Genomic DNA, 279055 nt, shown 5'->3' with positions numbered 1-279055 from the left:
ACATCTCTTTTCTGTCACCATCACTAATGTTTTCTCAGAACTAAAAAGATGAAATCCCCATCCCTTAAAGAGCCTCCCTTATTGCTGACCCTTAACCTCATCACTGTCCCTCTAATCCACCCAGCGGAGCCCGAGTGTCTCAGCAATGAAGGAGAAGATGTCCGTGTCCTCCTGGATGGCCTTGGCGGTGGGTTTCCCTGCACCGTGCCCGCTACGAGTGTCTACCCGGACCATCAGAGGCTGGCGCTGCGCGGGGCTGCTGCCCACGCCGTGCTGCAAGGCGGCGCAGTACTTCAGGGTGTGGAGAGGCACCACGCGGTCATCGTGATCCGCCGTCAGAAGCAGGACGGCGGGGTAGGGAGGGCCGGAGTAAGGTGGCTGGGGCAGATTGTGGAGAGGGGAATACCTGGAGAGAAGGTGAGAAGGTTGGAAGGAAAAATGCAGGCGAACGAGGGATTTGTGAACTGGAATGTGTGATGCAGATCGCTGCTAGTTATTAGACTCCAAACAGCCAAAAAGAGATTATTGAACCCGACAAAGAATAGATTTTGCACAGATTGTGTTTCAGAAGAAAACACTGAAAGATATGGAGATGATGTGAGTCACTTTAACACATTGTTGTGTTTTTTCATACTTGATGAGCCACTCAAACTGCGCCGCATCGTCTGAACAGCCATAGTCGGTGGTCCAGGCGTGTCCGATGGTGAATTTGTGGAACTTCAGCATATCCATCACTCCCACCTCCGCCACAGCACAGCCGAACAGGTCTGGACGCTGGTTCAGGCATGCCGCTGTGTGCGGATTCAACATTTCAGATACAGATTCCATATTTGCTTTTAAATAAACACACTCAAACACATCCCGTTTTCTTCACACTGTAGGACACAATCACTCTGAAATTGCCACTTACACACCAGGGAAGGAGTCATTAGTTGGGTTTTTTTTGCGGTGCCATATGGCAGCCAGCCTTTGGTAAATGATGTGACTAAGCACTGTTTAATGTGCTGTTTAATAGCTGAATTAATTGAAGCTAAGCAGCTAACTACTGTTGGATTAATTTGACATTATTAATTATGCAATTATGAAACATAGAGAATATAATGCATTGGACGAGTGATCTTAGATTGGCTTTGATAAACATGGATGTATACGGTGAGTGTGAGTTAGCGTGAGGGTCAAAGTGTGTAGGAGGGAGCGGAGCTGTGAAAACGGAAAGGAGGTCGAGGAAAAGCTCCAATAACCAGCATGTGATTGGCAAAGGTCCAAGAATACACATCCACCACCACCACACCCTCATCATATGCTGCCATCAGATATTTAAATGCTTTTTATTTAGTTAACTGGAGCAACTTGCAAGAAGCAACTCATTCTACTTCCCTAGCACCACACAGGACTCAAAATTAAGTTATTTTCTCTAAAGAAAATGTAGCTTTTGTCTTTAAACATTTTTTGTAACGCCCTAAAAGACAAAACTCGCAAAAATTATTGAGTCTCAACATGTAATTCCTCTGCCAATGATTTCATTTTCTAATAATTTCTGTAAATCAAAATAAAAAAAAAATCTATCAAAAATGTTCACACACGATGCACATGGACCGTGTACTCACCGACCAGCAGCCCTCCGTTAGAGGCTCCGTTGATGGCGATGCGGCTGGCGGTGGTGTACTTCTCCCCCACCAGATACTCGGCTGCACACTGGAAGTCATCGAAGCAGTTCTGCTTCTTCCCTAATGTGCCACCTGCAGACACAAGATAAGCAGCAGAAGTCAGGTGAACCGAGCAGAATGAGACGACAGCAATCTGCGGTTGAATGTTTCCTAATTAACACTTTCTACCGCCGCTTTCACGTTTCTCAGCCTTGACGTTCTGTATTAAAAAAAAAAAGGTGCAAACAGGGAATGGAGGGACAGATTTTGTTTGGCCATTAAGGCAGTTTTTCTCTCATAGTGGTGACTTGTGCAGGCAGTGTGGTGTGCCTCTGGGTGCTTTCCTTGGATGTCCTACCTTTGTGCCAGGTGAGGCCGTACTCTCCCCCCCCTCTGATGTTGGCCACGGCCAGGATCCCTCCCAGGTGTCTCACATACAGCAGGTAAGCAACACTGAGCACAGACAAGACAGACGGGGGAGAAAAAGTCACGCAAGTACGAACAGAAATGGATGTTTGATGATTTTTAAATATTAAATGTAGCATTCAGCATTTTAAAAGATTACTTTGAAATCGCATTCTATATTTACTTCACACTTTCTACTTTATGTTAACATGACATCCCACTTTTGTGGTGAAGTACTTATTAAGGCATTTAAATTACAGTTAGCAGAGGTAAAGGTAGGTAGATAGGTTCTTATCCCTGCTTTGAAGACTGGCAACGGCCGGTCAACTCACTATCCAATCAGAAGTCTTGTATAACCTCGCTGGTGAATGTGACTTTAGATTATGGAGTGTTAGTGATTAGTGTTCATCTGTGTCGGTGAATAACGAAGAAGAGAGCGCCCCCCCATTGGATTTCTTCTTACTTGTAGTACGGTTGAATGGAAGCCTCAAAGCCTCCGTAGCCATAAAGGAAGACGGGATGAGTCCCGTCCTTCTTCAGGCCCTTGGCGTGAACTAAGAACATGGGGATCTTGGTTCCATCTTTACTCGGATAAAACACCTGTAAATGCATGGGAGGAGATAAATGTAACGTTTCTACCTTTTACAAAACAAATCTTATGTCAGTGTGGTTTAAAAAAACATTTACTTTGTCTTCAATCACAGAGAATCAAATTCTTGATATGAATTTGCAATCAGTGGATGCAATAAAACACCAGTGTGAACTGAAGGCTGATAACAGGGTGAAGGAGGGGACGTTACCTGGCTGGTCTCATAGTCGTCCTGCCTGATACCCTTTACCTCCACCTCCCTGAACACCGTGGGCTCCGGGTTGGACTCGCTCAGATCACAGTGGTAGATCACACCTGGGCGTCACAGGAGAGAGGTTACTGTGTGTTTAACTCATTGCATGGGGATATTTTAATGGCTGATTATTCATATTTGGTGAGAAACTTTGCTGATGACGTATTAATTACATTATTAATCACATAACCTGCAATTACATTAATACAGGGTATATGCATTATTTGGTATTTTGGGTTAACAATTAATGTACTTTTTCTGATGTTTGATTATTAAAAAGCATTCAAACTAGTAGAATTTCCCATTAAAGTACATCTAAATATATTTGATTTAAAACATATATTATTTTTAAGGTCAAAACTATTATTTTTGGCCTTGAAATGTTTTATTTTCTTTATTGTATTTGTAGTTAACTGAATATAATTTGGGTTTTCAACTGTTAGATGGACAAAACAAACAAAAAAATGTATAGATTTCCCCTATTTTCTGATATGTTGGGGAAAAAACAAATCAAAACAATCAACAATTTATTAATAATATTTTTGTTAATTCCCCCTAATCATTAGTATAATTATTTTTCTGCTTTGGAGGCAATTGTTTTTGCATTTTGTGTTCACGTGGGATTACTGAAACATCATTATGAAATGACGGAGAGTGTGAATGAAGGAGTCACCGGGTGTCGTGAAGGAGGTGAACTTGTAGAAGAAGTCAGAGTGCTTCTTCTTGCAGCTCACTCCGGCCACGGTGCCGACGTCCAGCGGCAGGTCCCGGACCACCCGGCCTGTGGACAGCTCACACACCTGCAGGATATCCTTCACGTCATGGAGATAGTTGACCAGCAGGTGGTGCTGGTTCACACAGGAGACAGAGCCTGCAGAACGATATAAAAAAAAAAAGGAAAGTGACAGAAGGTGAATATGAAGACATGTGAAAGCTGCCTCGCGTCATTTAAACTGTTTCCCTTTCTGTATTACTACACATGTCAACTTCCCTTCCTGTTAATAATTCTGATTTTACATATTTGTATTAAAATTAGATCTCAAGATCGTGGATGAAGAAATAAAGTGGCTATGGATAATTGAGATATTACTTCCCAGGCAGAGCAAATAGTTAATACAGGTGTGGATTCATTCTTTGCAACATGATGAAATCTCATCAACTGCCAGCAGGGGGCAGTGTACTATACCATAAATGAGGGACGTACTGCTCAGCAGATATTCTCTTGGTTACTCTGTTTATTAGACACAGTAACCACAAATCAATAATGGCATTTTGTCTTTGAGAGTCATCGGTGTCATGACAATGACATGGCAGAATAAACTGATGAATCAGTGACCTCAAACTGTATAGTTGAATTATGCATACTGGGCATATAACGAGGCTATTATAGGAGCTGATCCCAAGACAGCGTTTTCACAGAGGAGACAAAAAGGGCCAATGACAATCTCAACTTATTAGCTGCATAAATAAAAAGCCAGTGGAAAGGGTAAGAGTTTTCTTTTACAGCCATAGAATCATATAATAAGATGTAACTGTCGACTCTTTACTGTGAACGGCATGTAAACAATGACCGTTTGATACCATGGCAACAAGTGTACAGTGCTCCTGTACCCTGATGGGACATGCGTGCCGTATAAATATCATTAAGTGGAACACTAACTGAAAAAATATTGTGAATTAGTATTGATTTTAGATGAATATTCATATAAATAGAACGTTATTTTGAAAACTTACAAATTACTTACATTCATTTGAAAAATTACAAATAAAGCAGTATTACTATCATTAATACCACTTATTTTTTTTAGGACATTTAAGTACAATATTTATACATTAATTATAAATTATCCTTTAAAGACCTATTTCACACCACAGTTGGACATAATTAAACAGCTTTGCCTGCTTTCAACTACATTACAGTGTGCTATGAAACATGTATCGTCTATTTATATACTGCTTATAAATACTAAATATGGTAAAGTCACTTTGCATCCAACGTTTCTCCTGGGGTCTGGGTGTGTTTTGCATATATTTCATCTTTAACGTGGACAATCACTTCTACAAATCTCAGTGATCCATGCTTACAGTTACCGTCATTCCAGTGACTCATACCGAACAAAAAAGAAAAAAAAGTGCTTATGGGCTAAGTTTCACTTTTTGAGCAGAGTTCCCTCTGACGAAGGTCTCTGACCACAGACAGAGAGAACTTCCCAGTTGTTGTGGTTTGGACTGCGATCGAAACGTTAACAGATATTCTGCGAAAAAGATTTTGCAAGTTTTAACAGCTGAATTGTGGAACTACGACGCTTCTACGCATTTGCAAAGATTGGTGGGGTTTTCGGTCCGTTCTCATGAAAGACCGCAGCTGGCGTGCCGGCAAAGGTGTGATCCACAAAACACCTGCAGCCTGGACATCCAGACGTTTGTTTTCTATTGTGTATTCTATTAAAGATTCCACGCGGTCTCACCCAGGACATCCTTGTCATGCTGTGGAATGAGGGTAGTCCAGTGCTGCCTGTCTGGTTTCTGGACGTCTATGTTGAGGAGACAGTACCGGGGAGCATCCAGGTTGGAGCGGAACGTGAACACGGTTCCCTCGTTGGTGACGTACGTGTACTGGGCATCGAAGTTGTCCACAAGTTTGACCCACGGCAGCAGGCCTGGAGGAGAAGATTCAATTCACTTTTTAAAAACATACATCATGTGTTTCTCATCGCAATCGTTGACCAACAGGGTGTTGCAAGTTAAACGCCAGCACACCCAAAAGAAAGCCACGCCCGTCCAACTGAATTACGATGGCGTGTAAAGAGTGAAAACACGTTTTCTCAATAGGCTTTCACTAGAAAGTGTCAACATTCTCGAGGGCGTGAGAAAGTTTGTTTTTTGTCTTCACAGACTGTGAAAGATTTTGAAATCTGATGGGTCACTGGCCAAGATTATTTTGTACTATGAAAATAACACCCACATATGCCACTCTTGGAAAGCTGATGTGGTTTTCAATGTTTTAAAAAAATATAGAAATAAATACATATATAAAAAGTGACAAGAACCAAACTTGGCATGCCACTTTGTTTTCATTCTGCAGCTCCGTTGCTACTAACAACTGCAACTGAAACCATTAAAATTCTGGAGCTTCAACAATTAGTCAATTCATTTTTTCATAAACGGACGGAGAAATAAACGCCAACTATCTTGATAAAGGATTAATCACTACAGTCTTGTTTTGGTTCAAGCGTTTTCATTTATCATATGAATATCTTTGGATTTCGCACTTTTGATCGTAGACATTGTGAGACATACCCTTTAAAATAAAGGGTCAATGACAGATTTTTTCACACAGACATTTACTTCTTATGAAATGCTTTATTCTACAAAGATATTTTGTATGATTGATGTATTTGTGGATCAATATTCAACAATGCGAATACTAATGAAGACCTCGTTTAGAGCTTGTCTAACAATGTAGTGTAAGGAGGATTGTTGGGTGGGATAAATGGAGGATATAACTTTCTAAGAAGGAATCACAAACATGCCAAAGCAGAAGTATTGATTCTGTACCTGTGATGCCATCAGGGAGCTGCTGCAGGTCACAGTACCACAGCCGGTTGACGGGTTCACAGCCTTCAGTGATGGACAACACAGCATATCGGCCATCATCTGATAGCTGGGAAGAGGGAGGGATGAAGACAGGTGGGAAGGAGGCAAAGAAAGGCGAGAGAGGAAGGTGATTCTGTCAAAATCTCAATAGAAGATTTGAATGTAAAAAAAAAGAAGAAGAAAAATACACCTTCTGTGCATCCCTAATGGGAAGTGTAGACTATTCTGAATGAGCTGCAGCTGTCTGATCCACTTGTGGACCCATAAAATGACTATTAATGAGACATACAGGAAATCGTTTGCTATATTTTTAAAGACAGATTTCACTTTTTTGCCAAGTTGTTGTCATGTCCATCAATCAGCTTTCAGCAGGTGCTTCATTGAATCCGTCATTCCCCCCCCCAAGATGATTCCAGACTTACGGTCACTGAACTGTGCCATTTAGGATGATCGGGGAACTCCGCAACCAGAATGTCTTCCACCTGTTTGGTGCCGATGACGTGGAAGTAGAGCTTCTGATTAATGTTGCAGGTGGTTTCTGTGCCTTCAGTGCAAAAAAACAAGAGAGGGTTGAGTCATGAATGGATTTGTAACAGTCTTGCATGCGCCGGTCTGCATGGAGGACGCTTCCTAACCGTCGGTTTTGCCTTCCTGGCGTGGGTAGCAGTTGTAGAAGACGCCCTTGGCATCGTGAGTCCAGGCCAAGCAGCTGAACTTAACCCTCTCCAGGACGTCGGGCAGTGGGGCGAGGTCATCGGCCTTCATGAAACTCACCGTGACCCAGTCCGAGCCGCTGCTGCTCAAACCGTACGCAAAGTATTCACACTCCTCCGACAGGCGGCCCACTGGAGGGAAGAGAGGGACACAGAAAACAAGGAGGGGGTTCAGCACTTTAAAAGGCTGTTCCTTGTGTCTCCACTTGCTGCAACGTGACTCACTCTTCAGCGCCACCGTGCCATCTTCGGAGAGTTTATTGGGATCAAAGAATACGGTGGCAGCTCCGTCCAGAGAGTCCTGCACATACAGCACATCCTGGTTCTGGAGACCTTTGTTGTGGAAGTAGAAATACCTGGAAATAAACACAGGAAACAACATGACAACTGCAGTTCAAGTTAGTCCCTCTCATTGGTGTTTTTCTTTCAGTTTGGGCATTCTTTCCATCTCAACTAATACCTCTTCCCTCTTTTGTAAGGGCAGCTGTATTTGGGGTAGTCGTAGAGCTCGGTGAGACGCTGGTGGAACTGAGACCGGATGGCACACTTCTCCAGGTACGGCATGGTCACTTTGTTCTGCTCTTCAACAAACGCCTGAGAGACATGAGAGATGGGTTTCGCAGGAGTTTTTAACTTCAGCTTTCTGCAGGAGATCAACACATACCATTGTTTCTGCACTGTCGGGGTCTTCCAGCCAGGTGTAGGGGTCGCAGATCTTAGTTCCGTGGAGGTCATCCACCTACAAACAGGAACAAACACACGTAAACATTTGTGTTCAATCCTTGGCAAAGGATTCACACTTAAAACGATTTTCTTGTGAAAATGGGTTCAACTTTCTTGCAAAATCCGTTTTCTGTGGAACTGGCGAGCAGGTGTGCTTCCGTCGGCTGTCACATCATGCGTGGCTTGACAGCTTGGGGCTGTGTGTTTAACTGAATTTCTTTTTCAATCACAATAGATCACAACAAGATAAGACAAAACGATGATTGTGTCAGATTCCATTTCCCAATAAGACTCCTGCTTTGTCTTGTTTTGTAAATCCGGTTTAACACTTTGATGCTGGCCGGCGTTCCTCCTCTGGCACATTTCCCCCGCAGCACGCTTGGAAATGCCCGGGGTGAATAAGGTGGCTCACGACTCCGGACGTGAGCTAGTCACGAATGTCAGAAACATGGTCTGTGATTTGTGTGTCATCACCATTCTCACTAAAGCACAAAGGGCATCAAAGGTTGCGTGCACCAGACTGGCTTGAAAATGTATATAATTTTCTTCCTAAATGAATATATGATGTTTCCAAATATTTCCAAATCTTAATACTGACTAAAATAATCATGATTATGAATTATAGCCTGTTGGACCATTTTGCACTCTGAAAGCTGACTCAATAAAAATGGTGATGTCGGTCCAAACACAGCAGAATTCTGTCCTGTGGCAAAGGGCCAAGTTTCAGTCACAAGCAATTAACGCATACATCCCGGGTCATAGTCAGCACTGAGGTCATGTCCTCAGTTACTGGTTGCGATCCCCTAAAGGGGAGTTTACATTCGACAATCACACAAAAGGGAAGTCGCATACAGTAGGGTGACCTTTACAATTTTCATAATTTTTTACTTGTTATTTTAAAATGCTTGAGATTTTTTGTTCCAGCTTTTGTCTTTTGTCCAAATATTTTTTTATTTTGGACTGTTAATTGGAAAACAACCAGACATTTAAATATTGACATTGACATTTTTAAGATAATTCAAATAATAATGACATTAGTAATCAAAAAGTAATTTGTGACCCCACATGCAATTCAAATTAAAACAAATGTAGGCTGGTAATTCAATGTCAAGGCATTGAAAACTTCCTTGGATGGGACGATATGGGACTTTAGAAGAAAAACACTCCCAATAAGTTGTTTTTGGTGAATTTCCATTATCCATATATATATCCTAAATACGAGTGACTAGCTTGTTATCATTGCTTCATTTAAAAAAAAGAAAGGGATTCTAAAATATTTATTTTTTCAGTATTTATTAATCGTTCATTTCAGAAGATAAAAATAGAATCTGAAAAAGATGACTCATCTGTAATACAACTATAAAACGTTTTTAGCTTATTTGATGATTGTGGGGATAGATAGATAGATAGATAGATAGATAGATAGATAGATAGATAGATAGATAGATAGATAGATAGATCTATCTTTATTTTCATTGCAGGTTATACATGGAACTTTGTTGAGAGAAGTTTCTAGTCTCTAGCTCACAGCTAGAAAAAACAACCTAAATATAATGTAAAAATGTAAAGATGTCGTGAATAGCAATTGTTCTGGTCAGGATAATACTTTAAACCTTCATACTGGCAGATAATATACGAATAAATAATACAGGAGGGGTGCTGTTCGGGGCCTGGGGGGAGTTTGGAAACCGTGACTCAGTGATTTCCTGGCTACAGCCCTGCACATTACACCGGAAATGTGCTTCATCAGAGAACAAAAGCTAAACTAACTGAGAAGCAACGACTGCCAGTTGGTATGAACACCACTGCTGTCGTTTCTTCTAAGTTTTTGTTTTGTTTCAACCAGTCCGTCGGTCGCCATTTTCCTTTCTAACGACTCGCCTCTCTCCCTCTTGTGACTTTCTTGCTGATTCACGTTACGACGAAGAGTGAGACCGAAAGCGCTCGTGACACACTGACCTGACTCTCGTGTCTTCGCGCATCCGGGTACTTGAAAGCCATGGCGGGGTTTTCTAAAGGGTTCGCCCTTCTCTTCTCGCTGCTGAGTTTTGTTCGCCTTTTGTTTCTCCTCGTTGTTTCTCCTCGTGTTGCGAGTGCAGCGTCACAGACAAATCAACGACGCCTGGAAGTGAAAGTGAAAGCATTTTTTTTTTCTTTCACACGTACAACGCGGGCTTGCGCTTTACACCGGAAGTGATGTTGCCCGGGGCGTGAGATGGCACGCGCGCTGCGGTATTACATGTACGTGTGTGCTCGCACGTATTTGTCATTTTTATTGATCACAACAACACCAACAAAAAAAGTTAGGAAAATAGTGTCTGTAGATGCAAAAGCCATATCATTAGTGCCCCCCCCCCCCTAAAAAATCCTACAAATCCCAATAACATGAAAGAAAGGGTCAGTAAATCCCCGGGGAGTCTGTAACATGACAGTGCAAAAGCACAGAAACAAAGGAAAGGGGATGTGTTTACATCAGGTTTGTATGAAGTACCGGTGACATTAGTAAGAGGAAGTCTAAAAACTACAGGCGTGTGGTGAGAGGGCATCGCTTCAAGTCTTAGGATCAAAATGACACGAGACGTCCACTCAAAGCCACATATCAGAGAACAGATACACAGTGACTCTGAAACTTTTAAACTGCACCTTACCGGGGGCTTTTTTTTATTATTGTTTCAGAATGTAAAATAAAAACGCCCATCAGAATTTTCCACGTACCAATATGTCGTCTTTCCATCAGCCCAAAATTCAAATATATTGAATTTACATTGATATAAAACAGAGAAAAGCAGTACGTCTTGACATTTAAGAGGTTTGTTTTTCACGGCGAGTGGTGCTTTCCGTTTGATTTCCAACCTGTGAATAACATACGAGCGATTAAAAATAATGATCTGACAACCGCATTACTCATCCATCTGTCTTTGTCTCTTCCTTTCTTTCCGTCCTTCTCTCTCTCTGAAACGTACGGCAGCATTTCTGACTATATATCAAATCACTAATAATAGTGCAGTCATCTGACAACTAAATGAAGGCCCCTTGTGACACCTGCATTGTGTTACTGGTAGTTAAACACACAATTACACGAACAACACCGGCACCACGAGGCTTTCGTGTTCCCGTGTTTGGAGGGGGGGCCACTATTTTCACTTGGAGGCAATTCCATGTTATTTACTTGTCGTACAGGTATGAGTCGCTTTGCCACACCTAAATGTCAAACCACCGACAACAATTCCCAAAGCGGGTTCTGTATTCACACAGTTGTGCCTCATTGTCATTCCAGCACATTAACTGGAGGCTGTATTTGCTGTGTTTTTTTTTTTTTTACGAACGCCGTTGATAACAGGTTTGAGGGTAAAAACAAAATGTTCAGACAATGTGCGTCCTGGATTAACACCCCTCGAGATTGGAAGGACGGGGAGCGAAACGGGAGAGGAGGAGGAAAAACAGAGTTTCAGACGCGTAATCTGTCTAATCCATAAAGCTGTGAAAACGACTGGGGAGGAAAGGAGGGGAAAGATGGAGGGCAGGGAGTTAGGAAGAGGGCTAATTTCAAACTAATTTAGCTAAGGTGATTAAGTGAGACTCGCTTGATGAGGAAATAAGCTGTTAGAAGGCCTCTGACCTTGTTTCGGTGTATTTACCTCTTTGTCTCAATGATATTACAGACAGGTACAATTAGAGCATAATTTCTCTATGTTATTATCAAAAAATTAAATAAAAAAATGGTTGGATCGCATTACTTCTGCTTTATTTACAAGAAAGAACGTCAAACATGGTTATTCAAGACCTTCTGAAGTTGTTTTCTTTGCAACACTGCAAATGCAATCTGTTACTCCATAGAAAAGGAGCCTTTGATTTGCAGAAGCGCTAATGACGAAGAGACGCTTAGTGCTAAATTAGCCCACTTAGTGATGAATCATTGCTTTGGTGATTACCTAACAACTGTATGGCAACAAGCGCTTTAATTGGCGTTAAAGTCCGTGGAGGATGCCTAATCTGAGGAGCCACTGGGGATGAAAGTGGACCAGGCCAAGCCACGGGCAGATGGGCTGTTATGGAAGCAGATCTACGGGGCCCCAGACAGCCTGAGCCCTGCAGCAGGCCCCGACTAGGCCCGAGCCGGGCCCCTACGGCGGGCCGGCTTTGGCCTGCATGGCGTGCTGTACAGATGGGCCCTAATTGGCTGGAGAGACTCAGGTAGTTTGCCAATCTGTGAAGACAGAGAGATTAGATTAGCCATGTCAGATTACAGTGTCATCTGACTGTGATGGAGCTCCAGACTCGCCCACTGAGAGAGAGAGGAGAGGGAGAGGGAGCGCTTGATGTTGTAAGAAGGGAAACAAGGATGGTGATGACAAAAATGTGTGAATTGGAGACTGTAGACAAAACAAGAAAGTAGTGAGGCAAGAAGTGAGAAGAAATCGCTCAAGGGGGAAGAAGAAAAGGGGATTTCATCTCATGTGGTTACAACACCTTGACATACTGTAACAGGCATCAGAACACACACTTCTGCAAAAGGAAAAACAAAACAATCTTTTACATGCACAAACACACACAAGTGAACAACATTATTCACCCACTCCTGAACAGATGGCTCAGAGTGCAGCCACCGAAACAGATAATCCCTTATTGTTCTGAATATTTTGATTATCGTCCACCGGGTCATCGTTTCGAAATCATACACAAATCACCACCTAACCTTAGCGTGATCCTGGGCTTACCGCTGCTACCGGAGCTAATATCTTTGGCTCCAGGCCCAAAGCCGTATTGTAATATAACCGAGAGTGCTATTCCATAAGCTTCTCATTTCATAAAATAAGACAATATACAGATTTGTTTTATTTAGCCTTGGGGGGGAGTGGGGGGGGGATTTGAAGAAGGTGTTTACATTTGCTGGCCTCCGCTGCTGCTTTCCAGCTGGATTTAATCCACAGCTGCACAAAATGCGCATGTATTTCTCACATTTCCAAACTGCCAAATATATTATCCTCCACCTCAAGTGGCCCTGCTCTTCGTCCTTCCATTATATTCTGCTGAATGATATCAGCCCCTCAAAGAAATATGACCTTGAGATGAATTATTTGTCTTTGACAAACAACAACGATTATTTTCCCCTTCTAAAATGCCCCACCCTTTTTTTATATTTTAATTAAATCCATAAGCAGTGTAGCCTAAACTTAAATGAGTGATAATCGATAAAAAATAATTGTTGTGGCCTGATGCCAAGTATTGATCTGTGGTTAATGTTTTTGTTCTGCAGTACGCTTGACGCCCCGAGGACAATAAAAGACCAGTGAGATTAAGACAATTAGGGGGTTGGTTGTTATCCAAAAGACGAGGAGAAGAAGAAGAAGAAGAAGATTAAATGAGGAGATTTAGGTCAAAGTGGTGATGTCAAGAGGAAGGAAGGAGGAGGTGGGGGCCGGGGGGAAAGGAGGGAGGAGAAGGAGGAAGGATTGGGGTCAGAGAAACTGATCGCTGTGGCCTTGGACGTTGCCTCTGACTGGGGAAGAGAGTGAGGGAGGGAGGGAGGGAGGGAGGAAGGGCGAGCCTGATTCCTGGCAGCATTGCATTGATCCAAACAGCGAGGTGAGCTGTTACCTGGTGTGCCTCACCTGATTTCCACAGTGGCACGCCTGTCTGGGGATTTTCCTTCATCCGTCTAGACTTCTGAATCAGCACTGGCTGATCTGATGTTTTTGTCTTTTTTCTTTCTGCCTCACTCTCATCCCCCCCCTCCTCCTTCTCCGGAGAGCCTAATTAGCAGACATTTTTATTGATCCGCTGGATTTGGTGCTGAAATCCCTCCCTGTCTGCCAGACAGATCTCGGCTAAAGTCTTTTAGCTGGTGGTCTGTGAGATTGCGGAGGAGGGGAGGGGGCGGCAGTGCGTCGGGCCCACCTGTTGACCGCAAGCCAAAAGCGTGCAGACTTTGCTACACCCTTACATCACCCCCTTTCTTATCCCCATCTCCCCCATCACAACATCTATAAGTCTCGGCTGTTGTTGAGCTCATGTTATACATTAATTGCTGTAAAGGGATGGCAAGAGTAAGCAATAATTAGGTTCTCAGGGTAAGAATCTCATTAGTTCAGAAAGCAGGGGATTGAGAAAACACCCTCTGGTAATTGAGTGGCATGGATGGACTATGGGAGCTTTCTAAACCACAAATTAGCCACCATGCACTGGCTAATAATCCATAATCTGGCTGTAGTGGCTGCATTTGTGACGTGCTGCAGATATTATATGTATATTACCTCTTACTGTCCTCATAGACAGTATATTTACAAATGAAGACACCCAGTCTCCAGAGGAAATGTTTTCTGAAAAACCATGCAATATGATGAATGTTGATATGTTTTCTCTTGCAACTGCACTAGACAAGCCAGTCCAGCCATTTTAACCAGTAACCATTAACAAAAGTGTCTCAATGTTGGTAGCAGTTAAAGTTTCCATCAAGATTCAAATAAAGGAATACAGATTTGTGTCACAGAACGAGTCTTTAAATTCTTTTTTTAGCTGCATAAAGTAAAAGAAAGTTGTGGGATTATATTTAATTTCGGGAATGTCCGTTTATTTGTTGCCGTGTCACAGAAGATTCAAAGAGGTTGTGGAGCGTATTAATTTCCCGACCTGTAAATGTGATGAATCAGAGGACACATAATTACAGTAGGGGCGGCGTAATGGTGATGTGGACGTCCGATAATCAATGCCTGCATTTGTTTGAAGCGCCGCGTTTGAAATATTTTGCAGAGATTCCCCGTCAGGTGACGCACCAGCGAGCTGGTAAATGCACTTGTTTTCAGAGAGCAGCAACTGTTGGAAACACTACGCAAACTTCCCCAACCGTGTTTCCCTTTCTGCTCACTTCGAGTGTGAACATTCACATGTCTAAACTGACAGAATCACAGCATCAACTTACAGATACATGCATCCTCTGGTTGAGCCTTTTTTTCTTTTTAAATAAAATGGGCCCAAAAAAGCCGGCTGATCATTGATGACACTGTATTCCTTGGCATTCTATTCTATATTAACTTATTCCCTATGTATTTATTGTGTGTACTGTGTTTTTGTACTGTGCCAGGATGCAAGCTGCTGAAATCAATTGCCCCTGGTGGGTTTAATAAAGTTGTCGGAGTCTGATGATTGTACCACAGAGCGCACACCACAGACCAAAGAGAACAACAATAAGGCGTGTGAGAATGCATTTCATCCTCCCTACGAAGCGTGTGGGAAGACAAAATCACGAATGAATAAGTAACGTATACGAGGTGACAATGATGCAGGCGATTAAATTAGAGGTTTTCAAAAAGTCCCTTATACCAGTTTCAAAGTCGTCGGGTTGTGCACGGTAAAACGGCCTGATGGGGATCGCAGATAAGGATGTTTGCTCATTGAGGCCTCGGGCCGTTTTTCTTCCTTCCTCCTTGATGACATGCAAGCCATCGGAGGTGTGAAAACGCGATGGGTTATTTTGGTTTGTCAAAGTCAGCCTCTGAGAAACGCCGGCGTATTGCAACAGACGATGGTGAGAAAGTGTGAGCTCTCACTTTGTGATCGAAAAAAACTGAAATTTGAAGTGGCTTTTGCACGACAAGTTTTCCTTGCAGCTTTGGGTCGTTGATGAAATGGTTGGCAGCCGATACACGTCCTGAATAAATCCAGTGCCAGCGAATCATTTTTGCAATGGTCTGCAACAGAGTGATGCAATGGTTGCTAATAATCGTCACACTTTGGCTCAAGAGATAAGAATTGAATCTTTGATCTTGCAATCGATTCATCACTATAGCACAGAGGCAAGATTGCGGCGATCACTTTCAGAAAGTTCAAATAAGATCAACCCTTCGAGGCCTAGAACCTGTTTGGGTTGTCAGAGTCGGGCGTACCTCCAAAGGAATATCACAGAGGAGGTGGTGGAACAATATCTCACACAGACAGATGGAGAAAAGATTTAATTCTGTTGTTTTGTTTGACCTCATGTGAAAACAAACATTCAAAGGCACATCTTAGAACACTGTCATGGATTGTCAAAGATAATACATCGAGATTAAAACGATGCTTTTGTGTTGCAAATCGTACCTGGATTATGTATGTTGACCCCCTCTGACCTATAGATACCATCCGGAGCCCCGCCCCTCCTATATCCCCATATGTAAACATGATTGCTTCCATAAGCTTGGAAAGCAGTTCTTATCTGTTCTTATCTCAACCTTTGACACACAAAAGCCTCGTCCAGGGAATTTACAGCAGTCAGCAGGTTGAACAGGTTCTGAATGAACTGACGGATGTTTGCCAACGATGAGTATGAACTGGAAACCACGGACGCCCTACAGGGCAAGCAGCCGCCTGCTATCCATCTGTTATCTTTTTATAATATGCAAATATTAAATCACACCATGGAGTTTAAAGGAAAGTGACGATAAAACAAAAAACAAAGAACAAACTCTGACTTTAGGACGTCCCACTCACCCACTGATAACAACGGGATTCCCAACCACCAAATACCTCTAGAAGCAGGGAAAAAAAAGACTCACAAAACAAAGATGCTTCCAGGAAAACAATTGCCCATGCATGTTAATACTGAAATGCAATAATGTAATCTTACATATTTAAGGTTGAGCCAGCGGGGATAATCCCTCTGGTTAAAGGGATCTGTTGGCAAACTAAGCCGCCCCGGCTCAGTAAACAACAAGCCCCTGAAAAGTGATGTTTCTATGGCTACTTCCTATAGGTCATCTACTTCCTCATGAAGTCAGTGTGGTTGTTGCCAGGGACAACAACTGCAGAAATGCATTAACAGGCAAATAATCCTCTGACGCTCAGCTGTGTATAACTGTTTACTGTGACGGAGCTGGAAAAACACCAAGAAACGGGAGCACCAATAGAGGATATACTCAGATTGTGACTCATGGCCGACAAGCTGTAAACAAACAATGTGAGCTTATTCCTTTTCTCCCACGGCTCGATTGTTTTACACTTTCTTTGTCATTCGAGGAAAAATACTGGTCCTGGATCTGATGACATTACAGATAGCACTGGAAAGTTTCTACTGTCAAAGGGAGAGTTGGGTGTATTGAAGTCTAGTCATAGGAGTACCAGCCAAAAAGCAATGTGTGTGGGCGGCAGCAAAAAAATGTATTTTAGCTATCTATTATTATCCATAATGTTATCCATTATCTATGTTGTCTTCAAATCCACCACTCCTTTGACAAAAACAGTCATTTTAAGAACATATTTTGAGAACGCAAGAGTTTCTGGTCAACAGATACCTCCACATTGTTGTGAGACCCTTTTTTGATTTAAAGGGTGAGTTTGGATTCATGTGTGTGTATATATGCATATACAGGGTCGCCCATATATTTGGAATACTTTGCTTTACTTGTCTTTTATAGCGCCAAACAAATGTTATTCATTTCACCTGGGTAATTGGGACACTTAATGTAATCATTGCACCTGGCCAAAATGCATTTAAGATGCATTTAAATAGGAATAAACAGAGGATTGTGTATGAAGTATGACATTGCATTGCTCATTTTTCCTCGATAAGGAAAACTCAATATAGATATATAATAATCTACAATATACAAATCTACAATATAGATATAGATACAGTTGAAAGTTTTATTTCCAAACATGCAGACAGAGCACTTCTTAATTTCAGCTATATCTTCCATCTTAACTTGTGTTTAAGCTACTCCACCAAACTTAGATTCAATCAGGCGAAGGCACGGTCGTGCGACGGCCACGTCATGAGCCGGTCACCCATTGGATTGGGTGGACGCTCACCGGGGCTTCGGGGTGGTGGAATCAGTGGTTATTGATGGGTAAACAATAGGATTATTTACTTTATTCTGCTAATTGCCCTATTTGTTGGGGCAGGGAGACAGATGTACTAAAACCACCATTAAGTCTTCGTTGTACTGTGTGAATGATTAAATTCTTTCACATATTCATATGGGTTCACCTTAAATTAGACCTTTAGTCTAATTGTGTAATAATGACTCTTCTCTGTTCTGGCGCCTCAGTGGTGGAACGAACTCCCGACTAATGTCAGGACAGCTGAGTCATTTGCCATTTTCCGAAAAAGGCTCAAGACTCACCTGTTCAGACTTCACCTCGACTAGCATGACCCACAGACCCCCCCCCCCCCCCCCCCCCCAAAAAAAAAAAAAAACCTTACCTATAGCACTCTGATCGTAGCACTGTTGCTCTTGAAGTACTAGTTTACTAAGATGAGGACCTAACACTTGTTCTATTTTTAGCTCTTACTTTATCAGTTGTGGTTTCCTTGTTTCCTTCTTTTGACAAATGTACTTATTGTAAGTCGCTTTGGACAAAAGCGTCTGCTAAATGACCTAAATGTAAATGTAAATGTAATGCTTTATCTCCTGCACCACAGCACTTCTAAAACCATCACAGTAGATCTTTTTACACAAGCAGTCGATTTAACTCGCTTGTGTAATCGACATTTGGTAGAACAGGTGGCAGCTTTCTCTGCACTGTTGCTGACACTGCAGCTGTACAGACTTAGACTATTGCATGGCAACAAGTGTCCATTTAAACCAGACCATTACAAAACACCCAGGTACTGTTAACGAAGTATTATCACGTCCCAGGTCACATCACTTTGTCTGCTTTCCTCCGTCTCAGACAGGATAGCTGACCTCCACTTATCCTTTTTTCGGCTCATCTGGTGCCGTTATCTCCCTTCCCCTCCCCCCCTTTTGTGCAAAGGCCCAGTTCACTTTGCCCCGACTAGTGAGGTTTCCCTCCCTGAAGAAAAAAAAAAAGTGTGTATGGAACTATCTACTACCCCGGATGTGATGTGTGTCCAGGAGTGAGATGAGACAGCTAGCCTGCTATCCTGGAGTGCTGGGTCTTTAGCCTCTGAGCCCTGAGCCTGAGCCTAGACTGTCTGCAAATTAGAGAAATTAGCCAAGCCGGGCACAGGCCAGTGAAAGAGCCCAAATCCCCACCTGCCCTCCCTCTTCACCAAACACACACACACATACACTCCTTATACCACCACCATTAACCCCCACGCCACACTGGGCAGTAAAGCTCCCGTCTTGGAATAGCGGTCTTGCCATATGGCAGCCAATTTACTATTTCACCAGCCAAGTTAGGAAAGTAAGGGGGAGAGGAGGAGGGGCATTTGGGATATATATATTAAACACTCGAGAGTGCACATTAACAATATTGTTTTATATATAAAACTTACAAATTATTTTTTTCTTACATTGGCTTAAATGATTTTCTTTTGGCTTTTAATTTGTTTAAATTTTTTAAAAGGAAAATACAGAATGGAGTGCACCTGAACAAAAAAAATAAAATAAAAAATCAACTACACTACACTAGCATTCCACCTGCAATTTTGATTTTTTTATTTAACATTTAGCTATAGATGTAAATGTATAATAGATTACACTAATATAATCAAATTGCTAGTTATTTTCTGCATATGTGTCATCAAAAACACAAAATTACCTTGACCCTTTTTTTTACTTCAAGTCTTTATTATTAAGGACAAACTGACATTTATTTCACCCGTGCTAAATTTGACACAGAGGCTGATGTGCTCCAAAGGGATTTCACAAATCGCTTTCTTCCACAGGCTGTTTCTCCACATATAGAAGTCCCATTCCCTTTTTTCTCTAACCCTCCATATGTCGCTTGAACCGCTCTCCTGTCCCGGCTATCTTTATACAGTCTGCCAGGTGAGTTGACCCAGAAACCCATAAATAAACCGTGCGTGTGTCTGAAAGTAAAGGGGACGGTCAGGTCTCTAAGTCTCTCTCCTGCGTGCTCGGATGACCTGCCCTACATCCATACCTGTGGATGGATGAAGAACGCCAATCAGCACAAGGCTTTTATCTGTGCATCAGAGAGAGTTATTGTTGTTTTTTCCTGAATTCAAATTAAAAAAGGAGAAAAAAATGTGTATGTTAGGGATTTATATAGTGTTGCAGGGGTCTTAGTTCAAGACGTTCTACAGTGAGATGTAGGTCAAGGAGATACAGTGGCAGCAGATTGCTCATTAAGTGCCAAACCAAGCAAAAGTCTATGAGTGTGTTTTTCAGTGGCAACAGGCCAGCCATCTGCTCTTCTTTTATTCATTCATTAACATCTCTTCTTTGTGTGTGTGTGTGCACGTGTGTGTGTGTGTGTGTGTGCGTATATGTGTGTAAGCATTCATCACAACAGCCACTTGCTGGCCCGAGCGTACGTCACCGATGTTGTTGTCCAAAACCAACAGTTTGGCTCGGTCACGTGACCACGGCGGCCTGTGATTGGTTGTGGCGTTGAGCTTAAAAAAGGCTTGGCGCAATCCGGGGGCACATGAGTTTCTGGTGACGGCAAGCAGAGCGGCCACGGGGCGAGAGCGGATATTTCCACAGGATCTAACTGACAGGGATCCACTGAAGAAGGGAAAAAAAAAAAAAAAAAACACTGTGAGGAAGAAGAGAAAGTCCAACGGAGGAGGAAGCAGATAAACGATCCGGGGATGACATAGCCAAAGAAATGAGGATCCTACAGCTGAATGAATGTGTGAAAGTAAGTCATACCTCTTTCTTATTTTGTTGTTGTTGTTGCTGGATAGAGAAAAGATGGATGAGCTGAGATCACTTGTATTCAACTTCAGGCCAACCCAGCAGTTTGAAAGGTGTTTGACACCTTTGTCAGTTTGCGGTTTGGAAAGACTTTCCTTCTGCACCCTTCTATTGAAATACGTACTTAGCCTCAAACTTAATGAGATGACAGCTGATAACATCTCTTTCTCCCACTCCCGTTTCCAGATCTCGAGCTTTAACCAGTGAAACCTAAGACAAAGGGAGCTACCCGGCTGAAAACCAAAGCACTTCTATACCAAAGCAACGTCAACCAAAAATCCACGCAGTCCAAGGCGTTATCCCTACATGGTCGAGATGAAGCTGGAAAGCACACTGGGAGACATGAGCGCTTGGAGGGAGGTGGACTTTGTCCTCAACTGCACCTACATTGTGCCGGACCAGGTGTCGGATCCCAGCTTCAGCCTGCCCAAAGCCATGACCTCCATCCCACGCAACCTCACCTTCGAATACAGCACAGCCAATGAGGTAAGAGCAATTCCGCTTACTCTTTAAACTGATGTTTTTTTTATTTTTTATTTAATCAGAATAAAAATTAAATATGTTGCCGTGGTTAGTTTCAAACCGTGGCGTTCCTGAGTGGCCGGTTTTGTCAGATTAAATCTTCAGCATTCACACTTGGAAATATTAATTCTGCGTTACATAACGTTCTGTTGGGCCATCTGCATCGGGGCGACTCGGAACAAAAGATCTGCTGACTAATGAGTTCTTTGCGCATACAGTCGAGTGCACAGCGTGCATGTGGGGGCCGTGGACGTGAGGCCAGTAGCAGCTTGAGGTCAGCGGCCTTTATTTTTTTTTTCTGTCTCCCGGCCACCTCAGCTTCCAGCACGTCGCCCCTTAAAACCTCAGGCCATTGTGCAGCTCCATTGCGCTCCAACTCGGGACATAAACACACAAAAGTAAGATGTCAGGGATCAGCTTATTGCGACATTTCCCTCCCCTTTTCCCCCTTCTTGTTCTTTCTAACCTGTCCTATCTGCCTCCTACGTCCTCCTCTCCCACTCTGATGAGTCAGGGAAGGAGCGAACGCAACAATACCCCCGGAGCTATTTCCACCAGCTGACTGTTTGGCGTGCAGTGAGATCCAGCGTCTGCCCAGACATGTCACCGTAAAGCGCTGCAGTCACATCTCCGAGCAAGGCGTTAAAAAAAAAGAAGAAAAAGGGAACGCGTCCTGTAACTAAAGAGAGAATTGTCACCTTAAAACGGAACAGAGAAAGATGTCACACTCACTTGTTTTGCAGGCGACACTCTGATGCTTGTGGTCGACCTCGCCGTCCCCCCTTCCTCTTTCTCTCTTTAACCAGGCAGCACTTTCTTGCCATCGTTCCCCTTCCCCTTATTGTCGCCAAATCCACGACTAACACACTTCAGACACTCACGCTTCACACAATGTGATTTTTATGTACAGCAGTGCTATCTGGCTGAATTAGAACCGTTAAAATGTGTTATATCCGCGTGAAAGGCGTACTGGCAAGAGAAACAAGTGCTCGCATATGTTTGTATAATGAGATATTAGATGACACACACACACACACCCTTGCCAGTAATCTTAGCCCGAACTGGCCCTTGCCCACTGAGTGGTTTCACTTGCTAAAGATAGTGTCATGTGAATCCTGACACAGTCATCGGGAAGGCAAGCGAAGGGATTTTACACACGGACAGAGCGTATGGTTCTGACGGTTTCATTTGGCAGATTTGGCGAACAGAAACAAGTCAAAAGTGCGTAGTCAGGTCGCTTGTCTCCATTGGCAGGATGTCCTCCTGCACGCTTTGCCATACTAATGCAGCCCACTTCCTATTCCGTAACTTCGTGGGACTTATTTCCCTGAAACGTCCTTTTCCTTCCCATTTTTCTTTTTAATTCCGAAGCGTGCCAGGAAATGGAAAAGAAGGGTGGAGGGGAGGGGAGTGGGGGGCGCGTGGCAGATGGGGCGTTAGCAACGGGTGCCAGCGAGAGAGGGAGAGAGGCAGCACATGGGGGTGGGGGGGTGGGGGGGGGGATTTAGGTTAAAACCAGATGATTAACTTTCATTGGGGACAGGCAGTAGGCCAGGCAGCTCGTGCGGGCCGCTGTGCCTCCACCTGGCAGGCGCACTAGCTATTTCCAGAGGGTTAAGAAAAGACTGGGGATGGGGGGGGGGGGAGGAGGAGCGTGATAGCGTGGGTCAGTTTATGAACGCCCATCCTCCTTTCTTCCGTTCTCCAACACCGCTGACCCCTCCCTCTCTCCCTCCCGCTCCCTTCTTCCTCCCGACCTGGCCAAAGTGAGCGGTTAAGCAGCGGCGGCGGCCGCAATGGTTCGTTAGTCACGCAACGCCAGCGAAGCACAATGTCCCTGTCACTCTGCTTCATCGCATCCGGGAATCACCTCACTCGCCACCACGGCGGCTGCTGACACCCCCCCCCCCCCCCCCCACCTCTACACACACACACACTGTGTTTGGGGGGGGGGGGTATTTAAGGATTGAACACAAAGCTCCTCAAGACATGGAGGCTGTGTGTACACCACAGATGCTGCTGCCTGATGGCGTGTGTTTGTGTTTTGAGAAAGGGTCGAACCCAAGCCTGCGCCCTCGCTACAGATATGATCTGCCAACCAAAATGTTTTCACACTCGTGCACTCAATAACCTGCAGAACACAACAAACCACGTTATTTGTCCGGGCACGTTTTGAAATGAATCCAACCATCGTCGAAGGTGTGACTAATTTCCACATCTGAATATTAAAACAGACAAATGAGAGCTCAGCGTATTCACGAGGCAATCAACAGGTGACACTGCTTCATCTCTCTCTCCCCGTGTCATCTCTGAATGAGCACAGCAGGTCAGAGATCAGTGGAGCAGGTCAGAGAAAGTGTAATTCCCTCCATTCGATTAACTCGTTAGTGTGGAAAGTGTGTCACGTTGCAGGGTTTTTTTTTTAAACGTGGATCGAGAGCTGTCTGGGTCAACGTGAGGACGCAACAAGTTGTTGCGCCGTAATAGAGGTAGAAGGGGGGGAAACAAGGAATAAGAGTCTGGATCTAATGACGTGCTCATCTGTGTTGCAGGTGATGGGCGTGTTCAGCAAAGAGTACATCCCTCAGGGCACTCGCTTCGGCCCACTGCAAGGAGTCATCTACACCAAAGACAACGTTCCCAAACAGGCCAACAGGAAATACTTCTGGAGGGTAAGGAAAACACATACACACACATACACATACACACACACACACACACACACACACACACACACACACACACACACGTTTATGTATATACAAACTCAATGCATATTTAGGCATCAATACCGCCACCCAGCTCAGCGTGATACAGTAAGAAATCGACACTGGGATTAACTGGAAGCAACAGGGGATGTGTTTATTTCCTTTGTTTTTAATCCAAAAAAAGAGAAGAAGAAGAAAAAAAAAAAGACATCCGTTGCTGAGAAGTTTCACATCAAACAAATAAGCTTTCACACAGCAATGGCGTACATTGGTTTTGGTCAGACTTTAAAAAGGAGGAAGTTGACGGCGGTGGCATGTAACAATGGATTCACTCACAGTCATCAGAGCTTTACCGTCACATACACAAAGGAAGGGACTATTGTTCAACATACACGTACACTCTCACACTATCCTTGAGACTCACACAATCCCCCCCTCCCTGTTTATGTCTTTAAGCCCTTGTTTCTTTCCTCTCTCGCTCATCCCTTATGTCACTTAGGAATTTTTTTTTTTCTGCTGAGTCAATTCCCATCAGGACTTTTTGTTGCCATCCTACGTATTATGCTTCCGGCTCCATTTCCTGGAAACCTGTGCAAGGAGTGTTGCAGCGGTGCAATAGTGAAAGTGAGACGTTCTCTAGGAGTAATTGTGTTATCGGTCTTATGACACAGGTGGAGGGAGGGGGGCGGACGTGCTGGCAAAGGCATGCCTGTGTGTGTGTGTGTGTGTGTGTGTGTGTGTGTGTGTGTGTGTGTGTGTGTGTGTGTTTGGCTGCCTGCCAGTACCTGTCTGCCAGACACCCAGCAATTAAAATTTGTTTTCATAAGGAAATACTTCAGAAGACATAATCATAGTTTAAGTACAACTGGCATGTGTTCAATAAAAAAAAATTACAACACAGGAACAACAATACTCACACGGCCAAAGTGAGAAAAAGAAAAAAAAATTAAAAAGAGGGGGAGTGAGAGCGTCAGCCGCTATGGTGAGTGGCTGGCCACGCCCCCAATGCATCACCACTTACTACATAATACAGCTCGGCAGCCACAATCACACATTCAGAGAGCAGAGAGCAGAGCTGTAGGTGCAGCAGACCTAAAGGAGTAAAGATAATACTGTAACTGATCACTGAAGGATATTTAACTGTACATGGCAGAGGTGATTATTCTCTTTTCTCTATAATCTTGTTTTATTTAAAGGTTTTTTTGGACAATTTTACGTGGATTTCAATCAGCAGTTTTCACATTAATTTAAGAAATAAGGCATCACATGCTGCAATAATTAATGGTTATAATTGGTAAGAAGATTCATATAACATTTATTTTATTTTTATTAAACCATTTTATATAGATACTTTATATTTGCTTGGAGCGTACATGTTTTGAACCCATCATCTCCGTCCATCCACAGATTTACAGCGGTGGGCAGCTTCAACACTTCATTGACGGCTATGACGTCCACAGGAGCAACTGGATGCGCTACGTCAACCCGGCCCGCTCTCTGGCCGAACAGAACCTGGTGGCGTGCCAGAACGGCCGAGACGTCTACTTCTACACCATCCGCCCGGTGGAGCCCAACCAGGAGCTGCTGGTGTGGTACAGCCAGGAGTTCGCCCAGAGGCTCTGCGGCCAGCAGGTCGACATCAAGCAGAGTGAGTGCAGCAGGAGATGCTTTTTCTAGTTATTTGTCAGGGATGTGACGGTCCATTCCAAGGATAAAGGTTGACTATTATCTTGAGGCACAGGGAAGGAATGATTTAGGGAAGGGTTGAAAAACTGACGATAATCAGCTGTTTTGTTGGTTGTTTTTTCCTCACTCCATCCAACAAAGTGGCAGATTGAGATCTGTGGCGGTGACTAAACACGTAGCACGCCTGCGTCATGCCATGATTTCTATCATCAGTCAAATTCCTTCTCTTCAAGAGGTATGAAGATGCACTCGTCTTCCGTCCTGTAAACGAGACCAGATGTTATCTTTTCACGGTGAAGATAGTAGGTTTGATGCTGCGTCTTCCTGTGAGAGGTAAATATCATAGAGGGAACGCGCCCAGACATTGGCCTGGAAAAATCTCAGCAGATACAGCGAATGACGTGGGACTTTGAGTAGAAATCGGAGGGGGAATAATGCCTGGTCAAAGTACCTTTTGTGAGTCATTTGTTTTCAGCTGTTAGTAGAATGGAAAGTCATCCTCCCGTGTGATTGTCACAAAGTGGTGACTCATCATCCCAACTGGATACACCAGATGCGTTACAATTCCTCTCGGTGACTAAGGCCGAGGCGGTATCGTTCAATTGTTTGATCAACATACGGGATCGTAAAAAGCATTCCCCTTCCCTTTCGAGTTCAGGTATGCTCATTGTTTGACTTTCTCGTATATCTGAAGATAATCTCGATTGGCGGTTCTGGCATGAATCAGTTTGGGCTTTTTTAAGGGCATTGTTGTGCATCTGTGACGTGACATGAAAAATGTGTGGCTCAAATATGAATCAAGATTCAAATGGTTTCAGGACCACAGCACCGACCCACCGACCGGAACAAACTTACTTATTTCACAGTTAAACAGAAGACAGATGTTTCTGAAAACATTTGATTTATTGTTTTTAAACAGCACTGCCTATTTACCGGAGTTTATGAGCTTCCCAAGCGTTGACTGAGTGCTCCAAACAAGCACTCTGTCAGAGGAAGCAGAAAAACCTGATTCTTTCACAGATTATCCATCTCATGTACTAGTTTGCAAACGTGACGATAAGTTATTTCATGGTCAATTATCAAGTATAGCAAATAAGCTAAACCATGCAAGAGCCCTTAAATGACACCGAATGCAGTTCACAAAATGAACGGGGTAGAATAACACGATACATGAAACAAGAGCTGACGTACCGTAATGGTGACAAATTCTCAAAAAGAGAAGAAAAAAAAAAAGATGGAGGAGATGTTTCACATTATCTTGCGGCAAGTGAGACAGCGATGCCCAGAAAAGGTTCCGCAAATGAAACTCGAAGTATTGCGGTACAACTGTGACACATGGACTCCCACACGCTTCACCGCCGACTTATTCTCCCACATCATAAACCACTACTGCAATTGACAAACAGAAACCTTTAGCGTATGATTTTAAAATGTCAAGTCAGACTGAAACTACTATCATTTACCATAAGAGGGAGTGCTCTCTCCGTGGGCGGCAGGGTGTTGGTGGAAGCGCTTTAACTTCATGTGATTTTCACAAGATTTTTTTTCTCCCCTCCAGTTTGATGCCCTTTTTTTTTTTTAACTCACCAAACTCAATTTGCACTTATTTATTTGCAGAATACATGAGTTCAGATGGAGAGCACGAGCCAGAGTACACCAAGCAGCATCTACCTCAGCAGACGTGGCTGTCGGAAAGAACGAAGGAGGAGGTGAAAGAAGAGAGGGATGAAGACGAGGAGAAGATCGACGTGGAGATGTTGGAAAGGGACACACCGCCCGATACGCCCGACGACCAGATCATGGACTTCAGCAAAAAGGTTGAGAGCGACAGAGAGTCACAAGACCGGAGCATCAGTCCTTCCCCTAAGCCCGAACACAGAGGGCCTAGCCTGGGCTTAAATCACCGGTACCTAACAGATCCTGATCCCATGCTCCCATCCCAGCACCGAAACCTCCCTCTGCACCTCCACGGCCTCTACAGGGAAGGGGTTTCATCTTACCCCCTTTACCCTCAATCCAGATCCCTCCAACCCAACTACCCACTCCTTCCTCCCTACGGCCCACACTTTCCTCGCCTTCTGCTCCCCTCCTACTCCCCTCCCTTTCCTGGGATGCTGCCCTCAAGAGGATCCCTCCGATACGGCAGCTATCTGGGCACCGACGGACTCCCGTATCCGCCTATTGCGCCCCCTAACCTGCTGCCGGTGTCCCTCCCCTACCCGCCATCTTCCCAGGGAGGCCTGAAAGAACTCAAACCAAATGTGTCACCGCCTTGGGGCGCCCCGGCCACCCCGGAGCTTTCCCCTCTCCCCAAGCCCGACAGTCAGCATCACTCTTCTGAGCAGTCTCCCTCTGGTTCGGAGGAAGCCATGAATCTGAGCCTGGCGATGATCAAAAGCAAAACGGCGACGCGCAACGGCCCAGGCCACAAGTCGCTCCCCTACCCGCTGCAGAAGCAGAACGGGAAGATCAAGTATGAATGTAACATCTGCTCGAAGACTTTCGGACAGCTATCGAACCTCAAGGTACAAATCCTCCTGCTTGTTTTTTGATGCAACTCATCACCTATGTTGTCAGACACCAGTGCTAATTACTGTTTTTCCCTATGATCTGTGTAAATGCAGGTCCATCTCCGAGTGCACAGCGGTGAAAGACCTTTCCAGTGTAACCTGTGTAAAAAGAGCTTCACTCAGCTGGCCCACCTGCAGAAACATCACCTGGTCCACACGGGGGAGAAGCCACACGAATGTCAGGTATGTTGAACATCACTATTTAAGAGCTGAACTCTGAATCGAGCATTAGAGGCGCACACAGAAACACGCCACATGCACACACAATACAGTTAAACACTCGCTGACTCACTTTCTGGTAAGGCAGCGTCTATCTCAATGATCCGTTACTGTGTAATTGTTTACTGGTCTGACTGTGTGGGTGTGAGTTTCTAGAGCAAGGATAGAACAAAGAGAGCAAAGCCATCCCTGTTGTTCAATGAAAGTACCCCACAGAACTGGAATAACGCGGTCAACCCTGACACTTTGTTGTGCATGGCATCAACGTGGCGTCATGCCGTGTCATTTTTCCAGAATGATCCAAAACACAAAGCATCTGCGTAAATGACCTGTCACGCGACATTGTCCCTAACGTTTCCCTTCATTCTTTTCCAGGTGTGTCACAAACGCTTCAGCAGCACCAGCAACTTGAAGACGCACCTGCGCCTCCACTCCGGGGAGAAGCCCTACCAGTGCAAGCTGTGCAGCACCAAGTTCACCCAGTACATCCACCTCAAGCTGCACCGTCGCCTCCACAGCAGCCGCGACCGGCCCTACCGCTGCCAGCTCTGCGCCCAGGCCTTCTTCCACCGCTTCTCCCTCCGCATCCACCAGTGCAGCTGCTGCCTGGCCAGCGGCGGCGCCCCCGTCAACGGGCGCATGAAGCAGATGTTGGAGCGCTTCGACGCCAGCCAAGAGGCCGACATGCTCACGGAGGCGGCGTCGGCGCCGCAGGTGGAGGAGGCGGTGGAGCGCTGGTTGGCTCGTACCTTGGAGGGGGAAGGGAAAGAGGACAAGAAGGAGGCCGCCGTGCTGCTGAAATCTCTGACGGCAGCTATAAACGCAACGCACGCCGCGGCCCAGTCGGCGGCTACGTCGCACCACAGCCCTCCAATGGCCTATCAGGAGAGGGCCAGCGTTGTTCATCTCCACCCGCGGCCAACGGTGAAGACAGAAGGACAGTGAGAATGAACTGAATGGGGGGGCAAACCAGCAACCAAGAAAACAGACGTCGCCAAATAAAACTCCCTATATCGTCCATGAAGGGCATTAAAGGGAATATAAACTTTCATAATCCAATGAGCGCAGCACCAAAAGAAGAACATTCCAAAGACTGGTCGCGGGTATTCAGTGATTGTACTTCCTCCCAAAACTCAGTTGAAAAAGAAAATGAAAAATGGAGGAGGATGTTGTGTAAGCTGTGAAGTATTTAAAACTCTTTTCACTCAGGTAGAGAAGTGTTTGCTTTAATTGTGCTTTAACTTATTACTATTTTCTTGAAATTTGAGTCATCTTTATTTATTTAGTTGTATCATAGTTTGTTTTCATTCTGTTAGTGTTGGGTTTTTTTTTGTTTTTTCTCTGTGTGTGTCGACAATTCCAAAGGGGATCTGATCTCCGAGGAAAACCGCAAATTGACTCAGGAACAATGATGTGGCACAAACCTGTGAATGAGTCTTCACTTGTGTGTCCTTTTTACTTTTGTGTGGCAGCGTGTTTGAGGTGTGGAAGTATAGATGAACAACAGGGCACTGTGATGCAACTGTTTTATTTATTTATGTTTTTGAGAAGAAAAAAAAAGGGAAAAATTGCATCTCTTGAAATTGTGTGTTAATAAGCAATTGCCAAAATAATGATCAAAGAACATGAATGTGTAGCGATGTTTGTGATTACCACCAAAAGGATCTAAACTGCGGGTTTAACATGATCACGGTATCACAATTAAATATGTGCACGGGATCCTCTGAAAAAATGGCTTTTACTCTTTCTTACCGCAACTTTTTTTATATCAGCACTGAGAAACTACGTGGATCGCTACGTAGCCGTTTACTGGATGTTTCCGATATTTCTTACAAAGCTTTATTGTAAAACGTTTTGGACAACAAAAAATGAGCAACACAGGAGAACAATTTTGTTCATATGTTTCTCACTTGGCACTGGAATGAAAAACACAACCAAAGTCTGTGTGCGTTTGGTTGTTCCCCAAAACCAGCAGCAGGCAGGTACTGTTCTTGAAAATTGTACTGATGAGTCAGTGATGTACTTCTTTTTATCATTTTTGTAGTGTTATTTCTCCTTTTGTACAATACGTTTGTCTATGTAGTTTATTTTTTGAAAACAAGTTATGAGATGTTCAGAATTTATATGCGAGAGGCTATTTTGATGATACTTTTATATTTACATGATGTAGCATATTAAAGATATTGTTTCTATACGTCGTTGTATGTCAAGTGTGTTTGTGTATTTTGGGGAAATGGAGCAACTGGAGGAAGGCAGATGAGAAAACAGTTTTGAAATCCAGTGATAAAGGAAGCATGTCTGAGAAGCAATCGCTCATAATAGAATCACTTATCGCCTTCATGGGGAGGCAGCTGCTAAGACGCTTCACAACACAACAAGCCCTCCGAATGAAACGACAAATTATGAGTATTTTGGGGCAATAATGCAAATAAAAAGAGGGCAGCATTTCCCCTTTACTGCTGGGCCCATAAAATTACAATTACATACAGATACCTTCAACGTGATTGGTAAGGCCTCATGGCGGCTCTACTTCTTCGTCTCCGTGTGAACCGAAGGCCGGCTGGAGGCTCCAGTGACTCACTTTTGCCTCTTGACGTAGAAACAGTAAAACTGTATATAATAACGTAGTCATCGGGGCGTCATCCATCGCTTTGTGGTCTACCGTTATGAAGCGTCAAGTTCGGCATTTCGACTGTCGCCATCTGGGAATTTTTGCAACCAGTGAATGGAAGTGACCATATTTGGACGGCGGAGGAGCGACGGGTGGATCTGATAAGCAGTGCATACAGAACTCTAGCACAATAACTAAAACAACGACATCGTAATCGGCAGGATCACAATGCTTTTTTGACATCCTGCTTACTACCGCTCTCTTGCTGGTAATAAACTCTAGGAAGTCCCACGCTGCTTTCCCCAGATTGGTTCACTTTTCAGGCTCCCTTTCCTAGAAAATACAGGAAGTGAAACTGGTCGGCAACGAATGAAACTCTTGAAAAAACACGTTTGGCGTCATAATTTTTTAACATTACAAAATCGATGCGTGTGAACACAGATGCTCCTGTTATATCATGCGTTGCCGACAAGTAACTTAAAAGGAGGGTTGAGCAAATACGCGTTCAAGAACTGCTCTAAGGTCAAAAAATCTTATTTGGACAAAGTCACAGAGGCCCAGCTGAGGGTCCACCCTGGACAGGTCACCAGTCTATCACACAACCAAAAACGGAAATTGTGAGAAACTTAAATCAATCAATCCGAATTAGCATAAGACAGTACTCAACTCTGGTCACCTGGGGGAAAGCCCTGTGTGTCGATCTCTGTGTCGATCTCTGCCAAGGGAAACTGAGCTTTAACACAACACACAGACCAGAGCACCTGGTGATGTATTTACGGGCACAGCAGGCATACCTAAGCGAACATGAAACCTCAATATATAATTTTAAACATAATCACTGCCGTCCCGTGGCAGTGAGGCACACTTTCAATCTGCAAAACGCAGCAAAGTTACTGTAAGCACGGTTCACTTTTGACAGTAATTCCATCGCAGCCTCCCTCTTTCTCTGTGCCTCAACCACTTTCTGCTTGCCGTGAGGGACAACCCCACAGCTAGACACCCACACAACACTGACCAGAATCAAGGCACCTCAGACCTTTAAAATGTGCACTGCAGTGGTGACAGGAAATCCTTTTTGTGTCTGGTGAGCAACCAGCTACACGTCGAGCCCATCGCTCCGTGAAGCAGCAGTAAGCCACGGGGAGAGTTGCGCTGAACAGAAGAGAAACTCGATCTGCAGACAGCCCCGTTCATACACCACATCCTTTAAAAACATAAGGTCATTCACATGCACGTTATCTTCACACTCAGCCCCAATTCAAGGTGCCTTGTTATGAGAGTATGTACCAATTTAATGCACACTGCAATGCAGGACTTTATATGGCGAGCTGCTGGGACTCCTCATCGTGAGATTCCCAGCAGCTCGGGACAAAAGAGAAAAATGTACCATTTAAACTGAGCAAAGCTCGAATAAATGTAAGCAAAGCATCTTACCAATGAAAAAAAATCAACTCCTAGGTATGACTTATTTATATTTGTATACTTGACTCGCAGTTAGAATGAGTGGGAAATATCTATATATCTATATATAATGCAATTATTCAGTCATTCAGCCTCATGCATTTTGAGCTGTATTGTATTGTCTTTGTGACATGTCCATTACATCTTCTCAGGCACAATTTGAATCGAATGTCAGGTCGGATGTGTCAAGTTTGACGATATGAACACCTGGTGGGACTGGTACATTCTATAGCACTAAATGTATCTTTTTAATCCGAACAGAATAAATATGCCCCATTCAACCTAGCAGAGAAATGCAGTCAATTAACAGACTGGGCAAATAAATATAAGTTAGGGATAACAATTGGACCAAACCAAAGGAATTAGAAAAACTATATCAGCTCTTTAACCACATGGTTGCCTGGTTGAGATGACAGGGTTTCATGCTAAGAAGGCATCCTGTTTCAAAATTCTAATTCTTCGAAATCAGTCATGCAACAGTTCCTCTCTGCCGCTGGCCGGCCGAACAGCAGACTCAATTCATTGCGGCCCTACGAATCACAACAGGACGTCCTTTAAGCTGCCGTGTAGTGTGGTTGACAGGCAAAAATGAAAGAAACACATCAAAAAGACACCAAAAAGCATGCCTCGCCATGTGTGTGCGTGTGTGTGTGTGTGTGTGTGTGTGTGTAGTCGAGTGTATCACCCTCATTACGAGGAAGTCGCCTTGAGTACCAATGAAAAATTCCAGGGAAGTCATTAGCTCGCGTCTGATTGCGTTATGCATAGAACTTGCATCGGTAAGAGCTTTTGTTCTTGACCTTCTGCAGTTTGTGCAAAGTTTCCAGTTTCTCTTGGGAAAACGTACACTGGTGGTCATTAGTGGATCAATTACAGGAATCAGCGGTGACTGGAGTCCTTTCTGACGCCTTCAGGGCAGATTACACACAGTGCTGCGGGAAGACTGGATCTTTTGCTTTCACATTTACCTCCAATTATGGAGCATATTGTGCACCATCAAGACTCAACCACCCCCTTTATTTTGGCCATTAACATTTGATTGATGCTACAGTGACATCACTGATTTGGCTCAATGTCCAACTGGCTTGAACTTTGGAACGGGGGAAAATATGAACGCAGGAGGAGTTTGTCAGGTCACATTAGTGCAATTCACCAATTCCGGACAGAACGGTGCGTAATCGTCACGTTGACAGGAAATTTACAAGCCTTGCATGTGGACACAGTAAACATCAGCACCCACTGCTGAAGTGACTCAGTGGCTCTCAGAGACAGACAGGCGAGGTGAGGCACGAAGGCAAAGCAGGACAAAGAAAGAAAAGGAGGAAACAGTGTTGTAAAAGTATATTGTCAGAGGCAACTTTGACATTGGTGACAATTAAGCTCTCATGAGGATGTAAAATATCTAATTTATTTCTTTGGAAAAGACCTAAATCAATCCAGTTTGATGCCATTTGACAGCAGAAAAACCACCAACATATTTTACATTTTAACGTCTTTAACCATGGTACTTAGGGCTGTAATGATATCAGATTATCATGGTAAGATAACCTCCATTTATTTTTTGTTGTTGTTATTATTATCAGTTACAATTACCCTTAAAGGAACGAGAACAGAATTAATCACAGACAGAATTATGAATCAGATTTTAAAAAGTAGTACATAACTATAAGGTGTTATAACTTTAAACTTTTAAAATAACATCCTATAATTAATAACAATTAACATACACTGGAGGTTTGTGGCAGAATGCTCCTGTCTGTACCTTAAACTCACACACTCACACACACACACACACACTTATGTCAGCTGTTGTGATTCAGTGGACTTGCAACAGTCAAGTGAGGAGTTGCGTCATATACTATATGCCGCACCTTTTATGGACATAAATCAGATCCATACGTTCTCATGTATGACTGCAATGACTTTGATGAAGTTTTGAAATTGGACGCGTTGTGAAGAAAACACGTGTCATCTTACAGTATCAGTAACACTCTGTTTATGTATAGTCTATTTCCCCATCAATGGGGGAAAACTCACCGCTACATCTGCCAGTAAAAGTTTCACTCTAGATATGTGCTATACGTGTTTTTTTTGTTTTAACGTGGCCATTTCCGATTTATTTGTTAAAAGTGTTTTGTGCACGTGGCATAGCATTGAATGCTGTGTATTGTGCTCTATGTCACAAGTTAAGTGTAGATCTGAGATTCACTTTTTTTACTGCACTATTTTAAGAGAAAACAACTAAAAAAAAGTGTGCTTTAAACTTCAAGAAAGGGGTTAAGAATGTACAATATATCTAAAAAGGAAAGGATATTATTGACATTTAAATGTTTTGCATCATAAAATTATAGTAGAATGGTAAAGAAAAAGGTAGGTGATAAGACTATGATTTATTACATAGTCCCCTGGAGCAATGCATTAGTGTAAAGGTGATTCAGAAGCAGTTCCTGTAGCCATGCCCTATTACTTGGAAGAGACTTGCTAATCACCAAACATCTCCCTGGCAGCTGTAACCCTTGAGTTTTATTTGAACGGAACGATTCCAAGGATTATTTATTAAAAGGCGTGTGTGTGTGTTTAACGTGGGTATAAGTGTGGACCGAGAGTGCCAAAGAGACTTTGCTCTGATGCCATTGTTGACTTTCTGTTTTAAGTTCCTGATAGTCAGTGATGTTAACTCTCCTTAGACTCACCAGGGTTCATCGCTTCATCATTGGCTCCGGTTTGACTTGAGGTTGCAGTCGTGTTTTAGTCAGCAGACAAGGCCATATAGATGGGCGTGGGGGAATGACTAAAAGCAAAAGGTTGTGATATTGCAGCAATAAGTAAAAATGGGTCTAAAGGTTTGAGGTATAAAGATAATACATTTTCGTTTCTGTCAAAACATTTAGCCACTTCCTTGAACATAAAGTCGCCCTACCACTGAAAAACGTATTGCAAAATATGTCATTAAGAAAAAAAAGGTATTTAAAGAATGTGCAACAAGTACTCCAATTTGAGAGATGGATGGATGACTGCGTCTAACCCTAACCCCCCTAACCCTAACCCCAACCCCAACACGATCTAACCCCCTTAACCCAAACCCAACCCTAACCCCAACCCCAACTCCAACCCTAACCCTAACCCTAACCCTAACCCTTATTGCCTGGTGCTGGTCAAACAAATCCACAATCATTACCAATACTGGATACACACTATAACGATTTTCTTTAGATATTTAAATATAAAACAGACAAAAAAATCAAAATAAATATATTAATAGTAATATTTTTTATATATATATATATAATTATGGTAGGCCTACAGTGGGTGATATACTTTAAAATAAACCTTTATTATTTAAAGCCCATACAGCACTTTTTTGGGGGGGGGGGGGGGGGGGGGGGGTATGTTGCTGCATACCCCTCTGACACTTTGTAGTTCAGTCCCTGTTCTGCCTGCATAGATTGATTATTTTAGTCTGTTTTATCATGAAATACACAGCAAATTCTGGCAGTGATTTCTAAATGTCACCTAGAGGAAGGAAAAACTTTTTGGTGTTATTTTGATGTTTCATTCGTTCAGTTAGTCCTCACCCAACAAGCAGCACACACTGGAACTGCCGTTTCACCTCCAGCAAGCTGGCAGCGCCACCGTGAGGCAGAGTAAGCCACGTGCATATGAACGTGTGCGGAGTGCATAGCCTCCCCACTAGATGTCGCTGTGCCTCCACTGTGATTGCACACTGTGCTGGTAGACATAATGAGGAGGCATTTCCTAATTGTATAAAATAAGCTGTAAATTCTTATTGCAATTTAATTTCGGCAAACTATTAACTGTCATCATTACTTGTATCATTATTATATCACAGAATGTGTGGTTACCAGCCAGCGTGTGGTGTTGTTCTTACCTTGGGATGTGTCTGTCCTTGTCGCTAGAAAGTTCTCCAGGAGACACCTGACCTAACCGGAAGTACCACCGAGGCACTTTGCCAGCTCTTTGCAGCTGCAGTCACAAAACAGAACTGATCCAAAATGAAATGACCGGAAGTAGGGGGACAGGAAGTGGGGAAGGCAGGTGCCACTATCCCACCAATAACACCCCAGGCCCAATTTGTCGTTGTTGCTGATGTGTGAAATCATCGTACGATTATTATTATTATATTATTATTTGTATAATTATATAAAGAACTATAATTTGAAGTCATCTTGAAGGGTTTATTCCTATTAGTGCCACAAGTGCTCTCAATTATTATCTCCCATTATCTGATATGCATCTTCAAAAACAAACTGCTTGTGTCTGTATTAATGATCAAATATTCAAGGCTATTATATCTATAAAACATGACATAATCAGATATTAGTAAAGTAAAGCGATAAATCCTGTTGCGTTTAGTGCACCGACCTTTATCAAGATGGAATTAAGGATCTTCCATGTGCAGTGGCGGTTCTACACGGGGGCCTACAGGGGCCAGTGCCCCTGTAAAAATGTCCCAGGCCCCCCCTGTGGCCCCCCCAGAGCTGACTGAATAAGCTGACTGAATGATAAAATGAAAATGAAATAAATTGATCAAGTTATTACGATTTTATGCGCTAGCGCCAAAAGCGGAACTAATGTGACTCAGCGCTCTACACGGAATAATTAGAGCGACGCACCCAAACACTGCCTTGCCGGATGCGAGATGAGAGTGAGAACGGCACTTTCCATTTTTTAATGTGCCCCTCTGATCAAACATTGGCCCCACCTTGGCCCCCCCAGTAAAATTTGTCTAGAACCGCCACTGTGTGGGACCTATTTTTCCAGAATAGTGGAAAATAGGAATTTTATTATAAAAGCAATTTAAAAAGTAAATTATCTTATAATTTAATTGATATATCTTTATATGATTTATATTTATATTCAATAATATTGGACCCAGGGTGAGCAGAGAGCTGTCACGGGGAGGCTGTCTGGGATCTGGGTGTTGCTGTTCAGGGGCGTGTCGCCACACCTGAAGTCTGCCTCCTGCACGCAGAGAACATGAGGCGACAGGAGCAGCCGCCACCTGTCAATAAGAAGTGTCAATAAGCCCGGCCAGTTTCCCTCCCACTCCGCGACTATACTTTTCCCATTAGCTGTCCATGAGCCGACCGTCCGCGGGGAAGCAGTAGCCCGAAGAGTCGCCGGTGCCGCGCTGCTCCTCGGTGACATCACGCTCGGTGTTGGAGATGGCGAAGAGCTCACCCAGGAGGTCCCTGAAGAGCCTGTTCTCCCGGAGCACGGTCAACCTTAACGAATCGGTGGAGAAGGATAAAAGCGAGGGGGAGAAGAAGAAGTTCCGGTTCTTGAAGTTCAAGACAAAGCCGAAGAGCGACCCCGCACCGGCGAAGCCGACCAAGGAAGGCCAGCAGTTGCTCAGGTAAGCCTGCAGAAAGTCCTGGATTTCCACCGGCCCGCTTTTCATGCATGTGTCGTATGTCTTCTAATAGAGGAGCATGGAAACTTAAAGTGTGTTTGATTAAACACCCATAATGCACATTCTGTGTGAGTTGTTGGGTTCTCAGTGGAGCCTTCAACGTGTGACATCAGTGCCCTTGTAAGTGAACTCAGATGTCATCAGGCATTAGTCTGTCCAGCAGTCAGTGCAGACATTTATCAGGCGATAAATTATCTTAATGAAGTTAATGACAGTAGAAAGGGGTTCTTTCCTGCAGCATGCCAAAATCCATTTCCCAAGAATGACCATAACTTTGTAGCCGATGGAGTTGATGGTGATTCAGATCGCCCACGGGGGAATTTCTGTCTAGACAGAAGTGTTGAAGAGGGGTGAAATCCATAATAGGCCGGTCCATTCTTTCAGTCATTATGTAATTGTGCAAAAGAGCAAGTGAAGCTGCGGGGAGATGAAATCTCCTTCAGTTCCCTGAAAATCCCTGAGAGTCCTTCAGGGACGTGCGGTAGAAAAAGCGTTTTAGAAAAGTCAAATTGCAGCTGCAGCACAGTGATGCATGTTGTTTATTCAGAGAACAAACGTGTGATTGAGTACCTATTGTAGGGACACGACATAACCTTCCACTGCTTGAACATGATGGAAATCATTTCATCCCTGAACAGACAAGTGTTTGCTAACAAGTTATGCATTTTTATTTTAGAGGCCAACCCGAATGTGAAAGGCACTATTTTGTTAAATGTCCAAATTATCCCCAAATTCCCTCTCTGGGACGGTCAGAAACATTGTATTGTTCTTATATTTTCATAAGAGATATGGAATTTGGCTTTCTTCCCAGTCTTCATCTGCCACTTGTGTAAACATTCACTCAGTGACTTCACACTGTTATTGAATTATGGAAAAAAACACCAGCATCACTTAACAGGCCAGAAAATGAGCTTTGCAACAATATGTTTTTGTATGTGGCATAATTTAACAGAGGTGTCTTAAAGGACTTCATGTAGAAGTACTGATTAAACGTCTTTACTCATATCAAAGTGAACAAGTTCAGGATCTGAAATGTGCTTTAAGTAAAAAGTATCTTAATGAAGGACATTTCTACATTTTTGTAAGGCTAACTGAATCTCACATCATGTTAACAAGAAGAAATTCCCCTCAAATGCATTAAAACGAAAGTAACAAGTCTGGTTTGAAAATGTAAGTAGTAAAAGTACAGATATTAATTAATTAAAAAAATAAAAAAATTTCATACTTTTCGCAGTGGGGGTGTGTGGGTTTTGTGCAACCTCACCCTGGACAGACAGAGGCAGTTCAGCAGTGTCATCTTATAAGTCAAGGTTTAACAATGGAGCCAAAAAAAGTACTTTCACGCTGCGGGTTTGGAAATGAAATGCGAGGAATAGCCTGAAGGTCTCCACTTTGAGGATACAGTGAAGAGGGTGTGGCTAAGGCTCAGCGTGGTGGATGGCATAGTAGGCGTTGTGTTCTAGCTTGCTACACTGTCCCGACCATCCCCGCTCTCCCCATTTCATAATTTGAGGGGACCAGCAGGAACCCCTGTTCATGTTATTTAGATAATTTGTTAACAGTATTATTGATTTTCAAAGTAAAAGTGCTAATGTTATGGAAAAGGAATTGTGAACAAAAGATGCATTCATGATAACTGCGAAGCAGAGGCTGTCTGATAAGAAAGGTGAAAAAAAGATGCAAGATAAATAACAGGATGCTTTGACTTCATGGACTTTTAGGCCTTAATGCCAGAGGCAGGCAGGTTTACAGCTGAGCAATAAAGTCAGTATTGTAAACAGAGCTAGAAACAGCATCTGCTAGCCTGTGATTAGCTCGTGTGTAAACTTTACAGGCTCATTGACAGCATGGATGGATAACTGAACGGACCTACGGGGCACTCAGCTTCAAAATGTCACTCAAAGAGAGACGTCCCAACAAGGAGGAGACTCAAAATGTCCCACAGAAACATGAAAGACTACAAATAGACACAAAAGACCTACAAGGAGACATAAAAAGACTACAAAGAAACACAAACAACTACAAAGACTACAAAGAGACACAAAACAACTACAAAGGGACTCAAAATTACCACACAGAAACATGAAAAGACTACAAATACACACAAAAGAACTATGAAGAGACATACAAAGACTACAAAGAAACACAAACAACTACAAAGACTACAAAAGACACAAAACAACTACAAAGAGACATACAAAGACTACAAAGAAACACAAACAACTACAAAGACTAGACACAAAAGAACTATGAAGAGACATACAAAGACTACAAAGAAACACAAACAACTACAAAGACTACAAATAGACACAAAAGAACTATGAAGAGACATACAAAGACTACAAAGAAACACAAACAACTATAAAGACTACAAATAGACACAAAAGAACTACAAAGAGACATACAAAGACTACAACGAGAAACACAAACAAAGACTACAAAGAAACACAAACAACTACAAAGACTACAAATAGACACAAAAGAACTACAAAGAGACATACAAAGACTACAAAGAAACACAAACAACTACAAAGACTACAGATAGACACAAAAGAACTACAAAGAGACATACAAAGACTACAAAGAAACACAAACAAAGACTACAAAGAAACACAAACAACTACAAAGAGACTCAAAATGTCCCACAGAAACATAGTGAAAGTCTTATGATCCTTAAACAATGATCAGTTACTACCAATATATTTGTGATGACACAATCCCACTGCAAACCACTGTGGTGCTTTTGTTCATCAGTGTCATGATTTCAATTCCGGGTGGAGACGACATGCAACACTTGCACTTGAAATACAAGCACTGCTAGTGTTACACAATGTCGAGCCACTGCCTTTTCACAGTGTGGGTGTTGTAGTTGAGTGCAACCTCACCCTGGACAGACAGAGACACCTGGTAGACCGCAGCTCAGCAGTGTCATGCATGCACGTAACGCACAGTTTTCAGCTTCACCGTGGAAGCCTGAACAATTGATCTCAAGGATACCCGTCGCTCTGTTTGAACCTCAAACAGGTGACGAGGTGGTTCAACAACAAGTCACATGATGGGTAGTCGCCGTCATGTTGTTCGTGTGGTGGTGGCAGGCCGGACCGAGCGGCAGCTCGTGTTTGCGCAAGGACAAAAAAGAGAAATGATGGACTGACAGTGCGAGGACCGCCTTCGCACACAAGAGCCGCACACAGTTATGCTCTTGTTAGCGTCTCATCTCTTCCTGGAAGCGTTTCTATGAGCTTTTCTCTCAAGTGATTTGCTTAATTGTTGACATCATAGATGAATGTCCAAGATAAGCGTCACATCCAGACGGAGACTTAAATCTGTTTTTGTTGTTTGTGGAAGGATTTCGTTTTTAATCCATTGTTAGGGTTTTATCTGGCAAAGTCTTAAGGATTTATTTCCAAGAAATATATCTTGTTTTGACTCCACGGCATCTCATACAGTTGAAGGGGATGTCAAAGTCATAGTGGACTTATTTGACACCTTCCCCCTGCTGTGTGAGAAGACAGTCAGGTTTCAAACATGTCAAACACACCCAGAGTTCTGGCAAGGTTTCGTCCGGGTTTCTGAGTAGAGCTGGGAATCGAAAAAAAAAAAAAAGGTACCGTGCAGAGAAACCTGCCGCTCCACATGCCTGCAGCATTGTCAGGGAAGTGCTAATCAAATACAACAAATACACCATCATTGTGCCAGGGATGCATAGGCAACGTGTTAGTCACAGCTTTTCTTTAAACATCTGACATACATATACAGAACAACCAAGGTTGTGCAACCTGTTGGCTGCTCATATCAGTGGAAATATTGATTATTTTGAGCTGAAAGACATGAAATGGATATCCGTTCCTTAAAAGCATGACTACCCTTGTTTGTTTTTTTGTTGTTATATGAGCTATAAAGGATATGGTGCTGAAATAAAAGTTTTTTGTTCACTGAAACAAAATTAAAGGGGAAACACTACTGATGTTTTACATCAAAGTCTGCTTACAGGTTTTGGGTTATATGACGTATAAAACCTTTTACACATTTTAACCCCAAACCACCATTCTCTCCTAAACCTACGTTGGACGTTTGTTTCAAGCTGAAACTTGCACGCCATCCCCAAGTCCAAAACTGATGCTTGAGGGCTGCTTAGATCGTCATAGTAACCATATTTGACGAGTTGGCAGTGAGAACATGTTGGACACTGATATGATACATCTGCAATAAGCTTAAATCAGCCCTGCCAATGTAAAAATAAAGCAGGGATTAATCAATGAACATTACTTGAGGCCCTAAAATGATATATTTCCCTACATGACTTTCATTTCTTCAGATCTTTTGCATCTATTTGTCTGGAATTCATCCTCGGGGGATGTTTTGCTTTTTCTTGGCTCTTGTCTGGCCCTTATTGACGGACCCCCAGGTTAAACAGCAGCAGAGGAATTCATACAACTGGGTTCAGTGAGGTTCAAGATAGCTTTGTCAGTCAAATCAATACTTGAAGTAAGGGATTGGTGATACTGATGTTCTCATTCAGTCCATTGTGTTTGGTAAAAGATGAGTATTGACTCTAAATGACACCACAGTCTAAAAGATGGCAGTCAGTGTAATATCTGTAACTGTTAACTGTACGCTGTATTTAGAATGTTTTCAGCCCTTTACCTTTCATCAGGTAGCCTCTCTGACGGGACAGTTATATCCATCCATGCTTCCTTCAAAGCCACCAGACTCCTTAGAAGGAAACAGTCATTTTAGCTCACAGAAACAAGAGCTGCTGGTCTACCGCTGCTTTCATCGCTTTGTCTGTTTGTCTGTTTGTTTGTCTGTTTGCGCTATTGTGTGACACAAACACAATCCTGCGTTCTGCAAAGTCAAATTTGTAAAAAGTTTGTTTTTCTTCTGTTGGCCTTGAAGTGAGCATGGACGACAGCTTCATATCCCTGTTGGGAAAATTCAAAATAAAGCGTACAATTAAACAGATTTTTCATTAGTTGCACCTTTCTTGAGGTGACTAACATACAGTTTACTGCTTACATGGCTTCACTCCCAGGGCTGATGGATGAACACCTCATACAACCCCACTTTAACGAAATCACCATCCTCTTTTCAGTGCTGTGATGACTTCTGTTTCCACATTAGAGAATAGTAATATTGTGTATTGTAATCTTAAATATCCATTTAAGGCCAAAACGACCGTGGTAATGAGTCCCGACATCAGTCGCTCGTCGCTCACAAAGTGACAGCTGTGTGCTCTGAACAATGGAAATGGTTGAACATTAACTTTTACTACATCGCTTTCAGACAATGATGTGTGATAGTAGGAAATCCAGCAGTGAGGCCCAGACGGATGACAACGAGGTAGTGATGCTCAGAAACCTTTGTGATTGAGGCCCAATTAAATGGAAGGATGGCCATTTATGTAGGCCAACACATGGAAGGATGGCCTACATAGATGTCTGTTATCTCCCTTCAGTCCTGGTAGGCAGGCTTGCTGTTTCTTTGACTTTATGCTAAGCTAACCTGACTCCAGCTATGTATTTACTATGCAAAAAAAAAAAATGTTGAACTGTGCCTTTTATGATGACCATTTAAGTCCATGTGCGGCTTGCATGTAGCAAAGTATCTGCCAGCTTGTAGATACAGATGCAAATGTGCAAGTTTCGCTGCTGGAGGCTGCACTTTAGTTACCTCCCTCCCTCTCTCTCTCTCTCTCTCTCTCTCTCTCTCTCTCTCTCTCTCTCTCTCTCTCTCTCTCTCCCTCTCTCTCTCTCTCTCTCTCTCTCTCTCTCTCTCTCTCTCTCTCTCTCTCTCTCTCTCTCTCAGTCTGGTTCTTATGCAAACAAACTTCCACCAAATTTTTATTGCGCAGCCGGAGAAAAAGGAAAGAAGGCAGTTACATCCTGTTGAACTGCGTCCAAATCCAGATTCTTCCATTCAGAATGTTGGTGTTGCAAGTTTTGAGACTTTGTGTGATCTTTTTTTGTGTTGACATGTAAACCCGTGTCACACAGGCACAAAGAACAGCTGATTTGCAGCTGTAAATGGAATCGCTTGATTGTGCATGAAAAAAACCCCACCTTGTTGCTGTTTTTGTCCGTCTGTTTATCTTTTTGCATGGTCCTCGTGAGCCTGTCCCATTATATAACACGGAGATGTTTGCTCATCCAGTTGTACAAAGGAAGACCGCCTTCGTGTATAAAGCGACCTTTGTACAGCCGCACACTGACGCCGACGTCCCAAAACATGAGTCAATAAACAAGTGATGGCTGGACAAAGCCGAAATCCTGCTGTTTCACCACCGAGTGGACAGAAAAATGTGCTATCTTAATGTATTAACTTCATTCTGAGGGCATAATGAGCCTCCCCCCCCCCCCCCACATAAAGGTCATATGGCTGTTCTAAAAAACATTCCCTCTCGTTTAGCCGGTTCTATTCAACGTTCCCAGTGATTCACTGCTTTATTCTGCTGAGCAGCATGTTTTCTCGATGCTAAAACCACTGATTATACAGTTATCCTACTGTATAAACAGGATGATATGACCCAGTGGCATGTGTACCCCAATGATATGGGTGATCAGCAATATTATATGTTCAAATGTCTTGTGTGAAAGATAACATAAGGCCTTGAGATGAAAACCACAATATTTATGATTGATGAAATTTGCAAAACAGTCAGATTTGAGCCGAACACGACGGGAGGGTGAAGTGGATTCATTCATTGTAACGTTTTGTGCCCCTCAGTACTGCTGAGCCCAGTAACGCTGCCGAGGGCGGAGGGGCCCGGTATGACGGCATCGCCTCGGACAACAAGAAGACTTCTCTCTATGCCACCGCACCCAGGTCAAAGGTCAGTCAAGCTGTTTGCATTGTCGACCTCTTTTCACACGAACTTTGAGGGAAAATGTTCAGGTTTTTCTCAGACAATGCAGTCGAGCAGGAAAGATTTCTGACTGGATCCACAAATAGCATCATCTAGTTCAGTAGAACCTGATATGAGTAATTATAGCTTGAGGTTTACAAGATTGCCTTTAGCTTTTAAAAGCAAAGCAGCTTTAGAGTCACACATGGTTTTTGTTGCATATCATTTGAGAATCTTTACAGTAGTTATTCTTATTGTGAAAGATGCGGTATCAGATATCTTTTCTGACATATAACAGGTTTCAATTCTAGAAATAGCATAGTTTTGTAGTTATAGTCACAGCATGAGTGTGAAAGTTGGGTGAAGACCATTTCAGGGATGTAAATATGCTTAGTCATCATGGGGATCATCACTCATTTATAAAAATATGGCCTTTAATTACACGGGACCATAACCACTACAATTATAAGCAATGAAAATATGTCAACTGTTCAGTCAAGCTTGTCAATCAAAGGTTGGTGGCCATTTGCCAGACTGATAACCAGTTTTGAAACGTACTGCTTTCCTCTGCCCTAAAATGACTTGAGATTTGATGTATAATCAGTTTCCTCATCAGTTCATCTTGTTGCCAGAGTTTCCTTAATCATTTGAAAAAGTGCTTCATACTTCCACCTGTTGCGTATCTTTCATATTTTAGTTTTGGGTTTGTTCATATGTGTGTTTTGCTCTCAGATAGCCAAACGAGCCTGTATGTTTTCTCTCTCGACTTGCCTGAACACGAGTATCCTTGGGGCTTTGTGAATGTTGGGTAAAATTGCCCCTCTGTTAGATAACTTCATGACCCCCATCTTCAACCGTAACTACCGCTACATTCCATCTGCGGCTCGTCAAATCTCCCTCCGGCTCTTGCTTCCAAACATTTACGCTGCGAACCCCTCCGTCGCAACCGATTTGCTAAATTTTATTTATTTTTTTGTGCTGTCCAGACCTCCTCAAATCAATCCGGATACAATCCGGAGATGCCAGAAGTGGATTTGTGCTGAGTGTACAAGTCCTAATATATATATAAGCACAATCTTCCTCATAGTACTACATGCATCCATCGGTATTTAATCACTCTAAATTACCACACTTATAATCTCAATTGGGTTACACCCACCAAAAGACGTACAACTGCCATACAGGACTCAACTCTAGAGGGCGCCATAACTAAACAAATACATAAAGACATTTCATATCACTTGTGATTATTGTGTGTACTATGTCCACAATGTTATAGTGTACTTATATCTGCATTACTCTGCCCTGCCTGCAGTAGATATTACACAGAATAAGACACAGCAACAGGTGAATTACACCAAAGATGTTATTCCCTCCAGAAGGGGGCGCCAGCGTTTCACTAAACAGCTGCATTGGCGTGAAGACCAATTCTGGTCCGACTGCTTTGCAGCTGAGACCTGCAGGACAGATGCTGTGGAGGAACAAAGTAGTCCCGCAAATGTATTTTACACACAGAGCTGTGATCCATTGGTTTGGCAGATGCTACATGCTGAGCAGCATATGAGCAGGAAAGTCAAGCTCTCAAAATCAAAGTCGATCGATTTGAAACCATCGCTTTGTTTGAACGACTTTAAAAAAAGGGCGTCGTGATTCACGGCACCTGCATGGCTTTGATGAGCAGCAGACCAAAACATAAGCTTATCAAAGTGTTGCAATGTGGGAGGCCTTCTGGGGGGCATGGGTCATTTCAGGTGGCTTCGGGAATGAAAGGTGATTCAGGTTTTTGATGTTTGAGGTTTGAAACACGATGAACCATGCCGGTCTTTTTTTTTTTTAAGCTGCTTCATCCACTGATGATCCTGTGCTGCTGCTCAAGGGAGCTGAATTTTTTTTTTTCGTTGTGTTTTAATGTCAACAGTGCTGACATAATTAAGTTTCCACTCCTCATCTCAACTAATAGGTGCTGATGTGACCACCTGACAGCTGCGGTTTCTTTCGTGACAACTGCTGAACAGTGTGATGTGTGCATGCATGGCTCTGGGGCTACAAAGATAATAAAAAAAAACTATTGATAAAGTATGATTATTTTATTTTAAGGAAAAAAAACTGTAAATATGTTTTTGTGCATTTAACAATGCAAGCTTTAACTTGACTTGCATTTAATTATAGAAATTAAGTGTTTCATCCCATGCTTCGTATTTGTAGTTGATATCCTGCGTTACTTACAGCAATGCATTTAAAAAAGTTTTATTACTGTTGTGTGCTTACGAATAAACACCTGAATGTCCTAGACGTCCACTGCAGCCTCAAGTCTCCACCTTGTCTAGAAAGAAGAATTTGAAAGGCACACCCTGTCAGAAACCTGGCAGATGGCAGCGACCTTCGTGCCTCGTGTTCCATTCTCCTTTGTCGTCACGTAATCACCGGAAAAGCATCGCCTCTATCCTCGCCTGCAGGAGCACGCTTATGTGTCCTTTTGAAAGGATCTGATAAGGGATAGGTGGCTCATACTGGCCAGATTTAACACATTTGGTTATGACCTGCAAGATCTATATACCCTAAACGACACATATCACAATTTGGGGACACCATATTGTATTCTATGTTATTTGCTATCTATCTATGGGGGGCTACGGGCTAATTAACAGTATAGATAAGTGACATTCAAGGACAGGATGTGGCCTAATTAAAAGGAAAACACCTCCAATTTGTGGTTTTTTTGCCAGCAGCTACCAGGTTAAGTAGATCGTGTTCCACGAGTCTTTCATTTTTTTAAAGGGTGGAGCAGCTTTTACTCCGTGGTATGAAGTTAGGGTGTCAGCTGTGGTAAGGTGCAAGGAGGAATTCACTGTGCAACATCCTCATTGTTAGCGGTGAAAGATTTGGAAGCATTTGCATAATTATGTTTTGGCAAGAGTTAAAAATTAGGTGTGAAGGATATGCATTATGATTTAATTGACTGATTTATTTCATTCAATAAAACGTCAATTATTGATCATCATATACAGATCTAGTTAAGGCAATATATTTTTTTTTCCTTCGGGATTTTATGAAGTCATATGCGTAAATAATTTTTTTTTTATTTAAATAGATGTTTTTAAACTTGCGTTTATTGTCTTGCATTTCTTCTCCCTGTTTCACTTCCCATCCCTCCCTCTTCTTCTCAGGGCAAAGAATTCAGCTACTCAGAGTTGGACCTTCGTAAGCCCAAACGGTTTGCGACCTTCTCCTTCGGTTTTGGAAAGAAGAAGAAGAATGATCAACAGACCATGTCTAAGAGCACCTTTAGCCTTCGGAAAACTGGCATTGAGGAGCAAGAGGAGGTAACCCTGTCTCCCTCAGTGTTGTGTTCCATGTGTGACAAATACATTTCTTTGGTGTGTCATCTATAGCAATATGATCATATTGTTGTGTCTGATTTATCCACAGCCCCAGTTTGTAATTACTAGTGCAGGGTTAAGTGTTTGTTTTTCTAGGAAAAAGAAAAGAAATATACCCAGGGCAATCTTTCAAAACCCCAGATGGTTGTGTAGAGCCGTTTTGAAGACTTTCCCAGAAGTGTTGTGTGTCCATCTGGACACGACTCAATTAAGATAATATCCAGAAACGGCATATTTCCTCATGTTTAAAATGTGAAACTTGTAAAAAATATCTTGCCATAGGGATGAAACTACAAAGAATCATTGCCCAAACCTAGCAGCTAAAGCTAGATTTAGCTAAAGCTAGATTTAGCTGCTAGCATTTAGCAGCTAATCAGGCTCATATTTCTCTTAGTTGGTGGCCAATTAAACAATAATGATGTTTCAAGTCTGCTGGATGTATAAATAAGTACTGTAACTTTGCAAACAAGTTGGCAAATCAACTTAACAGGATGATGTGTCAAACTTGTTTGCCCTGCCCCCAACTGCCCAAAACCAGTAATTGCAGGTTTAACGTTTCTAAAGACAAGTGTTTGGAAATATTAACAGGGCTTTATTTTTCAGAATGACATGTTGCTTTGCCCATATGAGAGGTAATGAGCTTATTCATATCTACATTATTAAACTCTGTTAATGATCATCTCCTAGGCTCCTCCGGACCTCAGTCAGATGGATCTGGATCAGCCCGATGCGAAGACGATGTTCACCATGTCTCAACCAGAGCTGGAGACCACCGACCAATTCAACATCCCTTCTCTTCCTCCTGTGGCCACAAACCAATCCTATTTCCCTAACCAATCGGAGCCATCCGTCACCTTAAACACCCAACCGGAAGCGACGGCGCCTTTGACGAATGGCTCCGACTTTCTTGATGTACGCGAGGAACCTGAGAAGGCCCCGATCGCTACCATGCCTGAGCTGCAGCTGGATTATCCAAACTCTTCAGAGGAGGAAGGGAACACTCCTGTTGATGATAACTCTGATACTTCCACCCCCACGACTCTTAGGGAAACCAGCTCTGCTGTCGACGACCCGAGCTTTCCAGCGAGCCAGCCTCCTGTGGCTCTCAACACCTGGGAGCACGAGGCTGACTCGGACGCCACCATCAATGGCCCCAATGACATCCTCCAGCAGTCTCACACAAATACAGAAATCTCTCTTCCCGACTCCACCAGAGTCACATTATCACATCCTCAGCCTGGTGCCACCGACGTCACTGACATTACAACTGGTAAACTCTCCCCGGGAAGTGTCGACTCCAAAATTGACAACTCAACCGTGGAGTCGACGCCTGTTCCAGACTCCGGTCCCGACTCAGACTCTGCTCCTATCCATGAAGAAGTCTCTGAGAGATCCCTTCCCGAAACTGCCACGGGAGTGCCCGCCACCTTGGCTGTTAACGGCGAGGAGACCACTCCAGCCGCCAGCCAAGACGCGGTTTACGGAGCGCTGTACGAGACGCTCTTCCCCCAGAGTTTTAGCTCGGAGGTGTTGTCGTCACTGTCGAACCCGCCGCCTCCGATTTCCACCGAAATAAGGCGCCTTCACGCTAAATCAGACCCCGTCATGGTGAAAACCCTTAATGAAGGCCACACGGAGACTAACCTGATATACTCTCGCCCGTCAGCCTCACGTGTCCGCGCTTACACAGACGTGAACGCCACCTTGAGTGACAGAGAGAGGGCGTATTCCAGCGAGAGCTGGACCTCTTACCAAATGTACACTGCTTCAGATCCTCAAAGAGACCCAGACGTTTACAGATATCTACTTCCCTCTGAATCACGTGATACAACGAGTCGCTCAGAGATGAAATCGGCCGGTTTTAGCCTCGCTCAGGACAATGTCGGGTCAGTCCCCATGGCTGAAAGCCCTACCCCTCCCGTTTCTGACTATGTAATGTCCCAGGGGAGAGACACTCAGGTTACGGACACCAAACGGAGAGCAATTCTAGTCAAAGAGTTAGTCACAGGCGAAGCGAGCTGCAAGCCTGTCTGTCCCTCTCCTGTCTGTCCCTCTCCGGTGCCCGAAGAAATGAGCCCACCGAAGCGCCTTGAGATAAGAGTCGAAACGAGTGAGATATTCTTCCCTCCAGACAGACAGACGGATGGGTCCGAGGGGGCTTTGAGTCCGGCGTATCTGAGCGTGGGATCGGATGACGGCAGCGCCGTGGAGATCTACTACAGCGCTGAAGAGGACAGCACGGACGAAGAGATGTACACGGTGGACGAGCAAGAAGCGACTTACATGGGAGGCGAGGCGAGAGAGGCCTGGTCTCCTCAGCGGGCGGAGGTCACAGAAAGAGGGGTGAGCAAGAGAGACGAGGGAGGATATCAGGTGGTTGTTGTTAAAATACAGCACGAGGGAGGCAGAGGGGCCAATGAGGAAGAAGAGTCTAATAGCCGAATTGAAGTGGAGCAACGAGCCGGGGGTCAGAGGTCAGAGGCTCAAGTGCGGGAGGGTGAAAGGTCTGAGTGTCTCGTTGGCAGCGATGCAGAGAGTCGGGAGGAGGAAGTGGCAACCGCGGTGTTGCCACGGGTGGAAGAAGAGGGGGAGGAGGGGTTAGCCGCCACACCGGTTCAGCAGGTGAACACGATGGTATGCGACTTTGCTCCACCCGCCTGTGAGCCGCACGGGGCGGGGGAGGGGTCGGAGGGAAACTGGAGCAGGGAATCGGAAACAGAAGACCACCCCGATGGAGAAAATCAACCCCCGAACCAGGGGATACAATATCTGGCACACAAAGAAATAATAAGTTCTGAACACGTACGTGCTGCATCCAGTAACACAAGAGAGGAAGACGGGATCACACCCACATTTAGAGAGGCAGAAGAGCGAGTTCCACCGACTGCAGAGGCAGGCCGGTTAAGCCAAGCGAGCAAACGCAGCACGGAAAGCGGCGGCGACACTCCGGCCGCCGCACTCACAGATGCAAACGCTGGAGTGGAGGTTGTCACGGCCGGTCTGACACACGGCGGCGAGCTGAGATCGGACGCCACAGAGGGCGAACACAATAGGGCTCCGCGTAGTGAGTGGGAGGATACATTTACACAGAGCGCAGAGGGAACCAGGAGGGAGCAGGAACAGGTGGCAGTCGAGCCGTCGGCCCTGAACGCAGACGCACGCCGTCCCGAACCCGAAGCTGCAGAGAGACATCCGGCAGAGAGACAGGCAGAGGCGCGACCCAACCTGAATCAGGAGTAAGTGTTGGCCTATTCATCTTTTGTTAAAATCAGATTTGGTGTCAAGGCCTGCAGGGCGTTCTGGATCTGAACTCAACACAACTGAAAGTACGTGAAAGAACAAGTTGGTGTAATAAGCCCTTAACTCTAATTGGCAGTTTAGGGGGCATTAAGGGAAAGGGCAGCAGGAGAGAGTTCTTTTACATACTGAACGCTGTCATTTAGGAAATTGCAGCTGTGGAGCTTCTGTGTTGGAATGTGAAACACGTAGCCGGAGGGGTTGGTTGGACACGTAAGGGAGCGTTGATTTCTTCTTAATGTAAATCGATATACAGCCAAGATTATACACTTTAAATTAGTAGCTTTAACAGGAAGGCCCTGAAACGTGTGACGGCTCCACATTGGCTCTGATTAAAAACAAACAAAACAAGACTTGTCCACCAACAAGTTTGGAACACACCCTTTTAAATGCACCACGTGTTAAGTGATAAAACCCAGGATCACCGTCACATACCCTCAGCTCTGTGACATTATTGACTGATTGACTGATCCTTGAGCATGTGCAGTCCACGGATCGCCTGTCATCTTTATTTGTTCAACCATGTGCTCAGTACAATAAGGTTAGAGTATTGATCTGTGGTCACTTGATGCAGCATATTTAAAAATAATAATAATAATCATATATGTATATATATTTATGATTTTTAAATAAGATCAGATCCAAACACTCAACATCTTAAACTTCAACTACTGATATTTTCATTGTCGTTTCAATGTATCAATATTTTTTTTCTTTTAACCAATCGACCGTTTCATGAAAATAGTGTGAAATGCACATCAGAAGTTTCCCAGAGGCCTCAGTCTGATTGTCCTCTCTGCCAAACAGTCAAAGATAATACAATAATATGAAACAGAGGAAAGACATTTTTGCCTAATTAATGTATTCATTAATTTAAATAAAACATTTTTACACCCACCTTTCTAGCCTAAAATGGGTCAATGATACTTAAAAGATACATTTTGGAGTCTCATTTTCCATATTGCCATCAGATTTGGTCATTTCTTGCACCACTGCCTCCTTCCCACCAATATTTACTCTCTCCATCTCCCCAGCCCTTCCTATTCTTACACTTAAGGCTGACATTTGACCATGGCTGTCTTTTGTTCTGCTGTCTTTTGTTCTGCCTGATGATGGAGAAGAAGATAAGATTTTCGGAGGAATTTGTGGCACGTGATGACAGCTACAGACATGAAAACAAAGCGGGATTTTAATGTCGTACACAATAAAAAAAAATCTTCCTCACTCTACTCACAATATAAATATATCATATTCTTTTAGATCACAAGATGGCAGCAAAGATGTGTCATTACTGGAGTTGAAGGCTGAAAGCAGCACATGGCCGTACCAACACAAAGAAATAGGAGACAGTAGGGAAGAAAAGTGTATATAGTATTAAAACAACCTGTTTTATTTGTTAATCCAAAGCTTAACGCATTTTTCCAAGCGGGGACTTTATAATTGGCTTTTTATTCATGCATTATAAGGGGTTTTGTTGAACTCTATTCAAGTTGAGTTCAGGTGAAATACCAACATAACAAACATCCATCACATGTCAACAACTCCTCCGTTTAAAACAACACCTTTTCTGGTGCTCATGAAAGATGAGGCATTTGGCCAGCCACACCTTTCTGACAGGGTTCTGACAGGGTAACACTGGGCAGGGTAAAACTGGGCATCCCCACAGGAAATGACCCAGGACCCCCCCCCAACCTCACTCAATCTAGTGTCTAGTGGTGAAGAAACTTTCTACCTTTTGGAATTAGATCTGGCAATGAACTTTCCTTGGTGTTTGTTTCCTTCCCAAATGGGAAGGAGACGACGGTGTTTCTACGACGATAAGATCTGAAGCCAGTTGAGCCACTTGTTGGTGTTTAGTCAGAATTGTGCAGTGGCAGCTTTGTCCTTTTGTGTTCCTTTCATGTGTGACAGACTGGCTGTGGATTTACAGCTTTGTTGAAAGTGGAATGAGGAATTAGTGGAGGATTCCCTCTGTTGTAAACATCTTCTGGCCGAAGTAGGCAACCGAGCAAGAGTTTTTTGGAAATGTTTAAGCACCCTCTCATCCACATGCCAAATTACCTCTTTATCCAGGTGGAAACCTCCAGTCATGAAAAGTGAGGCCAATGCTGATGTGCCTTAAAATTGCATCTCTCTACTGGCCATCAGGGGGCGACTCATCTGGTTTCAAATAGAAGTCTGATTGCATGGAAGTCTATGAGAAAATGACCCTACCTCTCACTTGATTTATACCTCAGTAAACATGAACTTTGTGGTCTTAATCACTAGTTTCCAGTCTTCTGGTTCTGGATCCAGATCCAGTAAGGGTGCAACTTGTATTTGCCAGATCCACCCGTCGCTCCTCCGCAGTCCAAATATGGTCACTTCCTTCACTGGTTGCGGAAAAATCCAACATGGTGACGGTCAAAATGCTGAATCCGAGGCTTCAGAACCGTAGTGCACAAACCTGGTGCACACATTACCCACAACACAACACCATAACCAGCTGTTCATCGCTTCCGGTCAGCAGTGGCTATTTCTTCAGCCCCAGCTGACGCGGACTCAAATGACATCACTTGAGGCATTGAACCCGAGTGCCTCACAGCTTCCTCCGGAGCAGAAAACCACAGAAGGCATCTTACAGCTTTTTATTTCTCATAATAATTAGATTAAACACAGGGCAGTGGACTTGTGAATAATGGTTGCGGTTGCCTTTAACACTGTGATTGATGATGTTTAAATCGCACTTGATCTCTGAGCTCAAGCTGGCGAGCTCGCTGGTGTTTGACAGCCAGACAGATGGTAGAAATCTAAACAGTCACACTGCTGTTCACACAGTAAACCATTCTTTAATCCTCTGCAGATATGTAGAGAGGCTGAACCAGAGAACTGGCTAATGGGGAACACATGCATTCAATAGAGAGAAATCTTATATTTTAAGTTTTTGTTTTCGTCCCGTGATGCTAGAAGGAAACACATTTTAGTCCTGGTGGCCTCGCGTGAGGTAGCGACAGCCTGCGTTTGTTCTGCACGCTTGAAGTCATCTGTTTGCACAGAACTCAGCCTGGCAAAAGTTCAAAATCAATACCGGTATTAACGAAGGCTCCGTACTGCCTCCAGGATGTACTTAGAAAAGAGTAAGCATCCTAAACATCCTGCTGCAATGTTTTGGTATGTACTTGGTTGTAATTCTCTGGCCGAGATGCCTTGACAGGGGAGTTTTTCAAACAAAACTAGTGTTGTGCATGCTAGGCTTGGTCCTTAGACGGCCTTTAAGTGTGGACAGCGGCCACATTCCAACATTCAAGGCTTGGTCCTTAGACGGCCTTTAAGTGTGGACAGCGGCCACATTCTAACATTCTATTTTTTTGCCATGTATTTGGCTAAGAACTTACTTTGAATCTCAGAGCTGCATAACCGGACGAGACGGAAAGCTGCAAATTACACCATACTTTGCATAATATGCGACGTGTTGCTTTCATGTTCACATTCCCCAAGTGTCATTGCATGGGTCCGTACATGTTCCTGCACACGTGTGTGTGTGTGCGTAGGTTTGATTTACAGGTGCAAAGTATGTCTCTGTACATCGAAGACAATATCCTCTTGTAGAGTGTGCTGTGCCTCTGCAGCCTATGAGGAGGTTTAGGATCGCTGCCAAAACTAGGTGTGGCTCCGTGGTCGGAGCAGCAATGTACTCCAAGTCCTATTCCTATGTCTGCCACTCTTGCTTTTAATATAATAATGTTATATGTTTATTAAGAGCTACTATTCTATAGGTTTGAACTTCAGCCAAAGACGAGAGTTATGAAGTATACAAAAGTATCCTGTACGAGAACAAGTCATTTGATTTAGACATTAAAATTGGGATTTTATGAAGTTGGGGGACGTATGAGAGCCAGATATTTAAAAAAAGCAATGATCTTAATTAAAGCACCAGAGGCGCAAGTCCAACCGTGAGTCTGAGAAGTGAAGCCAAAGTTGAAGTTCCTTAAACTTGCATTTTCTCTCATGGCCATCTGTAAAAAGAAGTCTTATTGCATGGAAGTCTATTTATTTATTTATTATCTCAGTAAACATGAGTTTACAGTTTCAAGTCTTCTCCAATACAGCGTGATGTTCATTTAGTAAAAGATGGTCCCATTTAGAGTCAGATAGATGATAAAGCATGACATGTTAGGGCATGGCTACCTTGTGATTGACGGGTTGCTACCACAATGTTGTCCGGTCTGGGAGTTGTTTTGCTTTTTTCAGAGTTTGGAACGCTTCCTCCAGAGCTACAGAATACATAATACAACTGAGTTGTGCTACTTGTGCAAAATCCCCATTATAATGCATATATGTCCTTTTTTTCCCCCTTCAAAATTGGATGTAAATTAATATATTCTTGATTCTGTAAACATACAGCCTCTTAATGTTATAATCAAGCCTCTCACATGAAACTGTAGAGCAGCTCGGTTTACAGATGCTCCTATTTGACGGCGTTCTTTTAAAGTGTGGGTAGTTTTGCTGGACAAGTGAGTGTTGAATGACAGGAAAAGAAAACACACACCAAATTGTTTGCTGAGCAAACTTCATGTGCTGTAACTGCAGATTTGACTATGAGTAGCCCTGAATTGTCAGCTGACAGCATTTTGTTTACAAACTCAATGTTGGTTTTCTGTGTTTGTGCAGAGTAAAGGGAATCCAGCTGCTTCATTTAAAACGTGTTACTCCGAACATCCAGTGTCTAGTAGAAATTTTTAATTATTTTTAACGATTACATGTGTCAACTGCAGATAAAAAACAGTCATACAGCTGAGCTGTGTGCACGCAAGTTAGGATACTCAAAGCTTGCTTTGTTGTGATTTGCATTGTCGGCGTTGCATGACCACCACACCCTGAAGGCCATGCTGTACTTGATACACTGTGGACCAGTTTCTATTGTTAAATCGTACTCTTGCTCATTCGTCTCTATTTTTGGCATCTTTGCTTCTTTTTCTTTGTATTTCTGCAGGACCCCGACGTCCACCGCGACTTCAGGAGTCTCTGCTTCAGTAAATCAGCCGCCTGAAGCCCACCAGGAATCGGCCGACGAAATGAATTCAGGCTACAGCAGCCTGAGCACCAAACTGTCCCTGAAGGGTTCATCGCCCCCCAAGGAGGACGAATACAAATCTCGTTTCCGTAAAGTATCTCTGGTCAGTGAGACCGGTGACACCGAGGGCAGCCAGGACACAGTGGACTTCAGCAACACAAGCGTCACCGACTCAAATGGAACAGAAACCAGCTCCGACTACAGATGGAGGAATAGATTTGATGGGGTCTCTCAGTACAGACCCTACCAAATGGAGAATTCCTCCTCTCCTGATTCGCTGAGCCACAGAATGTCTGACTCCTACTCCAGCGCCTCTTACTCGTCTGCTCTCCCCGAGGCTTCGGCATACAAACATCTCACAAGCTCCTCCTCCTCTCCGGGGGAACTCATTACCCTTGGCAACAGACTGAGTGACATGACCAAAGTGGATCTGAGCCACGAGAGCGAGCCAGCGGGAGAACTGAGAGATGAGTGGAGGAGGAGTATGCCGTGGCAGGAGGAGCTTGCTGCACCTGCAGGTGAAAGAGAGGGACGGGGAGAGGGAGAGCCAGTGAGGATAAAGTCACGTTGGGAGACACAAGAGCTCCCTGAGTCCGGCTACTACTCGACACTACAGACCAGCCTCGACCCCATCGGTTTCCAGGACGACGACAGCGACTCATCCCTTTTCAGTGGAGTGTTCAAGGCCACGCTTGTGGAGCTGGTCTCCGAACCCGCAGCTCCCCACTCCACTCCCCCCGCCACCCCCGAGGAAGACTCCCCCATCCAGTTTGACATGGATAACCTGGTGGACACCCTGAAGAGCATGGGACCTTCCCTGCGGCCCAGGAACCCGGGCCTACGCGGCCCCCCTCCGGTCCTCATCTCCTCCCTGGCACCGATCGTGGAGGATGCTGCCAGTCCCGTCACCGCTGGGCTCCCGGTCTCCGTCACCAGTCCCACGAAAAAGTTGGAAGTGAGGGAGCCTGGCGAGTCCCTCAAAGGACTTTACACTCTGCCTGATGACCTGGGACTGAAGAGGAACACCTCCAGAGATACTCGCTCACCACTGGAGCTGATGAAGCAGAGCCAGGTACAGCGACTGTCTTTGCTTAGTGAAAACCTTCATATCTCCAAAATGTAAATTATGCTTACATTCCTCCCAAAAAAAAAGCAGTGTATTGTTAATTTTCTCCTTATTGCATGAATCATATTAAGTCCGATTTTTCTGGTTGTGTAACTTTCATTGCTTGTTAGACGTTATTTAACAAAATGTAGTCTTTCATCGTTAGTGGTTTGACCTGCTTTTCTAATTATGTTTCCACATTTAACAATGTTTTAATGGCCCCAGACTGGAGAATTGGCACCAGCAATTATTTACCTTGTCACAGCCGACATCTAACATTTGCACTTTGAAATGTGCTGTGTAATGTTGATGATTACACGTTTTAATGCAGTCAACAAGTTAAACCACCCCCTCTTCATTATATTGTGTTGGAGGCAGACATCTCAGAGACTAATATCTCAAAACCAATCTGCATGACAAAATCCGTCTGCCTGGTTAGTTTAGTTTTTTTAGGAATGTTTTTATATAACATGTTGCTCTCCTCCCCTGCAGGACCAGCAGCCGCCTGGAACAAGAGGCCTGAACTTGCCCCTCAGAGCATCTGCTTCCAACAGCTTAGTAATGAGGAAGTCCTCAGACTCTTCTACTGAGGAACTAAAATCCCCACTGCTGAACGGAAATGGACTACTTCCGCCTTCCGGCTCTGGCTCTCGCCTGGACCACAGCGTCATCTTCGGAGGTCACAGGTCGTCGTCCATCGATCAGACTTTGGAAAACGGAAAAGCCCATCGCCCGCTCTTCCGCACCGGCTCGCTCCCTGACACGGGGCCTTCAAACGACCGCATGAGTGTGGGAGCCAAGGAGTTTGGTGACCTTGGCACCAGAACAGAACCAGCAGGGTCCCGCTTTGACCGTTTCTCCTTCCTTTTGAACTCCCCCCCGTCCTCGCTGGGCTCCATGACGGGGGTTGAAGACCACAACTCCCATTTCGGTCGGCCTCTGATGGCGGGCATCGGCTCGCCGCCTTCCAGCGGCAGTCCCACCCGCCTCCTGAGCCCCACCGGCTCCATAGACACCCAGAGGCTGTACACCACCACAGACTCCCCCTTATCGATGTTTGGCCAGACACAGGGGATGGGGATGGGGATGGGTGTGGGTTCTGGACCACCGAGCAATCCCATCCTGCAGAGGAGCTTCAGCAGCGAGGGCACAGCGGGAGTCCAGCACACTTCATTGTTCAACAGTATGCACGGAGGGTCTCAGTTCCAGAGCCAAGAACTGGAGCCTGAGAAGAATTTAGTGTCGAAGTACAGGGCCTTCCCTGATGCTTATGTGAGTATTACTAATATAATATCAGATAAAGTTGCATGATGTTGCTGAGGATTCTAATAAGGAAGTGTTGTTGTTTGCAATGTGCAAATTCACCGCCAGTTGCCACCCGATCCTGCACATCCGACGTGCACAGTGTGCAAACACAACATAAGAAAGGAGATATACTCTGCCTTTGGACAATATCTGTGTTTACTTATTATGTTAGCCCGCACAAATCTATTCTCCCCACTGTCTTCTCCCTTTTTTTTTTTTTTTTTTACAACAAACGACTGATCAGGTTACAATAGTTGAGAGGGATGACTTCATATGTGGTTTGTTGTGCACACAGGAGAAGTCGCTCTTTGTGTGGCTTCTTTTGTCCTCCACGTACCTTCACATACTGTAACCGCATTTATGCAGCTTCTTTATTCAAACGCATGTGTCTACAAGTGATTGGTTTGAGTGGAAACCAGTCCACCAGTGGCGTCCTTAATTAGCAAAAAAAAAAAAAAAAAATGGAAGTGCAGTCAGTTGGATCTAAACCCATCCTGAAGGTTCCATTCTCTGCCCACTGAGCATCAGAAAATCCCACACAAAAAGGGCGGCGCATCCAGCCATGTGTTCACTCATATGCACGTCCTTACATGCAAGCATTCACATGAAGGGCTTAACTGAACACGTCTTTAAAAATGATTTGGAGTTCTCACCTCGGCAAAGAAAACCACAAAATGTCACCCTTCCAAATGTCACACCCAACCGTTATATGTCTAATGAGTGCAGTAATGCCAACGGTTCCCTGAGGGAAGTTGGAGATGTTGTGACAAGCAGTAAAAGCTGGTCCCTAAGTTAATGATACATGTGAGGAGCGTCAGCTGGTCCCTTGAAGGTGTGAGGACTCATTAGTCGACAGCTGTCCTGCGTAGTTTTAATCCAAATGTTTGCACCGGATGTTTGTTCATGTCCCACAGTAGAACAGTTTCAGTTGTGTGGCTGCTCCTTTTATTTTTCTCCCCAGGCCAAAGCATGCGGCTCGTATTACTGTTACAATCTCCATATAAAGGTTTTAGAGCCTCTTAAGAGTGGCTGAACATATTCCCGCAGTAGAATATCGTTTCTCAAAGTGTTTCAGACGGGGGAGTTTGAACTGTTCATCTCAGTCAATAATGCAGAGCAGGATGTTATGAAGAAGGTATGGAGAGAAGGCCAGCAATGTCATCTCTCTGGTGTCGCCAATCCATGAAGCTGAATTCCAGCCTTCAAGTTCTACTTCAGAGGCAGTTCCAGCTGACAGGTAGCTGGTTTGTTTGGTCTGGAGGTCATTGGGTCATGGGCAGATTATGAGACAACAGGGCCCCGGGCCTGTCCTACACAGGAGCAAGACACACAGACTTCATGGTTATTGGTTATTGTGGTCTTTTTGTAGTTATTTTTTGTCTTTGCCCCTTTAAGTAGTTGTCTTGACATATTCTAGGTCGAAGCCTAACAAGTAGGATCCACTGGGCCTGTTCTGTAGTCCATCTTTAGAGGAACTTAAAAAGAACAGCTCATTGACCCTTTACTTGGTATTAATGCTAATATTCTACTAAAATGTAGATTTTTAGAATTCTGAATTCTATCAAATTAAATAGATCTATTAAATTGACTTGTTCGACACATGACCTGGTTTTTTTCAGTAAAAGTAGTGTGTTAGTGTCCTAGTATGCAGTGGGTGTGAGCACGGACATATTTCATAGTTCATCCTGTCAACTCAAAGAAAGAAGTGAGGAAAAATAAAGAAAGGAATTACCCCGAAGATGAAGTGGTTCTTGCAGACACATGCTTGACATTAAGTGAATTTTAAAGAAGCGGCAGGACTGATGTATGTCTCTCTTAGTCACACCATTAAAAGTTTTACATGCTGTTAAACTCCCCCGTGCACAGAAACCATCAGTGACATTTCCAGGCTGGTGGGCGTGAGGCCTGTCAATAATTCCATCCTTGCGTAACACCTGCTCGTCTCTTTTTTTTTTTTTTTTTTTTCCTCCGCTGGGCTCCACACCCTTCCCAGCTATCTGTCTGTTCCTGCAGAGACACGGCCACACCTCGACTTTCGTAACCATCCTCGTATTTCTGTGCTTGTTTGCTGGATTTCTGATGAAGTGGAGCTGTCGGGGAGAAATGTGAAGGCGACAGGGCGAGAGGAGATGAGCTGTCTTTTAGTTTGATCATCACTTTTTATGCAGCAGATGTTCATGCATTTCTTTATTTAGTTGTTTCGAAATTTCTTAAACATCTGCTTCGACCAACTTTATGGGGACGTTCAGGCTGCTGGAGGGAAGGGAATGCAAGGGGGGAAGTGTCTGCTGGAGTTTGTTTCAATCAGGCATGCAGTGAACACATTACCTTGTTTTGAACCATATAGTGAAGGCTAGGACCAAAGTTTAAAAGAAAGTTTACGCAAAAAAAAGAAGAAAAAATGCACTGGATTTCTTATTCAAATTTTTCCTCCACAGACTTAAAAAAGCCTTAATGAATACACATCCTCCAATATTTTTTACAGGTGAATATTTAAATAAAAGATCCATAAATAAACTTAAATTAAATAAATAAATAAAGACTAAAACGCTAAATAAACAGAAGTGTGCTGGATTTGCACTTGTTTTGCTGCAAATGCCTTAACTAAAATGCAATGACCTGTTTGAATGTCATGATTCAATTTGTATATTATCTTAATACATGCAAATAACTTCTACCCGATTCGATTCCTGATTATGTTCACCACTAAACACTTTTTCTAGAAAACCAATACAGGTGTTGAGTTTAATTCATAGATAATCTTCAGTAAGAAAAATAAAAAATATATATTTTCCTCCAATTATTCTTCAAGTCAAGCTCGTCCCGTGAAGAACACTCCTGTTGTTTGGGACTTGTAAGCACCCGTGAGACTGACTGAGTGTCCAGTCAGACAATCAATACTGCTCCATTGTTTCAGCATTTGCCTCTCACCTGTTTTAAGCAGGTTTTTCTGCCTGACAGCGATAACATAAAACCACTGTACATGTTCCTAGGACAGGCCAGACGAAAGTAAATGTTGACTTTGAGTCTTTACTGAAGATGCAATCGTAGCGTTTAGTGCAGAATGCAAATGACAATTTGAACATTCTGAGTCCAAAAATACATAAAGATTGAGAAAAGTGGTGAAAAAGAGTCTCTAAATATTTAATATTGTGTTAAATGACAATATAACTAATTTGTTGTCAAAATGTAGCATTGCCTTTAACATTCAGATTTGTGTTTCAAAATGTGTACATGTAAATGTACTAAAGGTCAAAGCTTCTTGACTCAAAATACAAAGAATAATTGAGAGGTGAAAAGGAGGTCAAAGCTTTTTCTTTTCTCTTTTTTTATGTGGGTCTGTGGTGGGAAACTTTTTTTTGTACGGCGAGTCTTTGAACAGTAATGAGTCACTCTTTTATTTATTCACCATTCATCTCCTCAGCTTGCTGTCACTGAAAATGTAAAAGTGTTCTATTACACTTTAGAAACGTCCAAATGCTGTTGTGTTATACACAGTTAGTTAAGTTGTTAAATTCGGAGGTTGAGACTATTTCTATTAAAAACTCTTCCAAAGTAAATTAGGGCACGGTCGGACACTAATGAGGACTGAAGACATTAGATCTGTTGGAGGCCCTCCAAGGTTGGCAACATGATCCAGATGATAACCTGTCGCCTACAGAGCTTCCAGACAACAGAGACCCGAGTGACACCTGACACGAACACACAGTCTCTCTGGTCAAACCACATCAAAATTGCATGGTGCAAAAAAAAACCTGCTACCACATTCCAAGTTGCACAAGCAAACATGCTCAAATTCCTGCAGCAGCTGAGATTTTGAAGGCTTTGAAATGCACACACACACAACCAGGTGAAACAGGGAGAACAATCCAGTGGAAGTGAGTGAAATGTCTGACTGGGCCTCCAGTGAGATAGCGTTGTTATCATTGGGAGCAGAAGTGGAGAGCATCAGGTTGAACAGGTACAATCGAGGAATGTTCGGCATCCCCACCTGTCAAAGAGACGCTTGTTCTATGATGTCCTTGACGCCAACAGGACCAGTTGAACAGGGTGACATAAACATAAACAATGTGTGGGTTGTCTGCTGTGCCAACTGAAGTATGACATACATAAAATAATAGTGCTGTGGTCGGGGGTAATCTGAGGAAAAAGTCAAAATATTTCCAAAGTTGAAATGAGTCGGTCCTACGTTGCAAAGTGAATCAATGTGGGTTCTTGACTTAAATTTACTAGGTTTTTACGTATAATCAAAGCAGTGTACCTTCATCATGACCTTTTTAATCATATTAATGAATGCTTCAGGATGTCAGAAAAAAAGAAAAGAACATAAATGGCACTTCTAAATACTAAATATATGAAAAGTTTGCTAAAATATGCATGTATTCTGTGTCCACAGCTCACTAAAGCGAAGGAGCATGGGAAGCTCAATCCTCGTCCTGGAAAGGTGAGTCTCATCGCAACATACACTCTTGAATACACTTCAACCATGTGTTGCTGAGATAGGGCTGACAGCTGTCACTGATTACCTGGGACCAGGAAGTGATGTCATCACTGTGAAGGCTGTGTTTGTGTGGAATTTGTATTGACGCTGGCTGGATAAGCAACTCAAACATAGCGAGGAGGCGACAGAGAATAACATTTCTGAATATGATCGCCATTAAATTTTGGTAGAGATGACTATGATCCCCAGAGGATGAATCCTTTAATGACCCAATGACTTTACCTCGAATGTTGTCATCAGGTTGAAACTTTGAAAATGTGCACAACATTTTGGTTTATGACTAAAAAAAACACCTGCTCAAATGAACCCCATTCCCATCAGCTGCACTTGTTAGCATGCTAATATGCTAAACCAAAAGCATGATTGTGGTCAACCTGCTAAACATCAGCATGATAGCATTGTTAGCCGGGTTGGAAGCTAATGTTAGCATTTGTATTTATATATTTAAAGTTAAAAAAAAGCCTTTCTCATTACAGAATAAATATAGAATGTAATATTATTTTTTAACACCAGATTATTAGAGGCGACTGTGCTAGCGTGTAACAAATAGAGAATAGAGACAGCTGTGTGTTTCCGGATCTATCTTGTGAATCTGGACGCACATCATGCTGTTAAACATTCATTCACAAACCGCATAACAGGTTTACCTGCAGGGGGAAAAGTTATTTATTAGCACGGGACTTGAACTCGACTGTGGGTTGTTTGGCGGGGGAGGGGTTTCGGTTAACACGTGTCTTCCAGTAGCTATTCCATAACTCCTTTGTTTCAGGCTGTGACTGCCGTTAAACTGCAGATGTACGCCTTGTTCCGCGCCACATAGGGTGGTGAACTTTGAAATGTCAGGCCTGCTCCTGCACGCAGCTGCAGATTGTCCAAAGAATGATGCTTGAATGCCAGAGGTGGAGCTGGCATTTGGGATCAGCGTCTGGTTACTGTTCCATGCTCCAGGGCATCAGACCTGAGCGGACATGGATAAAATGTCGAGAACAGGTCGTTATAAGAAGCTACCGCCGCCAACTTCACACTCAAGAAACAGTATTCCTACAGGAAGAGTTAGCTTCCATGTTAAATTTCCTATTTGTGCAAACTCTTTGCTTATCCGGGCCGATGCGACTGTGCAACTCTACCACCACACTGTTGCTTTCTACACTGTATCAAATGGGGACCAGCATGAAATCCAAGATTCGTGTTTGGATATGAAAATGGAGATGATGCCACTGGATGATATTGGCTCCATTCGTTAATTTCCCAATAACCATATAAAAGATTCTTTGGCAGCAGCACAGGATGAGCTCTTGCCTGCAGTATTTATTTTTGTCACGCTCGTCATTATAAACAGGTCTGCCATTGTATCATTCTCGCTGTGCGAGTAGATGATAAATGTCTCCCTTTGCAAAGCTTTGAATCTGATTCTCTTCCTTCTTTGTGAAGGAATCGATGCCCTTCGGCCACACAGACAGACTTCCCATACGTGTTTGTTCTTCTTACATCTGTGTACGTTTTCTCTAGATGTATATCTTTGATCGGCCAGGGATGTGCGGCCAGAGGATCGAGGTGCGCAGTGATGTCATCGACGCCACGCCCTGGGAGCTGCAGGAGACCATCTCCATCAGGGTCCTCAGAGGAGGGTGAGTGACTCTTTTGCTATCTTAAACTTCCCCTTAACCGGGGATGTTCTCTCTACTACATACTCATTGGATGCAGTGTGTCCTATACACATGAGGATGGTTGGTGGTGTATAACTTTTATTATTATAACAGTGCACAGTTAATCTACGCTTTCCTCGTAGCACCACCGTTACACAGTTGGCACTCCCTTAAACCCTTAAAGGCTTCCTTAGATCTTCACAATTGTAAGGTGACTAAGATGACACCTCCGCATCTTGTTTTTCTTGAAATGTGAGGTGTGTAATTACATTTCTTTTTCTCTCTCTCCGGATGCACTTGTGGCATTAAAACAAAGCTGCTATTGATGCTCTGTGGAAATGCAAATGCCTGCAATAGTTAACACGCGCTTAAACACACGTTTGCCTCAGATGTGGAATGTTTTATCAAACAGTGTGAGGCTGCAGTAGCATTCATGCATATTGATTTCACTTAAGTCAAATTGAAATCCCCTTGTATTACACTTGAGTGTTTACATTTCCGAGGTACTTTCTGCACCTACTTTTTATTCCACTACATTACTAGTATCTTTGATCACTCTAGTTGGGGCTCCTCGTCCTGTTGAAGATGTGACAAGTATGTGATGATGCTAAAATGCTAAAAAACCTATTGTAGCTTAGCAATAGCTAAATGCTAACGTCAGTATCCTAACCTGCCAACAAAGACAGTGTTATGCTGATGTTTAGCACGTATAACGTTGAACATATCCACAAATCTTATTGAGAATGTTAGCATGCTAACATTTGTCGGTTAGCGCTTCAGATAATGCACAGCTGAGACTGATGGGAATGGGGTCAGTTTTGCAGGTTTTTAGTCATTTAGTCATAGTGTTGTACGTTTGCGAATGTCAGCTAACGTTAGCTACAGAAAGCTACTGGTCATACCAGACCAAGGGAGGTCCAATATTGCATATTATCGCTTATTAAGTACGTATTTGGTCTGTAAGGGGAGAAAAAGTTACCTAGGCTCACTTTAACCATTCATGCTCATAACTTTGTCCCTATGTGACCTCTTTTCAGAATAGTGATGCAGAACAAAATATTTTTAATAGTCAACAGGAATCTATGAATTTTCATTTATAAAACTGCAGAAACAACCTGCAGCACAATCTATGTTTATTAGAGGTGGTAATCCTTCTTTCTCCCCTAGATGGGTGCTGTATGAGAAGCCTAACTTCAAAGGGGAGAAGATCGCCCTAGACGAGGGCGACATGGAGCTCACCTTCCCCTTCGGCCCTCCAGAGGAGCAGCTGCAGAACGGACAGAAGGAGGCCGGAGAGCAGAACGGAGACACAAGTGATGAGCAAAGTGAAACCAAGCCAGCAAGGAGGTTCATCATTGGGTCTCTGCGAAGGGCTGTCAGGGTGAGACGAGTTCACGCCACTCTGTTGTCGTCAAAAAGTAGTTGTCACGCATCCTCCTCTCAAATCAGATGTGTTGTGATAAAGTACTGTGGAAATCCATTTTTAGTCCGCTCAAGTGAAGATGCCTTCTTTAACTCAGTAGCACCACCTAGTGTCGAAAGCAGGAGTGAGCACCTGTTGATCTGATTCTTTCAAAAGATAGAGTAGATAGATAAATACTCTATTGATCCCGAGGGGAATTTCAGCAAAAACAGAGTATGAAATGCAAACATTTTAAGGAGCGATCTAATTAATAAACTCAAGTAAAGTTTCTGATATTGTTTACACCACTTTAACTGTATTTTTCCACCTCTGCAAAGAAGTTTTTAAAGGCTCTCTCAGCTTTTCAAGCATCAGAAAACAATGGGATTTAGTTATTTAATATTATTCTGCGTTTTAGAAGAGCATATGTTTTCTAGGTCCCTGCAGAGCTGCAGCATCACAACCAGTTATTTTCTCCCTAACGTGACATTAATGGATGCTCTCTGCCGTCCCTCAGGACTACAGCGTCCCAGAAATCAGTCTTTTCCCAGAGGAGAACGCAGAAGGGAAGAAAGTCACCTTCAGAGACACGTCTGACGACGCCAGGATCTTTGGCTTCCCCATCAAGGCTAACTCTATCATCATTAACGCTGGGCTGTGAGTTCTGAACCCTGGACTATCATGAAATCATCATACTTTTCCACTTTATTCTATCTGATATGAAAACCAAATGAATCTTGCTTTGATTGTTTTTTTTTTCCTCCTGCTCAGATGGCTCGTGTATGCACATCCCTTCTTCCAGGGCGTACCACGTGTCCTGGAGGTGGGGGGGTACTCCAACCCTGCAGCCTGGGGAGTGGAACAGCCCTACGTGGGATCAGTCCATCCGCTCAAAGTTGTAAGTGGAACGGGAGTTTAGTTGGGCATTAGAGGATGTGGATGAAACTACAATGATTTATTTTCATACATAAAGTTTTAACATGACAATTAACTTTAGTCTTTGTTACTTATACAAAAATTGAACCCCTGTTTAAATATTTACAGTTTCTGTTTACTGATTCTATATGTGATTAATCATTTTATTCTTTTTTTTTTAATCATAGGGTGAACCAAAAGTGGAAAACATGACCGAACCAAAGGTAAGAGAGCGTAAATAACTGCTGATAAATTGCTGCTAAATCCCAGTAACACTTCAGCGTGCCGTGATGGTGAACGACACCCTTTTGTGCCTCCAGATGGTGATTTACGACAAGCCCTACTTCTCTGGGAAATCTACCATCGTGACCACCAACAGGAGAGACTTCATGAACAGAACGAACCGGCAGCAGACGGCCTTCATGTTCAACGTCGGCTCCCTGAAAGTGCAGGGGGGAATGTGAGTGCTGCACGTCTTCGTGGTCATTAATGATTAAGTAGCACCGCTGCACGGTTCAGGTGGGTTGGCTGATACACGAGGTGGAGTGTGATCACATATGCATGTTTTTTTTTGTTTGCTAAAGTTGGGTGGGCTACGAGAAGGAGGGCTTCCGAGGCCACCAGTACCTGCTGGAGGAGGGAGAGTACCACGACTGGAGGGTGTGGGGAGGCGTCGATGCCGAGCTGCGCTCCGCCAGGATCATACGGGCGGTAAGTTGCCAGGAATATTTCACTGCGGTGAATGTTTGTTAATAAGTAATGACACAAGTGGTGCAAACCACCCATGACATTCTAGGGCTTTTAACTTGTATTTGCTCGTGATATGAAATAATCTAACTGTAGCGATCCAATGATACATTTGTGTAGTAACTGCATGCAAACTGTGCTTCTATTTTATGTGCTTTTATTTTGTTAATTCACGGTAGTGCCTGTCAGTGTGGCCTTGGGATTTTATTACAAGATCATCATCACTAAGCTGCCTTTGCATCATCTGGTTTGTTTATTAACATGAATGAACTTTTTTATTACTTTAATCGAGACCTTTCTCGTGGAACGTGGACTTCGAGTTGAGGACCATTAGTCTCGGTTTTGTCTCGGCCTCGATACACCCCCCTGGTCTTGGTCTCGGTTTAGGTGGTCTGTTTGCATTCGTTTGCTGTAATGACCTCATTGTTTTCACATGCATCATTAAAGCCATATCTAATCTAAAAAAGTGACTTTGCTCTCTGATAACCGGCTGTCGTGCTCCACACGCTGAGTTCTCCAGACCTCAGATTTTTGATTTAAACATGAACGTACAGTTTCTTGTTTCCATTCAAACATTCAATGCAGAATACTCTTTACCCCAGCATGCTTGTCAGTGTCATTCCTGTAAATTAAGCCGTTTCCGTGCTCTCCTGCAGGACCTCAGCGAGCCCATGATGGTGATGTTCGAGCAGCCGGAGGAAGAGGACGGCATGCAGGAGGAGAACACCTTCCAGGTGACGGAGGCCATCGCCGACGTCGAGCTGTTCGAGTACAAAACCTCCACGCGCTCCATCCACGTCCTCGGCGGAGCGTAAGTTGTTCTACGGTGTTTTTACTTCATCGCTCAGTGAAGTGGAGGTGTATTATGTATGACAACGACGCCCCCTCCTCGCAGGTGGATCGCCTACTCCCATGTGGACTTCTCCGGTAGCCAGTACGTCTTGGAGAAAGGTTTCTATAACTACTGTGCTGACTGGGGTTCTCAGGACAACCGCATCTGCTCGGTGCAGCCCATCCTACCAGTGAGGAGCGCTGCAAAGCCTTCATGATGTTTATTTGATGAGTGTATTCATGTTAATGACGGCGCTAACATTTCTTTCTTTTTTGCATTTCCCTTTAGGCTCCAAGAGAAAGCTCAAGGACCAGGAGTGAGGTACTTTGCCTTGACTTTCTCACTGTTTGAGCATCTCGAATATTGGATTTTATCTGCAGAGAAAACATAACCTTCATGCATTTTAAATTAGAGAGAAAAATACAGTAAACAGGGTTGTTTTTTCTTCTTCTTTTCCATTCCTTTTCTTTGCTCTGCATCGTGTCCCTCACAGCACGCAATGGTGCAAAATTTTAACTAAAAACTGTTTGGCACCAGCGGGTTCATGTGCACTTTGCACCATGAAGGGGAAACCCCTTTCTTTCCTTTTAGTTTTTTTGTTTTGGCATGGCTCAGTCCTTAAACCTGATGCTTTTTAGAGCACAAGGGTGAATTTATATTCGCCAAAGAAACCCCCATATTTATGTAATTTGTCCTCCAAAGTGTAATACCACATAAAGTAATAGAGTAAACTGCAGTGTCAGAAAACCCTGTAATCAGTCGGCGCCTGAAAGTCAAACTAATTAGAAGAATAAAAAAGGCTTCAGGCTCTAAATGTGTTAATCTCTCTCCCTTTCCTTTCTCCTACCCGTCAGATAAAGCTGTACTCTGAGCCAGACTTCCAGGGCGAGTGTCACGTCTTCGAACTCAACAACGAAGCGCTGCCGGAAAAATTACGGACCAAGTCCTGCCGAGTGTCGGGGGGAAGGTGAGGAGCGTTTACCAAAAAAAAGGGGGGGATATAAAGTGGAAAGGCAACTCAATAATACCTCTGTGTTCCAGCTGGGTGCTCTATGAGAATAAGCAGTACTCCGGGAACCTCTACGTCTTATCTGATGGAGACTACCCCAACTTCACCAGCATGGGATGTCCTCCCGACTTCACCATCCGTTCCGTCAAGGTCGTACCAATGGTGAGAAAACGCTCCAATGAAAAACGACTCTCGTATTCCATCCTTCTGTCTCGCTCTGAGCCTCCTTCTCTCCCCGTCTAGTCGTTCTCCGTTCCCTCCATCTCTCTGTTCGGCCTGGAGTGTCTGGAGGGCAGAGAGATCACCATGGACACCGAGATCACCGGCATGGTTGAAGAGGGCTTCAACGACCACATCCTGTCCATCAGAGTCAACAGCGGCTGGTGCGTGCCGGTCTCTCTGTGTCTGTTTGTTCTACCTTGTCTTTGGGTCCTCGTGATCGTGAGGCGTCGAATCCGTACGATCATTTTGTCTCTCTTGCTCTGCAGTTGGGTGATATGTGAACACAGCAACTACAGGGGGCGCCAGTTCTTACTGGAACCAATTGAAATCACCAACTGGCCAAAGTTTAGCTCAATAGAGACTATTGGCTCGATGTTCCCAGTCAAACAGGTTTGTTCAAGTCATCAGCCGTGTGTGTGTGTGTGTGTGTGTGTGTGTGTGTGTGTGTGTGTGTGTGTGTGTGTGTGTGTGTGTGTGTGTGTGTGTGTGTGTGTGTGTGTGTGTGTGTGTGTGTGTGTGTGTGTGTGTCATCACTTTGCACACATCTGGCGTTGTCTCTTTGGACTGGTATTAAGTTTTAACATTAACAGAAGTTATTAATCATTTATTTAGGTGGAAGGATGTTGCCTATCATTTTAAGAGGAGCAAATAAATAAGCCCTACTCTGATTGGTTGGCTGCCCTGCTCCAAAAGGTTAGCTCTACATAATTGGTGGCAGGTTTACCAAACGCACATTAAGTAGTAAAAGAAAAAGGACACCATAGCCAAACAGGCTGGTTTCCCATCATGCCCGGCCTTCAAGGGGAAACAATTAAGTAAACTGGTCTCCAGTGCAAAGTTTAAACCAGTTTAAAGTGTTATTCCTTGGGTATTTATAATGTAGTGTCAAAATGCTCCACTGATCTAAGACTGTGATGACAATATGTTGTGATGTTTTTTGCCTCCTGCAGAAGCGTTGCCTCCTGCGCATCAAGAACAAAGTGAGTGGTCACTTCATGTCCGTCCAGGGCGGCGTGGAGGAGATGAAATCAGGACGAGTGGTTGTGACGGCAGAGCCGGAGCCCATGAGTGACATCTGGTTCTATCAGGACGGCCTAATCAAGAACAAGGTAACGCATGATTAAATTGTTATGATGTTGGCAGCGAGACAAAACGTTAATCTGACCTTGATAACACTGAACTGGTCTTATCATGTACTCTCTGTGTGTGTGTGTGTGTGTGTGTGTGTGTGTGTGTGTGTGTGTGTGTGTGTAGTTGTCCCAAACCATGAGCCTTCAGGTGATGGGCAACGTAGAGCCGGCAGCCAAGGTGGTTTTGTGGTCAGAGACCCGGCAGCCGACCCAGACCTGGAAAGCCCAGAGGAGAGGCCTCATCTCCAGCCTTACTTTCCCAGGCTACGTCCTGGATGTCAAAGGTATGAAAAGAAGAAGAAGAAAAAAAGAAAAGAAAAGGGCATTGGCTGATTGCATATAGCGTTTATAAGACTGTGAATATGCTAAAAATCCATGCAAATTTCCCTTTGATCGCCTTAAAAGTGGGAATATTTGTTAATATCACAATATAAAAATACTCTTTTAGAACTTCAATCATTACATTTAACTGATTACTGATGCCTTTATATGAACTACTAGATTGCTAGTAGTAGTTAGTTAGTTCAGAGCAAGACTCTGCTGCAGTAAAATTCGATGTTTCCTAAAGGGAATCTGGTGCTCAGAAACACTACCCCTTTTGTCCACAGGGGCCGCCAGAATCACCGCAAAATGAAAGTTCCTCTTAGCAACTCTAACCGCTGTATTGACTTTTAGTATCTCTAAAAATAAACAGTACTTGAGTAATTATGCTGACTTACATTCCACCGTGTGGCACCACAAAGCCAGGTTTGACTCTTTTCAGATGATCAACGTCTGTCATTGTGATTTTCCTTTCCCTTAGGTGGCAAAACGTACGACAAGGACCACGTGGTGATCATGCCGGAGGATGAGGAGAGGCCAAGCCAACAGTGGGAGATAGAGCTGCTGTAACCTGCAGTCCATATCATGGGAACCACTGCCACTACGTTTTCTATTTTTTTTAAACTCCATCATCCGTGTTACTACTGTAAACATTGCGACAGTAAGGATGCAATCGAAACCCAGGAAAGCTGCTTTGCAGAGTTTTGTATTCTCATGATTTTATTCCACGGTGACCATTCAAACAGGTTTGACCTATTCCACGTCTTTGACTTCATCCAAAGCAATCATTCGTCGACAATTTGAGTATTCAAACCAGGATCGACCTGTTGGTATGATATGAGGCTCATGCAAATTCCCTGACTAGAAGCACCTGTAGTTGATCTTTTTATATCTTTGTTTACAATGGAGCTACAAGTTTCCATAAGTGGACTTTTTATTTTTACTGGAGTGAAGCGTAAGTGGCTCACAAGTTCTTTACACAGATATTGGACAAACAAAGCCAAAGTGTGCAAGAAATTAATCTTTGCTCTATTTTTTTCAAGCCATGTTTTATATGTACTGTGTGTACTGATCTTTGTTTTATGGGAATGTAGCACTTGTGTATGTATGTGTGCAGTATATCGCATTGAATTGTGCAGTGCAGTTGTGTTCTTTTTATGATTGTTCCATATATATATATATATATATATATATACATATATACATATATATATATACATTCTGCATCTGCCATTTGTAAATATTTGAAAGATGTGCTGTAAGATGTTGTGTATGAGGGAGTGGTTTCGAAATATTAAATAAAGCATAAACATTGTTAAATACAACAAAACTGAGTTATTGTTATTGGAACAGGATGTGTAAATGCATCCTGTTTCCATTGTTTGTTTGTCTTTTAAATCCACTATATCAAACCCACGTACTACAAACCTTTATACTGAATTCTTTGTATCTTAAATTCTAAAATTGAAGTATTATTATTTAAAAAAACAACAACAACACTGTTATAACTACACAACAGCTACACAGGTGTCATGTTAACTTATCAACTGCAGGTTAAAAAAACAACAACATGATAATTGAAGGTGTTTTTATACAACACTGATCACATGTTCCATCTCAGTACTAATCAAGAACAAATAGGTGTGCATATGTCTTTAGTTATACCTGGTTGATGTCACATTACTTTCTTTCACTCCCATGTGGTCATTCATTCATAATTTAATCTTAATAATAAAAGTGTCAGCATAACTGCTTTCTATGTCTATTGTAAAGGTTCTAAAAGGCACCGAGCCAACAACAAATACACTGTGTAAAACATGGAAAACAACCTTAACATGGTTAGTTTTTTTTCATTATTTTTAATAAATAATTGTTATTTATATACATATAAATATATTATTGAGATTTCAAATAATTACAACCATTAATGAATGACCAACAGAGAAGAATAAATAGGCACTGAGTAAATATGAAAATGCTAGTTTTAATAATGAACTTTCACTTTAAATGACATTTAAACTGCGTTCAGCTCTCACACAACAAGAGACGCAACACTTCAACTAATTTGTATTGTTTAACAGAAATGCACTTCCACTTCAACTTTCATTGTTCATTGTTCACACTTTTTTTTAAATACCTTTGTCTTAAATTTTGTCATTTAATCTTCTCTTGAAACGGATGTTGAGCGCGGAGAGGAGAGGCAGGTTGCTTTGTTTGTAATAACCACACAGGGCTCATATTTCCCCGTGCTCTGCAGGTGAGCAGCAGGTGAGTGGACTGGAGAGATTAAAACTAGGAGAGGACGACACCGTTCAGCGTTTGTTTCCTGTTGTAAGAGGATGTTGTTCTACTGGAGTTTTCTGTGAGTTACTTATTTGTACTGTCATTTTTATGAAAGAGAATGTCTTTCTTTGTCTCCTCTCGATCCTCTGTTCTTCTTATAAGAGTTAAGCGTTTTTGGAGGATTGTTAGCACTCGCAGCCACAGATGCAGGTGTTGAAAAGCCCTTTTGTTATCTTTCCTGACACAAAGTTTTCTGGAGACAAAAAGACAATCGGGTTATACATGAGCACAACGGTCTGGCGAGAGATCGGCTTCTTTCTGAAACCTAAGTTCTCCCCCTCACTTAACACATTTGACATGTTGCCTGGTGGGTTTGTTTATCAGATATCTGCTCCATCTTGGAAACAAGCTGCATGATGAGAAAGCTGTGACTTGAAAACATAGACACTAAACAATTATCCAATAAAGGGGGATGGATTTGTGGATCCCTCATAGTTTGAGTCAAATCACACAGAATCTGCACTTCCACCTGTAAACACACCCGATGGCCTGGATTCCTCCGCTGTGAGGAATGTCAGTATTTTACAAGTGGGCCGTCTAGTGATCTCACGGACCAATGGTGTCGTCAAAGCTGCGAGGATGCTGAGCACCGATTGGTAAGCTGTTAAGGTGATCTGCAGCAGGTGTGGCACAGTGAGGGTGGGACTGAGATACAGAGCTCATTATAGGTTGTAAAAAAAAAAAAAACACTCCACTACCTCCACACCTTCCTGCCGCCGCCACAGCTTTCTGTTACAGGTAGGAGAAATAAGCACTTTTGAAAGATGTATTATCATTCTATGGGCTGTTTGTTTTATCGTGTTGGGTGTCTTAACACTAAAAGTCATATAAATGTTGTTGAGATGAACAAGAGTCGTGGATTAACTGTCATCAAGTGATTCTTTAACAAAATTTTCAAAATAAGATTGTCTTTCCTGCGATTCGCGCCATTGAATTGGATGTCATTTTATTTTGGGGATGTAAATGATTAACTGTATATATCTGTATTAACCTTGCAGTTAAATCAAAGCCATGGACCCCGCGTACTACCAGTCTCATGTGAGTAGACTGCTCCCCCGTCTTCCCTCTGAATCACAGATAGTGTTATCTGCTGTGTTCTCTGATCAACTGCATGCCTTCAAACGTTATCTACAAAAGTGTGCTGGAATGTCATGTTTAAGACTTGGCTGGACAATGCTGTGTTTCCTGTTGAAGAATAGCTCAGCCCGTATGCTGTCAAACTGCTATCGATACTTTTACAACCCCCCATGAGTGAGAGCAGGAGTGTAGAATAGTTGGCATTCTTTAAATTAAAATACAATGAAAACCGACCTGCGTCTTTGCTCATCTTCTGCCAACACCTCCATGGTATGTCCGGTTAAATCAGCATCTCCTCTTGTAACCCCTCCCACGTGTTCCCTGCCAGCCACTTGTCATATTTTTATATATTTATATCTTCCTCTTCTTCGTTTTTTTGGTTTTGTCTAAAGTTCTTCGTTTCTCCGTTCATCGTGCAGGAGATGTGTTGGGGTACCCTTGGAACGGTGCGACCAATGTCTAATTTCCACCCTGACCAGGATGCCATGGAGATCCAGGCCGCGCTGGAGAAGAAAGGTACTTCAAACAGGTTTTGGGACGTGGTGGAGTCGATCATCCATGTTGGATAATGCTTTAATTATTGCATTGTGTACCCGGCTCAGATGCGGTGACCCTGGTGAGGATCCTAACCAATCGGACCAACGCTCAGAGACAAGTGATCGCCCAGACCTTTGAGGAACGAACACGAAGGGTACTTCTTGTTGAATTTAACAATTTAGAAAGTGGGAAACGTTCAAAGCTACAGCGAAAGAATCTCATACACGATGATCGAATATTGCAGCTGTGTGTGTTTGCTCATTTGGAACTTCCAAGTGTTTGCTGTTCAAACATGATCCAGACTGGTTTTAAAGGACTGGAACACACCTTTGTTGAGAGAAGGGGTAGTGTACGCTGAAGTAGTATCACAGAGGATGGATTTGATGCTGTAGTGTTGAGCAAACAGCAGTTAGTCCTCTATTTATGCTACAGGAGGACGCAATAGTATGTGGCAGATACTATCACAGTGATACTTTGTTTGTCAATCAGCCAGGAATCTCCTTTCAGTTGCATAGTACCATCCTGTCAGAGTATCTGTGGAAAGTTCAAAGAACAGAGCTGAGATTGTTATTTAAATTGGTGATGTCATGAGGCAATAGACTGCTGCAGGAATTTGTCCTGAAACCAGGAAATAAGTTGCACTTCTGGTTCCCTCGAGAAAAACCCAAGACAATGTCTATGATATGAGTAACCGTTTAGTGTTGTTTCTGTGGCAGGACCTGGTGGCTGGTTTGAAGAAGGCTCTGGGCGGAGACCTGGAGGTTCTGCTGCTGGAGCTGCTGATGCCTCCTCTGGAGTATGAGGCGTATCGCCTGCAGCAGGCCATGGTGGTGAGTGGTGAGAGGGAGGTGGTGGGTTTAACCTTACCTGTCAGATCCCAGTGTAAACAGTGTGTGTGTGTGTGTGTGTGTGTGTGTGTGTGTGTGTGTGTGTGTGTGTGTGTGTGTGTAGGGTTTAGGCACAGATGAGGAGACACTTCTGGAGATCCTGTGTACAAAATCCAGAAAGCAGCTTCAAGAAATCAGTGCTACATACAAACAAAGTAAGGCCCAGAACTTTCTCTAGTCTTCCCCTCCTTTCTGGTTGATTATTTAAAACCCCGTAATCCATATAATCCCTTGTTTTTCAGTGTATAAGAAGGACCTGGAGAAGGAGCTGAAAGGAGAAACCAGCGGAGACTTTTACAAGCTTCTTTTGGCTTTGTTGAATGTAACGTTATTATTACTGTCATCTTTAATCTAATACCTAAAGCGAGTTGCCTTCACATTGTCAGTAAAGCATCAATAATGGGCATTGATCCCCCACATTTTGTATTATTTAAACAATTCATCTTGGATATAAAATGGTAAAAACATAATTTCTATTGCATATTCTGAGAGACTTAGTGTGTTTTCTCACTTCCTATCTCCCAACAGAAAGAAGCTGTTCCCAGTGGGATTCGAAGAGATATCGAGGTATTATTTTCCACGATCATTTTACGTCTAAATCTGAGGTTTCCTCCTTTTCTGATTGTCTTTTATTATTTTCATAGTCTCTCTCTGCGACGCTGAATGGGAAAAAAGCTGACGCAGGACCGTGGATTGACATCCTGACCTCTAGAGATTCAAACCATCTCAGCAAAGGTGAGGTTGTCGTATGTTCTTCTCACAAGAAGCGGCTGTTGCCCGTTCGTTTGTGTGAGTCAGGAAGTCTTCACTGTATGATTGTGAATAACGCTCGTCTCCCCTCGTCGACAGTGCTGATGTGCCTGGAGCTGGAGAGAGGACAGATGGTGGTTCAGGCTCTGGAGAAGAAGTTTAGCGGAGACATTCGGCTGGGTTTGACAGTTTTAGGTGAGTGTTGTTCGAGATACTGAGCAGCTGAGGAGTACGGACCGTTCCTTCACGACTTCATCGGTCACTCATATTTCTTCTTATCCGTGTCATGACAGTGCAGTGCATCGAAACCCCTGAGTTGTACCTCGCCAAAAGACTGACTAGCACAAAGGTAAGATGCTGTCCTCATCAGCTGTTTTATTCTGACGATTTCTGATGATCAAACCGTACTGAAGTGATTGATCACTGCATTTACCAGACTCTCTATGAGTTGTAATATGTATAATATACACACCATTTACCTGGTATGGTATAGATTGTTATGGTTATCTCGTATGTACGATGTATTTTAATAGTTACTCTTTTGTTTTTTAATATTTTTAATCCTCTAGTGTACAAATATACAAAGATGAGTCATGAAGCCGATGTGAAGGCAAAACTAGAGAAGTGGAATGGATTTACTTGAAATAATATATGATTGCGTTGTTTTTGAGATTGAGATTATTATCAGAATTATGAAAAAAAAATGTATATCTGCTCAACTGATCCTGGAGCAACACCTGCATTATGCTTCTGTACAAACCTAAATGAGATATAATTGATATTTTATTCATACAGGAAATCATCTCTGAAAGTTTGAAAGACATAACAGTTCACACAGCAGATATTTCTCTCTTCCAGACCCCGATAATACAGGGGATTATGGTGTCTCACTCGGAGGAAGATCTGCTGAGTATTCGAGCTGCCTACCTCAAATTAACAGGCACTTCTCTCTACACTGCTCTTCAGGTGGGTCCAACACACGACACGGTGCTGAGTACACCTTGAAATCCTTCTTATACTGTTATGTTAATGCATGTTTTGTTTTTTTAATTAAGGGAAAAGTATACTCATTTATTTTTTCAATTCTTTCCAACAGAAACAGTTCAAAGGAGATCATCTTCAGGCTATGCTGGCCATCTGTCGGTCTGAAGATTAAACAAAAGCTTCACATTTTGAGTTCATTGAGACGGATCATCCCCCCCGATTCAGTCAAAAATACTCAAATCAAAAATAAACTTTATTTTCTAAGGTTACTTTTCATATCTATGGAATAACATTTAATTATATGCTTGTTTCAAGGACTTACATATTACACAAATACATGCAAATAAATGTAATAAACCGAGTTATGTTGGATATTTTATGATTTAAGTTTTTATTCAATTATATCTGTCGCAAGACTCTTCCTGATGTTGTATCTGCATAAAGTTTCCCAAATTATAAACAACAACAACAATAATGGCACCCATTTTTACAAAAAAATGTTTGTTGATGTCATAATTTTAGATTCAATGCTCATATATAAATAAATGTGTGCAAACAGACAGTATAACACAGTTCAGTCTTGACTAACACTATCTAACATTAACATTGAAATAGCTCATCACATCATTTCTCAATATGAGCTTAAAACTATTATTAGAATCAAGTAGAAGCAATAGTATAAGTAACTAGGAGACCTTTAACCTCTGCTGTTAACCCATGATTTAGGAGTAGTCACATAGCGTTGACCATTACATTACACGTTTCTGTTTTTCTGCTAACATGCTCATTTAACAAAAACTTTAAGTTAATTTATAATATATACAGTTACTGTAATTTAATAAAAATCTGGAAATGTTACAGATACTCTACTGTACATAGATTTTACTCAGCACGTCTTTGCATCTGTCTTTTAAGTCCAACATGAGGTCTGCAGCTCAGCGGCAGAACGTGACGAGCAACAACGGCACAACAGAAAACAGCAGAGAAGCTCTGATTTCAGAGCCTCCATTGTGTGTGGTGATGGTTTGGGTGGTTGACGGATTCATTGTGGTGGTGGTGGTGGTGGGCTTTGGCGTGGTCACACTACTTGCAGTTGTTGAGGCAACAGTTGTATTTGTGGGTTTCGGCGTGGTGACACTACCTGCAGTCGTGGTTGGGGCGACTGTTGTAGTTGTAGTTGTGGGTTTAGGCGTGGTGACACTACCTGCAGTCGTGGTTGGGGCGACTGTTGTAGTTGTAGTTGTGGGTTTAGGCGTGGTGACACTACCTGCAGTCGTGGTTGGGGTGACCGTTGTAGTTGTAGTTGTAGTTGTGGGTTTAGGCGTGGTGACACTACCTGCAGTCGTGGTTGGGGTGACTGTTGTAGTTGTAGTTGTAGTTGTGGGTTTAGGCGTGGTGACACTACCTGCAGTCGTGGTTGGGGTGACCGTTGTAGTTGTAGTTGTAGTTGTAGTTGTAGTTGTGGGTTTAGGCGTGGTGACACTACCTGCAGTCGTGGTTGGGGTGACTGTTGTAGTTGTAGTTGTAGTTGTGGGTTTAGGCGTGGTGACACTACCTGCAGTCGTGGTTGGGGTGACCGTTGTAGTTGTAGTTGTAGTTGTGGGTTTAGGCGTGGTCACATCACTTGCAGTAGTATTTGGGGCGACTGTTGTAGTTGTTGTAGTTGTAATTGTGGGTTTAGGCGTGGTCACACTACTTGCAGTTGTTGAGGCAACAGTTGTAGTTGTGGGTTTAGGCGTGGTGACACTACCTGCAGTTGTGGTTGAGGCGACTGTTGTAGTTGTAGTTGTGGGTTTAGGCGTGGTGACACTACCTGCAGTCGTGGTTGAGGCGACTGTTGTAGTTGTAGTTGTGGGTTTAGGCGTGGTGACACTACCTGCAGTTGTGGTTGAGGCGACTGTTGTAGTTGTAGTTGTGGGTTTAGGCGTGGTCACATCACTTGCAGTAGTATTTTGGGCGACTGTTGTAGTTGTGGGTTTAGGCGTGGTGACACTACCTGCAGCAGTGGTTGAGGCGACTGTTGTAGTTGTAGTTGTAGTTGTGGGTTCAGGCGTGGTGACACTACCTGCAGCAGTGGTTGAGGCGACTGTTGTAGTTGTAGTTGTGGGTTTAGGCGTGGTGACACTACCTGCAGCAGTGGTTGAGGCGACTGTTGTAGTTGTAGTTGTGGGTTTAGGCGTGGTGACACTACCTGCAGCAGTGGTTGAGGCGACTGTTGTAGTTGTAGTTGTAGTTGTGGGTTTAGGCGTGGTGACACTACCTGCAGTTGTGGTTGGGGCGACTGTTGTAGTTGTAGTTGTGGGTTTAGGCGTGGTGACACTACCTGCAGTTGTGGTTGGGACGACTGTTGTAGTTGTAGGTGTAGTTGTGGGTTTAGATGTATTGGTAGAATCAGCTGTGGTCAAGGTCGAAGTGATGGTCGCAGATGTGTTTGAAGTGGTGGTTGTCAGGAAGATGGTTGTAGGCTTGGTCACAGTTGTATTTGTTGCTGGAACAGGAGTAGTGTTATCTTGAGCCTGATTGGGAAGAATCATTTAAATTAGTGTTTTTTAAGACAATTTCGAACTATTCTGTGCAGGTCCATTACATAAAATCCAAATAAAAATTCATTTCAATACCAGGTTGTAATGCCAATCTGTCACAAATGGACCTTATTTCATGTTTTTGCCCCATCTAATCACTAACCCTCATCTGTCCTGCAATCAGCTCATTCAGCGCTCCTGTGCCCATTTCACACCTGGTCCTCATTACCCTCATTAGCCACTCCGTCTTAAGTACTGCCGCAGATTCCCTAACCCTCTTCTTGAGTCATTGCAGCCGGGGGAAGGAATGCTTTTGCAAGGGCATTGTGAATCACCTTCATATTAGTCATCTCTGCTCTTTTGCCAACCTGAAATGTATTTCACCAGCACGCAAATCACATTTGTTCCACAAATAGGTTTTAAACACTGATGCTTCGTGACTGTATTATTTCAGAAAACTGTAATGATCAAATAATTGCCACAACACTTGGAAAGCGTATAACCTTGGGGACAAGTCAGCAGGCTGACTCAACCACACCCACTCTGCCAAGATTTTACTTATTGGTTTATTATGGATTATTAAATCAAAGTGCAAAAAGTCAATTCTACATTTGTATTCAGGCATTCTTTCTAAGAGAACAATTTTTTTTTTAAAGTGTTAAAGTCATTACCTTTCCTGATACCAGCAGAGCCAGTGTGCAGAATCCCAGAGCCAGTATCTTCATGGTGGAGAGGAGGCAGAAAGGTTTCTGAAAAAGTCCCGTTGAAAACACAAGGCAGGCGGGTGCGTTCTGTAGTGAGGTGTAGCTCTCCCGCTGTAACCTGGTCTCCTGCGACCTTCTTCTGGGAAACTGAGATGAAACTTTTTTTTGTTCTTGCTTTTATACCAAAATATCACGTTCCACGAGGGGAAGGTGTGAATTTATGACGTCCAGTTGGACCTGGATCCAGGAAGTTGTTTGGGATGATTGTGTGTGTGTGTGTGTGTGTGTGCGTGCGTGTGTGTGTGTGTGTGTGTGTGTGTGTGTGTGTGTGTGTGTGTGTGTGTGTGTGTGTGTGTGTGTGTGTGAAGTTCATGCTTTTATGGTCTATGTACTTCGCACTAATAATAAGTGCTCACCATTGTCATGGAACTCTAAATTTCTAAGTTAAAACGTATTAATTTAAAGCAATAAAACATTAAAGCGGTTTGACATTTCTTTTATGTTAAAAGGAAATCCCCTCCAGATAATCCTTCGGTCACTGCTCACTTTCATCGACCCCAAACTAACATTCACATGTACTACACTTTGCATGTTAGAGCACCTTGCAACTTTAGTAAACATTATATATATATATATATATATATATATATATATATATAGTGATAGAAAATATTTCACAGTGATAGAAAATATTATTCTCACTTCTCATGTGACGTTGACAAGTGGTTTAATTTTTAACCATAAACAAATGTGTCCTGAACTTCTATACACCGCACTAGTTTCCCTGTAGTGATACAGCTTCATGTTAATCTATTATAGACATCCGTCAGTTCTGACCAGCCATTTGAAGCAGGTAGTTATCATGAAATATAAAATTTTGAACATTTCCTCCTTTGTTCTGGTCAATAATTGACGTTGAAGTCAACATTACACATTACAATATAATTTCCGTGTGTGTGTGTGTGTGTGTGTGTGTGATAGTTTAAATTGCAGGATAAATCATTGTTAAGATTTTTGTTCCAGAAAAATCCTTGACGCGCTGAGCCAGTCTCCACACTCTGCTACCGAGAGACTTGAATCCGCATTTTATGGCTTTTTTCGGGGGTTGTTTTATTTATATTTTATTACATTTTTTTAGCGGGAGCATCCCAAAGCATAAATTACACTTTTGATTATTGAAACCCTTTTTTCCCACTTCACCTGCTGACTCACTACTCACTCATGCATATTTAATCTGTTCTTCTGTCATGATTTATTGGGCTATATCACCAGTGTGGTATTTAAATCTGCCGTTTTAAGGCAAATATGAGAAGAGTTGTGATGTTAAGGATTGAATATTGATATCAAATTCATGCATTCAGGCACAGATGTGGTCAAGACTATTTGCTGACCTTCAAAGCGAGCATCAGAATGGAGAAGAAAGGTGGTTTAAGTGACTTTGAACGTGACATGGTTGTTGGAGCCAGTTGGGCTGGTTTGATTTCAGAAACTCCTGATCTTCTTACCATCTCTGAGGTTTACAGAGGAAGATCCAGTAAGCAGCAGTTCTCTGACTGTAAAAGGCTCGTTGATGGCAGAGAGTACTCAGTAAATAAGCACTTGAGCCTCTCTGAACACACGACGCGTGGAACAGAGAAGACCACAAAGACAATCCGTCATTTTAATTTGTTTTCACTCTGTTTATTCAATGTTTATACCAAGAAAAATGTACAAATAACTACACTTATACACACACACATGGGAAAGGGTTGCTTTCAACACGCCTACCACAGTGTCATATTTAAAGGTCATATTGATAACAGTTTTATTTAAACAAATTATTTAAAAAAAACTAATAAATCGAAAGAACTTTTAAAAAGATGCAGAATCAAAGTTTAATTGTGAATTAATCATTTAAAAAAAATTTGACGGGTCCAAAATTACTGTTTTGTTTACCTCTGTGTAGATGTGTGAGTGTGGCTAGGGCTTCAAGGCTTGTGAGCCAATAGAATAACGACGTTGGTATCACGTGGTAACTCTGATGTCAGGGGTCAAGAGCATCGAGCAACAGCTGTGTTGTGACTGAATGCAATGGAAGGAAAAAGAAATGCAATGGAAGGGGGGAGTGCGAGTGAGACATCTAGTGGCCAGATGTTATCAATGTTGTCAATAGCACCTTTAATAAATATTAAATAAAGTATTTTCACGGACCAACAAATATGCCTACAGTACGTAGAAAGTGTAAATAAGATTGAGGATATGTCACCTTCCGTGTCAGGCAGCAGTAAAGAAAGAAAAAAGCTCAGGTTTGCAGCGTGTTCAACAGGAGGCTACTGCGGTTTAAAACCCCTTCCAGCTCTGAGCCTGAAGAGGGCGCTCAATCACAAGTGCTTGAAGAGCGAGCGACACAAAGAGCAGACCTACAGACGCAGAGATGTGCCTCTGTCCGCTCTTTGAGGGCGAGCCACCCGTTGGCTTCATCGACGCGGGTCCGTTCGCCATTGCCGTGGTGGCAGAGCCGGGTTTGATCGCCGTGGTGCGGGTGGGTTTGGATGACGTGGTGCGGGTGGGTTTGTCTGATGTGGAGTCGGCGGGGTTGGGTCTCCCAGGTTCTTTGTTTTCCTCCTCCTTGTTGTTGTCGTTGACAGTGGTTCTGTATTTCAACGGCCCGGATGAAGTAGGGGGTTTATTGGATGTCCTTGCTGTCCCCTCTTCTGTCTGTGTGATGAGTGAAGGACAGAGGATGAGACAAATACATATTTATGACAGAACATGGTATTTCATGCTATGGAGCAGTCAATAAGTTTAATTTGTTACAGGACTCTATCTCTCTCTGACCTTCAATTAGTCCTCAACTCGCAAAAAAACACAAGAGCTAAATATGTTGATTTTTACAAAACTTCCGATTTTTTACTGTTGATGGCTCTCCTCTAGAGAGAGACACTGAATATAAATATCTAGCCGTGGCTTGATGAGAAGCTCTCATTCAAGATCCATATTGACTGCCTCGCCTCCAGCACCAGGAGTGGTGGGCTTTCTATACAGAAACAGGAGAAATAAGGAGTCCCAAATAAACCCTTCTGACAGGCGAAAACCCTCTTACACCTGCAAAATAATGTCAATTATATCGTGAAAATGAATGCATGTTCTAATTTTGCATTGATTGATAATAAAAAACAAACAAAGGGAGATTTTTGTTTAAATCTCAGAGTTATTTGAAGGACTTAATAAAAGTTTAGTTTATTTAATAGGTTTTTCCCCCACGCTTTGCGTACATGGTTCCCTCTATCTACTGTTCACTGAAGAGGATCTCTACCTTTGCACGGATGAATCCCAGCAGAGCCAGAGAAAACAGCCCCAGGACAAGATACCTCATGTTGGATCAGATGAGAGATGATTTCCTGTTGAGGACAGACAGCTGGAGATTTCTTGTAAAGCTTTTTTCCTTCTTTTTTTTAACTTCCTGATGTGGTCGTTACACTTGTGTGTTTGCCGAGAGTTTTGTAAAAATGTGTTTTTTGCCCCGAGGCTGGCCTTTTTATAAAGGTATTCAGATTTTTCACCTGATACCCGTCTTGCCTCTGTCTCCACCCAAGCAATTGACCACACATGCAAAACCACACATTGAGCAAGCTGTAACAGACAACCTTTCCTTTTTTGGGGGGAAAAAAACTCACCTGAAACACTGTTCTTATGGTGTAAGCAGAGTGGTGGTTCAGCCTGAATTTGAATGTCTAAATACAATGGGGGTATCTTTTTTTCACATCGAAACCAAAATGCAAATGGGGTCGGCAGTGGCCGACATTTTAATTTGTCTTAGTAGGAAAAGCACAAGCGAAGCTGATAACATTAACGATTCCAGTGAGCCAGCATCCACAACACTTCACTACAACTATATGTTTTTCCACTTTGAAAGAAATACAGTCCAACGGTTCTTTAATTAGCATTTTATTTGCCAAAACTTCCAGAGAAATGTCATATCCTGTGTCTATGTTTGCTTACATCTTCAGCATGGCGTTAAACGTCTTATATATGAGATTGTGTGGAACAGTCGTGATCAAAACTAGAAAATAATTAAAAAAAATAAAGCAAAATTGCATTAAATATGGTATGACAGACACGGTGAGAGCCGTCAGCCCATCAGAAGAAACATGGCGGTCACCAGGAGCTGACTGCAGGGCCGGAACAAAGAGGCCAACGTCCCAGCTGACGATGTGGGGCCGGGGGTCCCAGTGGTCCTGGCCGGCGACGTGGCTCCGACGGACTTGGTGGGCTGCTGAGACGTGGACGTGGTGGTCATCGTGTGTGTGGAGGCGGTCGGGCTGGTGGAGCTGGTCTGTGCTGGGTGGTTTGTGGTGGTCCGGTCAGTGGTGTTGTGCCCGGTCGTTGGTGTGGTTGCCGTTGCCGTTGCCATTTCCGTTGCTGTTGTGTTGCTAACAGCCGTTGCGTTGGTGATGCCGGTCAAGGTTGTATTCGTGCAGGATGGACAAGGTGTCACTGTCTCCTGGCAAGAGAAAACATCGCACAAGAGACGTTTTTTGGAGTTGGAGTAGAGTATTTTTAGCCATTCAGATAGTATAACTATAGCAATTTCAGTCTGTGTGTCAAATCAGGAAGTAGTTAGCCTAGCTTAGCATAAATACTGGAGGCTCGGTCCCACCGAGAAAGTGAAAAAGTAGCCTCGTCAACACCTGTAAAGCTGTCTTATTTACATATTATATCTGTTGGGAGTTCCATATCTGCCTGGCACTTTTGTGAATATCAGGGAGAGCCAGTCAGAGGCAGAGTAGGGCGGGTCATGCCTTTGCATATTGAAAAAAAGAAATAGTTCTAGTGCGTAACTTGGGTATTGCTAATATGCTAACCACAGACAAACAGATGACCCGAGTTCACTCCACCCAAAAAAAGTAAAACTATTCCAGTAGATTTCATGCTGCGGTTGATTTCTTTAATTTTTTTTTAGGTTTTATTTTTGTGTCATGAGCCCACCAATGAAATGCCTCCACTGTATAGGAGTCATGTCAGAAACAGAACTATTTAGACTTGGGCAAATAAAATCAGAACCATCTGCATGGATCGACACCACGAAGCCGAGAAGAAAGAAGATGTAACTTTGGTGAATCAACTCTTTAAGAAAAAAAACAAAACAGAAAGGAACAACAAATAAAATGATATTCTAGTTAGATAAATTCTCTTCCCACCCTGCTTATTATTTCCTGCATGTATTCTATATAGTCAGCCATAGATGAAGCTGCAGCACGGCGTGTCTCTGCACCAAATCATTGGTAGCCGCTCCATGCAAAGTTCAAGCACCTGCTGCTCCGGGTGAGTACACGAGGCATGGACACATTAACCTTTTGCATATTGCCGTGGTGGACATAGAGGCCTGCGGTACAACGTATTGTCCCACGGTTTATCTGCATCCGTCTCCTCGTTGTATTCAGTCCAAACCTTCACTTTATTTTCCCCCGCTGGGTCATATCTAGTTTATCTGGGAACAGGAGCGCTCCCGTGCCTGGCACTGAATGGCTCCCTCCAGCAAATGAAAAAGATTAGTGATTGAAGTTGCTGTAATTTATTCTGTTTCACAGAATCGTAGCAGCGGAGAGGAGCTATAAATACATTCTCCTGGTCATTATTACGCAGATGAACGGTGTCAAATTCAACATGATGACTTTCATCCGTCTTCAGAGGGAATTGTACAAAAGGTTAATGTAACCCATTGATTATCCCTCGCAGTGATTGCAGTTTTTTTTCTTTACAGATGGTTACGAATTAGACGATCACACAAAATCAACCACCGCTTCCAAGACGGAGAATGAGCTTGAAATAAATCAAAACAGGAAAATCCATTTCATCCTAATTTACCTCCATTTGCCTAGACTTTGAGATTTGATATTTAAATGTTTCATTCAGCCCGGACTCATTTGACTGGGATCACAATTAAGCCAGAAAACAAGAGTCGCCTGTGCTCCAAACGCTGATCACCCTGATTTTTAAACCTGCTGTCCAAAGTGAGCCTTACCTCAGAGCAGCCGAGTAACATGAAGTACAAGCAGACAGACAGGACCAGCATCCTTGTTTTCTCCATCGTGGGCCTCAGCGTGGACTTCACAGCCGTCCCCACCTTCCTGTCCCTGCTTTTATACCCACCTGCCTCCATAACAATGGTGCTGATAACTGTTAGGGGGAGGGAGAGAAAAAACAACATGCACTCCACCCTGAAGCATTTCAACTTCACCTGCACTCAAAAAGACGGCAGACAGATTCAATGTGATGTATATCTGTGCAAGTCCTACATTGTGTTTATTATATACAATGTCTTTTCTATAAAACTGGGGCTGTATTTTGGTTTTATCTCCCCTAATTACTTCCCACTTCAGCCCTGGAGATTAAATCACACTGATGAAACAATGCCAGGGTTTTGGAAACCGTGGACTGTCCAATAACATACAGTAGACTCTTACAGGATATATTATATCACCATATTTACCCCGGCTTAACTTGATTGTTGAAAGATGTTGAAAGTTATTCTAAGAAGGCGATTGTGTATGCCTTTTATCTTTCATTAGTTATTATGTGTTAGAAAATAAAACTCAAATTTCGCACCTTTTACATAAAACATTAAAAATTTACATTAAAATAAAGTGTCTATAATGAGTATTTTATATTCTATTTTGTTTGGTTTTCCCTCTCACTGCATTTTGTGAGGTAACTTTTCTTGCTCTGACTAACTTTTGAGAAGTTAATGAGTTAACAAGAAGTTACATAACGTTGTTCCAGCACTACTTTGGGAGTTGTGTGTTTTGGATTTTTATTCAAACCATCATTGTGAACTCATAATTACAGGTTGTGAATGTGGGAGCTAGATCTATTACATTGACTTGAAACAGATGATTCAATTACACTGAGATAATGAAAAAAAACAACAATTTAATATGATTTTTGATTGCTTATGAGATTTAATAGTGTAGAGAATAAACACAGAATTAATTTCCCTCCATTCCACAATCAGAGAACAAAAGTTTAACCAAACATTTAAATAAATCATTAGGACTTAATTACTTATGTTCAAAAGAAAAACTTGATTTATTCATTATTTGTTGTTAATCCTTATTTTTGCCAAGGAGTGTAAGCTGGCGTTGACAGTGCATTTTGATGGAAACCGAAACTGTTAACTCTTCATATTTAACTGTTCAAGCAAGCTCAGATAAACTTGTGGGGAGAAAAGTAAATGTAATTCTGCTAAAAAGCAGATGGAATGTAACCACAGAAACCTGTCGTTAAAGGCTTGCAGGGTTTCTCTGATAACACAGGAATTCTACTCCTTTTTCAACCCCAAAAAACATAATTGAATTTGTACGGAGAATACTTTAGGCGCTTTATCATGCAAACAAAGCAACGATGCTCTTTGCACATGTGCATGAAATAACAACATTTAGGCACTTTCAAATAAATATCAATATTACATGTTTGGCAGAACACTGGCTGTGGTTTGAGTTTACCGATGTTTTGACTTTTTAAAGATACAACTTATCTTCCAGTGAAACTTCAACTTATCTACTTTAAGGCAAAGCAAACAGACGGGCCCTCCCGTTTACACTTTATAGGGTTGAAGACGACAGAGGGTGTGACAGAGAGCTGGGACTCTGTGTGGCACACATTACATCTAGATTAGGACCATACAGATTCCCAAGTCGCTACTTAAATCACGCTTTCCTCCGATCATCATCGACCTCAAGGACGGAGAGGAAAACTACACCTGTGCGTGTAGCAGGTTGTTCTGTCGGCTGCGAGGGCACAGCCGAGCCTTTGTGGCGCTTTATCAGCCGTGTTATCGCCACTCTGCATATTTCCTGCTATCCGGTATTACAGATAACCCAGTGCCCCTCGTCATCAGTGCTACTGCCTTCAATTCACCACACGACTATGTAACTGTTAGTAGGATGAGCTCATTCCTCAAGGCCTTGCTCTGATATTGAATATGTTACTGGCCCCTTCCATATCACATCGTAAAAATATTTTATTGTCTTGTGGGTTGACAGGAATTTGGCCATAAAGGTGAGATAATGCACTCAAAGGGAGGAGGGGTCTTGTTGTAAACATTTATATTACATCAGACATGTTCACATACAGTTAAATTGCAAAACTCTAGAGGACACACTGCAAGAATGAACAATGACGTATGGAAGAGGGCAATGATGATCTTATCACACCCTGAAGAGAAGATTCCTCACAGTTTTCATGGGATGTACATAGTATTTTTTACCAGCAAGTGACGCATGCAAAATATAGCATATAGGGAAGAAAGTAGTAGTCGTATTCATATGTTTTTTTTATTATTTTCGTTTGAGGTAAAGTATTTGTCTGTATATCCCCTGACTGCCAACAAAAAAATCTATATATATAAAAAAAGAGTCAAATTATGATTTTTATTAGACCCCAAAGATACGTTGAATAATACCATTCCTATATATATAGTTGTTCTTACATCCATTGTTATTGTTTTATTTATTTGTATTTCTCTGGAGGTAAAGTATTTGTAGTTGTGTTCTGTAAATCTCCCGGCTGCCAATGAGTCAAACAAAAGCATAAAAATGTTAAGAAAAAAAAACACAAACTGAGGAAGAAGCCAATGTGCTGCTGGGATGACTATCCCCTTCTGCTCCTTGTCATCAGCGTGTGTGTTCTTTTTCATGCTTGCCAACTTAATCTCCCTCAGGATACTTTAAAGGTTCAAGCTGACCTTCTGCAGTGAACACACGTGACCATTATGAAAATAGTGAAGTAGTCTACAGAAACAAAAAGGGGGAAGGCCTAATAAAACCTCCCAACAGTTCACAGTACAGAGGACTGACTGCAGTGACAGAGCAGAGCGGGGAAAGTAAAAATAGCTTGGCTTTCAGCTTCACAATCAATTTTGCAGGGTTTTTATTTCTGCTTCTTGCCAGTTTTCTTTGCACTACGCTTGAGTCGATACATTCTGACCTTGGAGGGTATTTAAAATATATGAAAATACAGACAGATTCTTTCTTCTTTGACGCTTGGAAATATATTCTAAACTAAACTTTATTAGGTCGAAAACTGATTTGTGTTTGTAAAGGTTAACAAAGGACATTTTAAACTATAATCCACACCGCAAAATGTACTTCCTTTAACATTTTGGCCCGTCACAGTGGGTGCAACCTTTTGATCTTATGTAAACCACAGATAAAATCAACCACACTGTTTTAACAAATAAAGAAAGCAAGTCAACACATGAATGATAAATGACTTGCCACTAGCAAATCTCATTGGGCTGGCTGGGCTTCAAGGCAAAGTCTCTCTCATATGACCTTCATTATGGCCCCGAAAGTCTATTATTATTATTATTATTATTATTATTATTATTATTATTATTATTATTATTATTATTATTATTAATAAAAACTGTAGATTAGAAATATATCATTTCTATGTGTCCAAGAAAACAAATAAATGTATATCTTCAATTATTCTGTGAAACAGAATAAGCAGTATTGTAAATGAAGTAGGTAACTCTAAAACGCTCTGTACACATTAATGTACCATTAATATTAATCCAATAATACAATATGAAATACAGAAACACTATCATGGGGCATTATTTTCAGTACTAAAGTACATTTGCTGATAAATTATAATTTCGTACTCTGAATACAGGACTTTTACTTGAGTATTTTACTTTTGCTGAAAGGATCTGAATACTTTCAATATCACTGTGTTGTAGTACATTTACTCAATCTGTCTCCATCTAGCGGTGGGAAATGTGTCTGTCACCGGAAGTGACGCAATGAAAACAATAACGTGCGGCGCTTTCTGAAAGAAATCCGTGGGAAAGGTCTCATTATGTTTTATTTAAAATAATAAACAAGCCAGCGTTTTTTTTGGTGCCATTACTAGAACAACCCGGGGATATTTGAACGGCGCTAACACGTAAAGAAGTTGATTTAAGTAAGCGGTTTTCAGCACTCTTCGCCAGCTAGTTAGCTAACGGCTAGTTAGCTGGCTAGCGGCTAACTAGCTAGCCTCTGTGTGTTTTTACATTAATGTTAGCTTTTTAGGCTAGTCTGTTTAGCCACCAATATTAGCTTTTGTCTGTCAGTAATGCGTCCGATAATAGACGTTTTTACTCTGTGGCGTATCAATAACACTATATATGTAAAGGAGTGTTACGTCGTCGGGGCTTTATGTAAAATTCTCATTTTTGAAACTCAGTTATTCTAACGAACTAGCTTTTGTTGACATTTATTTGTGACATCAGCACTTGTCAAGTTCTGAATGCTGCATGGACGTGATGCGTCTCTTCTCATGCCTTTTACTGTAGATTTGTGATGGCAGCCTCGTTACCTCAGAAGCCAGGGATGGCAGGGATGCCCCCTCAGCAGCAGCCCCACCTGCCCCCCAGCGCTGCCTCGGCCGCGGGTCAGCAACCCATGCCGCCCCAGGGAGCCCTGAGAGAGATCTCCCCGGTGTTCCTCTGTCGGATCGGACAGGAGACTGTCCAGGATATCGTCACTCGAACCATGGAGATCTTCCAGATCACAAGAGCTACGCAGGTAACCTCAGATAAATGAATGGCACATTTTGAATGAAGGGTTACACTGTTATAGTGATGGAGCACGTGGCTAACATTTGAAAAATAATAGATTTATTTTAGTGGGAAGCCTGTTCTGTTTTTATTAAGTCAAGAGAGAAGGGTCGGTATGATAACTTCTTAGGTGGTATTACTGTTGCATTGGACCTAAAGGTTTTGTAATATGTATAATATATTGTAGTGCTGATGGACTAATTATTTAATTATTGATTTTGCTGTTGTTGACAAAATAATCTCAACTCAAGGTCCTCTTCCTTGTTTGTTCTGGAGCTTTTGGTCATATTATATGGCCCTCATCAGTAGATTAAATTTGCACAGTTTTGACGAAAACTAGATTTTTTTAGCAGGTAAAAATAATACGTAAATTTTATAAAAGTAATTTTAATAATTATTTATTATGTTAAGTTTTTCATCAATTGTTTTTGGAAAATAATGCAAATCCTGGATTCACAATTCCATTTTAACTTCATAAGTTTAGTTTTCATTGCATTAGCTACTGTGAGAAAACTCCACTATATGTTAAAAGTGCAGCCAGTAAGTACTGCCATCTGGTCGTGACCTGCTCTTGTCAGGTGTGTGCGGATGTTAAGTGAACGGCTGCTGTATTTCTAGTTTACAGGGTTCCTCTATTGTCTGTCGGTCTGCATTCGTCCCGTCCTCCTCTCTGGCGTATCTGCTTGGCGTGCTCGTCAGCATGTGTCTCACTCACCCTTCCATTCACTTGATCTGTGTGTCTAATTGTCTCTCACTGGACTCACCAGCTTGTCCTCGTCCATTAAATTGAGCAAATGTATTTTTCCCACACTGAATATTCTCAGAGAAAAGGAGCTGCATTAGGACCATCGACTCATTGACTTGAGTTGTCATGCGTTTCGCACAGGCTCGACACATCACCACCCACACTATTAAACCAAGGAGGGGGATTTTTGACAGTGTCTTCCAGTATCAGCTTTGAACAGGAAATTGAGAGTAAAAATGAAAACGCCTAGACTTTGACGCTGAACTCAAAATGTAACGGTTAAACTGTGCCGTGTGTCTTTGATGCAGCTTCCCAATGGCGTGACCCAGAGCCAGGCGATGTACCAGGACCGCTTTGGGAAGCTCCAGGAACACCTACGGCAGCTCGCCCTGCTCTTCAGAAAGCTCCGGCTCCTGTACGAACGCTGTGTGGAGATGACCTCTGACCTGCAGGAGGAGCCATCAGAGGTCAGTAAGGTGCCCTGGATTTCTACTTTGATAAACGTTTGTTTTTTTGTATTTGTCTTGAGTATGAAAGTCCAATGCGTTCATAGACCGGAGGGAGAAAACCAATGAGTAATTGTTTGTGTGTGTGGATTCTGTGTCCTCAGCTTCTCCCGTATGTTGGAGAGGAGCTAGTTTCTGTCAAAGTGGAGCCCTGCAGTTCTGCTGTCAACCAGGAGAGGAAAGAAGTTCTCGAGGTGTGTTCCTGTTTCCATAATAATGACTTCACACACATTTTCTGCATTGGACCGAGGTGCTGTTGTAATATAATCAGTAGTTATCCTGCAGGTAACGAATGCACTAATACATAAAAGACTCTAAAGTAATTACAGATTGGTGGAATGTGCCTCGTATTGCAGGATATTGAAGTGACACTTGGTCTAGCGAAATATAAAGAGTATTTAAGTCCAACGCTGCTGCAACTCCTTGAATAACATGAACATACTGTTTATTAAATGTGCTATTTAAACAGCGTGGGCTTCTCATTCGGCCTTCAAAGAACACTGAGCAAGGCATAATGTCCCCCACAATCCCCTCTAGATGGCAGTGTTTACACAGGCGTGGGTGAATTGCAGAATCTATGCATCACATGCAGTAATTAAATTTAAAATCAGGGTGTTGGTTTTGTTAGAGCCAATACTCCAGCGAGATGAAGATTTGAGTGGAAAAGTTTGCCCGAGGCTGACAAGTTGTTTGTTTAATTAACAACATAGTTAGTAGCAAATCTAGCAGGTATGACCATAAATTACAATAATGAATAATTATGTGAGTGAACTAGGTTCTGCCATTTCTTTAATCGATGTTGGCCAACGTGAAAGCTTAGATCTGTCTTTCTGGTCCGCCTGCAGAAGGTACGTCAGAAGAACCACGAGATGAAGGTTCTGATGGATCAGATGAGGAACCTGCTGTGGGACGTCAACGCCATGCTGACGCTCAGGAAGTGATGGATCCACTAGATCCACTCCCTTTGAAGAAGAAATGAAAAGGTGAAATGAGGGAATTTCTCTTTGATCTGGAACGTGGGAGCTTTCATTTAAGTGCACCTCCTTTTGGCACTCCATCACTGAAACTCACGAGTCACTTACCGTTCACCCACAAGCTCCTGTGTTTATGATGTATTATACTGACGTTGTTTAGGGGGGGAACTATTCATTTTGATAGTTAATGAAAGCTAAAAAAAACCTGATACACTCTCTACTCCATGAATAATTCTCTTTATGTAGAAGGCAGCTGACAACTGGGGTTTGTTTGCCAAGTGCGTGACAATGTGTCACTATGTTTATTCAAATAAGTTATGGGCTCCTGTTTTAGTGTTTAAATAATGAGTTGAAACCTGTGTTGCCTCAGGTAAGAACAAAGAAAAAAAGAAAGTTTTCTTTAAAATGTTGTATTCACGGTGTCTATCCCCCCCCGGGTGCTGAGTCGACAACCAGGCGGACTTGAATTCATTGCAGGTAATTCTTCCGGAAAAAGCACAGAAGCCGATCTGACGACGACTGTGTTTCGCTATATGAACAACTGGCCGTGTTCTGTTCCGTCAGTTGTAAAAACACTACGAGTTTGGAATTCAAATGAGCCCATTGGCAGCTATGTATCTCAGGTGCTTTGTAAATAAGTGTGTGTGTGCTTAATGAGATTAGTTTCCTGAGTGCTAGACAGCACACCTGTTTGCCCTGAGGGTGTTGAGACTTGCTTGCCTGTGAATTTATTTTTCTAAACCGAGGGACAAAATGTAGGCCTGCCGGGTCATTTACTGTTTTTTTTATAAAATAAACTTTTTTTTAAGCAAAAGTGCTTTGAGTTTATTCTTTTAAATACTGCTTCTAGAAGCTCAGACTTTGCAGTCATTGTTTCTGCCCCGAGGGTCGATGTGGGAATGCGTCGTTAAGATTGCGTTTAAGAACGTCAAGGCGTGTCCGCCGACACACAATGATGCAGATTCTCACCCTGTTCTTTTGTATTCATCCGTCTTTACCCACCCAACAGCTGATCAGTGCAGCACTCCTCCACACAAAGGCCTTTTGATTGCCGTTATTGTATTTACAATCATTTTTACAGCCAATACAATCAGCCCAAAGGCCGTCTCCATCAAGTTGATTGATGGGAAAATAAAATCAGGATTTCAACCGGGACCAGTATGAAGTCGGGTCTCTTCTTGCCTAATCAACATACGCTTTCTGCTTTATAGTCTCATCATACATCTGTTGCACTGGTGTTTTTTACTTAATGAGTATCTTAAAATGTATCATGAGGCAATCTGGTTCCTTCATCTCTGCTGAAAATATTTGTTTGAGTCGTGTGTGTGCGCCAAGTTAAAGGGGGGGGGGGTAACCTTCAAGTTAATGCAGCATCATGCCATCGTTTGCATTTATAAATCTTTTTATTGGTTTTACAGTTAGCATTTTTGATGTGAAATGATCTGTTTCCATGGCAACAGTCCCTGCACGGAAACGCTGAGGGGAGAGCGTGGCACCAGTACCAGTCCCTTCTGGCATGAAAATGGCCATTTCCATTCCATTTCTCATTGTCACAGCGACAGCGCTGACATCTGAAGTGTTCACAGGCGTTCCTTGTTTTCCGTTGCCCATTAGAGATTGTCCTTTCTCAGTGAGGGGGCCAATCACAGGGACTCTTCCCCCAAAATCTCCCCCTTTGTTGTCTCACCAGACTCAGAAGTGGGGAAATCATTTGATGCTCCTTTCAAACTTTTGCAAGCCCCTTTTTTCTTCATATTTATATGTATAAAGTCCAGAACAGTCCACCAGGGTCTGTCTGATGATACGATCATGATCTTTGTCCACATCCCAGTGAAGAAGAATCCCATTTCGACTGTCCACCAGTGATTGGTCAGTTTGTCCGTCCAAAAGGCCACTAAACGGGACCGTCCCAGGGCCTTTGTCCATCGTTTTCACGCCCTCTCCAGGTCTTTGTACTTCTTACGGAGGACGGACACTTGATCTTTGAAGAGCACGGGGTCCAGGCGGAACTGAGAGTGGACCAGAGGCATGTAGCCAAACCAGTTGGCGAAGGCGTTGACACACTCCTGCCGCTGGTTGAAGTGCTCCGGGTTGGCCCAGGGGACGGTCTTTGTACCCTGAGAGGCAGAACGAGACGCCGTTATATATCATCCAGTACCGACCTGACAGTCGACAGCATCACCGGACTAGTAAACACAGAGTGGGAACCTACCTGTGGACTGGGCAACTCTTTGTACTGCTTCCTTTGAGCCACTTTGATTGGTGGCAGGTGGGTCACGGCAGAGACCAGGAAGTTCATCAGGATGTCCTCGCAGTTGGAGGTGCGATCCACGAGCGTCCGCAGAGACTGGGGAAGGTAGTGGGAGAACAGGTAGTGGTAGTACCTGTGGGGTAGAGGAGACGTGTGTTACAGGCATGTATTATGGTTACAGTAGTTTGGATCACAGCCACAGGTCGCATCAAACCACATTAACTCGTCATATAGAAAAGGAAAAAGGATACACAAGCTCAAGTTCTCAGTAAATTCGGCTTGTGTCCAAAATGACGTACTTCTCCCTGTATAGTGGACTATATTTCACTATGTTTAGTGAGAATTATTATACACTTAGTGGACTCAAAGCGTCTCACAATTCATCCTGAATAGTAGACGAGCATTATATAAAAAAAAACATTTAATGTGAGTAGAGAACTGTGTCACAACACAGATGGTCAAAAAGTGCTTTGAATCAATTTCTTAATTAAAATACACTAATTTCCTCCACATCGGCAGCATATACCGCTCCTTTGTTCCAACCTTTCACAATAAAAGCCCATGAAATATATACCTGACGTCACTGCTTACCATGGGAAATTAAATGACAACAAATTAGCTTGCAACATCAATTTATTACAAAAAAAAAACATGTCGGTATTTGTTACGGATGGTCCACCACGCACCGTTGATCTGGCTCGTTTTAATTGGACGACAGCTGTGATGTAATTAACGGGGCAGAGAAAGTGGTTTTTTTTTTTTTTTCATTTTCCATTTCCCCTGGATAGTGATGAGGGAGGAGTGAAGGGGTGAGTGATTTCGGACACTGTTCCCTGCAGTCTCTCAACACCCACACAGGTGTTTTCAGTTACCCCGGGGCTTTAATGAGGATTCATGAGGTCACGGATCTTCATCAACCAATAAGAATGATAGCGGTGTCATCTGTCCCACCCCCAACAGGAGGCTCGGGAAGATGTAACTCAATTAGTGTCCTGAGCAGAGGTCTAATCAGCCAACTCAAAACACCTGTGTGGGTCTACAGAGGCTTTAACAACAGTTAGTTGATATTATTGTTATTATAAATCCATTTTTTTTGTCACATTTGGTTTTAAACAGGCTTTTTTGCACTTACAACAATTAACTACAGGAGCACGGAACATGATGTGAAAAGTAGATGTAATTCTGTCAGCTAGGACCTCCATTACACATTGTTTTATTATTCATCTCGCAGGAATACTTTGTCACATCCGTCTCCCTATTATTAGTGTCTAATCTCAATGTGTACTCGCACCCACAGTACAGTAAATCCCTTCAGACAAGCACATCAGCTAAACACCTAAAAAAAAAAAAAAACCGTCTCCCAGTGAATAAAGAGAATCTAATTATCTCAGGTGGAGGCCAGGCGGCGAGCACCTGTAGGTTAACAGGCATCCAGAGAAAAGCGTGGATGGTGGGATGCATGTTAATGATATGGATCTGGGACAAGTTAACCATTTCACCTCCAGTGGGATTTGATATTTATAGAGCAAAACAAACCCTGTGGTATTATGAGTACGTTCTCCGTTCCCTCAAGAGTTTTGTAATGATGTGCAATTCAGCCGCATTACTATTGTCAGCCTTAACATCTGTCACTGTCTGCTTCTAAACATGGTTTAATTGGGTGAAGGGACTAAAATGAACAACATAACATTATGTAAGTTGCCTTTTCCTACTTTTTTTGTAAACCAATCCAACACACAGTATGTAATTAGCTTATTTGAGTGTAGGACTATAGCTTGAGGGTCATGGGCCTTAACTTTGGGCCGTAAGGATTTAAAGAATTACTTTAAAAAAAAAGTGTTTTCACAGACAGTGTTGACAAAAATGACCATTGTGTCTCAAAAGTGTGGTGAGATTTCAACAGCTGTCAAAGTGCCCTGCCTGTGGAGTAATTACATTCATATTGTATAGGAGCTCACATCTCTCTGCCGTCGCACATATCGACTTCAGGCTTTCTTTTCCCGAATTGATCGAGCTGCTTGGAGTAACCTCTGGGGAATTCAACCTCCCCTTTTCTTTTCCCTCTCCTTCGGACCACACACATCATTATCCTCCCTCACACTGTTTCTCACCGTTTGTCGGTTTTTGCTTTACCTGAGATTCATGTAATTTGCTAAAATTAGGCATGCACACATGTTACAGTAAATCATGCAAATGTATGCAAGGTAAAATATTCAAATGAAAAGCACACATAGCTCGAGATGGAATTTTGTGTTTCTAGCGATGTGACATAAGAAGGCAGCATTAATCAGACTCCAGACTGAAAAATCGACTTTTGGATGCATTGTTATGAAATGTTGTCCAGAAATTCTTGGTGCCCAGAGGATGAACCCTAATGATTTTGGTGATCCCTTGACTTCCTTTAATGCCACCATCGGATCAACCCTTCACTTTGTCCGATAATGACGACAATAAGTACTTTGACTTTAGTGATAATTACCAAACGTTAGCATGCTAACACGCTAAAGATGGTGACACCGGTACGTTAGCATAGTTTTCGCGACCTTAGCACCTAGCCATGTGGCTAGAGCAGCTAACACGACTCTTGACATTTAGCTTACTTGTTTTTAAGATCACGAAAATGTATGAGGAGGCAAAATACTAACAACAAGCTCTAAATAGCACGTTGTATGTAGCTAGCTACGGTCTGAAGGTGTACCTGTGGTAGAAGGCAGCTCCAGTCAGGACGATGGAGTAGTCGTTGGTCCATTTGGAGGTGTACCCCCAGGCACGCTTCAGGGGGTCCCAGAAGTGGCTCCTGGGAGGATAGCCCACGATCCGTTCAGGGAAGCTCCGCCACACCAAGAAGGCAAAGTTCACCTGCGAGTACAGTCGTGGGTCACTTTTTATATGTTGCTCCTGTTTTTCCCGGGGAATATTGGTATTTTCTTGCAGTCGTGCTTGTGTGTTTATGACTAAGACGTGTCCACGCACCTCACTGGTCAGCAGGACTGTGTCCTCATCCAGGCTCAGCACTGCTTCTGTCTCTATGGCAACATGAGGTAGGAACCGACTGGTGGTCTGAGAGGAGACATAAAGTATAGTAAATGTGGCGACTGAGAATGAGTGGGAGATGAGCATCATGTCATAGTAAATGAGTAGAATTTTGCTTTTGGAGTTAAAAAAAAAAAAAAAAAAAATGACAAGGAGACGGAGAAGAAATGTTGAGGATGAGTGACATTTATGAAACTGAAACGCCGCGTGGATCAGTGGACATGTCAGATATACACGGATTTGAAAAAAAAAGGATGGAAAAAAATAGAGCAGAGAAATGGAGTAACGGAGACTCAGAAGGAAAGAGATACACAAACAGACTGGCTGACAGTTTGTCGTGCTGTCACTCAAGTCGTGGTTGAGTTGTGAGTGGCTTTGGCTCTCACCTTCCTCCTGCCGTCTGTCACGGTGAGGGGGACGGGCATGGGAGGCCATTTGCTCCGACTGGGTGGCGGCTTCTCGCTGTTCCAGAGGATGATGATCTGGAGAGGAGGAGGAGGAAGGAGTTTTACAAAACGCATAGAGAGACAGATGCATTAGACGGATCACAAATGATTCCTTTTCATTTCCTTTTTCATACCTGGGAGCAGTATTTGGACTTGGAGACCACTTGAAGCAGCTTCATGATTGGCTGAGACTGGGAGACCAATGGGGAAACAGCCTGGATGACAGCAGTGAACTCTTGACCCGGACTGACCCCTGAACAAGATCCAGAAAAAATATATATATAAGGACTATCAGGGATGAACAGAACAATTTAAAGCTGTTATGTTTAGATTTTGACAATTTATATTTCTGGCGCCCCCCACTGGTGGTATCAAAAACTACATTGTGGTATAGACGAACAGGATTGTCCAAATTTTTTGAAAATAAAAAATGGATACCATTAGAATGATCTTTTAATTAACTCCAATGTAAACCCATCCACACTTTGTATACTGTATATGTTAATGTATTTGACCATAGTTGTGTTCCCTAACTTAAATCTAAATACTCAATACTTGACTAATTACGTGGTTATTATTTTATTTATTGTATCTGTGTGCATGTCAGGAGCAAAAACGTAAAATTTCCTGTGAATATGGAAATTAATTTGACCTCGAGTCACAGTTTGAAGGCAAGTAAGTTGTGTACACATTGAAAAACGTGGCTTTAAAGTTGAAATAACCTATTTTTAGCACAATCTCAAAATGACAACTAACACAGACGAGCACCGCCGTCAATATTTGATTATGAGTTGCCACGTTGATTGCTGATTTGCCACCTCCGCCTCGGCAGCACTAGCACGATGACCTCATCGACGTCTCCGAGCTGTGCGATCAACATTTGCGTGGTTTGCTCCGACTCATTTGAATGAAGGGTGTGTGTTCACCTAATCCCAGGTAGTAGAAAGGGAAGTGTGCGAGGTGGGTGGAGTACTCCGGCAGCACCAGCAGACCCCCCGGCAGGGCGTTCCACATGTACTTGTTCCTCGATACGTGAGAGAACACCCGGTCTTTAATGATCTGCAGAGGGGGGAGAAGAAGAAGAAGAAGAAAAAAGAAGAGATGAGGGTTGAAATGTAAGAAGCAGAGAGAACTGTTAAGTGGCTGTTGTGCTCATCTGGTATAAGCCTGCACCGCATTATTCCCCCCCTCCCTCCTCTAAGCCGGTGGATGAGAGTCTCGGAGCCTTGTGTAAACTCCACTGCAATTCGAGACACTTTAATATTTGCGTATTACAGCCCCGATGTTCTCTGTGTACTTCCCATTTCACACCAACAGGAGGTGTCCACACAGCACACGCTCCGGAGCCCTCCGCCTCCCTGACCTCAGGCTGACTGCACAGCTGTCTCCCATGGGGGAGAGGTTCCCCCTCTGCATGCTGTATGTATATAAGCAGCTTATCACCAACCTCCAGAGCCTCCCCCTTTATTATCTCTAGCATAAATCCCCCAGCAGCAAATACATTAGGGGGCTGCCAGTCTTGCCTTTTATAAACATGAGAGAGCAAATCCTACCTCTGACTGTGTGATTTCTTCAGATTTCAGAAAGAGTTAAATCTTCATTTTTTTTTTATGTGCTAGAATTACTGGTAGTGTGTGTGCAAAAAAAACCCCAATCATATAAGGAGGTTGTCTTTGCATGCATTGTCTAACCCTTGGGCTAACCTTCAAATGACATTCTCGTAGCTGGAGGAACTACTTTTTTTTTTTTAAGTGCATTTCTTTTCAGCTTCTTCAAAGGCAGGAGAGCAAAACAAAAGAGAGACAGAGAGGAAGACACATGTATGAGCAAGACTGGAAGCGTGAGCCGTGAGGAAGGGGAGGGAAATAACCCAAATGGCAACGACTCGTTCAAAGATGAAAACCTTCTCTCAGCCTCACCTGTAAGCGGGTGAAAAGGAACCATTTTTCTCACTTTGCGATACGAGCAAACGGGCGAGGCAGACGCCGGCAGGTTGAGACCGATATTTTGCGAGGTAATAATATGTCATTTTTTATATATTAGGGGGATTTCTTCGAGACTTCAGGCAGATCGGATGTGGCCTGCTTTGAAAATGTTCTCTTTGCTTCGACACAAAGCTGAGGTAGTAAAAGAAAAAAAAAAACAAGCAACCGGGCCAACGTCCAACCCCGTAATCATAATGATAGAAGGGTTTGATCCGAATGTGAAAGGCCTTTCTGAAAGAGGACGGATGATGATAGCACACGAGGCGGTAAACCGCGGAGAGGCAGCGACTACGGTGTGGCTGCCTGCTCGACAGAAAACCCCTGCGTTTACAGCGGTGGCTTCTTTTTTGGAGATGTTTTCACTTCGCATTCCCGAGGAGAAGCGAGTATTCAGAGCGGTACAACTTTTTAATTCCAAAAGTCAGCAGCCAAAAGCAACATTATGCAGAGGCGGGAGACGGACAGGAGACCTCGTGGTGGTGGTCAAAGCTAAGACGTCCAATACAGTCAAAGTTGTACTGACTTTTATTACCAGAGTTTAGTTGGAGTTTAGAGTTTTATATCCGTCTGACTGGGGAGCAAAATCAATTTCACATCGAGTTCAGATTTGATTAAATATTAACAGATTTGCAAACCATCTTGACAGTATTTTGCTCGGTTGGGTTTGTTGACTCTTCTGTAGTTGCATTCTCTAAATGGGAGATGTCGTAGCCGTCAGACACCCATGCTATCTCCAATTTACAATAAACTTTGCACAGTTATCATCCTGTTAGTAACCAAAGGGGGGTTACTTGATATAAACTAACATTGTAAGACATTGGTGAAGGATGTCTTTACTATTCAGACTGCGTTTCAATGGTGGAAATCCGTTCAGCCACTGTGGAAATGTCCGTATCTAAAGAATAAGAATTGAGGGCAAAGGTTTCAAGGAGAAACATCAGTAGGCGATCAGCTGTGGGAGGTTTTCAACATCAAACACAGTGGTGATAATGCATTATTGAAGAATGATAATGGGAATTATTTCGTTTTTAGTGTATATTTGTATTCTTTTCTATCGTGTTTTCTATTTGAGGTCACTGTGTGAAGGGAAACTGCAAAATAAGAATGTCATTGACGATTAAAATCTTGAATATATGATCGTTGCAAAAATATTGTCAGTGAGTGACCAGCAGTTGTGAGGTATTAAGAGACTTGATCTTTATAAGTCATAATAAAATGTGTCATAATGTGTTATAATTGTTGTTATAAAGCATTCTGAATATTTGTTTATAACTTTAAGCATATTATATTGCATTATAAGTATGTTGGTAATGCATTCTACACATGGAAAGTGTTACCACACGTCCGGACTTCCTGTCGCCTTCACGCCGAGTGTGCTACGTGGGATTCTCACCTCCAGCGTGGTGAGGACGATCTTGTCCACGGAGGAAAAGTAGGCCTCCCACAGCATCTGGGTCCGCTGTCTGAGGGCCAGGACTCTCTCGTTCCCGACTGCTCTCACCGTGGACGGCACCTGAAGACCGAACATGAGACGACGTCAACACCCAGGCAGTGAAATTAAGGAGCAATTATCAAAAAAACAGAGGAAAAATAACTACAGAGAGTTGTTTTCACTTTGGTTGTTGTTTTGAAAAGCGAGTCGTGTCTCTTAAAATAAACCAGAGGAAAATAAGGAAACGGCATTTAAGTGATCAAAACAGTGTAAACTGAATCGAGTGGTCGCTTAATGAAGAAAAAAACACACATTGGACACAGAGCTGATTTAGTTGTTGTGTAGATAATGACATGCCTCAATTAGTAAGGACCACATTCGGTTGGGGTTTCAAGTGAATCGCCCCAAAATTGATTTAATCACTTAGAGAGTTAAGCTCGGTGGCTCAATCAAAGTGGAAGGAAGCCGCGGTGAACTGAGGAAAAGTGAGAGCGGTTGACTTCCTTTAAACCCCAGCGAAACACATTTTCTAACGAGGAACGGTTAAAGAAGAAGAAGCCTCTAAATCTCCTGTTTCATTAAATCCTCATCCTTGTTCTTTCAACCTCTTTGCACACTTCCCTTCCTCCGCATTTCACTACTTCACTACCTTCCTTTTCTGAAGGCCTCCTTTGCAAAAAAAGAATCACTCTCCTTAACCCCAGATAATAGTCGCCGTGACTATTTTGCATACGCATTATAAAGACTTGCAGGTGTGCAGAAACTCTGCCCTCATTTGAAATCGCTGCCCATGCTTTGAGCTCTCGGGGACTCGTTCCTGCTCATTAGCCGAATGCCAATTCATGTCCTCTGTTGGTCCAGATCAATTGCAGAGGAGACATGATGTACTTTGTGTGCGGGGGGGGAGAGATAACGGTTGTAGCCGGCTTTGCTTGGCTCATTGTGTTTATTTGTGTGGATGAAGAGACACGGACACGGAGGACGTGCGAGTGCTTTTGAACTGAAGCTGGATTAAGGTCTCGAAGGGCGCCGACCTCTATCCTCTTGATACAGGTATTAAAGAGCCGCAGTGATGATGCCACGTTCTATAAGATAAATCACCATCCTCTTCCATGTTGTTTTCCCAAGTCTGTGTACATTGAACCCAAAGACAAAGCCCTTATATGCTTAGCACTGATTTACAGTCGAGCTGAAACAGCATTTCCAGAGGAACGTATTTCCGATGAAACGGAACAACGTCGGGAGGAAATTGATGTGATCGTCGGAGAGATTAACTCAGGAGCGTCTCCGGGTCTCTGCAGAGCCGACGCTGCAGATTGATTGATGATTGGATGTCATGACATCATTGGTGGATGCTGCTTGGTAATAGCTGATGTAAGCATGCATCGTATTTTATTTGGCCAGGAATACAGAGATATTGGATTTTGATATAAATGTATGAAGAAATAGATTTTTTTGGTATTTTTTTTCTGACATATATAGATAAAGAGGTGACAACATAACCGGGTTGTAATCGAAAAGGGTTCAAAAGGATTTATTTTTTCATTTCAGCTCATCTTTAAGAAGACAAATATTGATTCTGTAGGAAATACGAGTAGAAATACTTTTGTAAAATGTAATTATGTCTGTGAAGGATTTTAAAATGTAAAATAGTTGCAACTTGCCGTTGACTTTAATGGATTACTTTGCTTGGATTTGGGCCTTTTGACTTGGAATAATTTGATAAAACTTTATTTGAAAGTGAGCAAATCAAACGTCCATTTTTTCAGCAGCCAATCATGAAGCACGAACATGACGGGTAGATGTGTTTGGAAGTGCAGACCAGTGGACAGACGGACACCTGACTTGTTTTAGGACCTGAATCAGAAAGTTTAGGACTTGGGACTAGTTTCTCTTGGAACTTAAGTCTTCATAGTATCACCATACATGTGATACGGCTTGTAACACACAGCATGTGTCCGGCAAGAAGAAAACTAACAAAGTGGATGCTTGTTTTGAAAATGGGTTGTGCGAGGACATTCATATAATTCATCTTTCAAGAAATGAGACATCGGGGTCGGACATCTGGCAAACAGCTTTACGGTGCGTTAGCGCTACCAACTGGAATGGAGCGTGGATGTGAAAGTATGTCCGATTGCCCTCGGTCTACAAACGATGCGTTCAGGCACTGTATCGAGTGTAGGTCACCCGAGTTTTGGGAGGATTCAGAGCTGTAGACGACTATGTGCTGCGTTGGTTGGAATCTGCTCTGCGTGAAAAACACAGCGGAAGAAATGATTGTTTATCGATTCTTTGAATTTACTTTAATGACCCTGTTGCACATTTAGCAACTCATTTGCATTTTCTGTCAATTTCTGGAAGCGTCGTCCGAGGCTCGCTCTACCCAGGATGACCTCTTTTATTGGAACACGACTGAAACGCAACTTTAATGTAAAAGAAATACACAGATGGTTCATTTCTGAAAGTGCAGTGAGGGTTCGTTAGCGTGCCCTAAATCCAGCCATCACGATATCTCAGGTGTGTGTGTGTGTGTGTGTGTGTGTGTGCACCTGTGAATAAACCTCCGTGTGTTACCTGTAGCAGTAATCTCTCATCTCCTTCAATGACCGCCTGGTTCCACTGTATGACATCGGAGAAGGGCAGCTCCCACCCGTTACTCAGCAACACTGGGACACACGCCGCCTGGACACACACACACACACACACACACACACACACACACACATTTTAAGAAACCTAGGGAAACAGCAACACTGATAAAGCGACTGATAACACACTGATAAATTCCACATACATCACTTTAATTGTGATCAGCTGCAGTTTGACTGGGCTCCTTCCTCGCTGCCAGCTCCTCTTTGGCAGGAAACAACATAACATGACTGATACTACAGCTGCATGCGGATAAAACAATCTGTATGGTTCAGCCCCAGCTGCTTGGCACTGCAGGCTGAGCAGACAACATAATCAATACCCTCGTTGTGTAAATGTATGTGCAGCCGTGAGTGTGTGTGTGAGTGTGTGTGTGTGTTAGGCCCCTATAGGGGGGATGCAGTGAGTAATAAAACTTATCTCCACTTTCCCAGGAAGCCCCTGAGGTTTGTAACCTGTCACTCGTACACATGCAAACACACAGATGCGGCTGACAGGGCTGGATCTTCGGGTGCTAATTAGGCAAAACCACTGAGAGGACATATGGAGGTAAAGCTGATGCGGGGGGAAAAACGAGAGGGATGAAGGGATGGGAGGAGAATAAGAAGGAACCGGTTGATCTGTGGAGGCATCATGCTTTATTAAAGTAGATTTTTTTTTTAATGTTGCCTTATCCGCTCTTTCACTGACAGGTTTTTGATGTTGTTCCACTTTTTTTTTTTGCTTTCCAAGCCTTCGCCCCTCTCTGTACTCCCCCCCCTCCCCCAATTTCTCTCCACTCTCTCATCCCATCCTGATCTCTTCCTTTTTGTATGTGATCTGGAGTGTTGATAGGTCCCCCCCCCCCCCCCCCAAACCCCCGCCCACCACGCACATTTTTTTTTATATAATTAAACCACCAGAGAACAGCAGCAGCAGCAGCCGAAATTGGCGGAGATCAAACGCTCTCCGCGGCCCACAGGGGGCTTCCACGCTCCTGCATTTCATCCGAGAATAAACCTGCTGAAGGACACTCGAACAAATAGGAGGACTTGTATGTGTGTGTGTGCGTGTCACAATGAGCTGCGGGGAAACGACGAGGTCACACGTACAGCGATAATCCAGGGCCTGTACATTTTTGAAATGCGGCTCCAGGCTCGTCTGAGTCTTCTCCCCGAGAGGTGAGGCGCTCCGAGGGAAACATTTCCTAGCCCTCCGTGCCTGGAGGGAGGCGAGTACGAACGCCTGTGAGTCGTGTTTTTGGGGGGGGTTTGTTTGCATTGGGAGATAGCGAAGTGGGAGGGTTTGAGTAAATGTGTGTGTGTGTCTGTGTGTATACTGGAAAGCTGGCAGGAGGTTTCCTACCACACTGGTACTGGTAATTGCCAGTTCTTTTGTGGGCTTGGCTGGCACTAAAATAAAACACACACACACACACACACTTTAAAATCTTGAAAAGTGCCTCGAATGGAAAACAGAGGATGGGAAGAGAGGACAAAGGGAGAAGACAGAAGGAGAGAAGGGACCATGGCTGCTGCCTGCTGCCAAGCCAAGTGGGTTTGTGTGGATTTGTCCATTCAGCAGAGCATCAGCGGCGAGGGCATGCTGCCACTCCTTCCGGACCATTCACACACACACACACACACACACACACACACACACCGGGGATCAGTGCGGCCGGGGGGGAACACTGTGGCAGCCAGAGAGTTCAGCGTTGGGCGAATCTAAAAACAGACGCCGCTGCTTCCTGCACTGGTGTGAGACCGTCGACTTGGGTGGCAGCGAGAGAACAACAACAGGCAGACTGGTTGCAACCTGGTCCTCTCACTCCACCGCCTCTGCGGTTCCTTCATTGTTAGTGTACTTGCACATTTCACTGATGGACTCACATGAATCCAGTGTGTAAGTGTGTGTGTGTGTGTGTTAATGGGCCCATTTTAGTGTAAAAAGCCGGGCCAATAGCAAATAAAGCCTTTATGGTTGGATCTGCACTCAACACAACACAATGGTCCGGGGGAAAACACTTGCAGATGTGACCATTAAGGTGTCAATAACCAAAAGACTACATAAACCACGAACCCTGGAACATAAACATACGGCATCCTGTTGTACTTCCTTGTTGGCCGAACTGTATACGAGCTGCAGCTCGGGGAGGCAGAGCTGTTTTTCCTGGAAAAAAGTGTAATTTGGTCACTAACGGTGTTACCCAGAGGGAAATGCTGCAGCTAATGTTGTTTTGATGATTGCTGCGTCGGCGTGTGGCGTGTGGAGATTTCAGCTGTTTGCTTATGCGGGCCTCGGAGAGAAACGGGAGAGTCGGGCAAAGAATGTAAATCAACATCGCTAGTCATAGTCGTGTTATGTGTATCGTGCAACTTAAAGCTGCTGAAAAGTTGTTTTGCTCGACAATTGATTGATGGAAAATGTTCTCGTGGTTCACCAGTCTTTAATGATATATAGATATATATATATGTTTATACCTGTAGAGACTCCAGGAAGCGAAAGGAGCCCAGACGTCGACCTCGAGGCACCAAACAGAAGGTGGAGTTGTGGAGGAGCTCCTGGTAATCAAACCTAACAAAGAGAGGAGAGAGAAATAATGACACATGAATCGGTGTTTATTTCATTTAATTTCATTTTAGCAGCATTAGCGCTCTATTGGAGAATCTAACAATCGGTTCAAGAGAAAATATGGATTTGAAACCATTTAAACCTGACTTCAAAGGTAAATATAGTCTGAATATAGGCATAGGGGGCGCCACACCAGGGGGTTTGTATTTGGTTGTCTGGGTTAAGACATAGAGCAAAGTTTTCATGAAAAAAGGAAAAAAGATGCAATTAAAAGTGTTTAAAAATGATGAATCCTTGGGCGATGTAATAAGGAATATAAGGAAATAAGGAATTGAAGTCCTTATAGACCTAAACGTTGGTTTGGGGGAAAAAAGAAGAGATTATAGGAATAAAATGAAATAAGGGAGAAAACTCAAAGAAAAAAATGTCCACTGCTATGTCAACGATCAATATATTGACTTGTGCACGACGGCACCAGGAAAGCAGCGACCCCCTAACTACCGAAACAACTTAATGACAGCAAACAAATCCAATAAACAGCCTGCCAGCGTGGCGGCACAAGCCTCTTTTGATAGATGATATTTAACATCTGTCACACAGGAAAAATAAACCAGGACTTTAGTGGCTTTCCATTTCTGATATTTAGTCGTAATGGATCAGATTATGTGCAGTTATAAATCAAATAAAGCCCCCCCGCCGCTGACATGTTGGCTCCACGACAGATAGCTACTGTAAATTGGAAAAACACATCCATCACTTCTACTCTCTGTTCACTATTGATTGGTGTTGTAGACGTGAAGGCACTGGCTGCCTCCCTACGTCACCCGGGGCGACCGCCACCACTTCATGCTCACGTTTCTCGGAGAACTCCGCACCAATGCTCGCCTTCATCCGCTAACGGACGGAGTAACGGCACAGTAAACAGACTGAGGGGGAACAAACAGCCTCTTATGGGCAGAGTTCACTCTGCTCCTCCTCATCCCATTCCTCCACGACGCCCCCTCCTTCAGCTCCCTCCTCGTCTTCCTCTCTCTCTCTCTCTGCATGTTTATTTTGCAGAAGGGACGTCAGTGTAAAATACGCCCGCCATTAATCTTCTCACTTGCTTTTAGTCATTTTTCTTTTAACCCTTCGTGAGTGACGAGACGTTGGCATCTTTTGGCTCCCTGGATGAGGAAATTGGGAGATTTCATTGCTGATGTTGGCATCAATTAACACTCAAGATCTGAATGCATGTGACTGTGACAGAAACACACACACACACACACACACACACACACACACACACACACACACACACACACATAAATGCACGAGCACCAGTGTACTGAAAGGCAGCCTTGTTTTAGCGTAAGCCACGGTTCTGCTCTGATATCCCTCCACCTGTTGATTGAGCGTTGCCATCGCCACGGCGATGTGTGCGTGGGCGTGTTGCGGCGGAGCCGTGTGCATCCGCAGAGAGCGGGACGATGTACATTTGAAATGAATCTCCGGGCCAACGCATCAGTCACGACGGTTTAAGAGATTTACACGACGTATCTCTGAGGGATTCCTGTGTCCAAATCTTGTTCTGAGCGTTGGGATTTAGGTAAACATGCTCGTTTAGCTGTGCATGAGTAAACAGATTTATAGAACGACACAAGTCCTCTGTGTGTTCACAGGTTTGGGAGGAAATAAACGAGTAACCGAGAGCCCGTTGCATTCAAAAATTAGTATATTTAGTAAGAAGAGTAACTAGAATTTTCTTTGGGCATGTGTGAGGATATAGTCATATTTTCCTGGTTATGCAAAGATGGGAGGGGGAAATTTATTCATTGACATTGCAAGGCTGGCTCAGTAAACCCTGCTGCAACATGACAATGCATGAATTATATGTAAGTATCATGTAATTATAAGTATTTATGTTTATAAAAACATGGAAAAACACGACAGAAAACACCTATGTTTCCTTTTTTCTTGCTTTAATCTCTGTTTTAATCTCTGATCCATGTCTATCCATGTTTTTGCTTGTAAATTTACTCAGTGATGATCATTTATTTTTCCCACCCTCATATGCCGCCATATGTTCACGTGTGTGTTTGTATGTATGCTGTCCGGTGTGAGACAGTGGCACCTTCTGTATGTTGCAAATGCAGTGAAACTGAGCTCGTTGGTATGACTTCCCCCTCCGTCCCTGTTGGACGTGTTAGTATATGTATATATATATATATATATATATATATATATATATATATATATATATATATATATATATATACGCATGAGTTGGTCTGTCTAGCCAGCCAGTCTGCCGGCTGCTCTTCTTTAATGAGAGAACGTACTTAAATGTGGGAACAAGTGAATCGTCTCAACAGCACAACAACAGACGACCAAGCCTGCTGCGTCACGTCTTCACCTTCTTCTTCTTCACCCTCTTCTTCTTCACCCTCTCCTTCTTCCTCACCCTCTCCTTCTTCACCCTCTGATTCATCTTCACTCTCTCCTTCTTCACCCTCTGATTCTACTTCACCCTCTCCTTCTTCACCCTCTCCTTCTTCTTCACCCTCCTCTTCTTCACCCTCTCCTTCTTCTTCACCCTCTCCTTCTTCACCATCTCCTCCTTCTCTCTCCTTCTTCACCCTCTCCTTCTTACTCAACCTCCTTCTTTTCTCTCTCCTTCTTCTACACCCTTTCCTCCTTCTTCACCCTCTTCTTCTTCTTCACCCTCTCCTTCTTCTACACCCTGTCCTCCTTCTTCACCCTCTCCTTCTTCACCATCTCCTCCTTCTCTCTCCTTCTTCACCTTCTCCTTCTTACTCAACCTCCTTCTTTTCTCTCTCCTTCTTCTACACCCTTTCCTCCTTCTTCACCCTCTTCTTCTTCTTCACCCTCTCCTTCTTCTACACCCTGTCCTCCTTCTTCACCCTCTCCTTCTTCTACACCCTTTCCTCCTTCTTCACCCTCTTCTTCTTCTTCTTCTTCACCCTCTCCTTCTTCTACACCCTGTCCTCCTTCTTCACCCTCTCCTTCTTCTACACCCTCTTCTTCTTCACCCTCTTCTTCTTCTTCTTCTTCACCCTCTCCTTCTACACCCTGTCCTCCTTCTTCACCCTCTTCTTCTTCTTCACCCTCTCCTTCTACACCCTGTCCTCCTTCTTCACTCTCTACACCCTCTTACATTTGTGGCTACAATAGCAACCTGGAAATGTAGAATCCACAGGAAGACTTAAAGAAAGTAGCAATGCAGTTTTGCATGAATATGCCCTGGGTTATTATGAATGTGTGTCTGTGGACATGCGTGTTAGAGGAACAACAGGAATGTCATTGTTTTCATTCATTTTTCAAGGAATATTTACATTTGCATGTTCCAGCCTCATACAAATAGTGCTGGTGTTCACATGTTAGTAAATTGCAGGATAGCAAATTAAATATGTGAGCTGATCCCGAAGATGTTGTCGTGAGCTCTGGGAGCTAATTTGGTTTGAACCAAGCGTTTTTAAAACGCCTCTCCCGTTTATCATGCACGCAAGTGAAATCGGAGCATGTGCATGAGTGGATATCTGAGTCAAATGAGTCTGTGATTGGGCCTCGTAGGTAAACTCAGCTAAATAACAGTGACTCACTGTGCATCCATGCGTACGTGATGGCGTGTGGTTCTCGTGCGTGGCGAGGAATGTAGCGCGTCGCTGGACTCCCTGCATGCTAATGTGGGAAAGCATGCACACGGCATTATGTACCGTAACGTACACGCATGGGCTTCCAGTATAATGAAGAGGGAATTTAAATGAACGCTACGCAGTTTGCATGATTATGTGGGAGCCCTCATTGTGGACGTGGATTATATTAGATTATTTGAGTGTATTTGAGTGAATACAGTGGATTTATGGTGTAAGCATGCAGCTATGAATGCAATATTAGTGAAGTAAAGACATAAAATAGGAATAAAAACAACAACAAAAATCAAAATAGTCAAACAATTAGACATTCCAAGCAATATTTGCAGAGCAACGAAAATCATAATCAATTTTTTCTTCTTCTTTACAGCTTGGAAAGGAGTGAGAAGAATAATAACTTATGTACTCTCACCCCTTCTCCATAACCCGTCTCCAAGGCCGCCAGCAAGACCGGCAAGAAGAGGAGAAGGTCCAGGAAGGAGAGCTACGCCATCTGCTTCAATATCCTGTATTTTGCCTGTTCCTGCAACTTAATTTTTTTGCTTTACTCTCATCAGCATTGTTTCCGGACACAAAAGGTCGACATTTTCAGAGAAAAAGTTTTAAAAACCTCTTCACAATTCCTGCTCAGCCCCAAATGGCAGACAGACAATAGCTGGTGGAGCATTTAGCAGCGAAAGAGCCAGGAACCATCAGGCCTCAAAGAACATCAAAGTTGCTCCTGGCAAATTGTCAGGATTATGAAGTTATATTTTTCTAAGAATGTCCCCTTACTGTTCACTCTTCACTGGGAAAGAGGAACGTTATTCATAAAGCATCTTAGCCCTTAAGAGAGCTCCCAAGGTGAAGAAGCGTGAGGAGTGAGGAGGAGGACTTTTAAGAGGCTTAAGATTTTCTTAAGCGAGTAGAAATACAAAGAGGCGGGATGAACGTTCTCTCAACGCTGAATGACGGTGACTTAATGAAACACTGAAGATTAGATCGTGCGGGGATAATGTTTGTGGTCGATCTCATTAGAGATGCGTTCGCGTCTCCCACCCGACGCAGTGAGTAACTCCAGGACGTTTCCCAAATCACTCCTGAGCTCAGACTCACTTGCTTGAAATCCTCAAGAGCGATTGTGAACGCAGCCCCAGACGTTTCCCTCAAGAGACAAAAACCGAGATTAAGGAAGAGTGAATATTAGACTAACTATTCATGGCGTGGACACAAAAAGGTCTGCATGCTAATGTCACTCCGTCTCTGCTCGATGTATAAATAATGGGGGTGAGTATTTGCAAAAACTTCACGATACGATACGTATCACGATACTTTGGACACGATACGATACATTTCACGATACTTTGGACACGATACGATACGTTTCACGATACTTTGGACACGATACGATACGTATCACGATATAGTGATATAAATAAAGATGAAAACACAAGAACCTGTATATGTACATCAGATGATATTGATCAGAGGACAAATTGAGTCAAAACTATTTCATTCAAAACAGCCTCTCCATTTTATTAATTCCCATGAAATTCACTGGAATAAATACTGAAAATAAAATGAAAAAGGATAAAGTACTGCATTCACAACGCGTCTAAACATGAATCTTTTTTTTTTTTAATCAATCTTTGGAGTTGAAAAAAATCATCTGTTTCTGTTGACTCCAAGTAACCCCAAAAAAGAAGAACTGTATGATTAATAGATTATCAATCAGCCATTCTATGAATGTTTGGGCGTTACTAAATGTTACTCTACAGTGTCTGAATACGTTTTCCATCTCATCTTTGCTCTCTTGATTGCACATTTAGCATTTGTGTTTTTTGACGACAGACTGATTGTGCATAAACACACTTGCATCTGTACAAGTCAGCACCGTCTTTGCAACCCCCCACCCCCCACCCCCAGCAGCACACACACATGTTAAATATTCAACATGGAGGTCTCTGTCGAAGGATGAGAGAAGCTGATTGTGTCGTCGAGATGTCTTCAACTTTCTGTGCTTCTATTTTTTGCTGTATTTGTGTTTCATACGGAGACATAAATAGAGACGGTGAGTATCTCACACCCACCCGGTGTCTCCCCCCCACACTCACTCTCTCCTCGTGTCAAGGCGTTGGGCTCAGTGTGATACGCCGCTCATCAAAGCAGTGTTTGCTAAGATGGCACCATCCTGAGTCGCCCACTGCTTATGTATGTGTGTGTGTGCTCCTCCTTTCTTCAAACCCTCCATTTCGACTGTACGTGTGATTCGTATTTATTTCTACTATAAAGGAAAATTGCCCTTCGCTCAGTGATTCCCTCTTTCCTTTCTGCCTCATTCCTCATGTGGACGAAACACTGACCATTCGATGGATATTGACCGAGTGAAAGTGGAGAAGAGAGGGAGGAAGGTGTGTGTGTGTGTGTGTGTCTGTGTGTGTGGGGTGCTTCTTGATTGACAGCAGCTTCTGGTCAGTTGATCTCCGCTCTGCTTCCTGTAAAGGTCAGGTGTCAATAGAGAGTGTGCGCTCCAGTATGTGCCTGCGTGTGTGTGTGTGTGTGTGTGTGTGTGTGTGTGTGTGTGTGAACACAAGTGTGCGGTTGACCGAGGTTATGGATTAGCCGCCACGGCGCTAACAGGCCGCTGTCAATACTTTTCATCCTCGTGTGCAACTCATCGAGCGCGACAGAAGCGGCCGGTTAATGTCAGCACGCGGTTCATCACGGCAACAGCGATAAGCAACTTCACCAGCAATCCATCATTGCTGCTGTTGCTATGAAATCTAATTGCAATGTGTATCATGTACCGTTTCATTTTCAGCTTTAAAAAGACATAGATTCATATTATGCATTCAAAAAAATCCATTAAATAGACAAGGAAGGTCTTTTCTTGGGTACATTTGTTATCTGTAACAAAATATAATAGGAATATGCTTCTTAGTCAACTTTTTTTTGAACATTTAGAACCCTCTTTGGCTGAAACCGTGCCAGCATTATAAACAAATCAGGTGGGAAGGAAGCCATCTCTCATTCCAACACTATGCAAATCACATCATAACAAAAACGGCCTTTTGCCGCTCACTCCTCTCCTTCTCTGCTGCTAAAACTCTGATACATGCCTCATTGTAGCTGAACTTTCCTGCAATAGCACATATTCTCCGACGTCCAAAAAATATCCATAACTCTGCTGCCCGCCGGCTCCCTCACTCTGGGGACCGCACTGCGACTCGGTGTCATTTAAGTTCTCCACTAACAGTCTTTCCTCCAGTCTTCTCCACCCAGGACCAAGCTCCAGACCCCGGGTACCCCCCCATCCCCCTGGACCAGCTGCCTTGGTAAAGTCTTGTCACGCTCTGCACTCGTTCCGTCTTTAAGATTTCTTTCATCTCACGTACCTTAACCGCTCTATAAATATAATGTATTATGATTATATCCGTACATGTTTTTCTTGAACTTCTGTAAATGCTTTCCATCCAATAATCACACATAAATGGGAAAGTGGTCGCTATGCTAACTGCTTCATGTCATACTGGCTGCTAGTTTGGAATAAATGAGTGTACGGGCTACTTAACTCCATTTCCTTTTTATATTTTTACATTACTGCTATTTGGCTGATGCTATTAGCCCGAGCAGCTTACCATGAGTGAGTAATATGATCCAGTACGTCTACTGGATACGCACATAATGTGGCCTCGTGTTTCTCCCCAGCTATAAAAGAAACTACCCTAGCACCGCAGTGTGCACGGACTGATTGTGCGACTGCAGCTGCCAACACAATGTGCACGGGACGGTGGGAAGGTGTCGGAGGGAGACGGATGGAGGACGGAGGCGATTTCAGGAAAAAAAAAAAGGGGACATAAAAGGGATGAGAGGAAGACATAGAGGGAGATAAATATGCATGTAGCTGCTGCCTCTGGGCCTCGGGAGGAAAAGAACGATTGGCGGAGGGAAAGTCACAAAACTGCAGCTCTGTCTGCAGGCAATGGGTCAGACGCTGGGATATAACCTCCACTAAACATGGCTCCAGACTGAGGCAGGAGCACAGGGGAGCAGAGAAACATGTAGAAGAAAGGCAGCACTTGGACAATACAGCACTAAGAAATGGAACGAATGAGACCAACGCCGAATAGTAAAGCAGACAATTAGAAAAAGAGTTCAGGTTTCAGTATGGGGGAGGGAAGAGGTCTTCTAGGATCCACTTAGACTAAACCAAAAGGGTGAGGGAGAAGATGAGTGTGAAGGATGTCTGTGATGTCACACAAAAGCAAAAGTGCCCATAATCCTCACTTTTGTATTCTCCTTCTCATCATCCCTTATCTTCATCTTTCCTCTTATTTCAGTAATCTCCACATCAAGAAAGCAATGGGCTGTGTGTGTGTGTGTGTGTGTGTGTGTGTGTGTGTGTGTGTGTGTGTGTCTGTGTGTGTGTGACGAGTCTACAAGAGAAAGAGAAGGTGTATCCAGATGTTAAATCCTATCCTCCAGCTGTTGCAGTGTTTGAATTGTCTCTCCTGCTCTCACACACACACACACACACGCACACACACACGCACACACACACACACACACACACACACACACTAACGTCTCAGCCTCATCGGCTGCCTTAATAGCAGAGGGACAGATAATCTTCCACAATCACTCCATCTCCGTCATCTTCATGCTCTCTCGCTCCATTCCTCATCTTTCAGCACCTCGATGGCGACGTATCACACATGTGACAAAAACCTAAATTTTCTCCTGCCGATGATGAAATGAAACCAGACCCGTCTGCTCCAAAATGACATTCCCAAACTGCTTTCTCAGTTACGTTTCAGGGGGAATGTGTTTTCCACCCGGATTAAGGCTAACACAACAAAACTCTTTGGTTTGGCTTAAAATAAGTACGTTGGTTATGTTATATGAATTAAAATAACTCAATGTTTTTGTTTGACCCGCCCCTTCCACCACAACCAGCTCCCTACGCAGACTCCCCCACACTATGATCAAAAAGGTATGATGAGGTGAAACGTAATTTGGGGAGAAAATACGCTTCCTTTTGAAACATAATTGACGATGCCGTTTCGTTTTATGGGGAACATCATTTTGAGGAGACCGGGCTGTGAATAACATCTGAAGAGGGAGTAGAATGCTGCGTGTGCAGACAAAAAAGAAAAGTGAACACAGGAGGACAAAAAAGGACAGAGCTGCATTGTGGTATTCGCAGGAGCCGGCGTGAAATTACACACATCTTTGAATTGAATCCCAGTGCACCTTTACTGGTCAATGAGATTTATGTTTGGACAGAAACAAGGAGCTATTCTGCTTACAGATCTGGGAGAGAGCGGAGAGACAGGAGAAGTAACCCGAGTAACTGCAGCGAGACATTACACATCGACCAATAGTGACTGTTTGTTGTCCTATTGCTTATATGAAGGTTGTAACCTCTTTCTTGTGTGTCGCATTGGACATCCAAGCATGAAGTGTTGGGGATTTGCTCGAGGTGATGACGCCAAAAGGTCAGGGACTAGAAACTTATGGGTATTTCTGTCAGAATTCAGGTCATTAAATGTCATTACATTTCATGGCTCACCTAAAAGAGTGTTAAACAAATCAGGATAGCAGCCTTAAAGTGATGCCTAAACGAATAGAACACTTTGAAACCATTTTTTCCTACTTTATTCAACACCCATCATTTGAATAGAAGAGATCAGTAGCGTAAAATGCTAGCAAACTCATACAAAGTCTTTTTTTTTATAAATGTGGGAACACAAAGCATCCAAGGCAGGGATTATTTGGCGGGAGAAGTTTGGATCTGACTTGCTTCTGGGGTTTTTTAAAGCTAAATAGCCGTGGCCCAAACACACACCATGGGCTCCTCGGGAGTGTTATTTGTCAGACATGCAGGCTAACTTCTGCCAGCCTTCTCAGACATGCTGGCGGGAAAAAAAAGACAAGGCAGTTACGTCTGATGCCTTCAGTGCAGTCGGCCTCACAGTATCAAAAGCCACCATTCCTCTGTGTCTCCTTTCTATCTAGCAGCGCACTCGCTAATGGATTTTCTGCCACGCAGCTTTGTCTTCCTCAGTAACCAACAGTCATTACCGTCGAAGGCTCGAGTGCAGGACTAAAAAGGAGTGAATTTTTTTTTTTTTTTTACTCCTTTTGTATTTGGATGCACCGGTTTCACCCTTTGTGACAGCGAGTCACCGTTTCCTCAGAAGTGACAACTACACTCTTCGGTTATAATAATGAATCCGTATATATGATGCTTTAACAACCCGATTTGCAAGTAGTTTAAAAAAAGATGTTCAACACGTTGTCATGCCTCATTAAAAAGTAGAATTGGTAAATAATCAGCAAAAAAAAAGTGGCACATGTGGCTTTTAGGAAGCAGGCAGGGTTACGTTAATGCAGCAAACCTTCCTCCCTGCGTGACACTCCGGTCTGCTCCGGTATCGTACCGGTTGATGGTGTCATTCATGCTGGCGACTCAAATGTTTACCTTTTTTTTAAATCCACACTAATTACATTAACAGCCTTCACAACACAAAACACCACCGGAGTCAGAGACCGAGGGCTCATTATCTCTCACAGTGTTTTCCAACCCGTTCCCCAACATTAACAGGGTTGTTTTGTCTGCGCCAATATATATATATTTATATATAATATGTAAGCAATTAAGGTGATATGCTTGTGTTTTTTTGTTGTTGGGTTGACTCAGCTGCTCAGCACCTCAATCAAGGACATTGCAAACAGGTTTGCCTAATTATGTCCTCTCAGCAGGAAGGGGGTCAGGCACTGTGGGGAAGATATATTTATAATATTAATAATATCTGGTGAGCTCATTAGTATGGGTTGGCGCCTACAGATAGTTTTTGATGCCGGTAGCAACTTAGAGATGTCGTATTAATGGGATGTTCATTATTCTGTGAGATTTGGATGTCTCCTCGGTTTAACCCACCCCTGTTGTACCTGGGCAGGTGGTATCTTCCAGTTAGGCTGAGAAGATAAAAAACTCCACCAAAGTGAGAGGAGTTGGCAGCTTGCTGTGAGGCTGCAGCTTAGGCTGTCTTTTTTTTTTTTTTTGCTCCAGTTTAATTCAATTTTATTGAAATTCTTTCAGTAAAGCCACTTTTTTTTTTGCATTTCTATTTCTGCTACTACTTCCTCTTTTAAAATACTTAGTCTTTTGCAGTCAGCTGTTTATATGGGGTGGTGGCACTACACTGTTGGACTCCGAGGAGGGGTCAGATGAATCCCAGAGGTCACAGTTTACAAGGATAAAGTTTTATATGGATTAATATGAAAACTCCAAAGTGAGGCCATTTCTCAAGACTCTATAGCAACGCTCTCCTTTCTGGTCTCCCAAACCCAATAAACCAGTGACAATGAGTTGAAAATACTGCTGCCAGTATTAACTAAGATCACAAGGAGGGCACATCCTACACCTATTTCAAAAGTGTTGACATTAGTTACTTGTTAGCTTGTGTATTGATTTTAAAGTTATTTTATTAGTTTCTGAGGCGCTACATGGCCTTGGAGCACACTTCCCCTCAGAAATGCTTTTAGTTTACGAACCAGTTAAGCCCCTCAGATCCTGTCCTTCTCCTCTTTCAGCTGCTGCACAAAGCAGAACAAAAACATGCGGTCATACTGCTTTTAGCCATTATGCTCCAGCCGTTCAAACAGCCTTCCAGAGGATCTGAGAGTAGCGGAAAATATTGATATTTTTAAACAGAAACTAAAAACACATCCATGCAATCAGGCTTTTAGGTTGTTGTTCGTGTTTTATCATTTTGTTTTCATATTTTGTTTTGTTCCTTACTATTTTGCAGTGTTTTGTGTTTTTATGCAATACATATGTATACATTCTTATTTTATTTCTAATTTTACTCCATAAACATTTAATTCAGTATATTATTTTTTTAGTGTTGTACTCTTGTCTTCATCTTTTCTCCATTTTCATTCATTTTTCTTTTTCCCATTTTGTATAGAGATGACATTGAATGCTTGCTAAGAACTCTTGAAACCATCTAAAAGATTCTTTTCATTTTTTAAGAAGATATTTTATGATTTTTTTTCTCATTATTGAGAAAAATAAGTAATCTTAAGTCTTGTTATGAGAGAATCAAGGCGTAAGACTTTCCTGTTTGCCCGTGACTTTTATTAAATACATTTTCTATTTTCTTCTATTTTATTTTTATTTCCCCAAGCTTCTTTTATACCTTGTTCAATGCCTGTTATGTAAAGATCTTCCAATTGTTGTGTTACTTCTTATATCACTTTATCTTATTAGATTGCAAAAGTGTTTTGTTGAAACGTTTGTGTTCTAAAATCAAGATATTTTTAAGTACAGTTTTGATATTGCTTTGTTTTTAGGGGTCAAAAAGATTGGAAAGCCTCTAAAACAACACCTAAATCCATAAATTGGTCAAAACCACTGACCTTGTGCTGTTATTGCAAAGTTTCCAAATGTGTGTGCGTTTGCATACATGCAGATTTTAGATTTTTGTGGCTGCATTCCTGCCATCCTGCAGTCATTATCCCTGTTGACATTACAGAGGTCCTGAACTCTGCTAGACCAACCACACGTCCAGTCCATCCCTTTTATTTCCTATCTGTTGTTGGTTCTGGACTCGGTGCTCTGCTGCACACACGCTCATCATGTACACAAATACACTGACCGCCGCGGACCCTGTCATTACACACAAGCCCTCCTCTGCTGAGTGTGCTCCTGTGTGTGTGTGTGTTTCTGTTAAACACCACTCTCTCCGTACGTACTTACACTCCTCCCTGCTTCTTTGTCTTTATCTGTTTCTTTCCCCCCCCCCCCGTCTCTCGTTAATTACACAGAGACGGGAGGACTAAGCTCTCTAATCTGAACAGATACGACCCCACCATCAGCTGATCCCTTAACACTGTTACTTATATACCTCAATCTCACACACACACACACACACACACACACATAGGGACATATAAAAAAAAATAATTGAAAGGGGGATTTGTCTCCTTAATCGTGTTCATATCATTCCACAAGAGGAGAGTGAAGGTAACATCCAGATAGTGTGTTGCTTGACTTTCAAGGGCTCTAAATTGACTCTGGATTCAAGGATGGCGGTCACTTTCGTCTCCGTTTTATTTTCCCTTGAAAATAAAGTGATGAATCTGGTAGAACTCCAGAGATTCAGATTTTTTTTTGTTGCGTCCATTAAACACAAAGATGTGGATTTATGCAGATTAAAGCTACATTAAATACAGTGGTTTAAGTCGTTACAGCGAGGCTTATCAAAGTGCTTTTCACCAAATCTATTTAATGTAGCTTTATTTATTTATTTATTTTGCATAAAATCACATTTTCTCTGTTAGGCTCAACATGATTGAATAAAAAAAGAGCAGGTTTTATGTAAAAAAGCCTCAAATAGACAAAAAAAGGCTGCAGATTAAATTTGGATATTTAATGGCTCATCACACTCCCTCATACAGTATTCCTTGCACATTAGTGGTCAGCTCCATGCAGTAGCCAGAGTGAGGGTGTGACAGACTTCATCATGTAGGCTTGTTATATATAGAAATGAGAGCACAGCTGTCCATTAGGCTAAAAGCACAGCGGTGCAGGAACATGACCATGAAGCCAGTGGCCTCCGTGCAACAGGACGGACACGAGGAGCAGGAAGATGGAAAAGGACGACTTGACATGCAGAGAGAACTCGGGGAAGGGAGGATGTCAGGCTGAGAATATCAATACAATAATATAAAGTATCGCCACGTTTTGTCATACTGTATCGATTCTCAAAAGCACTGTATTGATTTTTCATTTAAAGGCTCATTTATGGCTCAGATTGCACAGATTGGGACTATAATCTATTCTGATTGCATAAAAAAGGTTCCTTTACTCTTAGCAATCGCGTGATGAACTGATCTTTGACTTATTGCATATTGCCTCATCGCCTCTTAATACCTGCTTTGAAGATACTGGTATGTTTTGTTTTAAAGGACTAGTTCAACAAGCTGATTTGCTTATTTGAGAGTTAGATGAGAAAATCGAAAACATCCCATTAAAAGAGGTATAATGTATTAATTAGTGAATTTAAGAGGTGTTGCAGGACAGGAGGGGCTAGTCTTTATGCTAAGCTAACAGACTTCTAACTATGAATGTGCACCAAGCAATCTGTTTTGTTGTGTTGGCGTCATAAAAGAAGACTACACTTGATTCTGCAAACTTTTCTGCAATAATCTCATCACTCTGGCAGATTTCTTTACATTTGTTTTCAAGAAAATAAGACCATTATAGGCGCTAGACTTGCTAAGGTGTTTGCAGTGTGAAGAAAGTGCAATCCCTCTCTGTGTGTCTTCGGTGAGGAATATCAACAGAGGTAAATAAAGACCTTGAGGGAAGGCAGAGGTGTAAGGAAACAGAAAATAAAACACAGCTTGCACTCTTTGCAGGTGGGGATGGAAAGAAAGAAAGAGGAGAGGCTGTCAGTCTGCCTGCCTCCCCTCCTCCCCCCCGTGTGCAGTAGGTGTCTGTTGCAAGTCTAGCGTGTCTGATCTGAAATCAGGTTTTCTGCCTATAAATATAGAGCCCCAGCAAAGGCAAGGACTCTTCCACCTCTCCCGTTTTTCACGCCGGGCCACAACCCCGCTTTCATTTCCCATTACGGCTGGATGCTCCATCCAATGTTCCCCGTCGCAGAGCGAGGGAGGGGAAGACGGATGACGGAGGGCCACGGCAAACACTGAAAATGAGAGTCTTTCATTACCGCGCTTCATAAGTAATGATGCTGGGAGGGATGGATACGGGAGGGAGGGAGGGAGGGAGACAGGCGTATAAGCTGAAAGCAGGAGCAGCGAACGCGTGCCAAGGCGGTCTTTTGGGTGAGACGGGAGAGGAATTATTTATAGTGAATTTACACATCAATGACAGCTTTCTCCCCCTCATGATTCCTCCGCTGCACGCTGGAAATAAAAATGTGTCGGGAGCTCGAACGCATGCAAGGGAACGGTGAGGCACGTGTGTGTGTGCGAGGAAAAAGACAAACGTGGATGTGCGTGTTCATGTGTCATTTTGGGCCTTTTTTTTAATTGTTTAACTGCAAGCGCCAACTAATTTGTTTTACTTCCCGCTGCCAGAATTTCGGTCCTCATGATGAGACGAGCCAACTGGTCGCTCCCGGTCTATTTACAGCAAACGCCCGATCACACCACACCACTGTCCTCGCTGGACCACCTACGGGCTTTTAAGCTTAAACACACAGCAGACATTACATCAGTGACAATGGAGGCTGCTTTTTGAAGGAGCCGGTGTCGAGCACGCCGCTATTAAAGCTATGTGAGCTCTGAACAAACACGGCCACATATAGACAAGCAGCTGCTCTAATAGCGGCGGTGGGAACGCCCATACGCAGGTGGTGCCACAAAAGGTACACGACGGTCACGTGGAGGCTCCTTTTGAAGTCCACGAGAGAAAGTCAGACAGAGAGCGTAGGATCATTAGTGAGGCCATCACTCATATAGATATGTAAAACCCTCCTTTCATGTCTGCACAAAGCTGCCAAATAGCTCCTCTGTTCTCATAAAGGCCTCGAGACTGTATGTTCTTTGCGCTAAAGTACATACGTAATGTTGAAACGGCAACAACGCAACCCCGCTGAAGTTCCCAGAATCCGGTTAAACACCAGGCCGACTCATTCCCTACCTTAACGAACATTGTGTCACAAGAGATTAACTGCAACCCTGCAAAAATAGACAATGAATCTCATTTTGGGACTTCAAACAGACACTGACCTTAGGCTTTATGACGAAGCGTAAAACAGTGGACGGCTGTTCTTTTTATGGAGCCGTCTCTAAATAGAGCCGCTATTCATAAAGCACGCCTGTTTATCATGAACCTCCTCGGTCAAACGAGTGGGGTCGGGACTTCTAACTGGCTTGGCTGAACTTATGATTGAGTGTCCCGCAAAACAAGTGTTTTTGTTTTCCGCAGAGGGCGACATGTTTTGTTTGGGAACTTTCCTGCAAACTAATATGAGATGAATATTTCAGTGCTGCCATAAAAGAAAAAAACACGTTCAAAGCTGGATGTGTAGCTCTGTGGAGCGTTATAGCGTCTTTCAGCTCATTGTTTTGATTCATGGCGTAGCGTTGCTGTTTTGGTTGACTCACACGGCTCTCATCAGCATTGTTGTGTGTGCAAATATCTAACAACTTCACCATATAGATTTTATAAGATGATGATATGCCAATGTGGACAAAAACAGCAATTAATTATAAGAAATGGCTCGCACTTTTTGGAAGTATGCCTATTTACGTTTTTGCTGTCAGTAGGCTGGTTAGCTTAGCTTAGCACAATGAGTGTGGGACTATTACTTGGTGTCCTGTACATAACCCTCCTTAAAACAGACCTCTCGTAGCTGCGGTGATTCACAGTTTTAGAAAAACCTATTTTATTTACTATTGCCATCATTGACTCCTAATCGACCGTTACGGTCTGTAAGCGATAACTGCTTCAGTAGCAAAAAAGGCATTTCTGGTAAACCGCAAGGCTAAAAACAAGCCACATTTTGGCCTTTTTTCCCCTGATATTGATCCTTCATATCAGGCATGATGCAGAATGAATAAACCCCTGTTTGTGTTGTCTTTGCTGCTTTCTTGACTGTCAGGGAGCCGGGAGAGACAATTGATTATGAATCACTCTTCTTTGTTTGACGGAGACCTGCACTCCACGAGTGCATTTATTATAGGTAATCTGCTTTTTTTTTACACTGCAATGAAGGTAGCGCTGTAACGATATGTCTCATTAAAGGAAGAGTCTCAGGTTTGTTTGTGCACATGAAGGATTGGACGGGAACCTCGCGACACTCCGCTTTCATATTCAATCCTCTGTGATTGTCTGCTTGCAAAACATCAAAAATGAAACGTATGCACCGTAATTGCATGATATTAACCCAGATTGTTGTTGGGGGGATTGTTAAGCATTGTTGCTACAAAAGATCGTTGAGGAAAAAATTATCTGCCGAGACTCCCTGGTGGGAACATAATCTGTCTCTGTGATATTACAGCTTTCTATTAATAGTCATGCGGTTTAGGAGGTTTTGCATATTTCACGGAGCTGCGTTCTGCACCCGAAAACCATCGGAGAAACGCATGAGCCGCGGTCCCGCCAATCCGTCGATGCCGACTCTCATAACCGATCTGTCTGAATAATGCACGAGTTAGATATAAAGGCAGGAAATAACAACACAATCTCTTCCAGGAACGGTGAAAACTTCAAATCACCCGTCTCCAGCCAAAAAACGGTTATTACAGCCACACAAGAAACATGTTCCTGATGAAAATTTGACAATTTTGCGGCTGACATTTTTCACCCGTGGGTGATATTCAGGAGATACACACTTATTTTTTTTAGAGCGAGGGGTTTAGAGGATATTGAACGGACAAAAGGCGGTCTGAGGTTTGGTCGGCTGCAGACGTGTGCAGACAAGTGGAGCGGCGAGGCGAGAGAGAGGGCCGACAACAGCGAAACAGACACCGCAGGATGGGCAGAGAGAACAGATGTGATCCTTTTAGTAAGGTCTGCGAACATGACTCACTCAACTTTGAATATGGCTGAAGGGCACAGACAATTGTAAAGAAAAGGAAAAGTGCGAAGCCGGGGAGACGGAGGGAGGGGGGGGAATCACAAGGCGGAAACAGGAAGGCCGGCGAAAATGCGAAATAAAACACTCCGTGATAGGGGAAGCGAGAGAACAAGGCCGAAGAGGTGGAAGAATTAAGAGAGCAAGGGAGGGAAGAAGGAAGAGACTAAATGCTCTGTTTTCAGCGGCAAATGTGCTGGCGGTGAAATCCATCACCGGAGGTTTACGGCTGGCAGCTCATCTACACCGCAGCCTTTGTTTTATGGCGTTGACACCGCCACCGCCGCTGTGTTTTCATCAGTCAGGGATCCTGACACCACCCTGGGGAGTCACACGTGAACAGGCAAATATGTGTGGGGGGCGGTTGTGTATCTGCATATCTGCGCGTGCGTGCAAGCTCACACTTGTTTGTGTCGACCTGTAGGGAGCGATGCAGATCTTACGGTGAGCTAACGCTACCGTGGAGGCATGGCAGCGTTGTTGGCCCCGCTGATTAAATCCGTAAAATACTCAAATAATCTTCATAAGAACCTCAGTGTGAGGCAACTGAGGAATTTGTATTCTCGAGTGAGGCAGATTATATATATTTTTTTTCTTTGTGGTGCAGGCCTTGCAGCTCCTTTGCAATTTGTATTTCAAACACTAATTCTTCATGATCTGAGGACAGCAGCAACATTTCCCAACAGCAAACTCCCATGGGTGTTTATTTAGGCCACAAGTATGAAAGTGGAGTTACAGCTTGGAAGAAGATGCCTTTTTCTATTGTGTACATGCATAAAGACCAAGTGTGGAAACTTTTAATTCCTTCTCACAACAGCGGCGATAACTGGTTGCCAAAAAGAATATCTCTCACGTGTTTCATGTACCAGTTTGTCTTGTAATCAGAATGCAAAAAGCAACATTCAAAGCTACATATCATTGCTCCTCTGCTTCGTACTGGGCCAGAAACTCTCCCACAAGCTGAATGAAGCAGAAACATCATAAAATATAGATAAAAAAAACTCCTCCTTACGTCTGCATGCGCTCTAAGTCCATAGAAACAAACACAGCTATATTCAATTTAAATGAAGGCCAGCGTTCAAAGTGCCAGAGGCACGATGACATGCCCTTCCACTCCAGCCTCAGACTGTTATCTCCCTCCTGAGCCCCGTATTTGTTATTCCAGATCACTGCCGGGTCCTCATTCCATCCTGATATACAGTATGTACTTTATATGAACCGTCATAGTGTAATGTTTTTCTAGGGAGTCAATTAAAATAGCTAAATGTATTGTGCACATAGTCACATAGGATGGATGTTGGAGACGGGAAGGTCACCCATGTTGGCTTGATGCATTGTTGCCATGGCATCCTGACTCCTAAACCTAGAAATCTACATTCTCGTCACCTACTTTCCCGTTTTCCCTGATTCTGACAGCCATAGAGTTGTCGACCGCGAGCCTGTTCGTTTACGATAGACTCCAGTAAGGTAAAAGCTTTCCAGTCACACGGCTCTGCCTTTTACGTTTCTGCAAAATGAGCAAAAAATGAATAATTGAAGAGCGTACGGATGCATGAACACGGGTCCGTGTGTGTGTGTTTTCAGACCCAGACAACCAGGTTAGGAGGTGATTACCTGTGTTCTTCATAGGATGAAGGGGCCACGACCTTTAGCAGCGGCTCAGTGTGAGGTGAGGCCTCACTGACCACCGGGCTTTTTAATTACTCCGACTGCTGCTGTTGGCTGTGTGTATTTCAGGTTATGTGTGTGTGAGAATGTAGAAGCCAATCCAATGTACAGTATACTGCATGCTGTTCTGTGTTTGCATGCAATTTCCAATAATATAGGATTGCTTTCCTATACTATTGCTATAATTAGAGACCCAAAAGGTGTGAAATTATTTAAGTATTTTTTGTAGCATTACAGTTTTTTTCTACTTTCCTATCCTGGTATGTGTTTCGTGACCCCATTGGATTTATCTTGTGACCCCTTGAGTGTGTGTGTGTGTGTGTGTGTGTGTGTGTCAAGAACATATCCTAATCTGTTTCACCCTTGAAGTTGGTGCGATTTGGACATAAGACATGTTCAATATTAATTCATTTTGAATAAAGTCAGTCTGCTGCAGGCATTTATTGGCTGCGGCTCATTGACTGCAGTTTACTTTTGCTGCTGGATGCTGGATATACTGGGGCACGTGGAGTCTGTGTGACTGTGTATGTGACACCTGCTTGCACACACAGATTGCTTGGATAAATAGCAGACACAAGAGGTCATGTCAACGGAGCCGGTTGCCTTGTTTGTGTGTGTGTGTGTGTGTGTTTGTGTGTTGTGTGCATGCCGGAGGGCAACAGTGCAGTAGGTATGTGCATGTGTCTTATAGCATTCATGCTCCCTCAGACAGTTTTACTGCTTCCGGGCATAAACACGATGGACTACTGACTCTTACGGAGACGCCAGCTTATCTAGATCACAACAGAACACACACACACAAGCTCCAAACAGCCTGACCTAACAATGCACACACACACACACACACACACACGTTATGAAGTAAACCACGAAGCATATGACCTCAATTGAGCTGGACACACAGTCCAGCTCTGTGACCTTACTTGTTTTTGCAATGACCCAACCATATATCACCAGCGTCTCCACACAAACACACACACACACACACACACACACACACACACACACACACACACACACACACACACACACACACACACACACAGACACACACAGGCGTTTCTATCGGAGGCATCTCTGGAATGTCGAGCATTTGCCTGCAGTCTGCATTTCTGTGGGGTTCCTCATCAGGTCTCTGTGAATGTGTGTTAGATGTATTGTCTTCCCTGTGTTTTGTGCATAATTGCTTTTTGAGGAAACTGCAACAAAAAATGCAACATGTGTTCTAGCAGTCTTTGTGCTAAACTAAACTAAGCTAAGCTAACTCATGGCTCCTGGTTTTACATTTAATGTTAACTACTAATAGATGTAAAGTATTTCCCAAAGACTTCACAAGGTAATAATAATTAACAGCAATGGAAAATCAGGCTTTCCTACTTCCACCTCACCCCAGTAAATCCCATGCAGTCCCTAAACCGTCCACACCGATAATGCGTGGGAGCATTTGATGTGCTATTTCCAGTCCCGTCACTTTCATGTCAGGGTCACCTTCTGTCAGCCGACAGAACCTTTGCCCCCAGGGTCCGGCATCAAACCTCTCTCCGAGTGTCCGTCCCCTGTATAGAGAGCAAAATATCTCCTAATAGAGCTCTCCCAGCCCATCTGGGATCACAGGGCTAATACAAATGTAGTTTAGGTAGTAGGACTTTTCTCGTCAGGAAACAGCGGTCCATGAGAACCGGCAAAGGTTAACCCGCTCCCTGGTGCGACACCATCACTCTGCCTTTGAAGTTTTGGGCATGTTGTCTCCTGAAGGACGGTAAAAAAGGTCGGGTCCCTGGACGGATGCTGAGCCTGGTGCTAACTCAACCATATGTTCCTGTTTCAAGCCCAGGACCTCTGAGGATAGCAACGACACGGGTTGCTATCACACATATTACCTCCTGAAATGAGATGAATTTCAATGACACGCAAAGTTTTTGTGGTTCAACTTTTTTCACGAATGTTGAGCTCCAAATAGAAACACAAAACAGAGACATATTCTCATAGAAAATGATTGAATATTTGGTTTCAAGGGACATTTAGAGCCTGGGTTTACTGTATTTCAGAGATATTGACGTATGTCTTAGTAAATATTCCGTGCAGCATTTTGGAAATGAAACCTTTCTAGGTTGTGCATAAAGTTGGAATATTGTGTTTTCAGACACAATCCTGTGTTTATTCCTATTTAAATTCATCAGTAACCACTTCTGACCAGGTGCAATGATTACATGATGTGTCCTAATTGTCCGGGTGAAATGAATTCATGCAGCGCATTTGTTTGGCGCCATAAAAGACCAGACATTTGCAAAGTATTCCAATTTAATGGGCGACCCTGTATGTCTGTATCATTTTGCAGGATAAGCTGTAAAAAGTAGCTGTGCAACTTTAGGCAAGGCAATTATATTTGTATAGCACCTTTTCAACAACGAGGTAATTCAAAGTGCTTTATATAAAACATTAAAAGCATTGGAAAGAAACACATATTAAAAATACGTATAAAAAATTCAAACAAGCAAATAAAAACAGTGTAATCTGTGCTGCCAAACGGCGCGCCTATTGTTTTCACCTGCACTCAGAGGTTTAACATTCAGGAATTCTCTACTCATCTCCCTGGAAAACAAACAACACTTTTGTCCAAACACCTCGTTCTCTCCGGGGAACGCGAAGCGAGCGCGATCCTCCGACCGGCGGGTTTTACAGAGCGTCCGTTGAAGGAGTCCGAACACACCCTGGCACGCCGTCGGCCTTCCGTATTGGCCGTGCTGCCCTCAGCCTGTGCGGCCCTCGGTGCAGTGAGATGTGGAGACAGTGGGTGCAGTGTGGAGGGACTGGCCTCGCTCCAGTAGCTCTCCAGAACATTCCACCGAGAGACCGCTGGCTGGCAGGCCGGATGGTTGCTGGTAAACAAGCTAAACAACAAGCACCAACAGCGGCTCTGCATAATTCCTATAGAGGAAAAAAAAAAAAAAGCCCCGCTCTCAATGGAGATTAACCCATCTCACATTATTCCTGTGATCTCTGACAATTTTGCCTCAATTTGTAAATAGAAAAAAAAAAATAGGCCTGCTTTCAAAAGCTTGATTATGCTGTCAGTGGAGAGCAGCTCTGCTGATTCTATTACAGTATTCGGGATCATTTTGCAGGGATAAGTGCTCATTTTATGGTTTCCCAACCATAAGCATTGTAATAAATGTTATGCCTGTTTTAATTAGAAACCTCCTCTATCTAGTGGATTCTCACTTTGGCGACACAATACTGGGAAATGCAGAAGTTGTCCTACAGCTGTATTCCTGTCAGAAAAGCTGTTAAACGCAGCCACTAAGAGAATAAATGATCAGTGTTTTCCACGGGTGCCAGCTGTCGAAGCAGACAGCATCTGATTGCTCTCCGATCGGCTCCTTTAAAAGTATGTGGGGGGATTTAAATGGAAGTAATTCCTGCGGATCTGTTTGATAGCTTGATGACGTGGCAGCGGGGGTTAAATGAGGAATTGTTATGTTGGGGGGGGTTCTGACTTAGCGGGGTTCACAGCAGCCAGCAATAGTGACAAATGCACTTTCACACACCATTAAAAACGAGCCAATGAGCAGTCTGCACGAAAATGAATTCGCTTCGACACAAAATTCTTATGAGTAAACGGCCTGTTGTTGCCGTGTAGTCAGCAGGTTTCCTCCCAATCTCAACAGATTAAACTAATCAGTGAAGCAGGCGCCCCCGGGAGACAAAGACGTGCCCATTCATTTTCAGTTTAGCTGACCTCCGCATGATTGACAGCGTCTGACTGACTGACTCACGCCAAGCGGCGCTAGACCACACGCATCAATCATGTCATCGTGTGCTGAGACAGCACAGGGTGGGCGGAAAGTGCCGGCAGCTTATTTGAACCTGGGAAGATAACGTGGCTAAATAGCACTTACACACAGTAACGAGCATGTCAGTAACACTTTGGATTCCACGAGGGGAAAAATCTATTTCATGACGTCTGTAGACGTGCTGGGGCCACACGGCGTTATTCACTGTGATGGAGCAGATTCCCAACGGGGCTGACCAAGTTCCTTTGTGGGTAAACAAGAATGCATATTGAATGTGTATTAAAATGTTGGGAAATTAGCTTATTTTGCTTTCTTGTCAGGAGTTGGATGAGAAGAACAGCTAACAGCTAGCACCCGGTTAGCTTAGCCTAGCATAACAACTGGAAACAGCTGCTAGCCAGCTAGCCTAGCCAGCTAGCCTGGCTTTGTCTACCAGCTACTCTCGAGCGATTCACATGCATTTTCTTTTATATACAAAAACCCTGTATAGAAGGGCTTATGGGAAAACGTGTTTGTTAAAGGCCGCTAAAAACATGGAGAATAAATTGTAGTTTTTCTTACTTCTTGATTCTCAAAACCTGGATGTTCCAGTTCGCCTACATAATGTGTTAATTAGTGAGCTAACTAGTAGCATTTCCTCCAGTCGTTATGCTAAGCTACGCTAAATAGCCACTGACTGTAGCTTCATATTCAAAGTATTGACATGAGAGTCTTAAGACAGCAAAAAAATGATATCAGCGTCATTATTTCTGTATAATTGTTATGTTTTTACGCGTTGTTATTTTCAGACACACATGCCATTAAACCACCATGAATAATGATGATGAAGCGCTGGTAAACAGCGTGGGTGGAGCTATGACTGACTGTGTCTTAATGTGTTATTTTTCTCAATGACATCAGCGTGTGAGCTGCACTGCTGCCGCGGCAACAGACGTCGGCCGCATGAAAAAGCACCAGAGAGATTAAGACATCGACACAAAGTTAAGAGTGATCGAATCTCACTTTTTATCGATTCTCCAGCCTCGGGGCGAGAGCACTGCGGCGCATGTGAATGTGTGGGTTTGTGAGTGTTCGCACGCAGCGCAATTATGCCGCCTGTCGATGTGCGTTTCCGTCCGTTGGCGTTTTTGGGATAGTGTGTCCGTTTGTGTGTTGTATTTACTGCATAAATGCATATATCTGCTTGCGAGTGTCTATCTCTATTAATTTGTTTTCCTCGATGCATGTAGGGGTGAAGATGTGTATTTGTATTCTGATGTTCATCCATTTATGTGTGTGTAACGATGAGTTTGTCTGCATTTCTATGTGTCCGACGAGATGTTTTGTTGCAGACAGGGGGTGGTTTTGAGTTGCACTGTGAATTCATAATGGACAAGTGATTAATGAGCAAATACAGCAGTGACAACAGGAGGCCCTGCAGAATGACTGAGCCCCACTGAGTTTGCTGTTGTTAATATAAAGCCTGTCAGTGAGTAATCCTGAGGATATAATCCCACTCAGAGGTAGCCCTCTATGGACGGACCTCCCACTATGGCCTTCTCCCCTCAAACATCCGTCTGATGCTGTCACTAAAACAATGACTTTTTAAAAAAAACACATAAAATCCCTGTCTTTTCTCTCAGTTGCAAATCTTGGATGACTCATCCTGCACAAAGGGGCGTCGCCAAAAATGCATTTAGTGAGTCCACTCCACCGTCACAGCAGCTGACGGAGCGATGCGGAGACATAGGGAGAGATGTTTGGACATCAGTGGGCAAAAACTTTTTCCATTTCCAAAACAATGTGACTGAGGCGTAATGATGATGGTGGACTTTGGCCGGGAGCTCGGACGCCGGCGGCATCGACGGAGGCCGGATGCCGTTCATCTGAATGAACGCTGCGGGCACACAGAGCCGGTTGGAAATCGATCCTGATCTTACAGCAGGTGAGGGAGGTGTGTGTGGAGCCAACGGTCCTCCGTAGCGCCGTATTGTGCTAAACTAAAGTACGAAAGCTAAAGATGCTCTAACATCCATTTTCATAGTGTTAATGTCTGAGATCAGGAAACGCGGCGCCATCACTAAAACAAAGTCTGATGGATTAAAAGACCATGAAGCCAAGTTAGCCAAACAATGTCTGGATGAGGAAACAACAGAATCATTCTGGTTGAAGTTTGACCTCCCACTCTTGCTGTACTTACACAATATGAGGTATTGTTGCAAACATTTGGGGGACTCACTTTTGGTTCCGACCACCGAGATAATCTGCCTTTCTGTTCCCGTCTGACTTTATTTTAGCAACGTTGCCACAGATATGAATCCAGAAGTATTGTTGACGACATCCAATACAAATGGAACAGTTTCCATCATCTGACAGGGTTTTGGTCATGTGATACGGTCTGAGATCATAACCCTTTGAGGTATCAACTGAGAAAGTCAGATTTTGTTTTCCTTTTAAAGGACAAACACACACACATCACGGATAAAGCTGTACACACAGAGAGACAACAGCCTTCATCAGTGGTTCCCTGCAACTTCACTTTGAGATTTACATCAACAAACAACAACAGCACCCCAATTCTCCCTCTCTCTCTCTCTCTCTCTCTCTCTCTCTCTCTCTCTCTCTCTCTCTCTCTCTCTCTCCGCCTACCACCTTCTGCGGCAATATTTCAGTCTCCCTTTAAATATTTCACGTTCGTTTTAAATAATTCGCTCTCATTTTTTTTTTTTTCAGCACCGGCAAAAGCCACGATGCGCAGCCGAGGCCCACACACGCGCGCAATAACACAAACACACACAAAATGAGGCGTAAAGTTAATTAGACATGGAGCTGAGAGAGAGCCTCTTCCTGCTGTGACACAATCATCTTCACAGCACCTCAAGGGGAGAGAGGGGCTGGGAGTGTGTGTGTGTGTGGGTTTATGTCTTAATACACACACATATACACCCACACACAGGCTTGTAGACACCAAAACACATAAAAATGCGTGCGGAAAAAAATGGCAAATAGAAATCAGACGGATAAAGAAGCACGCACATAAAGGAAAAACATTCAGTATCTTGGTAACAGTTCGCTGCTGTGAAACTATCTAAATCACAGGGTTCAGACTTCATAAAGTGCTCTCAGATGATACATAAACATCGCAGCGAAGAAATTCTCCCCGGCTTCCTCTCCACCAGCCACGGTAGGTTTGTACGACAATATTATGGTTGTGTTTGAACACACACACACACACACGCAGAATCCCTCAGAAGTGTGTTATCCAGTGATCTTCCTTTGTTTACCCTGCTCTTTCCCAGCTGAGAGCAACGTCAGCCACGGCCCTTGCTTCGAATTCGGAGCAGCCTCTTTACGTCCACGTGCCCCACGACCCCTTCAGTCCAGATCCTCATCGCCAAAGAGGAATACGGGGGGAAAAAGGTGGTTTGAAGTTTGCCTCCATCCCCAAATTCAGTGGATGTGAATGGACTTTCATTCGTGCTGCTCAAAGCTTTGGGAAAATGTCCTTTGAGAATGTTCTGGTTTCTCAGGAGGAGCCTCAGTCCGTATGCTAAGCTATTTTCAGTGCAAGGAGTAGAGAAAAAGTCCCTCACTGTCAATTTTAAATTAAAAAAACTATGTTCTGTGACTTATCCAAGTTGATATAGACAGTTTCTGAAGTTGAATTTTTAAATGTGATTTTTCAGTGCAGAGTTGAGTTGAAGGTTCAGGCTAAGAATAAGGCTGGTGATAATTGGCATCCATACATGCTATTATATCGTATTCCTCTGTGCCACAGACTATAGACTCTCTCTCATTAGTATACAGCCACTGTAGTTTATTGTGTTATTCTTCTTTTTCTGATGTATCTACGTTTTACATATTTTTGCATATATTCATGCATTTCTATCACTTCCTTTTTCTTAAATCCTTTTTTTTTTTTTTTTGCACAAAGTCACGTTGGTTTCACTACACTTATTACTTCTGTACGTCCCAAAACACCTTACCATCACACATGCAGGGACGCACCAACTATGTAGTCATCCGCAGCTGAAAATAGACCCCGACAAAAGCACTATTTGCGTCTGTTTGAGTAATGTTTGCTAAAAACTACAGTGCAAGGCAGTTTTCATACACAACTTAACTTGCCTACATGGACAATAAAAGTATATAAGCATAGAATCATTTAAATGCACATCCACACACTCACAGAGAACTGCCCGAATGTTCTCACTGAACACAAAAGTGGTTTTCCCTCGGCACACCTCCTTTATTTCTGTCTCTTTCAACTGTCTCATTTTATTTCCACACCACTCATTCCGTCTCACGTTCAGACGATCAGGGTCACCGAGAACCGCAGATCGTAGCGGAGGAAGACTTGTGTCGTCCTTGTGCGAGAAGGAGAACGTGGAAGGGAAATAATAGCGCAACAGGGGAGGAGCTCAGGAGGGAGATGTCCAAATGTTTGTTTATTCTTAATTGGGCCACAGATGAGCCAGCGGCCGTCTCAGACAGCAGTCGAGGAAGGAGGAAGCAGGAGTTAGGGAATAGCTACAGAGGAGAGGTTTAAAGAAGAATAGAGGAAGTAAAGGAGAGAATATCAAGGATGGGACTGAGGAAGAGGGGATGAAAGAGTGAGGAATTAGAGGACCTCAGGGGGAAGTGATAGCCAGTAATTAAACAACAAGGCTTGTGCAGCACGTGTGGCCTTGTAGTGCTCCCCACTGAGCACGTCTCAAAATGACACATTGCGTCTAATTAGGGAAACGCATTGGAACTAACGTTCCCACTTTCCTTGCCTAATGGGCTCGCGGAGGTGCAGGATTTACATGCATTCATACACCCATACTGCATTACTGGTGACTTGCCTGCGGCCGACATGAACGCCAAGATCAAAGCCCAGATGACGAAAAAGGAACGGAAAGAAAGAAATAATAAAGGAAGCAATCGCGTGAAATGAACTCCCGGCATTAAAGTGCGCGCCGGAAACAAAGCAAGCTTGTCGCTGTGTACAGTAAATAGGAGTTGTGGGAACGTTTTGCTCTCAATGTGACCGCAAATCAGAACGTCCCGCTCCGGTGGCGCCGCGGTCCGTTTGAAACGGACCATGTGATGTGAGCGAATAATGAGCTTAGTACAGTTACAGATAGAGGCACGGCAGCAGGTGATGGCAGAGTCGTTTTAACCAAATGATGCACTTCTTACATCTATCATGTTTGCAAGAGAAGTTTCTCCTCAGTGACGATAGAGTTTACGTTAAAATGCAGAAGGCGGACAATTAAACAGGCATTCAGCTGGCAAATATCACGTCATTGTTTAGTTGGTGGGAAATCTAAAGACAAATGAAGAAACATCTCAGGGGGAAAAACATATCAGTTACGGTTTTAGCTGAATTTGCTCAAAGCGACGCAAAGTAGAAAAGCAGGAAATGTCAGGGTTCAGGTTTCAGGTGACGTGTAAACTAACAATCCTGCTTCTGTGACAAACGCTGACATCAATACCACACACACACACACACACACACACACACACACACACACACACACACACACACACACACACACACACACACACACACACACACACACCTACACCAGGGAGAAATTCATTTCATTCCCCTCCAGCTGTCCATCAACCACTCCCTGAGACATGTCTTGCATTTTTTTTTTTTTTTTTTTTTTTGCTTTATGTTAGCGAAAAAAATTACAGTTCCTTTTTCTCCAACCTCGGATTTCAATTTCCTGTGGGTGGCTGACGTCTGCCGGCTGTCGAAGCAGGTTTGACGGCGGGAATTTGATGTCTTGCGTTGTCTGCTTTGAGTGGGGTGGGGTGGGGGGGGGGGCTCTCCACGGGGACCCGCAACGCTCTCGGGGAGAAGGTTCAGAGAAGAGCGGGAGATTGAAGTCGCTCCAGCTCCCGCCTCAGAAGCTGACAGCTGAGAGATTAGTGGGTAATTAAGTCAGACTAGTTGACTGGCACGCGGGGAACAGCCCTCGAGCCAATCACAGGTTTTTTCGCTCGGTCGTGGAAAAACAAGAGTGGGAACTACGGCGGCCTCTGGGGGGAAGCTCACTGGGAGAAAACTCCACGAGTTGCCAAAAGCGGCGCAAATGCTACCTGACTCCCGAGTTTGTCATCCCTCTCGCACATCTGGAGAAGCCTGATAAGGCGACGTGTAATGAAAAACAAAATGGTGATTGGCGCCTAGTGTGCATATTTAAAGTTATGGAAATGTACATTTTTTTAGGTGCAGATGGATGCAAAAAAAAAAAACAGAGGAGAGGAGATGAGAGAGGGGGAAAGCACGATACAGTATGTGACAGGAAGGAGGAGGTGAAAAGAGGAAGAGAGGCAGACGGAGAGGAAAAGAGATTTGCATGGAGCATTTTTAAAATGTCACGCCTCAGTTGGACCATAAACACCATTCTCTGACATCGCCACACACACACAGAGGGGCACAGAGAAAGCGGTCCAACCACACACCGAACACTTCCCATGAAGTCGACATCTTTTCCCTTTGATAGCTCCATCAAAGAGAGCGTTCTGCTTCCTGATTGACGTGTAAATGGCCCTCCAATAGCATCAAACAGGTGATGGAAATCCTATCAAACGCCCGGGGGACTGCAAGGTTTGGAGCAAGGCCACGACGGCGGTGGCGTTTCCCAAATGCTCCGTTGGATCACCTTATGTTGCACGCCAAAAACAATGAAATATTCTGACATTTTGTTTTCCATCAAGGGGTTTGTTTTAGGAATAGTTTGACGGTTGGGGAAACATCCAAAATAGGTTGGGGGGGGGAGAGATTTGGTTACCTTCTGGCAGAGCCGTTCTAGCTGTTTCCACCTGTTTCCAGTCTTTGTGCTAAGCGGGGCTAACTGTCTCTTGGCTGAGCTCAATCCCTGCAAGAGAGTGCTTTCCAAAGAAAATATTTCTCAAATTTTTGCAAATTGCGTATTTTTGAAGTCTGAACATGAGAACCCTTGATTGACTGCATTGATGCACTCACCTTGAATGTTTCTGGCAGAATTATTCGACGCAGCATTTCCTCTTTTTTTGGTTTTGTTTGTACCCTACATTACTTTTCATTCATTCATCTTTAAAAGAAATATCAATACTAACCAGATGGTACCAAAGGTCTACAGAATCGCTTCATTTATTCTTTTGCTGTCCTTTTTGAACAAACGGCTGAAAACCAGCATTTAGACGGACTATCCTCTTTTTTTTTTTAAGTCTCTTGCCCTCGGCAAAATTACAGACGCAATTCTTATGGGTTTAGTTTAATTGTATCCACTGTGCTTCAGAGGTTGCCCCCACCCCTGACATTCAGATGATGAATGTGGGTAGAAACGTCCTTATGTTGCAGTGAGGGATCAAGGGATATCTGCGAGGGAAACGGGAGCATCGTGGCTTAAGGCCTGAGTGTTTGTGAGCGAGAGACAGAGATAAAGAGGCAAAATAAACCAGAAAACTAATATTTCACTTCAAAATAATAATAAAAAAGTTCCCCCTGGACATTCATTACATGCTTTCTTTTATCTATGCTATATATTATTTATGTCACCACTGTTCCTCTCACCTGCATTTATTGTCTAGTTTGCTGTTTTCTCCATGCATGCCAGCTTTAACCTCCATTCTCTATTTCCAGTCAATTTTCTCATGAACTCCTGCATCAATCGCAGCTTTTTGTTTTGCAGCTGACGTAGTCTAATCAAGAGCTACCTATGACTTAATGAGCAGCTCCGTGATTGAACCTAGACCTCATTTGAGGTATTTATACACGTATATGGTTCCCTGGATGAAAGAATGAGGCTGGGGTGGGGGGGGGGAGGGGGGACGGGAGGAAAGTTCAGAGTCATCATTAAATTTAATTTGTCTGCAGTTAATCATTTCTGAAAGTTAGAACTGCAGCACAAGTTTTTTTCCCCCTCTCTCTCTCATAAAGCACACACACACTGCTGATCGCTTTTACCAACTCAGTTCACTTGACGCCGGTACTCTTGGCGCTGTCATCATTAGCGCCACTCGCCTGCAGAGACGACTCTGCCCTGGCTATTAGCCGCCAGCCGGCCCCGCAGCACTCTGAAAGGCTGAAGGGGTTAAACGCGTCCGGCTGGCCTGATGCAGCCGAGGGAAGCAGGGAGGAGAAAGCTCGGACAGGGGAAAAAAAGGGAACATTAGATGAACTGGTACAATCAGCCCAAGGCAGAGCAGAGGCTAAGCAGGGTTCAGTGAATTAGCAATATCTTTTCCCAGCATAGATCAATGGAGCATTACCGTAAGACTAAAGGGGGGGATGGTGGAGCGGAGGGCGGGAAAAGACAGACAGAGAGAGAGAGAGACAGTAACAAACTAATAATTGTCTCGGCCTAGAGCATGCTTCCTCTCTTTGTGGTTCTCCCGTTCACTTTCATAGCCCACCAGTTTATATATCCCATCAAATAGGGAGATCATAACACCAGGATGGCACCTCTCCAGTCCATAATCGCTGAGCAAAACCATTCCAATAGAGACAAAGGCCCCATTATAGGCTTAATGAATAAAGAGGGTACTCGGCACTATTTGCACACCCATGGCCAAGCAGCCTGCACACACACAAAATCAAATGTTATTTTCGACAATCGCCGCCTAATTTCAGATGAAATCTGTAACCAAAAGCCTCTCGGGATGATATTGCTGTCGTTTTGGCTGAGCCACACACACCACTGCACCGGTCTACAGCGTGTTATAAGTGCTAGGAGAACATCTTGAAATGCACACACGATGGTTTTGGACATCGCCAGAGACCGCTCATATTAAGGTTGAAGCCAAGCAGGCTCATCATCCTTTACAGTGTTTTTCATTTCGGGATAAGGAGCCCTTTGCGGACCTCCACGCACATTCAGCTCGCCAAAGCCAGATAATCCACACTGGATTTTAATTTAAGTCTCGTTATAGTTTCTATCCTAATTGTTCTTCCTTTGCAGCTGAGAGTTTCCATATCAATGAGCAAATGCTATTATATGCTTTCTACTCATGGTTAGTCACCAGTGGGGAATAAAACCAGGAAATAATATCTAAAAAACGCATTACAGTGCAGCCTGTTCGATTAATAGGTGAGGAATTAAGTCAAAAGGTGCAGAAGAAAGAATGCAGGAGCTTTAACACAGCTGCACTGTGACTTACTTTTTTCTCTTTTCTTTTCTTTTTTCAAATGTACTATCTCTTTTTCTCTGTTATTATGCAGTGATAGCGTAATATGCTGGGACCCCCTCAAAAACCAGATGATACATCTAAAGGGGTTTATCCCAAATAAACTAATTTAAAAGAATAATAATACAAATGAGGAAGCCTGGCTGATCTTGATTCGAGTGCGAGATGTCGAGACAAAAATATCTTAACACATTCACATCTAAACTCAGCTACAGGAGGTTTTGTGCTGACGGAGATGCCAAATAAAAGAATATATTTCGCGCTGAGGTAAGTCTGGAGCCTTCCAGCCCCGCCACCTGTCCAGGAGCTCCTGCTGACCGCCGGATGAAGAGAATGTCTCCACGGGGATCAATAAAGCCCGGCGTCTTTAATCATCATTGCATTAACCTCAGAGGCAACGTGGCAGTGAGAAGTTACAGTTTATGGGACGCTAACGTAGTTACTCCCTCTTGCTCACCCGCTGCCCTGCCCCCCGAACTAAACCGATAGCCGCAAACCCTGAGAAAACCGAGACTCATTATCTAATCCATTCCCTCTTTTTCTTTCCTCTCCGACTCTGTCGCTTTCACTTAGCGGCCCTCCGTCACACACCGAACCGCTAACTGCTAATGCCTGCACACACATGCACCAAACCTTCATTAAACCACTGGACCTTGTTCACTGTTGGACGCTGGAATAAAAAAAAATTACCACTTACAGACACTACACAGAAAACAGTCCATGCCCCATGGATTAATGGATTGCATTCGAGGGGGGGGGGGGGGGCTTCAATAGATCACGCTGTGTTTATTGGCTCCATGGATTCCCTTGAGTTCATCAGGCTCCAGAGGAGAGGGGGGGGGGGGGGGGGGGGGGAGGCGGGGGAGAGGAGTGCGGAGACTGAATATAGATTCACTCTTCCACTGTCTGCTGAGCAGGCCTGGCTGCTCCATCAGCCTGTACCCTATTAGAGGCCATGATGGAGTGTGACAGTGTGTGTAAGTGCTCGCATGTGCATAGTAAGTGAGCTAGAGGCCGGCTGGGTGCTGGTAAAGGGAGCTTAATGCACTGGACACCGACTCGCAATCGCTTTTTGTTTGTCTGAATCGTGCAAAAAGGAAATGCTTCTCTATGCCCTCCACATGCTCTCCATTGCCTTATTGTTATTGGCCAATCGATAAAGTATTTTACCTGAAGGAATGATGCATGTTTGTGTGGTTGTGTGTTTGGAGAAGAAAGCATATATAATTAAGCACTAAAATTTCCATTTATACCACTTTTTATACACATTTATTCCATACTACTACTACATCTATGTGACGGCTGAAGTATCAGTTGTTTTAAATGTAGTATTTACACAACAAAGCATATGACATGCTTGTAACACACATATGATTGAATGCTGAACTTGTACTTAAAATGAAATACTTTCACTCTGTGCTATTAGTACTTCCTAAAGTCCTAAAGGATCTGAATACTGCTTCCACCACATGGCCCCACTGTTTCATCAGCAATGAAGGGATTGAGGAGCGGATCTTGCACGAGGAAAAAAAGACACCCTCTACTTTGTGAAGTGACTATAACCGAGCTGGTTCACACACACCGCACCTGATCACGTTACATCCTTATGGGCGGAAAGGCAAGCGGGACGCAGGAGCAGCGGAATGAAAGGCAACAATACATTCTAGAAATAAAAGTAAATGTGGCAGACAGAGCGAATCCCTTCTCCTCCAGGATACAAAACCGAAACAGAGAGCGGGAGGGCAAGACGACAAAGGGAAGGGGAAAGGAGGGATGAGCATGAGAAGGCTCATCTTACGGCGAGAGAGGGAAGGTCACTACATGGAGAGAGGGAGACGGAGGCCGAGTGCTCTGGTTACTGTCGGCCAGTGGACGGAGACAGACAGTGATAACCAGGGGACAGCTGGAGATAGAGAAGCAGGGCGGAGCGGGCAGGGCTACCGACCGGGCGTACGGGGGGGGGGAACATGAGCTGGAACGCTCAAGTGAAACAAAGAGCAGCAGGAAGGACAGGAAACAGTGTAAAATAGTGTGTAGGGGTCATATAAGTGTGATCTGGTGTTTGGTACTGGGTGGAAAGATTGGGGGTGACAATGAATGCCACTGGCGGACTGTTAGAGGTCGTCATCGTAGATGCCAACAGCAAGCTAATAGTAGTAATGGTGTAAACATATCACCGCGGTCAATAAATACACCGGGGCTAAAGATGAACGACTCGGAGAGAATTGGCAGAGTGTGTGAGGTGCAGCGCTGGGGAATACATCACATATCATTTTTCATTCAGGTTCATTCTTAGGCTCGAGGAAGGCTTACTCTGTCAGGCCACCACTACGGTCCAGCCTCAGTTAGATGGAGTTTTAAACGGACATTCATGGTTCTCGCAGGATGTCATCCACTGACTTTTTTTTACCTGGCTTCACAAGAAGGTCCAAGTTTTCACATTCATTGTCCCCAGATGGTGATGAATAATGTATTTGATATTACCCTAATCAGACATGAAACATGGCTGTTGGCTTTGTTGCACCTGTTGGGGTGGGGTTCATTACACCTCTATCCTTCTTACTGGTAGATACGGGGAGGATTTGTTTTGATAGTAATAGTAGAGATATGGGAAATGCAGGGAGAGAGAGGCGGGGAATGACATGCAACAAAAATTCCCAATCTGAATTGGACCACAGACATTGAGACTTGGGGAGGCGAGGAATCGTAATACAAATACAATGTATTTTAAAAAGTGCAAAACTGATGATTTCCCCCATCAGCCTTTTGTGTTCACTGCTAATTAGCAAATGTGCAACATGCTTACGAAACATTTGCCTGTTAGCATATGCTGATGTTAGCATTTAGCACCACTGTGTTTTATAGACCTGCTATCATTTCTCATTTCCTTTATCCGAATGATTAGAAAATTTGACCATGCAATCTTTTCCCCTAACCCGCCCTGATGCACCTGCTCGCTAAAGAAACGGAGATGCACACTACATCATTAAGACCACGGCATTGAACTCGCCACGCTTAATGGCGTGTATAATGTAAAGGAAATGAGGACTGAAATAAGCAAGTGTATTGGAATGAGTCACCGGCGTGGTGTGAAGGAGCTTTTAATCTAGAGGGGAGACTTTGTAGGTTGAGTGGGCGGAGGCGACACGAAGCCAATTCTTCACGCCGACCTGACAAAGTGTGTGTACGTTGGGTGCAGTGGCGTTCGGTTCGCGCGCTGTAGGTGAGTTGTTTCGGCGTAGTAGGCCACCTGACAAGGAAGTTTAGCAGGCCATACATCACAGCCTCTGAAGTGCGACTGTGGCTCTGCAGGGTTTGTGTCTATGGTGCAGTTTTTGCTGTGAGACTCCGGCGCGGGAGACACTTTGAGAGCAACTTAAGTGGAAGTTTTGACTCGCTCCCTCTCGACTTGTTTCTCATTCATCAAAGGTGATGAGGAGGGAGACGGGCCACGAGGTATGGGGGCGACCCCGCACGGCTATCATTAAATAAGAGTTCAACACCGGGACTCATGAGTAATTCATGATCTTCTACACGTTCTTCATTCGCTAGGTGGCAAGGCCTTATCTGGGGCACACATCATGTGACACACACACACACATGCATGCACTTTCCAACATCTGATGAGTGTATTACGTTCCCATAGAAGGAAATTAATCATTATTTCCCTGCCATGCAATTCACAATGTGGGAAAAAGCAACATGATAAGGATCTATCATTTGTAAGGTCGGTGCAGTTGAGTCAGTGGCTTCCACCCTTGTTCTCTAAGCAACGGTATTGGACAAAGAGGTGTTGGCTATAAACGCAACAGAAGCAGTAACAGTAGGCGATTTCAAAACCTCTGTGATATTACACAACTGGAGAGATTAACAGAAACCGCGTGCTCCACTTACACCGACACGTGCCCTTCCCAAACCGCTCACTTATTAATTAAAAAAAAAAGTACACCGTGCTCCTTCGATACTAGAATAACAAGTATGATAAGCACTCCTCAGATAATTGCATGGAAGACGGGTCGGGTTCCAACGAAGACTCTGAGACAGTCTGAGTCTTCGAGATTCTGAGGAAGAGCGTAGTCGGAGAGAAAGTGTAAAAAAAAGCTTGATGGAGACGTTTCTTGCAGAACTACACACACTCATTAAACAAGCAATAAAAGAAGATTTACGAGTGAAATAATGAAGCAATATATATCGGGTTATGAAGTAGTTTGGATAAAAAATATTGGGTTGCTGAGACTCCAAATCCCAGTTTAACCCCAATACCCCGCTGTGTTATTACAAACCAAGATGCATAGATCATTTCAACACAGTGCAGCACGTATTCGTGAGTCCTTTGAACCCCCCCCCCCCCCCCCCCCCCCCCACCACCAGTGATCGGGATTATCAATATGTATCAGTCAGCATCTGTGGACCGGCCAATCGGAGCGCTCCTTTCGACATCAAAGAGAAAGAGGGGGAAAAAAGCTGCTATTAAAAAGTCTTTTCATCTTATTGGAAACTTACTACACAATATTTTTTGACCTAATTTTTACACCATACATCTCAGGCAATTTGAAGGGTCCTGTGAGGAAGTGCTTGAAAAAAAAGAAAAAAAAGGAATCTTCAGAATGTGTTTGGGGTGTCCTAATTGAGGCAAAATCTGGTCTGGAGTGCTGTGTGTCTGTAAGTAATGATTTGGCCCGCTGGCTTCTTTTCCACAGTAATGGTTTGAACTTCTAAAACACTTTCTGCAAATCTTTCTTTCATATCATTTTTTAAAAACATAATAAAAGAAGTTAATAATCCATTAACGATTGTGCCTTCCAGTCCTCCCCCCCCCCCCCTTTAAATGTATTATCCCCGTCTCACAGAGACATCGCTAATCTTCCATCTTCCTCGGCTCCATAATCTCTTACCCGTAGACTCTTACGGCGTGGGCTTGAGGTCAAGGGTCAAACAGATGCTATCAAAAAACAGTAAACAAGTGAAATCCAGGCCAGTGAGCGGTGCTCCTTAACTGCATAAGGAATGAGAAAATGCCTCCCTGTTTCTCTCTCTCCCGACTGCATTGTCATTGTCAAAGCTTTTACGCTCCAGTTGGCCCGGACAAAAGCAGGCAAGGTCGCCGGAGGCTTTTCCTGCTATGATCGCGGCGGTGTTAGCCGGGGCTGATAAAGGGCCCATTAGGTCGCTGAATGGGCACCCATTAAGAGGACATCCACACTAGTGAGCAAGGCCCCCGGGGGCCAAACGGCCTCCCTTAAGAAACCTGATAGACACCTGATAGACTGGAACCTCCCACTCAATATATATACCAGTTTTTAAAAGAGAACAATGGACGAGCTGAGGTAATTGGGGAACGAGGAGCTGGTAGACCGCGAAACTCCTGTTACTCATAAGCAGTCAGCAAATAGTACACTGCAACCTTATCCCCAACCACAGACAGCATGACTGAACAATTGTGCATAGTGTGAGGTCTGTGAAAATGACGAACCCAATATTGCTGGTATATATAATTCAACATTGCTTGTAAATTACTGCCGGCCCTGAAATCTTAGTCGAAATAAAAGCAGCGGCATGAAGAACACAAGAAAAGAAAAAAAGAGAGCAGAGATGTTTCTGCACACGTTGCCGGTTGCTGCCTGAAGTTGGTGTCAGGTTGCCGGTGAAAAATTGTTGGACGCAGGACCCCCAAATTTCACCGCTAGAAGGTGGGGACTTGGGAGTCTGGCCAAGACTGAGTCATTTAACGCAATTGACCCTTTGATAAGCCCCGCCCCCTGCTGCTACTCTGTCAAGCTGTCAGAGCTGTCCCAAACTGCACTCCCTGAAGAAATATTATCTCACTTTTGAAGGGTCTATAATATGTGAGGGCTATATCCTTCAGTAGCTAACGTAGCATAGACATGCTAACACTGCTAATGTCTCTGCTAATGTAACAGATTGTTTTACGTTTTAAAAACGAACAACCTTTAAACACAACTTTTAACCACAAGTAGCTTGAAACCCACAAAACCAGACGCTGGACAAAGCCCACAAAATGCCCACAGACCCTGATAAACTTGAAACTACTTAACAGTTCCCCTTTGCCTGTTCTTGGCTTCTCTGCGTAAATCTGAGAGATTTTTCCTCAATGCCTTGTCCAGCATGTTATATTTGGTTCTGGTCTCCCGCATTAAATCACCCACATTATCAGCGAGACACAGAGGCCCCCACTGTAACAGCGCAGCACCACTTGCCATCGTCTACCTGAATTACACAGATCTTGAAATCATTTGAAATAAATTGAGGTTATGCCCAGCCGGGATTATCGGCAAGTCACGGTTTGTACCTCTGTGACCCGTGAGCTACCGTTGCCTCCGAAAGTCCTTGGGGACAATCAAAGAGATGCATTTTTCTTTTTTTTTTAAATCCTCACTGTTTTCACATATGTCTGTAATAAGTGAACACGGCGAGGTCAACCACCAGACAGAGGATATTACAGGAAAGGTGCCCTCCTTTGAAGCAGCTGGCTTGTATTAGCTGCATTAAATTACAAGATTTTTATGATTTTTTAGGATGGAAGACCTCTGACAAGTTAAATGTGTCATCCTGAAATTCCTCCACTGAAAAGCAGGCTTACAAAAAGGATTCCTGGCATGTTGGCATTAGGCGTTATTAGAACTAGTTTTAGGTCTGGATAGCATTTTGTTTAAGGGGTACTTTCCAATAAAGCACCCTTTACGAAGGGCTTATGGGTTGTAACTTATGGCTTTGTTAATGAATAATAAATGAGCAAAAAGGAATGCTGAATTCTGAAAAATCGTGTAATATGAAAGTTTGGGAACTTCCCAAATTCACTTCCTGTTGGACAGATATAAATACAAGGAGCCAGTGGCAGGTTATCTTGGATTAGAACGTTTAGAAAAAACTTTCCAATAAAGCACCCTTTACGAAGGGCTTATGGGTTGTAACTTATGGCTTTGTTAATGAATAATAAATGAGCAAAAAGGAATGCTGAATTCTGAAAAATCGTGTAATATGAAAGTTTGGGAACTTCCCAAATTCGCTTCCTGTTGGACAGATATAAATACAAGGAGCCAGTGGCAGGTTATCTTGGATTAGAACGTTTAGAAAAAAAGAGGGAACATGAGCCACCTAGGAAACCTCTAAAGCAAATTAATACGTTAGATCTTGTTTTTCAAAGTCTATAAATGACAATGCGGGGGGGCTTCTTGTCAGACATTTTTTTTGCTTTGAGCAGCATCTTACTGGGGTTTCCGCTGGTTGCCTGGCAACTGTTCAACAACAAGCCATTTTTCTGGTGGGGCGTCCTGGTAGCTCAGTCAGTCTATACTAGAGTGGATACGATGAAACCTCCTCTGACACTCGTCTACTGTTAAGATCTCTCCTCTCCTAACCTTCCGCCTGCCGTCCGACTCATCAAATCATGCATGCCGGGTGAGCTGCGAAGGGGGAGGAAGGTGTACATGAGCGAGTGAGAGTGGAATAGGACACTGCTGGTCACGGCGTGCATGTGTGAATCCATGTGCATGCCGCCGACACGATGGCGTGCGAGACAATCGTGTGTGGAAAAAAAAACTACAGACAAAAGCAACGCTGTCAAAAAAAGTTTGCCTTCGTTGGGAAGCAGGGTTCTGCTGATAAATTATGCATACCGGAGCTGGGAAATATGGTAGGAAGCTCGCACTCAACTGTAGGAGGACTCTGTAAAGTTAAGTATGGAGAAAGAAAGAAAGAAAAGTGAGAGGAGGAGGAGGATGTTGGAAGAAATGTTACGGGGTTGTGCAGAGGATGCACGCCGAGAAGGTACATGGTAGAGAAAGATTCTGAGTGCAAAATCCTTACAAGTGCATGTATGTGTGCACTTGTCTATCACAGCGTTTAGATTTGCAGGATCAAAAATGAAGCCTTCCAACATGCAGGTAAAGCCTGGGTGTGGCAGATACTAGGCAGTTTCTGTATGACAAATATTGTTGGAGAGCTGGTACGAAACAAAGCCGTTAATCGCCTCATGAGGTGGTGCGACGCCGGCGTCACTGGTTTTGCCACTGCTGCTTGTAAACAGCAAGTTTCAGTCTCATTGAATGCCCTCAGACTAGACGGATAAATTATATTTTTGAAAAAGCGGAGGAGGGAGACTGACGAGAAACTCCGACCGAAATAGGAGCATTCTGGAAGTGGTTGAAGGAACAATAAGGGGATGAGGATTGTGACCGCGAAACATGTAACGAGAAAGAATTACAATGACCGAGAATACAGCGTTTCTCAAGACTGAGGAATGAAAGCTGTGGGGGTGGAATAGGAAGCATCCCAACACGGAGCCCTCCTCTACGTTCATGTGACGGCCAAAGAAAATCATTCCCATCGGTTGAAGTGAAGTTTAACTGATTGTGTGACCTTGCAAACACGCCTTTTGATTTTTGAGACAGTCGTTCTCATAGCTGTGGCTGGAGCAACAATGAGAAACGCTGGAATTTCAGATGGGGTCAAACCTAAAGCTGAAATAATTATTTCTTGGCCCAAATGTGTTGAGATATCCTTGTACAAATAAACATAACATTTCTTAACATAACACTGTGGTCTTGATGTAATAAACTGCTGCACATTCACTCTGAAATCGACCATGTTTAACCCTTTAAGATCCTGCATCCAATATTGATTGGTTTCAACCAATGAAAAGTAATTGTCGCCTAGATTCAAATAAAAAATCACTACGTTTTCTCTTATACGTTGCCAGGTGACGGGCTTTAAAACTGATTTGTTACATCGAAATAAAGGAGCAACAAATTCATTTAGGGTTTCTGGTCTCCACTAATTATTTTCACCAGCTAGCTGCTGTTTTTTTTTGTACTCCTGTTGAGAAAACAGCGCTAAGGAGAGCCCAGCCCTAACCTTAAAACACTCCATATATCAGAGAGGAACTGCAGAGTAGGGTGATAATAATCTGTGGGCTCATCACTATGAGCGAGCGCTTTCTCAATACACTCTCACCGCTTGATCCATTGTTATTATCCCCCCCAAAAAAAGGCACCTTTTGAAGGAAAACAAACTCAATCAGCTTGCATCGTCCCCGTGGGAAAGCGGGTTCATTCCGTGCCCTGGATTCAACCCCCGGCTGCACGGTTGGAGCGCTGTGACTCTGCAAAATATATTTGACCGGACTTCAACAAAAGCACAGTGGAAGGCGAGGAAGACCGATGCGTGGGATTTTCGAAAAGATACGAGCTGGAGAGGAGGCGAAAAAAAAGAACGGAGGAAGGAGAGCACCGAGTGCCAGAGAATCACAAGGGTGCCTCTCACTTCCAAGCATTCTAAACAGAGGCCACACAAAACCACACACACACACACACACACACTGAGACCACAGCATCTTCAGAGGTACAATTTTGCAGGCCCTAATTACAGTGGGCTGCAGCGTTTCTCATTTGCTCTGCCAAAATCTCAAAATCGTGCACGCTCTCGTACGCCACTGACAGACACACATGCACATGTTAATCCAAACCGTGCATCGACGTCTTACCTGCAAGATAACAATGACACCGCTTTGCCGATTTCACTTTTCGTCACATTGGGATCAGAACGATACCGCGTTAACGTGCAGCGTAGAAATCTGCAAATTTCCTGTTCAAATTACGCATGTATGAGAGCATTTCGAAAGCATTTCCTTCTCAAAAAAATGTTTTTTTTAACCGTAGCTGATGTATTATTAAATCTGTCTCTCTTGCAGTCCTTCGACTTGTGTTTCATCTGATTGCTATTCTGCATTGATCCTGAACTGTTACCAAGGTTTTAAAGTCTGACTGCTCACTCTTTTCTCTCTCGGACAACCTCGAGTTCCTCCAAGGGAAGGGTCATGATGAATAATGACCCGTCGGGTTCCCAGAACAAGCCCTTATACGCCGAGGCCGTCGCGTTTTTATTGCCATCCCACCTCAATACAAATTGACGTGGAAGGCCGAACCCCCCGTTCCCCCCTCGCAAACACCCGGTTCTCGTCTGGTCCGAAAAGGAACCGTTGCGTTTCTCGGCGCTACCTTTTGCATCTCGCTCTCTTTCTTCCTCCCCTCTCTTGTTTTTCACACTCTTGCTCATTTACATGCGCTGTACAATGCACGTTTCTCTCCCCTTTCTTGGAGAATCCTCTAAAGTGAGGGGAAACTAGGCCATTAGGCTGCAGCACAGCTTCTCCCTCGCTTCAAGTTTCCCCCACTCTTCTCCGCTCTGTCTTTCTCTCCCATTTTGTCACCCTCCCTCCCGCTCCGTTTCATTCTCACTTCATCCTCAAGTTGCCCGCGGTATCCCTTCGCTCTTTTTCCCCCCCTATATTTTCTTTTGTAATCTTTACCACATGACATTCTCCTTTTTCTTCCTTTCTGTCTTGCTGCTCTTATTGCCTTGGGTACCACCGTGCCCTACCTCCAACTTGTCTCTTTTTGCTCCTCCGTTCTGTTTTCTCCCCTATCATCCATAATCCATGGACATGCACGCACACACAGTCTCTCACAAATTCAATAGAACCAAAAACGTATTTCCAGGCACCTTCTGTTCTTATTCAGATTTCCTTCTTCCCTATGGGGTGTTTTAATGAGATTTTTTTGGGTGTCATTTACGAATCATTCTGCACTTAAAAGAGTCAAATTGTTTTAATAGAAATGGGGACGGAGGTATTTAAACTTAATCCGTTTTGAAAACCTAAAAAAACATGGAGGTATTATCAGTGTTTCATGAAGCCAAAAAGATTATGCAACTATTCAGCAGTCCAGCAACAAAAATAAAAAAAACATGGAAGGGCAGCTTCACACTGCCTTCTTTGGTAGTGACTGCTTGGCACGGTGATGCGAGTATAAGCTTGGGTTGCAGGCTATGATCTCTTGGTTTTTTGGTGGGGGGGGATGATGCAGGATCATCCAGAGACCCGACTGAGAACTTTTTTCATTGGATGTTATTCAACCAAAGCTCCACGTACAAGTTTCGCTTCGTCAATTGATGTGTGTTGCATGCAAAGACTTTTTACAAACAAACTTCTGTGTTTGCGAGTTAGTTTAAGGAAAATATCATGGTTTGGGTCAAAAAGAGATTTTTTGGAAGTATGCATTAACTTAACTTACGTAAGATTAAATAATATTTCTCACTGGACACAAACAGCGATCTCCTGGGTGAAAGTCCTGTGTTTTCAAATAATAATACGCAATTTTACTGTCATCGTCTCATTGGTCCAAGAAGGGGGTGGGATGTTAACGTCTTTACTTGATGATGTCATGACAGTCTATTGATCTGTGCGTCTGAGTCCTCCTTCCTCCTACCTCCTCCCTCTCGCGCCCTTTGTCCCTCCGTTGACATCATGTCCAGGTCCCTCAGGGCTAATCTGCTGGTGTAGCAGATGCATGCGCTCATTAACCTGGTGCCACCTTCTAAGAGCCTCATTGACCGTGACTCAGTCTCTCGCACAGACGCACTCTCATGCATATATAGCAGCGACGTCTCACATTCGCTCGGTGACATGGACTGTTTTTTCAGGTGCAGGCGATTTTTGGCGGAAATCAAGAGAGAAGATTGAGAAAATGGAAGGAAAGACATAAGAGGGAGGGATAATATTCCAGCAGGCAGATGGAGAGGCGAGGGTGTGTCTCGACATGGTTTTTTCTCAAAGAGAAACCATGAGCTTGTGTTGTTTGTTTGTCCTCTTTTCTTTCCCTTTGGATCATTTGGCTTCAGCCTCCATGCTCTCCCCTCTGAAACCCCTTTCTTCTCTCCCCAAAGGGACATTCAAAAGGATGCAAAAAGGAGAGATGGACCATCACCTTCCCTCCCTCCCCACATCCCTCCTGCACATCTCTCTCTCTCTCTCTCTCTCTCTCTAAAAAGGCTAAAAGCCTCCTGTTTCCAGAGAAAAAGGGCTAAATACAAAAGGGGAGAAAGAGAAGGAAAAAAATCGTCCAGCTTTGTGTTTTCCTTACAAACGGCAGCTGTCTCTCCCATCGCCTCCCCCCCATTCACACCCTTACACCATCAGAGCCGTTGCCGTATCCAAATCTACCGCAAAAAATATCACATGGGACTCCCCCACTGTCCTCCGCCACTCCACCCACCCCACCCCACCCCACCCCACCCCACCCACCCGAGTGTCTGAGTAGAGGGCTGTGTGGAATAAATGAGCTCATTCATACAATGTGGAGCAGCTCCGTCCCCAGCCCAATGTAAACAAGCCTTAGGTAGCCAGTTATAGGCCACAGGAGCAAGGAGTGTGCTTGGATCGGAACCATCACCCAACTGCTCTTCCCGGGGAAAACGATATTTGAAAGGTCTTATTGTGCAGCGACTTGCTTTGAGCGTTCGTTTGATAGCGCAAGAAAAACTACTCCCAACTTTAGATTTCAATGAGGGTTGAACAGTTGGACTCAAAGATGCAGAAATAGAGAATATGAATCTAATCTTTCATTATTTAATTTAGTTGTATTTATTTAACTTAAACCAGTCTTTCACATGTAAATATGCTGGTTTTTTTACTTGAAGAAGAAGGAAAAAAAAGCTATTTGAACTTGTCACCCCAGGCTCTTAATTTGCATTATTTTCTCACCATTAATGAGCTTAACTGTTTGAGGAAATCATCAGCAAATGAATCGATAATGAAAATAAGTCTGAGCTGAGTGTTCACTGATTAAATTAAGATGCTTACAAACCTGCCTCCACAAAACTGGCTCGCTCACATGAACGGCGGCTCATTACGCCTCTGGAAAATAACCCTGGATTCAGCTGTTAGTGAGTTTTACAACTTTCACGACCTAATGAGACAAATCAGAACTATTTTCAGTACTTGCCAGTTGTTTCACCTCAAAAACTAAATGTTCGCCTGAGTTACAGGCGTCAATTTCCCAAAGTCAATCTATGGGGTATTTTTGAGCCCAGTTGGCATCATGTGACGGAGATTACAAATAAATAATGATAGATAGGTTTCGTGGGAAGGCTGCTGGTACTGGCATACCTGATACTTTGATTAATTTAGGAGGTGGAGGAGTATGCAGTACAATTTTGCTTCCCCTGGAATCCATCTTCTCCTGGGTCTGGATGTTCTGCACCGTGACACTATCCTTGGTATCTGTGTATGAATGGACGGGCCCAGACTTCATAACGAGGAGCTCTGTCAGCACTTCGGCTTCGGAGTCTTTCACTGCAGAGTGTAAGTTAAGCAAGTGGGAGTGAGACAGAGTGGCAACGCGGTACATCTCCTCTATATGAACTATTTAATGACTGCTGTATGGAATCATAGAAGACGATGACCTTGCATGAAGCCAATGCTCAGTCGTCTTCTATTACTTATTATTCATCCTTCTCCACTCCCTCAATGAAATATATGCAGCCATAATTCGATAAAACACGATTTTTAAGCGATATTCAACCTCGACTGTGAATTCCCAGAGAGTCTAACTGACAATCTCACAATGGAAAAGTTCCCATTGTGTGTTTTGAGTTCACACATCTTATTTACATCTGCTTTCTAAATCACTGTCTGAGCTCCAATAAGCCAGTGGAAGAAAAGAGATGAGACATGTTTACCAAGTCGCTGCTGCAACATGTATTAGGCAGATGGGCGTGTTTCCCAAAGCTTTTCATTATTAACTCAACAAAGGCACTCGCATACTTGAAAACCACTCTGCAGAAAAGCCCACAGTACATAGGGCTGAAGTGGGGAACATATATCGTATAGCAGCATATGCCTTTTGTGCAAACTGTTTTTCAGCCCCGGCAAAAGGTCATCCGCTGAAATTATTTGGTTTTAATGATAAATCATTGCTCTTAATGTTGCTAGACTCGACTCGGCCTTTTTATCCACCACACCCACCGTCTAATCAGTAAACTAATTTAAAACCAAAATTGCAAGCTTATCTTCCATGCAGCGACAACAACAGCAAGAAAACCGTATTCACCGAGGTAATCAAACAATTTCACACAGCCATTCTTTAGCGGTGACCTTTCCTTTGCCTCTTTAGTTTCAGCCGTAATTAGCCGAAGCTGTTTATTTCTTTGCCTTATAGTAGCACACACCCGACTACAAACTGGAAATGACTGCGTTGTGCACTTGTTACTTCATAATACTCTTATTTGTCCGTTGTATAATGTATTTCCTCTGAATAACAGAGGAGCTCAAGGTCAGTCCTAACAAGCTGAGCCCATTACAACCGCTGTTTGGCTTTTTACGAATACAAGAATCGCTGGAAACGGTGACCTGGATCTCAAATTCCCAGGGACTCCAGTCTGTGTGTAAACTCTTTGATCTCGAAAAGCGACTGCCAAACATAATAAAGCCAACCGGTCAAAACTTGTGCAGCCATAAAAATAAAAATAAATAAATAAAGAGACAACAAATAACCAGTGGGATCCGAAATCTGCTGCTGACACTGCTTGTTGAAAATCAGTGACATCTAAAAGAGCGATAAAACAGCATGTAAAGTTCAAACCCAACAACACCGCTGTGTGTTCCCCATAAAAAAAACAACACCTGACACGGTTTCCTGTAAATCCCCGCACGGCGCCTCACTCACTCACACGCCTCTGGTTTAAGCATCGCCTCATTACTGCTCTCCCCCCATGTGACCCCGGTCTTACCTCTCGTACTCCAGGTTGTCATGGTCACAACGGGCGTCTTTGTGCTTCTCCCAGTCCTTCCCGTGGCGGCACGTCGTCAGCGACACGATGTCCTTCCCGTTGTGGATGTGATGCAGGGCGTTCCTGGTGTCCGAGCCGATGCCCGTCAGGTAGCGCTTCCCCTTGAACATCAGCAGGTACTTCCTCCGCGGCGGTATGGTGCTCCTCACCAGCCAGCCCCTCTCGCCGCCCTTCTGCGGGTGATCCTTGGAGAACAGCGGGATGGAGACGTCGAAGCCTGGCCGGAAATGTTCCGTGTTGAGGCTGGCTTTGGCCAAGATGGCCTGGCCGATGTTGAAGCCGAGGTCCTCCGTGTAGTTGGGCCACGTGCCCGAGTACAGGTTGAAGATCAGGTGGTTCCGCCCGTCATTCCACAGCGGGTAACCACGGATACGCTCGTCCACGTTGGGCACGAACTGCCCTGACAGCTGGTCCCGGTCCAACGTGTCTATCCCGAGCACGAAGAGGCACGCTTCGCGGGGGTCCGCCGTGTAGTACCGGGACTCACCTATGGACGTCAGGATCTTCCTGTAGCTCTCGGACACGCGGTCGTTTTTCTCCGACGGGTATATGTACACCCTGAAGCCTTCCCGCCCTCTGCGGCGACACCGCGAGAAGTCGAAGCAGGTCTCCATGCGGCAGCGACTGTCCTTGTAGATGGCGGACCACGCCTGGCGCCGCTGCCGGGGGGACTCGGCCGTCCCGGGGTCCGTCTGGAGCTCGTCCAGGTGGGCATAGCGGGGCAGGAAGGCCCGGTCGGTCCAGTTGGGCCAGGGGCGCGCCACCTCACCCCGCTGGCGTGTCAGCAGCCGGAGCAGACGTAGCTGGACTCCCCCACCCCAGTAAAAGAGGACCAGCCAGCAGCACGCACACAAGCCCAGCAGAACATACTTCTTACGCGCCTGCATGGAGGCCTGTCACAGTCTCTTTTTTCCGCTCTGTCTGTCTCTATCTCTCTCTCTCTCTCTCTCTCTCTCTTGTCCTCTGCCCCTCAGCTCTGTGGCCTCACAGGGGCGGGGGGAGGGGGGGGGTTGACTTTTTGACTTCTAACAAGGAGGATCTAACAAAGGACAATGCGTTAACAAGGACATCACTGCCTCCAAGGGTGGCCCGGTCCACATTGCCATTTAGGATGATGCAATCGGAGTTTCTGGCTCTCTCTCAGTCACCTTCCCGCCTTCCCCATTGGCTCCGCGCTGACACTCAGATGTGTGTGCTAGCCTGTGTCGGCTGTGGCGTGCGCTGCTGCTGCTGCTGCTGCTTCTTCTGCTGCTGCTGCTTCTGCTGTGTGCATTTCCTCCGCTGCCCAGCCTGCTTGAGAGTGATGAAGGGTGATTTCTCCACTCTCTCAGGCCAAGCTTGCTGCCTCATGGTGCCTGGCGCGACTGCCGTCTGCAGGGCCCCTCCTGGGAAGAAGTAAACAAACAAGAATACAGATCAGTACACAGTAGCCGCCGCTCCTCGAGAAACCAAAGGAGACGGCGTTCATTTTGGACGGACGAGCGTAATCCGGAACCCCACTCACATTTAAACACATAAAAATCAAATGGCAATAAAGTAAGCACCGTCTGGTAATGTTTCACGGGCAGCAGAGGATTTTAAAGTGTCAAAATCACTCCTCAGCTCAAGCTCGTAAAGAGAGAAGTACGTCCCGGTGCACTCTCAAAAAAGGCATCCATCCCTGATTAACCACACACACACACACACACACACACACACACATCAAAACCATCATCCACCTTCTCCCCAGCCTCCACATTCCCCGCTGAGATGCGTGCCGCCGACTTCTGGAATCGTCTTAGACAGGACAAGATATCATCGTGCTCTTCAAGCTCCAGTTGAACTGAGCCAGATACAGTTGAGGTGAAGTGAAGGAGAAAATAAGAGAGAGTTTAACATCTGAAACGGAGACTTGGAGACGCAGGAACGAAAAACAGAGCAACTTTTATGGCTCCGAAAACGGCCGTTCACCTCGGAGAGGACCGCCTCAAGGCTTTTCCTTGTTACATCTGCAAACTCTGCAACGGTTTTTCTGCCTCGTGTTTTTTACCAAACATCCCCCCCATAACTCCTCAACATGTACAGTATACTGGTGTGTGTGTGTGTGTGTGTGTGTGTGTGTGTGTGTGTGTGTGTGTGTGTGGAGAACGCCTCACAGTGAAGGCCAGTGTTCTTACTGCCAGCTGCGACACAAAGGCAGCTTTCAGGTCTCACCTGGCCGCCCTCTCTCTCTCTCTACCTCTCATTCACATTCCCTGTGTACGCGTCTCCTCCAGCCAAGCAGAAGTGATGCCTGCCTACTCTGCTTGCAATAAAACAAACAGCACACTGGTGATGTGGGTAAACAATGCATCCTCTGATTTCCTACCTCCAAAGGGCATACAGGAAATAAAGGTCTACATGTATTTAATGCTTTTTAATTCCACCTTTGTTTACCTACTAAAATCATAGGCTGTATATAAGAAGTGGACATGGTCACGTCCGCACATTGGTCTGTGGTTTTGAAGCCTTTATTTCGGCCTTTTGGGTGTCACCGTCTTGGTTGCTTTTGAATGGAAGTGACCATATTTGGACTGCGATGGAGTGACGGTCGGATCTGATTAACACAAGCAACCCTTACTGGATCTGGCTCTATCTGGCTTCTGGTGCGAAACGGTTCAAAAAGTCAACAAACAATATTGGATGTTAACGTTACAGCTAAGTGTTAAATTGTCTTAGTAGCTAATTGCATTGGTAGCGACAGTAGCGAGGCCGCGGTAGTTTAAGCCCCTCCAGCATTGGCTTCACTTTTCAGAACTGGAGGGGCTTTACCATCATTTTCACAGAAAAAAAACCCTGAAATCCAACTGTCTTGTTCAATGTTAACAAGAGGAAATGCAAATGAGTGGAGCATCGTTAACTCTACAGAGGCATGTGTTATCCTACGTGGCTTTGGCTACCTGACAGCCTTTTGACTGTATAGACTATTGATGAAACATCTCACCTATAAAGCCCCTTTAAAACATGCACTTCCAATCTGATCTTATCGAGTTGAGCGAGCCAACAAATATGTCTAACTGGAGAGAAGACAAGGGACTTCTGACGGGGAGGGGGCTCGTCGCCGAATTTATCACCAATTCAAGGAACGGCAAGAGGCGCGGTTGTTTATGACTAAATTACAAATGGGCTACATGACCACACGTTTGTTTGTAGTAGGTTTTCAGTAGGTGAAAAGTAATCTGGCTTTGACAATCTCCTGTTGTGTGCTACAACTGTAAAAAGGGAAACTCCAGACATTGTCCGGACATTGTCTGGAGTTAATGCAAGAAATGGGCTCAGGCCTTTCTTACTGCACCAGATCATTCAGGTTCCTGCCTGCGGAGATGTTTGTGTTTTTTTGCACCTTCCTTTCTTCTGCTACTGTAGCAGCCAGAGCAGCAAGCAGCCCAAGTTGGGGGAAGAAATAGACACTTGGGATCCCATTACATACTCCTCATCAATAATTCACTTGCTCCTTTAGTTAAGGCATTGATTTTCCTTTCTTTATTTTTTTCCCCCTTGCTTTATATCGCCTGCCACCGACGCACATAATTAGACCTCAATCTTCTTCAGGATACACTCCGGTGAGAGATCGCTACGAGCTCCGTCCCAATGATTTGTGGTTGTGGGGATAATTGATGATGATGACGGCAAGAAGGTGGAATAGAAAAGTGATGGAGGGTATCATTATGATGATGGTAATTATGATGGGCGTGGAGAATTTATTCCGCTGCCTTATATAATCTAACGCCATTCAACGCCATTGCTTTCGTTCATCTTCCTGCAGGTGTCGACTAAAGTGTATTTACATTGATTTAGGTGCACTGAGGTCTCTCTATTACTGACGGATCAACAATAGGAGATTTCCTTGCTTACACCGCCATTTCAAAATAAGAAGCCATTATATATACACATATATATTTGAACCTTTGCTTGACACCATCTACTTGATTTAAGTTATCAAATAATAGCAGCTTCAATTTGAATTGATTTTTAAAAATTACAATAAAAAGGAGAATTGTCTGAGACCATCAGGTATACAGATTTAGAGGAGGATGGAGGATGATATGCGAACTGAACATACCGGTAGTCATGTGGATACTATTACAGGATACTGCTGCACCAAAGTGCTCATTTCTAAAATATATATATATATATTTGAAATAACTTCCTCCTCCGACTCCCTGACCCGCATTAGGTGTGTGAAAGCCGTCCGCTCACCAACTCTCACGTCGATCCCGACTGTCACACTTTTTTGGGCAAGGAAAAACCTTTAACGAGGAGCAATAATGATGAATGTAACCCAGGTGAAAGTCCGGGGGCATGCCTGGACATGACAACAACCTTAGAGCTGCAAATCAGCTGGGAGACACACACACTCGTATGAATGCACACATGCACACAGGTAAGTGGCTTTAAGTGGTGGGAGAAGTCACTCTGTCATGGATCAATGATGGATCATAACGGTTGGGTGGCTGGCGCTAGGGGGGAAAAGGCTACGAGGCTCATTGAATTGAGGGGCCTGAAGGTGGAAGGACAGAGTTCAAGGAAAGGTGAGGGGCAGCCATCGTCCTTCCCTCAATTCCTACATGTCTTATTGCCTCCTCCTTTCATCTCCTACTGTACCTTAATTGACTGGAGGTTTCAAATTGAAATAATACCCCCTTTTACACCGTTTTTCCCTTTTTCAATTAGTCCCGCTTGGTTCTAGAAACGTAGGCTGAAGGAAACTTAATTACCAACATGAGGAACACACTCAGCAAGGCCAACAACTCTTTGATCACACACTCACAGATACTTCCAGGAGGGTTCACTTAGAGGCTACGAAGAAGCTACTAGAGCTATGAAAAAACACTGAAAAGAGAAAATGAAATGGCAGGTGGATTTACCAACACGGCAGGACAAGGACCAAGCTTTTCCATACAATGTTCCATATCCTTCCTGCAAAGAAAGTGGTTCCCTTTGGCTGGGCTGTAACTAGATACCCATCAGATACCCTTCTTTCTTGTTTTTGGGGGGACAGTAGCTGCTCAATGAGTGATGGCTGTAGGAATACTACTTGCTGATGCCACAAGTAACCAAGGGGCGTCACAAAAACAAACAGGACTGGCATTACAATTGAAAGGGCAGGACTTCCTGTTGAATATAGTCCGATCTAGAGGACAGGGGAAGGTCGGCACTTAAAAGCACAGGAAAGGAACAAGTCAAGGGGAATAATAGGTGAGAATGACGGATATATGAGTGGCGTGGAAGGAGAGGATGACGAGGGGGAGAGGGCGATCAATATTTCGTAGATGACAGCGAGACCAAAATCCTTTTACTTCCTGCCCTGGATCTCTTCCTCTCCGGGGACCCTTAGGGCTTCCCCTCAACTGTTTTCTACCTGCTGCCAGAACTACACTATTAAGTCATTCAGAGAAATGGAATTGAAATGTCTGCCTCCCATGAATTGTGTTTAAACAACTGTGGTTGAGAGAAAATGAAAACTGACGTGCATCAAAAATGGATGTCACCGATGATGGCCTCCTGCAGGAAATTGAGTATTTGTCAATCTGTGTGTGTGTGTTTTTTATTCCGCCAAATGGGAAATTCTTTTATAAAAAAACTCTGCCTTTCGGGTACAGATTGGCTTTCCCCTTATTTGTTCAATTTGCCGTTTTTCTGGCGACAGCGCCGGTGCTGAGCACAACTGAGATTGTAAACGCTCCAAATTAAATCCACTGCCATCACATTCTGTGGGTAGCGGACTCATTGCCACTGTATGAGAGGCAGCGGCGGCGTTATTATGTCTGGAATGATTTGGGTAGTGACATAGCAGGTTGTAAATTGACACTGGATGGGCCAAATGCCTGGCAAAATGATATTTCCATTCCGACTGATATGGTTAGCTTATAAAGACTGTCTACCTGAATGATGGAGGCCTAAGCCTTTTGTGGCTGCGCGTTGCCTCGAGTGTGTGTCTGAACTATACTTACACACACACACACACACACATCTGGCATGTGTGTTTTACTGGCCTAAAGCTGGCGACATATTAGTTCAGCAAAATGAAGTGTTCTGAAGAAAACACAACTCTTGCGGTGAGGTGAAAGGCTGTCTCGAGCTAAAATTAAAACCCCGGGCTCTGTCATTACAGGGCCAGAGGGACGCGACAGCGTGACCGGGGACCAGAAGATAGCCACGCTGCGTTTTTCTGCGTTATTGCAGCGGTTTCCGAATCATTCTTCGTTTGGGTGACCGTTCGAAATGAAGCCAGGTGTCGTCCCGAACACTCAATACGGGTTGAATATGTCACCAAATGGAGGCCAAGAGAGTCAAGTACCGGAACTATGCCAGCAAATGCAATTCAGGAATACAACAGAAGAGTTAAATGTTTACGTGCAGCCAAACGAAGGAGCAGCAGTAGGGAATGTTGGGTTTGCATTAGCGGTAGCTTGATGCAGTTCTACATAGAGCAAGCAGTAAATGGCATAGTGGTGGACAATGAGATGATTCCATGCTGCATTGTTTCCTTTGAGTCCCTCATGTGTGTAAAGGCGACTTGAATCCAGCATGGTAATGGCGGACTCCGCCACTTCCAATGAAATCTAGTATGTAGGAAATAATATCAAAATGGAGTATGGATGAGAACTTCAAGGGCTTGAAGATAAAATAATCACAAAACATAACCAAACTTTTTGTAGCAGATAGAGATATTTCTGCTTCCCTTGCCTATTTTTTTACCTCGTAATTGCTTAACGGGTCCCCAAACCCTCCGATTGAGCACCATTGTTTTATGTTTCTGTATGTCGTCTGTGTGTATGTGAGTGGCTGAAAAACAGCGGGGTTGCGTTTCTTTCTCTTCCCTGACTGTGTTCAACCTGAGCTGCAGTCACTGAGTGTGTGAAGTTTGTCTGTAGTCGTATCAATCAGTCTGCAGTGGACCAAAGAAAAAAAACCCTGCTGTGTGGTAAAAAAAAAAAAAAAGGGGGGGGGGGTCCATCTCTCCTGACGGATCTGCATTAAAGGCTTACAACTGGGATGTGATCCAAGCTCTATTTTCTGTCCTCACCTACTAGTTGCCCTTTGAAATTGAGGTGCGCTTTACACTCCCACACACACCATATGCATATCTAAGCAGACACACACACACACACACACACACACACATACGCACACACACACACATGCACATTCTGGTCTATACTGATAAAAAACTAAGCTGCGATGGTATTTCCCTCATAGATCCACCACCTCAGAACCTAAAACTTGGTTCTTTCACAAGCCCATTTTCATAATAGAGATAACGGCACATTCCCTTCCACCTTTACTAAAACACAATAAAACACTTGCCCCGTCTGGGCTGTGGGACTCTGACACTGTTAATAACATGTTTACCTCGGAGCTGAACGCCCCGCCATGCGACCAGGCTTCCCAACCACCCTCACATTCCAAAAAACCCCAGCCTAATTACAAGCTCGGGTTGATTAATTATGTCTGTACAATATGCTGCACTCCAACGCCACAAGTGCTAATTAAGAGAATTAAGAAGATGGGTAGGAGCAGTTATTAGGAGGTCCATGCTTGGGCTCTGAATTTGGCTGTGCACAGACCCAGAAAGCCCTGGATGGAAGACCAGGCTGCATCTCACGGATCATAGCTGACACTGGCACGCAGCTGCGAGCTTGTAGAGTGGAGAACCCTACTGAGGACACCGATACAGCCAGCGCTCTGCGTTCAGGGGGGGCCATGTAGTCAAATCCATTTGCCTTATTATGCTCCTGCTCGCCGTGCATCCCTACCTCACACTCTTATCTGTGCAGCTTCAGGGGGGGGTGGAGATGCTTCCTATCGCAGGACTCAGATCAGATCGACCCCATAAACAATCTGACCTTGGCAGGGGGGGGATGATATACGATCTGACCCTGGGATAAGGAAAGAGCACATTCTAGACGGAGGCTCAATTAGGGGAGTGTCCCTGACATCCGAGGTTAAAGCTTCTTTTTTTTTGCAGAATATGGCTTGAAAAGATTAAAGAAATAAATTGATTTCAAAGCTTCTTTCTCCCTCTGATCGTATTATGTGTAACACTAACTGTACGTCCTACATACTCTGCATTGTTTTTATCCTTAATACCCTTTGCTCTCAAACTTTGTGAAATATTTTGTACACAAGTACAGTAACACTAAAAAAGTGACCCATCAGGGTTGATAGCTTTTTCCCCAACCCCTCTAATGACTGCCTTAATTATGGGAATGCCCATCACATCTGGTGTATGAATATTGTCTGCATCGGCCTGACGCTTCAACAGGACAAGATTTGTGCTTCTCTTAATCACCAGGGAGGTTTTTACAGAACCAACGTGAATGCAAAATCCCATTAAGAGGAGGAGGGGGTGTCATTACCATAAAGTCATTTCATAAATCAGATGGAATCCAGTTACAGCTTGCCATCAGGATCCAGCCTCCCCAGAGAGCATTTTTCTCGCACATCCGTGATAATGACGGCGCTTTGGTTGGGATCGCCGAAGTCTCTGTTTCTTTTTTTTTTTTTTTTCTCCATAAAAAAAAAAAGAAATAGCTAGAGAGTTGTAATTAATTGCTGCAGTGAACTCTTGCAGCCTTGTTTTGTTTCTTTGGGACTCATTAATACATGGAGCACTTAGCAGCATGTGAAAATGTCCTGAGCTCCATCCCGAGACAAACAGCCATTTTTTTAAAATGTGGACTGCATTAAGAAGATACAGACCTGTGTGTTTAACGTGAAATTAAGGTGTTATTCAGGTGTATCCAAAAAAAGCTTTCATGTAAGTGGCAATATGGTAGGGCTCTCAAAAATCACTATGGTGCCTGATTGAGGACTTTAAAGGGAACTCTTTGTCGTGTGATATGGATGATGTTCCCCAGATGTGTTTAGTTATCTTCATCAGTATGCAAAGTCTGGAGGAGACTTTGAATGTGTTGTGTTCTAAGACTGAAGTGATTCGTGATGTTCTTCTGCACCCGGAAGCTGCATGACAGCTGAGCATGAGGCGACATTCATTAATATTCTTGGACGTGGCAGAGCAGTGTCGCCTTGTGAGTGGGAGAGCAGTGGAAGAGGTGGATCATCATGCCTAAAAAAAAAGAGCTGAGAGGTGTGAGCCACCCATAAATATCTGCAATAATACCATAATCACAGTTGATGATCAATGCATCAGTCATGCAGCTACTCTGTGTTTGTAGTCTATCAATAGAAGCAGCCTGTCCTGCCTATCTGCCTACAGGATGATACCCGGATCCGTCGCAGGTGGCGGCAGCAGGTTGATCCGGTCCTGCGCTCGGAAGGTTTCCTCCACCTCGAGCTCCAGCATGCACCCGGAGTTACACACACACGCTGCGGCTAAAACACTGGCTAGTCTCCCGATGATAACAACCCGGTGGTGTAACAAGCCCCCCCCCCTGTTGCACTTACTGTGAGTTCAGGATATAGTGACCTTCTGGCACCAGTTCGTCTCTATGCAAATCACAATCGGCAGCCCACAACAAAAGGGTATCGTGGTCTCGCTGCTGTGTGTGGAACCGGCTGCTTCCAACACTTCCACTCTCCCCATCCGAGCGACAAAGACGCGCCGTCCAGCGCCACACGACCAACCGGGAGACGCACTTTCGCAGACGCGTCTTCCCAATTCTGCGATCGCAACCTGTGCCCTTAACCGAGCCAGGGGACACCTGAGCGTCTCGGTGGGGCTTTTTTATGAGCAGATGGATGAGATCAATGAGCGGAAATACGGGATTCTCTAAAACTCTGAATACAAATGGAATGTATCTCCATCCGTGAACACAATGAACACATCGTCTAAACATAGACAGCAGAAATCACACAGTGCGATCCCCCCCAACACACACACACAACCCCCCGCCAGCGCTCCGACTTCTCCCCGACAGAGAGCTCGCCCTTACCGGGTGGCGAACCTGGCTCTTCCCCCGTCTGGTAGATTTTCCTTTTCACGCCACGGCCGGGCATTTGCGAGTCAATTCAGCGTCCGAGCGCAGGTCTCTTCCCCCCGTCGGGACGTGAATGATACATGCGCGTGTTAAATTGTCCATTTTCCATATCCACAACAGTCCACACACGCACACACACACATACACGCATACACATCCACACACACACACGACCCGCCCCCGGGCGCCAGCGATTGGTTCAGAGGCTCCTCGACGTCTTCGTCGCGCCGTAAAGAAAAACACACTCTCACACACACATCTGGATGAGACCCCGCGCAACTGGAGCGCTTTTGGAAACATCGGGGTTACGCGCAGGAATCGGAACCGACGTGGAGGGGCGTGCACGTTCCCCTCGTCGTGGCTGCAAATGGAGATCTGGTCACCTTTTGTGGAAACACTGTATGAGTGTAACAATGACGATGACACATGATTGTGGATGAGGGATATAAATGTTGGAGGATTTTGATATTACAGCAGTGGAATTCTGCTTAGTGGCAAAAAGGCCATTAAGAATGAAAATAGGTAGTATATGAAACGCATCACTCCAAATAAATTTAGACATAGGCTTCTTTGTGTTGGCACGCCCTCCACATATGTAGGACATGCACGTGGAGGTCCCACTCTATGTTAAGCATCAATGGCTGTTTGGGGATATACTAGCAGTAGTATTACATTTTAGCATATATTTTATTTAATACTGTATTGATGTGGCTACTGTCTTCCAAATGCCTTTGCTCGTTTAATAGGCTTCAACATGATGGTCTCAGAGCTGAGCGTCAGTGAAACCACCATTTTTGACACTCTTGCGCCGCTCTGCGTCCGGATACAGTCATCGTCCCTCCTTCCCTCCCCTCTGATTTCTTACTTTGGGAAATAATTTCTTATCTCAGGATTTGTCTCCTGGCTCCAAGCGCAGCGCTGAGCCGAATCAGAGACCGGCAGAGGCCGGGCAGGCGAGACTAATCACCGCGCATCAGAGCAGAGGCTCTCTGAGGATTAGTGACAGCTGTCACAGTCTGAGTGCGGTTTTCAGCGCGCTTCTGCAGAAAATGGATGGACGAGAAAGAGTACACCGAGAATGAAAATATCAGAACTGTTCAAATGATTACATAATTTATTTGTATTTATAATAATAATATTTATATAATAACGTAATTAAGAATATACAGGATTCGACCCCTTCGGCAACCATTGCCAGTTTCCACAGAGAACAACACAGCAGATTTAAGGAAACATGTAGCTATTCAGCAGTAAAGTAGGAAGTGATTAATGTGCTCATATACAATACTGTATTAAACCCAGTGGAAAGCGTTTAAAAGTGAGGTCATGTTGGAATAACTCTTATTTACCATGTACTTGAACGCAGCATAGGGCTCCTCCCAAAGCGGAAGTAAAACCGACTGAATTGATACATTGTATCCCCGAGTGTCGCCTGTCAGGCAACGCTTTCATGAACGTCCTTCAAACAAACCGCTAGCACTGAGACAAACGGATACCTGACAGACTAACTCAGGGCAATTAAAGTAAAAAAGTAAATAACTGAATTGATTGAAAGTTGTATGATAACGCTGTCGCTGGTGGGCTGCTGAACACTCGTCTTCTCTCGGGAAAGGTAGCTACACCCGGGGTTACATTTTGACAAATATGCGGGACTCGGGTCTCCTTTTAAACGTACTGCTGCTGGTTTCATGTCAGGCTGCTGCTGCTGCTGTGCTGGGTGAGCGTGACGTCGATCGGTATCATAAACAAAAGCGCCTCTGCTCATAATCTGACACATTGGATTGAAGCCATCCTTCAGATTGAGAGCAGTAAACTCGGTTATGTGGCCTACATTAGAAAAAAAACACTCGTTATGAAAGCCGTTGGTTAATTACCCCCTCTGGCGTCAGAGCTTGATTACTCACGTGACTATTTTATAGGACACAGGTTTGATGTAATCTGTACATGACCTTTAACCCCAGTCCTGTCTCCTGTAATGATCTACCAGCAGATCTTGGGCCAGTAAGAATCCTGGGTTTGTACGTGTTTCTGTGCAGGAACATGTGACTGTGCTTCCTGTGTACTCACCCCGCTCTCCAGCCACATCTCTGAATGCTCTTCTCTCCATTCTGTGCTTTTTCTCCCCTCCTGTAGTTGGAATTAGCCGGGACAGCATGCTGGCAACGCAGGCCGATCGGGTCATGGCCCTTGGAGAATGGGAGCAGCGCTGGCAGGAGGACAGAATTGGTTTCCATCAGCCTCACGTTCACAAGTAAAAAGGCCCCACTGTTATCCGTCTAGTCGGTGGGATGAAGGTCTTCGAGATGCACGTGTGAATTCACGAGATTAACTGCACATTACCACAGTGATCCTGTTAAAATGTCAGAGAAGATGCCTTGTGAACACACACAGGGATTATCAACTAATTGAGTCTTAACATCACCATCGCATAGAGGTTGCATGTTTTTTCAGTTTGAGTGTTTTTCACAGGCTTATTTAGAAATTTAAATTATTATACCATGATTGGGATATTAAATATCATCACGAGTGACTTTAAAAAGCTGTGCAACAACAACAAAAAGAGCCTGGTTTAAAAAATACAGGATACAAATATACATTTCTTATATGTATATTTGTGCATCAAGATTTATGATCATCTTATTCAAGATTATTTGATTGTTTCTCACTAAAAAGGGTGTTCATGAAAAAAGATGTCTCATCTGTGATGCAATAGAAATGTTTCTTCATAAAATGTAAAGTGATACCATATTATATTTAAGTGCCATTTAAGCTAATTTTAATCGGGATAATACTGTGAATTTGAATTATTTCGGCCAGAATAATCGTGACATAAATGCATAGAAGTAACTAAATGTATACACAGGAATGTCTGGTGTTTCCCAATTAAAAGTAGTGGGTTTCTTTGACAGGATGCTGGAGAACCACATTGATAAAGTTCTTTCCGGACGGAAAGCAGTTCGCTTCTTCTTCCCGCTCTGTGGGAAAGCTGTAGATATGAAGTGGTACGAAAACTCATTCTATATCCAATTAGGAAGACCACATTTGGTGTTTACAATCTACAGATAATAAAACATTTGCTCCCTAATGTCCTTGTGTGAACGGCAGGCTGGCGGACCTGGGCCATTCAGTGGTTGGGGTGGAGATATCAGAAAAGGCAATAACACAGTTCTTTAAGGAGAACAACGTGACCTACAGCGAGGAGCCCGTCCCTGCCATACCTGGAGCAAAGCTTTACAAGGTAGGAGATCAATTAAACTGATCAATTCTGACAGCTCTGCTAGGTGAAGATCCTCGTGCTTTGCCCATACATCATGGCTTCTTTTATTGTTGTCAAAGTCACATTATTGTAACATGGGAAATAAAAATATAAAAGCATACAGGATGAACAAAAATTCCAAACATTACGGTATGCTGTGACTCATGGCAGTAATCTGGTGTGAAGAGTCCAGTTAAAATGACCCACATGAAGGAACAGTAGCTGGTGAAACATGCATTTATTTTGTTAATCCAAGATGTCTTTTTTTTTTCCTGCAGAGCTCAGAGGGAAATATCTCCCTGTACCAATGTGACCTGTACAACTTCTCCAGGTTAGTAAACCATATGTGTTTATCCACTTTTTAAGATGTTGCCCCTTCTCACAGCAGCCATGTTGACGAGTCGTAGCGGGGTAAACACGGGCGCAACTGATCAAATTAATTAAGGTCCCATTCTGTTTGTGTCGCAGCCACTCCACTGAGTCAGCATTCACAATACTGGGGTCTCAGCCCAACTAAATGGAACGGGGCCATAATTAATGTGATTAATTCTACCTGTGTTTACACTAACATGTCAAAATGCTGCTGTGAAAAGAGCCGTAGTAGCATAGTAGTTAGTGAGCTCGGAAAAGATTGATCACGTGATCGAGGCGGCTGAGTTTTTGGTCTGTTTCTTCTATTTCACAGTTCCATTGAGGGTCAGTTTGGGGCCATTTGGGACCGGGGGTCTCTAGTGGCCATCAACCCGAGAGACAGAGAAAAGTAAGTCAGGATTGAACGCTCTATTGAGATTTGAACATCTGAAAAGGACTCAAAATAGCAGGATAGGCAGGAAGTAGAATTCAAAAAATATCACACAAAAATAATATTTTAATGTATAAATTTCACAATGGTATTAAATTAACATAAAGCGATTCTCCATGTTGTCGAACTACTTTCTCTCTTACAACACCACAGGTACGCTGCTCTCATTACTTCTCTCATGGCCAAAGACTGCAGATACCTTTTGGACACTTTGCAGTACAATACCGAATTATATGACGGTAAATATCCATAATACATCAGGCACTGTAAAGAGATTCCTACACATTGTTTTTCAGTTAAAGGACTGTATTTGTCTTCCAGGTCCTCCCTTCTTTGTGCCTGACGAGCAAGTAAACAGCCTCTTTGGTGAGTATTGTTCATACATACATGTTAAACTACGGAGGCCGACATTAAGCTGGAGCTTTTAATGGTGCGTTTGTGTTCCACAGGGAGCGGCTGTGATATAGAGCGGCTGCAGTCGCACGATGCCCTGACAGACAGACAGCGAGACTGGGGGCTGGACTACTTCAGTGAAAATGTACACCTCATCACTCCCAAGAGCATTTAAAAACTAACTTGCAAGTTTAGAGAGCTTAAAAAAAGCAGATCTTGGAAATGTTATTGCATTGTTTTTAGTGCTTAGACATCTTTTTGATACAGTTCCATTTTTAAGAAATGAAGGTGCGTGGAAATAAAATGTCAAGAGAGTTTCTAAGAAAAAAAAACCTGTACAATTCTGTATTTTCATAAAAACCTCTACAGTAACATGCTGAATGCCTGGATAATAAATAATGAAAATGAAACCTTGTAACACATCTGTGGCTTTATTGAAACCAGGAGCATTTTTCAGGACTTATAAAGACATTTGGGGGTCAGACCTGTGGGATGGGGAATAGGAGCGGGGCACTGGGTGGAAGCTGGAGGATGGGGAAGACGGGAGGCTGGGTGACAACACAGCCTGCAATATGCATCTGCTGTAATGTAATAATGTGGGTTAACTGCAGAGAAAGAAAGCCAGTGCCAATGAAAATAATGCAATTAAATATTGATTTGTCATTATGAAAGGAAACCTTAATTGAGTGAATTTAAGTGATTTGATAAGTAAATACACCGAAGCACCAAATTCTAATAAAGTACACACCAAAATGCCCCAAAGTGGTGACTTATCCGGTCTGCTTTCAGCTTCTCCCCCATTGAACGTTGCCTAGATACATAGCTAACATTAGCCAAAAACAAGGAGGAAGAAGCTAACCTGGAGAACGCCTTGTATACAAAATGCCGAATCATCCCGAGGAGAACAGAAACGTGAGTAGCTGGGACGAATTTGTGACAAAAACAAGTTAACCGCTAACCTTACACCAGCGTTTGTGCTGACATTTTTTTTAAATTCCCTTGTCGTTAAGCGTTAGATGTCCAGTTGTATTAATAGCAAAGTCAATGTTTAACATGTACAGTTCATATTAAAGTTACACATTACATGTTCTGGCTGACATTAACGGAACAACGTCACCTTTCAGGTGAGTGTTCCGCCTCCGGGCCGCTGGGTGTGGAGTGATGAAACCGGAACGGTGGAGTTTGTCAGGTGAGGGCCGCTGGGCCTTAATTACTAGCTAGCATAGCATTAGCAGCTAGCATACGTGCTAGCACACACACACTAAAGGCTCACTTGGGTGAATAGGATAACATGAATAATTGTAACTTATATGTTAGATAGCACCACGAACCCCCTTATTTATATACACTATAGGCCATTATTTTTTATTTTTGTGTTACACATTTTCTGAAAATGTATGTTTAGTTACGTAAAAAGAGGCATTGTCTTATTAAACGTGCTAATTGAACAGAAACTCAAATGGTTTTTGCTGAGGGGATTTTTGATATTTCCTTCATCACTAAGAAAATGAAATAAAATTAAATGTTCTATAAATCAGGCTATGAATAATGTAAGAAAAACCCCTCAGCACAAATATAAGCTGTGCGAGGCTGCAGACCCTGAATTGGGACACAGCGATAGATGGGAGTTTGGTGTATGTGAGTGGTGCTGAAGTGGAGATGACACACTATTTTAACTAATAGGTACCACCGTGACCCTTGTTAATTGATTACAGGAAGAGGTTTTTTTTTCTTTTCTTTTTTTTTTTGTACTACAAGTTTTCTGAAATGTAAGTTTAAATATGCAAATTATGCATTATCTAAACTTTTCGTGAATTTAGGAAAAATCTACAAACCCAAACACACTAAGGTATAGTAAAATAAACACCCAATTATGTATTTTGGATGTTTTCTTTCCACTGGTCTAAAAAAAGACATGGAAGCAAAACATCTAAGCCTTAAAAACATCTAAATTAATCATGCATGAAAAACATTGTTTTTTCCTCCGGTGTCTTGCCTTAAACTGCAATAAAGCTCAAACATATTCCCTCTCTTTTAGTTCTAGTCCAACAGAGGAGGGCGTTTTGAGGAAGAGGAATGAAACCGATGTCAGTTTCAATGATCTCCGGCAGCGATCAGAGTGGTAAAGCTGACTCAACAAGCAGCTTTCAAAACTGCTGAAATATAAATATATGTTCACATGATTCTGTTATGATTTTTTAAAAGGCAAACAAAACAAGGCCATATAATCCCCCATAATTGTTGTAATTGTACACAATGTTTTACTCACTGTATATTTCTGTAAGTCCACTTATTTGATTCCTCAGGTTGGCAGAGATCTGGACGTTGGACCACAGAGGGCGCCAAAGCATCAGAAAGAGCCTTAGCCCAGCTCATCTTCATGCTTACAGGTCCTCTGTGATGAAGAGGCAAGGGGACCGCATCACAACTGACGATATTAAACGTAAGTGTGAATATGTTGTTGGACAGTAATACTCAGCTACTCCTCTCTGTCTCCTGTAAGAGCACTGGTAATTGCTGAACAGAGGAATATTTGCATTTCTGTTCTATTACCTCAGAGCTTGCACTAGTATCCCTACAGTGACCCCAAAAAAGATAGTGGTTTTTGGGGCGACCACATTAGGACCACTATTTTCCTCGTGATTCCTTTGGCCAAAATTGAGATAGAATCACGACTGACCAAACTTCATATCAAATCACATCATAACTAGCATTCTGACAAATGATTACAGGTTTCTATATCCTCCGGCATCTGTTTTCGAGGCAGTTGGCGGAGCTAAGTTGTTTGACTGTGGGGTGAAAAGTTCAACTAACCCGTCAACATCGCAAATGAATGTGCAAACGGAACTGACAAAGAACCAGACGAACCTGACCTTTTAAAAGTTAGCGTTGAACCACTGGTGCTGGATGACCTTTGACCCCCCCCTGCTCTGACAAATCTCTCTGTTTTGTAGAGGTGGCTGTCAGTTTGCTGCAGGAGAACCACTCGCTTCCCATTCCATTCAGCTTCTTGGCCGTGTTGAAGTAAGGAATACAAAGACGTGATGTTGTATGCACACCGTTTTCCATTGTTGTACATTCTCTGAAAAGAGAAGTCATACACTGATAGGAACTGCTTGTCTCTTTTCAGGAGTAAACAGCTTGATGAAGTCCTGACTCCCCTTCTCCTTTACCTGTCTTGTTTCTTTGAACACAAGGTTCTGGAGAATACACCGAAGTCTTTCATGGCGTAAGTATGCTATATTGTGATTTATCATTATATACTTCCGTTACCATGTTGTTGTTTTTGTTTGGTCATAGTTACTATGTGTTTCCTCCCCTTTCTTTATCCACAAATGCCTGTATCCTCTATTTCTTCATATCTTTTCTTCCAATCTGTCCTGTATTACTACACCCTCACTCCCTTTCTTACCAACCTGCCAGTGTGGATATCACAAAGCACAAGATGATGGCAGAGGCTTTGGCCAAGAAAGAGATAGCACAAAAGAAGCTGGCTGTCTGCTACTTCAGCCTAATCATGGACCTGGAGATAGACCGGCATCAACGCACGTCATATCACAAGTGAGTATTTGTTCAGATTCACAACCAACAAAAGACTGTTCCCTCTGCAATATTTCAATGCAGTTGAAGGATTCATCTGTGCTGGAAATCACAAATAAATTCATTCATATGAATTTAGATTAGGTTCATTTTTGGTCATTCAGGGAATTCTGAATGGGATAAGATACAAAAGCTATCACCAACATTCAGCTGCTAAAATAAGATCTGCAAGGACTGATGTAGTACTCTACCTACCTTTTGAGTGGAATTGAACAGCAAACAAGGTCTTGTGGTGGATTATTTTATTAGTTATTATTTCTGACTCATATTTCATCAGGTGTAGACATGGTTTCCCGTGCAGTGTGGTTGCATCTCGGGTCTCTTGAAATTGTTTTGCTCTCAATACAGTCACGTACTGTTGACAAATACCTCTCCTGGATATATACTCACGCAGCAAATAGACTCTGAACCAAAGCATCCACAAATAGAAGTTAACCAATTATTTTGTCACAACACCGAGCTCTTATGTGTTGTTTTTTTTCCAGGCGCCAGATGTTGTCAAACAACCCAGAATGGCTGCTGCACGCGGTAGGTGCATTAAGAATCATACGTGCTATAAAATGTACGAATCACCTTGAATGCAAAAAAGGCTCCAATGACTCCAATTACCATTCCTGTCATTAAATAACGTGATAAATTTGACTCGTAACTGACCTGAAACGTCTTCCCTTGCAAAAAGCAGCATGGAACATCTGAAACTATATTGCCTCATCTGCACAGGGAAAAAAAGCCTTCAGCTGGTCAGAGTGAAGGCAGGTTCACCATCTGTGAATACAGACGGCAGTGAGCGGAACAGAACCACATAGAGTGCTGGCTATGCCCGGTGGCCTTAATGAATTAGTTAGTGGGAGGAGATGTTGACTCAACACAGGTGCTTTGCTTTGACAGGCTCACCCCAGTATTTAGCCAGGTGGGTGGACAGGGAGAGAAATATCACGGTTACAGCTTATAGCCTGCTCTGTGACCTTTTTTGAGGATAGAAATAACTATTGTGACCTTTTGCAAACACAGAAGAATAAGTGACTGTGAGAAAATGGGGCCTTGTCTAATTATTGAATAAAAGGGAAAGAACTGATTGGAGTGTAAAGAACCCCAGGTGACACCCTTCACTCTTTTCTCCCCCCCCTCACCCTTCTGTTTCTAGTGCTTGTACTGCTTCTTCTGTTTTGTTGCCTGGGTGACATTTGGCAGGAAGGACCTGCGGGACATCCAAGAGGAGGTGGGGCGTCTTCTGTACTCGGACACCTTCAACACAGCAGTGAGGGCCAGGAACGATGGGGACTCAGGAATGACCTTCGCTACTGTTAACGGTTCAGTGAAGACCAGAGTAGCTGACCCAGAGGAGACGGGATGCAATGGCACCTTCAGGCACAGGTAAGGTTCAATTGAGTAGTATGCAGTGAGTTTCTTTTTTTTTTTTTTCTGAAAACAGCTCCCTGCTTTTGCCGAAAACATTTCTGAGGATAATAGTGAACCAAAACAGGAAAGTCGCAGGCCTGAATACCAAAATGATAAGCTAAACAAAGCCCTGAGCTGGTATTTATTAATTATAGGTTCATCTGTACCAGCAACTATTTTCATATACACTGAAAAAAAAATCGTATCATTTTCATTTAGCTGAAATAAAAGCTCTACGACTTTTTCTATTGACACAAGACTTATTTCTCAAATTTTGTTCACAAATGTGTTAAAATCCACGTTATTGAGCACTTCTTTGCTAAGATAATCCATCCACCTGACAGGTGTGGCATATAAAGGTATATAAACAGCATGGTCACACTCTTCAATGTGCAGTTTTATCACTCAACACAATGTAGCAAGTTTTGAGGGAGGCATGCTGACTGCAGGAATCTCCACCAGAGAGGTTGCACCTGAATTGAACGTTCATTTCACTACCATAAGCAGTCTCCCATGTTGTTTCGGAGAATTTGGCAGTCCATCCGACTGGCCTCACGACCGCAGACCTCATGTAACCGCGCCGGCTCAGGACCTCCACATCCGGCTTCTTCGCCTGCAGGAACGTCTGAGCACAGCCACCTGGGCAGCTGAGGCAACAGTCGGTTTGCACGACCAAATCATTTCTGCACAGACTGTTGGAAACCATGTCTGTGCCCTCGTTGTCCTCACCGAGTCTTCACCAGGGTCTTGAAAATGTGGTTTTATACTTTTCAGTCAACATGTAGATGCTTAAACCAATAGAATCTATTGTTTTACCATCAAAATATCCAACCAGTCTGATCCCGATTCCACATTTTCTGGCGTAACAAACTTAATAGGTCCAGCAGTAAAGTTTTCTGTGACAGTTGTCATATCAGACCTCTAACTGGGATCTGATGATTGATGAAGACAGAATCATGGCTTTGTCCGATGGGAGGGACCGTCTGACAGCCTGTTTTATGTTGCTTTGCTGCGTTTTGACACAAGATTGGCAGTTGTGTAAGCTGTCAGAGGGCCCAGTGCTTGTTTCCCGCTGTCAGGTTGAGGCCAAACAATCAAAAAACTAGACTTGAAGCTTGCTCTCCTCCTGAGGCTGGATGCACACAACAGGGTTTGGAGTAGCGTCAGCAGCACAGCTTCCGGCTGTCTTGCAGACATTGAACAGATGACACAAATAAAACATTACACTATATATATATTTTTTGTTTTTACACCTGAATATTGAGAATTTGGCTGCCGTAGCAGCTTTCCTGATGAATTAGTTCTGGTTATGTGTTTATATTTCCACCTTCTAGGTATGTATGACATAATGGAATACATGAGTAATGTTGACTATGCTAGAATGAACTACTTAAATCTATAGTTTTTATATTTGGTTTAAGTAGCATGGGGAAGATGTACAGGGAAAGTTCCTCAGTTTACACTACCAGAGAGATTTGGACGCACAGATGCATGAACATACTCGTTGACCTCCGTTTCCTCTAATATATCTTTGCATGACACCCTTGGATGTTTATATAAAATATATATATATATTTTTTGCCCTGCTCTCTAGAACGTCCCAGAGGCGCCCAGCCCTCAGCAGTATAGTTAATCAACGGTCCCCACTGATGGTATCTCTGCTGCCCTCGCCCAAAGAACGGTCACCCCATCTGTTCCCCTGCAGCCGGGCCAGAAGGCAGCGCCTGCAGCAGGCGGAGCGCTGTGATACCAAGGCACTGACGGAGGAGCTCAACCAGCAGCTGGCCAGTGTCAGGTGGTGTGATGCATTACACTATGTGTAACATATAACACTCAGGAGGATGTGATTCATTTTGATCAAGGCTATTATGCATTTGTTTCACTACTGCCGTACCCAAAATAACAGTTTCTGCTCCGTGTAGGATGATGTCAGAGACATGAAGTGATTTGTGACTGATAGAGGTCTCATCCAAAACATTCCACTGTTAAACGCTAGGCTTCTCAAGTTGTTTTCCTTTACTAGTTTCTTGACTTTATTTCACAGCCCCTTGATGGATAGAACTTGATTTATGTGGGGCCTTGATAAGAGCCATTCTAATTTACCATACCATCTACTATATATGTGCATCTAAAATCTCTTAAAGCCGCATCAAGCTACAGGGTTATTTTCAGTATATAGTGAAGCTTTAAAAATGTATTTGGAAGTTGCTTATAATTGTGATTTTATTTGTGAGGTTGTTTCATAAGAAACATTCTTCTCCTACTTGTTTTGTTTACCTTCTTAGAAATTGGTAAATACTGTGAAAATCAAAAACACTGTTGTGATTACGATGAAGCCCAATCTCCATGGCTCTATTATCAGTGCTCCCGAGGCGTCATAGTGTGTTAAAGAAAGCTCATTTTAACCGAATAATATCAGATTTCACATTTAATGGGACTCTTTATTGGCGTCTAACCAGATTTTGAGAGTTGAAGAGTTGAATAACTTCTGCATGTGTTAATTTCCTGTGTTTTTATGCTCAAATGGCGTAAAAAAACAACAACTTTGTCTTTCTTTTTTAAATCAGCTTTGGGATTCTTGGCAAGCCGGTGACCCAGTTCAACCCCAGTACCCTGATACCCATTGGAGAGCAGCAGAACGATGACCGCGTATCAGAGAGGCATGTTAATAACAGTGAGGATCGTCCTGGCGTCCACGTTCGAGGTAGCAGGTCGGCCTTCCTGGGACCCGAGTCAACAGGCCTTGTCAGATAATTCAGCAACACCCACACAAACAATAGAAACTCTGCTGCCACCATTGAAACGGTGACCTCAGATAATGAATGGCTGGATGTTTTGAGTGTGCATTTTCATTGGCACAACACAGACATTGCAAGTGCAGAGTCGTTTTCCAAATGCATTCCTCGGCACAGCCCACAGGGTCAAAAACAGAGGGGGGGTGGGGGGGGGGAGCACCTCCCTTGACTGTCATCTCACACCATATTTGTAGGGATTTGCTTCTGAATTTAAATCAGCTTCTTATTTGCCAGCTGGTGGTGCTGTTGAATAAAATATAATGAAAACCATACTAACTTTAAAGGTCTGCACATTCCAGAGTCTGAATATATTCAATTCACATATGAAAATGAAGGAGGCCCGAGCACATTGCGTGGGGCGACTGTAGATTTTGATTATCATCCGACGTGAATTATTCATGCGGTTTGTCATCCCAATCACTGGTCACCTTTTTTTTTCTGTATTTAGATCAGTGAAGGTTTCCCTTTAGACCACTGAGTCATTTTGTGTCCTTGTGCTGCCTCACATCAGGCTGACAGTAACATGACACACACACACACACACACACACACACACACCACCCTGGCCAGGCTTGGTAGCAGAAGGGGCTTTGCCTTCGCCCTAATTGGCTGCGTAATCTGGGACACCAGGAGTAGAGTTAAGCTCCTCTGAGGAGGCGGAGGAGGAGGAGGCCTGGGAATCGTGTGCATTGAGGTGGGGGATGGGTCACAAACATATAGTCTAAATTAGTTTCCAAACTTTGAATGACCAAAAACAGTTAAGTCAAGCATTCCCCCCGGTTTTTTCCAAGTAATTCCGGTATCACTTAGTTACTACGTAAAGGAACTAGCTCAGCATTTTGGGGAATGAGGGTAGAATTTGGTGACACAAATGATACACAAGTTAAATAAGCTAAGCTAAGCTACATATCGTGGGACTTATAGTTGGATTGTCTCCAATGATCATAAGTGTTGATCTCTCTCAAATGCACTCCTCTCTATTCATCAGTAAATACAGCAGGGTGTATTAAATCTCATTGACCAGTCCAAAAGCTGAACAATGATGATTCATTGCATGCATAATATTATTGTTAATGAGTCAGAATACTTGTAAATGCCTTTTCCAGCAGTGACCCCAATTAGTAAAGTTCTCTAATTTGGCTATGACATCTCTCCATCTGAGTTTTAAGAGTTAATGAGGTACCATTTCAAGGATGTGACATCATGTGGTTGAACTCGGCAGCTCAGTTGAGCATGAACGTTGAGTGTTTGCAGAATGTGCACCTAGAGTGTAAAGAAGTCACCTTCTATCTGCAGACTTGCTATATGTCGCTAAGGAATTTAGTTTGTGGTCAGGGGAGTTGTGGGCTTTACTGTGCACAAAGGGCAGACTATTATCGGTGGGATTAGTGATTTCTGAAAAGGTTCTGGGAAAATGCTCTTTGCACTCTTCTGAATGGATTCTAGTGACTTGGAAATTTCACTACGAGGTGGAAGATGAGTAACTGAGTATGCAGATGCAATAGACCTGCTAGATAAGGTGGTGCCAGTCCATTTAAAACCTTAAAAACAAGCAAAAAAATCAATCCTGAAAGTGCAGGGAGGCCAAAACTGGTGATATGTGATCCCGTCTTCTTTTCCCAGTAAGAAGACAGACAGCTGCATTTGGTACCAAGAGGACCTTTAACTTCTGACTAACTGGTTTGTTTGATGCTGCCACACCTAGTAACAGTGAGGCAGCTTGCTGTGGAGTAGGTATGATGTTGTTATGTTACTTGAAAACACTCCAACATCCAGAAGCCCCTGGAACTGAGCTTAATTAAAGATAGAAATCAGGTTAAAATTAATCCGGCAGCTATAGCAGATACAAATTTAATTTTTACACTTACAAAAAAACTAAGATTGCAGGTTTGGATGATGGGATGTTCTGATATTAGAGGGGGGTTATTCAGGTACACCAGCAGGGGGAGACTTTGCCCATAAATAGCTGAACTCTGGGACTTGTGGGGGGGCTTCCCAGTCATAAAACTGATGTAACTCTTCTTAAGTCCATCTCTATTGTGTGTAGCCTAGTGTGCTGCTAACAGGACGCTGCGTGCCTTTTCATCCACATCTAAAGGCTGGTGCATCGGTTTGATGACATGCCTCGACAGAACAAGATGCGTTCATGATCACCCTCAGCTGCATTAGACGACACTCCTGATTGTAATGTGTTGCAATGACTGAGTGAAACTGTGGAATCCTCATTAGGGCGCATTTAATGATCGTTATCGAGAGAGGAGATAAATGTCCCAATTAGCCTGTTATCCGATCCCCCCCTCTCAGAAGAAGAAAAAATACAATTAATAATTATTTACTGCGCGTCAATACACAGAATAATTGGTTCGTTACGATTGCCGTGTAACTATTGGCAACCTTTTTTTTTTTTAAGGTGGGGAGGGGGGGTAGTTTATCGCAAGTTCTCTCCGTGTCTCGCGGTGACACGGCCGAAAAGGGCGCACGCACGCGCGCACTCAGCAGCGCGTCAGTCGTGCGCGCGCGTTTCACTTTGTCCTCGTTACTTCAAGTGAGCGCTGAGGGAGAGAGAGAGAGAGAGAGAGAGAGAGAGGAGAGCGAGCTAGGTGTCTCGTGCGGATTTCACCGACACAAGGCGCGCGGAGGACTAACCCGTGCACATTTGCCTGTGTTTGCATTTATATATATATATAAATACAATATTTTTGTCAGATTTACACAGAAAAAAAAAAAAGAAGTCGGCGAGAGAGAGAGAGAGCGAGAGAGAGGGAGAGAGAGAGAGGGGGAGGAATAAGCAGAACGCAACACGTATCCGGTGGGATCCCACTCCTGAGAGAGACGAGCGGCAGGAGTTGGAGCGACGGGCGCAAGGAAAGCGAGAACGAAGAAGAAGAAGAAGAAGAAGAAGAGGGGAAAGAGCTGACATTTCGCTCGTAACGACGCGTTTTGAATTCAGGAATAATGAGGAACGTTTGGATAATTTTGACCCTCGGGCTGACCGTCTTCCTCTCCGGGGAAAGGGTAAGTTTTCAGAAACTCAAAAGAAAGAATCTGTGTGAGGAAGAAAAGCAACTTGGGTTCACTCGCTGCTTTATTTTTTTCTGTTTGCAGTTTGTTTCGGAGCGTTTGCCGTGGCTGTTTTTCTTTTTTTTGGTTACCTCCATGCAATGCGAAACACTGCCATGACACGATGGCACAAGCGAGAAGTCGAGCTGTTTGTTCATTGAATCTCTGCGTCAGATAAAAACTAAGCACAAATGCTGCCAATGTACACACGACTCAAGCCTGTAAACACTTTGATTTAATCACATTAGATGCTGAAATAGTCCGTAGAGGTCAACGCGCTTCTCCCACTGCTCGTGTCCAGTGTTTCTTTCATTCCTCTAACATGGAGCTGCACTTTAAAGGGACCTGTGCTGATAAAGTTTATCCAGAAAACTTACATTTCAAAGCTATAAATTAACCAGCAAACACACATTTTTAGAAATGTGGACGTTAAAGGCTCTATGGCATCTGACGGGAGGGATCTGGAAAGCACAGTGCGCCTCTATAGGAGCATTACAGCTGTATTACAGGGATTTGTTGTCATGCTGTTGATTCCTGTGTGCAGGTGAAATAGATGTCATTATTGGAGTCTTCCTATATGGATATTTCTCTTCTCCATCCCCTTTGTTGGCACTGAATGTAACATTTTTGATTCACAGGGCAAATATCTCCAACTTTTATTCTGGCAGCCTCGTTCTACACCCACGTACCACTGTTGTCTCCATGATTTCAGGTCCAAGTCAGTGTTGCGTGCCCCCACCACCTCCCTCAGCCCGAGTGCATCACCCCTGCAAATTGCCCCGAGGGCTGTTGGAATGACACATTTTGGCACTTTGGTGCGCGGGCCCCTGTCATCATTGTCCCCTCCTGTTGTTTCTCTGTGGGTTGCGACTTGTCACTTGGCGCAGTGCCTCCCTCCTCTGTTACAGCCGCTGATTAGCTGACTCAGATTCTGTTCTTTTTTTTAATGACTCATTGTGTTTGCACTACAACTCGGAGTGCTTTTATTTTGACATGTTTTCTATGGTCTTTTTTTGTTGTGTGTGTGTCTCGACACGACAATTAAGTTCTATACTGAGCTGTAATATGATGGTGTGTATGCAATGGATGCAACAGTCTGCACAGGGCCACCATAAAACTGGAAATATAAGAGTACAGTACTTTTTAACGACACAGAGGCAGCCGTTATTGCAATACATTGGTCTCCAGTAGAGCGTATAGGGGGACGTTTTCCTGCAAGGTCCCAGCAAAATATGAGGTAATCCTCTTCAGGAATATGGAAGAATTGGCACGCTTGTCCATGGTCTCCTAGATGATTTACACAGGCCGATCATTCACGCACATACTCGCAGTTTAACCTGATCGATATCTGCGTCCCCTGAAGGCCTCGCTGGGACGTGACACGTGCTATCGATTCTCAATATTGGAGCTGGTGTCGACAAGTGGTTGATAACCTGCTTTCGGCACACCTGTCTGTGTTTTAATTAGAGGACTACAGTAGTGCACTCGGCTGCTTAAACAGTCGGATAAAAACTCCTGCCTTGGAGAAACATCATTATTTCATGTTTTTCAGAACCGTTTATGGTCCTTACTTGTGCGTTGTGTGTTGTTGTTGGCGTGCCTGCTCACCAGCGTACTGAGCCTGTGATGCTTTTTGACAGTAACACAACATGTGAGGTCCCGGCACATGTTGGAGCCTCTGGGTGAATGAAAAGCCCGCCGTGCAGGATGCAAGGAGAAGCACAGCGGAGCCATGCTGGTGCTGTTGTTGTCACATCCCTCATTAGATGAGGTCAACATAGCGACTGTGGAACTGCTGTCTTCTGCAACACACTGTTCTTTTGGGGGGGGGGTGCCAGACTGTACGTGCTCAGCCCACCCCCATCGGTGCACGCCACTCAGCAGATGTTGCGGTCTGTAATTTGTGTCATGTTTTGGTGGGAAGCGTGGGTGCTGCTCACCTCCCTTTTTACATCCATGATTTACAAGAGGGGGGTGGGGGGGGGGGGGTGCTGTCTCGCTCGCTCTGATGCTGGACTCAAAAGGATCACTTGAGAGGAGGATCTGGTTTTGTTGTGGCGGAGGAGAGAGGGAGATGGGAGGATGGAGAGGAAACAGACTCAAAGGAGACGTGAAATGTTTATGTTCAAGTTCAAGGGATTCTGGAGGAAATAACAGACGGCACACATCTAAATATTATTATCATTGTCGAGTAATCTGTCGATTACATCCTCGACTCATCCATTTAGGTGTCTAGTGGTGAAAAAGGTCCCAAAATGATGCCCTCGGATGTCTTTTTTTCTGTCCACAACTAAAGATATTCAGTTCACTGTCAAAGAGGCGTAAAGAAGTCCGAAAAATATTCACATTCATGACGTAATCAGAGAATTTTGACCTAAAACATTACTCTAACTGATTAATCTGTTATCAAAATAGTTGCCAATTCATTTAACAGTCAACATCTAGCTCTACACACGTGTTTATTTTTGCTGTTATGGACTGACCCCATTCCTGAAGACGAAGCAGGGCGAAAGCTGTCGTAGCCTTTTTCTCCAAAAGGGCAAGTGAGGTCGGATCGCTCTGATAAACTACCCTGAAATGGTCAAAAAGAACAAACATGCCAAGCCTGAGAGAGAGAGAAAATCCCTTATTCAAGGGTGAAAAGGCCGTGGCAGCAGATACAAGACTTCAACTTCAAGCCTTTGATGGCTTTTTGCAGAGGGAGGTGGAGGCGAGGAGGGGAGGAGGGGGGAGGTGCAGGCTGTGTGTTGTGAGGGAGGTATTATCTCACTCCCACAGCAGTATTCCAGTTTCATTTTCTGGTAGTTTTCTGCTGATTTGGTGGTAATGAAATGAACAGCTCAGAGACCCACGCTGACCTTCGCCTCAACTTAAGGGCCGTCCCCAGACAAACACACACAAACACACGTCTGCACACATCATCCACTCCCAGCACAAGTAACCCACGCTGCCGTTTAATTTTGCGTGGCTTCCTGCTGAAGGCTATATGAATGAATGCACGTAAATACTTGTTTAATCCTTCTGAACCTCTCCAAGGCCACTGAAATGAATGCAGCTCTTACAGCCCGACTGAGGTGTGTACATTGGAGATTTCCTGCTCATTCTCCAGTTAATAAAAGATAGGTGCTCCGTCTGAAGCACCTCATTTCCGACGTGCTTAATGATGAATAAGTAAAGCCGCCCGTCTGCAGCGAAGTGAACAATGTATTTGCTCTCTTCGCCCGCCGTTCTGTATTTAAAGAGGAGGAAAATCTAGAAGGAGAAGAGTAATATGCGAGGATACAAATGAGCAAATAAAGAAGGTAATACAAGTTGAGGTGTGAGTGGGTAATGGCGGAGCGGGAGAGGAATGAAAAGGGGTCGTGGTGCCACAGAGAAGCCGAGGCCAGATGCCGTGCTGCAGCTTCCTCCTGCTGTATATTTAATGATGCTCTTTTATTTTTGCATTAACCTAGAATTCCTCAAACCGGAGACACAACCGGCTCCCCTGTGTGCCGCTGCTGCTTGTGTTTTGTCTGACTGTGAAGAAGCCTCCCCTTTATTTTTTTGTAATAAATCCACCGCTGACACACATGGGAACACCAAGGGTTTTTTAAAACTACCTCCTTCGCTGGTGTCCGACCCTTAAGGGGGGGGGGGGGTTGCATTCACCCGGTCCCTGTCTGCCAAAGCATTATGCAATCGGCTAATGGACTCTACAGAAGGCAGGAGGCAGGGGCCGCTGGACCACTGAGAGCACAACAGCAACCACCACCACCTCCCCCTGAATCCATCTGTGTCCACGCATGAACTCCACACACACACACACACACACACACACACACACACACACACACACACAAGTAGATAAACACACGTTGGCACACATGGACTCTTGCCTCCCCCGTGTTGTTTTTGTCCCTCCGTCCCCTCTCCACATTGCTCTCCGCCAGCATGGTCAGGACGCCTGCCTGTCATTACCACACTGTCTTGGATTAGGCTTGAGAACAGTGGCGTTATATTTCCCCTTCAGGCATCTGGAAGGAATGAAGGGAAAGAGTATATTTCTCTTTCTTTTTTCGTCCACACAAGATACCCCCCCCTTCCCCTTTTTTTTTTCTTCTTTCCTTCCCTTTAAGATGTGAGTTCTTGCATTGGATTTGCCGACATCTGCGTGTCGTATGCGTGTTGAAAGGAGCTGCTTTCCTCTCTCTCCCCCCCTCTCTCGAGTTGGAAGAAGCTCATACTTTGGCAGGGACTTGTGCTACACTAGTAAAGACTCACAAATACTCCGTCGACTGTACATGTGTTGGATGTTTTTGTGCATCCGTGCCTCTCTTGGTCCATCTGTGAGTTTATAGCCGCCCGTTTTAAAACACGCTGTCATCCCAGCCACCAAGGCAGAGGGAAAACACATTAGGGAGATGTGGCTGCAGCAGAAAACCGGGCGACAGCAGCGCTGGTTTGTGTTGGGCCACCGCCACCGTAGCCAGAGCAGCCTATCACAGGCCTGCAATAAAAAAGCCCTCTGCATGTGCTTGTGGCGATGTGGATGAAAATATTTAGACACAGTGGACCTGGAACATTACTCTTTTCTCTGTTCCCACCCTCTTTCTTCCCCCCTTTTCTTCTATTTAATTAGCTTAGCAAATGGAAACTTCCCTTGGCAGGGCTGTAGTTGAGGGGTTTGTGGTTGTGACAAAGAGAAATGGGGAAAACCCCTGTGTCAGGAGGTCTGCTTTCTTTCTTTCTTTCTTTCTTTCTTTTTTTTTTCTTCTTCCAGTTTTAGTCAGAGAGGAGGAAAAGAAGAGAGAGATGAAGGCAAGGGAGTGGAGGGGGGGGGGGGGGGTGTGAAGCCTGCCTCCCTTTTGGTGTTTTCCCAAAAGTCAGGCAGGACCTGTCTGGAGGTTTGCTGTGCGAGGTGTGAAAAGTATCTAACTTGGCAGGGGGTGAAATGAAAGAGACGGACCCATGTGCTCCACTTGTGGTATTTGGTATGTGACTACTAGTCTGCTTTGGTAACAGGTTTCTGTCTTGTTTTCTTATGTGACTCAAAAAGCTGTGATTCCCTTGTTTAACCAATATTTAGTTTCCTATCATACATGACAGAGGCAAATGTTTGTTTTCAAGCGATGCCTTCGATATCTGTTTCAGCTCTACTTTATTGAATCTCACACTTTATTGCAACGTCCCTTTAAATAATCCCTCTTATTTTACTGCGCCAGGGTCTGACAGTCTGGCCTGCACAGTCCTGGTTCTTCCACGCCTCCCTCCCCTCCTGTGAACCCGGCGATCCAGCCTGGGCTCCCCAGTCACGGAGGGTCTCTACCTCCCGCCGGCACAGCGAAGCCGGATCTGCCCCCGTGGGCGGTCAAAACCTGTTAAAACTTTCTCAGGGTAACTTTAAGTGTATAGCTGAAGTCCTGACATTACACAGCTTAGCCAATTGCTCCAACTAAGAAGAAAAAGAATCCCTTTTGAAGCTGTCGTTTGCGTGGATTGTGGCCAGTTCAGGTTTTGTTGGTGAGCCCATTAAAAGGCGAAGTGAAATCAAATGCTGCTTGTGAAACCTTTGTTCTGCTGAATAGACAATGATCTTAGGGCCAAATGTGTTCCATCTGTATACCACCACCACCACCACCCCCACCCTAAAAAAAAATGGCAGACATTTGAAGCCACGACGTCAGCTACGTTTCTTTTCTTTTTTTTTCCAGCCAGCTCCTAAGATTGCTGTGGAAAACGGCACGGCACATTTAACACATCTGCGCTCTCACCCGTATTTACGAGCACACTTTATCGCCTCTAAAAGGCGCCCAAATTGATATCTGCGCTGGCGTTCCTCCAAGCAGAAAAAAAAATGTACTTCTAATGTCTGGTGTTTCCATTATTTCACCCCCATCTCGAATCAAAACAGGCACCAAATGAGCTAAAGCGTGTAAATCATTGCTCTCCGTGCGAGGGTGTATCGCCGACCGCAAATTATACTCTGTGCAGTCTCCTAATTTAGAGCTGTTTTCATGAGAAAAGTCTCAGGCTCCAGAGGGTATTTTGGGAAGGTGATGAGCTAGAAAGGGGAATTCATTAGCGGAGCACACAGCACTTCATCCACCAAACACATGCTAGTGTGTAAACTCGTCTCGTTTTTAGGGAGAAACAGCGACTTTCTATCGAGCACTCCGACATATTCACATGTTTGGAAACAAAAAGAGGATGTAGACGTGTTTGTGTCTCCGTCTCCACGTGGGTAGTCTCTGGAGAGTCCCGAACGCCCCCAGCTTTCAATAATGTCCTAATGAGCTGCATAACCTGTAATTTAATAACAAGCCAGTTAATGTGCACCCGTCTCCGTCACTCCACATTCTTGGCAAAAACAATCATTTGAGGCTTCAGCAGTCGTTCCACACTGCTGCTTTTCGATTCCTAGTTTAAAAAACAATGCCGAGGTTTCGCTTCATTTCCTTGTTTTGATTTTTGGAGGAACCGTGATGTCAAGAACCCGAGATCTGTATCATCTGTATCCAGATGTTCCTGTGTACTGTTATGGCAGACATCCGATGTTTGAAAGTCTGAACTGTGACCACATCTGCAGCCGGGGTCCAGACAGTGACTCACACTGGAAGGATGAATGAGCTAACAGTGGTTTAAAAAAAAAAAAAAAAAAAAGGGAGCAAATACATAAAGGGACATTGCTTGGCTCCAAATTAAAGAAAATACCTGGAGTTTGATTTGCTTTAGAGGATCAAACTGAGAGCCTTTTCACATCGAGGTGGAAACTAAAAACATGAGATTTTTCACATGATCGTGGTGGAAAAAAAGTCAAACTTGTGAACATAGCTCCGCCTGTGTTCTGTGAACGGAGCCAGACACCCTATAGTCTTAATGTTTCTATTTTATGTTGTTTTTCATGGTCGCTCAACAGTTTTGAATACACAATTAGGATAAAAACACCACGTGCAACATTAATGGATGTTTTCGCGTGAACACATTTAGCATTTACTATCATATAAGATGACAAAACAAGCACATTGCAGATGTTGAAACCATCAAATGTAATGTCCTACATGTGTGGATTTATGGTCTGAAACGTGGTCAAACCTTATTATACTCCCTTAAAGGGACAGTGTGAAGGATTTTAACACCCCTCCGCTCACTTGCTCCTTTTCCAAAAACCGTGGTTACGCCATTCGTCCATCTTTACTAAAAACAAACACTGCTTTAGGAGTACATTCACTTCCTCTCACAACCTCACTGGAGAATGTTTGTGTCCTTCGAGTAACAAAAAGGCCCTCTGGAGCCTGTGTTTGGTTTGTCTGTTCTGGGCTACCATAGAAGCATGGCAGTACTACCTATGAAGGACTCATACACAAATGAAAATATATTCCATTTCTGACAATAGACCCATTGAAATGCTACCCGTTGGGCCTTTTAAGAGTAAAATCAGTTGGCATCTCCTCAACATCTGGACTGCTGTTCAACTCTGTTTGATATTCCTATATGATATGAGATTTTCAGATTGCCAACATTCTAAAAAGTCATTTTCTGGCTGTAAATGCGATACACGCTATTAAACTGCGCCGCCCAGGGTCAGATTGCGTGGCTTATCGTACCGCACAGTGTCCCTCGCCGTGGTTGTTAACATGATCAGAGGCACTAATGTGGTTGATTCTACCAGGCGAAGTTAATCTTTACTAATGCACTCTGTTAACAGCCATCTGTGATCTCCGCTGCGACTGTAAACCCCTCTCAGCAGAGCGTCCGACGCTGCGTTCGGGCGCCCCCCGGCCAAGCCAGCGCTCCATTAACGCCGAGGGGATTGGGTTTATTATTCGGTCCCCCCGAGAGGCTTTAGACCTAGAGAAACCGTGTCAGATGGATTCCATTTTGATTTTAAAATGCAAATAGCGCTGACACGCTCATCGCCCGGCGTGGGCGAGACCACGCAGCTCTCAAATGATGGCTGGGTAATTACAGGACGAGGTCTCTAAACAAGAGTCCACTGTCAGGTGCATGGACGACCTCGCTGCTGCAAATCCATTCTTGCGGGCTCAATTGTGTTCCGGGGTTTTGGACAATTGAAATAGAATATTCACCCAAATCTGAATCCGCATTATATTCAAATAATAATGTCCTCATGGGCATTTGGATTTCTCTGTCTCGGCCCTGCTTTCACCCTTCCTCTCCACCTATCTCCGTCTTACCCCCCCTCCTTAAAAAAAAAAAGAAATATAAGCCCCTCATCCAAGGTCATTGCTTCACTTCTAATCCGTATCGTCTCCATGCTATGCTTAAACTGGTTTTCATGGTGTAATGGAAGCGGGCAGGCAGGGTGCAAAGCTTGATTACTTTGATGATGATAATTTGTTTAATCTAGTGATTGGCTGGGTGAGTGGAATGGCTGCATGACCGCTGTCCTCCAGACTCAGCAGGATCTCCCTTTTTTTTCTCTCCGACGGGCTTTTCATGTTCATCGCAAAGAATTAAATAGTGGATATAAAGAGAGTGAGGGATCTTTTAGAAGCTTTAAGCAGCTTTCAGCCTCAGATTGACTTCAATGATCCTCTCCTTATGTACAGTAGTGCTGCTCAGTTAACCCCTTTGAACGCGTTATAATGCAAACACAGGAGCAGCGTTCTTCATTCTCTCAATGTCATGGTTGAACTCCGCTAATCTTGACGTTTTCGACAACTCTTATGATGATTTCTATTGGCACTTGGAGTCAAACCATGCCGAGCTGATTTACGCTTCCATTACCAGTTTTAGCAAGTTCGTGCAGACTGGGTGTAGCGTACCTGACCCAGAACCGAGCGGGTTGCCATGACATCTCTCCCATCGCCATGACAACCGCCTTATTCCGTCTCAAACAAGCGTATGTTGCGAAAGTCACCTCATGTCTGAGTGAAAGTTCCCCTTTTCTGTACTTTTAGATCTTTACTTTCCTGATAGCTGTTTAAAACCCAACATTTCCTAACAAGCTTTTTAGTTTTAAAACATTTGAGGGGAATGATCAATTATTCATGTTATTATTATCAATAATATGATGCAAAATTCAGTTAGCCTTGCAAAAAACAGCCAGTAGAAATCTCCTACATAGATATACTTCTTACATTATACTTTGAGCACATTTTTGTCCTTCAAAGTGATGCTATATAAATGTCAAATTCTGTACTTTTAAATTTACTTGAGTAAAGAAGAACTATGACAACTAAGAATATCTATATTATAGTTATATGTCTGCTGTGACTCTAGAGGAGAAAATATGTCGGCGATGCCTAGAAAGGCCTGTGTTACGAACTGGCAGAAAACAGGAAAATGCTATTGAGTTGCATTATGGGAAGAAACCCCAAAATATGTCAAATCTGTCTTATCTGTCCTCCCAACATTTTGGTAGTAGAGTAATAAATTGCTGAATCCTCCTAATGTTGTCTTACTCAGCCCGCCACAAAAGCTACTTTTGCCACATGATCTAAGCAATATTCGTAAAAAAAATATTCTCGTCGCTGTAACCGTGGTTACGTCAGCTGCATCCCGCTTTAGCTGCTCTCCTTTTTATAGCGACGTTGTGGCATCCCGCTTTCACAGCGTGCATCTACTGAACCCCGCCGACCTCGCCACATCTGCGTGTGGCAGACGGAGCTGCCTCCGCATTCCCAGCATCGACGATATGAAGATGCCTTTTTCTTTTTTTACTTACTGTTGCATTCTCGGCAGCGGTCGCGCTTCGCTGTGTGTGACTCGGTGACCACAAGCGACACGTTTTGTTAGACCTGCAGTAGAACGAAAAGGCGTCTGCAAACATCTGTTGCCTGGTGGGTTTTTGATAGAGGCTCCTCTTTGGTGTGGGGATGTACCACCGCAACCTCTTTCACAGCGTATCTCTGCTTTTACTTATCAGTCTTCAAAGTTTTAGAGCTCAGTCTTCATCCCTTTTATTATTTTTCAGAAAAAAATCTCTCGTAACATATCAGTTTTCTTCTTTTTCTTCCTACAACCACTCGGGATTGCTCTCTGGAGACCCCGGCGTGCTCAGCCCAGCAGTTAGGAGGTGGTAAAGTAAAACTCGGAGCGCAGGGTGGAGCACCAGGCGGCCAGCATCATGTGTTGTTTCAGGACCTTTTCAGCAAAAAGCCAGACTACAGTCTTCAGAAACCGCACATTCTTGTGGAATTACAGCACGGGGAAAGAATCGGCTGTGTAGTTGAGCAAGGGAGCAGAGGTTTGGCAGGCGCGTTAAAAAGCCACTTTTAGCTGCAGGAGTTTTGGTTGGTGATATCTGTCCTGCATCGAAAGGAATGAGGCGCCAAAAAAAAAAAAAAAAAAAAAAGAAGAAATCTCTCCCGTGAAAGATTGGGCTCTTGCTAATTACGTGCGCTCCCAATTGAAAGTGTTTTTTTTCTGTCTTGATAAATTGGCACTCTTTCAGAGTCCCGGCTTATTCTTCCACAAAGTCATTAAAGATTGAAAACGCAGCCGAGCTGCGGTTGGAGCTCTGGGCCTATTTTGGTTGCCAGAACTCAATTATTTACGTTGGATGGAACATAAATAAGAATTTCGCCCCATCATTTCTAAGTATGAGCTAGAGGCTAGATTGCACGTATAAAAAAAAAAACACAAAATATCCCCAAGAAACCAAAGACAAATATGGTTTTGGGGACGCGCACCTCATCGTTGAAAAATGTGAGAGTGGGAAGATGTTTTAATTTTCGAGGATATAAAAAGGACGTCGTCCAGCGTGATGCGAGCCGTTCACTCACTTCGCAGCTCTCTGTCCTTTGGTAGATAAGAGAAGAATGAGTTTAGCATCAAGCAGCTGGAGCGCATATGTAAAATATGGAAGTGTTTTGTTTCTGTTTGTTGTTGTGCGGCACAGGAACTGAGCGGACGGAGCTGTGGTGTTTCTGTCAAACATCACTCACACACGCACATGTGCTTCACGGCCGCTTCCTCTTTTGTGTGATTGCTGTTTGATCCGTAAGGCTGCATTTACACCGAACAAGGTGTTTTGCATTTAGTTTAACAATCAGTAGAGAACCTCTAAAGAACCAAACAGGAACTCAAATGGTTCCGCTGTTTAGCACCTCAATCAATGACAAAGAACCACCGTTTGACAACACAACCTGTAACATTGGAGTGGTACTATTTATGTATGTTTACTTCCTCTTTGGAAAATAGGGGGCTATTTTTACTGGTTTCTTTTCATTCCCTGGCTAATTGAGAAACTGCGATCAGAGCGACGTCTTCCAGATTGCTTGCTCATTGTCATGATTTACGTCGCAATTACTTTTTTTTCCTGCAGAGCGACCGATCGATCCGTCAGCTGATCGTCTCAGCTCGTTCTGTAACTCGCAAAGCATTAAACCAGCGGACCTCGTGCACTTGCACGGCACGTGCGATTTAAGCTTGGACGACGTGGCTAAGAGGTCTGAGGCGCTCCTCGGGAGCAGGCTAATCTGCAGCATCTGCCAGCTGAACCTCAGGTGACTTCTCAGCACTGTGCTAATCCACGCAGGTAACTGTGTCGCTGCGGGAACGGCCGTCCGTGGCTTCGGGCTTTCCACTCTGTGACTGAAATGTGAAGTTCTTAGTGCGACTCCACCGTCTACAAATGGAGTGTCGGTGACTGGATTGTTTAAGCTAATCATGGTTTTACAAGGTTCCACAGATGCCTGGGTGCACATTATTACTGCAATAATCGACTTTGGCTCGTAAGTTCTGTGTCGGTGGGCCTTACAGTACTTACAGCTCTCTGCAGGACCTAAACTCTCACTCACTGCCCAGAAAACGGCACGTTGAAGTGAATCCCCTTGTCTGCTTTTGGAGATACTTGAAAATGTTGGTATTGATGGAAAGTAGAGAACCTGTGTGGTTGTGTGGACCCGACGCTGAGTCTGGCACGCAGCTTCGCTGAAGCACCCAGAATTAGACGCCGTTAATGTGCAATTACGTGAGTCATGCCGAGCCCACGTCGTGTCTAGTTGCTGCTCACGCTGGAGAGCCTTTTTTCCCCCCGTGTCATGATTTTCAACATGCCTTATTTGAATCGACTGTAAAACTACGAGAGGAAACCATGAAGTAAATTAAACATCGCTTAAGTCTTGAGGTCTGCATGCCGGTTGCTTCAGGGTCATTGAGGATATCCAAACTGTTTTGGGGCCGCAGTACCCTTTATCACCTCTAGTATGTGTCTTATTGTACAGAAGTGATGTCACATCCTTGCTAGCATCATTAGTAATGGCGTCCTTAGCATAGGATGTCACTTTCCCTCTGTGTGTGTTGTTATACCAGCTTCTCTGTGCTTTATTGGCGTAGTCGGCCCGGCTACACGTGCGTGTTGGATTGCCATTGTTTGCACTATTAGCACCGTTAGCTGCTAGTAGCCGGCTGAGACGTCACCATGTTGAGCCATGTCAATGAGTTGTTGTTTTTTTTATCGGATTCACTTGGGCTCTCTAGGTAACAGTGTTTGTTTTGTTGCGATCGTATAACAGGAAAGATGTCGTCTAAAATGTAATTATTTAGACTGGAGTTAATACGAACAATAACAATGCAACAAGTCACAGTGGGCCGGCGTGTTTATCACTACGGTCTCGGGACATTTTGTGACACAAACACATTGTGCCCCAGACACACTGGCGAGCCGACTATTAATATACCCTGCGCATACTGTGCCGAAGGTGACGGCACTTTGGACTCGTAACGGAGGGCTGCCAACTTTCACTCTCAACTCCGCTCAGTCACACTGTACCTGCTGTTCCTCCGACTCGGAGAAGTTTCAACCCGAGGGTTCATTATTTGTGCAATGTTTCATCTGACGAGCATCGAGCCTCTCTGTGAGAGAGTGTGAGACGGAGAGCAGACAGATAGGAGAGGAAAAACCTGCAGAAAGCTTGTTAAAAGATAATAAAACAACAAAAACAACAGCCAAGCTTTTGTCAAGATTCATAGTATCGGTAAGAACTAAACCTTCTATCTCCAGACTGTTCCCCCAGAGTTTCATAATGGAACCTTGTGGGACCATTTCTTTTATGGGCAGCTCTGATGTCAAAATTGTGATTATAGATGAAAGTGTTTGCAGAGGCGAGTCACATATCTCGACATTCACTTCTCAAAAACCTTGTGACTCCACTTGAACTTTCATTCATCCATTATCTGCAACCGCTTATCCTGTTCAGGGTCGCAGGCGGGGGGGGGGGGGGGCTGGAGCTAATCCTGGCTAACATTGGGCGAAGGCATCGTACATCCTGGACAATCACACCTACGGGTACTTCAAAAAAACATTGTTCATTCCCTGAAAAGTAACTGTTTTGGACAGTTCTTCCCCCGACACTGACAATAAATGAACTCTGAACAGTTGTTACACAGATCTCACCCTCCCGTTTCTCCAGAAATCTGGCTCCAGGTCGACCGATGCGTCAGCGGCACACGCCCATATTGTACGCGACCACACATGCAAACACGCTCACTGCTGGTCGGGATTAGCTCTGGATAATGGGATCAGAGATCACCACCTGCCGCTCCTCTGCCGTCATCTCTGCCTTCCTGTGCCTCTCCAGTCCTTCTGTCGATCCACTCCTTGAATCCGATCCCGCCCCCTCTCTCTCTCTTTCACGCTCCGCTCATAATGTGTGTGACTTCCATCATTAACCTTTCTCACCGTCTCTCCCTCCTTTCCTTTTAATAGCTAACACTGTAGAAGTGATGCCTCGACGGAGGCCAGGATTGAACCTTGATCTTCGCCTCATTCTTGTCCTCCATCCCAGTTCTTTATTTATTCTTCTACCAATTGTTTTTTTTACCAAATCGTTCTCTCTTCCGGGTGCCCACGCCTCACTCCCTCCTCCATCACTCCAATCATCCCATCACAGCTCCCTCCTCCCCTCACACTGTCGTCCCGTGGCCTGCTGAGTCTGAATCAATCCTCTTAAGGAAAAGGCTTGGATGAGAATTCAATCGCCGCACCGCAAGGATTGAACCAGATCAGCCAACAAAGCGGCAAAATCGCTCTCCGCCCTCTTACCCCTCCCTCCTCCTCGCATGCCTCTGCCCCATCTGCTTCTCTCTCTCCCCCCATCTGGCTTTCATCTCAGGTGATAAAGGCCTATTTGTCAGAGCTGGCAGCAGTGAGAGATTGGCGTCCTGAATGCAGGAATGTGGCACATCATCATCTTTTTCTTTTTTTTTTCGCCCTGCACGCTGATAAGTGCATAAATAGCCACATGTATTAACAGGCATGAAAATATGGTTTGGTTATCTGGATTTTCAGTCCTCTACCTTATGTCATCTATAATGCATGAGATGAATTTAAAAGACCAGACGGAAGCCGGAAACAGGCAAACACATTCCAGTTTTTGGTCAAAGATTAACTTTGTTATTTTTTCAACCAGGAGCCTGTTTTCTCATGTTTTTGTGTCCAAGGGAAAATGTCTTGCGTTATGATTTTATCACTATCAATGTACATCCGGTTGATTTTTAATTGAAAAATAAAACCTTTCTGGTCTCTTTGTTAATCCACATTTCGCTCAGAGAAGTCTCGTTCTCAAATCTTGCGTCGAAATCAGCTAAATATTCAACATGACATTGAAAATCCAACAACAAGTCACACAATAACAGACTGGATCAGGTGAAGTGATATTTCTCTGGAGGCTTCTTTCCATAATATTTTTGTAATAACAATCTCAGCCTGTAGGTGGCAAAAACAAGAGCACTTTTACTGGACGTTCATTGAGAAGTTGCCCAATATGATCACGTTGCTGTCTGCAGCTCTCTCCCTCCACACTGGACCAATTAAAGAAATCGTTGTCCTTATTAGTCACTTGAACACACCCTTTACATTTAGGGTGCGTTCACTTGCAAATAGAGGAAATAGTTGTCAAATTGATAAAGACGTTTTCTCCGTTTGCTTGTGTTTTATCTGTTTTCTTAATGTTGCAGTCCGCTGAGATCGCAGAGTCACTGTAGCTCCTCCAATCCATCCTCCATATCTGCTGTATTTTATGTGGTGAGGAGGACATGTGTCAAACTTTGACCCCAACAGTCCTCCAGAGAGCTTTCATGTCGTGGTGTTAATGATCTGGCAACGAACAAGGAAGAGGGTTTCTCTTTCTTTTTTTTTTTTGGGCTGGCAGGAGACACTTACATAGACTCTGAGACTAAAATGTGCGGTGGGGGAGAGCTGGAATATATAAAATGTGAAGGTGGTTATGTCGTCATCCATCGAGCAAACACGTGCAGACACACTTAAACGTTCATGTATGTACAGTATCGGAGCACAAATTCACACATGGTGTTAAACACACACACACACACCTCGGGGATTCTCATAACACCAGTGAAACAGTGAAGGCAACGTTGATGGAAACCATGGCCTTCCATTGACAAAGTGACAGAGGAAACCAGACCGCGGGAGGTGTGACAGACTAGTTTTGTGACACCGAGCAGCGCTAGAGGACGCCAAACAAGAAAATACGAGTAAAAAATGTTCTTGACTAATTGGCCTTTCTTGTTTGGAACATCCGTTTTTTTAAATTTCCACTCATTCGACTGAGCTGAAATGGAATTGACCCTAAACCTAACTTGTTGTAGGGCAAGTTGATTAGCTTTGCTGTTAGTCTGGAGCACATGATCAGTGATTAATGACTTTGACCCCGTCTTGAGCCCTTAAACTATGTGCATGCCATTGTTTAAAGATTAAGGCCACCGAGTTGAAAACACTTAGCCGTCTTTCCTTTATGTCGGACGTGCATGCCGGAGGTAGCGCTGCTAATGGGAGACTGCGGATGGCGCGTGAAGCGGTTGTTGGGTTCTCTGTTTTTCCGTCGAGTTGAGATGTTTGGTTTACGACGCGGCCGTAGGCATGTAATTTACATGGCCTGCGTTTGGCAACGCTTCAGATCGAGAACAAAGAGTTCTGCGAGTACAAAGCGTCCGCACGAAGGCATCGTGGAACGTGTGCGTGCGTGTGTGTGTGTGTGTGTGTTGACAAACGTCCAGTCAGCGGTGCAGAACGCCGGACTCTGACTGGCCCCAGGTGCCTTGTGTGATTATGATACTTGTATACTGTGCATGACTGTGTATATATAATATGTAGCTTAGAGAGAGGAACAAACACACACACACACACACGGATCTACTAGATTTGCATGTGCACGCAAAATTTCAACCGACTGGCAGCAGCACCTGTGTTGGTGCAGGAATGGTTGATATTGCAGGCCTGCTGCGGCTTGAAAGACTACATTCATCCCTTTCCAGAGCACTGACTGATGCACTGACAACCTGGTGTGTGTGTGTGTGTGTGTGTGTGTGTGTGTGTGTGTGTGTGTGTGTGTGTGTGTGTGTGTGTGTGTGTGTGTGTGTGTGTGTGTGTGTGTGTGTGTGTGTGTGTGTGTGTGTGTGTGTGTGTGTGTGTGTGTGTACCATGTTTTTGCACACTATACAGGACGGGTCAATGCACAGGTCAAAGCAGCTATAGTTTGTGTGTTCATGAACATGTGGAAGCTTGTGTAAATGTGTACTTGTGTATCCGAGGTGTGTGTGTTTATCGTACTGTGTGTTGCCTGTGGCACAGGTGTATGTATGCACAGCGTGATAGATCTCGGATGAGAACCACGAGAAGCTTTAAATAATCGTGGCTATATTTATTTTTGATTGTGTTTTCTCAGGCGGTTATAATATAATTTGCCTCATCTGTCAATCAATGTTAAAGCCTGATTTGCATCCAAACCACTCAGAAAACTGAACCTGAAATGTTACGTAGGAGTCCAGATTCCAGCCTTTTAACCTCCCACATTTAAAAAACAGTCAATAAAACCAACGTTTGGAGTATTTATATGTCATTCAGTTGTTTGTTGGCCAAACAGTCTGGTGGCAAAATGACAAGGAGTCGGACCACAAACCGAAAAAAAAGCAGCTCACTGAGTGTGAAATAAGGTCGAGACAGGATGCTTTATATTTGGCGTGACCATAAAAGGATCATTTTGGCAGCGTGTTGCAGCTTCAGAGAGCTGAACGTTCCCAGAAATGAAGAGGAAGTTCGCCAGAGATCAAAGTCAAATGCCAACGGGTGCAGACACTTTGACCAGAGACGCGTAGGTGTCACCAGCGGGGGTCAGAGGGCACGGGCGTCTGGCGTCTATAATTGGAGACTTCCTCATCAGCAAGAGACCTGAGATCTGAGATCCCAGGCTGTGTAGTATTTCACTTTTTTGTGTCATTTTGATGCAACGAATGTTGTGGAGTTTGACATGTGGCTTACAGTGAAGTGTATACATTGGCTCAAGGTTACTGTAGATGTACGTCAAGGTTATTTAAATACATCCCATTGTGTATCTGCTATTTCTGCATCCTAACATTCACTGTAGGCTCAAATATTTATCAAAGAAAATCAGCAAAGTTATTAAAATGACACGGGGCTTCAACTGCTTCTCATTATCGATTCACCCATTAATCTTTCGTTTAATCGACACGTCATAAAAATTGAAAAACGCCTCGTTATTCTGACAGCACGCTGTACCAAGCTTCCACTAATAATTGTTGAAAGCTCTTCCCATCCATCCACTCCCCTTCTCCTCTTAGCCGGCCGTTCCAAGGACACTAGATAAAGAGGGACCTGTTTTCGCTCTCGCACCCTCCTTACAGATGGTCTTGGCACCGTCTCCTGAAGTATTCCTCCTTCCCCAGCTTTTTTAAAACCAGCGAGAGCCTGTCTGTCTGCGTGTCGGCCCGCCGACTTCGACCCCAAGCACAGCGGAGCTTCAGTTCTGGGCCGCGTCGCTACCCGGCCGAAATCCAGAGAGTAGATAACAGTCACGCATGCATTTAAATGGAGGCGGATGCACACGCATTCCTGCCCACTGAGCGTTACATAGCAGGCCTGAAAGATGAGAAGTGTTGTACAGGCAGCGACTGATGTTATACAGGCTCTTTTTAATCCTGCTCTCTAATATATGCAGCTCCTTGGAGAATACCTGCTAAGTTAAGGGCATAACTATTAATTTCCTGCTCTTGGTCTCATATAATGTGAACCCGAGGGCTAGAAAGTTAAGCCAAGTGATGCAGATGAAAGGATGAAAATCTGCTGTTTTCAGGGGGAGAATCGAGAATGCTCCACGACACCCGTTTAATTTAGTTCTATTAGTTGTGAGTGAACAGCGGAGGGTCGCCACGATGCTAATGTTCTCCCCGGGTTAAGTGGCCGCTGCAGGATTTGTCATTTGTCAGCCATGATTCGGTGTGATATGAGAGAGAAGCGGAGGAGCTCTTTAGTCCGGCGAAAGGTTGCCATGGGAGCAGTAGGTGGTTATTAATGAAAGTGTCTTTGACAATTCCGTCTCGGAGTGTTTACGTGTGTGTGTGATTGTGTTTGTGTCAGCTGTAATTGCCTTTACCTGGGGCTTTCAGACATCAGCTCCTTTTGTTGTTAGCTTGCTTTTCTTCATCCCTCAGTCTGTGAGCCGCTTTGAAGAATGACATACAAACACGGGTTCCCTCGGGCCCTCGAAGCCGTCGGTAACTTAAAGGGGACATAGCATGAAAAACTCCTTCAGTACATACTGTACTTTTTTTGGTGGAATGCCTGTAAACCCACAAACTGTGAAATATGACAACCCAGGCCGTCTGGGGTGGGGAAGAAATGTGATTCAACAAGCCATTCAGATTCAACTCCCCTTCATATGTCACATGCATGCTCATATCTGATCATCTCCACCCCAGCTATCTCTAGGTGTGCCATATTCTTATCGCAAGCCAATCAGAACAGACGGGGTGTTTTCAGGAGGGAGGCTTAAAGAGACAGGCGCTAAAACGGAGTATTTAAGATGGAGCGAGGACAGTATAATATGTAATCAGACAGTATGAGAAAAATGACGCGTCTTTGTACATTAAAGCATGGAATTATGTTCTCGTAGAAACCCAAGATACAAGTTTGAGCTGAAAATGAGGATGATAATGTGTCCCCTTTAAATTCTCAGCCATAAAATATATTTAACAGTGGAAGTAGAACTTTCCACAAAAAGAATTGCCTAATATTTTGTTAATGGATTAAATCAAATGTTCAAGAAGTCACTGCCTAGTTGGAACTTTCAAAAGCAAACCTAATTAGAGCAGAAATTATAAATCAATGAATGTTGATTGACGGGAGAAATAATTGCTAACAATTTGAGTCATTTCAGTCATTTTGTGAGCAAATATAGTAAGTAATTTTTTCTTTCTCTTTCTTTTATATTATTGTAACGTAATCTTTGTGTCGACAAAACACAGTTATTGCATATTTAAAGAGGAGGAGGCATAAAGGTGTAATTAATAGAAATGATAGGCTAATATCTTGTTGGAAGATCATCTTGGCTTTGTGGATAACCAGAACCTCAAGAGTTTAAAGAGACTTTTCTTTTCTTTTCTTTTTAATTAGGGAAGAATAAAGTTTAATATTCAACCAGTGGCTGTCTCAGTCATAATTAATAACTGATATTTATATAACACCTTCCAAGGAACCCAAGGTCGCCTGGATCTTCTCCAGCAGAGGGTCGAAATGTTTCCGTTTATCAGCTCATGTTAAACAAGCTGCGTTTGTTATTCATAGACTTGCTCCCACTATTGTGTACACGACTCCATCCCGAGTCCCTGCCCGTGTGATGTGTGCTATTCATGATACGGGCAGCGCTATCACGTCCAGCTAAATGGAGAAACTCCGGATTGTTCCCATGTTTCGCCTTCGTGCTTCCAGGTTATTGCCGTCGTTTCAGATACCGAATATGAAACCTGTTTTATATAACGCACTTAAATCTCCCTCTATGCGCTGCTCAGCTCCAGGTTTATTCTTAAGCTATGTATTCCTTTCCTGTCTGGAGGAATGAAAGCTGTCGTGCAGCAAATCTCTCCCCTCCTCCTCCTCCTCCTCCTCCTCAGCACCAGAGATGACTGGAAGGTGAAGCCCATTTCCCAGTGTCTAGAATTTCACAGCTGACAAAGAATCTAAGCTCTCCTGTGTGTATCATTGGTCGTTTTTAACGGAGCTGAAGATTTTCCCTCCAACCCGGTGGACAAGGCGAGCGAGGAGGCGTGCGAGGAGGGAGGAGAAAGAGAGGGAGGCGTTCGTCCAAGCCAGCGGCGGAGCTCGCTCGGCCTGGGAATCGGCAGAGCTCCTTCTTGTGCAGAGGGCAGAAAGAAAGCCGGTTACGGTCCATGAGGCTGGATACCACAGCACTGAGGTATTCTCTAAATAGCGCCATGTTGAAGCCACGTGAGCTCCACATTGTCTCCCCCCCCACCCTCCTCCATCTTTATGGGCTCTGGCAGCGCTGAGGGAGAGATTTCACAGGGAGAAGGTTTACATTAACGTTACATTAAAGTGATCGGGGAGCCTCCAGAGAGCCACTTGACAGAATCAGACAGGCTTTAATTAGAGTGGTGAAATATTTAGCAGGCTGAGATGAAGTCAATCAGATGCATTGTGTGAGAAGCAATCACGGAGAAACAGTTTTATCCTTCTTTTAATTTACTCAATTTTCTCCGTTTTTTGCTTGTTGCACATGGAGTTGTTGCTTCTATGTGGAGGAGGAGTGATGGAGCACCTTTTGTTGCTTCGTGCCCGCTGGTCGGTCAGCGTGTGTCTGTTTTTTCTTGGAAAGCATGAAATTGACTTTCATCCTGTTGGGAAGCAATGCTGCGTTTTTGTCTTACTGGCCTGTGGGAAGGAATAAAACAAGGGGGGCGTGTGGTGCTGGTTCAAAAGCAGGATGCTGTTGGTTACGATTCTCCACACGTGCACTTTTTTTTGTATGAGTTAGAGTCGTATACAAGTGCAGAAGAAGATGAACAACGTTAATATACAAGTCTAATATCTAATGTATCTAATCTATGATAATCCAGTTGTCGAGACATTTAACCAAAATCTACAAATGGCAAAAAATAATGGTTCTTGATGCATTTTCCATGGGTATAAAATGTCTGAGTGGTTGGTATATATTTCTATAAAGCCGGTGTTGCTCAGCCAGTCAGCCGACATGTCTGTGCACCGGCAGGAAGGTCTGCTGCGTTTGATTGTCCTGCAGTCTCAGACCGCTTACTTAGTCTTTATGGGGACATAAAGTTGTGCTAATGCACCCGTTAAAAGGCCGCTCTCATCCTTTTTAATAACGATGTGTGGGGCAGAGTCGGGTGAACAAAAGGGTGACCCCTCCCTTCACCTTTCACCCATGTGGAAAGTTTAATAATCAGGGTTTATCTTTAGGAGCTAAATGATATTTGGAGAAAGAGAAGGCGATTGCTGTTAGATGGATAGTTGGCAGACCTAGAAGCCTTTCCTCTGGAGCTGGCAGACAGAACAAGGGTTAACTTATGTCGGATGTCTTTGAGCAGCAGCTGTTTGAGAACATTTGATTCAAAAGAAGAAGTTGATCTCATACTGACTTTTTTTTTCCAACCGAAACCCAACTTGACGCGTAACTTCTGACATTGTGAGCTCCTCTCATCTGTGTCAGCCCCAAGCCCATTAAAACTGGTCAAGAATATGTACTTTAAAAAAGAAAAAGCTTCCCGAAGCAGCTTGGCTCTGTAGATTTTAGGAAACATTTCAGGATTAACCAGTGTTTCCGTCGGGAACTATTTTCAGCTGCGAATAAATACACATTTGGTGCTCAGTTGTGAGTATTTACAGCAGCATGATGGTGTGTGAGTGGGATGGACTCGAAATAAACTACAGATCCCATGTTTCTTGTCTTTCTTCACTGATGTGTTTGTAGTAGTTTTTGGTCAACAATGAAGCTCTGTGGATTTGTTACTTGACGTTGCTCTGAAATTGATGCATTTTCCTTTAAAATTGACAAAATTTAAGATGTATATTCCTTTATTTTCTTGTTTCAGAATCAGTACAGCCCTATTTGATTCGCTGACAGTGAGATAAATATGGATTATCACTTCTCTTTCTCAAATAACTTCATGCACAGTAGAGTATATGAAGCCGACACCCCTGGAAGTTTCAGCTGCAAACCCCTCGGCCTCTGCCAACCCCCTTATGGAGGGGCTTGAGCCCTGAGGAATGTGGCGTATGCCTTTCTGTGTCAGACGGCCGTTTGTTTTGGAATAGGAGACGATATGAATCTGAGCCGAATGCACCCACACGGTCTGCTGGATTGTGTGTGTTTGTGTGTGAGAAGGGAGGGGGGGGGGGCTCTCTCTCACCTACAGAAGCAACGTGATCCAAGCCTTTAGGAGCAGGGAGGAAATGAAGAGAGTCTGGGGGGGAGGCAGGGTGACATTTCCATAGGATATTGTATAATGTTGAGCCTCTGAAATAAATGTAGCTCAGAGGCATCGTCGTGTCCCAAATGTGGGCAAAGCCGTTTTGACTTTATGCAAAGTCTGAGGAAGAAGTGCACGCTATTTATGTAGTATAACAACATCGGTAAAACATGCCTCGTTCTCGTCTGAAATGCACAATCTGAACTTTCTTGAGTTATTAGGTCAAAGCGGAAACTCTGGGGTTAAGTGAGGAGGCGACATCCAGAGGAGTAGGTGTTTGAACTGGAAATGTCAACTCCAGACGACAGGCCTCTCTCTCTCTTTATCTCCGGTCTGGTCTCCCTTTTCATACTTCCTCTCTGCTCCCCATGTGTGTGTGTGTGTGTGTGTGTGTGTGTGTGTGTGTGTGTGTGTGTCACTCCCACACACACAAACACACAGCGGCCGTGCACGCACCACAACTCAGCTGGAGGAGCTCCAGACCTTTAGGGCTCCGAGCAGAGTTTGATTTGTGTCGACTTCCTGCAGGAACTCCCCCTCTCCTCGGCCCGCGGCTCAAAGACTATCAATTAGTTCCTTATTATGATCCCTGGGAGGGCAATAAAAGTTAGAGTGGGTTCAAAGAGCACAAAGGAAGACACACACACACACACACAAGCCTTTCTTTTGGCCTGTTAAGAGTTACAGTCTGGACATCCTCTCCTACAGGCCTGTAGGTGGCTGTGCTTCCTCTTATTTACATCTCCAAACAACGCTCCCCACCCACACACACACACAGGACTCAAGGAGATTGTTTTTTTTCTGCCCATCTTTGCCACAAGTTTGTGTTTCTGTCTCAGGGGACAGATTTAATATTTGGATGTCACCAACTCCTCCTGTCCTCTTTTTTTTTTCTCTCTCTCTCTCTAATAACAACACCATCATGCTTCCAGCTGTTATTCACACTTCCTCCACGAAGGCAGCAGCTGTCTGCTCCGTTGATGCTGGGGAGCCAATTTGTAGCCACCGAACTCTCCTGGATGCCACTTTTCCAAACATAAGGCGGACACACAAAGAGGTTATTATAGGTGGAGGTCTTAAAAAATCCCATTTGAAGGTTCCCTTTCAAACGGTATCCTCGGCGTTCCTGGACATAAAAGAGGAAGGAGGCTCCGGGATCATTTAATGACACTCTATGTGTCCGTCAATTTTAATTACTTTGACGGCGTTTCTGAGAAAATGTGTTCTTTTGTCGGTTTGGCTTGGTCCATGTCATACTAATGAGACTCTGCCGGTGTGTAGCAGCGGTGAAGCCGGCGGCCGCAGGAAACCTGAACACTTTGTTAATGCGAGTGGTGACAAAATGCAGCACCAATCTTCAACAGAAACATTACATTACATTTGTTGAAATTCTCTTTTGGCACCGACAGCAATGAAAACATTAAATGTTCTGACAAAATAAATCTGTGGCAGGTTTTATTCAGCTCTGATGAAAGGATGGGACGTCATACCTGCGTATCCAACTGCACTCAATTTAAATGAACGGATTTTCTGATTCTGGCTTGATTTCCGGTGAATTCAGCCGTTCTAGGTATTCTAGTGTTGTCGCCATGACAAACACGGAATAATCAAAAGTGTATCTATAGGATCAGTACATTGTTTGGAAGTTGAGGAGCATGAAATTATTAAATTACTTTTACTCCCTTTTCTCTTCTTGTACATCTGGAGGAAGGGAGCATCCCTAACTCCCCACCTCAACCCTGTTTTTGATGTCATTGATGGCCCCGTGTGTTCGAGTCCAGCAGAGGGAGGGGTGGAGGGAGGGGTGGAGGGTGTCTGGTCCGTGGACGGCAGAGCGAAACAGTGCAGGGCACAGTCGCTGCCTGCTAGACTGTGTTGCTGTATCGACCCTGCGTATGGATCCGTAGCAGGCCAAGTAGAAAAGAGACTGAAAGGCAGCGGGCTAATCTGCCACCTTTGCTTTTTTAATTAGGGATTAACAGCTTCAGCCTCTGTCTCACACACACACACACACACACACACCCTCCCCATCACATTTTTATTGAGTTCTCTCATAGATGCAGATAAATGTTTCAGACCTTAGTAGGCTATATTAGCAGATAAGCTCTGGGTGGGTTTCACCAGATTGTAGCCGCCCGTTGCAGATGGCCGTCATCTCCAGCTCCTCGACGCCGCTTATGCTTGGCCGCCTCATATGTGATCCTTTATACCAGCTTTTACACTGTGTGCGACAGGAAATTTGCCCTTGTGTGTGTGTGCAGAACACAGCATTTTCATCGCCGGGTACTTTGAAAAGGGAGGATTAAGCCCCCCGGAGCTCTTTAGAAAAAAGGCCGACTTCTCTCTTTGCCACGACAGCTCACCATTAGTGTACCGACGGGTTCTGTCGGAAAGAGCTGCGCGTATCATAGCAACAGCCTCGACTGTGACGCATAGATTGTCATTATTATTATTTCATTAATGAAGTCGTTTTACAGATTTTTGACGAGACTAGGGACACCCAACTCTTAATGTGCCACATTTTGTCAGACATTTTGGGAAATACTCGTGACGGCTAGCTCATCGCAGCGTTAACACTGGCACTTCAGATCTGAGAGTGGTATCGATCATCTCATCTAGGCCTTTAATTCCAAGTCTGCAAAATCAACTTCACTACTCCACAGTAACTCTCGATGGGAAGGCCGGTTATCTCCTCTCCCAAAAACCGTTCACTTACTCCGTTAAGAAACTGGAGCCAGAGACTGTTTGATAAATACACGAGTCAAATAATAAATGTGAATTACTCTCACATCTCGGGACGCGGGAGTGTGTTTGATTGAATAGAAGAAAAGGCGGAGCTTTGCAAGTGAAATGAGCGCCTTTACTGTAGCTATAAATACAAGTTGTGTAGCGTTCTAAGCTCGTTGCCGTTGTGAGGTCGACTTAAGGAAACGACGGCGTCCCGACGAAGGTGGATCTGAGACGCTGTCTCCCCCCCCCATGCACTTATCCCCCCTTCTTCCTCTCTGAAGTCGGTGTTATGATGTGTGCGTCTGTGTGTTCCTCTCACGCCTTTGAGACGTGCGAGCCGAATAAGGGTTTGCATGCATGCATGTGTGTGTGTGTGTTGGCACATGCGTGTGTCCCGTGGGTGCTTTCATGGACACGCAGATGTTCGACTGTGTGTGTGTGTGTGTGTCTGCATTCCTTTTGAGGAACACTATTTCCCCTGGCCTGACTTGGGAGTTGAGCTAATATTTGTTGTGTTAGAAGTGAGAGCGGTGTGTCAACAGGAGCTCAGGGTTGCTTCGGATGACTCCGTGTGTATCCCCTCATCGCCTCCGTCTATCTCTCGTAGAAAGAAAGAGGGGGAAGATGCGCATATCCCACTGACACACACACACACACACATACTGTATGCACACATGGAGCTGAGCGCCTTTCAAGCCCCGCTAGGCATGGACATGGAGATTTTGACAGGCTTTTAGCAGAGCAAACCTCCAGGCTACGGGATTGTCTGCAGCAGTGGGTTATCCCTCCTCCTCCTCCCCCCCTCTCTCTTTTCTCCTCCTCCTCCTCCACCTTTTTTGTCCTCCCCCACTCTCTCTTTTATCTCACACTCTCACACACTGCTCAGTCCGTCCTTCTCTGTCATCTATGTTTTGTCCGATCTGGGTCTGCAGCTCTTCACGTCAGACGGAGGAAAAGTACCAGGGAGACAGACAGAGAGGCAGACAGGCAGACAGACCCACTGATGGCTCATGAGTTCATTAGCAGACAGACATGCCAGTAACAGCAGCTCTTCACACGGCTAATAGAGGGCACATATCGCTACTAGCTCATTATGGCAGCTCGGCCTCCTTCTTGCTCGAGCGTCTGTCCTTAAGCTTCGTCAGACTCTGTAGGATCGGCTCGTCAAGGTGTCTAAATGAGGCTGTCTTTGTGTGTGTGTGTGTGTGTGTGTGTGTGTGTGTGTGTGTGTGTGTGTGTGTGTGTGTGTGTGTGTGTGTGTGTGTGTGTGTGTGTGTGTGTGTGTGTGTGTGCGTGTGCAAATACCCATATGGGTCCTTGAGCGTGACCGTGCGTTAAAGGATTTACCAGTTATTCACCCAAAAAAAAAGAAAAGTTGAATGTCTCTGAGGCCACGTCAAAGTCGACTGCGAGTGGAATTTTAAGTAAAGTCTCTGAAAGATGTTGATCCATTCATCCGTCGTCTGTAACCGCTTATCCTGACCCGGGGTCGTGGGGGGGGGTGGAGCCGATCCAGGTTCACGTTGGGGCGAAGCAATCTGGGGTGCACCCTGGACCGGTCGTACCCGGAGATGTTTGCTTTCAAACGCCGTATCCTCTTACATTGGGGTTGAAACGATCAGTAGCGTGTGAGCGGACATTCAGCCCAAAGGAGGGTCGCATTTAAAATAAGTCTCGTGATGGAAACACGATCCAGAAAGTCCAATCTGATTAGTGGAAGTGGGTTAATAAAGTCCCGATGACACTGGTTTTACATTTTTATTCGAAAATAGACTTGCAGTTGCTCATTTATGTTGTAGGTTCTGTATTAACATTAAATCATATCATTAAATCGTTTAAATCTGAAATATTGCGAAACATGTGCTTTTACTTTTGGCTCGACTCAGGAGTGATGAGTGAAATGTGACTTACGGTGCGTAGCCGTACACAAAGGCGACGTGAGGCATTGAGAATGTGTACTGTACTGCACACAGATGACACTGATGTCTGATCTTTTTCTGAGACCCAGGGTCTTTTTTTAACCCCGCTGCAAGGCGTACAGCTGGAGCTCGGAGAACGGCGCTCGTCAAAGCAGGACCAGCAGGAAAGTTAAGCCTCACTTATGAAGAGCGACCGGGCGTGTTGTCATAGTGACGTATCGGTGAGCCTCGGCAGCGTGGATCGTACGTGATTTAATGCCGAGGTAAATCAAACTGTGGATTGTTATTGATTTCTGTCTGCTTGTTACACTGATAGCATACATAGGAGACCCGCATCTCTTTTTCCCCAAATTAGAGCCCATTATAACATCCTGCATACCAACTACACAACAGATATCAGATATATACACAATATCTCATTAGCTTTTAGATTTAGTGCATCAGGACACAGAAAGTGATGACTTTCATATCAAAAAAGAAAAGAAACAAGTCGTTTTATTGCATATTTGCAATTGGATCCATTCTTACAAGCTTCCCCGCTGTGGATCTGTACTCCGAGTAACTCTGCAGGATTTTATTTTTTCCAAATAATTGATCCTTAGCCTAGAGCTGCCATGCCAGAGTGGTGTAATCTCGGGACGAGGCTACATCTGTCAGCTAACCGCTCTCCGGCGTCCACTCTGTTTTACTCGTCGGCGGATTGATGTCTGGTTCGGCCCGGAGTCTGTGATAAGGGCTGAAAGCCGAGACTACCTGTAAATATCACCCGACTGATAAGGAGGGAAAAGTTTATCGGGGCTGCCGTGTGTGTGTGTGTGTGTGTGTCAGCTTTATCATGTTTGTATTGTGTACACAGCTAGCTAGTTTGTGCGTCTCCCAGATAGAGTCAGTGAAGTTTATCGAGGTCAAACAGACCATTTCCTCCCTCTCAGATCTGCTCTGATTTGGTGTTTGCGAATCCAAAAACTTTGTTCATTATTGCCTGTGGACACTTGTGTAATGTTGGATGTTGGAAATATGCTCATTTATTGTCTTGCTGAGAGAAAATGAGATGAAGGATTTCTGGTTAAAGAAAGAAACATTTTAATTAGCCACCTTAGCTTGTGCATCATCCATTTACTGTTTAACACGTCGGGTGAAAGCGTTTTCATTCTAATTATGAAATCAAAAGTCTTTTGTTTAAAAGGCCAGAGGTTGTTTTCTTCACGTGTGTGTGTGTGTGTGTGTGTGTGTGTGTGTGTGTGTGTGTGTGTGTGTGTGTGTGTGTGTGTGTGTGTGTGTGTGTGTGTGTGTGTGTGTGTGTGTGTGTGTGTGTGTGTGTGTGTGTGTGTGTGTGTGTGTGTGTCGTGTTATGTGCTCAATTGCTCACTCTAATGTAAGTATAATCAGGGAATCAGTGAATGCTTGCATACATTTGTAAAACACGTCCACCCATGCGTGCGTGTGTGTGTGTGTGTGTGTGTGTGTGTGTGTGTGTGTGTGGCCTCTATCTCATTAGTGCCCTTGGTCCCCCTCCATTTGATCTGTGGCCTGCCTCCTTTTGGTCCATTGTGCTCGTATCGCCAATGCATAAAGACCTGTGGACCGGTGAATTGGTTTTGCCAGGCCGTGGCAGTAGAGGGGGTGGGAGGGAGGAGAAGGCAAGAAAAGGTTAAGATAAAGTTGCTTTGAACAAATTCTCACTTTGATCAGGAGGCTCAGCGGTGAAAGGGCTTTTCTTCCAGAAGTCAGAGCCAGTTGAGAGAGGAGAGATGGAGATACGTTATTGTTCTGTTTCATCTCGCCTCTGTCTTTCTTTTTCTTTTTTTTTTTTTTTGGCTCTTTCACACTGTTGTTAGCCGTGTGTACTCCCTGCCTCTTTGTTATGGAGAGTGCCAGGCCTCTTCTTTCATTACACCACACACACACACACACACATGCACATACAATGACTTAAAAAGCATTACTGAACACATTAGAATAGCCGGTGTAATTAGGAATGCGGAGATGCAGCGGGGAAGTAAGTGAATGAATGTGTTTTTCTCCGTTTTCTGTTCTCGGGATGCACTTTTTTGACTTTTTCCAGTCCCGATACCTGCATCGAGGCTTTGGGTGTGGCCGTTGTTTGATTAATAAACTTGGATCGTGATTGGTTGATGCTTCTGGAGGTGCTGGATTTAGCTGATCCTTGGCTTTGCTGATATCGCAGCTGCAGATCGTGAAAATACCTCCAATCGGGTGACATGAGGTCTACCGACATGCTGCTGATCAGACGCATCTCTCTTTTCACTGACAGTCCACTTACCTGAGTCGGTATCGGATCAGTGCATCCCTTTCTGTAACAGCTTGTACAATCAGTGCATCATTAAGGTAATCATCAAGCAAAATTGGTCCAGAAACACGCTTTTTCCAGCTTCTCAGTGTGAGAATGTGCTGCTTTTGTGTGTTTGAGGTTTCTATATATTTAATAGATTTAAGTTTTGGACTCCTAGTCAGACAAAACAAGCACAAGATCTCTAGGAAATGTGATGAGGATTTTTTTTATTCTGCTTTATTTTACTTCTTAAATTGCAGCTCGAGAATGCTGAAACCAACAAACTATTAACATCATTTACAGACTTAAAATCAAACGGATTATTCAATAATGAAAACAGCCCTACTTGCTCTTTGCCCAAACAAAGAATAATGAAAACGTATTTTTCCTTCATTTCTCTTTGCCCATTTTCTTAGCTTTCTTACAGAATGCCTATTCTTTGCCGTTAACAAAAAAAACACTTTATTTTCTGCCAAGGCAATTGATTATTTCCTCCAATCCTCATTCAGCCCTGGTTTTATCAGCGCAACATCCTCAGAGGAGACCTGTAACTGTAGCAACCAGCTTCTTAATGGGTGGACACACACACACACACACACACACACACACACACACACACACACACACACACACACACACACACACACACACACACACACAGGGATGATATACTATTGTGGGGTCTTTTGTACTTTGTTGTTCCAAAGCAGGACTATCAGTATAGAAGGGGCAGTACAGCTGACCACAGATTGGTCAATAGGAGTTGAATGGATGTTGCCATGGATATGTTGGTAGCTATTCCAGTCACACACACTCAACAACAAAATACAAACGGTCCCACGAACCACTTTGTATCACAATATTTAAGTGTCCCAAAAAGCATCAGGCTCTGCAAACCCCTTTGAGTGAAAAAAAATGGTGCTTCTTGTTAAAATCTCCACTTTACACACCGTGAGAGGAGGTGCTCTTTAAACAAACAGGCACTGTTAAAAACGGTGGGCTTTTCAGCCAGTCACTCCAGTAAGCCTGAACGCAAACATTCCCACCGCTGAGGCTTGTTGTCTAGACAACGATGACGCTGTGGGAGGGGCTTGTGAGTGGACAGTCAGTGGTGCTTCGTATAGGTCATAAAATGGTGTAGCCACTCCAGGTTTGACCATTTGGATCATGCTAACGTAGTTAATGTTAGTGTCGCACAGGACACGAGCTGTGGTCTCCTGGGTTAAAGTCCTGTGTTTGTGCATGCCCCACTTCAAGATGAGCGGTAACAACTTTGGTGATCCAAGGGTGTCAAATATTAGGCCCGAGGGCCAGAACCGGCCTGCTAAATGGTGTAATCTGGCCCACTTGAAATGTAAAATTCACTGCTATTCCTATTTGTCCACTTGGGGTTTTGCTGTCCTGACATGCTGGATACACTATTAGAGATGCTACATACAGGCGACATGACACATTGCCTTGGCTACCACCGGGGGAAATGTCTTTGTCAAAAAAGGAGAACGGTAGAAACGATGTCAAGCTTTCAAAGAAAATGGATCGGTTCCTGATTCTTATATAATAAATGGGACGACGGTGTCCCATTTATGTGTTCACGGCAACCTTAAGTGCTCAGCTGATACAATATGCAGCGCCACTATCACACTCATCACGGGCAGAAACTAAAAGAAGACAACCGGCAGCAGAGGAGATGAATGGATTGTTGGCAGGTTCGAGGAAACGGCAGTCTGTTTTTAGTCGTAGCTGAGAGATCATGGAGACATCACAGGCCGTTCATCATCTGGATTGGAAATGGATTGTTCATTAATGTTTGGACTTGTTTAACCAACAAGAAAGGCATACATTTGGAGGTTGTTATTCATGGGTTATCGTGCAACGGTTTCACTGGTCCTGCTCACTTGAGATCAGATTGGGCTGAATGTGGCGTTTGACCTATCCGCCTCATGCTAAAGTTAGCATTTAGCTCAACACAGGCCATCATTGCTGCAGACTCTGTTTGACCTATCCGCCTCATGCTAAAGTTAGCATTTAGCTCAACACAGGCCATCATGGCTGAAGACTCTTTGTTTGACCTATCCGCCTCATGCTAATGTTAGCATTTAGCTCAACACAGGCCATCATGGCTGAAGACCCTTTGTTTGACCTATCGGCCTCATGCTAAAGTTAGCATTTAGCTCAACACAGGCCATCATGGCTGCAGACTCTTTGTGTCGTTTGAAAGGGAGCTCTTGTAGCTCCGATGTGAAACACAGAGCGATGTGTTGATGCCAGCCGCCTCTCAGGCATCCACTCACATGAACCTTTTTCTTACTCGATAACAAATACAAGAGACAGGTTGTTATTTAGACGCTGTTGACGACCCGTAGCGCTCTAATGATGTGAGCTTTGGATTGCTACCCAAGAGGGTTTTACGTTTGCCAATTAAAGAAATAATCGCCGAGTGAAGTGTTTGGCCTCAAAGCAAAGAGGTTGCGGTTAATGATTTAAAAGCCCAAATTAAAACACAGCCACGAGATGTTCTGATTCATATTTATTCTTGGGTGGGAGAAGACTGAAAAAAAGAAATGAGAGGAAATAGCGGAGGTCTTCACTTTGCTGATTTGAAAACGTTCAAATGGAGATGTGTAATAAAAAAAAAAAAGTGACACGTGCGCTCAACACCTTGTTATCTGGTTGCTTTTGCAGATAGCAGACGCAGCCAAGACTTCCTCTCAGGCGGATGACTTGTACCTGGACGACACAGGCTCAGGAGGCTACTACCCTGAAGATGACGACGACTTTAACTCGGGGTCCGGCTCAGGTAAGACCCGTATCTCTACACACATACACTCACAGACAAGCAGGCAATTACCCAGAGGCATGATGACATTCATTTTCACGTCTGCTGCCGGGACGCTTTGTGACGAGTCGTCCCGAGTTCTCTCTCCTTTCTCTTTTTCTCTTTATCTATTCTTTTTTTTCTCTCTCACTCTATTTGAGATTGTCTTGTCACACAGACGGCTGTGGGCAAGTGTGCAAATTATGTCTTTTATTTATTTATTTTTTTTATTAGCTCCTCTGCTCCACTTGCTTTAAGCACTTTTACAACCCTCGTTCATTGATCAGACGTAGCTCTGCTTTCCAGGAGAGGTGCAGTGAGAGAAGGTCGCGCTAGGTAGAAAAAAAGCAGTGCCGTGATCAATCGGCCATTAAATACTGTATATACCTTATTATGCTGCCACTCTGAATTCTGTAGGGGATTCACACCATAAATAATGCACTCATATTAAATTCATGCGGTGTTAAGAAAGATAAAGCTATATGACTTCGAGGCATCAAATATTTATAACCTGCATGCCGCTATTTTACCTATTTGCTCAAAAACCACAATATTTAGGGAGTAATTTTTACACTCTCTACACTCTCTCTCTGGATTAGAGAGAGAGTGAGAGGCACACCTGGATTAATCAGTTTGTCTCTTTACAGGCGACGAACAGGAGGAAGCAGTGAGTGTCACCGTGGTTTACATGGAGCCCAATGCAGCAGAACCCACCCAGGACTCCACCAAAGAGTTCACCCCCCGGGTGGAGACCGCCACGGTCAGAGAAAAGGCCAGGGAGAGCACGCCCAGGAAACCCTTCACAACAGAGGTAGGAATACGATAATGGTGTATCGGCTATAACAAACGTGTCCAATAAAACTATGAACAATGAGATCTTAGATATGATGTGAAGCAAAAGCTTGTTTGTTGTTTTAACCAGGTGATCCGATGGCTAAATATATGGAGAAAATAGAGTCAGACAAGAGATGGCGGAAAGTTTTGATTGTTTGAAATCAAGCGATAGTTTTGACATTTTGAACAAGACACTAATTCACTCTCTTCCTGAGGGTCAGAAGAGAAGATTGACACCCCTCCCATGTTTGTCTGTGACGTATGAAGCTGGAGCCAGGAGATCGTTAGCCTAGCTTAGCATAAAAGCGTTCAGTTTTTGCTGAAGTTGAAAATCGATTATCCTCTGCGAGAAACATATTTTACTATTTTTTTTAATGTATATTTAACAACTAAAAGTATCCGAAACTGTAAAGTCATCACATCCAGAAACATTCTCAACTCTCGCCATAAGCATAGAAACTGACCAATGGGAGCCATTGCTCCGGAAGGCTTCCATTGGCTCGTGCCCTCCATCCAATCCCCTCGTCTCCCCTGCTCCTCATCATCCCGTCTCGTCCCCTCCCACTCCCGCCTCGTCGAATCATGGAACACTGAGGGGAGGGGTTTCAAATCTGTCTCAGAGGCTCAACAGATTTTCAGAATGTATCTTTAAGATATATAATATTAAGACATAATGACACTCAAAGTCCTTTCCAATCACGGTGGCAGAGAGCGACACAATGGCTCAGTATGTCTTCGGCTGACCCGCTACGCCATCAAATCCCCTGTAATACCGCCAGCCGTGAGGTTGCGTTCAGGATAAAGATCAAGTGCTCACGTCAATTCTCAATGTTTCCACTCCGTTGCAAATTATGGAGGATTACATCTCTCTCTGACATAATCACATATCCTGGAACCATCCTAGATCTCGCTCCCGTCGGATGCACTCTTACCGTACTGTACTGGGGACTACATCTGTTGGGGATTAGTCGTCAAGGTCTCAACCCTCCTAAAACAAGCGCACCTGGCCCAGTTCCATTGTTCCCCCTCTTGCCTCTGTCACTACTTACTTAGCCAAATGCACTGGCCCAGTTCCACTTTGGTGCTTTGCACCCTTCTCCACTGTTACTGGAGAAGGGGCGACATGGGCCCAGATCCATTCCGGATACTTAGCCCCTTTTCCTGGACTCCCAGTAAGATCTTACATTCACTGGCTCTGTTCTCATTGCCTACTTTTTGGAGCATTGCACTAATCTTTTTGGGCAACCTGGATTTGTTCCATTCTTTTCCTCTGGCAAGCTTCTATAGGTTTCATTGGCCAGGTTCCATTTTTGGTCTCTGTTCTCTCCCTTTGAGTGGACCGTCATGCTAAGTAGACCAGCAAAACCCTCACTTTTAGTCTTAAAGGAATAGTTAAACAATTTTGAAATGCTCTTAGCTCAAGAAATGCTTTCATGCGTAGCGTTATATCACAAGATCTATACTGGGTAACTGGTTGTGCTTAGCTTAGCATGACGACTGGAATCACTAGATCTGCTCTGTTAAAAGGTAACAAAATCCCCCTCTAAAGCTCAGGAAACACATTTTATCTCGCTTGTTTATATCTTGTTTATTGTGGGACAATTCCTTGGCTGAGCTCAGTGAAATATTCCTGCACATAAACTCCTGTAAAATAACATGCATAAGAGTGGCATCAATCTTCATATACAGTGTATTACAGGAAAATATGGAGCTTATTCCTAAATGTTAACATTAGTGAAGAATTTTGGAATTATGCCATGACACCTGAATGAACAGAAGTCATTTAAGCGCACAGACGAGGAATATCAGGGGAACAGAATGTCAAAGTCAGCTGTCTATACACCATCATCCGTCTCCTGACAAGCCTGTTTTTTCTCCTCTTCATTCAGACACCAGTGCCAGTTACGGAGGACATGCAGAGGAACCAGATGACTAGTACGACTAGTGCTCCCGGCTCACCCCAGGAGGCCATCGAGGTCCGCACTGAAAACCTCTTCCAGAGGACAGAGGTGTTGGCAGGTATGTGTCATAAAAAACAACATCATCCACATTGGAAGGACACAGAGAAACATATACCAGTAATTTCATGAATTTACTCTTTGTTTGTGCGTTTTTTTGTCTCACTGACACTGTCTTTGCTGGATAAACAAGAAAAACGCCTTTCTTTAAAGGTGAAAACCTGCTGCAATTGTGGTGTAACCATCACCGTGCTTAGAAAGCTGATGAAGGCGTGATGAAAGAAAGAATGATCTGTTCCTAATTGCTTAATCCCAGCAGTTAATATGGTGACACACACACTCAAATCCATGACAGGGACATTTTTCTGTTTATTTGCAGCCACTGCCTTAAGGCGCCTCCGTCTGTTGTGGATATTGTTGTTACACTCAAAAGATGTGCAGGAGTCAAAGTGAAGTGTTATTGAACTGAAAGTTTTATTTTCCAAACTCAAAACACTTCATTATATCCTCGAGTGTAGAGAATAGTCCTCTTACGACCCTTCACAGTGTGTTGGCAGGTAATGGAAGTTAATGGTCACCTTAAAATTTCGTATTCAGTGTTCGTTTGTACTTAGCTCCGCCCTCTCGTGTCACTCCTGAAATCAAGTTGGCGACAGCCAAAAACCAAGATGGCAACAGCCAAAATGCATAACCCTCAGGCTTAAAAGCCCTAAAAGCAACGGGTGACGTCATGGCGCGGGTGTTGTTACTGTTGGACCGAGCCAGGCTGGCAGTTTCCTGCCGTTTCCAGTCTTTTATGCCAAGCTGAGCTTACCGTCTCTTGGCTTCAGCTTCATATTTACTGTACTGCCACCAATCTCCTCGTCCAACTCCCCGACAAGAATGCATATTTACAGATTTCTGTAATATGTCAGTTCATAACAAAAGCAGCCTTTGGGTTTGAAGCTCCAACAATAAATTGCCCTCTCACCTTTCTCGGATTCGTATACGTTACGACGTGTCAGCGTATTTCTGGTGAACGGATAATTCTTGAAAAATCCGGGAAATTATTTTCCCTGACGTCTCCCACCTAATCCACTTCTCCAAAATAATTATTTTTAATGAATTCCATCTGGTCCCACAGTGGGACTTTGCAGAGTTCACAGCGTTGTGGGTGTTTCAAGTGGATGTTTGTCTCGCTCTGCCTACATGACAGAGGGTGGAATTATCCCACTCTGTAATCGCTGTGCTCTCCCGATGCCCTCTCTATCTCTCTCTCTATCACTCCCTACGTGTCTGAGGTATATATTGATTGGCAGCTCACTTTTACTTTGTTGTGATATCCATCTGGCGTCGGCAATATGCAGAAAGAGAAATCAACAAGGACATATCGGGACGGTATCAGTTAGACGAAAACTCCGCTCACATCTCTCTCCTTTTGATCTCTCATTTCATCTTGTTTGTGATAGAAAACATAAAACAAGACTATATATATATATATATATATATATATATATATATATATATATATACACACACACACATATACCTGGGTCACTGCTATCCTCCTCGTTGCGTTTACCTTTCTCCCAGATTATAACCGTAACTCTTCATCTCCCATATGACTTCTAAAAAAAAAAAAAATGCCCTTAATCTAATTTTCATTTCTTCACTCTGTATTGCATTACTGCTTCTTGGAGCTCAGCAACTGCTGTGTGCCAGGGTCTTTTTTTACCCATGGGGCCATGGGAGCAGTTATCATGTGGCGAAAGCGGCGCAGTGCAGATTGTAGCACCGGGAGGGACCCCTAAACCGATTAGGAAGCTATACTAAATCTCATACAGGCATGAATGGAGAGTGAAATAAGCCCATGTGGCGAGTTAGGAGCATAAATAGGAGTCGGGGTCAAAGCTTGAAGGGGGGCGTCTCTTAGTACAGCCTGAATAATAATAATTATAGTTTTATATTGCTGTGAAAACATCTCCTTCAAACAACTAATTAGTTTCAAGTTTCTCCTGCCGATAGGGTGCAGAACATAACCAATAAGATGTTTTTTACAATCATCAAAGCGGAATCGAGGACCTTTTGTGTTCACTGTCAATATTCCAGTCTTGCGTTGAGATTTATCCAGCCGAGCAGAAACAGGATTTAGTTGAAGCCGTGCTGGACTGGCTGTTTGTTTGTTTGTTCCCATTGGATTTATTTACCCAACTGTTAAGCATCGGAGCCAAAGCCATCGGCATCTTCGTCTCGATCCCCCAGTCGGCTGTCACTGATCGGAGTAAAGACCACGTCGTCCACCGTCGGGACCGCGGCCTTAATGTCCAACTAAATGGAACACTAACTTTCCAAACTCACCAATGAGCAGAACCACAGACATTGATTGACTTTGCGTCTCTTGGGACAAATGAAGGGTTCTCTCATCGACACCAAGCATTGATTCCAACGCTCAGCTGAGACGGTCGCCACAGTTACACCCTCAATTTTTGTTGTTGCTAATTTGCGAGGCAATCGCATTAGTATCAAGATTTGTTGCAACAATAGCTGAACGCCCTTGCTAAAATGATCCTAAAATTTCTTTAAGATGGACTGAAAGACTCATCAGCTGTTCATCGATTTGACATTCTGAGCACTGATTGTTTCATTCCCCCCCCCTTCTCTCTCTTTCTCTCTCAGCCGTTATCGCAGGCGGCGTGATCGGCTTCCTGTTCGCCATCTTCCTCATCCTCCTCCTGGTCTACCGCATGAGGAAGAAGGACGAGGGCAGCTACGACCTGGGCGAGAGGAAACCCTCCGGCGCGGCCTATCAGAAGGCCCCAACCAAGGAATTTTATGCATAAAAACCATCCCCCCCGTCATCAGATCAGCGAATCACGAGTGACTGTCAAAAACACAGTCCACGACAACGTGTTCAAACAACAACAACAAAATGTTTTTCAAGTCCATTAAGGAAAAAAAAAAAGAAATAGCATAAAGGAAAGCTTTTGCATAGAGTATTGTAATTAAGACCTTTTCTTTCTTCTTTTTAAAAAAAAATGAAAACCAAGCATTTTATGGCAAATCTCAGTGTATTTAAACATTTTGTGTATTATTTGAAAAGGCTGGAAAAAAAAAACAAAATGAAAAAACAGGATCTGTAAATGCGAGGAAACGAATCGCATCTGTCTTCTGTCAAAGGAGTTTCTAGTCGCTGACTACTTTTAACAGTAGCAGTATGTTATATGTAAAGAAAAAAAACATTCAAAGTGGAAATAATTGAATATAATTATTCTGTATCAATCCTACTTTCATTTTTTTTCTTTTTATTTTGTCCTAGCATGTCTGTTGTTGATCTCTAAAAAGGTGTATTACATTAATTTATCTTTTTCTCTGATGTTAAAAAAAAAAAATGCCTTTGTAGTTTTGATGAAGCTCCTCGGTCTTCATGTTAACGCTGTTAACGGTCAATGTAAATGTCCTCCCTTCAGGTTACGATGTTTATTATTTGCTCTCACATCCGTTTGTTTTTTTTAGTCAAACGTGAGCGTTTCATTATGTCTTGTTTATTTGTTGGTTCTCTTCTCAGTGTAGCCTTTTTATTTTGTCTTCTTATCCACGGCGTTTTATTTACATACCAGGAACAAGTCTTTAAAAGATAAAAAATAAATAAAAATAAAAAGCTTGTCAGGGCTCGACAAAAAAATCATAACATTTCTTTTCTATTTAAATGCGTTCTTTTTTCAACGTTGCACATTCGCAGCTTTGGGTGAGCATTGTTGGTGGGCGAAGTTTCCTCACGGTGGCTTGTGGTAGTTTTGGCCCGCGGCCACCTCCCTCCCCTTAGCGACTGCACCCACACTCTGCTAGCACCCTTTCACCCTCGCGTCCCCTCCACCTCGCTCTGTTCACCCCTCGCTCCCACCTTCTTTTTTTAATCGGATTGGAGCGCGGCCAGTTGAGTTGTCAGCTCACCCATGTACCCTGGTCTCATTGTGTTGACGCTTTAGGCCCAAAAATCTGTTTGGGACACAAACACGCCACGGCCAAGGGCCCTCGATGGCCCCCGATCCCCACATGCAGAGCACATACCTCTGCAGCCAACAACACCCAGACCCCCCTTTAGAAAGGATTTTCTCCCAGAGGGAGACTGATAAATAAGGCTGCACAGAAAATGTAAGACTTCCAGTGTTACGTCTGAATGGTCACGTTGAGGGCTACTCTTGTTTTTGGGGCGGCGCAGGCGACAAAAGAGGCTTCTGTTGAGAGTCGAGGTTGTTTACTGGGTTTAAAACCTGAGTTTGGCGTCGCTAATCGAGTGAAAACTTGCGTACCGGCTATGTCCCAATTCAGCGGCCGCATCCTTCGGATAACGCGACCTTCACAGTTTGCGTTGGCCGCGTCCTTTGGAGACGGTCATGCTGAGGGCTACTCTTGTTTTCGGGCGGCACAGGCGACCAAAAGAGCTTCTGTTGAGCGTCGAAGTTGTTTAGCAGGTTTAAAACCGAGTTTAGCGTCGCTATGTCAGGTGAAAACCGGCTGTGTCTCAATTCAGCGGCCGCATCCTTCAGAGGACGCGACCTTCACGGTCTACATCGGCCTTTTGAAGCTGGCGGGGAGAAAACGTCCCCGTCGCCTAGCAACCAGCTGCAGTTTCTAAGACGGAGGATAGAACAGGTAGCCTAAGTAACGCTATCTGACTAAAATAGAGCCAGAGATCATATTGGGGTATTTTTTATTTTATATTATGATGGAAGATATGCTTTCCGCTGATCCACTCGTCAACGCCGTGTTGATTAAGATCCAGTTGCTGATGGCGCCCAATGAATCTTGGGATAAGTCCGCGGTGCAGGATCCATCAATTGGATCCTCCAAATGCAGGATAAGAAGGCCTCATTTCTCGGTGGAGTCCGACGGTGTGTTCGGTCTTCGAATGCGTCCTCCGAAGGGATCCGACCGCTGAATTGGGATGCAGCTACTTGCTCTGAAGGGACGTACGTTATATCGTCCGGCGGGTTGATGAAGTTGCCTTTTTTTTTCAAGCTGTACAGCGATGTGAAGTAGAACCAGTAGATGCTGTCACATGGTCTAAACTCCCAACGCCACCCACATGAAGCTGTTCATCCCTCTCCATCTCCATCTCCATCCCACACTTCCTTCTCTCTCCACCCGTCTTTGATCCCTCCGTTGCCCCCCCCCCCCCCCCCTACCCTCCCTCTCGTCCGCGCTCGTCTCATAGCACCTAAGGTACTGAACTATACTGAAAAACCCAAAGACTCACAGTATTTCTACTTCCCACCATCCCTCCACCATGGCCACATCATGTTGTTTCCTCAGTCTCTTCTTCTTCTTCACTCTTTTAGTTTTTCTTCCTCTATTAGAGACCTGACCTTTGAGTCCAATTGCTTATTAGTATATGAAAAAGATATATAAATATATATAAATGTATATTCACAAATGTTTTAAACCTTCAAAGTGCCTACCATTTGGAAATGTACTTGCTCAAGTCCGAGCATGTGGCGGGTGTGTACACGACGGAGGGGTGTAAACGACTTGACTGGCATTCTGTGAGCATGGATGACTGTAATGGTAACTTTTTTTTAGTCTTACAAAAGCTGACAGTATTGTACCTATAAGTTGAAACAACACTACTGAATAAACATTGTGGCCTAATATCCAACTGCTTGTGTCATCTTATTTTAAAATCACAGGGTTTTTTTCTCAGCCTGTTGATTTAACAAGATATTTAATTATGGATTTGACATTTTTAATCACACAGAGCTCGTTGCCCTGTGACTTTAATTTGGGGTTTATCATCAGGTGTTTTGCGGTGTGAGCTCGTTACCGAGATCTTTCCCTCACAGCCTCATTCACACGAAAAGGAAGTAAAATAACTCTGGATTCAGCTATTAGTGCATTTTACAACATTAAGGATCTAATCACTTAAATAAGGGCTCTTATAAAATAGAATGCTGTGAATCATTACACATGCAATGAGATTTGCTGTGCATTTGCAACGTACACTCACGTACACACACGCTTTATCAATAATAAAAATAGACAAAGAAGGAGATAAGAAGTGCATGTTAAAGCTGATAAAATAATTGCATATTAAAAAGGTAAAAAAGGTATGATTTAATGCGCTTTGAGTAATCATTAAGGAAGCTGATTTATCTAAGAAGAAATGATCCGCTTATACAGACATCTAAAGCCTTATTGGTCCCCATGGCGTCACATGATGGACCCGAAAGATGTAATTCCACCATTTGGCCACTATGTAAAAGGAAAGGCCTGCATCCAGTCTTTATGCTAAGATAAGTTAGGGGCCTTTTAATGTGTATTCATTATATCTGAAAAATATTAATATTTGTTTATTAACTGGCCCCTTGCTTCTTGTCATTTTGCTAAAGTGGCCTCCGGGTAAAACAAGTATCCTTGCAGTAGGATCAGTATTCTGTTATTTTAATGCGAGAAGAGTCCTGGGACCCTTAAGTGGGTCTTTAACAACTTGATTCTTACTTTTCTGTGTGTTTACAGGTCAGACAAACAAGATCGAACGCATTGATGATGCGTTCGATCTTCCCCTCGCTTCCAGTCTGCAGGGGTCAAAACTAAGCGTTTTGACCCCTGGCTCCGCCTCCAGACTTAATCTAAACTCATCTAAATCTCTGCAAGAAAATGAATCAACACATTTAATAAAAAATGTCAAACTATTCTTTTGAAATACCTGCAACCAATTAATGCGTCAGCCATGCTGCTCTGTTATTACGCAGTTTTGAGGCTTTAAAGGTATTTGTTTTCTATTTCATCATACATTTCTCCTGGGATTTATTACCGCGTGCTTTTGTCTAAGAAGTTGAAAGGAGACGTCTTGCTTTGCGGCTCATTAACTACTTAAAAAAAGGCTAAAAAAAAGTGCTCATTTAGTTAATTATTTAAAGGTATAGCCTTTGTTACTATGGCTACTACACACACACACATAAAAAAACCCGCCCCACAGCAAAGCTGCTCTCGAAAAACTCTCTTACCATTACTTAAAGTCTCAGGGGATTACCAACGTGCAGATGAGTAATCTTTATGTGTTTATGTGCGCCACTATATAATTTCAGTGCCCTGATCTCACCCTGTTGCAGAGAGAGATTAGAGCAACGGCGGGGATTAATCTCGTGCACATCTTGAGTGGAATGAGAAACCAGCGAAGCTCCGGCAAAACTCTCCGGGGGGAGAAGTTTATTCTCATTAACCGGCTTATTTATTTGGAGTTTTCACATAAAAAGCGTTCCACGTGTTTCGTCTCTCAGCAGTCTCTGCGCTGCCTGTTAAGAAAAAGGAACCACGCATGAAATATCTGCTCTTTTGTGTTTTCGGACATTTGATCCATACTGACTTATTATACCGGCTGCTTCATCACAATGGGCTTATTCATACTCCAAAAAAACACCACCGATCTCTTTGATGGGAAAGGATGGAGAGAGCATGCATGCATTAGTGCAAGTGTGTGTCACACTGACCGTGTCCATGTACATCTTCCCGTATCTAACCCGAGGGGAGGCGGATCATCGGGGGGGAGTTCTTGGATATGTTGTTTTAAGTGAATACTCCTCTTTCTACTATTCTAAGGAATCAGGGTCACTATGTTCCAATATGGTATGTGATATTTGCCCAGGGGCAGGAGGGGCAGGAGCCGTTCAGAGGGGGGAGGTGGTGCAGCAGGCGACCAATAGGACGAGCCACTTACGCTGAAGCTGATGCAGTGTTGCCCAATCGGTGTGTTGCCTTGTTTGTGTCAAAGTGCAAGCAGGATTTACGTGCTGCTTGTGTTCTGTTTGGTCCTGATGTAAATGCTCGCTGTGTGTTTACGTCAGCGGAGAGAGGAAATGTAAACCGGCTTCCAGGATAACCTTCTCTTCTTTCTTTCGCTCACTTTCTATCTTTCCCCCTTTTTTCCCCCTCTTTCTCTGCCTTTGTAGCTGCGGAGCTAATTCAATAAAGCTGCCGGCCATCAACTGGTCGTCAGCGCCAAACCATGCAGAAACGTCAAGGAAATGGCGTCCAAGGTAAACAGGCTGTCAGGCCTCATAAGAGCTCATGGCTGGAGACTAAGCCCGGGCCAGACTACGGGGTGGACACGTTGCACCTCACTGACCCAAACACAGAGTGCAGCGGCATAGCGGGCAGACACAACAGTGCACCGCAGCGGGCCAACGCACAAGCCCCGAGCCTGGCAAACGCTACCGTGATAATTACGGTATGATGAAGTCGGAGTCGTAGGCCAAGCTCCGACCTCAAGTCTATATTCTCGCCTGGCGACGGCCACGTAGCTGCCGCTGCCAGCTCCGTCTCAGCTCCACCAGCTGCAGTCCCGAAACAATTACTCGGACTCGTCTTGCACTGAAGGAATCTGCAACAAAACATACAGCACGTTAAATAGCATTCCACATCCTGTATGCAAGCTATATGCATGTGATGCTGCTTTCCCACATGACAACAAGAATGTGGTTTCTTTTATTGTGGTTTTATTCTCACTTCCAGGCACGCCCAGATAAAGAAAGGACTTGTAAAGTCCAAAAGACTAAATTTCTTGAGAAAAAATGAAATATTCAAACCATATAATTTTTTATTTATTTTTTTTGTGTTTAGCCTTTCAAAAACAACATTTTCACAGCTTTCCAAATCCGCCATTTAAATAGATTTAAATGGATTTAATTTAAGTGGAGTTGGACAGGCACTAAATGCACTTTACATTATGCGCTGTGGATTACAGCCATAGCAACTCAATGAGGATGCACTTGCTTAAATGCTCACAATGCTGATGTGAAGCATTTACCATGTTCATGGTCTTAGTGTTAGAATGCGAACGGTTGCCAGTTGTCACTCTGAACCTAAAAACTAAGGGGAAAATCAGAGGATTCATCCTCTGGGGACCAAGCCGATGCTGCAGCCATTTCAGCACGGTGTCTGAAACTGTTACCGTCAAAACAGCGACTGTAATAAGGTTTGCTTCCATGCACAAATTGGATTGGATGGGTACAGCCTCGGTCCAGTTATCACGTTTATATATCAGAGCAACAAATGAATGTGAATCTTAACGCGGGCTCGAATAGAAGGCGTTCTGGGCCTATTTGTCACGGGAAAATGATTAGCGGGGGGACAGACGGGATCAGAAGTAAGTAAAGGAATCCACGTGGGACTGAATGAAATTGGCAAGAAATGATGTGTAAAAAGAAATACTGGTTATATATTAGTCCAATCAATATGCGGTCATCTCTGCTGTGAGGACACTTGGCAACACACGTCTACGGTCGAATAGTCCTCACTGGATTTAAGGTTTGACCGGTCAAAGAGGGCAGAGGAGATAATGGAGAGCAGTATTTCCTGGCCTTTCCTGAAAGCAAAGCAGTCTCAGAGCTGGTGTAACTCAAGCCCTGTGAGGGAGGTGAGCTCAGCTGAGTACTCCTAGGATCAGAGGTTTTAGTACCTCCAGATAAAGCTAAATCATGTCTCAATGCTGGGGAAATGAAGAAACTGCTACTACGTATTAAATTTGTACTAATTTTGTGTGGGCCTAATCTCCATCTCCTTTTATTATCTTTAAAAGCTCTGAGTCATGTATAAAAAAAAAAGGTCTTGAGGTTTTAAGGCTTAATGATGCTTTTTACATTAGGCGGGGAGGCATAAACTAATTATGCAACAATTTTGCTCGGTTTGGATGATCCACTGGGGAATTTGAACAATTTGAATTCCTTGGCTGGGTGTATAATCACAGCCGGTCCAGGTTTGGGAGTGCAACGCCTGGCTGCTGTTGTAAGTTGGTCGTTGAGGTTGTTTCAAACATTAAGCAATTAAGTCATCACTGCTGTGTAAAGAACGGCCCATTTGGGACAGAAGAAGAATGTAATGACTGCTGCTAAGTAACACATTGGGATAATGAGGGAGCAAGTTTTCCAGCACTCTGTTCGGGCAAAACAAAAGCTGACATGATTCAGAAATCCAACCAAAAGTTGTAAAATAACATCATATTCATGGTACAATTCAAATTGGATCAGAAATATTGTTATTGACTGCTGAAATAAGTTTCTATGGAGGACACCAGAAGGGGGCGTGACTTATGCTGCCTTCATGTGGTATCGGAATTATGGTAAATACGAGTTGCAAACTCAAAAATTGTAATTAAGAGTGGGAAACACTGAGATAGTTGGGGTGATTCGTACCTTTCAATATTTTATTTTTTTGCATCCATTTTCTCCTCTAACATGTGCATGAAGGGATCAAAAATACTTCCCAACAGCAAACCTTACGTCCGCCATTTTTCAAAATTCCTCCCGACGACAAAGCACTTGAACGTGACATTCTCGAAACTTCTAAAGTAGGACCTTCGGACTAGCAAGGCAGCATTAGCCCCTCTCCTCGCCTTTTCCCCGGTATGAGTTCATTAATTTTTACGATTTTGCGCGTATGTGACGCAATGATTGAGACGAACAGTGGGAGGAAGATGGACACAACCACGTAATAACGACACCACGTGGTCCCGGTGACGCTGCGTGGACACTATTTTCAACCGTCATGGCTTCTTCCTGTAATCAGCAAAGGTGAGCTCATTAACATTTCGGTGATTTAGTGGCCTGTTGTGGTATGAATTGTTTATTATAGTGTTTGATGGCGTATGAAGTGTCACTTTTAAGGTTACTGAGCATGTTAGTGCCTGTAGCCTTGATTAATAGGCTTGATTAATTATGATTGTGTGTGTGTGTGTGTGTGTGTGTGTGTGTGTGTGTGACTATGACTTTGTGGCTGCAGTGCCAGGCAATGCTGTTAATGTTCCTTTTGTTGATGCCTATAACACCTCTGATGATAATGTATAATTCTTACATGTGGTGCGTTCAGGGACGTTGTAGTTGTGCTGCTGGCTGTAAGTAGCTGTGATGGTCTTGGACCAGTGTTGGAGGGGTGAGGCCCACCTTGTTTTCTCGGTGCCCACCCACACTGTGATATCTGTCAGCCTGTCTTTGCCACAAGACGGACTAATTATACAGTTTTCTCTCATTTGTTTTCGAACACGGGCAACTTAATCATGTTTAATAAGCACACGTTTCAAAGGGCAGAATCCTGCCTCCATCCGATTCTCACGAAGGTCAAAGTCATTTAACGGGCTCTTTGACGGATTGAAGGATCAGGAAGGTTTGGTGAGCTCACGAGATTGACCTCCTGCAATCTTTTTTTTTTTTTTTATAATGTATTTTAGGTTTTTGAGCTCATACTGTAAAATTGAAATTGATTTCTCCCACGCCGCACTCAATTAAATTTCATGATTGCACTGATTTATTTTAATAACCACGTTTTGTTGACTCAAGACACTGAATCACCCTTTTTGATGAGGAGTAATGGAACGATTTAAGATTAATTTATCAACGTAGATGTTATAGTTTTATATATCTTCACCCCCAAGGATGACCGCTCCCTCGCTCTGACAAAACATATTCCACTTGCTTATTCAAACGAAGCACGCGTATCATTTTTCAACAATGTTCATAAAAAACGAAGAGCCAATAAAATCTAAACATTCTGCTCCAAAACCTCCAGCTGTCCCAATTTTTCTGGCGTGATTGAGAGTTATTGGCACAAGTCAGAGGTGCGACTACACAGGCTGCGTTGACGAACGGTGAAACGCTCCCAACAAATACTCTCTCTCGTACCATTAATCCCAAACTTTCAGAACACACAGATGAGGACGTATTAAACATCTTTTCTTCTCAACTATCTCCTTTTGGCACTCGTGTACCGCCACGCAAGCATCTCCGTGTTTTATTGTGTTCACCGTCTTAGTTTAGGGTGTCAGACATTTGCTTATTAGTGTGAAATATCCAGCCTACGTCGCCTCCAACTGGAGAATTTCATGTTATCTCTCTTGTATTTTATTATTATTGTCTGTTTGCATTTTATTTTTCTCTATTGTGAAGCACTTTGTCACCAAAATGGCTAGGCTTCATTCTCTGGGCACCATGAATGTGACAAAATAGGTATTTCTCTCAGTCATAGTTATTGAGATATTTCACTTTGTGGACAAAACATTAGACCGACACTGAGAAGTGTTCTCACAAACCACCAGAAAAATAAAAAAAGTACAGTTGCTGGCAGGATAATGCTTGCTCTACAAAGCTCTGACTGGTAGGATGTAGAAATGGCTAATATAATCTTCCACACACACGACAAACTCAATTTAGAGAAACGACGAGCTGCTCACTTTGCCACTTAATCACAGAGTTTCTTGATTAAACGCTGTATGATAATGAATATGAGCCACCTTGCTTCCTCTTGATAGGATTTGGAAATAACGCCATTTCCCCTAGCACCCTTCACACGAACACACACACACACACACTTCTCATCTTCCCCAGCTGTATCCTGCAACATGATATTACCATCATTTCATTTAAATACAGCCTGCTCCTTGGAGGTCCATCGAGGGGAAAATGGAAGTTTTGTTTTTGATTAGAGTGCCAGTGATGGAAACGTTTATAAAACCATTATATACTAATTAGATCTGAAGCTACGGGGAGGAAAAGTCATATGGATTTGTGCTGGGAGCCCATGGGAACGCTCCGATTCTTTCTGGGACAGGAACTTAGTTTGGCGATGGTTTGAATTACGGGTTTTAGCAGCGTTAAAGCCACGTCTGTGTGGTTAGAATATAGGCAGCGCAGTGAATAGACACACATTCCATGGTGTTACCATGGAGATCAAAGCTGAAGAGGGAAAGGTGAGTGTTGATGTTCAAACACATGATTCAGTTTATGGTTATTACACACATTTCAATAAGAAGGTCCAGTGAAGTCAGATCATATTGATGCCATCTTTGTGTTGTTGTTTTTAATTGACTACATATTCATCACAGGAAGTGGAAACCTTTCAGTCGCTGAACTCCGGCAGACCTTTCGGAAGACCTGGCTTTGCACCGCTGCCTTTGTTCTCATAATCATCGCGGCGCTGTATGATGAAAGCCTCGTATCTCCAAATAAATCGTCCTTCCAGGACGTTAAAACCAGGGGGCAAGGGAAGGGGATGGGTCTTTGAAGTAAGATCTGTATGGGGGAAAACGCAGGGCATGCTCAACACTAGCATAGTGGCCAGACTAAATATGTGTTGGTTCTTTATAACTTATTTAGCAGTGATGTGAAGGAACCCTTCGGATGGCAGCAGCAGCTGGTGGCAGCTGGGCTCTGCAGGAACACAGTCACATTAATCTGCTGCTAATGGATGCATTGATTCGTGTCCCTCAAGGATGTTTTTGTGAGGACAGACTGGACATTAATGGCTCCGTTTTCAGATTACAATATGTAGAAGAAATGCATATTGCAATGTCAGTGTTCCCCTCCACGACGTTATGAGCCGGATGGGGCTTCAGTGGATATGCTAATCCAAAAAGTGCACCTCACAATGCAAAATCTTGCAAATCTGATATTTCTATTGGCTATGTTAGCAACATTCTTAGGATTGCAATCCTCATATCCACCACCAGTGCCATGAACTTGCCACAGATATCAGATACCCACAGACGATGCACTTTTCCTGGAGCGCCACATTTTTTCTCATTTCAGTCATGATTTTTCACATTTTATTAAAATGGTAAGAGCCCCTTTTTTGATCCGAAAATATATTTTATTACCCAAAAGCCAAATTACCTAAAAATATTACTATAACGCAGTTTGCTAAATGGTAAATCCAGAATTCTCCTGACAGGAGGGCCTCAGCAACATTCAAGTGCTGGTGCAAAAATGGGTTTCTGGCAATCCAACTATATAATTCAATCATCACATCTCTGTGCTTCCATCCATGACGACTGATGCATTTTCATCATTTGTGACTGACAGGGCCTGCAAAGGAAGCTTTGTTTGTTATTCCAACCTGACACATGTCCACGCTAGCATGTCCAATCAGAGAGAAATGACACTTTCCTTTGATTCCCTCTGTAGACTCTATGTGTTCTCAGAGGATGAACGATGCTAGTCTTCATGAATTTTTCCTCCACTTGGTGCATATTTCATCATGACATTAATTGGACCTGATGTGTTCAATGAGTGTAGGTGAGCAATGATTAAACGTACACATAGCGTATATTCTGTCATGATTGGCTGATCATGTATGAAAAATCCAATCCAAAACAGGTGATTAGAATTTTAAACGTGGCTATGAAAATTGTACGCCGCACTTTTTTTGGATAGTTCTCAATTCGTTATGTCCTGAGTTTGACTTTTTGGGGAACGCCGCCTTTTCATGTGACAGCAGATAAGTTGTGTGACACATCACCCCTCCACGGCGGGCTTCAAACCCTGTGAAGCGTTCGCCTCTGTTTCTATTCTGATTCTTCACTCAAGCCTGCGCACCTTTTCATCCGTCTCTGAGTCAACCATTCATGCTGTGGAGGGGGAAAAAAAGAAGAAGAAGAAGAGCAAGACAACATCGCTGATTGAGCTTGAGCAACAACAAAAGAAGATGGATTCTAAGAAAAGACGCCGCCCATTGGACTCGGCAGACGGGCTTTCTGTTGCCTGCATGGCTGATCCTTCTCTCTTTGTGTTGCTTTTGTCTCTTCCTCGCTCTTCTTCCCTTTCACTCGCTCCTCTACCTGCTGTTTTGAATGGCTGATTGGAGGCGGGGGGAAAGAGAGAGAGTGAGTGAGACAGACGGTGAAGAAAAGAGGGATGAGGAAGGATGAGGATGGGGAGGAGAGGGAGGGCCGTCTCCAGGCAAGGCTTTAATGAAGAGCCTTTGAAGTTTGCTGTGATTGAGCAGCACCCGTGTCCTCTTCAAAAGGGACCAACGTCCCTCGGAAGACGCGCCGTCCTTTCCCCTCCGTTCCGGTCTTCCGTCGCTCCCTCTCGATTTCCTTTTCCTTTTGTCTCAGTCAATTTCGTGTGAGATCTTCACCTCCCCTTTCAACAACCCCCCCTTCACCTCCTGTCCTCCTCTGTGATCAGGACATGGATCATGTCTCTACTTAACTAACCGTGGTTGTCCCATCCCGTTAGCCTCGGGACTTTGAAGCCCGTGACTGCAGGTCAGGAGGGATGTATGGAAAGGATAGAAGGAAAAATGAGTGGGTGGCGTTGGCGGTGCTTGCATGTGTGTTTCGCCGCCGTTGCCTCGGTACATGCACGTATCTATATGTACCATAGACACACATGCAGCCCTCCAGAATACAGGAAGAGATAGTGGTTCCCCTCCCATCGTCCTGCAGCACTGATACCACTCTGTTATCTCAACAAAGTGGCTCCGGGGGCGATTCCGCCACCGTCCACCCATCAATCCTACCTTCCTACGCTCTTCCTCCTCCTCTTCTTCCTGCAGGTCATCCTCATCGCTTGCTTTCGTCTTTCCAGAGCCTCTCCATTTACCCCTCCCCCAGCTAATTGATCTATATTCCACTGTGGTTGGGCTCCTGCCATACACTATCTATGACTCCTGCCTGAAGCAGCCTGTTAAGGCTATGCGTTATCAAAAGGAGTATGTAGTGTGCTGCACATGGTTCGCATTTGGACTGAGGGGAAGTGAACTTTAGATTGCCATACTTCTCCGAGTGTGATGTAAACTATTATTACATGATGTCTAACACTAGTCCACTGTTTGACAGCTAGTGGCTGTAATATGCCGAGAAATGAAGCGACGCACACGCAAAGAAAAGATGGGAGCATACGACTTTGCAGTTGCTTGTTAGACCTCAAAGATGTGTCTTGTTGAGGAGGAGTTTACAAATGGTTTATTCAAAACCAGTATTCAAAATCTTACTTCCAGCTACAATAAGGAACTTTAATTTTGTGTCGATTTTGGCGGAATTTGTGGACAAAATGTTTCCGAACACCATGTCCCTTTAGAAAACCCTGATTTTCTGCAGCGGGATCTGCCCCCCCTTTGTCCTGGTTCTGGTTCTCCAATGTCTCCCTTCCCTCCAGCGGGCCCAGCAATACGGCCTGGGTCTCCAGCAGTGTGGTGTCGACGTTGGCGTCCAGCAGAGCAGCGAGGCGAAGCTGCTCCTGGTTCTGGCCGTTCTCCAACTCCCACCAGAGCTCTGACTGCAGGTCACAGGCGGCAGGGAAGCCAGCGAACCATTTATGTGCCCTAAATTGGGACATCTGAGTCGGACCTGATGGCAATCATTAATAATAACTTTATGGAAATAGCCAATATCCTCTCTGACTGTCTCTTTTAAGCATGTAGTTAAAAAAGAAAACTTCACAAAGCTCCTCTTAAATTAAAAATTTCAACAGAAAGCTGTAATGGTTCTGTATTGCCACTGGTTTAGACGTTGTATTATGACAGCTCTGACTTGCAGTCATGTGCTCTGTGTGTTTGTTGGGGCTGAGGCTGGCATGCGTGAATTTGACTCTGGATTTCGTGGAGCGGACAGGGAGGCCAGGGACGGTCAGTCAGCCACTGGCAAGCTTAGTCCGTGTGATTACAGCCCGCTTCTCTTCCAGGCCCTGTTTTTGCGGAGTGGCCGGCGAGAGATTAATGGCTTGAAAGAAAACATGAGCGCAGCGCTAATGTTTCATGCTCACCTCGATGCGTCTGCCTGCTTGAGCGTGCCACCCTCACTCTTACGCCGAGTTCACGCTACACCACTTTAGCCCCCCGATTTTTCCCGCTTTTTTGGAGCTTACGGACCAAAGCTCCAGATCAGAGGCCAATCAGCTCGGCCGCTGCACATAGACACAAGCCAAGAGTCCCGCTGGTGCCTCAAAGATGCATTCCAGATATCCAACAGAAATTAAAATACTGTCCGGTCGCCTGTAACGGTGCAAAATGTACTGTATGTGTTGCATTTGCAAACCCTTTGTGAACTTACCGTGAAGGAGATATTTGAAAGGATGTCTTGACCCACAATCACTCTTTTGCTACTTGATACGACGCTAATCCTGCTATTGGATGTGGAATTTTGCAGCAAAGCATTAAAGCTTTTTGTACATTCTCACCTGTTAATGCAAAGTTCTCGTCTGGTCACCCTGAATGGGGAAAAACACTGCAGACGAGTAAAAAAAGAGAACTGTCTTCAGGCTGACTGAGTATTTTTTTTGTAATCCGTCTTTCTTGTTGTGTTCCCTCCCTTCTCTCTCAGCTGCTCACCGAGGCGGTTGTCTGAGGTTTTTGAGTCCTGCCGTGCTGCTCCGTGCCTGGAGAACGACTTTGATTGTTAACCCATAAATGATTCACCGAGTCATATTTTTAGTCTGGAGCCATTTTGAATGATGTATTTATCAAGTGAGCTGTTCAGTGTGTGTGTCCATAATCAAGTTGGCATTAATTTATCCATGAGATTTTGAGTTTGGCTGCTTTAAAATGCTTTAAAATATTCATTCTCACTACCTTGGTTTTGGCTAATCCTTTAGAAACCTGGGGGGTTAAAATAAGGGATTTGTTTATCCTTCTGGAAACTATAGTTGACCAAAGCTGACTAAGTTGTAATTAGACTCGTATCTGTGTGGGAGAGGGAGAAAATCAATGTGGAGAGAATCAAATATCATCATATTTTTGATCAAATACCTTTTTATATTGAGGATATTGTAAGGTTGACTGTTTCACAAGAGATCTACACAGTTAGATGCAAACAAAAGCCAAATCTACAGTATGAAAAACGCCAGAATGGCACAATGTATGATGACAACAGATGCAAAAAATTGATTTAATTGAATATTAATTCATTTATTTTTGCCATTTTATGGAAAATGTGCTCACAGAATAAATCCATGGTCTTACTTGGAACGAGTTAGTCTAGCTGACTAGCTTGCCTGTCAAGTGGAATACAAACGTAATCACATAATTCATAACCAACATTTGGAAAAAAAAAAAATGTGTTAACGCCTTCATCAAAGTTGGTTGGAATTTGACAGGAAGTTTCTGTTATAAGACATCAGATAAATGGACGGGTTACAGGAAAACATCTACAAAGGTAAGCCGACTTGGGGAACACCATTTCTCCAAAGCTCCACACAAAAGGACCAAATGATTGATCTGCTCCTTGTTTAGTTTCCCACCCCGGAGCCAGTATGTGGGCACTAATGTACCTGTCACCAGAACTATGGACCACACCGAAGTCAGACGTCAAAGAGACGACTTTGAGCACAAACAACACAATTACCTGCCACACACACACACACACTCTGACATCTCCGCAGGGAAACAGCCTTTATTATGTCTTTTAAAGAAGTCGCTGCAGGGTGTCCATTTCAATGGAGACATTGTTGAATCAGAAATGGAGGCAGGCGTCTCTGTGCACCCAGAGCTTTATGATCATAAGAGCGACTCATATTTGTACAGAGAACAAATGAACTAATTGTATACATGTGTATAAACCAGACTGTCTATGGCATACATTATTAGGTTGTTGGTGTATTAATGCCTAGAGGCGTTGTTCTGATCGTTGATGGAGCAGCTGCAATGTGTCTAATGCTGCGTTCACGCTACGGGTAACAAAACCGCCATGCGTGTCCAGCAACATAGTTGGCGAGTCGTCGATGGAGTGTTGCTCCAGCACTCGTTGGCGTCGTCATGTCGTTAAGTAGCACTGGGAACCGGCTAATGCCATGTTTTTAGAGAGAAAAGCAGAAACAAGTTACATCTGGTGCACTTTGAGAGGGAAATTAAGAGGATGAATCTATGAAGAAGTTTTCTAGCTGTGCTGAAATGTTGACTTTAGGACAATGGTTGTATGATAATGGTTGAAAATGTCACAAAATATGGTAAAGGTAAAGCCACAAGCCATTTTAATTTCCGAACCAAACCAGAGCCAAGTCCGCCTGGAGAGAACCAGCCCACGTAAAAATATTTTTGTTATAAAATTTGGTAAAAAAAATGAAATTGACTTTAGCGCCACTATGTGGATAATTAATGGGAAACGCCAGTTTCAGTTTGTAGCCTCCGTATCACTGGCTTCCATTGAAAGTGACATACCTGCTGCTGTGTCGCTTGTATTGTATGAATGCATCATTTAACTATTATTTCTTTTGAAACACATCTTAAGCTCAATAAGGTTCGCGAGAGAGATTTTTCAAGCATCTCAGATTCAAGATGGCCCTCTTCCAGAGATGATGGAGGAGGAAAAAATGACGAATTGAAGCAAGGAGCTGAACCACACACACACACACACACACACACACACACACACGAACACACACACACACTCCCCGGCACTGCTGTTTTCCTGTTTTGACTTATTGCTTTGCGATGCACTTTTCACCTTCAAAACATCATGAAAAATAAATACGTCCACCTCTTGCACAAAACTGAGACTGCTGATGATCCGGCGAGCCGACGACGGGCTCCCGCACGTTTCTCCTCTCGGCCTCCGAGTATATTGCACCTTTTTTTCCCCACAATTACTTTGACGAGCGGCAGTAATTATATGCGATGACACATTTCATAAAGAAGAAGAATGAGATTTGATCGTGCTCCTGGCTCCTCTATTGCCAGCCATTCAGACATGTCGCCGACTTCACGCGCTCTTTAATGGCACTTTTCTGTGTTTTCAGGTACTGAGCGCTTTTCTATTTATGATAATGCATTTCTGAGCTCCCCAGTTCTCTTATTACCCACAGCTAGTGGTAACGACTGCCTGTAAATCACATTTGTAGTGCGGGGAGAGAGTGGGTGTTAGAACGTGAACAATCTTTTATTCGTCTACTTCTGTGAAAATAGGAATCTCTTTTTGCATCAGACGACTCCTAATGCTCGGCTCTCCCTTTCTGTCTCTTCCGCTTTCTCTCCAAGTTGTCAAATCAAAGCGGAATAAGCAAGTCCAATACTCGCCACATTAATCTATATTAGGATGTTCAAAGAAAAGACCGGCGCCCCCAGAGACCTCTCACTTGTGATGTCGGCTCCTTATTGGCTGTAGATTGTGCGGTATATCTCGCTACATAACGAAAATCAAATCCAGATTGTTTTCCCAAAAACCAGCATTAGATGTCGTACATTTGATTTTTTTTTTTATCAACTCATAATGTTTGAGGCATGCCACCATAGATGGATAAGGAAAGTAATAATGTTGCATTATCTATTTCTGTCCGTTTTATAGAACACATCTCACTTTAAATAGAGAACGTTGACTCAATGGTTTAGCATAATCCCTCCAGCAGCAGTCTGGGAAAGTGGCGCTACGGGTGTGACATCACATAATAATTTGGGTGTTTGCGCTACAGCATTATTGCAGGTTTAAATAAAAGGAATGTGTATCGCTATTTGCGTTTCTAGAAAGTCTGCTGCAGTAGCGCTGAACTCCCTCCACACTATGACTATTCCGAGCCCAACCTTTGTGTTTATGTTCTCGCGTGTTATCTTTAGGCTTGGTTACAGATTACGGTTTGCTTTCACTCAAGAATTTTGCTGAAGTTGTTATGTTTGGACCCTGACTCCACCCTGAAGGGTAGCCCGGAATCGCCTCAGCCTCACCCCCCGTCTAACTATACCCTTCTTAGAGAAAATTGCATTTCTTGCAAAGGCACTTAGAGAAAACCACTCCCTTGTAAAGTCCTAGTGGTCGCATGCAACTGCTTATAAAAACAGACAGTGGCCTATTAGCTAAATTAGGCTTTTACACAGTGCTATGAAACGCCCGTTTAGATTTGGTGTGGCAAGGTGACATTAAGAGGCAGATAAATGGAGGACATGCAACATAGTGGAGTTGGGACTGACATTTCATTATTTTTATTTCCGTCCCTCTTCACCTTCATCAGTCCTCTCGTTGTCGCCATCGCCGTGGTTCTCGATGAATTGGTATTCATCTCCATCCAGGCCCGGTCTGACTGGTCCAACTTCTACACACGAGGACTAACTTTGCCTGTGTGTCATATTGTCAAACTGTGCCTGCAGGCCCTCAAATAATGTGTTTATGTAAATCTCTGTTCACTGGGAAAATACTAAAAGTTTTCCGGGAAGGTTTGTCTTCGTATGAGCCTGCGGGGGGAGATGGTGCAGGTTTGGGCTTCGGGATGGGATGATATAGGATTTTATCACAGATTTTAAAAAAACACTTGCAATGAGATGATCGTGGTGAATTTCCATATTGTTGAAAAATAAATGTCTAGCTTGCCATCCTGAAAAATAGTCCCTGTTTTATTTTTTTTATTGTTTTAAAAAGGGATGATTTATCCTTTATTTATGCAGGCAGAACATTTGTTTCAAATGATTTTATTGTGTCGTATCTCTTTTGTTTCTGAACAAAAGAATTGGATTAAAAACCCCGTCACATGTACCTTGATCTCTCAAACAAAACGCAACCTTCAACCTGTTTGCTTTCCTGGTGTACTTTAACCTTCGTTTCAGTATTAATGCACAAACAAACTGCCAGCATCGCAATACAAACCCCCCAAAAAATAGGATTGCATATTTATTATTGTTTATAATTTGACCTCGACTACTTTGTTATCTTGATAACAAAGTCATCCAGCGTACCTTGTGCATTTCAACCAGCTGTGTGAGAGACAGGCCTGGTGGATATACACAGACAGAAGAGGAGCGTGGTCATATTGTTACTCGAGGAGCAGAAAGACGCCTTTGTTTCTCCTCTAGACGAGAGACGTGGGTGCGCCATCACTTAAAACACTCCTTGTCTGCGCTGAACACCCAACAGCCCCTAATAAAGCTCTCAGGTTTTGGATTACACCCAATCAACATACCAAGGGAGGCTGCTTCAGACACACTTGTGTGGAACAGAGGATGGAGGATGAGTCTGGAGCTTCTGCGTCCTGTTTTAAAGGGCGATTCCGCTCAAATGAATCCCCTTTTTTCCATCCGCGTCGAGATGACTATCTAAGAGAGAGTGCCTAAAGCCTCATGCGTGCAATGTACCCCCCGGGGGTAAAGGCTATGGCTTCATTTACTGTAAGAGAAGTGTGATAATGGTTTTGTGGTGGAGGAGGCGTCACGCTGTGATCTCGCTGTGTGCGTTCACATCAAGTACAGCTGTGTTTTCACATCTGGTGGTACGGGGAAGACTTCCAAGTGTGTAATTGAGAATCACTGGTATTCGTGACTGCATGTAGAGATGGGATGCACATTAATCAAGATAAACACACACACACACACACACACACAATGGTTAACAAATACACACACACGCGTCTTTGGACTCGTTTTATAATCACTGCTGTGTGACGGGCAGGGCCGGGGCAGCAGATTTGTGACATGTGTTATGTCACAGAGAAACACTTTCTAATGAGGACGGACGTGATTGTGGTGATTTCTGACATCGGCCGAATCAAATCGGCGGCGTGGCTATTTTTGGACTTGACAGGTGACAAAAAAAAAAAATCCCCCTTTCCCTCTCAGCTGATCCTCGCCGAGTCGTCCCCACCGAAGGCACTTTGAGCACTAATGCCCACACGTCTCTGAGCCCTTTGGAGTGATTTTGGTGTATTTTGCGGCTGACAGGTTGACAAATCTCCATCGCAGCCGCATTAGAACTTGCTGCTGCAGCATAAAGTGCTCCATTGTACTCTACAGTTATCTCAAATGCTGTAGGAGTGTTTCACTTCCTCAATCAAAGAGATCTTTAAGAGGAACTATTTCATACTTTAGTGGCAGCGGGGACCGGAATATCTGCTGACAGCGCAACGAAGAGACCGTAATGCAGTGTATAACTCTAAGTATTTATATAGCAGTGTTGTATTTTGAAGAAGGGGCTTGGTAAGCTGGCTCTACTTGTTTCACTGACAGCCGGTCTCCAAAGACTTTCAACAGTCATTTTAGGAAATGTGGCTAAATTGAATCTTAAGGAGATGAACCGAGAACCATTAATCATCATACACGTCCCAAAATAACTCTCTATATAAATCTACTAATGATCTGAAAGTGCAGATACATTACATAGTAGCGTAGGTGTACCTGAACGTAGAGTTTGATCTTATGTAGGTGTTCATCGGTGCTCTGAAGAGGTTGGTCTACTCCAAACTTTAATTTCTTTTCATGTAAAACCATTAACTATTAACAGTACAAACATGTTTGCTGCAAGTAAAGCAAAAGTGGGAGATTATTTACTTCCATGAACTTTGTCTGTTCAAGGAGGCGCTTTTAATCCCAATAGTTTAAAGAATATTCATGCATCATATTTTAAGTGGTATGTTTTGCGAGTCGAATCTGAATCTGCAACATAACCAGTAACGTCTCTCTGTCATGATGGTAATGCAGAAATATGTTTTCCTCGGAAGTGGAAGTATACAGGAAGTAGTCGGCTATTTTTAAGTGCTAAGGGGCCTTTTATAAATTATTTCAGTGTACAATAATTCAGAATAGTAGCCTAACAAAAACATTTTCATTTGTAAACAAAATAAATCTATAGCTTAGGGGTGAGTATTGGCAAGAACCTCACAATACGATACGTATCACGATACGATATGTATCACGATATCACGATATTGCAATATACAGTAGATGAAAACACATGTACCTGTATATTAGGGATGCAACAATATTCGGTATTTTACCGAACCGTTCAATACGCCCTGTTCGGTTCAATGCACAACGGCAAACTACGGTATTTTCGGTACGTTTCCCTGGCAAAAAACTTTCAAAACATTGTGCAGCCGCGCATGCTGTGTCTGTCCCTCGGGAGCAGTGACTGAGAGCAGCCGCAGCACATTGTTCAGGCCAAAGCAGGCTCAGTGCCATGCACTGGTCATGCCGCCTCAGAGCCAATCAGAACGTCCCTGAATTCCCTAGGAGCCAATCAGCGCTCTGCATGCAAATGTTGAACGCTGAGGAGCGCTGGCTGGCTCCTGGGACCTTCTGATTGGCTCACCAACTCCGGCAGCGACGGATACGGACGCAACGGACCGTCGAACGCACCGGCGAGTGGGCAGGTCTGTGTTCAAGTGGGCGGGACTTGAGTTTCGCTCTGCCGTTTCCAACATGGCGGCCGGGCCACAAACGATCTCATTTTACAGTTAAACTACACGCTATAGCATGTTTCTGAAAACATTTGAGGCGGGAAATGTGTAGTGCAGTAACAGAATCTGGATTAATATTTGATCAACACTGCCTAGTTTGATAGTTTGAACGAAGTTTCTGGAGCCGGCGGCATTGCGTTGGACGGACGTCATTTGCATAAAGTTCAATCTATCGAGCTTTATGCAAATTCACATACGGCGACTGGGCCGTCAACTCGACGTGCCGTATCCATCATGCGGAGCTCCTGCTCTACATAGACAATGAATGGGATCCGTTGATTTGACGTCTGTTGCCGGAGTTAGTGTGTCTGTACAGTTGCATTGCAATATTGCCTTTGCTAGTCTGAATAGTTGTATATTAAAATATCGAAACCGTATCGTTATCGTAGCCCAAAAACCGTGATGCATACCGAACCGTGGGAAAACTGTACCGTTGCATCCCTATTGTATATGTACATCAGATGATATTGATCAGAGGACAAATTGAGTCAAAACTATTTCATTCAAAACAGCCTCTCCATTTTATTAATTCCCATGAAATTCACTGGAATAAATATTGAAAATAAAATGAAAAAGAATAAAATACTGCATTCACAACACATCTAAACATGAATCTTTTTTTTTTTTTAATCGATCTTTGGAGTTGAATAATCGATATTGTATTGAGCGGCAAAGTATCGCGATATATTGCAGTATCGATATTTTTACCCACCCCTACTATAGCTGTTTGGGGCCCTGTGGTTTAGTTTGCCTCCCCTGAATAACACTAGTCTGCTCCTGGTGTTTTATCACATGGACCAGACTCTATTTCACCTGTTTCTGTTGCTGTGATTTGGATGTGTGACCACATAAGTCCCGGCAGGTGTACTGGATTCAAGGAAGGGCGGCGTTGAGTGTGAAATTGTCTGTAATAGAGGTTTCTCCTGGAAGCTGCAACATCACAGGCCAACCGCTCGGCCCGTTCTTAAAAGGCAAGTTTTCAACGGCCTCTGCAGTGAATATAATGACTGGAGTGATATAATTGTCAGCCGATGGGTGTGAAGCCGCAATCAATCAGTAGCGAAGGACGTGCTAAGTAAAGAGTAAATTACCTCATTATGTGTTAAATCGCAATCCTCCATACAGATCCAGTCTCCCGTCATTTCAAACTCATTTGCAGCAGAAAATCTATTTTAAAGGCTGCCTGCATTAAGCTTTTTCTTAACAGAAAGGGGGAACATGTTTTTAAATATCTGGCACGTCACGGAAATGTCGATGCCAAACATCAGTCAACAATGCAGTGTTTTTGAATCCGGTTTGAATTTTCCACTGAGGGAAAACAAAGGGATGGTCCAAAACCAAGTAAAACAGTAGCAACAAAATGTTTGAATACATTTAAATCAGCAAGAGTGTGCTTATTGTTTTATCAATTCAACTTTACATTTGAATAACAAATATTGGGTAATATTTCCTCTTTCAAAGGTAGTCACACTTCAATGCTACTCGAGTTGACTTGCTTCAGTGAAGGGAACACAGCGGTTGTTCAAGGCAGCTATTATTAAATGATGACTCAGGGCATTGAAGAAGGAGCATGTGTACTCAGACATTTTAACTGGATAAATACAGGTTAGAGGTACTTTGGACCCCCCTCTATATTCCAGCATTTACCACAGCGGTGGCCTTCTCATGTAAGACTTGGAGGCCAAGCACATACATAAATTAAGCGAATATTTCTGTAAAAACATAATTAAAAACCTGTTTTTTAAATGTCATGCGTTTACTTCGACAGTTCAACAGTTCTAGTGTAACCTTTAGCTGGTCCCTTCCGATCCAAGAAACAAGAAAAGGAGGTGTTGAGACAGTTACCCAGACGTGCAGCTTTACTTTGCTACAACTACTTCGACTGTTCGCCACAGAAATGACAAGTGTCGCCGGCGCTGTTCCGGAGACGTTTTGTAAGAGACGGGGGGGGGGGAAAGAGAGTGCTCATTCTGGAAAAGATGGCTTTTAAGTAGTTTCATAAAAGCAGCTGAAGCAAAAGCATGGTGGCGGCTCAGTGGGTTAAGGAGCAAACCGTGTATCTGTAATGTTAAATTCATAAAATAATAAAGTGGGAAAAGGGCAGCTGGAGCCCAAATCCAACAGCGTAACTTTTTACCCACGATGTAAAAAGAATTGATGGGCGGTCAGTCACAAAGGTCAGCACTCGCCCGTCCTAATTAAAGCAGAACAAGACTCTAGATGCAGATTTATAATGTCTTGTCACAAAACGGGGGAAATCTCACTGCTGCTGTGTACCGCTGACATTTAACGTTTTGCTTGCTCGTGATCCATTTTCTGTTCATGCAAAGGTTGGTAAACGGTGCTGCTGTTTTAAACTGCGAGTCAATGATGCATTGAAGATGTCTAAGGGGACATTTCCATTCCTTACAAGAGGATGGGAAGATGTAGCGGCAGGATACAGCTGATGCAGCTCACACACACACACACTGCAGATGAACAATAAAAACACAAAGAATTCACACACACACAACCTCTCATAACCCCTTCGCCTGGCTCAAGTCCACCCACACACACACACACACACACACACACACACACACACACACACACACACACACACACACACACACACACACACACACACACACACACACACACACACAGCTCTCCAGCAGCAGGCGTGATTAGAGCAGGATGTATGTGGCTGAGCCCAGCTGTGGTGAGCCAGCCAGTGGATGTGGTGTATCAGTCTCTCAGCCTGCTAAATGAAGGGCTCTCAGATGGTGTGAGCGTTGCGTAAGCGAGGCGCCCGAGCAAGGTCCCGGGATAAGCTGATTACGTGGCAGACTCGTATTCATTTTCACATCCCTTAAAGAGCCGGGCGGCGTGGCTTAGCGAGTCCTCTCTCTGCTCTGGCTTGCATTTTCACTGCTAGTGTGTGTGGTCAGCGTATATATATATATATATATATATATATATATATATATATATATATATATATATATATATATATATATATATATATATATATATATATATATATGTGTGTGTGTGTGTGTGTGTGTGTGTGTGTGTGTGTGTGCTGCAAATGATCTTCTCTCACCTGCTTCCCCCGGACCGCAGGAGTCAAAGGCTAAATCTGCTGTGGATAGCTGTGTTGATGAGACTACAAAGCATGCACACACACACACACACACACGGTCGCACGTTGTTGTGCATTTATGTTGTCGAGCGAACAGGACAATGCTCCGCGCGGCTTAGCCCCCCTGTAACGTACACACCGAGGTTTAGCAGCTGTGAAGGTGACGGCGCCGTGACAGCGGCGTGACAGCTGGGGATGTTATCCAATTGTCGGCTTATGTCCTGTATGCCGCCGCGTGCCTACGTGTGTGTGTGTGTGTGGCTCGTTCAAGAGTAGCCGCGCTGTCGCGAGATCACGGCCGACGTCGCCGGACACGCGACGGCCGTCTATTAAAATGTCGCAGCTCAAGGTGACTTGATGATGGTTGTTTTCCCTCCACGTGACAAAGAAGGAGGATGAATGATGGGAGAGTGAGGCTGAGCTGATCTTTAACAGGTGGTAGCACTTCATCTGCCCTTTCCCTCTCATTATGGGATATGCCTATGTGTGTGTGTAACACAGGGTCTGTTATTGTACAGCTAATCCTCCGCTGAGGCCACAGCGTGTAAACGGAACAACTGTGCTCACCATATGACTCACGGGACCACGGAAACACCAGCGCTTCCTGGTTTTGCATTGAAGTCACAGTGGATGGTTCAGGAACAATGACTCCGTTTTGAGCACATGAGGCAAATCGTCTTTGTGAGCAGGTGCTCTCATTACATGAACCACCAGAAAAAACCCACACATTAAGAATCTTGCCATGTCATGCCTATTCATGTTTTCATCCAAGCTGGTTGATGGTTCACAACGATGCTCTCTCTCTCTCGTTGTCCCATTCCGCTCGTTCATTTCTCTCCATCCTCTCGGCTGCACTTCATATCTGTGATAGAGAGGAGAGGCATTATCATCCCTGCAGTATAACACTCTGTGACATCTAGATGGTTCTGCAATGCTCAATTTACTTCGTGCATTTCCTCCAGTTTTATAACTACGTCATGCTTCAGTGAGCAGGACGCTTCCTCTGCAGCCGTGGCCACACTGTATCCTGTGCAGAGTGAAGGAGCATAAAGCTCCGAGTCGAACAGAATGGAGAATAAGTCAAAACAATGGACGTAAAACAATAGGAATGAAGTCACCTGCAATACATCAGCATATGTGCAAACGGCTTATATAACATAATGAAACCTCCTGGCCCGGGATCGTTAAGTGCTATTTGTTCATTATATTAATAGGCGGTGAAGTTGTGATTTCTCATGGGGTGGCACGCATAGTTGGCCTGTGATAATTAAAAATGATAAGAGATATTTCAGATGGCAGGGACCAGAAGAGATGGAGGTGTTATTGACGACAAAATAACAAACAATAAAATCAAAAAAAGTAGTTTGATTGCTGGATGGGGCTCACGATTACCTATGGAGCAGAAGTGTGTAGGTGGTAGCGTTGTCCAGGAGGCATTCACTCAAGTGCTTGTTGAATTTGCATTGTGCTGTTTTTTAAAGAACAAAATTCACTTTATTGCTATTTGGATCCTAATTTAGGAGCTTTTATTAATAACCTTGTACTCACGAAAGGCCTTCAAGGCACAAACACGGGTGTTCAGACAATCGGACGGTCTGTAAACAGGTATTAGGATTATCTTAAGTAAGCGCTCCTGCTCAGGAAAACGGTTCTGTATGTCAAGGACTTGCTTATTGTTAATTCAGTAAAATAAAACCATCTCTGCTTCCTGATTAAACAGAACATTCCTTTGCTTTTTATAGAAACTCTTCTATAGTGAAGCCAAAGCTGAAGTGCCTGAAACATGCATTCATTCTAATGGCCATCAGGGGGCGACTCTGCTGGTTGCAAACTTCACTTGATTTATTATTATTATCATGATTCAAAGTCAAAAACCTTGTTGAATAAAGATATTTTCTGCTCGGGGTGCTGGGGAAATCTTCTGCTTTCCCTTTTCAGTGTGCTTTTTTTGTGATGTGCTTGTAACCTGCCAGCCAGCTAGCCTATTACCAGAGCAGCGACCGTAGTGTCACAGTAACAGGCCTTTATCCACACATCCAGATTCACACTCCCACCAACCTCCTCTGTCTATTACCAAGCCCCCCTACTCTGTGTCATCTGTGTCCAACTGGACACAAATACGTTACTTATTATAGGACAGGGGCTCAGCTGGCGATGAGGTTTTTCACATCCTCTTTCCAAAAACAGGTTGACGGCACACAAGGTACAGGAAGGCGGAGGTTGAGATTGTCACTTTTAGGAAATGGACGTTTTCTTGTGTCTTTTAAACAGAAAGCAAATACTTCCAGCCACATATTTTATTTTTTTAAGTGCTACTGTAGGTACTGTTTTTTGGCATGACCCACCCTATTCTGATTGGTTTACCCTGATATTCTGAACCTACGCAATCTCACTCCTCATGCCTGAAACTAACCAATCCAACCCAACAAAAGCAATGATTACTAGCCAATCAGAGGCTGAGAAGGCAAGAGGTCATGACGTCACCATCCTAGTAAATGTTTTTTAGCTTATCAAGTCTGGAGGCGGGAGAAACAAAAATATTACTGACTATTGGTGTTTTTTATGTGGATTAAACATAATTTCAATCCATTTATAATTACATTATTACGTGTGAGTTATAATGGACCTATAAAGCAGTAATTCATGTTTTATTGACAATAATAAAGACGCTATGAACCCTTTACAAAATATCAGAAATCCAAACGCTAACCTCTCTAAATACTTTGACTTCCTAGTTTGCATTTCTGTCTGCTTTGTTCTAACTACATCAATTGATTGACACTTCAAATGGCTTCACAGACTCCGAGAGAGTGAGGGGAAGAGGAGGAGGAGGAGGAGGAGGAGGAGGAGGAGGGCTGTCTGTTGGTAGCAGCTGCGGGTGAAGATTGAGAGATAGCGTTGCAGATTGTCAAATTCCTCCCCTATACTCCCTGTGTCCTCTGAAGCACATCTGCGTGGAGGCCAGCAAGCAGGGGCCTCGACAATGGAGGACATTCAGCGGCTCAGATAAACTCTACTCCTGCTCCCCACCGTACCACCATCTCCGCTGTTATCTCGCCCATGCACCCTCCCCCCCACCTCCTCCACCTCCTCCTCTGTCATGCTCCTATAAAGTACATTCATCCCACTCCCTGTCCTCTGAATCTCACCACCACGTCGGTATCGCCGCCCCTCAACCCTGGATAAACTGCCGCCTGCTCTCCCCTTCACCACAGTGGCCCCTGTTATCGCCCTGCTGTTAAACTGCAGCATGAGGGCATTACCAGATGTGACACGCTGCTGCAGCAGCACTTTCTCTCCAACACGGCCTTCATTTCTCATTTTTGCCTGGGCATTTTTTAGTGTGTTGCTGTCAGTGTCTCATATATATAGTGAGGATATCATAAAAGTGATATTTTGCATTAAAGGTCTGCTAAAGCGCATTTGCCTTAAAAAAAAAAAAAAAAAAAAAAGCGGTTTGAAACTCTTCTTTCTATTGGTCATTTTTTGTGGTTTAGGTTTAGAAACAATTTAAATAAATATGTGGGCTTTTGACGTAACTTAAGCTACAGAAGTCTTGTCGTGACGTCGTGACATAGCGTAACTCATTCTTTGGGTTTTAGTGTTTGAGTGAAATTCCCATGTTTGTTGGACCCATCCAACCCTTGAGTACCTAGCTACCGTCACGTATCTCTGATAAAACGGGACAAAACAAGTTTGATTTGATCGTTTTATAGATTAACTTGCAACGTTTTCTAGCTCTGTGTAGAGCCAAAGTTGCAGATTGATTGATTGATGGATGGCATGACGGCAGTTGAGATTGGTTGGTCGTAGCTGATGTAAGCTGGCACCATATATTCCAGTTTCCCAGGAAGAAAAATATGTTGGATATTGAGTAAATAATCCGGTATTTGATGCGAGATCAGGCTGCTTTTATGTGTTTACTGTAGATATCCATTTGCCCTTCTGTTTTTAATTACCCTTATACAAAGAAAGTTCAACAGTAAATTAAGTCAAACAAAGTGATCAAGTCTCCTAGACTGATAGACGAGCAGCTTGATCACCAACAAGCAAACCGTATAACGTTCTCTCTCCCGCCTCCAACCCCATTCATTCTATTACCGCTCAACATTTCCTGCAACTAATCCAATGAATTGTCTTTTTGTAAATGTCTTTTTTAATTGATGTTTATAGATGCCGGGTATATGAAGTCACACGGCGCCATGCTCCAGGACATCGTATTTGCTCTGTTCTGTCAGAGCAATTAAAACCAGCCAATCAGGGCGGTCGCGGCTTCATTACCAGAATGCTGGATTACAAGTATCAGCGTCAAAACTGTAATAAGATGAATCCTCCCCATAATGAGCACATCTCCCCTCTCTCTCCGTTTGCAGTGATAAACCTGTAGAAACAGATATTACTGTCAGACCCCCCGCCACCTACTGGAATTAGAAGTTAATGATTGGTTCCCTCCTATAGATCACAAACTCCCTTGAAACATATTTTCTTCCTGAGGTTTGACTTCTTTAACATTTGAATTAATGCAGCAGACATAATCCTGCCGATAATCCTGCCTATGGATGAACAGCCACTTAATCCTGAAGGGTGACTCAGTGATGTGGTTGAAGGTTGTGGAAGTTCACAGGGGAAGCATGTTGGAGAAGTCCACAGTGTGTCACCGAAATAATTGGAATGGAAGTGTGGAATCACATTTAATTAATACATTGATCATCACACCGAAATGTCTTACGTAAATGAAAAACTTCCTCTGCTGATAGGATGAGACTAAAAGTTCACAAAAAGCATGTCAGGAAGCATTTATACAGTATGTTCATACATTCAATTTGCATTTAATTAATTAAAAAAAGTCAAAATGGACAGTAAAAATATGATTTGTGTTAAAATGTAAATGATGTAAATAATGAATGTTTTTTATAAAAAAATATAATTCTTAATTATTCTAAAAAATATAATTATAAATAATTCATTCATTTTAAATGTGATTTTAAAGTGAGTTTTGTTATTCTATTGACTAACATATTGAGCCAGCTGTGTCCTCACGCACCCAATGTTTAATTATTTAATTATTGAATTTCTCAAATAAATGTATTTAATTAAATAATTTATTGAAAGACTCATGAACACAAATTGAACAAACAAATTAATTTATATAGTTTAATTTCAGTTTTTCTGTTTTATCTGTTTCTCAGGCTGACAATAGATGGAAAAGCATCCTTTCCCTCCCTTTCTATCCTCACTCCCCCGTATACAAACTGCCTGGAGGTGGCTGTACTGTGGAAAAACAAAACCTTGCGTTTAGCGCTATCACCAGGCACCTCGTTACCAGAAGCATGCCACGATCATACAGTCCAACAATGGAGCACATTCATATTCTTTAGTGTATGCAAGGCTGAGGGAAACACATAATCAGGCTGCTGATCTCCGTTCTATTTCTGTGACGAGTTCAATTGACGTCTCAATACGGCGTCACGGTTACAAATGATGTCATCGGCAACTAGTGCACAAAGCTTTATTATGATTTTTTCATTACACACTCTACACTCACAGAAAGAGGCGATATTTAATCATAACCCCTAACAACACAGCTGTTTATTGCTTTAAATAGAGCCACTTTTTGAGCCATTTCCCTCCTCAATAATGGAGAGAATCAGATAAATACAATTACCCGATTTGGCCCAACTGGCTTACAAAGGCCATACCCTTGAACACGGAGACGGAGAATGATGTTTCCTATTAGCGCTGCTGTCGTCTCAGGGCCTATTATGCTGCTCCCATGACAACCTGAAAATTGAGTGTGTGTCACATCCAGGGAATAATGATGTGTGTTATGTGCACTAAAGCAATAGAGTTTGTTTGAAACCAACTTACAAGCCAGCGCTATTAGATTAGCGCTAGCAGGATGCTAAATGTGTAATGAGGAAACAGTGAATCACCCACATTATGACCCTCACGAGCATGGCTGCAAAAAATCACAGAAAGTTGAAGTTGAATATTAATGTTAAATCTGCAAAAAGACTTCCGGTTTTATCCTAAGTCAAAAGTTCTGATGTTGGTTGAATCCGTCCAACTCCTCTTTAAACCTTCCCGCCACAAAAAAAAAGCACTTCTAATATCTTACCTATAGCACTTTGATCATAGCACTGTTGTTCTTAAGGTATCCTTGCTGAACAGCTACTACTTTACACTTTTTTCACACTATTTTTTCACTCTTACTTTATTGGCAAGGATATGTTGTGGTTTCTTTCTTTCAACAAATGCACTTATTGTAAGTGGCTTTGGATATGTGTTAAATGCCCTAAATGTTAACAGATCGACGGTGACATTTGTCTCCACAGATGTTATCTAAATTGCCACGGAATCACACACAACATTAAAACAATTATTTCTCCGGATGTCACCGTTAGCGTGGCTAGCAATCAATATGAGCTCAGACCCAGAATCTGACTATTTAAAGATCATCACAGATGCAGGAGCTCAAAGCAGAATTCCCGTACTGTATGTGCACAACCCTTGGGAGATGATGCTGGTGTGTGATGAGCATGCAAGATCCGGCGTCATATACTGAGCACTTGTTAAAGGGGTTTTACATCTCATAGTTCCAATCAAGGAGCCGCTTCACCCTGAATATTCCTAACCGGGGTCGTCGTGTAATGAAATCACCTTTTCCTATAAAGACAGATCTAACACTTCGCCTCCTTTTTTTTTTTTTAATCCTTTCATCCTCTCCTCTCCTCATCTCGCTCTGATCTCCCTTGCTTATCTTATTCGGGGAGGTCGCTGAGTGATGGGGCCCTTTTGTGGAAAGGACGGATCTGAAGATAAAAGGCGAGTTTGAAACGCCGGCGACTCGGACGAAGGCGCTGTCAAATAAATTGGGACGACACCTCTCCGGTCCCATCAGGCGCTACCTGCTCCGTTTTTTTCCCCCCCATCGCTTCAGATGAGTGAGCGGCCACTAACGAAGCTGTGACGCTACTTTTTCCTTCGCCATCCGCACATTGATTCATGTAGTTTAACTCCCCCCCCTCTCTCTCCCACAGACATCCATCTTTCCTCTGCCTCTCTCTCTCCTTTAATCAGCTCTTGGTGTGCTTATTTAGAGTGAGTGATTGCCTGTAATGTGCTCTGGCACTGAGAGGCCAGAGCACAGGCCCTCATTGGAAACCATAGATCTTCTCCCACCGCTATATCACTCGCTCTGTAGGTGTGAGTGATGATCTCCATATGCCCAGGCTTTACCCCTATTCTCACCAGCAAGGCTCCGTGTATTAGTCATGCCTGCATGCTATTATCGCCATGTGTCAAGTGCACACCTGGTATGTGTGTGTCTGATTGTGTGTGTGTGTGTGTGTGTGTGTGTGTGTGTGTGTGTGTGTGTGTGTGTGTGTGTGTGTGTGTGTGTGTGTGTGTGTGCTGTCGCCTCACTGCCTTCTTGGTCATGTTAGCTTTCTGCCGCAGCTGCTCACCGGTTGTTTGCTCTAACCTCGTCTGCACCTCTCGGCTCACGTGGGCTGCTCTTCCTGACACACCGAGTATGTGTTTTAATGTCAGGATGCCGTAAAGACCGAGTACAAGAAGGTGCTACACACACGCACGTCAACCCAGCTGCCAGGTAGCCTCGGGATAAGAACTCTTACACACGGGTACAAAGCTGGCACATCCCAAAGTGGGCTAAGCCTGACTTTAGCGCAGAGCCAGGCAGCGAGCCACGGGTTCGAAAAGTGAAGCCAATGCAGGAGTGCCTTCAAATTCTTTGAATGATGTTCATTACGTGGATTATGGTCCATTTAGAGTCAAATAGTCAAATTTATTTATAGCACAGTATCATACACTGTCCTTCAAAGTGCTTTAAAAATAAAATGTAAACAAAAATTAGATAAAATAAAACAGTAATGCTTATTTTAATAACAAAAGTAATAAAACAATGACATAATATAAAAGTTCTGTTTACAAAAGAGAAACATTTTGACACAATTATTTTCACGAGCAGTGGAAAAAAAAAGATGCTTTATCTGTCATCCATGCATGCTGATCAGAGTAATCTCAAACAGCGTCTTTACCTCTCCTCTTACATCACGCACAGGCGTCTGCAGGAGAGAGAGAGCGTGTTACTATGGTTACGTGCACGTGTTCCTGTCACTCAGAAACTTCCTGGAGATGTACCATTGTTGATGCATACTCGGTTTAACTCAATGTAACCAATCAACACTAGTGCAGGTGTACAGGAAGGTTGTTTTAATGAGAATATTTCTTCAGTATCCCTCATTTTTAAAACATAACCAGGCGCCCGGGGTGAAGAGCATAGATGTTTTTAATGAAAAATATGTGTGATATGTGGAGTATGAGTCTATATGATATGCCTTCTACAACAACCCCGCAGTGAGTCTTACTAATAACCCTCCATGAAAGTTATGTTAAATTTGATTAAGAGACGCGTTTATTCAAACTTATGCTCATTTTGGAGTTTGTGCTGCTGTTGAACTGTATTGCATTATAATGTGTGGCGATAATATGATTATACCCAATTTATATTAATGAGAGTTGACTTCATGAAGGCAGGATTTATTGCAAAGATATTACAGTGCATTCATTTTAGCTAAGTATAGCTAATAAAGTGTGTGCTTTTAAACAGAAGCGATGCACACATCTTTGAATCCTTTTGCAGTGATACTCCCCCCCCAAATCTGTCTTCTGAGCATCAAACACAAGTCGCTGCTTCAAAGAGAACGGGCCTCATGAATATGTCAATATCAACGACTAAAACCACGCTTGTGCTCCTGCAGCCCACCTCACCGTCTCTCTGTATCTGTTCCTCACGTGTGACCTACAGTATGCCGTTGGCTCCCCCAGCGGTCCGAACCAAATGCAGCTCTTTGCCTAATAATGTGTTTTATTTATCCGCTTCTGCTGCCAATCGAATGCCTTCTTCCTCAAGCATGTATGTATGAGATATGTGGATTCAGAGTACAGCTGCACATACCACCCACATACTGAATTATACAGTATATATAGGTGTGGACACCACTAATGTGTTATATTCACATCTTTATGGTAATCATTAGTGTGTTCTGCAAAGTTTTTAGACGTCTCAAAAATGTTATTAGTACTGTCAATATATTTCTAATATAGATATTACGGTAATGCAATTTCTCAAATTTTATTTTTTTCTTTCCTTCTTGTGAATTACTGCTCATTTTACTTTTTTAATTATTAAAAATGGCCATATCCTCCTCATGACGACAACTAATCACAATGGGGTCACAGGGGGCAACTGCACTATGCACAATGCAGTGATCTATTTCATATGAGCATCTCTGTTGTGCTTATATTAGAAGCATTACAGTAAAAATGTTCAGATTCAATGAAAGGGCTATTTGGAGACACTTCTCGTTAAATTCAGCATGTCTCCTTTTCAATAAAGTTATGTAATCGCTAACATGTTCTGGCGCCTGCTATGGAAAACTGATTTTAATGGTTAAACCTTTCCAAAAATAATGCCTGTCAACATGTGAAGAGAACAATCTGATTCATGTTACAGCGCATGGCCGCTCTCAGGGACGACTAGATGTGACTTTTTGACTTCCTCACTGTCGGAAGACTTCAGCTCAGACAGGAAGATCATTGTCACTCCGTCACATCCACACGGCGTGTCTGAGTGTGTCACTGTCACAGGCCAAACTATTTCCTGCTCTCTGAGAGCTTTATACTCCGCTGCTGCAGACATCACAGGGCTTTTTGACGCCCACGGTTGTGACTCCTAATTTGTCAGATGCTCCCGACAAGTAGCGCCAGAGTGGCAGTCTCCACACGGACGCATGAAAAACACGAACTTCTGCTGAGGTGAAGCAGACGGAGAGGGAGGGAGGTTTTCAACAGACTCACGTGGGGAAAAACAGCAGAAGAAGAAAGCATTTGGATAGAAGGCTCACAAGCAGGAAAGAAGATTGCGTTAAATAATTCCCCACTAGCCAATATTTCACAAAGCTTCCAGACTCAAATTACCTCGGCTGCTTTTTCAATTTCCTCGTGGCGGCGTTGCTTTGCATTAACGTCCAGGCCCCGTTCTTCAGTGGGCGGTACATTTTTATTTAAAGACCTGTGCCTGCTACGCATACAAACACATCGCAGGACACACACTCACGTAGACGCATGCACACAGTTTAAAACAAACACACACACACACACACACACACACAAATGTTGAGGTTATTAAAACCAGAGTATGTGTTTGATGGAAGGCCAGCGAGTGGACCGTTTGGTTATGGGATCAATCACGGCGCAAGAATGGCATCTACGACTAATAAGCAGTCAAACGACACACACACACACACACACACACACACACACACACACACACACACGTCTGCACACACACTGATAGAAATGTGAAATTGAAGCCAGCACCACCACACCCTGAGAATGTGCAGCGCTACACTCCCGGTCAGAGACCGCGTTTAATGAGACTGCAAGGGACCACAAGCTGCAGAGAGTCTACCTAGAGACAGCACACACACACACACACACACACACACACGAAAACAATCATTAAGGCCATACATGATTTCCCCCAGCGGATTATTACCTGCCGCTGCATGCTCGTCACTATAGAAACGCTTGTGTGCTTCAAAGTATTCCGCTATAGAATTCATGCAGCAGGTGAGCACACAGTGCAAATACTATCATCCCAGGGCTAAACCACTCGCAAGCACAACAAGCACATGTGCTTTATGTTATTCTAAAGGGAAACCACATTGTGCCGTGGTGAGCGCTCTTTGTGCGTCTGTATGGCATGCCTGTGCATTTTGTTAGGAAAGTATGTGAAAGAGGAGATGTTGACGGGACCGTAAACTCCCATCTGAGATCAATTTAAAGGGTTGGTACTTTTCCACCAGAGAGATGGTTTCCTGGGAAATGAACGTCTTTTTTGGAATATTATCAAGAATAGCGCGGACGCTGTTGAAGCTTTGGGGTTTGATAGTGGGGGGAATAAAGTAACACAATAAAGTATACTGAATGGATGGAGATGCTCGCAGCGGAACTAGTCAAAGCGGTGATAAAGCAATAACACTGCATAAAACAAACATATTATAACAACGCTTTTGGGAAACACATTTCGCTGTCTGGCGGCGTTCCTCTCAAGTCTGACAAGTGTTTTTATAATTTCCTGTTCGTATAAAACAAGCGCGTTGAGATCTTGTGTATTCACTGTGTAAATCCAGCATATAGCGAGTACGGCATTGGGACTGGAATTGTCTGTAAAGAGATGTTGACTTTGTTGAAGGTCATTTAGCTTCACGGTGGTGGGTGTGCTGCAGCGAGGGACGGGCAGATCACTGCAATTGTTTGAGCTGTCGAGTGAGGGAGCGAGAGAGAGGAAGCTGACTGAGTAACGAGGGAAGAAGTGAGTAAATCTCAAGCTTCCAGTCGGCTTTCATCAACGTCCACAATCAAGTTCAGCAGTAGGGATGCACAGATTGGACTTTTCCAGTCCAGATATGAGACCTGGGCTGTGGGTATCGGCTGATACGAAGTGCCGATCTGATACCAGCGTTTAATTAATAAACTTTTATGTTGCCGATACCCGATCCACTTTAATTTACTGTTACTGTCACAGGACAAGCGTCATCAAGAGTACCGCTCTTCATCAACCATCTAGCCCACCTCGCATTAATCCCTCCCCTCTCTGTCTTTATCCTGGGAATTTTTAAATCCCAGCCCCTGAAGTCATCCCGGGTCTCGGGCACTCAGCCAGGAGAGTGAGCAGTGTTTAAATCTGCCCGTTCTCTTCCTGAAGAAGCCTCCTCTGGATCTGCCCTACGGAGGTAAGGAAGGAGGGAATACAATAAGCACAGCAGAGAGGGGTTTTGGGTGTATGACAAATAGCAGTGAGTCAGGAAATGGTTTCATATGGAGCCAGCATTATTCATAAAGTACTTAAATTGTTCAGATCTTGAATATTCATATACCTGCAACTAAATCTGCAGCTTGGGAGCCTTTTTGAAAAAGTGCTGAATGTACGTAGGAGAGGACTTTCCCTGGAATAAACAAAACTGCAAAAAGCCGCTCCAGGCGAATGCATTTTCATGAGATCATTACCGATAAACCGCCACTCAGTTAAGGATGCGTTGCCAGGTTTTTTTCCTCACTTATACATATATAGTGGCAGGGGCGGAAGAATCTAAAAAGCTTTTGAATATGAATAGAAGTGTAAGGTTTCAACCCAGATGGCAAAAAAAAAAGAATGGGCTAATAACTTTCCAGTCACAATCCTTTCCCGAGGGACTACAATAGAGCGAGAGGTTCTCAGGCAGCCACCGAGGAACTAAACCCATCCATAAATTAGCTTGCGGGTCTTGTGGGCGGGTGAGCCAGGAGGCTGACGGCGCTGATTTGTGCCAATAAGTCTCAGGTCCGACAGGCTATCTGCCGGGTATCAGTGTCCTTTTTTCACCACGCTGCTCTCTCATTTCCTTTTACTGTATGTCATATCTTTTTTTTTCTCCCTCCACTGTGTGTTTAATATTGTAGATTTTGTGGTTCATAGATGGCTCCTGCTGATATTCATCATTCTGTGGTCGACACGGCTGTCTCTCCATCTCTCTCACCGCGTTGATGAATCGGTAGTCCACTGTAACCCGATCCCCGTCTCCTCCCTGCATACCTGAATAATAACATGTATACGGAGGGGAATGTAGACCAGTCAAGTCTGTGACCCCGCTGTCTTTCCCGGGGTCGCGACCTCTGTGTGACTCCAGCATAAGATCTAAACATAAACTCCCGGTGGCGCCTTGGGGGGGAAAAGAAAAAGAGGTTACTGGATTTTTTGCTGTGGCGCATCTTCAGACAGTAAAGGAGAGCGTCTGTCGCGGAGGGTATTTTTAACCATAACGCCCCAAAATAACTGACAAAATCATTGCAACACGGAAGTTGTGCCTGACTACAAAAGGCTGTTTGCGGCAACATCCTGAAACTTTTATGAGGCAAAAAAAAATAATGTTTTTCGCTCTTTGAAGAAAATAGCCTCGGTAACAGATCGTATCACTTATTTTTCTCGGCGTTCACTGAAGGAGTGATATCATCGTGTGGCTGACTGATCTTTCGTCGCGTTAAATCACTGTGTTGACAATCCTGCCTTTAACCGATTTACCCTGAAATAACCCCGTCTTTAACGACCCACGGATGACTCCCCCCGATGTCGATCGGTTCTTCCTGTGCTGTGACTAATGGCGACCCGGGTCTCCGGGTGTCTCCTTGGCTCCAGCCGGTTTGACCTTTCGTGACATCATGGTCCACTCTGTGTCGGGGCCAGCTGTTGGTACGAATGAGAGGAATCAGGTTGTGATGATTGTGAGAGAAAGACGGGCTAAGACAGAAAGCAGAGACTGCTTGGATTGTATCCTGATGACTTCTACTTACAGCCCGTCTGAAAGTCATTTAAATAAGTTCAGTCCATCGCTTAAGGTGGATCTCTTTGCATCGCTATTCCTTATACAAAGTCAATGCATAGATGCATTTCAATTAAATTCACCGAGCACCTCTGGGTGATGTTATGATGTGTATCTGGGGCTTCCACAGCATGAACAAACCAGCTTAGTGGATGTTTCAGCCTTCGATGAAATGATGTCTGTGTCTGATGATCCTGTGGTCAAACTTTAACGCAAGGCATTAATTCGCTTTCCATTAGCCTCTCCTTTGGCAAATCAAATAAGGTCAAGAGATGCTACAAGAGAGTGAAAAGTAGCGTGATTTTCCTTTCACAGAGCCATTCATCCTAGTGCGGCTTTAAGGATAAAGTCTGAGTCATTTTGGTCAGCTCATGACAGGGCGCTGAAATATGACCCATTTTTGTCATATGAGGCCTTGCCGTCCTCTGTTTCAATAATAGAACTCATTTTCTTAACTAAAAGAGATGTAAAACCTTTAAGTAACAAACAATCATAACTACATTGAGTTCACAGTAACCTGAAACACCGGTGACCGTCTCTTCCTCCGACCTCACCGGTCCGACTCCCCTCGCAGCGTGTTCCTGCCGTTCTTTCCATCAACATTTTTCACTGGACTACCCATTGACGTAATTGTCCACAACTGTCAAATTCAATTGATTCAATTCACGAGGACTTATTGGAGCACATAATACAAACAGTGAAAAACCAGCGCCATTACCAGCTTTTGCTCAACATTTATCCTTTCTTGCCCCAGCTATTTAACAACCATGACGGTTTTATGACCATCCCTGTACTGTAATAGGCCTCTCATTGTTACCAAGCCATGTGGCCTTGGGCTAGTGGGGAAGGTGGGCCGGTTTAAAGATGGATCTGATCGATGTGGACTGCTAATGTAATCTTCGCCTGTGAAAATGTCACCGTGGCCTGGAGCGGCCTCGGTTTTTATACCTACAGGGAGGAACTGACATCACCAGGAGTAATTCAAAACTATATTTTTTAAGCATATATATAGTCATTTTACCAGCTAAGGACTCCACATGTAAAATATAATGGTATCATCAAAAAATAAAAAGAAGTGGGATGTGATTTATTGCCATATGTATCAAATATTGCAGTTCAGATCATTGTGCTCTGTTGAAACGTGATATAATGGTTCCCTCCACGAGGCACATTCTCATAGAGCGTAGTGCTTTGAGCAGTTTGCTCTCCTTCAAAGCACTCAGCAGAGGAAAACTAGGGTACACGCCAGCCAAATGTGTTCCTGCCCTTGACAAACGGCGGGACGTTTGGTGTAGCCTAAGAGAATACAAGTATGACAACTCCGGATCGATCTGCGCTTCGCCTCCACTAACTCGTGCGGTGAAGCAAAATGCTCAGCAGAGATCAGGTGACCCCGACTAAAATACATTCGCCACTTTGTCCTCGCTGCAACTTTCACCCTCTCTTTGCAGAGTTTTGTCAGGGGCTTGGGCACTTTGGCCGCTGTCATCAGTCACTTTATGTCAACTTGTGATTTTGGGCAAAATAGCCTTTTTGTTTCTTTATTGCATTTCAGCTCGATTATTCTATCATTTTACCCGTGGTGTCTATATTTTTTTATATTTTTACTGAGGGACATATTTCTACGATGAACGTGTGTTTCATAGAAATCCAATAGACAATAAAAAAGACCTGAATTTGAAACTGAGTAGTCCCGACGCCGGGGTCTCTGGATTTAAGAGCAATTCCAGATGCAGCCGAGTGTGCAGTCACTGCCTCACGCAATGTGAAACGCTGGGGCGTGCTGCTGCTGTCCCATGAGGCGCTTGGACAGTCAGCTCGGTACCAGACAACAGGTCAGAGTACATACTGTGTGTGCGTGTTTGAGGAGATGGTCTGTGTGTGAGGTCGCGTGGGTTCAGGTGTGTGTTTTATAGCTTTTTCAAAAACGTCATCGGGTGAGATCTAGAGGACATCCTGATTTCTGACTTGAAGTACGGTGACATACACTTTGCTACTTCAGTTTGCTCCGAATAAAAAAAGGAAAGAGAAAGTGTGCTGCAACAAAACACCTACAGGAATAGTTCCAACGCTTTTGGGAAACATGATTTTTGGCTTTCTGGTTGAGATGAGAAGATCGATGCCGTGGGTTCAGCTCGGAGGTGGAATCAGGAGGAAACGACTGCACTAACTTGCCTTGGTGGAAAAGCATGATTGATGTATTTTGTCCATGTTAACAATTTGAGTTGTTTTTTTGTCCATAAAGCTTTGACAATGCTTTAAAAAACGACTAGTGGTGCGCAATGGAGGAGGAAAACCTCTAAACCTGACAAAGAGGGAAATAAAGTGACTGATCCTCGGATACGACGATCTAAACACCGCTGACATACAGGCCAGTGTTCCCGAATCCATCAATCAAAAACTGGACGTCGTTAACTTCATTAAAGACCTCAGGTTGAGTCCAGAATCCACTCACCGCCTGATAGGCGATCCCCAAAAGAGATTACGCAGAGCCTCTGTAGAACTACTCAGCTCCCAGATGGACGCAAGGAAAAAAAAGCACAATATATTTAAAGAGATGGTTCTTGACAAGGAGAAGCGTGGAAGACAATCCAAACCTTTCCCGTATCCCAGAGGCCTCCAGTTTCATGCCACTCCCGTCAGAAACCAAGTAACGTTCCACCCCGTTTGGAAGCAGCGTCGGAAACTTGACTCCCTTTTATTTATTGCCAAAATCAAACATTTCCAGCAAAAGGAATATGTTGGGGGGTGGGAGCTGAAAGGGGAGTTGGAATGCACAATCGATTTCCAAGGGAGGTAAACGGGTGACGGAAAGTGCTTTACCCAAACCATGAATCAGCATGGACCCCCTTATTATGGAGAGTTTGGATGTAGAGGGATTCCTCCATTAGACCCCACAGAAGGAGATTATATACATGTTAAAAAATACATCCCTCACTGCAAGTTTTTCTCATGGTTTATGCCCTTTATTTGTCTTTTCCGTGAATATTTCAACCCACAACTACGTGAATTTTAGGGCCATCAGAAAACTAAAAGGACTGGCAGCAGCAATTAAGATATATGCTACCACGATTAAAAAGCACCCTCAATTTGGCTTCCTAATAATGTCATCTCTCCGTCTCATTAACTGGAACATTGGGGGCAAAAGGTCACTGGCAGAAAACGCACAGAAGTCTTTAATCATCTTGCCAGAATGAACCCTGGTTTCTGACTTCAGCTGGAATCTCATCTGACAGCATGTGAATATTTCAAACTTAAACCGGAACGGGCGGACCACATTTTTTCTGCATCATATAATTCTTAAAAAAAGGAGTCTATCGTTTTGATAAAAAAAAAAGTCCCATACCATTATAGACCCAGAAGGTCATTTGTCGTCATTTAAGGAGACATTTAAATAACAACAGTCACTATTTATGGTCAAAATGAACACAATCCAACCTTTTTTCATATGTATTTGATTCAGCAAATTTAAAACAATCCAAAACTGCAAAAAAAGCACTCAAATTAAAGAAGATAGACGAGTTAATGATTGTTGGTGATCAAGGATAATTTATTCTTAATATTATCCTTATTTTATTATTATCATGTTTCATTGCTGTCTCTTTTTTAAATGAATTAAGATTAAATTATTCGAATGATTATGACTCTATTATCCCTTTTATGCTCTGCTAGTTTGTTATGCATCATGTCAACCTCCGTCAGCTTGTTTTCTTAATCGTTTCTTGAGTATTCCTCCCATGTTCTTCTTATTGTTGCACCACCTGTAAGGTCACTGCTGTTTTTGTTTTTGCACCAATAAAAAAATACGTATATAATAAGTTTTCAAAATGTCAATGTCCCATTACCAATGTTTCTCCAATATTGGATTAAGACGCGTGTCTTAACAAGGTTCCTCATGGAACCATCTAAACGTATCGCCCTCAGCAGTTCACCATGATAAAAGCATTAACATCGACCCGCCAGATTGCAGAGTAAATGGGCTAAGAACCAATTACTTCAGACCAAACAAAAGGCTTAAAAGGCAGATGTATTAAGTGCTAGTTTGATTAATCCCATCATATGCTCCCTTTGAAAACAATCGCATAGTTTAGCATCTTCCACAGGGATATTTATTAAGCAGACAGACTCGAGTACAATTTGTGGTGGTGATTCGCCTCCTGATTGTTGTTATTTCAGGGCTGTCCTCACGTCAAACCCAATCACCGACCCCTCTTTGATCCTGGATCTTTTTTTTCTGAAGCAGCCCACACGGCTTGACATTCACAAGGTATATTTACCTCTCCGAGTGAGGTGAAAAACGTCCTCATTAATAACGGCGGATTGTTTTGTCTCGGAGCTGTCTGGTTCGGCTGCAGGTTGCAGAGAGCAAGGCCGTGACATTTAGCAGCGCCGCCGATCTGGACGTGAAACGTACCCGTGAGCCCCGCCGTGTTACATGCGTGTGTGCGTACGTGGTTTGGTTCACGTACGTGTCGAACATGCGCCACAGCTGAGGAGGGAGGGAGGGAAAGGGGAGATTTGCAGGATTCAATTTCAGCAGTTTGAACTTTGCAGTGGAATAGGTTTCGGCGAGTGAGGTAAATCACACGGAGGGGCGACTGCTGTCGGGAAGGTGACACTTGGAGGGAGAGTGAGGAGGCCTGATGGTCTTCCATGTCATACATGATCGGTGGTTTCTCCTCATTGACCTGTAATGCTATATAATCCCTTCACGTCTTATCTCCCCAGACCAATGACTCATCGGCTTACCGCCTCACTACAAGGCAGCTTTCTAATGTTCCCCTTTCTTCTGCGTGTGTCACAATGGGAAGCTTAACTTTGATTAAAGTGGGTTCATATTAGTGCAGGAAAGGAGATACTGAATCTATGGATTTCAATACGGAGACCTCCCATTTCATCCTCCCTACCCGCAAATTTCCAAACATAAGTGACACAGCGGTTTAAATAAGGAACATGTTTCAGAACAATGAATCTAATAACCATAAATCCAACTTTTTAGCTATTATTTTGGTCTCTACCACAAGAAGAACAATGTCTGGCTGTTTAGCAAATGATCCGCTTTGTAAGACAACTAGTTGCAGCTGACTGTGTCTGCTGTCGGATGCTGGCAGGTGTTGTATTTCATCACAATATGATTCCATTAAAATAAATAAATGATTGTATTGAATAATCGCCCAGAGCTACTTGGTTGCAGACTTGCAGATCTCGTGATGTGAGGCGGCACACTTTGCATAATCTGCCAGCATGACAGATGCAGGATTAAGATTTTCTTCAAGTCAGTATTTTGTAACTGTGTGTGTGTGTGTGTGTGTGTGTGTGTGTGTGTGTGTGTGTGTGTGTGTGTGTGTGTGTGCTGTTACGCTACAATGGCCCTGAAAAGGAGGATGTCCGTTTAAAAGTGTACCAGCCATAAAAAAGCAGAACTTCAGACACAACACGTCCGCTTCCCGCACCCTGACACGACCCAGTGATCAGTGAGGCGCAAGTGTGTGTGTGTGTGTGTGTCTGTACTGTCACTTTACGTGTGTGTTTGAAATGGGACTTTATTAGAGTCCCCTGGGTGCCCACTGGTTTCCTTTGTTTGATCCCTCGGGTCCCGATGGGAGCGCCGAGGCTTTAGTGTTAAACTTTACTGAGTCTCACACACACACACACACACACACACACACACACACTTGTCCGGTGTGGCTGTATAGATCTGCCATACGCCTCTTCCTCCAATCGAAACCACAAAAGAGGGGGATCCCAAGGGCCCTATGTCAGCCTCCCTATTCATTCCCTCCATGTCTGACATCGATAAAAATGACCTGCATTCACTCAAACACACCTTTCTGTCGCTTCCAATTTCCTGCCTGCTTACTGATACGACGCAGACGGGAAGGAGTACTGTATGAGGACCAGTGTGCTCCGTGGCTTACAGAACCCCGGCTCTGAAAGCAACCGATTCATTCAGCCGTAGCTGGTCAGCAGCACAAACTAGAGTGTATCTTTTCAGTGGAGGCAGCGTTACAGAACCCCGGATCAATAAGTAACTAGATCTGAATGGTAGTTTTATTCATAATAGCGTAAAGAGAGATGCTTTTTTTTTGTTGGCGTGCTGCAGCTTCGGCATTCCTTCCAGCCGATGCCATCGAGATACTCGCTCAATAAATCCGAAAGCAGCACCCAGGGCCCTTTTGATTTCCGCGACGCCGCTTATCTCCTATGCTGTCTGCGTCGATGCACGAGACGCAAGACGTGTGGAGGGGGGTCGCCTCTTCGTTGTCCAAAAGCACCCGAGGGATCGGACAGGAACGGCTCATCTTACAAGAGGATTTCATGTTTCATGTTAGATCTTTGCTTTAACAATAACTCGATCATATGATCAAAAAAATGAATTGTCAAGAAAAAAATTAAATGGAATCTTGAAAAAAATGAAGCAGATTTCATTGGACTTTAATGAGGGTTATTTTTAAGGTGGATCTTACTGGAACGACTTCCTTCAACAAAGAAATCAATTAATCATCAGTAACGTATGGATTTATTGATTTTATTAATTTCATTCCCTCATCCATCATTGAGAGTGAGGAGAATCTGTCTGTGGTGAAACAGTTAAAAAGTTCAAAACACATGGACATCAGGATATCAGTGAAACTTAAACTGCTGTGTAAGCAGATTTTTGGCTAGATTTGACTCAAGTTCAGGTTGTTGGCTCCAAGAATCTGGAATCAAAACACTGTTTTCCCGTTTAGGGCGAATAAAGTTCAGTGTAATCCTTTTTAGTTCCCATAAAACTGCACACTTTTCTTTAAACATGAGGAGGTGAAAAGGCCCGACTGTCGCTCGTGTGATAGAGAGCCGAGATGCCGGCGTCTGGCGTTTTCCACGCTGGGGCTGACGGAGCGAGATTATTGGTTTTAGCAGCTTTTTTCTTCCGTTTGAACAAAAGCCAATGGTGAGACCAGATGGAAAGGGAGAGGAAGAAGAGAGAAGGAAGGAGACAGACTGCAGTCATCTTCTGAGAGCTGTGGGAATCTAACGTGTGGTGAAAAAGGGAGTCATAAATCAGTGTAAATAGCCTGCGATATGTTCGGGATCGATGCAGGTATACGCAGCGAGAGGCTTGTCCTGACACGGCTGCACACCGGGGGGCTGTGCTGCGTTTGGCAGGTGCACTTAAGATACGTAGAGAGGTAAATAATAGTGAAAAGTGATTGAGGGCGCAGCTAAAATACATAACAGGAATCCTATTATGTTAGCAGCGTTGTATAAGCGTTCCTGCCAGCGTTCCTGTGACAGGTGGGCAATCGCACCCAAAGTGTTATGACAGTCCATCAAACGTCGGCCGGAGTCTGATCCCCTCTCGTTCATGTGGAATGTCTTTATGTTCTGATTTTAATCTGTTATATGAACCCCCACCACCGCAAATGTACACCCCACACACAAAACACCCTCATACCCCCGCTCTCCCTCCCACAACGCCTTGTTTCGCTGCATGCTCACCTGGAACGGCCACATCGTGATGCGTTCTCAGTCTCCGGCCGTAATCACCTCGGCTCTGCTGCTGTCGGATGAATGATACAGAAGCTGTAACGGAAAAAAAAAAACAATCCACTGTGGCTTCATTATCCTCCAACTGAAGTAGGAGCCTTTCACCTCGACTGCTTGAGGCGTTGGATTTTAATCATCAGGGGAAAATAGGCAAATGTATCTTTGATTATTTGTGGATTTCAAACTGAAAAAACGCCTTCCTTCTTGAAGCGGCTGAGCTAGTTTCTGATGGAGAACTCTTCTTCAGTCACGAGCAGTGCTGCAGCTTTTTAAAGCAGGAGGAATGAAAGGTTCTCCCGATAAAAAGTTCATACTCGGATACTAATCCATATTAAAGATGAGTTTCTAATTAGATTGTTTGAAAGTATTTTGCATAGAGGGTAACGACCAGGGAACGGCTAAGGATGTCAACAAGCTAATATGCTAACAATGCTACAAAGTGGAGGCGACGAAGTGGCAAAATATGAATAGAGCCGAAGAACAGAACATAAATGATATATTACAGGTAACTAATGATTATTCCATTATCGTTTGGCCAGTAAAATCAGAAAATTGCAAAATATTGACAAAATTTCCCCCCCCAAATTTTTTTGTCCACCAAACAGTCCAAGACTTCACTAAGCCCCTGGGCTATAATCTGGCACATTTACGTGTACTTTTATATATGTTCATTAACGTGCATTGTCCTGAAATAATAAATAAAAGTCTGTGTACTTTTAAACCTACAGTAGTACATAATAATAGTGTTATTTCAACTGAAATTAAACATGTATTTATTGTACTGTATAGTTTTGTACATATTCATTAGGAAATGTATAAAAAAGATGTGTATTATCTAGTTTACAGCCTCTTAATCAACTGAAGCATTTTTATATCAGTTCAAGTAAATCAAAAAAAAAATCTTTCCTTTTTATGTGTGTTCAATCTTCTTCTCACACACACACACACACACACTCACCCGCCCACTCACTCACTCACTTAAAGCAAGGTCTCTTTGAGGCCTTAAAAAGCTCTCTCTTTCACTGTTCCATCACTTAAGGGTACAATGTGCACGAGGTCCAGTGAGCACGCTGAATGACGGCATATTCGCCCGCGTTCCTCCTTTCTCTGCCGGAGTTTGAAGTGGCTCTCCTCCCGGGCCTCATGTTTGCAACTTCTGTGTTGTGGCCAAGGTAGATGAATCATTAATCAGCCCTCGCTCAGTCCCAGCACCATCTGTGTGGGCTCATCCTCTAACCAGCCCTCCATTCTTCCACTCTTTGTTGGGACTTTTTTTTATTTGTATTTGTTTCATGCTACAAACAGTAGTTATTAATCCTCTTTGCATTGTGGACATTTTACATCAAGGGCAGAGAATGTAAGAAAAATAAATAAATAATGGAGTAAATCCATTCGCTTTACACCAGAGACAGCATGGATGCATTTTTTTTTTTTTTGTGTACTGTAATCTAGTGACATTTGCATAAGTGTTTACCTCGGAATTTGATTAATGAAAACTCCTAAGCTGGGATTTACTGCTACAAAGTCTAATAGTCCAATTATCCCAGCCAGCAATGCGTGCATATCTGTATTTCCACACTTATTTCCATTCTTGTAAGCCTCTATTTTCAAATCTGTCCCCTGGTAAGTCGGCATCAATCACAATGAGCACCTTGCAGTCCTTGACGTCGGTATTGTTGGTTTTCTGTAGCTTACGTGTCAAAAGTTTACGGCGTTTGTTGCACGAGGAAAGCCAGCAGCACGGCGTTTAATTACAGTCCGTTTTCTGGTTTTACTCATTAACCATGTGGTGTTAGCCGGGTCGACCCTCGGAGGGCTCGCAGGTTTGGGGGGGGGGGGGGGGAGCACTGCAGCCCCACAGCTGCTTTTCCCATTCTCATCTCTCTAAAACTGTTGACTTCATTTCCTGCCGGCCTCGCCTCAGGACGCTTTAGTCTGCTATTTCACTCCTCTGCCCTCCTCCCCCCCAACTTCTTCTTCTGTTTGTTTCTCTACGAGTGTCTCTCGCTGTGTCTATTTTTCTGACTTTTACTCACTTGTTGTTTCTCAGCTCCCCTCCCCGCTATGACTTGATGCTGACCCACCTGAACTCCTCCTATCCGCCACAACAAAAACACTCGCAGGCAAATGCATCCAAATGAAATATACGGTAGCATTTGCTCCATAAGCGAGCGTAGAAACGTATTGATCCATATATATTACGTGCCTTTTCATGCGGTTGCCAGATTGGAACTTTTTATTTTCTATTTAACTAGCTGCAGGAGTACAGTAGTGAGGTATTAATACTTAATGACCCGTGTGAGATGTGTGTGTGGCCCCCTGCTTTAGCTATTTAAATGACGTTTTTAACAGCGTGGTTCGTCAGTAGGTCAACCTCGAGGAGACATCGGGTGATTTATGGCGTCTGCAGGGAGGAGGAGGAGGAGGAGGAAAGAGGAAGGGGGTGGTGGGTGGGGGGGGTTTCTAATAGCCCTCCCCATCCAGAATGGGATGTTTTGGCAGCCTGCATGTTTGGTGCCCCTGCCGTGACGAACTGTGTTGACGCCGTGGATAAAAAATAGGCCAAGGTGCTTTCAGGAACAAGGAAAAAAAACAACAAAACGGAGATTTGACAGAGGCCGCATCCCACTTTTATACCAACTCTTCTCATAGATACACAAGCTTGTTGGACGCATACATTTAATTGCTTAAAAGTGAGTCCGGTTCACTGCCCCCTCCCCCCTGCTGTGCTCCCCTCTTACACTCATGCATTACTTCCTTTCATCTTGGACCTCGCTTTAATCACAATCACTCCTGATTTCCTCCTCCATTTCCTCCTTCCTTTTCTCCGCGCCTGGCCCACTCTCGCGCTCATAAATCTGTCATGCCGAGGTCTATTAATCGTGACATTCAGTGCGGCCAACGTAATATTTTCTGCGAAGAGACACCACCACCTCCCAGGCAGTGTGCACTCTGCGCCGGCGAGGAGTTAGTTTAGGTGTCATTCGAGATGTCACAGAGGCTTTTTGTGGGGAGACGAGAAAAAAAAAAAAAGATGAAATACTTTGTGTTTTTAAAAAAACAGCAAGGTGTTGTAACTTTTGCTTTGTCGTCGAGTAAAAATGCAGTTCAAATGGCTACACACACACACACATCAGTTCAGCGCATGCATGAAAGGACATTTCTACGCCACATCATCTGATCGCCAATATTAAACACCAGGCGCCTGTTGCACCGCTCTCATCTGTACGGTAAATGTGTCGCTGTAGCCAGAAGCTGCTTACTGGAAACCGAAGGGGGGGGAGGGGGGGGCAAATCCATCATACACCTCTCGAGCTCACAAGGGGTCGCACCACACAAAGTAGTTCCTAAGTGCAGTTGTTGTGCCCAGAAACCGCCACTGTTAGGAGTAAAAGACATCACATGGTTGACATATCTGACATGTTATTGTACATTTTGTGAAGTGGGACTATTTTAAATCACACACTTCAAATTCTGACTTTTTGTGATCCTATCTTGACTTCCTGTTTACATCGTTGATGCTGCTTTTGATTGGGTAATAGAGATGTTTGCTAAGTCCTCATTGGCCAAAATATTTGATGTTTTCAACCCATTTTCGTAAATCAATAAAGTTTTTTTTATGAGTTACTCAGAAGACAAACTTACTGATGGATTTAGAAACAAATCCAGATGATGAAATTGACGACGTCCCAGTGTTTTAACTTCACCATCACAATTAGCTTAATGCTTTATTTCTTGACATTCCTTCGAACATTTTTTCTTTTTTTAATAATTGTTTTGAACAATTTCTCCGAGATAAACACAGCTGCTCCGCAAATGGAGTAAGCAGTTTTGACAGCTTTTGCATATTTTTCCTAAATTCTTATTCTGTTGACTCACTTTGGGTCCAAATCATTTCCCTAAAAACACAATGAATACATCAAGAGTATATTTAGCACATAAATATTTAGATTAATTTTGGTCTTCACCCTGTTGACTCTGTATTTTTGTTTTTCCCTCTGAAAGCATCGGCTCAGTGCTTTTCCTATGGGTCCAGTGTTTGATGTGGAGGAAAAGGCTCCAGGAGTTTATGAATGAATATTTTAAAAAGGGATTCAGCGAGGCGGCGGAGCACAAAATGGTTCCTCTGTCCTCTCTACAAACCAGTCAGTCATCCTGCCGCAAGCCCAACTCTGGTATCTCATAAAAGCAAAGCTGCATCACTCTGCTGGGAAGGGGAGTCGAGTACAGGAAAAGTCCTGTGCGTGTATATATATTTATATATATACAGTATATATATATGTGTGTGTGTGTGTTCAGAGAGAGAGGCTTGAGGGAGAGAGCTGACAGACGGACAGAGGGTGAGACAGAAAACAGATATTCGGGGTGTGGGGGGGAAAAAAAAGAGGCGAAGGAAAATGTGTGGGCAGTTTCTAAAATGGGAACTTGTGCTATATGATCCCCGGAGATTTTCTGATCCAATTTTTTTTTTTCTTTCCTTCTCGATACAGATTCCCATAACTGATGTGGGGAAACAGCTGATAGCGGGTACCGATGCCAGTGTTTGCTGCGAGTTGCACGTTCTACGGATCATCACCACCGGGTAACGAGCGACACATGCGTAGCCTGAATGAGCTGATAAAGGACCAGCTTATATCAGATCAGTGCATAGACTTGCACACTGGCCGATACCCGATCCAGTATGCTGTTGGAGGCATTTCTGGTCTTGATGTGGGTAAAAAAAGCTCCAATGATCTGGCACACGTAGTTGTGTACTTGTTGTATACTTTTTGCATGAGGAACATCGGTGCTAAGGGTGCTCGGACTTTGAGTGGGAGTCTCTTGGCCCGTCGCACTCGATGTTTTCTGTTCCCCCCCCCGTTGCATAAGCGCTTGCCGGGCCAACCCTGTGAAAGCCTGCAGCCAGCGTGAGGCCGGTATCAGCGTTCGCTCAAAAACTACATCTACATGCAATGTGATCTCTGCTCTGGTCTCTGAAATTCCTCCTCGTCTGGTTCCAACCAGTTGGTGTGCAAGAGGAGAGAGAAGGGAGGTCATGGCGGCTGTGATTCCTGTTGCATCAGTCCGTCTGTGCTTTCAAAACGCTCCTGTACGGCTACATCAGAGGCTGCGGGATTGACTGAACTGGATTGGATGCAAGGGGGGGGCGGGGGATGAAAGATTCCAATAAAAAAAGCAGTTTAATATAGGAGAAAATGTATTTTTATATGTGAGTGGAGATAAGGAAAAATAGGTGCTTGTGCACAGCCTTGCTCCGCCGCCTCGGAGACAATCTTGGGGAAATCCAGTCCCTCAGGTCATTGTGCGCTCAGCGTCCCGAGATTGAGTCTGGGAAAAGCTAACATCTCTGAACGCCTCGGACGTCTTGAGGGAGGCCAGGGCCGTCGAGTGGGCAGGTGTGATAAACATACATAATACGCCGATGCTATTTTGTCGGGTGAAACCTCCACCCGGGAGTGATGTCATGTTATTTTTCCTCACCGAGACACATACAGTATGCATGCTTGTTAATGAGGACTCTGGTTTGTTTAGTCTAGAGTCGAGATGAAAAATGTCTGTGATATTGTCGACACCTGGCTGCAGGAAGATGATATAAGTACCTACAAATGTTAATATTTACCGATATGACAATCTCATTCATTATTTTTCAGCTTATATGTTCTAACTCACCATTTGTATCGTCCTAAAAATGAATACTTTTCTATCCATCAACTCCACAGCTCCGAGCCCAGTGGGTTGTACAGTACAACAGTGCATTTTAAATTAGCAGAGTATATAAATGTCTTTTTCTGAGTCACTGGCCAATAGCGTGTGGCAACATTTTGAAACAAAATCAATAAGCAGCGTGACCTTCAGCGTGGTCAGGGGTCGGCAGCGAGGACCAAATCGATATTACAGCTGGCTCTGTGCAAACGTGTAATAACCCAAAAAAATGCTACGGGACTAAATGTGTCATATGATTTGCTGTAAGACGTATTATCAGCGTCTCGGTTGACTGAGCGTAAAATGCGTTTATTAATCCTGACGCACTGCGGTGGGTGAAAGTGTAACGAGTGATACTTTTGATGGATTTTTTCCTGCTTCGAGAAGTACAGAACAAAACTCGGGTTGTCTGATAAAAAAAAATAAGAATAATACCTGTGGCGTCGACCGAGCGCTCCAACAGTTCTTCATGTGGAGCAGCTCGGTGGCGAAAAGAAGTCTGTGTTCCAACTGCAGCTCTTTGTTGTGAATGCTAAGCACATAAAACACCATGAAAAGGGCACGACTGGAGAATATGTGCTTGAATTCCAGATATATTGTATTTTTTTATTTTATTTGCTACTTCTCACATCAAGTGTGATTCATGATGTACCTCCGCTACCGTCAATACAAAGAGATAGGATTTGTATTGAAATGTTGAATCAAGGATTTATCATCTATTCCTCCAAAAGTGTCTACTCACTGTAGCACCTTTTATTTTAAATATAAATTCATAATTTCCAGCTAAACACATTTTGTGTTGGATACGATCACCCTGGCAGCACATTTCCTCCGAGCACTTTCTCCCGGTATTCATTCGAGAGCACTTGAGGTGGATGGTGTTTTTCCTCTTAGTCTTTCTAATAACGCCTTGTAAAGACCTGCTGATTTCCCTTAAATGCTTGTTGATTGAGAAAACAGGAAGGCAGGCATGCCTCGCTTCATTAGTCACCCGGCGAGCGAGGCTCGAGGTGCGCACCGCCCCGGGGACAACTCCTATTCCTACACACAACTCGGCACTGTAAACAAATGCTTGGCTCACGCTGCGCGTCGAGCAATTAAGAATGTGCACGAACTATAGACGAATTCACTAGTCCATGCCGAGTATTCCCAAACACACGCACACAGAGAGGTGTGATCTGCGAGGCACGGCCCGCCAAACGCTGCTATGTGAGAAAACACCTCGCAAAGCAAACAGAGCCTCACAAGGAAAGCGCTTGTTGCGAGGCCAGGGACCCGGGGCAGCGCTCCTCACATCTCGGTGAGAGGAAGGAGAGAGAAGGGATCCGATGAGTCGACGCGATAGGACGCGTGGAAAACGCGTTGAGGGAGCGAGGAAAGAGGAGTTTAGAGTCCTTTGTGGAGTTTATAAAGGTCTTAAAAGAGGTGGCGTGGAGGGCTGGAGGACCTCTTGGGGATGCCGAATATGCAGCCAATGTTATCCTAAATAGCGAGCCATCTACATCTTATAAAAGATTAAAAAACGGCCATGGAAGGGCTGGATTTCACAACCAGAAAAAGTTTTACTGTAAGTCAAACCACATCTACTCGGTTCTGGATAATTTCCCACCGAGTATTTGGCATTTAGACTTTTTTTTTTTAACCTTTTGAGGTAACTGCAACGGGGCCCCAAATCTATGCTTTCTGCAGAGACAACAATGAGCCACGAGCTCTGGAATCCAAACCGTTTTCTCCCCCCCTCTCTCCTCTCTCCTCTCTCTCGCTAAACGCTTCCATTCCCTCAAGCAGAAGCAGACTGTTTGGAGAAACGTGAGCTTGTTACACTTCATGATGACACGTTGCCTCCTCTTCCACAAGAGAACCCTCGGCTCCCATGGCCGCCTCGCACGTACAAGGTAAAAGGTTGGTTGAGGCCGTAGACGTATTTTCAGGCTTCTTTTTTCTCTTTTTTTTCTGGAGACAACTCAGACTGCTATTCCCCTCTTTAAGTCATCCATAAACGCTGGAACGACATTTGAACATGATCGGTTTCTCGGACAAACGCCAATCTTTTGTTTTTGTGGCCAGAAAAATACCCACATGTACAGTAATGACACTAATTCTGTGATAATTATTTCGGACACTTTTTCCAGTCTGGAGACCTTTTACACTGATTGGATGACGCGTCGCCTGTCTCTCCTCTATTCCGTTGCCATATACATACTTGGGTTGCTGTGTTGCCAGCGTACAGGACTAGTATGTAGGCTATGGGACACCTTCCAGCTGGAGGTCCTGGAACTGTAATGAAACACTTTACTGCATATTTTCCCTCGGAATCCAAACAAAACCCACGTCTATAGCGTTTTTTTCTAAACATCCAGAGATGTTTCCTCTGCGTCGCTGTGCTTGTAGATGTTTTCTAGTCCAGCTAGCCGACGCAATCGCTCAGACATGTTTGCAATGTGGGGTGTTGTTGATGATGCACATTAAAGAGGCATTGTTCTCGCATTTTTTTTTTTAAACAGCGTCCCGTTTTCAGCGCTCCCAGGGTTCCCTATCTGCTCCATGTCTCCCAAAGCATCTGTTTACTATCAGCCAAACACCACAAAGCTATAAACCGGAATGAATAAATAGTAATCAAAGTATGAAATAGTGGGGGAGAGTACGTATTTACCATCTTGACAGTGTTTGTAGTATGTAGGGCTTATTCACTATAAAGAAAAAAAACCCACAAGGGGGTAATTTGTCTTGGTGTGTGTGTGTGTGTGTGTGTGTGTGTGTGTGTGTGTGTGTGTGTGTGTGTGTGTGTGTGTGTGTGTGTGTGTGTGTGTGTGTGTGTGTGTGTGTGTTCTATTGGAATTCAATTGGAAAGCGTGTTGTGTGTGCATATTTTAGTTCAAAAAATGGGTTTTGTCTCATGAAATAATGCGTCTTCATTAGTTTTCCTGCAGAATATATCAATGGATACATATAGGGATGTGCTGCATATCAATATAAATCAATAATTACTTCTGGGTCCAACATCATTTCTCCAAGCTCCACTTGTAATTATATACCACCTGATAATGTAATTTTTGTGATGCACTGTGTGTGTGTGTGTGTGTGTGTGTGTGTGTGTGTGTGTGTGTGTGTGTGTGTGTGTGTGTGTGTGTGTGTGTGTGTGTGTCTGGGAGCTGGATCCGGACCTCCAGCTTCTGCGAGACACCCCGCTCCCATTGAGATCCAAAAGGACAGATTATCTCCGGCATTCCACATCTGGAAGCAGTTGAGCGTCGAGGAGCCGCTGCTTCTGAGATATATACAAATATGTAGGACAAAGTGCACATGGACGGGGGGGATACGGCTGCTTACTGTATGTCACTTGTGTCCTGGTGGGCTTCCAGGTTATACAGAGTTATTAGACTTGGCTTGATCATTTTGAGGAACTATCGGTTGTTGATTTGTTGGCATTGACTCTTATGACAGTAGTGCGACCTTTGCCCTGCAGCTCTGATGAAGGAGCAGTTTTCATGTCTGTTAAACTGAAGCCAGGAAACGTTTCACTTGGTTTAGTGTAAATCCGGTAACAAAATCTACTCGGCAGCACCTGCGAAGCTCACGTAATCGACGTGTTATATTTAGTTTTTTGATTGTTTGTTTGTACTTAGTGGTTGCCTGGCAACTTCCTGGCAAGAAGCAAACATACGGTCAAAATAATCTTTTGATTTATGATCGTATATTGACATCACACAGGCAACAATTCTACAGTTGTAATATCTGTATCCGTAGAACATGTCACTTGGCAACGGTAAATATTTACTTTTAACTCAACACTTTCGGTTTCAAAATAAAAGCCTTCTAGAGTCTTTTATTCTGACATGTTTTCAGAGCCGTGTCGATTTGCACGTATATATTAATAGAACACCAGCTTTTAATTGTGAATTATTATTTCAAATGAGCACAGGGTTAAATAAATACATCTTATTGTGAAAGGCCAACTATATGGAGAAGGACGGGCCGTCTGTGTGGGCTCCGTACAGTTCAGCGAGGCGGACGTTGAGTCCAGTTCAGTTAAGCCGACCATCTCCTGCCTGGAGCGTCATATTTAGCAGAAAAGACATGTGGTATGAATCTCCTCATCCAACTGTCGGCGAGAAAACAAACGAGTGCCTTTCCCCCCCAAAAAAAGTGGAACTACTCCTTTCACAACAGCGTGCCACGGTATCACCTGATACTTTGACCCCGTTGACCACATGCACTTGAGCTGAACCGTCAGCTGTAGCGGCTCCTGACGACTCAGCGAAAACAACGCCGCCTCCACTGGTTCCAACATGGCTCGTGACCTTCTTGTCAGATTGTTTATTATCATGATTAAGTCATCCTTCATCAATGACAAGACAAACTCAACATCATTAAGAGTTATATGCCGAAACAAAAATCCATTTTTTTTCACGTCATGTCCTCTTTTATGCACGTATAATCATACATTTTTAACTACGCCTCTGTAATCACTCTCGGCTCACTCGCTCCTCGATCATTCTTACGAGACAAAAGCTATTTAAGTGAAAAGCAAAGAAAAGTACAGGGTTTTTAAGTGTGAATGAAGCGTGTGAAGCCGAGCGAAGGGAGAGAGAGAGCGTTCTGCCGGCAGCCCCGCTGGTTATTATACATAATAGACGTAGCATATTCACAAAGACACACCTGCATGAATACAGGAGGGCAACACTAGAACATTTGTGGATTTATTAACACCCTCCCCCGTGCAGGAGCGTCGAGGTGCCACCCCGCTCGCTGGAGCGTGCTGGCTGAAAGCATTGCACTTTCATGTGAGATGATTCCTGTGAGCACACAGCATGCTAATCACCAGATCGTCGCTGTGCATCAATCAATTAAGGCGAATCTGTCAGAGCCCCATAATGGTTCTAATACTCTGCCTCCTCCACTGGCTCGGTAATTGCAGCATAATTACTCCGACTCCTCTCAGGTAGAAATCTACCTGGTTAAGTCGGCAGAATGTGAATGCGACGGGAAGTTAGTTTCAGACGGCTTGTTTTGAGAGCGGAGCGCCTCTCGGGGGGGGGAGCGGCTGCTGCCGCGGTGCATATTAAAACCCCCGTATTGATAAAGTGATGATTGGCGTTCCACCTTGCAGGAGGAAGAGACAGAAATCAGGGAAGTGCTTTATATGTGGATGATTGGATTGGGTTTGTGACTGAGGGAGCTTACCTTTTGCTACATGTAAGTAAAACCATGAAATTACAAGAACAGGTGCATTGGAAATAATGAAGACGCTCTTGATAGCATTCAGCCACTAGGGTGTCAGTTTGTTGCACAACCTACCTGTTTTGCAACATATATTAGCTGTAGATTTGTGTGGTGTTTAGATTCATCTAATGTGATCTTCGGATGTGGCTATTTGTAGGTAACATTTACCTTGTGGTGAATTGCAGGATATATGCTTATTTTTCAGTCACCCACCCGTCTTCGAAATTCCACTCATGCAGTTTTTCTGTTTTCGACAGAAAACCCCTTAATTCTCGCTATGTTTTATTCATTGTTAAGGTGGTAATAGGCTGATTCAATAAAAGTCTTTATGCGGCTGTTGAAATTCTAGTCAGATTTTTGACTTGAGCACTGACCTCTGACCTTGCATCTCTGGGACCAAAGAATATGACTTTTATGGGGGGTTTTTTTGCATTGAGCGGGAGGAAATTCTACATTTAAAAAAAGTCATATACATCTTTATATTAATACCAGTGAATGTGTAAGCATTTTACTGTTGAGATGAAGCATTAAAAATGTTTTAAAGTGTATAGGACTGCAACTTGTGCCCCTTTTCAGTATGGAGTAATCTGTTGATTAATTGTTTTGTATAACTTGCAGTAGTATAGTAATATAGTATAGTAATAGTGAGATTACCCATGAAAATACCTCAGTGACTCATTCAAACAGCTTGTTGCTCCAACCAATAGTCCAATCCTCAATATTATTCACTAATTATAGATGAGGAAAAACCGAAAACATTCTTGCCTCATAAAAATGATAAATCAGTTCCCAAAATAGATTCACTTTTTAGATTAATTTGAAACATTTTAATGTTTATTAATTCAAAGAAATCGTAGAACTCTGATTTAAGGTGGATCATAAGCTTTAGTCTCCACACAAAAACACTCCAGCACTTCATTTCAAACACAACCACGAACTAGCAGATTCTAATGAGCCAATAAGTTCAGTTTTGGTCGACAAAATCCCCAAAAAGCCGGCGCATGATTTACCCCACATCAGGATCATCACGACAGCACAGCATGCTGAAATATTCAGAGCCATCTTAATAAGAGGAGGCTTTGCGTGGGGCGATATATTGACATTCAATTCGGCTGTATTTGCCTTTCAAATGAGCCGATTGATGCCTTGAAAGTCACAACAGTCACAATCCAGCTGTGCCAGTCGGAGGTGACAATGGCGCGGTTTCCGCTGCGGAGTTAGAAAAAAGAAGAAGGAAAAAAAAGCGACAAGCGGGGCCGAACCCTTTGTTTGTCTTCACACAAGCCTGCCTCTTCCATCTGCTTCACTTTCATCATTCTTCTCTCGACTTGTTGTCGGCACATCGGATTTATCAGGGAGGCCGGCGATAAACAAACGTCTTGTTTCCAGCAGTTAACCCCCCCTCCTCCGAGTCGGTGCTGCTGATTAATGCTGTCTGGCCTTGTTTGGTGCCGATGGTGGTATTCAGGGCTCCTTAGTCTCCCGGCTAATTAAAGTCATTCTTCAGTAATATTCTGAAATCAACTGTTTCCTCTTGCCTTTTCCAGACCTAATTGGAAGCATGTGCACTCAACCCTTAGGACTCCTTTTAACCCCTGACACTTCAAGAATGCGTCTGTTGCGGTCATTGATTTTCACTTTGTTGTTTTCCTTTCTTTATTCCAACGAGGATGTTTGTGTCTGTGAAACTTTATTTTTTATGTGCTTGTGTTGGGATCAGGTTGTTGATCTTTGTGGATCTGGGAGGAGGGAAGGGTAGGGGTGGTGGGGGGGAGATCTTAGGATCTTAGGTCTCTATGACAACACGTAATTTGTCAGGCTCCACGGCCGACCCCATGCTTCACGCTAAGAGGGTTGAGCTCGGGTCACGCAGGCTTCACGTGGCTCTTTGACAAACACCGACACAACAAACACGTCTGTCTGCACGAGATTCTCTGTTGAAATGCAAAGTGATTTCTTTTTTTATTTTATTTTATTATTTCACACCGGTTTCATCATCATCGTGGCGCCTTGTACAAACTGCCTCTGATGCAGACGCTTTGATTTGTTACTCCTTGTTTACAGCTTTGTCTTTTATATTACACACAATATTAAAACATCTCGGCAAGACTAAAGCATGCCAGGATGAGTGTGTGTGTGTGTGTGTGTGTGTTACCTAACTGCCAACTGCACATATACTGTACACTGTGAGTGTAAACACTCGTGCTGTGCTGTCAGAACGCCGCGTGCCATGCAATTAGTTTTTCCTCTGCAAAATAATTTTCTATTTCTTGGCTGCTTTGTTATTTAAATGTTGTTCTCCGTTCGACAAATTGTCTCCCGCCTGACTTCCCTGCGTGTAACGAAGCAGGCTGCTTCCCATTACCGGCAAAGACAATGCGATTCGGAGTCGTCCTGCAAACACTCCTGAATGCACTCTTTTTTTTATTTTTTTTCCACTCGCGGAGCCCCTTTGTCTACAAAGACCGGTCGCCTGTGAACTTTAATCAATAACGTCGCTCCAGTTTGGTGGATCTGCAGGTTATTAGGGGACATGGGCGTTCAAGTCTGCTGCCTTTTATCTCCCGCACGAAACAAACTCCATTTGGACGCTCGGAACATTTTCCAGGGTGATTATTGGTTGAATGGAGCGATGGCTGTGAGTCATCGAGGCGTTTTTTTTTTTTGAGGTGTGGAAACAAAAATAAGGATCGGAAACAATCGGAGGCTGGGAGAGGAGATTGATTCGTCAGCCGGCGTTTCTGAGCCATTAAGCTTTACGTATCCGCCTCCCCTCACACACCTGCTTCCTTACGGGACATTAGTCGTGTTCAGAGGGGAGATGAGACTACGCAGCCTCTCGGCCTCCGTTGGTCAACGCATCCATCTTGTGCCTGTAGTTGCTCGGTGAGCGGCGAGCTACTGTACCTGCAAATGACTGTTTACACCAGGCGGGGTGTTATTATTTTTGCTCACTGGAGTGAAAGTGAAACGTGGTGCGAGGACAGAGAAGAAGAAGAGGGGGATTATTACGGTAAGGGTGAGGAAACGCTGCCTTCCTCCTCTACCTCCACATGGTAGCATTCAGCTGGCACACGAGAGGCTTGGCTCTTTAATATCTCTGCCACAGTTTCTCTGGGTTTATAACACAACTATTACAAACAGATGAATCTTAGTGTGAAGTGTTTGTAGTGTGTTAAAGATCTGAAATATGACGGCAATCTTTGATCTGATGTCGACCCGGAGGACAGTCAGACCAGTAGACTCGAGGATGATAATCCCAATACAAGGCAGTGTGTACATTTAAAGAGTTTAATTATTCTTCCACAAGTCATCCACAACAAACGTTTCTGCAAACCGCAGGATCCGTTCAGGACCAATCAGCATCAAGCTCCATGGCGACGGGTGTGGTTCATCTAAAACACCAGCGTGGTAAAATGTCCAAAAACAGCCTTCAACAAAGTACAATCTTACTAAAATACTTCATACACACTATACCTTTAACTATCATGTGATTTTCAACAAAATGTCTAATTCATCTTCAGAAAAATAGCAAAAAATTGCATCTCGATCTGTTGGACAGAAGAAAGTCAGAGAAAACGTTGATCCAGAGCTTCAAAGAGTGGAGATATAATAACGTTCTCTTTGGAGTGAAAGGTCTGTATCTGAGCGGCCTCTCTGAAATACAATGCCACCGGATTACACTGATCCTGGGTCCCGATGCAGCTCCTCCGCTCCGATACCCTTTCTTTTCCTAAATATGCTTAACCACATGAGCCTTTGATAAGGTAAAATACATATTTTTAGTAGAGCAAGATAAAGTGCAGGGCTATTCAACTATATCGTTCAGGGAGCCACATTTTCAGGAAGCTAAGGGATCGGGGGGGCCGGGTCGCAACCCACTCAACCCCTTTCTGGTCTCATCTGGTCTGGAAGACGACAGTGCTAACCGCTACACCGCCCGGCAACCCACTCCAGACATGACACATCATTTTCTGCAAAACATAGGATAATAAAAACCTATAATCCTGGGGAGCAAATAAGGTATTCATGCTTTTTCCCAACTTCCTTCTGCTTGTTTGTCATAATCAGTTTGTTTCTTGCAGATTCTCCTGATATGACTCAACTTGCAAGGTCAGTATCTTTTCTCTACCGGTCTGACATCCAATCTCCCACGAGAATATCCCAAAAAACGATTTGTTGAACATCATGATTAATAGTAAAATAAAAATGTTTTTTCAGTGATGCTGCATTGATAGCCTTGCACCTTCGTGATGTGCGTGTAATTCTTCTCTCTAACTATTAATCACATATTTTCATTTTGGACAATAAACACATCCACGTTTCTCATTTGAAAGCCAGTATTGCAAATCTCAGTCCAATATGCTCTAAATGTGTTTATTCAACTTTCAATTTTGAACCAGTTTTTGAATGTTATTTCACCATATTGGTTTTAAAAAATGCTAGTAAATATAAAATAGTAGTAATTTACATATGTCTTACTCAACATTTTACAATAAAAAGACAAAGAAAACCATGTGACTCACATTTTTTTAAATATAACATGAGCAATGCCCCTTTAAACACAATTATCATGGAATGGAAAGAACATGATTAGTGCAAACAACAACAAAATCTTTTCCTTCTTTGAAATATTTTTGTCGGAGCCACAGGAGCCTGTTTTCAGATGGTCTGCCATCTGGATGACGCCTGTAAATAAAAGTATGGACCAGAAATCTCATCAGGTTTGATATGTCTTTGAGTTTGTCTTTGAATTTTTGTCAGCTTAATAACGTCAGAACTGGAGAGTATTCCATCAGTAAAATAAGGGCAAGGCTCTGAAGGCTTTTTCTCAATGGAAAAGGATGTTTTCACACTTCACTTGTGTGACTTTGGTAAGAGTTTGACTGACAGATGGTTCATCCACTCACCTGCCATCTATCTTTTAAGTGCCTGTCCTTGGACACACCTAACTAGTCTGAATGTTAGTTGATGGAGAGAGAAACGGGGCATTTTCCCTTGACAGCGTTACAGTCTGCAGCCCCACTATGACCATGAACTTCACCATTTACTGCACAGCCACGGTGTTGGTTATGAGGGATCCCTGTCATCTTGAGTGAGATGTGTTCTAGCCAATCGGCATCAAGCTGAGGTCACTGTGAGTCTGAGAGATGTCTTGTGATGGCAAAGGTCTTGTGAAGGCGCTTGGCCACAGT

The 279055-nt window shown here is 43.7% G+C and overlaps 11 protein-coding genes and 1 long non-coding RNA gene across 18 annotated transcripts in view; 7 read left to right on the top strand and 5 right to left on the bottom strand.

Annotated features, from left to right (window-relative positions):
* LOC311027682 (prolyl endopeptidase) overlaps nucleotides 1–10058 on the bottom strand; it is a 10212-nt gene extending 154 nt beyond the window's left edge. The window contains exons 1-15 of the mRNA XM_084031813.1: nucleotides 9886–10058; nucleotides 7868–7942; nucleotides 7664–7797; nucleotides 7429–7559; nucleotides 7126–7335; nucleotides 6913–7034; nucleotides 6452–6557; nucleotides 5362–5553; nucleotides 3567–3764; nucleotides 2852–2955; nucleotides 2515–2651; nucleotides 2005–2099; nucleotides 1608–1739; nucleotides 635–791; nucleotides 1–406 (exon numbers count right to left, since the gene is read on the bottom strand). The exon at nucleotides 1–406 is cut by the window's left edge and continues 154 nt beyond it. Of these exons, the coding sequence (XP_083887939.1) occupies nucleotides 112–406; nucleotides 635–791; nucleotides 1608–1739; nucleotides 2005–2099; nucleotides 2515–2651; nucleotides 2852–2955; nucleotides 3567–3764; nucleotides 5362–5553; nucleotides 6452–6557; nucleotides 6913–7034; nucleotides 7126–7335; nucleotides 7429–7559; nucleotides 7664–7797; nucleotides 7868–7942; nucleotides 9886–9927 (2130 nt within the window). The 5' untranslated portion in view covers nucleotides 9928–10058 and the 3' untranslated portion in view covers nucleotides 1–111. The remainder of the gene's footprint in view (nucleotides 407–634; nucleotides 792–1607; nucleotides 1740–2004; nucleotides 2100–2514; nucleotides 2652–2851; nucleotides 2956–3566; nucleotides 3765–5361; nucleotides 5554–6451; nucleotides 6558–6912; nucleotides 7035–7125; nucleotides 7336–7428; nucleotides 7560–7663; nucleotides 7798–7867; nucleotides 7943–9885) is intronic.
* A 10254-nt stretch (nucleotides 10059–20312) lies between these two features.
* Nucleotides 20313–30433, top strand: prdm1b (PR domain containing 1b, with ZNF domain). 3 transcript variants are annotated; one of them, XM_084032807.1, is made up of 7 exons: nucleotides 20313–20478; nucleotides 20721–21020; nucleotides 23609–23728; nucleotides 25172–25412; nucleotides 27068–27975; nucleotides 28075–28203; nucleotides 28615–30433. In XM_084032807.1, exons 2-7 carry the CDS (start codon nucleotides 20841–20843, stop codon nucleotides 29182–29184), a joined length of 2148 nt encoding a protein of 715 aa, XP_083888933.1. In that variant the 5' UTR covers nucleotides 20313–20478; nucleotides 20721–20840; the 3' UTR covers nucleotides 29185–30433. The 3 variants fall into 3 exon arrangements, with proteins under 3 accessions (XP_083888933.1, XP_083888934.1, XP_083888935.1); XM_084032808.1 differs by lacking the exons at nucleotides 20313–20478; nucleotides 20721–21020; nucleotides 23609–23728 and adding an exon at nucleotides 24798–24919; XM_084032809.1 differs by lacking the exons at nucleotides 20313–20478; nucleotides 20721–21020; nucleotides 23609–23728 and adding an exon at nucleotides 24922–25058.
* Nucleotides 30434–37429: 6996 nt separating this feature from the next.
* crybg2 (crystallin beta-gamma domain containing 2) lies at nucleotides 37430–72778 on the top strand. Its single transcript, XM_084032758.1, has 24 exons — nucleotides 37430–37688; nucleotides 44472–44577; nucleotides 47757–47912; nucleotides 48657–51205; nucleotides 56239–57391; nucleotides 57917–58696; nucleotides 63126–63173; nucleotides 64740–64858; nucleotides 66044–66257; nucleotides 66796–66935; nucleotides 67050–67176; nucleotides 67382–67417; nucleotides 67514–67653; nucleotides 67778–67904; nucleotides 68597–68751; nucleotides 68836–68962; nucleotides 69061–69093; nucleotides 69627–69739; nucleotides 69814–69943; nucleotides 70025–70164; nucleotides 70270–70393; nucleotides 70954–71112; nucleotides 71258–71417; nucleotides 71936–72778. The coding sequence occupies exons 1-24, from the start codon at nucleotides 37498–37500 to the stop codon at nucleotides 72022–72024; spliced, it is 7116 nt and encodes a 2371-aa protein (XP_083888884.1). The 5' UTR covers nucleotides 37430–37497; the 3' UTR covers nucleotides 72025–72778.
* An 894-nt stretch (nucleotides 72779–73672) lies between these two features.
* On the top strand, nucleotides 73673–79278 carry anxa14 (annexin A14). Of its 2 annotated transcripts, none has more exons than XM_084031903.1 (13): nucleotides 73673–73816; nucleotides 74796–74835; nucleotides 75294–75390; nucleotides 75477–75565; nucleotides 76128–76241; nucleotides 76363–76453; nucleotides 76541–76620; nucleotides 76827–76865; nucleotides 76943–77033; nucleotides 77148–77243; nucleotides 77342–77397; nucleotides 77907–78014; nucleotides 78145–79278. In XM_084031903.1, exons 2-13 carry the CDS (start codon nucleotides 74809–74811, stop codon nucleotides 78202–78204), a joined length of 948 nt encoding a protein of 315 aa, XP_083888029.1. In that variant the 5' UTR covers nucleotides 73673–73816; nucleotides 74796–74808; the 3' UTR covers nucleotides 78205–79278. The 2 variants fall into 2 exon arrangements, with proteins under 2 accessions (XP_083888029.1, XP_083888028.1); XM_084031902.1 differs by lacking the exon at nucleotides 73673–73816 and adding an exon at nucleotides 73847–74535.
* A 925-nt stretch (nucleotides 79279–80203) lies between these two features.
* LOC311027829 lies at nucleotides 80204–81385 on the bottom strand. Its single transcript, XR_014598642.1, has 3 exons — nucleotides 81226–81385; nucleotides 80356–80548; nucleotides 80204–80292 (listed from the first exon to the last, which is right to left on the bottom strand). It is a non-coding gene; the product is annotated as an uncharacterized lncRNA (long non-coding RNA).
* A 1793-nt stretch (nucleotides 81386–83178) lies between these two features.
* On the bottom strand, nucleotides 83179–84688 carry LOC311028107 (uncharacterized protein). The gene is made up of 2 exons (XM_084032385.1): nucleotides 84554–84688; nucleotides 83179–83955 (listed from the first exon to the last, which is right to left on the bottom strand). Exons 1-2 carry the CDS (start codon nucleotides 84611–84613, stop codon nucleotides 83578–83580), a joined length of 438 nt encoding a protein of 145 aa, XP_083888511.1. The 5' UTR covers nucleotides 84614–84688; the 3' UTR covers nucleotides 83179–83577.
* A 496-nt stretch (nucleotides 84689–85184) lies between these two features.
* LOC311027944 (uncharacterized protein) lies at nucleotides 85185–87388 on the bottom strand. Its single transcript, XM_084032169.1, has 2 exons — nucleotides 87263–87388; nucleotides 85185–85741 (listed from the first exon to the last, which is right to left on the bottom strand). Exons 1-2 carry the CDS (start codon nucleotides 87326–87328, stop codon nucleotides 85370–85372), a joined length of 438 nt encoding a protein of 145 aa, XP_083888295.1. The 5' UTR covers nucleotides 87329–87388; the 3' UTR covers nucleotides 85185–85369.
* A 3653-nt stretch (nucleotides 87389–91041) lies between these two features.
* Nucleotides 91042–94879, top strand: LOC311027846 (mediator of RNA polymerase II transcription subunit 30). 2 transcript variants are annotated; one of them, XM_084032015.1, is made up of 5 exons: nucleotides 91042–91209; nucleotides 91583–91814; nucleotides 92900–93058; nucleotides 93202–93291; nucleotides 93943–94879. In XM_084032015.1, the coding sequence occupies exons 2-5, from the start codon at nucleotides 91590–91592 to the stop codon at nucleotides 94036–94038; spliced, it is 570 nt and encodes a 189-aa protein (XP_083888141.1). In that variant the 5' UTR covers nucleotides 91042–91209; nucleotides 91583–91589; the 3' UTR covers nucleotides 94039–94879. The 2 variants fall into 2 exon arrangements, with proteins under 2 accessions (XP_083888141.1, XP_083888142.1); XM_084032016.1 differs by having other exon boundaries at nucleotides 91077–91096.
* Nucleotides 94880–95461: 582 nt separating this feature from the next.
* On the bottom strand, nucleotides 95462–165043 carry ext1c (exostoses (multiple) 1c). Its single transcript, XM_084032760.1, has 12 exons — nucleotides 164841–165043; nucleotides 154864–156308; nucleotides 108327–108420; nucleotides 105793–105900; nucleotides 103180–103299; nucleotides 100728–100860; nucleotides 99936–100054; nucleotides 99742–99837; nucleotides 99296–99382; nucleotides 99021–99181; nucleotides 96284–96455; nucleotides 95462–96188 (listed from the first exon to the last, which is right to left on the bottom strand). Exons 2-12 carry the CDS (start codon nucleotides 155808–155810, stop codon nucleotides 96003–96005), a joined length of 2223 nt encoding a protein of 740 aa, XP_083888886.1. The 5' UTR covers nucleotides 155811–156308; nucleotides 164841–165043; the 3' UTR covers nucleotides 95462–96002.
* Nucleotides 165044–166320: 1277 nt separating this feature from the next.
* On the top strand, nucleotides 166321–169749 carry LOC311028446 (putative thiopurine S-methyltransferase). Of its 3 annotated transcripts, none has more exons than XM_084033018.1 (9): nucleotides 166321–166602; nucleotides 167019–167136; nucleotides 167795–167887; nucleotides 167991–168123; nucleotides 168420–168472; nucleotides 168827–168901; nucleotides 169097–169182; nucleotides 169265–169309; nucleotides 169393–169749. In XM_084033018.1, the coding sequence occupies exons 1-9, from the start codon at nucleotides 166530–166532 to the stop codon at nucleotides 169509–169511; spliced, it is 795 nt and encodes a 264-aa protein (XP_083889144.1). In that variant the 5' UTR covers nucleotides 166321–166529; the 3' UTR covers nucleotides 169512–169749. The 3 variants fall into 3 exon arrangements, with proteins under 3 accessions (XP_083889144.1, XP_083889146.1, XP_083889145.1); XM_084033020.1 differs by having other exon boundaries at nucleotides 166325–166497; XM_084033019.1 differs by lacking the exon at nucleotides 166321–166602 and adding an exon at nucleotides 166731–166899.
* Nucleotides 169750–170172: 423 nt separating this feature from the next.
* Nucleotides 170173–177248, top strand: ppp1r36 (protein phosphatase 1 regulatory subunit 36). The gene is made up of 11 exons (XM_084031908.1): nucleotides 170173–170248; nucleotides 170461–170525; nucleotides 171375–171458; nucleotides 171643–171779; nucleotides 172291–172360; nucleotides 172467–172565; nucleotides 172760–172897; nucleotides 173422–173464; nucleotides 174081–174310; nucleotides 175929–176129; nucleotides 176902–177248. Exons 1-11 carry the CDS (start codon nucleotides 170219–170221, stop codon nucleotides 177086–177088), a joined length of 1284 nt encoding a protein of 427 aa, XP_083888034.1. The 5' UTR covers nucleotides 170173–170218; the 3' UTR covers nucleotides 177089–177248.
* Nucleotides 177249–179766: 2518 nt separating this feature from the next.
* sdc2 (syndecan 2) lies at nucleotides 179767–220582 on the top strand. The gene is made up of 5 exons (XM_084032762.1): nucleotides 179767–180144; nucleotides 212023–212137; nucleotides 212803–212966; nucleotides 214879–215008; nucleotides 217603–220582. The coding sequence occupies exons 1-5, from the start codon at nucleotides 180085–180087 to the stop codon at nucleotides 217764–217766; spliced, it is 633 nt and encodes a 210-aa protein (XP_083888888.1). The 5' UTR covers nucleotides 179767–180084; the 3' UTR covers nucleotides 217767–220582.
* The last annotated feature ends 58473 nt before the right edge of the window (nucleotides 220583–279055 follow it).

Source organism: Eutrigla gurnardus (genome assembly GCF_963514095.1).
Source record: "Eutrigla gurnardus genome assembly, chromosome: 17".
NCBI lineage: Eukaryota > Metazoa > Chordata > Actinopteri > Perciformes > Triglidae > Eutrigla > Eutrigla gurnardus.
Note: the sequence above shows the minus strand (reverse complement) of the source record. Positions and strands in the feature narration are given on the sequence as shown.

What these genes read in the sequence shown, in the direction of transcription:
- LOC311028446 (XM_084033018.1), top strand. Translation starts at nt 166,530, where the DNA reads ATGCGGGACTCGGGTCTCCTTTTAAACGTACTGCTGCTGGTTTCATGT. An exon ending in CATCAGCCTCACGTTCACAA is followed by an intron (nt 167,137 to 167,794) that starts GTAAAAAGGCCC and finishes TTTCTTTGACAG; the next exon opens with GATGCTGGAGAACCACATTG. An exon ending in AACCCGAGAGACAGAGAAAA is followed by an intron (nt 168,902 to 169,096) that starts GTAAGTCAGGAT and finishes ACAACACCACAG; the next exon opens with GTACGCTGCTCTCATTACTT.
- sdc2 (XM_084032762.1), top strand. Translation starts at nt 180,085, where the DNA reads ATGAGGAACGTTTGGATAATTTTGACCCTCGGGCTGACCGTCTTCCTC. An exon ending in TCTTCCTCTCCGGGGAAAGG is followed by an intron (nt 180,145 to 212,022) that starts GTAAGTTTTCAG and finishes TTGCTTTTGCAG; the next exon opens with ATAGCAGACGCAGCCAAGAC. An exon ending in TAACTCGGGGTCCGGCTCAG is followed by an intron (nt 212,138 to 212,802) that starts GTAAGACCCGTA and finishes GTCTCTTTACAG; the next exon opens with GCGACGAACAGGAGGAAGCA.
- LOC311027846 (XM_084032015.1), top strand. Translation starts at nt 91,590, where the DNA reads ATGGCAGCCTCGTTACCTCAGAAGCCAGGGATGGCAGGGATGCCCCCT. An exon ending in AGATCACAAGAGCTACGCAG is followed by an intron (nt 91,815 to 92,899) that starts GTAACCTCAGAT and finishes TCTTTGATGCAG; the next exon opens with CTTCCCAATGGCGTGACCCA. An exon ending in TGCAGGAGGAGCCATCAGAG is followed by an intron (nt 93,059 to 93,201) that starts GTCAGTAAGGTG and finishes CTGTGTCCTCAG; the next exon opens with CTTCTCCCGTATGTTGGAGA.
- anxa14 (XM_084031903.1), top strand. Translation starts at nt 74,809, where the DNA reads ATGGACCCCGCGTACTACCAGTCTCAT. An exon ending in GCCTGCAGCAGGCCATGGTG is followed by an intron (nt 76,242 to 76,362) that starts GTGAGTGGTGAG and finishes GTGTGTGTGTAG; the next exon opens with GGTTTAGGCACAGATGAGGA. An exon ending in CTCTCTACACTGCTCTTCAG is followed by an intron (nt 78,015 to 78,144) that starts GTGGGTCCAACA and finishes TCTTTCCAACAG; the next exon opens with AAACAGTTCAAAGGAGATCA.
- crybg2 (XM_084032758.1), top strand. Translation starts at nt 37,498, where the DNA reads ATGGCGAAGAGCTCACCCAGGAGGTCCCTGAAGAGCCTGTTCTCCCGG. An exon ending in CCACCGCACCCAGGTCAAAG is followed by an intron (nt 44,578 to 47,756) that starts GTCAGTCAAGCT and finishes TCTTCTTCTCAG; the next exon opens with GGCAAAGAATTCAGCTACTC. An exon ending in ATCATCATTAACGCTGGGCT is followed by an intron (nt 66,936 to 67,049) that starts GTGAGTTCTGAA and finishes CCTCCTGCTCAG; the next exon opens with ATGGCTCGTGTATGCACATC.
- LOC311027944 (XM_084032169.1), bottom strand. Translation starts at nt 87,328, where the DNA reads ATGGAGAAAACAAGGATGCTGGTCCTGTCTGTCTGCTTGTACTTCATG. An exon ending in TGTTACTCGGCTGCTCTGAG is followed by an intron (nt 85,742 to 87,262) that starts GTAAGGCTCACT and finishes TTCTCTTGCCAG; the next exon opens with GAGACAGTGACACCTTGTCC.
- ppp1r36 (XM_084031908.1), top strand. Translation starts at nt 170,219, where the DNA reads ATGCCGAATCATCCCGAGGAGAACAGAAAC. An exon ending in ATCCCGAGGAGAACAGAAAC is followed by an intron (nt 170,249 to 170,460) that starts GTGAGTAGCTGG and finishes GTCACCTTTCAG; the next exon opens with GTGAGTGTTCCGCCTCCGGG. An exon ending in CTCCGGCAGCGATCAGAGTG is followed by an intron (nt 171,459 to 171,642) that starts GTAAAGCTGACT and finishes TTGATTCCTCAG; the next exon opens with GTTGGCAGAGATCTGGACGT.
- prdm1b (XM_084032807.1), top strand. Translation starts at nt 20,841, where the DNA reads ATGGTCGAGATGAAGCTGGAAAGCACACTGGGAGACATGAGCGCTTGG. An exon ending in AATACAGCACAGCCAATGAG is followed by an intron (nt 21,021 to 23,608) that starts GTAAGAGCAATT and finishes TCTGTGTTGCAG; the next exon opens with GTGATGGGCGTGTTCAGCAA. An exon ending in GACAGCTATCGAACCTCAAG is followed by an intron (nt 27,976 to 28,074) that starts GTACAAATCCTC and finishes GTGTAAATGCAG; the next exon opens with GTCCATCTCCGAGTGCACAG.
- LOC311028107 (XM_084032385.1), bottom strand. Translation starts at nt 84,613, where the DNA reads ATGAGGTATCTTGTCCTGGGGCTGTTTTCTCTGGCTCTGCTGGGATTC. An exon ending in TGGGATTCATCCGTGCAAAG is followed by an intron (nt 83,956 to 84,553) that starts GTAGAGATCCTC and finishes CTCATCACACAG; the next exon opens with ACAGAAGAGGGGACAGCAAG.
- ext1c (XM_084032760.1), bottom strand. Translation starts at nt 155,810, where the DNA reads ATGCAGGCGCGTAAGAAGTATGTTCTGCTGGGCTTGTGTGCGTGCTGC. An exon ending in GACAACCTGGAGTACGAGAG is followed by an intron (nt 108,421 to 154,863) that starts GTAAGACCGGGG and finishes TCTCTTTGTTAG; the next exon opens with GTTTGATTACCAGGAGCTCC. An exon ending in TTTCTACTACCTGGGATTAG is followed by an intron (nt 100,055 to 100,727) that starts GTGAACACACAC and finishes GATCTTGTTCAG; the next exon opens with GGGTCAGTCCGGGTCAAGAG.